Raw genomic sequence first — 243793 nt, forward strand, 5'->3', positions numbered from 1 at the left:
CTCCTCCAATCACTACAGGAGAAGAAGATAGTGGGGGAGAGAGTGTTGAGAGATTGAAGAGGGTGACTGAAGGGAGACTGTGAGAATTCTAATGAATAATGATTATGCATTCAGCATTTCTTTCAATTTCTTTAAGACTGAAGTTTAATTAGGTGTTTCAAATGCATTCTGCTGTATGTTTATTGTTCTGCTGTCTGAAATAGTTGTTGTGTGTACAATCAGCTTGCAGAGTTTAGCCTGAAGAAATTTAAGTCATATTCTGGCAAAGGGCAAAGAAGTGCCATAATCACTCTTAATCATGCAACATCTGGAGTTGAGAAAGCAGGAGGCCGAGGAGAAAGCATTTGAGAGTTAAAAAAAAGAGTAGGCCATCTGATGTACACTAAATTGCCTCTAAAAATGCTCAGTTCACCTCATTTGACCTGATAATCTAATGAAAAACATCCTCAGTTAATTGCAGATTATGTTGATAGTCTTTGGGCTGCTGTTTATTGTATGTTGTGAAAGCAAAATAATAATCTCTCAGAGATCTCTCTTTAAGGACTGTAAAGAAAGGTTGCTTTCTTTTTATTTCCTTCTCACCACCCTTTTTTTAAGTTCTCGATTTTAAAGATTTTCGTTTTCTTTTCAATTCTTTTACTTCGACAAGAAGATACATTTTAATAATCCTTGAAATGTCAGGATTTTTTTCAACTTGACAGCACAAGTCCTCAGAGAATTCATGAAAATTTGTATTATGCATGATAAAATGTAAAAAAGTCTTGATTAAAGCAGCCTTGGTTTTAATGCTTCAGTGAATTTGTAACTTCTAATTTCAATTTAGCATTCCTTGGCCTCCCACAGCGTGCCAAGCAAAAACTAAAACAAGAAAGAGAAAACATAAGCTTTGCTATAGAGAACAGCTGAGACAACAGGCTTTATAAGGTCAAGATCAGCCTTATGGAAGCACATGACTTTACCTCTTTGCCCATTTTGTCTGTTGAACTGTAAGAAACAACTAAAACACATATCTCTATATACTACAGCTTCTAGTGGTTTGTTTTTTGTATATTTGTCTGCCTTATGCCATGACCAAAGGTGTGCAGTGACGACTGACAAAGGTTTGTTGTAGTGTGCATGAGTAACGAATAATGTCTGAGTCATTTTTATGTTATATACATACTATACACTCCTGGGCAAAAAACATCCCAAGCCCATAACGGCTAAAATAATGAGCAAAATACTAAGCATCAGATGTAGGAGATAGTTTTAAGAAGAAAAAAATATAGTTTTGGAAAACTTTGTACACCGAGACTTGCATTAGTTGGAAAATTATATAAAACTTTGTAATTATTAGTATTAGGATTTGACTTTTGCAAACAAGAAGACTACATATAAGGAATTCTCCTTGTTTTTAACTTTCCCCAAACAGTTCACTTCAGCAAACATAAATGAGCAAATAGTGGCACAGGAGGTTTGCCATTTGGAGCGTGACCCATTTTTTTTGCCCAGGAGTGTACAATCTCCATATTTTTACCGTCAATGCTGATTTGGGAAGAGATTCTGTTTTTGAAATGTTGGCCTTTAAAATAAAATAAAATACTTTCATACGACCTCACTAGAAAAGTGATATCAGCAAACTGACAATAACTGTAACAGCAGCAAATTTCAGGATGTGCTTACAACTGCACTAAAACGTGTATATCTGAATTGTTTTTAAGCAGAAGATAAATCAATAAATAAGAACATGGGTATTGAGTGGGAGCATGGGTTTTGAGCTCAATATATCTGCACAGGCATGTTGCAAGAGAAGCAAGAGGATATTATTAGTCATAATGAAAGTTTAAGAGAGTGAAAGAAAGATAGCCATGAAAAAGAAACATGACAACATGAAACAATGCTTAGCTGATTTATTTATATTTAGGCAAAAAAAATATATACCACCTCATGCACATTTATTTAATACAAATATTCAAAAAATCTTATAATGATGATATACAGACGACCCTTGATTTATCGCAGTTCAAATCTCGCTGTCCCACTTTATCGGGATTTTCAATTTGGCACATAACTATTTACTATTTATTACTTATAGTAAAATGTTTTATATTATAATTATAATTATAAAATGAATAATGATATAATTATAAAATTAAGTAAAAGTATACCTAAAATATCGTACATTGTGTATCATACATTTACACGAGACAAAGAAATCACGGTGCTGGGATACTGGTAATCTACATTATAACAAGTCTGGCCAATCGGAATGGCCCATTCATTTAATCTAAAAATGCAAAAAGGACGGCAACTGCAATACTACTGTACAGTACTATAAATGTGATATTTCTACAAATGTACACAAAATTCATCTTGCCATATTCTTGCAAATGTTTTCTGTGTGTGTTTAAAGAGTGTGGGAGGAGGATTTATGGCTTAAACAATAATAAAAAAAGCATTTTGGGGTTGCCATCTATTTATCGTGAAAATGTGTTTTTTTTTGCAAAAGGCAATGAAGCAGTTGATTAGTTGGTCCCTTGCTGCTGTCTGGGATGAATCAAGAATCACTCAGATCACACTGAAAAATCAATGTTGTCATATGCATTCCAAATGATGTCCATTTGTGGTTTTAATGATTGGATCACAAAGTATCTTTGAGAAACATTTGACCGCATTTCTATTTGTACATCATACTGGACATCCACATTGGGTTTTCATTAGTTGCAGGTGTTTTTGACAAAGTACATAAACAAGGATATCTGCAAAAGAACACACAATAAAAACAATCTTGTGTGGTAAACATCAGCAGGTAAATAATTATGGTGCGAATGGAAACTTGTAGAAAGGCAAACAAACATACCTAAACTGAGGGTCTGGATTTTCTGAAACAGACACAGAATATACCAATAACACAGATTGATGCAATTCTTCCATTGCACAATGTTGACTTAGTAAATATTAAAGTCGTATTTGCTTTCTGATTTAAGTCTGAAAAGCAAATATGTTTAGTAAGCTTGCCTCTTACATCACTATCCCAACAAACTTTTACTAGCCATCAATGCAGAAGGAAAAAGCCATTAAGTTAAGAAAACGTCAGAATTACACTTTTACCTACATTGTTTATACATTTCTATAAATTAATCAATCAATCAATCAACCAATCAACCAATCAATCAATCAATCAATCAATGTGCTAGTCTCTGACCTGTATAATTGTGCTTAATGTTTTAATATTCTGCCTTCACCCAATGTGAAATAAATAAAGATGACATTCTAAAAAAAAAGTTTGAGATGTTAGAGTAAATTGTGTTAAAAGCGACATCCCATATGTGTTAAAAGCAAGATATGTAAATGTTCTCAGTTAAAAGTGTGCTTGTTTGGGGCTCATTTGGAGAGGACTTCCACAAAAGTAGATTCTGACTAAGATTGATTGTGACAGCTCCTTCCTCCTACACAGACAAAAAACATAAATAGCGGGATGTACTCAGAATCACTCTCTGTATGTAGCTTACACACAGTCATGAATACATGCACAACAGATGCACTGGACTCGAACAGAATGCACTGAAGATGATCTTAGCATGAGGTGTATATATATATATATATATATATATATATATATATATATATATATATATATATATATATATATATATATATATATATATTCTTAATTTGCTGTTCCCTGTGTTATAATTAAGCTGGAGAAAAAAGGTTTTAAATGTAAAACCCTAAACTTGCAAAACAAATCTTTGGTTAGCCATTTTGAAAGTTTCTTCTGTGGTATTTTATTGTATTAATATGTATTTTTGTATATATTACTATTTGTTCCCTAATTCTTTTAATTGCTTTTTTCCCTACCCCCTACCTGGTGAGTTTGCTATTTCTATTTTGATCTCTCTTTTTTATTGTTGTGTAATTTTTTTGTCTTTTGGTGCTTTAATATCTAGGCCTCTATTGCAAAAGAGATTTCATCTCAATGAGTTTTATCCTGGTTAAATAGGGTTTATATAGTTAAACTTAATATAATAATTAACTAATAGTTATTAACTATAATATAATATAAAATAACTATTAATATTATATAGATAACTAATCATAGTCATAATATATGTTTGACTTATTTTGGTCAGCTGCATTAGACTTCCATCTTTTCTAATCTCAAATGAACAGAATTGCCTGTAAATGGGACATGACACTTTTTTGGCAAATTCAACCCCCACAAATTCTGTGTACCTTTCTGACTTTCTGAATGCAACTTAAGCCTGTAGTTACATCTAAGGTCTAGATTGCATGCTCATTTTTTAGATCTCTTTCTATATCTTTTACCACCTTGTACTGAACTCAGATAGTAAATATTTTCTGTAACATATTGATTGGCCTACAGATTGTCCCATGAGATGCAGTTTGCATGAAACCCATGTGAAAAATCTGAGCTTCCATGGAAACTATTAATTCATATCCATATTCTGTGGTATGGCAGTTAGAGCTGACAGACTTGCACATAAAATTATTTCCCCTACACTTTTCTGTTTGCTACTCACTGCTGACACAAACATACACACCAAGAAGTACTCCCTAGACACCTACTCAGTCTTGTGTAAATGAAAAAAAAAACAAAAAAAACTGTCCCACTGCTCTTAGAGTCATCTCACAACTTATTGGAAGCCTCCCAAACAGCCACAGCAATTTACACTCTTTAGATAACATAGAGTAGTGTGTGAAATGCAGTCCAGAAAGGATGTTTGAAGACCCAGGAGATTGTTCTGTTTGGTTTACTCACAAAAAGAAAGCATGACAAAAAAGAAAACCTGAAGATGAGATGAGGAATAAATGCTTTGTGCTTGGATTTTTTTCTGGATTCAGTCCCAGTTCACAGTGGTGCAATGGGTAGTGATGCAGTCTTACAGCTCTGGGGTCTGTGGTGTGATCCTGAGCTTAAATTACTTTCTGGGCATGTATGTGTGGATGGCTTCCATTTTCCACCCACCTCCCAAAAACATGCCAGTAGGTGGATTGTTTATGCTAAATTGACCCAGGTGTGAATGAGATCAAGATCCTGCATGACCCAGCCAAAATGAGGATGAATGAATGAATGCATGAATAAATAAATGAATGAATAAATGAATAAATTAATGAATTACAGTAGAATATATAGGGGCATTAAGGGGCATTAAGTTTAAAAATAACATTAATTAAATATCTGAAGTTAATTAATAATTAATTTAGAACAAAACATTTAACAAAAAACATTATCTGTAAATCACTGGGCTATTTGTGTCAGAAAATAACTTAAGCAAAGGCTTCAATCTATTTTCAGATACTTGATGATAAATATAAAGGGCACTTACAGCTTGGGGACAGATGTGTGAGAATGGCTCTCAAGTGGCTTTATTCATGTTTGCTTTGTGGTTTTACAGTTAGATAGGTCTTCCAGTTTGGTACACTCTACTACCACTTCTGCAGAGTTTATTAATGCACACAGCTGGCCTTTCCGCAACAACATAGCAATGACTGCATGTGCTTGCATTTTTCTAAATGCCACAGTGATGACCAATGCAAAACACTTCTATTTGTAAAGCACTATTTGAGCGCTAATTTTTGGAGTAATTTCTACTTGAGTTCTTACAAGTTACATATCCAATCTTTTGTAAAAAAAAACTGACTATGCAGCTGCAGAAATATACCCTTCAGTAGTGTGTAACATACCACATATTGCATATATTTATTCTAATATATGCACAGTGCCTCTAACTTGTCAGATTATTGTGCTGATACAGCAGATTTTAAAGGAAGCCCTGTCTTCCTAAAAAATAAGCTGTTAAAATTTAAGTTGACTGTTTAACACAATAGAGCTTGAGCTTCACCAATGTTTAACGTTCTCCTCAAACTATTAGCAATGAAAATAAATCTTAATAATAAGCAAAACTACAAAAAAGGTTGAAATGGAGAGTTTTAGAAATGCATGGTAAATTGAATACACCACAATATGCACAGGTAATTACAATATTTTTAATAAATAAATGTATTTTTTTTTGTCTGTAATGGTATACTGTCATCATAACAAGCCACTGAAGCTGTACTTTTTCTGATCTGTTATTTTCTAAATCACCACCCACAAGCACATGTACAAAAGATGCAGCCATTAACAACTGCCATTTACAAGTTAGGCAATTATTATTATTATTATTATTATTATTATTATTATTATTATTATTACTATTATTATTATATAATAAGCTCTGTTGGTTAATCCTAGATTTGACTCTAGAATTTGACAGACAAAGGAAAAACATTCATGTTACTATGTTCCTCTTTTGTTAGCAACAAGGGTGCCAGCTAACTATGATTGGTGATGTATATTTTCAAGTCAAGTCAAGTCAAGTTTATTTTTATAGCGCTTTTCACAACAGACATTGTCTCAAAGCAGCTTTACACAAATCAACAGTGATGGTGAATGGTGTGCATTTATCCCTGATGAGCAAGCCGTGGCGACTGTGGCAAGAAAAAACTCCCTTAGATGTTATGAGGAAGAAACCTTGAGAGGAACCAGACTCAAAAAGGGAACCCATCCTCATCTGGGTGACATCAAGAGTTTGATCATAAATCTTTCAACAATAAAGAACACTGGACAGTGAGAACTAACATGATTACTGGAGTATAAGATTATAAGTAATGTTCTTTCTGCAGTCTTATACAGTCTATATGGTTAGTAGCTCCGAGTTTTATGAGCTCAGCATTTGTGATCACCACAGATCCAGCATCAGCTTCTCCATGCCAGAGCCTTTAAACACTCCAGGAGGTCCAATGTCAAAACTCCACACATGTAGCGGGATCCAAATGGCACTGGTACGTCTCTAGATGGTTCGGGATGTTTGTGAGTTCGGCATCTACTTCTTCAAAGGTCCGTAATCATCACGAGGTGGGAGGTGACTGAGCTGGCCAAACCTCAGGGTGTCTCGGGATGGGGAGAGAAAGAGAAGCAGTGGAGAGGAATTAGCGTAGCTGCTGTTCATGATATTAACAGCACAAGTTGATAATGTGCATGTGATCAGATGTTCTGGAGCACAAGGTTATGATGTGAGACGTATGTTATGTGTAGGCTTTGCTAAAAAGATATGTTTTTAATCTACACTTAAACTGGGAGAGTGTGTCTGAACCCCGAACACCGTCAGGAAGACTATTCCAGAGTTTAGGAGCTAAATGTGAAAATGCTCTACCACCTTTAGCGGACTTTGCTATTCTAGGAACTACTAGAAGCCCAGAGTTTTGAGATCTCAGGGAGCGTGGCGGATTGTAGCGTGTTAAAAGACTGGATAGATACATGGGAGCCAAACCATTTAGTGCTTTATAAGTGAGGAGTAATAGTTTGTAGTCTATTCGAAACTTCCTTCTCAAATGAGTGAACGTGAATACATCTGTATGTTGATTGATATCAAAGAAGGTTTATGTAAAACAAATTGCGTTTTATTTGTCACAAACACATTCATACCGTGTACATGTAGTGAAATGCTTGTTATGACTGTCCAACATAGAAGTAGAAAAAAAAATTAATATAGTATCATATATATGGTTAAAAATAATATAATATAATATAATATAATATATATACAGTATAACCCCTTTAAAGTTAAAAAGCAAAGGTAATACATAACAAGCAAATGTTCTTAGCTCAGCTATTTTTTAATCACTGTCTAGCTGATTAAAGTTAGCATGATTGATAGTTAGCAGTGATAAGTTGGCTTACTAGCATAACAAATTTTAAGATGGCTGATGGCATGAAGCCAGATGTAACTGTGTTAAGTTTACAACTATAATAAAAGTATGATGAGTAAGCAGGCACAAAGAAATCTCACAGCTTCGAATCTTTAACTCAAGTTACTATCCTTGTTTTGTTTTCTGTTTTGTTTTCCCCAAGCTTTTGTGAATAATCCACCTGGTCTATGTTTCAGTTCTTACCACTTCTCAAAATGCCCCACAAATAACAAATAATTGTAAGTCGATATGAATAAGGGCATCTGCCAAATGCCGTTAATATTTCATTACCCTGTTGAAAAAAAAACAAAATAAAAAAACTAGCGAATAAATTCAGAAGGTTTCCACTACAAATACTATTACAAAGTATCAGCTTTTAACCCTTAGAATTTGTTTACCAAATGGTTTCCATTATGTAGTAAGAGTACATTTGTGAACATCAGTTCTATCAAACCAACGTAACCGTTGTCGAAACAGTGTAATTTGTGTGCTTAATTATGTCATACTGGTCTGCTCTGCTGTCCAGTACATACCAACAAGCGAGTGTTGGTGTTATATTGTCCCTTAATGGTATCTACAAGACATAACATGCCAGAAGGCATTTTAACTGTAGAGGGCCACAGGGAACAAGACAGTTTCCATCTAAACTAATAAAAAATCCCACTGCAACTATTTTCAACCATTTCTCATTTATGAGTTAATTATTATTACACTTCATAGACAAACATTTACGACCGCGCTTGTATTTAGCAAGTGTAGAGTGGTGATAGAGCGCCGTCTAGCGGTAGAACTAAAGAACCATTAAATATTCAGCCGTAGAGCCGAGGCGTGTTTAATGATGTCATCAAATTGCGCCGGAAAAATGTGCGTTGGTTATGAGACGTAATTCACAATTTAAAAGATACCAACACACCATGGTTTTTGTAATAGTTTTTTGATTTCACGAATGACCGCAAAGAGATAAAAGATTATGCATGTCTAGGTGTGTTCTATAAAGTTTTTGTAAACCGGTAATATATGTCAACATGTCTTTTTTTGTGGACTCGGTCATTATGTTCACTTCCCAGGTCAGTGTTTGTTATTCTATAGAACTGTCTAATAAATAACATTTCTACAAAACGATAAATGTTAGCTCGCTCTTTTCTCGTTTTCCCAGGTGCTGTTTTTTGGATTTGGTTGGCTGTTTTTTATGCGGCAGTTATTTAAAGATTATGAGGTACTAATGCACAATTTCATATTAGAGACAGTAAACACTAGTATATTATAAAGTGCTGTATAAATGTATGGCATCAGCCTTATTAGATGGAGCTGGTTACCTCGTATTTAATGCTGAATTATACTTGAATGGTTATTATCTGCATGGAGACGTCTCTCAAAGAAATCATAGATCATGGCATGTTGGTGAAACCGACACTAGGATCTGCCACTTCATTATTAGTTATTGTTCAGTTTGGCAAGCTCAAAAGCAAGTTCTCGAACAATAACAGACAAACAAACAAACAAGAACAAACAACAGAAAAAGCAGGGTATGCTTTGTTTATCATTTGCATTCAAAACATGGTAAGAAGAAAAAGTTTTTTTTTAATTGAATAAAAAATAATGAATTGAATGCCAATGATAAACAAAGCATACCCTGCTTTTTCTGTTTTCTTTTTTTTTTTTTGTTTAGTTATTTTTGTTTGTTTGTTAGGCTAGAATAGCCTTCATGCATGTACATTTCATTTAGGATTGCTAGTAAAGTTGGCCTCTATTCATCTAATATTTATTGTATGTAAAAAAGGTATATTGTGTTTTTCCCTAGGTGCGACAGTATGTGGTGCAAGTTGTATTTTCGGTCACGTTTGCATTCTCTTGCACAATGTTTGAACTCATCATCTTTGAAATCCTCGGCGCATTAAGCAGCACGTAAGTCGCTCGACCGTCTCAGAACGCCTCATGTTGCATGAATTCTTTCATTTAATTGCACATCTGTTTTTTTTCCTCTACAGGTCCAGATATTTTCACTGGAAGCTGAATTTGTATGTTATTCTGCTGGTGTTAATCTTTGTAGTGCCTTTCTACATTGGCTACTTTGTGGTCAGTAACATACGTTTGTGTAAGTGGATGAAAAAATATGCCTGATTTTCATTTGCTCTCACTCATCGTGGCTGTGTGTAATTTATTTATCTTCTTACATTCATCCTATGTTATACAAAATTATAACCTGATTGACAATTCATTGATAAAAAAATAGTAAGAAGTATATTTTTTTCTTTAATTATTTGGCCTGTTAGCTAGGAAGCTGCAAATTACAGAACATCTATAAATACAAGTGTGCACAGATTTTGTCAGTAGGCTGTATTCAACATTTTTGTAATGCAAATTGTTAGACTTCTGCACTCATTTTGCATATTCTTTTACAAAATAATTTTTTAAGTATTTATAATTTGTAAATAAAGAAAAATAATGGAATTCAGGGAAATGAGTTGGGATTGTGGTTTGCCGGTTGCCGAGGTATGCAAGCTTTTTTCTTCTTGTATTTTACAGTGCAGAGACAGAGATTGTTGTTTGCATGTGTCGTTTGGTTCACCTTCATGTATTTCTTCTGGAAACTTGGTGACCCTTTTCCCATATTAAGTCCAAAACATGGTAAGAAGAAAGTTTTTTTTAAATTTTTTATTTAATAATAATAAAAAAAAAGCCTTACACAAGTACTCACTTAATTAGTGCAGTAAAGGATGATTTTCACACTATAGTGCTCTTTCTCTCTCAGGTATTCTGTCTATAGAGCAGCTCATCAGCCGTGTCGGGGTCATTGGGGTCACACTGATGGCTCTACTATCCGGATTTGGTGCTGTGAACTGCCCTTACACATACATGTCATATTTTCTGCGGTAACTGTGCAGATCTAATATTCTATAACATCGTTAACATCAAGAGCGAAGATAGTGTTCAAAATATATTTTACTAATAAGCCTAGATTGGAGACTTGACAGCTGCAGATTTTTGTGTGCATAGAAATGTAACAGACAGTGACATCCTGGCCCTGGAGAGAAGGTTGCTGCAGACAATGGACATGATTGTCAGTAAAAAGAAAAGGTGAGTTGTGAAAAGATTACAAGAGGCACACCAGTTATTTGATTTTAATATTGAATCAGAATTTTATATACAGGGCAAAAAAGGAATAGCACAAAATTTCAGCCGATGTTCTTGTTTGTGCAGAATCGCTATGACGAGGCGACAGATGTACCAGCGAGGAGAGGACCAAAACAAACAGACTGGATTTTGGGGGATGCTAAAAAGTGTGACTTCCTCTCCATCAGGCAGTGAGAGTATCCTTTGCCATAGTCTCAGCCTGCAGTCAACAAACCATCTTATTGTTTTCTACCTTTTTGGCCACAAACTTCAGAATATTAAATGTTGATCCCTTACTATTTACATGCACTGGGTTCTTTCTGGGATTAGGGGTTTTTTTTTTTTTTTTGTAGTAAACAAACTCACTGAAAAAAATACCCTTTAATTTGTTAGTTTTTATGTCCGCTAATAACCTTCTTCTGGTCAGAGGTTTTAACCATGTTCAGCTACAAAAGCTAATAGATTGTACCAATTTCACTTGAGAAACTGGTTTGAGAAACTACCAGGGTTTGTTATCATTTTTCTTAAGCATGTTGAGTTGGTTAAAGCTTCTTTGTTGAGTTATTGGGAAGTTTAAAATTCCAGTATTATGCTTTTGTTTGCTCGGACTCTCATTACTGATCATTTTAAATCACTGTCACATTACCCATATCGATTGAACAAGATTAATAGTGGGTTAGAGAGAATTCTGATTGGTCTCTTCTGGAATCGTGATTGAGGTTCTTTGATATTAGAACTCCAGATCTGTCTTTGATCCAGCATGAGGTAGATGCCCTCGAGGAGCTCAGTAGGCAGCTCTTCCTGGAGACAGTGGACCTGCAGGCTACCAAGGTGAGGATTACAAATACAATTTGTATTTGTTTATGCAATTATGCAAACGTAACACTACTACAATACAGCTTGTGCAGTCCACATTGATCTTTTAACGCAAAATTGTAATATAATATATATAAAAATAATAAGTTGTGAAAAATTCTTTTGAAATGTCTTTTACAGGAGCGGATAGAGTACTCAAAGACATTTCAAGGAAAATACTTCAACTTTTTGGGATACTTTTTCTCCATTTATTGTGTGTGGAAGATCTTCATGGTGAGCATATAGAGTGTTCAGTGGTGTACATGTGTATAATATAATACATTAAAGGATAATGTGTGTATTTAATACAGTAACCTAATGGGATTGTCTTAGGCCACAATCAACATAGTCTTTGACCGCGTGGGGAAGACTGACCCAGTGACAAGAGGGATCGAGATCACAGTCAACTACTTAGGAATTCAGTTTGATGTGAGACAGACACACACACACACACACACACACACACACTAATTGTGCTCTTGGATGCTGTCAAATGAAAGAACAAAGCTGAACTAGTTATCTGTCTCTGCTCTGGTTACACATTAGTCTGTCTATAACATGATTAAGCCTCCACTGTCTCTTTAACAGTAAAAAATAATAATAATTTTTCCAATGGCACAAACCTTACATTTCTAATTACAGCTTTATTTTTGTCCGGAGAAACATAAAAAAGAAAATTTTACTTTGTCCTTTTCATATTTGAAAAGGTTCCAGTCTGGCTGCTCAGTATGAACACATTTTGATTCTCCACAGGTAAAATTCTGGTCTCAGCACATTTCTTTTATCCTGGTTGGAATCATCATAGTCACCTCCATCCGAGGCCTTTTAATCACTCTTACAAAGGTAAATTTAGCAACATGCGTTCTAGCATTTTTATTTTGGCTTTGTCTTATCAGTAAACATATTCTAAGTATATAATCCAAATGATTAACTATAATACAAAAAAAAATATTGGTGTTCATTCAGTTAGTGTGACAGAAATGCTGTTTTAGATTGGGGTGCAGCCTATACTTGAACCGATTACTTAAGTTTAGAATTATTTATCAAAAACCATTTATCCTCCTCCTTTATCTTGTTGTCCTTCAGTTCTTCTATGCCATTTCTAGCAGCAAGTCATCCAATGTAATAGTGCTGGTCCTGGCCCAGATCATGGTAAAAGACTTGCGCGCGCACACACACACACAAAAAAAAATCCAGAATATATTGTGTTATTTATTTTAGACATTCACTGTGATATTCATTTGCTGCCTGTGTCTTAAAGGGGATGTACTTTGTGTCCTCTGTGTTGCTCATGCGCATGAGCATGCCTCTGGAATACCGCACCATTGTCACTGAGGTACTGGGAGAGTTGCAGTTCAACTTCTACCATCGATGGTTTGATGTGATCTTCCTGGTTAGCGCTCTGTCCAGCATCCTCTTCCTCTACCTGGCACACAAGCAAGCACCTGAGAAGCACATGACCCTGTGACCTACTGAATAGCCACATGGGAGGGAAATGGACTGAAGGGTTAAGCCAACTCTTCCTTCAGTTTCTCTTTTTAATTTAATTCTTCCACCACTGAATTTCCTGAATCAGGAAGGATATAGACTGTGCTGGGTTAGTTTACAGGTGAAGGGTTTATGTTTGACGAGTCCAGTAATACTAGAGTTATTGTTCCATGATGGTATTTTAATTAAGAGTTTTGTTTTGTGTTGTTTTTTTATGCTTTGTTTTTGTTAATTGAATCAGACATGCAGTCAGCATTGCTAACAACATACTTAATTTTTTGATTGTTGACTATCATTATATTATAATCAAGTTTCTGTGCTTCATACGAACAAACCCAATTTGCAAAATGCATTTGTCGGTGTAAAAATTGACATCCAATAAATGAAAATCGTGTTTTCAGAACATAACTGCTGAATCCACAGAGTGATTATGCAAAATTTTATTTACTAGTTAGTTTATCTTTTATTACTTCACACAATATAAGCAGTAAATAGCTTATTTCTGAATATCTAGGCTCTAAATATTAACTAGGGGAACATTTTAAATGCACTGAAGTAGAGATAAACAGGTGAATAAAAGGTTAAAGGGTACAGAATGCATGCCATTTCCAGATGCATTATGGTGCAAAGAGCGTGCATTTGAATGCGAAAAACATTCGAGATTCTTACACAATGAACACACGTGTCGATGGCATGATCTAAGACAGTTTGTATCCCTTGTCCACATGAGATCTGTCTGTGTTACATCACACATATATAACAAATCCATACACAGCTTTGGTTAGGAAATCAGACTCTCTATCTGATGCAATTTATTTTAGTATTACTGCCTCTGCTTCTTTTTTTTTGCATCGCCAGCATTCATTGTAGATTGGTTAACTCCTATAGTCTTGGAGGAGAGAGCACATGACTGCTTTCCATTTAGTTTTTTGGCAGTGCAATTACTGACTACTTATATTAAAAGCTTTTAATTTATTTGTGCAACTGGATGTGCTTCCATATAAATATATAACCCAGCATCTGGAAAACACTTTTCCTAAAACCTCATGTCTTCATCTTCTGATGAGGATGATGATGAAACAGAGGGTGTCTGAAATAGAGAATCAGAGGCCATAGTCAAACACAGAGGTCAATAGTCAAATCGGAGTGTAAGAGTTAGGTGGGTTCAGTATATAGTAATGGATTGGATTTACGTCTTTAGAAGTAAAATGGCACTCACCCTTTCACGAGGCTGAACCGGAGTCGTCTCTGTCTCCAGCAGCTTGGAAGTTATTGCAATTCCTTTAGCTTTCAGGTAATCATAGGAAGTTCTCCCTGCCACAAGGAGGACCAGCGTATCACCACTGTGGCGGATCAGATTTACAGCTTCCTCATGCGTGCTTTGCTCTATGTTCACCCCATTGACCTCCACCACAATGTCATCATCCTCTAGGCCGGCTCTGTCTGCAGCTCCGCCTTTCACCACCTGTTGATGTCATATTGTGCGTGAATGTCCAGAACTCTCCGCAGTGAATATTTATGTAAACTACTTGCAGTACTAAGAATAGAATAAAGTTGAGATGTATTTCTCAGGTTCTGCTAACCTCTTTTATATACTGTCCATACACTCCTTGGATACCATTGAGGTGAAAGCCATACCCAGCAGCACCCTTTTCCATGCGGCAAAGTTTGGGTTTATATATTTCCTCTGCAGGTTCGGGCATGGCTGCTACTGGGGTGACATAATGTTCAGGCTCAGGATTGCTTGGCTGGGGCATGGAAATTCTCATTTCCTCCAAGTAAAGCAAAGGGGACACACCACCCTGAGGTAAAGTATTAAAACACAAGACTCCTCTTTGAATCTCTTCTCACATTTCAGTGTAAAAAAAAAAAAAAAGCCATAAGATTGAATTTAATTAAATCTGGAAAATAATTACTATTTAGGGTCCATATGGTTGGATAATACTCACCATTTTATATATCTTGTCTGTTTCAGCATCAACCACCAGGAGGCAGCATCGATTCCCGAGCCGACGTATTTTCTCTACCACTTGCTCATGGGTGCAGCAATTAACCTCCTCTTCATCTACAGCCACCAGCAGGTCCATCTCCTTCAGTCCCCCCTTTTCTGCAGGACTCTCACGGTCGATTTCTCCAATGAAATGACCTGAAGGACAAATACATATTGTAATCTTACCATAAATAGATGTGTGCAGTCAGACCTCCTGGACTCAAAAAAAAAAAAAGAAGAAAAAAGAAAAAATTCACAGTGAAACTTAACCAGCATTAATTAGTTGTGAATGAAATGTTAACTGACCATGACTTGGGTGTGTAACATTTAAATTGTGAGTGGACAATTTAAAAAATTGTTTGCGATCATTGTGTATGAGTCTAAAATGTATTATTTTACGAGTCTGATCACACTGTAAAACGTTTAATAATAATACACAATAAGTGGCATCCTTATCCCGAAAATGCTGATCCAGCACATTGCTGGTAATCCTTGTCCCCAGAAATGTAGCTGCACATATAGATGATGTTAGCAGCTTATGATTACAATAATGCTTATCTGTCCACTATCTAATCTGTACACAAATGCTGTTCTTTTCCTTTAAATGAGACCATGCAACTGTGATTCATATTTAAAAAATTTACTATGATGCTGCCAGAATGTGCTTCACTCTAAGCTATTCATTTTTGCCCACTTATTCATACCTACCTGGAGTTTTAGGGTCCTCCTTTAGAAAGAAACCATAACCACTGGCTTCTCTGGTGAGTTCAATGATGCGAGGCTTTAGTGGTAGGTGCTTCGTTGTAGCCAGTCCAGGCCCCAGTTTGATGCGTTTATTCTTGTAGTATTTATCTGTCTCTTCATCCACAAGTAAAAACATCACACTGTTCCCAGAAGCTTTGATCTAACAAGCAAAGCCTGATATTATTCCCTCTCTCAAGAAACCTATAAACCTCAATACAGAAATATTGTAGGCATTTTTGTGTAAAAGCACTGCTTACTTTTTCCACTGCTTGATCATGTGTAGCTGTTTCTACATTTTCTCCATTGATCTCCACCAGACGATCACCTGCCTTAACCCCTGCTTTATCAGCAACGCCTCCCACAATCACATCCATCATAAACATTTCATTTTCGCCTGAGAATTCAGAAAGAACCGAGCAACACTTCAAGCTAGTGAATTATATATGACTGGACTGACTTCAAATGCAATGAGTCTACAAGACTTTTCACCTTTAGTGGACTTGATCGAGAATCCAAAGCCACTGCTAGACTTCTGCAATAAGCAGAGTTTGAGTTTGGGGCTGGGTGCACAGACTCCGTTCATGCTAGGCTGACTCGGAGAAGAACAAGCCTGTTGCTCTGCAAGGTTTATGCCACTGCTTTTGGCCTGCTGGTATATTTCTTCTCCAAGGACATGAAATGTTACAGTCAGTCCACTTTTCCTAACCAGATCAGCTACCTGATGGAGGTGAAAAAGCAAAGGTGCAGTGCTAAGGTCCTTAATACCTGCTTTATAACATTTTTAACCCATAACAAGTCATTATAAACCATAGATAATAGAAGATTAAATGTTTACTTCATACCTGATTGTGTTCCAGGTTGTCCACAAAGGTTCCATTGACTCTGATGATGCGATCTCCATCCTTGAGACCTGCTAATTCAGCAGGACCACCCATCTCCAAGGCCCGAACCAAATGGCCTTCTTCTCCTTCTTCAATCCTCAGGTAGAAGCCATAGCTCTGGCCTTCGTGCTTGGAAAGAACAATCACTCTGGGTTTGGGCCCAGCCATTATTCCCCTAAAAAATGTTATACCGTCACCAACCAGGCTTCAGTCTGAAGTCTGTTGTTATACCAGTACCTTCTCTATCTTATCAGATTAACACACCCATCATTCCCTATCTACTTAATTATGTTACAACATGCAGGGTTTATCATTGAGGTGTGGTGAAGTGCATTTTTATATCATTAGATATCATATTGTAAAAAGTTTACATTAAAATGTAAATAATAATGGTATTAATAATAACTGTTAATGTGAAATAAGACCAAAAGTTTGCTTTTAAAATAAAACCCTATTAATCATATTCTGGCTTTCACAGTACAAATCTGAATCGATATCCTGTTTCCTATAATGCAGCTTTGTGACAGCATTCAAATGAAAATTATTAATAAAATTGATTAGTGAATAAATTAATTGTATATGCCTATAAACGTAGGTATACTTTAGAGGGCAATTATATGTACTATAATAAAATGCTATTAATGCACATTCTAAGTACCCAGCCACAAGGATAAATTGATGAATAGTAATACCATTGCAATAATAAAGAAAATGCTGAAATAGTCAGAATATGACGAGGCCTTTCAGTTGTTAATTGTTAAACTGGAGGTGTTATGACAAAGTGCTCTTCTTGCTGGAGCATGTGCACTTTGCCTCCACAATAAAGAACAATCATTGTGACCTTGCCAACCATGAAGTAAAAAAAGTGTCACTATGCTTAGCTTTGTTGCTACAAAACAGATATTTGGGAACAATAAAGCACAAAAGATTTGTATATTTTAACGAAGTGCAGAAGCCCTCCTCTAAGGTTGAATTGAATTAATTTTCTACACTGTTTATTACAACAGGTGCCACGAAAATGTATTATATTGCTACACAACTTCCATTTTATTAAATTCAAGTGTTTTTGCCTTTAACAAAAGCTGGAATTCCTCTTGTAAAATATTGTATTTAATAAAATTTCTTCACACTTTCAAGGTTTTCAATCTGACTCACTGGGATATGTTTAACAATATATATGTGGTCCTATTTTTACAGTGTCATTTGTGCATGCCTAGAATATGTAATGTAGAACTGGAATGTAAAGAAAAAAACATAATATTTTACCATTAGAAGAAAGTCAGGTATTACATGACAGCTCATTTATGGGTATATTTAAACTGTGCTTTTGTGTGAAATATGTAAATCTCTGCTGCTCCTTGAGGAATAATGTATGTTATGATTTTATTTGAAATACATAAAATACAGAAATACACCATGTTTTTCCCTGTCAAGGTATCTATGCAATTCTATGAACTATATAGTATTTACCAGTGTAGCTCAAGAGGTTGGTTTTAATACTTTATCTATTCACTAAGCTACATCTGGGAACTAGTAATGCAGTAGGAAAAAATGGAAACAAAAATAACAAGTCAAAAATAGCAATAATAAGAAATTCAAGTCCCATTTAAATAAGGTAGGTTTCATTCTATGACAAATCTAAAATGATCTGGATAAATTACAGGTTGAGTAGATGCCACTCACTTGTTCCTGTTGATGTCCCAGCTGAAAGGAGGTGCATAAATCTCATTCCCTGAGTGTTATTTAGCCACGCACAAGTATAATGGACTTTGACAGAACAAAGGTTCACTTAAATGGTAAGGTATTTAACTACTCCTTATGCCTGTGCATAAGCACAATCAACACTGCAACCTGCAGCAAAAAATGTGAGTTTATGCTGAACTTAATAGCACATGTACACACATACATAGCAAGTGCATTTTTGTTTAGTAGAATAGTAGAAGTATTCCCCACCCCCACATGATTCATTATTGGTTACAATTAACACTGAAAAGACATCACAGGATGGGAATTCTTTTCACTTGGTCAGTTTAGAGCAATGCAAGTTTCTAAAAAAGATTGTACAACAAATATTTGAATCAATGAGTGAAATAGCAACATAGTAAAATAATTCACTCAGTTTAGGTACCAGTTCATTCATTTGTTTTATTATGAGCAAGGTTGTAGTGGATTTAGAGCTTCTCATGTAAACACTGGGCATGAGATACAATCTGAGAAATACACTCCAGATGGGATCTCTTTCCTTGTCTGTTTCACACATACACACCGTAACAGACAGTAAACCGGAGTTGACACTGAACTCCAGATGGTGAAGCTATGAGTGAGTAACAGCACGATACACTATTTTACTAAATTCTGTGCATTTTCAAAGAATCTTTGAGCCACTTTTTATCATAAACAATCCAGTATATATTTCAAAGTATTTGCAAGAGAACTATACCTAAAAGACTACACCTGTCTGCAAAGTAAATGACTAGATGCTAGTAAATGCTGAAAACTATTTTAGGGTGAACTCCAATCAGTGTAAACGGTACATATGCTGAATTTACATATCAGTCTACCACATTTAATCCACTTTATTTGGCTACTTTTTGGCTAGCAAATACTTGACACGTAAGTAAAAATATTAATAGCTAATTTGCATGTTGGACTGTTTTTTTTTCCCATGTGGATGACAAAAAAAATTTAAAAAGCCACATCAGTTAATACATTTTTGTTTTATTAAATTTATTTGAAAAGCGACCATGTACAGTTTTAACAAATGTTTCTATTTAATGTATTGTACCGAATTTAGCCAATGGTTAGTTTTCATCTGCGGTCCCTTGGCAGCTAATAATAAACATAGAAACAAACAAACACTTTTTTTTGTTTGTTGTTGTTTTTTTTTTTTTTTTTGGAGCTGTCAATCGATTTAACTATTTAATTTTGATTGTCATAAGTTAAATTTTTTTTCCTGTTCTAAATGTACCTATAATTAATACTCAGGTTAGGTTTTAATACTCAAGACAAATATGGATGCTTTATGCAAATGTATGTTTATTATTATTTAAACCATACTTAATATAGAGCATGAGGACAAAATAGTCTTGTAAATGTTTTAAAGTAATTATGGTGTTTTAAATTACATAAATCAGGACACCAAACTGAGCTTCCGCTATGTTTCCACAATAATAGTTTTAATTGCCAGATATGTGGATCATGGTGGATTTTGGTGCTTGATTTCAGACTTGGCACATCAGTAAAATATGTTTAATAATTAAAAAGTAATTTTCAGTAGAGTTTATTTATTTTTATATCTGAGTGGGGCAAAAAAGTATTTAGTCAGCCACCAATTGTGCAAGTTCTTCCACTTAAAAAGATGAGAGAGGCCTGTAATTTACATCATAGGTACACTTCAACAATGAGAGACAAAATGAGAAAAAAAATCCAGAAAATCACACTGTCTGATTTTTTAAGAATTTATTTGCTGATTATGGTGGAAAATAAGTATTTGTTCAATAACAAAAGTATATCTCAATACTTTGTTATATACCTTTTGTTGGCAATAACAGAGATCAAATGTTTTCTGTCTTCACAAGGTTTTTACACACTGTTGCTGGTAGTTTGGTCCATTCCTCCATGCAGATCTCCTCTAGAGCAGTGATGTTTTGGGGCTGTCGCTGGGCAACACGGATTTTCAACTCCCTCATAGATTTTCTATGGGGTTGAGATCTGGAGACTGGCTAGGCCACTCCAGGACCTTGAAATGCTTCTTACGAAGCCACTCCTTCATTGCCTGGGCGGTGTGTTTGGGATCATTGTCATGCTGAAAGACCCAGCCATGTTTCATCTTCAATGCCCTTACTGATGGAAGGAGGTTTTCAATCAAAATCTCATGATACATGGCCCCATTCATTCTTTCCTTTACACGGATCAGTCATCCTGGTTGCTTCCCCAAATCATGATGTTTCCACCCCCATGCTTCACAGTAGGGTATGGTGTTCTTTGGATGCAACTCAGCATTCTTTTTCCTCCAAACACGACAAGTTGAGTTTTTACCAAAAGGTTCTATTTTGGTCTCATCTGACCATATGACATTCTCCTAATCCTCTTCTGGATCATCCAAATGCTTTCTAGCAAACTTCAGACAGGCCCGGACATGTTCTGGTTTAAGCAGGGGGACACGTCTGGCACTGCAGGATTTGCGTCCCTGGCGGCGTAGTGTGTTACTGATGGTAGCCTTTGTTACTTTGGTCCCAGCTTTTTGCAGGTCATTCACTAGGTCCCCCATGTGGTTCTGGGATTTTTGCTCACCGTTCTTGTGATGATTTTGACTCCACGAGGAGAGATCTTACGTGGAGCCCCAGATCGGAGGAGATTATCAGTGATCTTGTATGTGTTCCATTTTCTAACAATTGCTCCCACAGTTGATTTCTTTACACCAAGCTGCTTACCTATTTCAGATCCAGTCTTCCCAGTCTGGTGCAAGTCTACAATTTTGTTTCTGGTGTCTTTTGACAGCTTTTTAGTCTTGGCCATAGTGGAGTTTAGAGTCTGACTGTTTGAGGTTGTGGACAGGTGTCTTTTATACTGATAACGAGTTCAAACAGGTGACATTAATACAGGTCACAAGTTACAGGTCTGTGAGAGCCAGAAATCTTGCTTTTTTTGTAGGTGACCAAATACTTATTTTCCACCATAATTTGCAAATAAATTCTTAAAAAATCAGACAATGTGATTTTCTGGAGTTTTTTTCTTATTTTGTCTCTCATAGTTGAAGTGTACCGATGATGAAAATTGCAGGCCTCTCTCTTCTTTTTAAGTGGGAGAACTTGCACAATTGGTGGCTGACTAAATACTTTTTTGCCCCACTTTATATATATATATATATATATATATATATATATATATATATATATATATATATATATATATATATTTAAATTTTATTATTATTCTGAGCTAGAAGAAAAGAAAGACAGGCAATAGTTTACAAAGCAGAGAGTTTTTACTCTGGCTCAGTCACCATTCAGTGCCCCTCCCTCTCTTCTCTGCTTGGTGGCGCTCTCTCTCTCCCAGAGGCTGGTGTCTCACTCCTCTTTATTGCTGGACTGAAACAGAGCGCACCGATTAATCTCATCAGTTGTTTCACATCAAGTGTTTCTTACCGCTCGTTCCGGCTCCACCATCCACTCGCTCACTGCTGGCACATACCCCAATGCCCAACTCAGGCCAGGAAACCGTCCGTCCTAAATTGCTAGAAATGAGAGAGGGAGAAAAGCTGCCTGTCCCTGGGTATACTGTCATCTGGATTTCCCTATAGAGATGTGGCAGATGTTGGAGTGCCCGTGATACCGGTCCCATCTAGCCGAACAAGACTCAGTTGGCGCCCGTGGCGGCTGCAGCACTCTTCTTTGCCTGGTTCTGCACGGGGTTTCGGCACCACTGTAACACACTTACAACTTTCGCGTTTAAAGAAAGAAAGTTCACCAAGCCGAGCTTTCTTTACTTTTGTTTTCACCCAGGCTTTTCCTTTCCAGTACTCATGCCAGGGCTCCCCCACACACTCGTGGTTCAGGACGCCTTTCCATCTTTATGTTCGTCTTTCACCACCAACCACCTGCGCTCAGTCATAGTTCATCTTGGTGGTTCTCTCCCCCTCCCCGAAACCGGTGTCTCTCTTCTCTTTATTGGTGTTGCCAGGCTGAAACAGAACGCATTCATTAGTCTCATCAGCTACAGGTGTTTCTTACCACTCATTCTATCTGGCTCCACCCTCCATTCGTTCAACGCTGACACAAATATATTGTGGAATATACTTTGCATGTTACAGTCAACAAAACACTTTTAATTAAGAACTTGGACTTTAAATTCATTTGGGGGACCAGATTGGATCTCTTTCTAGTCAACTCAACAACATATAATTTAGAAGGGACAATATTATTGCAAAGGTCCAAATTTAAGTAAATGAAAATATCCTAATTATTACACTTTTAAAAGTTGATCAAACACTTTGCCCCCTAATGTTCAAATTATGCTAGGGCATTGTCAATTAAAATCTGAATGTGTGTGTGTGTGTGTGTGTGTGTGTGTGTGTGTGTGTGTGTGTGTGTGTGTGTGTAGGCATTTTTATTTAGCTGGAATAATTGGAACTTCAGAATTCAGAGTGATTCATGATTTTCAAGCTTTACACACACACACACACACACACACACACACACACACACACACACACACACACACACACACACACACACAATGCACACTTGAGCAATAACATGCCTCAATGGCCTGGTTTTTCAATACCCTTTAATTATTAAGCAGGGGTCTGAATGTGCTGCAGTTCTCTTGAATGAGTTGTACCTGTTTACATCAAAAAAGAAAAGATATAGTGAAATTGGACTGGAATTTATAAGGTAGCAGTATACTTTGTGCATTCAAAATGTTATGTTCCTGTATGGCTTGCATTTTAATGTATTTCATGGCCTATAGGAAATTTAATTCTGATATTGTCTTAGTTATTTTAGCAGATAGGACAGATTGGTTAGATTCGTATAAATTTCCCCCTTTTAGAAAATTAAATAGAAAATGTTTATCATAACTGATTCTAAGATAAATCCTAAAATTAAAATGGCTCTAACATACTGCTGTAAAGTATACATTATAGTTTTATGTCAACTTTTATTCCTCTAAATAAAAAAAAAGAAAAGTTGAGATTTCCTTAGATTGTACCTAAAATTGTATATTTGAAAAACATTAGAAAAAAAGTCCTGTGGGCTCTGCTTAATAATCAACTGCTTATTTTACATTTATAAGACCATTTACTTATGGAAACTTGTAACTCATAATACATACAATTCAAATTCAAAACTACACTAAGATAAAGTTTATTATTCAAGGGCCCATCAATAGCTCTCCAGTCTCCTAGTCCTGGGATTTACACTGACAAGGCTCTAATAATTAACTCAGAATCTAAACCACTGAGCCTCCACTGGATCATACACACCCATCTGCTGCCCAGTAATCAGTGTTCTGCAGTGTTCCTACCATGTATAAACCATTATTATCTTTTTACTACACAGGAAACATTCTGCCCACTCTTTGTATTGGTAACATCCCCTCTGAATTCCTCTGTGGCATGTTTGCAAATATAAAGTCAGGCACAAACCCTTTCTCTGTTATTGTCAGAGAATCACCAACCACACCTCCCTCTTTCACTCAGCACTCTTGTTTAGCCTCTCCCTCCTACTAATCACCTACAGCTGTCCTACTCCCACTAATCACCTACACCCATTCCCCATTTACCTATCCCCTTTATAAGGTCCCCATTTCCCCTCATTCATCGTCTGATTTACAGGTTACTACCATAGATCATTCCAGACTACCTACTGCTCTGTGGCGCCGCTTCACCAGAAGCACTCAGTTAAGTGTACCTTTTGCTTCATTCACTTCTCAAACTCTCATGTGTGTATTTGTGGACAATAGAGAACATTCTGTATTACTCCCTGTTTCTGACGCTTGGTCTATCCGTGACAGAAGATCGGACCATCAAAAAAAAAAAAACTTACCTCGATGGATCCCCAACCATCTAACATCTCAGATCCCATCAAGGACCTCGCTACCACTCTCAGGGAGGCCTTTGCTCGGGCCTCTACCAGCGGGGTTCACCAACCACCTCCAGCAGCCCGATGGCTCTTCCAGCTTCGTATTCCGGCGAAGCAGCCGAGTGCAACGACTTCCATCTACAAGTCAACTTATACATGGAAATGCAGCCTACCAAGTTCCCCACTAACCATTTCAAGGTGGCATTTCTCATATCACTGTTAACCGGGAAGGCTCTGTCATAGGCGAGAGCTATTTAGAGCGCCAATAGTGCCATTACCACCTCATATATGCTCTTTACCAACCACTTCACGGAGGTGTTCTGCATAGCCACCGGGAACCTCACTATGGCAGACCAACTCTTCAGTCTGTGCCAAGGGTCCTCCTCATTCACAGAATATAGCCTCCACTTTCGCACCCTGGCCCCCACTAGCAGCTGGAATGAAAGAACGCTTCTTAGCGCCTATGGTCAGGGGCTGAATCAAGCTGGCCATGGCGATCTATGATGACGCGCTGTGTCTCAAGGTGTTTATCTAAAGATCCATCCCCATCTCCCAGCGGCTGGCCATGTGTCAATCCCTGGAGACGGAACCGGCGTCTCACCCCACTGTCCCTTCCATCCCAGAAATCGAACCTATGCAAATCGGGTCCCAATGGCTAACGAGGAGAGAGAGCATTGCCTCACGGCAGGGGCTTGCCTGTATTGTGGTGATCACACTCACTTCATTTACCAGTGTCCTGCCCGACCTCCGCACCCAGTGGTGAGTACAGTCGACTTCACTTCTGAGATCACCCTCTTAACCAAACTTCCAGTCAAGCTCATAACCCCTACACTATCACTTCTGGTTTCGGCCCTTATAGATTCTGGCTCAGCAGGCAATTTCATCTCCCAAGAGTGTTTAAAGCATCTCCAGTTAGCCCGTGAGAGAGGGACTAGGAAGCCCTTCCAGACGATCCAGGGGAAACCATTAGAACATGGTTGGGTAAAATATTGTGTTCCTGTGGTCATCCTCCAAGTGGAATTGTTCCATCGTGAAGAGATCAGGTTCTTGGTCTTTGGAAAACTCCACTGCCAGCATCATTCTTGGGCATCCTTGGCTCTCACAACATTCCCCTAGATTCTCCTGGAACCCGTGTGACATTCTAGAGTAGAGCCACTAATGCCAAAACCACTGCTTGCACCACTTGCCCCAACCACGCCTGGCCCAAAACTCCCTAGCATCAACAATAGTGGAAAGCCCTGACACCCACAAAGAAGTGAAGGTTCCTCCCAAGTACTGATCATTCATGGATGTATTCAGCAAGCAGGCTGCCACTTGTCTACCCCCTCATCACCCTTAGGATTGCGTCATTAACCTGCTGCCAGGTGCCAAAGGTCGAAGGTCTCCGGCCATGTATTGATTACCGCAATCTCAATTCCCAAATCGCACAACTCCCTTACCCGCTCCCTCTAGTCCCAGACAGCTCGAAGATCTCTGTGGAGTGCGAGATAATTTTTTTCAGTTTGGTCACCACCCTGCTCACCTCACTCCTGAGGGGAAAGGCCGAAACAATTGTGTGGAACCCAGAGGCCGAAAAAGCCTTCCTTGAGCTCAAAAGAAGGTTCAGTACCACCCCTCTCCTATGACACCCAGATCCCCAGCTCCCTTTCATAGTGGAAGTGGATGCCTTCTCCACAGGGGCCACCTTATCCCAACAGACAGGCGCCTTTTTTCGAAAAAGTTCTCTCCCACAAAACAAAACTATGGCATTGGAAATCGAGAACTGTTGGCTATCAAACTGGCCCTCAAAAAGTGGCGACATTGGTTGGAAGGCGCCGCTCATCCATTCATGGTGATCACCGATCACAAGAACCTCCAATACCTTCGGGAAGCTAAACACCTTAACCCAGGCCAGATGGGCTCTATTCCTTCCTTAGGCAATTTCATTACACGATCACATATCTTCCAGGCTCTAAGAATGGGAAAGCGGATGCCCTGTCCCAAATTTTTGGCCCCGACGACCCCACGGCCCCCAAACCTATCATTCCACCTTATCTAATCCTCAGACCCATTGTGGGGGATTCAGAGGAGGAGATCTGAATGGAGACCCGTGGAGAACCGGCCCCCCCGGAATGCCCTAAGGGGACAACTGTCTGAGGTCAATCCATGAGGCCCCAGGTTCCAGCCACCCGGGGAGGAGACAGACCCTCTTAATGGTCCAATCTCACTACTGGTGGCCAGGGATGATCGGTGACGTAGCTAGATACATCCGAGGCTGCTTTGTTTGTGCCATGTCTAAAACACCACGCCACTTACCAGCGGGAAAACTGGTTCCCCTACCAACCCCACAACGTCCTTGGTCCCATCTGGGTGTCGATTTCATCACGGATCTGCCTAACTCCGACGGTAATACCGGCGTCCTTGTAGCTGTGGATCGCTTCTCCAATGCCTGCAGATTGGTCCCCCTCCGAGGTCTGCCCACAGCTCTAGAGACCGTCGAGGTACTCTTTCACCACGTATTCCAGAATTTCAGTCTCCCGGAAGAAATAGTGTCAGACTGGGGTCCTCAATTCACGTCCCACGTATGGAAAATGTTCTTCAAGCTCCTCTGTGTTACCATCTACCTCTCATCTGGCTATCACCCACAGACTAACGGCCAAAAAGAGCGGAAGATACAAGAGCATATTTGTTTATAACCTGACTGAAAATACATTTCAAGAGGACACTGAGAAAATTTTTAACTGAGAAGGGTGAACTTGAAAGTAAAAACAGTTTAAAGAAAGTAAAAATTATCTTAAAAAAATTATAATAATCTGTCTTTTAAAATGGAACACTAGATGGCAGAGCAATTGCATCCTAATCTAAAATTAAAATAATTTTGTGTATCGTTGGGAAAAGTATTAAATATGTTGGTGGTGGTGTAGTGTGTTGTTTAACTGTAAAACTGCAAAAAGCAAGTCAGCAAACCACAGGCGTTTAATTTAATCACTTTGCTGTTCAAAAAATAACTACATATTTCATCTGTCACTTTTACATATATACACAATATTTGCCATACAGAAGGCACTTGGCATGTTCATACTGTTGTTCAGGATTATTAACCAACAGGTTTTTACATTTGGAATAGATAAACCTGGGTCAGTCTTAAGACAGGTAAACAGAATCTATACTTTCCCCAGGATTAACAATTCATAATTTGACATTTCACATATTACGTTCATAAACCTCATTTGCACATTTTCGGTGTGAACAATGATTGAATAAATACAGGGTGCATCATTCACACATTTGGCACTGCAATGTGCAATGCAAAAGTGGTGGTAACCATGTTTCAAAATAGGGTTTTAGAAACCTTGCATGAAAATTGTGCTAACTCGTCTTATAACTTACATGTCTGGTACTTAAAAGAGTACTGGGCAACTGTACTGGGCAACTGGGCTTAAGATGATGGACCATGGACCACGTACCCAGCACTTACTACACCATGTCCAAATCCCACATCACTAATCACTCACTCTTTGCCACCTTAACTGGCACATTTCAGTCTTAGCTTGCACCACACTCTTTGTCTCACATTTGTCTTTCATGGTGGTGGTTGTTTTCAGCAGCATCTCCAGGGTCTTGCCCAGGTTACCATGTTCATATTTTGTTGTGTTTTGGTTTCTTTGTATTTTTATGTTTGCATGTTAAATAGAAGGAATCCCTGTTTTTTTTTGCCAAATATCATACAGTACCGGGAATGGGGAAAAAAAAGTCTATTTGACATCCTGCTAATAGTTTTTATTTAGTTGGGATGCTTTAAAACAAAATGTTTTAATCTGCTTTTTTGTGCTTTTCTAGCTTCCATAAAACTAACATATTTCTGCATCATAAATCGTTTCTTAATGTTCCCATTCAAGATACTTCTGCAGTTGTTCTACTTTCCTGTACTCAACGCTATCCACTCCTCAGCCAATCACATTGTGCTATGCAAATGAACATGCTAATTTTGTACCCTTCTACTCAGCATAGTCGGTAAGTCTCGACCACGCGTGTCTGCGAACTGATGCCACACTGCGGTTCCACATCTGCCGTGCACTCCACAAGATATTTCAGTAACACAGGCAACTCAAGAATCAGCTGAACTGCAGTTAAACAAGCTGCCGAATAATATTAATAATAACAATAAAAAACTATTTGTTTTATTGTCAGCTGAAGATTACATTATTCATGCATAATTAATTGTTATATGATTGCATTGATAACGTATTTTCGGAGGATTTTTTTTAAACAGAAAACTTTTAAGAACACAACACACAATACACACAAAAATCAGGGTGCCATGGATGTAGAAAACCTAAAGGAGCTCTTGGAGTGTTTAAGCGCAGTGAACAGCACATTTTTGAACGGGAGTCTGGACCTAAACGACAGTAAGTACACCTGTGATGAAGAGCACTTTATTCCCAAAGAGAAACCTGCACGACCTAAAGGTAAGCTCAGTGATGCACCTTATAAAGACTTTAATATATTGATTGTATAATATAATATTTTGTGTGTGTGTGTGTGTGTGTGTGTGTGTGTGTGTGTGTGTGTGTGTGTGTGTGTGTGTGTGTGTATATATATATATATATATATATATATATATATATATATATATATATATATATATACTAATTCCCTATTTAATAATAAGTAAAGAAAAACGTTTATCATCGTCCTGAACACTTGCTGGATGTTCCCGAGTTTTTCTTATAAACACAGAGCACAGGTAGAGCAGTTTAAATTATTCACAGGCTTCTAAGCTTTGTGAAAGCACTGTCTCTGTGTAATGCAATGTATTGAACGTCTGAAATGGCAGATGATCAGGGGCTGGCTGGATACTGGACAAATAGACCAAAACTACGGAGTTCTTTTTCCCTTGAAGTATTCTAGTCCCGAAGCGAACTTGAAAGGACTTTATAGCAATGGATGCCTTTGTTATGACATCATAAGTGTTTTAATAAATATTATTTATCAGTGCTGATATGCTTTTGTAATACTGTTTCATTAGTCTAATCTTTGGATCAAATTATACAGTCGAAATAATTGATAAAAAAGGTCTGTATTTTACCTAGGGTTATTCAGCAAACAGAAAAATGATTCTGTGTGATTATCAGGATTTGTTCTTCTTGTCTGTTGCTGTCTTCAGAATATTTTGCACCAAGCTATATTTAGAGTGTAAGACATGAAGAGGCTAATCAGAAAAGGTTCAATTATCCACACAGGTTCATGCACAACTACCTAGATAAACACACACTGGATGTTCATTTAGCAATCAGCCGACGCGACAATTAATCAGAACCTGGTGTCATGAGACATGCTTATTATCGACTGCCATTTGTGCTGAAATCCACTGATTCCATACAAGACATATATAGAGATTTCCATTTCTGGGTTATTAGAATGGTGATAATAGGGAGGAAGACATTTTCAGCACTGTGATGGAAACCAGCAGGGTAGAGCAATCATTTTCTGGGGGAAAAACCCACAGGTGGAAATCTTGAAAACTGCTGCACTAATTTCCGGGCAACATGATTTTTCTGCCAAAAGAAAATGAACAGCTGAACATCCAGGGTTTATTCTCAACTCACATTCAGAGTTCCAGCAAACAGCTTTGGATGCACTCTGGTAAATATAAGATCAGATGTTCTGGAATAGCCATAGACTAGGTAGAAGGATTATGTTTTTTACCATATCCATAGGACTGATTTTTTAAATAATTGGTTAAATAGTAAAATCATAAACTATACAGAAATAAGTCAGAATCAGAATGTCAGTCAGAACAAAAAGGTGAGAAAATCATTACCAGGTGCAGTTATGGGGAAGGTTGGGGAAGGTTTGGATAAAGAAGCATATCGACAAGCATTTTGTACTCCATAAGATTGCTCTATGCAGGTCTATGATGCAGTCATATGGGCAGTCAGGGAGAAGTGAAAATGCTTAGATTTGTTGAAAATCTCTTTATACTCTTTAATAACAGGAAATAATTCTGGACATATGGTTTATCATAATTTTACATTTTGTTAATTTTCATATATTATGTTATTTACAGTATACTATATTTATACTATTAGTATATATATATATATATATATATTTCTTAGGGTTTATTGAGCATTACTCCAATGGAAAGAGCTACAGGGACATAGCAAAGACTTCACACATCCCTGTGAATATAAATGGTTTAATAAGTGGAAAGGTCATAGAATCATATATAATTGTGTGCCTTGCAACACTGATCATAAGGAATGTAAGAGAGAAGCTAGCAGTCAATCTGAAACAGTTGTAGGATGACCTGGGAACAGCAGAAACAATATTTACACAGAGAACAATAAGCTATGAATGATGTAAATGTCATGTGCTAAAAAAGAAATCAGCAGTTGGTAGCATCCAACTGCTGCATCCAACGGCTGCTTTACTGTAAAAGGCACTGGGACATTACACTATATTGAAAGAAACATGAATGGTGCATTCAAGACATATTAGAAAGAAATTTAATCTGATCAGCCAAGTAACTGAATCTGGGGAGAAAATGTTTTGACATGATGATAGCCCCACACCCAACAACGCACACCCAAAGATTTCAAGAAGTCGATTTTAAGTAGAAATCTAATTTTTTTTTAAATGTTCTTTTTGTGACTTCCACCAGTGGGATCCTAAAAACCTTAAAGAATTAAAGACAATTTGACAACAAGAACTGGCCTGAATTGAATGACAGTGCTGCAAAAAGATAATTAGTTTTTAATTATCAACAGCATTAAAACACAAATTTCTAATATTGGAAAGTTGTATTCTCAGAATGCTTTTTGTTTTTACATATTAATTAGAACTGGATATATCAAATGGAAAATAACACCTGAGTGCTTTTAGATTTTAATTTGAATCAAGAAAATTGTTGAATGCTTCACAATGGAAAATAAAACATCACTCAATAAAATAAGGCAGTCTACATTAATGCAGTGTCTTAAACCTGACAACAATCAGTGTGGAGCTTTGCCATGGTCAGACACACAGCTGCTGTGGAGAATAGGGGCTGAATGGAATCAGGGGGAAGAACATTCAGGAAAAAACAAATGGGTGCAGTTAAGCTTGCTGATCAAATGGCCTGGATATAATGCAGTAATGGAGAACTGTGTTTCAGAATGCTGGTAATTAAATACACAGAACATCCTCTGTGCATGTGCTTTCAAAAAGCAGGTAAGTCAAATAATAACATTGGTTACATGCTGAAAGTGAAAATGTTGGAAGTAAATCCAAAAGGCTAGGTACGAATTTCTGATTAGCTGCCAGGCTAATTACTTAGTTACAGGTCATACAATTTTCTTTATATATATATATATATATATATATATATATATATATATATATATATATATATATATATATATATATATAGTGTTTGAAAAAAGCTAAGAACCTATATGTACCTAACCATATAACCACAGCTCACAATGGGTCTGATTAAAGCTGTAACGGCTAAATGTACTGTTTAGTTTTTTTTTTCAGCATAGTGAAGTGTTTTTTCCAAATAATGCCATGACTGGTGTATTATGCCAGCGCTTTTAGATCATGGGACTGTAAGCACACTCATTTTTGTTTCCGAGTCACAAACAATATAAATCTATATATAAATATCTCAAGATAATTGTATTTGTTGGTACAGTCTACTATGAATGCTTAATTACTTGTTGAAACAGCACCTAGTCGTATTAAAAAGAGATACAATGATTTACTTGATTAAATGTTAATGTAAAAAATTTGCATGGAAGCTACATATGGCGTTGTAATAATCTCATTTTTTGTCAGTGTGTCAGATGGCTTTTTTGCATGAGCATTTGTCAACACATTGCCAAACCACACAAACAAAATCCATTATGGATTTCTATAGGCTCCTTGGTTATTACTGCTTTGTAAAAAACATTTTCAAGTAGATATTTTGTACAACCGTCTGGTTGATATGTTGCTCATATTGTATTTTTTTTTTTATTATATTTGTAACATGTTTAGAATTTAGGAAAATGTATATATTGAGAAAGTCCTCATTGGCTAATTATGAGACATCATCATGGCACAATATATTATTGAAGTACAACAACAGACCCATTTTAACATTATATGAGTTTAAAAATAAAATACACAAAACAATGAAACCTCAATATATACATTTTCTTAAATTCTAAGTACGTTACACAATGGTAAACAGGCTTTATTTTTTCCATCCGTCAATAGATTTGATTACATGAGATTATTGTGGATGGTACCACATGCTAAAATGGCTTTAGAGTGCAATTAATATGTTTTTTTAGAAAAGTCTTGTGCTACAATTGCTGTAAACAGTTTTTGCTCTCAAGTCTCCACCAGTGAACAATTAATAATTAGATCAAAATAGAATAAATGCTAAAATTATAACAAAAGAAATGACATGATCAAATCATTATAAATGAATATCTGGTGTCACCCAGATGATCATCCCTCTGAGTCGGGTTCCTTGTCAAGGATTTTTGGTCAAGGCCACCATAACTTAATTAATTAAAATGTTTAATTTTCAAGCTATTTATTTCTGCCTCGTGTCAATGTCCATTGTTAAAAGTGCTATACAAATAAAATGTAATTGAATAATACATTATGTAAATACCATTTAGTACAATGAGCACCATAATTCAAAGTCTGGGGCAGTTGAGTATTAACATTAATGTCTTCTGATGCTTCTAGATGCAGTATAATAACTGAGTGTGGATAAAACAAAAAAAAATCATTGCAAACATACTAAATCCAAATCAGTGTTAATAAATTATTGACCATCTCAATCTCTACCGAAAATTCTCAGAATATTCTATATGGGAGAATATATAAGATTAACAGGTTTAAATACTAATAAAAAAATACAGTTGCAAGTGTTTTTTTTTTTTTTCATTTTTTTTTTTTTATTTAATCTATTTATATTCACTTATATTAACCAGCAGTTGTCTGCATATTTAACAGTCATAGCAGGGGGTTGCATGCATACAAATATTTTAATGGGGTACATTTATTCACTCATGCTGCTATCATGTCTGTATTTTATTAAAATATGGCTAATTACTTTAATTACATAGTAAACATTTAACCACCCTGTGGACACCAACTAACAAGATTCTTCTGTAAGCATTGCAGTTCTTTGTTCTTCTTTCATTGGATTGATTTTAAAGTAATTATAAATGTTAACCAAAGAGTTTGTAGACGACAGGCGTTATGCAAATAAGCACAATGACCATGTAGGTTGATCTGAATCATTATGATAGTGTCATGAGCGAATATATCCCAGATAATGAGCTTATTTAGGTATCTCATAATTACATAATTATAATTACATATGTGATTGCTTCCATGTGTAAACAAAAATGCAAAGGTTAAATATTTATGTACTAACTCATACTTCTTTACACACTCGAGAAGGTTATCATGTTAACTTTTTCCCAAGGCATTGTAAAAAGACCTTGAGAGAATTGAAGAAAATAGACTGCAAATTGTGATTTCAACTCAGTTTTATAACCGCAGTACAGTTGTTCTTGAACTTAATTAAAAACTAAAATTTCCTTAACTAAACATTATTTACAAATACTCTGCCTGTTTTTGTACTTTGTAATTTATCATTTAAAATTATGTTATGTTCTTGTCTGTGTTGCTGACTTGGTATTATTTCAGAGGAGAGAAAGCAGATGGTACACGTGTGAGTGTTTAAAATCTGAAATTACTCTCCATATTACTGGTATTAACTTAGAGAGGCAATGCAGGTTTTTTGGATCAAAAAATAATCCTTATTGATCTCAAGAGCGTAAAGATAATATGTTCAGGGAGCCTCCTGAGCAAAAGAACTGAATTTGAAATGCTATAGTTCAATAAGAAGAAGCATAGGCTATCTATCTCTTTATTTCCTTAAAGCTGCAACTAAATTATATAGCTTGAAATTCCTATATGTACCTGTCAAAGCTGAAAACCTGCCCACATATTTTTTGGATGATAAAAGTAACAGAAGCAAAACTAATCTGAACAGAAAGAGTTATATTTCAATTGAACATTTTATTTTTGTAAGTCAAGAGTTTTGTAGCCCTTCACTTCCATTAATCATTCTGCAAGAAAATTAAATGTACAACCAAAACTATTATGTAGAATGTCGGTTAGTTAAACAAGTATTTAACTATAGTTATTTACTTTGATTCAAAATTAACAAAGGAACATTTTCCTAAACACTACTTTGCTTTTAATACAGCCTGTACATTTAATATATATATATATACTATACTGTATATAGCAGCAAAAGGACATAATTATAAATAAACAAGTGCTCAACATAGGGATCTGGAATAAGATCTCAAAGCAAAGTCACAGAGTAAATATTTTTTTTTAGAAGAACATTGTTCTTGTCATAATTGTTGTCAGTAAGGGTATTCTGACTTAAAGAGAAAAATGCTGAAACCTCATGATATTATGTTGTTCTTAATAAGACACAAGATAATTTATTACATCTGTTACAAATTAATTAATTAAATGCATTAGATTGAATTGTTTTTACCCAAACCCTTGCATATGATAGCAATGCACACCAGTTACTAAAAAATATTTCAGCTATACATACATAAGGGGAAATACAATACTAAGGCAATAACCCCAGACTGAGTCATTTTTAAGCAGATGCATCAAAGAATGTCTGTTGAATCTGTCATGAATTAATTGCAATAATTCAATTAGGAATATTCAAGACAGACTCAGTCATATCCCATAATCCTTCCCACTAACTGATTAATGCAGCCTTGGCAGATACATAGTTATAAGGAATATTGCTATAAACAATGTTGCCATTGATTAAAGCATGGAGAAACTAAAATTAAATAGACTAGGCACACATTTTACAATCAAAGTACAATTTACACAAAAGCTTATTTCCAATTAGAATATAGTAATAATAATTAAAATACTAATATTACTATATAATGAATTGTTTAACTCTAATAGTGGAAATTCATTTTCAGTGCAATTATTAATTATTAAATCTTAGCCATTCCATCGTATTTCTTGATTAGAGACCACTCTCTACAAGTATAACTCATTATCTTATATGAATCTTACTTCAGTCTTGCAAAATACAGTTTTTGCGTTTATTCCTTTTAAATATTTATCCTCAGCTTGACACTGCTAAAACCTTATGTTTAGCATCATGTCTTTTGGTATCTTGTCTTAGTAATTTAGAGTGGTAGCTCCTCCCACACCTACTAATTAGCAGTTGCAGTTTCTCATACATCAAAGCTAATTACACTGGGATTAACAAGTGGAGGGGAAATGAATCATTATGCCACTCGCTATGTTGCCTAAGATCTAATTAAGCAGTACTTTGTATACAGAGAAAAAAATCCCTGAAATGCAATATAAAATTGTCAATAACATTACATCTTTTGGTTACACCATATATTGTGGTGGTTAAAGGCTCAGGTGTGAAACAATCTGCTTGAATAATATTTGCACCATTTAACAGAACAAAAGCAATGTAAAAATGTTAATATAATATCTTGCAAATCTGTAACGTTACATGGGAGTATATGCATACATAAAAGACTAATGTTATAAAAATTATAATAATGAAAATACTAACACTTAAAGCTCAACAGATTTCTTATGAAATGTGTATTCTATTTCCATTTCATCATAGGGAAATTTCTATCTTGTATTAGGTGACATGTCAAAACCAAACAGAAAAGGTATTTATTTGTATTTTTAAGCAAAGGTATTCATTGACTTAAATATATCATGACTCACTTTTAAATTGTGTAAGTGCTGCTATGCTATAATGCACAAGGATATGATTTGATGATGTTTATATGATAGCATCAGGCTATTTCTCAACAGAACACCGTGTCCTGGGAGCTGAAAGCTTCTGGCTTTAACCTGCCTTTATTGATTTTAAAATGATGTTCAGGAAGTAGAAAGTCCTGCATGAAGGAGGAACATAATGTAAAAAAACAACATTAATCACCTTTAAGAAGAGAGCATTTGTTGGCATCCATGTAATTTTTTTTTGTTACTCAGTAGGGGTACCTGGTCAATTTGCAAACTTACAGTAATATTGCCATTTCATTTATTTCAGAAATGGATTCAGTGCGGATACTGCTGTACTCTCTGATATTCCTGCTCAGTGTTTTTGGCAACCTGCTCATCATTGTGGTTTTGGTGGTGAATAAGCGAATGCGGACAGTCACCAACTCCTTCCTCCTCTCTCTGGCTGTCAGTGACCTGATGATGGCTGTGTTTTGCATGCCCTTCACATTTATCCCGAATCTACTGGAGGACTTTATTTTTGGTGGTGCCATGTGCAAGATTGTGGCCTATCTAATGGGTAGATATTCTGATTTTCACAGTCACTCATATATTAAAAAAAGCAACCATAAAGAAATATGCAAAGATTAGTTTTGTAAGCATGTCCTTAGCAGTACAAATTATTATAGATTTATTCATTTTAAAAAATTCCATATCAATTAAAAACAAAGATATGCATTTAGAAACAGTCAGGAAAAACAATTACATTACATGCTGAATTCATTTTGAAGCATGCATGCCACTAAGTGAAGAAACCCATCCCATTGATACATTCCTGGGTGGTCTCATTCAAAATAAAATGAATAAGGGATTAAATTAGTTGGTATCTGTCCAACTTATATCTTTGTATGCTCAGAGATGTACACAGCATATTTCATTCTCTCTCTCTCTCTCTCTCTCTCTCTCACACACACACACACACACACACACACACACACACACACACACACACACACACACACACACACTTTATTTTTCAGTGAAAGGACAGGAAAAGGAATCTATAAAACAGATTAATGTGGTCAGGTGCAAAGGGTAGATCTGAGTAAAAGCCTCTAGGGTAACTGCTCTGTAAATCAGAGCATATTGAAAGAATTGTAAAATACTGATAGCATTGCATGTGAAATGTCTGCCTTAGTGTCTTGACTCTTTCAATTCCTCAGGCTAATCTGCTCATTAAATTCTATGTAAAAGCTAATGCTCATAAAATGCTAAACTAAATGACAGACGTGACCTAATTAGACTTATTTAACAATTATTTGATATTAAACTACATGCGATCTAATGTGTCAGTGTGATTGTGTGCTAGTGTGAATTAGTCCTCAGTGAATCCAACATCCAAGTATCCCCAAGGCCATGCAAATGATGTGCTTTCTTTTCGAAATGTTAATCTGCATTGCTGTCTCCACACAGGAATTTCCGTTAGCATATCCACCTTCAGTCTTGTGGCCATTGCGATCGAGAGATACAGTGCGATCTGTAATCCTCTGAAGTCCAGGGCCTGGCAAACACGTTCCCATGCATACAAGGTCATAGCAATGACTTGGGCTCTGTCCTTCCTCATCATGACCCCATACCCAATCTTCTCTTCACTTGTTAGCTACCCCAAAACCAACAACATCACCATACGCATGTGCCGCCATGATTGGCCCAAGGACCAGGTTAAGCAGGCTTGGTGAGTCATTTCAGGACTTCAATGCATTTCATTAAAACAAATGAAATACTTTGCATGATATTCAAGATTGATTAGAGTTGATCATGAATTTTGCAATGAAATCTGAATTTAGAAAGGAATCATTAACAGTAAATCACTTGGAAGGGAGAAAGTCATTAAAATCAGGCTTTCCAGAAATCTCATAGTTGAAATTTGAAATAGTTTTAGTAACATTAGTCAAAATTTGAAAATACGAAATATGAAAAAAAATGAATATTTAATTAGTGTCTAGCAGTGTTTAACAACATATGATTTATTTTATTTAATCCCTGAGCCTGTCCCTATTTTCCAGACACTGTAAACAAAGAACTTAGTACCCATCTTGTCTTGCACATTTCAACAAGTGTTAGCATGCTAATTATTGTTAGCAGTAGTCCCTCCGTCCGTCCGTGTTTAAAATACTTAACAATTTAGTTAACTAAAGAATAAATTAACCATAAAGGATCTGAGGCCATGCAGTGTATTTCCGTATTTTGTACTTCAGCTTGCTCCATATGTTTTCAATGAGTTTAGGGCTGGATCCAAATGTTTTAGTGTCCTGCAAGTTTTATATGTGTGCCTCTTTGACTGAAAATAGACCAGACAATTCTTGGCAGAAGATGATAGGGCTTTAGGCTTTCATCAGAAAGAGGTTTTTCTCCAAAATATTCCAAGACCTGACATATTGACACATATATGAATACAGTATCCAGGACCATGAGCAAAACACCATTTGCAGAATTGTATTATTGTGTGTGTGTGTGTGTGTGTGTGTGTGTGTGTGTGTGTGTGTGTGTGTGTGTGTGTGTTACTGTTACTCCCAGATTTAGATTTTTAGTTGTAAATATTTGTATCCCTTTGTTTGTTAATTTTCAAAAGATACAGAAAAATGCAAGTGAAACTAAACATACTTCATCCATTGTTTCCACCATATAGTCCACTGCCATTCTGAAATGTGCTGAGATAGTGGAGTATATAGTGTCTCTAAGGCATTATAGCATTCGCTGTATATTTCTCAGCAGAGAATTAAGAATGTAACCCAAACTTACACTGGGGTATAAAAAAATGCCTATAAATAGTCATTTATCATCAAGATTCTTCTGCATTTTTGGTTGAATAAAAGTTTAACAAGAGAATTCAAGTTCACATTTTAGATGTAATTGTTAATAGATCCACCAATGGTACACCATAGTTTATATTCTTTCCTCTTTCCTCCTCCAGGTATATCCTGTTGCTGTTGATTCTTTTCATTATACCTGGAGTAGTGATGATCATTGCTTATGGACTCATCTCTCGGGAGCTCTACTGTGGAATGCAGTTCGAGCTAGAGCAGAAGAAAAGCCACAGTGGTAAGGACATTTTTGAAAACAAAAACATTTTTGAAAATCAGCTTTGAAAAGCTTTTTAAACACTATTTAGACTTGTGGTACATTTTACCCAGTGTACTGCACAGATAGATTTGGTCACACATACTGTATGTAAATGGGCATGTTTAAAATTGAAGTATTACAGTAGTAATGCAATTAAACTTTTTTTCATAACTTTTGTCCTTAATATTATTTAACTGTGGCACCATTAGCAGCTGCTGTTATGATTAGATTGTGTTTGCTGTAAATTAGTTAAATCAGTTGAGTTCAGTTGAGGTTTTAAATAAAACTCTATTTCCTTCAGACTCATTTAGTCTATCTTCTAAAATTGCTCAACCATAGCCTGGCTTAATTATTAGTGCTCAATTGGCAATCACTCTAAGTGGATTCCCTGAATGAAGTTTTCTTGACATATTTATTGGTAGTACTTCTTGAGTATGGATGGGACTTTCGGATTTGGATTATCCACGGTTATTATGAACTTTGTGAATCTTCTATTTGAGTCACTAAAAGCACAAAATAACTTGCTGTGCTAGACTGAAACCTTATAACTTGCTTTCTGGTACAGAAAAATAGTGCCTGAATTACAAAGATGATCTTTACTATTGATTCCTTGTAGTCAGCTGTATGTTTTGCAAAACAAGATATAATGCCTTAGTGTTTCCTCCCAGAAACGAGGAATGGTGCAAGTGCTACCTTCTCATCTGGCATTGATCATGGTGATGGCTGCTACATTCAGGTACTGACCCAACCCAACTCCATGGAGATGTCTACCGTCAGTCTGGCTACCTCTGCGAAGGTGGACCGTCCTCGTAGCAACACCTCTGCGACCAAGCTCTTGGCCAAAAGACATGTGATCCGCATGCTGATTGTCATTGTGACCATGTTCTTCATCTGCTGGATGCCCCTGTATTCTGTTAATACCTGGAAGGCCTTTCATCCACCTTCTGCCCAAAGAGTTCTCTCAGGAGCCCCAATCTCATTTATTCACCTTCTCTCCTACACTTCAGCCTGTGTTAATCCCATCATCTACTGCTTCATGAACAAGCGCTTCCGCAAAGCTCTGATAACCACCTTCTCCTACTGCTGCAGATCATGCCACCCACGGAGCATCAATGAGGGAGATGATGATGCCACTGCCACTGGGGCATCTGTGTCTAAGTTTAACTACACCACCATCAGCACTATGGGGCCATGCTAATATCCAAAAGAAGAGAGGGATGCTTTGAGCTTACATTGATACTTAAGATGGATGGAGACAAGACTTCGGTGGATGATCTTGTGATTGGACTAAAGAGGGACTTGGATTATCGAGAAATGTTTTGCGTCAAGAAGAATATACCTAGTTTTGATTTTGCAGTGATTGACATTGGACTGCGTTGTGAAGTAAATTCTGTAGTATTACAGTTTTTCTTAGTTGCTTTGGAGCGTTTCTCAGATCAGAAATTAAATTCTCAAAACTACTTGTTCAACCTTCACATTATTTAGTCATTTGTGCTCATCATAAAAACATTACTTGTTGCTTTGATCAAATTGTGAATGCTTTTGTACATTCATTTATTTGATTGTGTAGAATTGTCTGATGTTTCCTACATTATCCGTTGTTTATGTTCATGTTGATCAAAATATATTATACTGGTTTCACTTGAATAGTTTTAACCCCAAAACATCTCAGTATCGGTTCCTTGTATAAGTCATTGGATGCAAAATGTTTAAACCAGTTGTCAACATCTTTCACGTAAAAGTTCTATTAAATTTTTAAAAATTTAAACTAATAAAAACAAACGAACACTTGAGTACAGTAAAAGTGTGAATCCTATCTGGTCTCTTGCAATCAATATAAATAAAATATGCAATCAAATAAATGAATTTGGGCTGCTGAAATTCATAGAAGTAAAATATTTTGCAAGAAATCCAATCTATCTGACAACATGACTAAACATTTTGATGATTTTGTTTGTGAACAATGACAAAGGGACTTTTCATTCTGATGAGAATGAGATGTTCATTGAAACAAATGCTTACTTTAGAGAGAAGAACTGAGGATTTTGAGAAAAGCACAGGCTTTTGCAAGAAATCCAGTGTTTTGTGCTGCTTGTACAAATTGTTTTGACAATGCACTTCCTGGTTTGCAAATATTAAGGATGATTCGAGAAATGCTCCAAAGCAGCTGAGAAAAATTGTAATGTAATATCAGCATGCTATTTGGTCTCTTCCTGTTGTTTTGTAATTTGTGATTGTCTATTCTATGGGATATGTATAGTATGATTATCGTTACATGCATTTGAATATGCTTACAATAATTGTGCTGTGTGCTGGTATCACTTTCAGCTGTGTTTTGTATTTTTATGCAGTCAGTGGGAAATATAACTGATTATGAATTCCACCAAATATACAGATATGTAACAAACTCTAGACAGGTGTGTTGCCTGGTAGAATTAAGCAATTACTGACCTGCCATGTTTTTTGGCAAGTATTTACACATGCTCAGCAGGCCCAGATGGCCTTGATATTTTCATTAAGATCTAAAAGTGGAGGTAAAAAATGTAAAGTGACTTTGAAAATAGGTTCATTATTGGGGCTCAGAGGGCTTAAAAGCAACAGTAAGTAAAAGAACTTAGATTGAAGGAAACATCATTGTATACAATATATATAGAATATTACAAATATATACTTGATAAATATGTGACTTTTGGTTATTGTCAGTTGTGCAATAAAAAAGTAAATATAACCATTACAGAACAGCTTCAGTTGTAAGTGACCCTTTTTCTCTGTACTACTGACATTTTGAAAAAGATAATACATAACATTATGCTATCTTGTAATTGCCAGTGACCTTGTGTTGTGGATTTCTGGGTCAGGCTGACTTCATGATGCATAAAAGCCCACAGGAAGATTTATGGTTGCTTTTGTGTGTATGTTCATTCAGATGTTGCATATCTGTACATTCAGTTCACTATTGCAAGTTGTTCATTACAGCACAGCACAGTGTTTACACCACACACATATACATTCCAAAAAAAAAGTAACAATCCAGATTCCTTATGCTGCAGTTCTCCTCATATCATAAGGTTAAAGAAAAAAAGAAGTGGCACTCTTTTCAAGACATGCCAGAACGAGATTGATTAAATACCATTAATTCTCTTTGCTGAGATGTTGACTATGGGTCAATCTAGCACATAATCTATCAAGTAAAGATTTCTTTCACTTACCAACATACATAACACTTCATAAACATATATATAGACTTTCCAAGGACTACATCAGACAATAGACTGATGAATTAAGTCAAAACCCAATTAAAAATCTATCTTTAATTTTTCTTTACAGATTAAAGATAGTGTTTAACAGATAGAAAAGTATAGAAGGGAGAAGAAAAGTAGAAAAGGAAGTACTCAGTGTACTATATGCTGTTGGATAAGTCTGCCATTGGAGTGCTGTTTATGTTCATCCGCTGTCCATCCCACCCTTTATTTTTTACTCATCCTCTCCCTTTGTTTATTTTCCTTCAGTTAAACACAATTAGTAAATCAAAAAGCATCTGTTGTTTGTTTCTGTTTTCTACTGAACAGTGGAAACAGCGTATCCACAAAGTTTCCTAGGCCTCAGACTCTGATTATAACCCATAAATATAGCACGGCAAAAATCCTGCAATCCTTTATACTGCTGTTTTCCCAACTTGTCCCAAACATCCCAGTCTGGCCTGTAAAAGCATGGCTGATTAAGAACAAGCTTCTTTCAGTCAGTCATTTTAGTCCACTAAACTCAATCCAGTACACAGAGGGTATTCATTTTATACATGTGTAAATAATCAGTCACAACTGGAATGACCTCATTCAACAATGCTTCACTTGCAACACCCATCAGATGCTGAGCATGATATCCTGCAATTTGGAACACAGGAGTGTGTGACTGGTGAGTAATGAAGGCTTGTATCTACATGTTCACTTGTAGATACAAAGTTCACATGTACACTTTTATTGTAGTTCAGTAAAGTATGAGGGGGTTTATGCAGGTGTAAGATGTAGAAACACGATACACTTTGTGATGGTGTAGAAAACTCTGTATATAATAAATCTGCACACTGAAACCAGAACCTTAATGCACATTCAATAATATTCAATAACTGTGAGGATATATGTGGCAAAGCTTGCAGTTATTGGTGAAGTAGTCAGAAACCTCAAAAAAAAAAAAAGGTTCCCAGATACTTCCATACTTCCCAGATTCTTATTTATTTATAGACCCTATTTGCCTTACAATCCCTTAGCTGGCTAAAGCAAATAATCCAGTTATCTAATAAGGCATTGCTTGATTTAAATGAGTTCAATTTCAAAAGCCAATTAATTGTCAATATTTGATTTAATGAGGTAATAGCATTTTGTTGTCTGTTTCTTTCATGACTGTGTAAATAAAGACAACGCAATGACTCAACACTAAAGTGTGGATTGGGCCATGGTACCTCATCGAACAGATCAGTTTCTTACTATTTTAGTAGTCATTATAAAAGAAGCACAGTGAGCTTGTAAAAACTAGGTCATAAATAGTGTAACTAGTTGAAAAAATGAACTACCGCAGTAATACATAGTAATTTAAATGTTTTTCCTCTGTAGTTATTAGAAAGAATGTGTTAGTGAAAGATTAAATTTAATTTAATAGAATATAAAGAATAATTTTGAGATGCAAAAATTGTTTACACTGTACAGCATTAATGACAAATAATTTCACTGCACAGCAGGAAGATTCAATTGCTTTAGATCATGATTGTACTTTTTACAAGGTTATACTGGTGGATCATGGCTAATGTAGTATTTTATTTATTTATTTTTTGGTTTATACAAAGATTTTCAGACAAGACATGTGTGACATCAAATGTGCTTTAGAATATTCAAATAAATAAATTGGAAAATAGCAAAAGTAAATAGAAACATTTTCCTCTAATCTTTTGTTTTTAGTCTTGTAAGAAAAGAAATGATTTCAATGCATGTTCTGTCATAAATATGGATATATAACAGAAACATCCATTCAAACCTTCTATTAGAATAATGCTGTTTGGCATTATATCAGAGAGAGTGAAATATGAACTACAAGATCAGACACTGTCTTGTGTGAGTACAGACAATGGTTGGGATTGATGGAAGCTAATGGCAGACCAAAAAGAAAGGAACAATTGTTACTGCAGGGTGAGTGGGTGTAATTTTGGTGAGAGATGATTACTTGACTGTTGTCAATTGTTGTGGCTTGACGTTCTGTTTGTGTTTCCTTGTGTATTATAAAGGCTGTATTTCCCCACACAGCTGGTAGCCATTATTGTTACATACCATACCATGAAGTAAATTTCAAATACCCCGTTTGATTATGTTTTTTTATGTACGAGATGATACAATCAATAACGTCTGATATCTTGTATATCTTATATATATATATATATATATATATATATATATATATATATATATATATATATATATGTATATATATATATATATATATATATATATATATATTTTTTTTATGTTGAAATTTTGTATACCACTATTTGGTTAACAAAATTAATCACTTTTCCATTTACATAAAAAATCTCACTGTGAATGTGTGATAATATGGTTTATTCAAGATTTTTTTTTTTATTGTGCTGGGCTCTCACTAAACAAAAGACAAATGGGAGTGATTTGTAAAGACATTGAATTTTAAGAGCTATCTAAGCAAAACAGGAAGATGACAACCATTAGTCTATAACAATGAACAAAAAAAATAATTAAAATGTTGTTTTAACTTTCCACACATTTAGTAGATTTTAGTCGATCACTTTCGCCATTGTTAAATGCTGATCACTGAACCCCTATCAATGGGTGGTGGTATTATTTTTTTTTTTCAGGTAATCTGGGAATTCATTGTTTCAGGATTTCATCCATTAGAATTTTTTTGTGTTAAAACAGAGTGTCCTCATGCACTGATCAAAATGTCTCTGATGAGGATTTATTGAGGATTTCAAAGCCAGTTCATGTTTGGTTTACCCATGTGGTTAAGTCTGTGCGCGGCTTCTCTGTAAATATTTGTGTCCAAAAACTCAACCTGCACTCATGACACACAGATATTTATTAAGTCTACATATAATTATTTTCACAGTAAATAACTGAACAGTGATTAGGAAGATGACCAGTAATAATAAATTATGATGGTTTGAGGATGATGAATAAACAACTGCATCATTAATCTTTATCGGGTATTATAATCATCCTTTGAATTGTCAGTTCTTTAAAAGACATTCTATTTATTATAAGATGCATGTAGATGAAGTAAAAACTATAGGAATGTATGAAAACAATACAGGATGTACTGTGTGTGTGTGCAAGTTTGCATGTGTGTGTGTGTGTGTGTGTGTGTGTGTGTGTGTGTGTGTGTGTGTGTGTGTGTGTGTGTGTGTTACATTTTTCATATATATATATATTTATTTTTCAGTACAGATTGGGAACAATAGTTCAAAACCCCAATTTCGCAGATGTATGGGAGAACTATGTTTCTCTCTCTCTTCTCAATTTGCTGGTGTAATCTATGCTTGTGAGCCTAGAGGTAGTAGCTTTTGCAATTTCTAAATCTGTATGTAATACAGTGATGTCCAGATGGGACCAGTGCCTCTGTCTTGTGTGATGTTGTATGGCAATGATCAGGATCAGAATCAATTTACTATGGGAAATGTGTTCAGCAGATCACCCTAATAACATATACAGTAAAGTGTAAACTTGCAGGTGCACAGACTTAAAACAACAGCGCAAAGCAAAAATAAACCAAGTCAGCAGTACAAAACATTCAATACAATAGTGTAGCCAAAGTATACTTCTGTCTCTGTGCTATCTTGGAAAGTAAACAGATAAGCAAATTTTACTTATTTCTTAAAGATGTAAAGAAGAGTGAATGCTGCTAAGAAAAACAAAACATGAAAAAGGTGTACACAAGAGGAATTCTCAAATCTGATTTCATGCAACTCTTGTATTTTGATCTGCTGCTGATCAGTTAGCCTCTGTTGCACAATTCAATGCAGTCAACCCTAACACAGGAAGAGGCAGAGTTAAACCAGACAGTTATTGATGAGATTAAGATGCTCTAGTAGAAATGAGACAAATCTGATTAAAGAATGGGGAGTGTTTCCATATTGTACTGAAAGAAAAAACATTTGTTGATAAGATGATTTAATTTGAGCTTTTCAGAGATTTACTCACTATATGGGTGTTGATTCCCAGACTAAGATGTAGCAGTGTGTTCTTATCACTCAATATCACTAAAGTCTCTTTTCAAATGAGTTTTAAATTGTTAGGTTGTTATCAGTACACATCCACATACACACCCACATGTTATACATGCATCTTTTCTCCTGTAAGTAAGCCCATTATTGGCCCTAATTGGGCTATTAGGGTTGTGACTTCTGCAAATGTCATCAGCTTGATGGAACACTCACTTAATTTGCACTCCATGTTGTACAAGTAGTTCGAGCAGTCAGAGTGCACAGCCTTGAGTGCTGATGGATAGTCCCTGCCACACAAACCAACTCCTGTCTGATAAGAAGTAAACAATCCACTGGTGGATGGAAACACTCCACTGTGTTAAAGAAAGAACTCAAAACTACAAACATGACTCTGGTATAGACTGGAAAATGGTATTCGATTAAAGATGTGGATAGATTTATTATGCAAAAAAAAATAGCCATTGAAAGCATTTGATGACTAATGAAAGTTATTTAGAAATAATGACTGTATATTGAGTTATTTACAGAGGACAGTAAATCTGTACTGCTATACAAGCTGCACATTGTTTAAAGTATATCCAATTTTAATTTCTATAGTATTGTCCCTTGAGAACATCTAATAAAATAGTTGCTGAAGGGTGAGGGGTGTACTCACTTTTGTGAGATACTATATATACTTTTCTATCATCATTAAGGCATGTTATATTGTCCTTCTTTGAAACAATAACAATAATACAATTCTTGAGGCAAATGGGGAACTATACAGTATAGACAAATGGAAGTTTGAAAAAAGGGATAGATGGCCTACAGTTTTTCATTCCCAACTGATTTCTGCTTTGAATTTATGCTTCTCCACAGGCATTTACTATTACTTTACAAAATGGTAATCAAGAACATGTACCTAAAACGACAGACCAGGACCAGTTTCATTATTCAGTGATATTAATAAATAACGGTAAAACTATAAAAAATAAATGTAAGTTAATACAGATTGTAACAAATGTAACAATAAATGTTTCAACCAATAATTGCACCGATAGTTAAAGAATAGGACATATAAATACCAATAACTGCATTGCTCTAACTCTCAATGTTTGGCTCATACACTGTCATTACTGCAATCATGAATCAAAATGTGTTAACAATACAAAAAAATTAAATAAACAACAAAAAATAAATAATAGCAAACTTGCTTGGTTTAACTTTAGATGCTATTTAATATAAAACATAAAAATAAGTGTAGAATGACTGTTTAGATATGATTATTAATCTTGAAGATGTTCTGGAATCAATAATTAATTATACTTAGTATATAGTATAGTATATTATACTTAATAATACTGGCAGTATTGTATATCATATAAGTAATGTAATACCTTGCATATAGTGGTACTTTATTTTGCTGAGATGTATTCATACATACAAACAGAGTTGGCAGATTTTCTGAAACTGTCTCTGGTCCTTCATTAAATTGTCCAGAAAAAATCAACACTGGTTGTTTAGTACCTATCAATGCTTCAGCCTCAGCTCAAGTGTGATTTCAAGTTCACTTTGTTGTCCAGAATACAGAATGCAGAAAAAATTCTGCATTGTCCTGCCCTTCAAGTTAAAACAAAAATATATACAACAAAGGAACAAAGATAACAGAATAAGGAGAGAGTTCACATAAGTGGGAGAAAACAAGTATTGCACAAGGTGGGATTTGTATATGGAATGAGCCAGAGTTCTCACAAGGTCGAGGAAATATGACCATATATCCCCAATCTTATCATCCCTACACTGGCTACCTGTTAAGTTTCGAATCTACTATAAACTATTGCTACTTACCTACAAAGCCCTAAATTAACTCCCATGTATCTATCCAGTCTTCTAACCCGCTACAATCTGTCACACCCCTTGAGATCCCAAAACGCCAGACTTCTAGTAAAAAGAAGTCAGATTAAAAATGTAGGGAAGGACTAAGGCCTACACATAACACGTATCACCTTGTGCTCCAGTACATCTGATCAAATGCACATTATCAACTTGTGCTTGTTAATATTATGAACAGCAGCTATGCTAATTCCTCTCCACTGCTTCTCTTTCTCTACCCATCCCAAGGCATCCTGAGGTTGCGCCAGCTCCAGTCGTGTCCGAACTCATGAAGATTATGGACCTTTAAAGAAGTAGATGCCGAGCCTGCAAACATCCCGAACCATCTAGAGACGTACCAGCACCATTTGGATCCCACTTCATGTAGAGTTTGGACATTGGACCTCTTTGAGTGTTTAAAGGCTCTGGCATGGAGAAGCTGGTGTTGAATCTATGATGGTCTCAAATGTTTAGATATTTCATAGAGTTGATTTAGATTTTTAGAGTTGCATAACATCAACATCAACATCAACATCAACTGACTGTAAAAGACTGTAGAAAGGACATTACTCATAATCTTATATTCCAATGCTCATGTTAGTTCTTACTCTCCAGTGTTCTGTATTGTTTAAAGACTATAATCACACTCTTGATGTCACCCAAATGAGGATGGGTTCCCCTTTTGAGTCTGGTTCCTCTCACGATTTCTTCCTCATAACATCTAAGGGAGTTTTTCCTTGCCACAGTTGCCCTAGTTGCCCCAGGCTTGCTCATCTGGATAAAATACACAATATATTCACCTTAATTTTTTATTGTGTCTATTGTGACACAATAAAATAAAACGCTATTAAAATAAACTTGACTTGTTGAAACTGTTAAGAGAAAAAAACACACCTGCTTTTTGAATTTCCCATTTAGTTTTCCATTTGCTATTATAATAACCTTCACTTTTCTGGGAAGATGGTCCACTAGATTTTGGAGTGTGGTTGTGGAGATTTGTGCTTTTTAATCACAAGTGTGTTATTAAAGTCAAATTTAGTTCAATTCTAATACATTTTATTTGCATAGCACTGTTAACAATTGACACTGACTCAATGCAGCTTTACAAAGATAAAGCAGTAATTAAAGAATTTATACGTTTATTTTAATTACTTATATTACTATTAGTACTTGACTTAAGTCAAGTACTAATTTAGGATGAAGAGGCCTGGGTGCAATCAGTATTCCAATTCATTCCAAAGGTGTTCACTAGGGTTGAGGTCCCTCAGAATCTTCTACTTAAACCCATTTAAAGCATATCTTCATGGAGCTCGTTTTGTGCACAGGGGCATTGTCATTTTGAAACAGCATGGTCTCATAGTTCAAGTAAAGGAAAAATCTAACACTACCATATTCAAGGACATCTTATTTAATAGTGGTGCCTTCAACTTTGTGTTAACAGTTTGTGAAGTACCACATTGCTGGTAAAAGTCAGGTGTGCCAATATGTTTGTGTCACTGGTGTAAATATGAATCTTGGATATATATGGGCTCAAAGGCAAAATGAAAGAAAACTGGTTCTACTTTTGCCTCAGTGCCAATCTGTACTTCATACAATTTTGTGTATTGTTATTACTTAAGGATGATTATCATGCTGTTTTTCCTGCTTCAACGCAAGTAAAAAAAAACTTTAAACTGTAATTCATTCGTTAACAATAGACAAGTCCAACAAAAAGCTAGGCTGTATTTTTATGGTATTGATGGTGTGGATATAAAAATGTTAACCTTATTTTTAGTTTATTTCCTTCAAAGAGAGGGATCTATTGAAAATTGTCCAAATAATAGCCTATTTATACCCACTTCCCCTGCTCTTCTGTGGTTTGATAGAATGCAGTCTTAAATATTAATGTTAAATCATCACTTTCATCACTTTTATTAAACTGTACATATTGTTCTGCACCTTCAGTTTTAAAACAAAATCCAATAACATAACCCCCTAATCCAGTCTGATAAAAGTAAAAAAAAATATAAGGCCATTTGACAGGAAAAGTTGTTTTCATTAATGATTGTGTTAAACCCATAAACTATGCTTTTGAGATTTCAAACACTTTTAGTGACCTCACCACACATATCTTTCTAGGAAGCATTTATAAGCTTGTTGTGCCAGTGTACACAATGCCAGTAAAAGGTAACTGCACATTCAATTTTTTTCCTTTTTTTTTTGAGTGTCTATTTGAATCAACTATTCAATATAAAACACATCCACAAAAAAATTGAAATCATGTTTTTTTTTTTTTTGTATTGCAACTAAAGAGTACTAGAAAGCTGAGCCTACCCTAAAAATAGTATAAAGTGGAAAGGAGATATGCAAGTGGGAAATGGAAAATTTTAATGAATGCTGTTTGGTAGAAAATAATCGGATTTTTGCATTCAAACATGTATAACACTTAAGAGTTCCTTAGTATCAGAAAAGGTTCCGCATGAAGGCTAATAATATTTAGGTGAACCCTAAATTAAAAAAACAACAAATAACTTTTTTTATGTACTGTCTGGAGCAGTATGTGTACTTAAAGAAGGATAACTCCTCTTCATGCCATTTAGCAAAACCTTTCAGATAGTATTGATTGTTTTTGTTCGACCTGATGGCAGAATAGTTCTTTCGTTGATTATCTGCTTTGCCGCTCAGCACATACGGATGTAAAGTACTTGAAAGCTTGCCGATGCTCTTCATAATTTCCCAGTAGACCATACAATAAAAATGCTCCCTCCTAACATTTTCCTGCTGACTAAGTGGTTTTGTTTGTATAGGTTCCAAACTCAAAATCCTGAATTAGTAATCAATGCTTTTAGTGAGAAATAAAAACAGGTGTGGGCTAGCATACAAGTGAAGGTAAAACTGAAATTGATCTAAAATTGACTTTTATTTTGTGAACAAAACAAAACAACAACAAAAACTGCTTGCCTTGGTACATCTTAGCACTGATTATACACTGAAAATGTGTCTATTACTGGACAGCTTCTTGGGCTTTATAGCCAAACTATCCTCATTAAGAATTGATTGTCAAAAGTATTTACTTTATAGTAACTTTAAGGAACTTTAAGTAAACTCCAGTAAAAATTCCATACCCCCTTTTTTCCCCCCATTGCATCTTACCCAACAGCATTGGCTTGTAAAAAAAATATGCACTAGGCTATACAGTATGAAAAAATATAACAAACTAATAAATTGACTTTAAAATCTAAGTTGAACAGTATATAGCAGCGGTCCCCAACCTTTTTTGCGCCACAGATCAGATTAATGTCAGTCAATTTATTACGGAAGGGCCTTGTGTTGTGTGGCGGATAAATACAACAAAATAAAATGATACGACCGGCATAAAAACTGGTATTTTCTAAATATAAATAAACGTGAATACACTGTGTTGTTGTTTTTTTTTCATTTCATTTGTTCATTTTGCTAGCTTAGGGGTTTCAATTTAGCGGTAATGTGTTATGTGTTACCGGCCGGAGCAGCCCCTTTAAGAAGGTAGCGGATGTAGGTAAAACATGTGACCGAGGCCAAGCATCTTCACATGCATCAGGAGTGAGTCATAGACAGATGTGGCGGAGAGAATCCGGTAATTGTCCAAAATAAAACAACGTTCAGAATCAGATAATAAATAAAACAGAAATAATGTAAGATATGTATTCTTTCTGTGCAGCCTGTTACCAATTGACCCACGGACCCGCGGCCGGGGGTTTGGGGGGTTGGGGACCACTGCTCTATAGCATACATTCTGTACATTATCTGGTATTTAGTTAAAGTTGTGAGGACACTTACCAGTCCTTAGCTCTGTGTTTTCTGTTATGTAGCTTTATGTTGTTTAATGTAGCACCAGGGTTCTGGAGGAACGTTGTTTAATTTTACTGTGTACTGCGTCAGCTACATATGGTTGAAATGACAATAAAAGCTTCTTGACTTGACTTGACTTGAAATATTGAAAAAAAAAAAGTCTAAATCAAGAATCTTTACTCTTCCTAAAAGGAATGCTGCAGCTACAGGCTTTCATTTCAGCCAACCAGGAGATATTTCTGATTTCATTAGTTTAATCAGTCCATCTTAGTCTCCAATCAAGTGTGCCTCCAAATTGACATTAATGAAAGCCTGCAGTCACAAAAGCCCTTTATTGGTAAGACTGAACACCTCTAGTAAAAATATCTGTTTAGATAATCCTACATCATAATTCTCACTATGCATGGTGTTGTCAACACTTTTCCAATGGACAGAATATCCATTTTGAAGGTTAACCTTCCCACCAAAGTACCAGAAGTAGCTAAAATTAGCAGCAACTTTTAAACAAACATGGAAAGATGCCTAATGCATTTTAGACCATTTAAAGGTACACAGAAACAGGCATAACAAGACAGTCTTGCTTCCACCCAAATTCAGTCTTACCTACAAATAACACAAATTAAGTACATCAGCTGTAAGAAAGCTATAGCAAGCTACATTGATTGTTCAAAAGCCCTAACAGTAACCTGTTATATCATGTTGGCATATCAGGGCTGCAGAGAGCTGTCTGTGTGTGTGTGTGTGTGTGTGTGTGTGTGTGTGTGTGTGTGTGTGTGTGCGTGCGTGCGTGCGTGCGTGCGTGTGTGTGTTTGTGGAGAGAAACTGCATTTAAGAATTCCATGTATTAAACACTTAGGTGGTCACAATGAATGTCTGTTGCAAAATGTTTAAGAAGGAAACATATTCTTTAAACCTATTCTCTGAACTGCTCACAGGCTTATTTTGCATGACATGTACCACCATTTAGCTTTTTGTCCAATTCCTTCAAGCAAAACAAAAAATTGCTCCTGCCATGTGACCAGCTTTTGTTGTTTTTTTAACTCTTATATACTTTATGAATGGATTGTTGTGAAATATCTTGGCCTGTGATGGAAATTATACACTATTCACAAAAAAAAAACTTGGCTTCTTCTGTGTTTTTTTATGATTCATTGAACTGAAGCGCTATAAAAATGGTTTCCTTGTTTGGCATGTCTGAGCAAGGGCATCACACCCTTGTATGTTTTACTGGCCATTGCAAATAATGCAAGTCATTCTTGTCTGTCTGTTTATTTCTGTGTTATGAATGACTTTCAGTTTACTCGCAATCAAGGAAGATAAGATATACAAATTTAAGCAGTAAGCAGGCATGCCATTCAAAAATGTTGTAAATATCTGCTACATACAGGGACTACATACAAGCATTTTTTAGACCAGTACGGTTTCTACAAGGTTTTCAATATCAATAAGGCAGATAAAGCAATCTAAATGTTGGACTTTTATTTTCTGGGATCATTGTTTCTCGCATTTCCAAATAGACACAAATAGGTGAAAACATCAACACATTGTGTCTTGTTATCATTGTTTTCACTCTTGTTTTTAAATTTTTACCACTACTTAAAAGTGTATTCACTACCAACACAGTCTCATTGCATTTCGCGATATTGTCATGAACTTAATCTATTGATTCGTGTTCATGGACACGAATTTTCCTCTTTTTTTTCTGTCACTCAGCATGACTGTCTCTGTCTGGCTCTGGCTCTATAACAACAGAGGCAGAAGCTCATGGGTAATGATGACAGAAATGCCAAAGGTTATCTTTTTTTCCTATTTTTGTCATAGAATAAGGCAGAAAATATATGATTAGGATTAGGGTTTACTGTATTTTGACTGGAAGAAACCACTGATGACAGTTTATAATAGCGAGTAGCTTAACGAATATAAAGCAATGAAAACAAGGATAAAATCTTTTGCTTAAATATTGAGTAATAGTGCTTGAAGATTATTAAATCAATAACAAATGAGGAAAAAACAATACAGCATCTGTGATATACAGTGGCAGAAAGAAAACTTTGGCAGAGGCACCAAAAATACTTCTTATTGAAAAACATCACATAGAAAGTCGTCCTCATTGACATGAAAAGAGGGAAATTCGTGTCTATGGACACAAATCAATAGATTATATTTCATGACTGTATAACGAAATGCCTTGAGACTAGGCTGTCACTACATAATTGTTGTTATGACTTTAATAAAAGTTTTGTTCTTTTAATGCTGCAATTTCCTGTATTACCGACCCTGTTTCCATGGTCCAAGGATTAGATTATCACAGACTCTGTATTTACACTTTTTGTTCTTTAATTATTAGTAAAGTTCAATTATCACCTTCTGCATGCCCTGCTAATGAAAATCTATTTACAGTGGTTTGTTATAGACCATGTAGAACTGGGTTAATAAATTACATGGAAAAAATGTAATCCAATGTAATCAATCACAAATGAATTTAAACATGTTAGGAAAAAACTATTGTGATAAATTCTCAGAAATCCTTAAGTGCCACAGTTTTCTGTTTAAGACTACAGGTATATGTCCTAGTCAGGTTAGAGCACAGTGTTTAGAGAGGACTATCAGATAACCATTGCTGTGTAAAAGCCACTCTCATCTCTGTTGTTTGGCTTTGGATGCTCTGTGTATTAAACGATGAGTTCAAGGTTAAATGGAAAAAGATCCACAGTAACAACATATATTGTATTGCTCTCAGGGTTGGAGATAAGAAAAGTACAAGAAATATGAATATGAATCATTAAATATAAAGTAAATTTTAAAAAAAATAAAAATAATAAAAATTAAAAGAACCAAAAGAATAAATAAATAGGACCAAATATAATTGATCAATTGAAAAAAATAGAAAAAAATAGAATGGAAAATATAAGAAAATAGCATATAATTGTAGTAAAAAAAAAAAAGTATTTACAACAAAAATAGAAATGAAATTATAAAAATAGAAATAGAATATGACAGTATGTCAAGATATTTACAGTATTTTGTAAGCAATGCAAGATATTATAATATGAATACTAATACTAATGCTTGTCCTCTGCATCAAACATAAGCCATGGCACATTCACAGAACACAATCTTTATTTACACTATTTATAGTAAGAGCTTTACTAACAGTAACAAGTTTGCAGCTACAATAATATAATAACAATATGGATTCTCCGCTCAGATAAAATTTTTTTTACTGTTTTTGAAATGTTATGCTTACAAATCTAGCAAGAATCTTAATACCTAAATGCCTTCCAGCCTGAGTGCACAGAAACACCTTAAACATGATAAAGACAAAGCTATTCTGAATAGTTACATAGATAGATTATTTAAACCAAATTTAAATAAATTTAAATAAACCTGTCTATAGGATAACTATATGCTTTTTGAATATCCCTTAAAAAAAATTTTTCATTTTTTATTTGCTATTTTAATATCTTTCACTCTATTGGGGAGGTGATATTTTTGAGTGTGCTTGTGGATATTTGTGTTCATTCGACCTCAAGGGTTTCAATAAAGTCAGGTATTTTGTCAGGAACCCAGCCATTAGGATTGTAGAAGTCATTGCACTCTTAGTGCCAGTCCCAAGCCTAAATAAAGGGAGAGTTGTGTTAGGAAGGGCATCCAGCCAGATTAAATATGTGGATCACAAACCTAAATTCTATACCGGATCAGTCGAGGCCCGGGTTACCAACGACCGCCACTGCTATAGTTAGCCAACAGAGTACTGGTGGAAACTGGGTTACTGTTGGTCAAAGGGGGAGAAGGAGAGGAGGAAGATATCTACAGAGACAGGAGAGAAGGAATAAGTGTAGGAGAGTGGAAGTTAGGGGAAATTGGAGGTGGGTTTATATTGTTCTACTATAATGTGGATGGAAAGAGAAATGATGTAAGGGTGATCCTAAAGTAAGAGTACAGAGTGTAGTGGAGGTGAAAAAAGTTTTTGATAAGGTGATGAACATGAAGCTGGAAGTTAAAGATGTGATGACAAATGTCATCAGTGCTTATGCTCTGCAAGTGGGTTGTGAGATGGAGGAGAAGGAAAAATTCTGGAGTGAGTTAAATGAACATTTAATCCAAGAGATGGAACCTAATAGAGATTGGAAACTGTAAGGTGTTGGCAGGGGACAGTGTAGATAGCATCAGATGGTGGTCTGTGGGATGGCTTTGGAGGTGACTAAGAGGAAGAGAGTGAGGACTGTAAAAAGTACAAGATGGTGGAAACTGAAGGAGGAAGACTGTAGTGGGAGATTCAGGGAAGAGGTCAGACAGGGGCTTGGTGGTGGTGAAGAGGTGCTGGATGATTGGGCAACCACTGCAGAAGTGATAAGGGAGACAGCTAGAAAGGTACTTAGGTGTGACATCTGGAAAGAGAAAGAAAGACACAGAGATGTGGCGGTGGAATGAGGAAGTGCAGAATAGCATAAGAAGAAAGAGGTTGGTGAAACAGAATTGGGTTTGAGAGAAAGATAAGAAAAGTGGGGAAGGAAGGTAAAATAAGTAGGAGTACAATAAGATGTTAAAACAGGTAAAGAGGGATGTGGCTAAAGCAAAGAAAAAGGCATATGAGGAGCTGTATAAAAAGTTGTACACTAAGGAAGGAGAAAATTGACCAGGCAGAGGGACCAAGGAGGGAAGGAAGTGCTTTACATTAAAGCAATGTAAAAACTCCTTCATTAAAGCAATAAAGTATGGAGACGGAAATGTGTTGACTATTGAGAAGAGTGTGTTGAGAAGGTAGAGGAAGTATTCTGAGCAGCTGATGAATGAGGAAAACGAGAGAGAGAGAGAAGGTTGGATGATTTGGAGATGGTGAAGATGGTAGCAGAGCTAAAGATGCTGAGATTTTCATTGAGAGACGGATGAGGATGGACAGGATTAGAAAGTTTATTAGAGGGACAGCATATGTAAGATGTTTTGGAGACGAGGTGAGGGGGGCACGGATTGCCCGCTGATACTGGCATTTATGTTACTGATTGCCGCAGAACTCTGGTCAGGGAGTTGGAATCAGATTTATTTATGGCCTTTTACTGTGCAAGAATAACACTACACACAGGTTCATGTGCATGAGGTAGTTACTAAGAATCAAAGTAAATGATAGAACTGCTTATTACACAAAGAACACCATAGCATGACAAGTCTAGCACAAACATTAGCCAACTGGTACAATATGACTCTACACAAGAAGCATTGGTCTCAAATATCCACAAGTATCCAAGACAACAAACTGCATAGTGCACTGACTTATGAAGAAGTGTATGCTTAATACAATCACTAGTATACCACAGATAAAAGGCACGCTAAATATCATTAACATTCAGTAGCCAAAATGAAGATCACATAATGGTATCCTTTAATGCTCTGTGCTATTATATAGGAAAAGTAGAGTACACTTAGAGCCTTACAAACCTTACCCCGTTGTCTAACATAGCATGTCTCACTTTGCAGGGCTCTCCAAATGAAACAGAGAAAGGGTCTGTCTGTAGGCAGTAGACAGACCTGATGAAACATGCCTTTGATGTCTGAACTTATTGCAACCGAGTGTTGTCTGAACATGTTGTCTGAGTACTTCTAACACTGATGGTCCAAGGGTGGGACCGGGTAGGAGCTGCTCATTCAGGGACCAGTCTTGATGCCTGAAGGAACAGTCGAACACCAACCAGGAACTTAATGTTATGGCACACCAGGTGATGAGGCAAGTACCATGCCGGCTGTGTTGCTTCTCTCTGATCTAATTTGAATACACACCCTGCCTCAATGAGGTTAGTGATGTCTTCTGAGTAGATTGAGGCCTTCTGGGGGTCCTTATAGAGACTCCTTTCTGTACTTCTCAGATTTGCAAAGACATAGTGCATAGACCCTTTAGGTTTCGGTGCACCCAGTTTCCATTGAAGAGGGGTGGCATAACATTGTACTCCATCTACAGCAACTCGCTGAGTTTGGGTCTCCAGCAGCTGCATCGCCTCCTTGTCTTGCCTAGACCAGACAACCAGTTTCTCATTGCGGAAAGGCAGCTCATCCAGCTGCCATAATTTTTTTCACATTCCTGTAGAGCTAATCCAGGTGTGCAGTAGAGGTGAAGAAACACTGCTGCACCGGTGCATTGTCTGTGATACCTATTTCTGCCCCCTGGAGTGCCCAGCCAAGAGCTACTCACAATAGCTACTGGTCCCCCTCTGTTGCCTTGGCAAACAAATGCTTTGGAAGTGATGAGATGAACTTGGTCTGAACCTATGAGCACCCGTGGACAGACCTTGCAAAAAAAACGGCTGTTGTGGGACCCCCTTTTAAGCATGCATACTTCCTCTGAAGTGTTTGCACTGGGTATGACTGTTCCTTTAGATCGAGGCTAGAGGCTGGGAATGCTCCCAAAACCTTATACCGTTTCTCTGATTACCTTTTGGAAAGATTTCAAAGGTCACTTTGCAGTCACTGAGGTAAGTGGTGTCTGGTCACATGTTGCGAAGGGCTAGTTCACCATGCAGCTGTGGCTACTGGACAGTTGTGTGTAGGAGCATTGTACCCTGTGCTCCATCATCCAATATAGCACAAGTTCTCACTGTCTTTGTGGTGCAGCAGCACTGGTACCACTTTCAGAAGCACTCTGCCTGACGAACTGACGAGGGTAAAAGGTAGACGCAGATCTCTGAGGTAACTAATGATGTATGAGTTGCGTGAATATGAGCCACACCATGAAGTATTTGGAGGTGAATCTCACCAAAGCCACTGCAGCATGCCAAGGGCGATCAGTCATCAAATATTCTGGGTGCTTCAGAGTCTGGTTGAATGGCTGTAAGCAAGGGGTGGCTAGGGCTAAAGCTGTGACATGCCCTTGTAAAGGTACAACTGGCAAATGGATATAAGGCATGTTTCGGTGCTGATAGCCTGGCATGTGAGCCTGTAGCGGTTGCTACACTTGGGGTTGCAAAACCCCTCCAGGATTATCAAGATGCTTGGTACACATAAGCCGTACAGACTCTTCTCCTGTAGCATGCTGCTGTTCAGGCCAAAGGGAATGCAGGGTACCTGACGAAACCGGTTTATATATAGGGATTGTGCTAGCTGGCTGCATCTGTATGAAACCAGGATTTGAGTCGTCCACCCAAGGCTTTCTGGCACTTACTGGGGTAGCACATGCATTTCCCTTGGCATGCAGCTCAATACCAAGTGACTGCAGGGTAAAAGTATACCTTGATGATAAAAGCAAGCATGGTGACTCTTCTTGAGGTGATCGGGTAGGCGAAATGGCAAGATTTACACCTTTATCCTCCTCACCTTCTTCCTCCTTTAGGAATGATGTAATATGCTCCATCAGCTCATTCTGCCATCTCTGTCTTTGTTCGTACTGCTTAAGCTTTCTCTGCAACGCGGCCATGTCAGCGAACTCATCCCTTTCCTCATCAGACATACACTTCAGTAATTCCCTCAGGGAACTCGTGGACAATAAGTCTGTAGGTATTTTAATAATCGCAACTATGTTATTGACTGCTACAACTCTGGTCAAGGAATTGTAGTCATCAGATAGAATTTGGCCATTTATTGCACAAGAATAATACTACACACAGGGTCATGTGCATGGGGTAGTTTTTTAAGAATCAAAGTAAAGGAAACACCTGCTTATTACACAAATAACACCATAACATGACAAGTCTAGCACAAACATTAGTCAGCTGGCACAATATGACTTCAATATGACTTCAAGTTTAGTATTTATATAGTATAATACCATTTACCATATATATATATATATATATATATATATATATATATATATATATATATATATATATATATACCAAATATCATTTTAGTACAAGCAACAATTCTAGTGGCTAACCCGACTATATACAATAGGATAGTCTTTATTTGTCATATATACATTACAGCACAGTGAAATTCGTTTTTCGAAACTCCCAGCTTGCTCAGAGCAGCACCCCTGATGCACAGAGGGTTAAGGGCCATGCTCAAGGGCCCAAGAGTGGCAGCTTGGCGATACCAGGGCTTGAACCCCTGACATTCCGATCAGTAACCCAGCACCTTAACCACTGAGCTACCACTTTCCTTACTATATATCAGGTACAACAAACACAGTTAAAAGGCATGCTAAATATCGCTTACATCCCATAACCAAAATGAAGATCACATAGTGGCCTTCTTTAACCCTCAGTGCTATTATCTAGCGTAAATGTGACTGAGCCCTGACTGTGCAGTTGGCATGGCGCTGCCTATGCACAATGCTCAGTTTGCCCATGTCTGGGAAGCTGCACCCTGTTCATTGCATATGGCGTCACCAGAGATGCTGCACACATTTGCCACTTGCGCCAAAAGTGAGAGAATTCCCTTATGTAGGTATAGGAATGCTGAGGATGGAGCCACCAGGAAGGAGGAAAAGTGGAAGGCCAAGGAGGAGGTTTATGGATGTGGTAGGGAAGACATGCAGGTAGTTGTTTTGAAAGTGTAGAGTAGTATGGAGATGGATGATCCGCTGTGGTGACCCCTAACGGGAACAGCCCAAAGAAGAAAAAGAATGTACTGATGTAAGGTGAGGGTACACTACATAGTGTATACAATATACAAAGTCTTTTAATGCAGTGGTCAATTGGTACTGGGCCACACAGAAAGAATACATAACTTATATTATTTCCATTTAATGTATTATTTGATTCTGAACAATGTTTTATTTAGTTTTAAAACAATTTGTTTTATTTTTAATTTTTGTCTATGACTCACTCTAAAAGCATGTCAAGATGTTTGCCTCGGTCACATATCTTACTTACATCTGCTACTTTGTTAAAGGGGCTGCTTTGGCCGGTAACACATAATACATTACCGCTAAATTTGAACCCCCAAGCTAGCAAAATAAACAAAAAACAACACAGTGGATTCACATTTATTATTATATTTAGAAAATATTATATGTGTATATGTTTTTATGCCGGTCGTATAAATTTTTTAATTGTATTATCCGCCACACTTTAAAGGCCGGTCCGGAAAATATTGTCTGTCATTAATCCGGTCTGTGGCGCAAAAAAGGTTGGGGACCGCTGTTTTAATGGATTAAAAATTAATGGGACAGAAGAAATCTTAAAATAAGATTTTATTAAGAAACTTCAAATAATGTTTTTTTATTATTGATAAAAAAAGTAAAAAAAAAAAAAAAGCTTTTAAAACTTGTTTTTAAATGCTGCCTTAAATACTTTAAGAAATAATAAATTACAGTAAATATTAACTTTCTGTTGTTTTTTTTTTAACCTACTATAGAAATTGTTATAAAAACCAAAGAATTTAAAAGTGAATGTCTATTTTAAACAAACCAAGTCAGTTAAATTGTGATAAGGAAGTGGTTTGATGAGTCATTTGTTTGTTCCTGAGTGAGACATTAATCAAAGAATGTCAATGTGTTTATTTTCCATTCGTGTTTTTCCACAGGTATTCCTTACTGGAAAGTATAATGCTCTGCACAACCAAAACTCTTGCCTCCTAACTGCAGTACAAATTACATACAATGATGTTTTAGATCAGTACTGTTTCAACAAGTTTTCAATGTCAGCAATTTAAAAGCTAGGAAATTTATTTTCTGGGATCATTGTTTCCCATATTTCAGTTCTTATATAAAATATATAAGTACTATATATTTTAGAACAACAAAGAAAGAGAGGAAAACATTCAGTTGGATTGGATAGATTAAATTGTTTTTTAAAGATTAAAAAACACAGCAAACTCATCCAACAACTGTTGCTTTAGTCATAGTTCTCCTTTTATTGTAGTAGCAATGGGTTTTGTTAAGGTTCAGACCATTTTACATATTTACTGCAATGCATTATGCATTCCATTTGCACTGAAATGCCAACACCTGCGGCTGAAATGAAATGTAATATTGTGAGATTTAAAGAAACACTATAGGCTTCTTTTCAATTTATAATGTTTGCAGTAAACATTGAGGGTGCAAAATCATCTTTTGTTGAGTCACAAAACACTAAATAACACACAAAAGCGGAAATCCTGATAATAGGCATAACTGTGAGTACATAAAATAAAGGATGTATCACAAACAGTTTTTATAGTTGATTTCTATAAATATCTATCTATCTATCTATCTATCTATCTATCTATCTATCTATCTATCTATCTATCTATCTATCTATCTATCTATCTATCTATCTATCTATCTATCTATCTAGAGAATTCAGGGTAAGGTGTTTATGACATAGCAGTTTCACCACAAATAAAGAGAATGACTGGATCATATTAACAACTTTGCATAACTTGTATTAAATAAGGACATCCATAGTTTGAATTTGCAATCATCACCTTTATCCACCTAACCTTGTTTTTAACAAAGAACTACCTAGCCAAAGGATGAGAACCTTCTTATTCTTTCTTTTACTCTCTCAAATAAGCAGAATGAATAAGACAGTGCATAAAGCAGTGACATCATGAAAGGTCACCTGTCAGTTCCGGATGGATCGATGAAAGGGGACCCCAGAATAATGAAAGTCCCCCTTTCCATGTATCCAGATCACCAGGTCCTAAATGAGAAAATATCACGTTTGTTCCGCTGTCTGACACATTGTCATGTAAAGAGCACCAGGATGAATTTCAATGAGTCTGTATCATTCATTAATAATTTAACTTTGCATCAGATTAGATGGTATTAATAACTTAATGCTTCATAATGTAAACTTGGAAAAGGAAGTGAAGATTTGCTTTGTTAATTTACTCACATTAGGGTATTGCAATCAATATAAATGAATTTGTAATGCTGAAATTTAAAGATGCCAAACATAAGTAAGTAAAATTTTCTGCATTGATCAATTTGGGAATGCTTTTGTACATTCATTTAATCAATTATTTACAATTGTCTGCTGTTTCCTACATTATCAGTTGTTTATGTCATGTTGATCAAAATATATTATACTGGTTTCACCTGAATGGTCTTAACTCAGCATCAATTCATTGCATAAACCATTGAATGTAAAATAGTTAAACCAGTTGTCATCATCTGTCAAGCTTAAATTTCTAATAAACTTTTTTTTTTTTGTAAATGTGACTTGAATTGATGAATTGTGCAGAAGAATCTTGTATGTCACTAATGAAGGTGAGTGAATGGCATCAGATCAACCAATAATCAACTAGTTCTCTAAAACAGGTCAAAAGGTGAATCTTGTGAACCTTTAATTAGAGAATGACATACCGGTAGAAGCATAGAGATGTTTAGGAAAGATGGCAGTGGAGTTTTTACCAAGATGTTTCACAAGATTCTGGATGTTGAGAGGATGCCTGCCAGGCTAAGAGAAGAGGTGATGATCTGTGAGCAACAGTATGGTTTCATGCCAAGGAAAAGCACCACAGATGCAGTATTTGCTTTGAGAATGTTGATAGAAAAGTATAAAGTAGGTCAGAAGGAATTGCATTGTGTGTTTGTGGATTTAGAGAAAGCTTACAACAGGAGTTGTGGTATTGTATGAGGAAGTCAGGTGTGGCAAAGACGTACATGAGTGTGGTGCAGGACATGTATTAGAAAAAGATGAAGATGAAGAAGAAAAAGAAAAATGACCAGGTGTACTGATGTTCTTCTTAAATAGGGGAGTGTGTCTACTTCTGTGTTTTTACGTTTAATATGCCAAAGCTAAGAAGACATATTTATTTAGAGGCATAACTATAGTATAGTTAGTGATTGTAAATATGTAACAATAGATAACCTATGTTGATATTTAGTGATTACTATTTTCAATAGTTTTAAAGGGAAAAAACACAGAGTTTATACTAAATAAATGGCTCTGTTCAGATTTAAAAATAAAACAAAAGGAGGCTATTATCCCAGACCTGATCTACTTCAAACAATTCAGAGATTTAAGCTGTACCGAGACGAAACGAGAAGATCATTGAAGTCTCTCTCCCCTCTATCACAGACATTTACACAACATGCTGCATCTGCACTCATACTCATTTTAATTCAAAAATACTCATGTCTTCAGCACCACCCATTTTATATTATTATTTTATTATAACCACATTAATTTTTACATGCTGTTTTGCACATCTAGTTGATTGTTGCTGTTGCTGTTTTGCACAACTTTTTGTGTTTACATTTTGTGTTTGTATTTACAAGTGCACTCTTGTTTATAGTTTTCTTTTGCACATTGCACTGTATAACACATTATAGAGTAGGTTTACTGGCAGTGCTATTTTTTGTTTTGTGTATCTGTCTGCAATGTCTTTCATCTTCTACTGTTTGTACTAGTTTGCACACGATGCACTTCATGTGGTGAGGGCAACTTACTTTAGTTATAGCTCTGTGTTCGGTTATGTAGCTCTCTGATTTTTATGTAGCACCAGGGTTGTGGAGAAACATTTCACTGTGTACTGCGTCAGCTATATATGGTTGAAATGACAATAAAAGCTTCTTGACTTGACTTGACTTGACCTGACTTGACTTGACTTGACCAGAGGGATAGTACAACACAATATAATAATAACTCAGTGCTTAGAAATATTGTTGAAATTGCAGAACTAGGCACAAATGTTTTGCAAAAAACTATTTTGGGTTATTGTAATGCAAAATATTTTTAAGATGCTTTTTTTTTTATAGCTGTATGGTTTCTTAGAAATGCACAGTTACTTTTCCCAGGTGAATTTTAACAGAATTTGGAATATTACATTGCAGTAAGGGCAGTACATTACCTATGTATTCACATAAAAATTCCCTTTATTCCCATTAAATGAAATGCATACAAAGGCAATGAGATATCGACAGACAAGTCAGATAATGTCTTGCTAATTTTTTTTAAATAACTATAACTACTGTATATATATTGCTCTTTCTTCACAATGTAGTACATGTCCCTGTGGTTATTGCAATCATAATGGATAATGAGATAATTAATCTCACAATGCTGGAGATTTAAAAAATTTTAATACAACTATATAACGAGCCTACCATTATCGAGGGCAAGGTTATCACCACAGGATACAAGTGCATAGAGAGGGTGTAAAAAAAAGCTTTTGCAAAGATTTATATTTATATAACAATATTCACTTCTCCTAGAATATAATAAGTGATGCCATTAATCCATTTCAACCAACAGTCTCAGTAGACTTGCTAAGTAGCTAAATAGGATTTTGCATGTCCTATATGTATATACTCAGCATCTTTAACTCTGCTACCTCCAGCTCCACCTCCTGTCTTTTACTCAATGCCACTGTCCCTACACCATACAACATCGCAGGTCTCACCAGAGTCCTATAAACTTTCCCTTTCACTCTTGCAGATACTCTTCTATGACAAATCACTCCTGACACTCTTCTCCACCCACTCCACCCTGCCTGCACTCTTTTCTTCACTTCTCTAACACACTCTTCATTACTTTAAACTGTGGACCCCCAGGTACTTACTAATGTAGTATAAACACATGTAGTATATACACTCTTAAAAAATATAATTTTAAAGTTTATTCTATTTAATATCCAAATTGCATAAAAAAAATAATAAACATAGCGAAACCCAAGTGTGCCTGCTAAATATATTTCACCATGGACCTCTGGGGTCTGTGCAATACATCAAACCTTTTAATAAACCATATTGTTCATTAGAGTTTTCAATACAAACTAATCAATCTAAACACATATGTATATAGATTCTTGGTGGTGTATTGTGTGATTATCGGTAAAGAATGTGAAGATGTGGGTTCTCTTTCAGCAGATTTAAGCCCGTATTATATTCGTATGAAAACAAATGTGTTTATTTATTTATTCATCAATTTATTTGTGAATTTAATTATCTATTTATTATTTAAAAGGATGCTACTTGAAAAGGTACAGGTTGGTCCCAAAGTCCTGCATTACCTCTATTTGATATTTCATATGAATAATTAAAAGTCTAATTCATAATGAAATTTTCAAGGTGTAGAAAGAGGTAAGGGACCATAACCAAATGTTTGCTGTAATACTATATCAAAGCTGAACAGTAATTTCTCAACATGCCTATACAAAAATCTACATGTTAATTATAGTGATTTTGTGGGGGCTTTAAAAAAATAGACAGTGCACAGACTATCAAAAAATAAGTGAGGCAAATAGTGTATAAATAGTGTTAATATTGCAGCATAACAATTTTCACTCAGACTCAGATCAATTTTAGTCTCAAACTGAAAGTCTTGCAACTAATTATATCAAAATAAAGCCTACCATTACCTACCATCATCAGTTACTGTAATCAGTGATTGCCATTAAGTAACCCAGATTGTCAAAACACAACTGAGAAAACTAATTACATTTACGTAAGAGTAAGAGTAGTGGTATCCTGCAGTGTAATACTAAATCATAAGATTCCATTGCATTGATAAACAATATTTGATTCTAGGAGTCCAGAAGAGGGATCACGTGGAACAGAAATTTAAAACACATGACACCTTGTCTGATAATGCGTCCACAAAATGTATCATTGACCTCTGGCATATGATTGGCTGATTAAATAATTGCACTGACTCCAGTTGGCTGACTACATCTTGACCTGTTGGCATTTAGACTTACGCTAAAACAAAGCAGACTATTACAGAAAAAAGTTTTTTATTTTTGACTAATTATAGCTTCTCCACCTGTATATTAATATACTGTATAAAAATGGCTTCTCAATCTCTTCAGACATTAATACTTCACTGATATGTTATCCATGAAGGGAATATATTACATGAAATATAAAAATGAACCATTACCCATATTTGTTGAAATAATAATAATAAAAAAGTGCATTTTATTGACTTGATTGTTTCCTATTTTCCTACAACTGCTACTGAGTGTACTCCTACAACAGCAAATCTTTACCATAATAAACAGTAACTTTACAGACGGTAACTTGAGTTTGCTCTTTCATTTTATCTCTAAAATCAATTTCCCTTTATTATTTCATAGAGTAAGGTCGTTCATTTTGCTGTTTCCCAAACAGTAACATTTTATAGTGTTCATGTTATGAGGGAATATAAATTCAGATATGTAGGACTATTTTCATTTGCATCTCTTAAAATGTTTTTGGAAAATGGATTTTCTCAAAAATGAACAGTGTCAATCATAAAGAGCTCTCTATTGTGCATGCCAGTCTCACTAGGACCATATTTCCTATAGTGTGATTATTTTGCAGGAATGGAAACATAATAGAACCTCAGATTTTTTTTTTCCTCCAATGCTTGGCGGAGCTGTGTGACACCAGGATCTTGCAGTGTCATTATTCAAAGCTTTGAGTGAAAGTGTTTCAAGCCATGCATAAAAGGCATCATGCAGAGCCAATTGTGGGATAGTTTTCAGAATACTATAATGCATCTAGTGCAGAAAATCTGTCATTGTTTTTATCACCAAATTAAATGACTTGGCACATCCACGGTAGTACAGAGGAGACAGTTTGTGAGAAAACTAGCAGAACATTAATTAAATGCCATTCGCTGTGTATCTGTTTTGTGTGTGTGTGTGTGTGTGTGTGTGTGTGTGTGTGTGTGTGTGTGTGTGTGTGTGTGTGTGTATGTCTTTTGAGACACATCCTAATGCAGATATCATGGCAGAACAAAAAAACTGCATTATACAGTAGGTGTCCTGCCAATACAGTTAATCATTTAAGCATGTGGCATATTTTCCATATTTTTATTCAAAAATAAAACAGACTTTCTTATCAGTCAGCTATTTGTTCTTAAACGGAGCTAGATAGTTTGAGCTCTCTATATTGAGAGTGCATTAAGCTTCTCTGTACAGGAAGTCACTGCATGTTGTGACATCTTACAAGGCCAGCTTTGTGCAAAGACTGAGCTTGAAGACACCACCAGAGGCCACACGCAATCTTCTTATTGATCACCAAGTCTTTACATTACAGGGAGAGATGTGAGGAAAATCTAATTATAAGGTGCTTTGACTTACACAAACCTATATTGATTTTTTTCTAATTACGTTTTTACATCTCTCTTTTTCTCTCACTCTCTCAGAAGATAGACATGCAGGACTTGCATCAGCCATAGGCTTGCTTGGCAATTGTTGGGGATTACCACATCATTGGTCCACAATGATGAAAAAAGTAAATCGTTATAAATATTGTCTGAGAAGCAATATTATTTGATCACAGTAGCAAAATTTACAGTCCAAAAAGTGTCCACGGTAGTTCTGCATATAGTGCCTGCAGTCAAGTCCCACTCACTTTCCAGTGAAACACCAGGTGTGTGGGCCCAAAGCAATTATAACACACATCTGTAAACCCACCAAAATTGTCCGAAAAACAAAACAAATGGTGGTGTTCCAGGATGAGTTTGGCAGTTTATCCGATCATTCTCAAGAGAGACAGAAGGAAGAGAATTTCTTCCATTATTCCATTCATCGTGAGGCAAAATTCCAGACAGACTTTCTTACACAGCTGTATGATTGTGAAGTGCCACGCAAAGCCAAGCTTACATGAATAGGGGCTAGCAGTGTTTCTCATGTGTTCATATAATTGTGACACTTTTAACTATATGCTATACTACTAAATTTGTCATGACCTTGTTGACCCTTTCACACTGAGTGACTCTAAAGACCATTAACCATGCTGCAACAAACAAAATTGTTATTTATGCCAAATTATGCACAAAAAGTAGAATGTACACTGCATATGACCCTGCGATTTGACTTGTCAGCAAATGTCCTTGCCGAGTTGCATATTATAGGTACGTCCTATATTGTAGCATGCTAGCAATTCATATACAGTATCACACAAAATTAATTACACTCCTCATATTTCAGTAACCATTTTAGAATAACTTCTCAAGGTATTTTGTAACACATACAGCAGCAGTAGAATGTGTAACATATGGAGTTTATAATGCAGTACTTATAGATATGAAGCAGAGCATATAATTAAGGTCAGTTGTTAATGAGGATGATTGCCTTAGGAAAGAAACTGTTCCTGTTCTTGGCAGTTTTGGTGAACAAAGTTCTGAAGTCTGCAATGAGGAGAGGACACACACTTGAAGAGAGACTGTCCGAATACTGGAGGTAACCTTCCCCAGCCTCACCTTTTGTTTCCTGCCTGTCATATATTGGGGTATAGTGAGCTTTAGGAGTTTGGATTTGAAAACCTTTGGGATTATTGCATAAAAAGATGACCTGAAATCAACAAACAGAATCCGGGCATATATATCTGAGCAGTCAAGGTGTTGCAGAATGTAATGTGGCCCCATCTTAACTGTGTCATTCACTGATGACTTACTTGGTAGGCAAACTGTAGGGAATCCAACTGCTGTTCTTTTACATTCTTCAGGTGGGCCAATACCAGCTGCTCAAAGGTCTTCATGACATCAGATGTCAAAGCGACAGGCCTGTAGTCCTTCAGTCCTGTGATGGAGGGTTTCTTGGGGACCGAGATAATGGTAGAGAGTTTAAAGCATGAGGGGACTTTACACAGCTCCAATGATCTGTTAAAGATATAGATAAAGATAGGTGTCAGTTGGTCAGCACATGCTTTAAGACAGAGGTGGAGATGCCACCTGGTGCTTTCCATGTTTAAACACGTTACCTCAGAATTGTATTAAGTGGTGGACCACACATTTGTTTAGTCTCAGCCTCACACTTTAAACGCTGTGTGACTGTTTTATTTTATATATATATAATTGTTAGAGAAGTGAAGAAAAGAGTGCAGGCAGGGTGGAGTGGGTGGAGAAGAGTGGCAGGAGTGATTTGTAATAGAAGGGTATCTGCAAGAGTAACAGGGGAACATTTATAGGACTGTGGTGAGACGGACAAGATTAGAAATTAGTTTATTAGAGGAAATGCACATGTAGGACGTTTTGGGGACAAAGAGAGGGAGGCCCGATTGAGATGGTTTGAACATGTGCAGAGGAGGGACATGGGGTACATCGGTAGGAGAATGCCGAGGATGGAGTCGCTGGGAAGAAGGAAAAGAGGAAGACCAAGGAGGAGGTTTATGGATGTGGTGAGGGAAGACATGCAGGTAGTTGGTTGTCAGAAGGCAGATGTAGAGGACAGAAGGGTATAGAGACAGATGATCTGCTGTGGTGACCCCTAATTGGAGAAGCCAAAAGAAAAAGTAGAAGATTATTATTATTGTTAATATTATTATTATTATTATTATTATTATTATTATTATACACTTTAAAGCATACACAACAGTTCTAGGGGTTTAAAAGGAAACTAGAGTTAGCGCAGTGTTACTGTGGCTACTTACTCCATACCAGAAAGATAATTTGTTTTGCGCATGTACAAAATGGCTGCCATGGTCATTGCCAAAGCTAGGGATATGGATCATTTAGCGTTTTATGTCCAGCTTCAAGAATTTATCTTATATACTGACAATTCCACATATTAAGGGAGTGAATGAATGAAGAATGAAAGGAATGAAGGCATTTGATAAAGTATGTTAAATGAAGTAGAACAGTTAAGTAGATCATATCTTTAGAAAATGTATTATTATATATAAACCACACACATGCACACACACATACACACATGCGCACGCACACACACACACACACACACACACACACACACACACACACTTGCTAATATACACACACTTGCTAATACACACTTGCTAATTTTATTTAATCTCATCAATTTAATTTGAGCCAATTTAATTGATTGCTCAATGTAATCAATATAATAAAAAACGTATTGCATTAATTTGATTTCTTTACTTTTACTTTACATACTTACTTCAGCACTTTTAATAGAGTAAATGGGTAAACCTAATAAAGTATAAATATATAAATATAAATGTATTATATTTAGCAGCAGTGATGGTAATTCCACATAATTATTTTTTGGGGGATAAACTATTGACAAATTAAGGGCAAAAAAAAACAGATTTAGTGTTAGAAGTTAGACTTTGCACTGTGACTGTTTTTCTGTTTTAATAGGCTGAGTGTAATTGTGTGCAGGTGTGCTTGATTAAGAATCACTGCCGGTGAATTGGATGCTCTACTTGAGACTGGCCATGTGATCATTATTCTTATTGCAGGCTACTGATTAAGGGAAATGTGGCTTAAATGTGACAGTTATTGACAGCTAGCTAGTTTAGTCCATTCAAATTCTAGTTAATAATTTCTTAGGTTGTATTACTCATATAATTCAATATCAGATATATGCAATATTTCAGAAATTGTTATAACAAGAAAAAGGGATTGGTACAATGCATTATACTCACTCACTCAATCACTCATATGTTATGTAATTCACACGTTTTCTTTTATTGTGGTCAGAGATGAGATGGCAGTCTATCACAGGACATAATACACACATATTCACACATTCGCACCAGGAACAATGTATCCTAGTCAATCAACCTATTGTCATCTTTTTGAAGGTAGACATTAGGGAACCCAGAGAAAACTCAAAAGTTAAGGAGAGAACCTTCACCTGACCTGAACTCAGAAAATAATTTCCGTTAGCCGACATTTCAATGTACATGTTGTTTATCAATTAGAGTAAAAATCTTAGAAAATGAGATGCACTATATAGCTGTCTGTGATGATATACAGTAAATACTGTACATATATACCCATTAACTGGCCCATACACATACCCCATACCCATACTCCCATAAACTGAGGTATACACCAAATCATGAATTTTGTGCATCAAAATGTATATATATATAAAATGTATAATATAACATTTTGATGCACAAAATTCATGGTTCGGCATGTACCTCAGTTATAACGCATGGTTCGATTAAATTCAGTACAGTACAAGAAAATGTAAAACATCAAGTTGCTTGTCATTTTTTCTTAAAAAGTTTAATATTATTAACATTTGTTATCAACATTTGAACGGGTTTGCTATATATATTAAATTGTAATATTTTGTTTACAATAGAGCAGCTCTAAATCCAGCCCAGTCCTAATATATTTAAGTCAGGAAGCAAGAGCAATGCTTTGATAATGAAGGCCCATTGCTGTCTGTTTTATTTTCTTCCATTAAAGAACATAAAAGCAAACTGAGTGCAGAAGCCATTTTTGCAGCTATTTTCTTAAGGTTGCAAAGGAAGGACAATCCCCTGTAAATAGAACATGATAGTGGTGCAATGTGTAGAAATACTGGACCCCAAGGACCTTCTGATACACACAAACCCACCGTTACACACACGCACACACACACACACACACACACACACACACACACACACACACACACACACACGTGGTAACAGGCTATTTGTTCCAGAATGTAAGTATGTTCATAGGAATAATTGTTTAAATTTCTTGTTTTTGTCTAAGGCTTTGCTATGATCTGCATTACGTAAGAAGATCTCATGTAAGGAGTTATTTTGTGGTTGTCTCCCTGCTGAAGAGTGCTTCGAGTAGTGCTTTGATGTGCTGCTGGTGGCACTGGAGCTGAAACATAGCCAATGCTGGACATATGGGAAATCTAACCACCAGCCAAGACAGGCAGATGCTGCATGACACAGATGAGACGAGTGAAGTAGTGGACGCAACTTAAAGAATGACACCATTTCGATAAGGCAATAGACACAGTCTGTCATTTTAAAAACCACAAGCTAAAAAGTAATCCCATGACAAACAGCTCCACTATCAGTACCTCATCGTTTCTTACTTTACCATTATCACAACTTCAGTGCACTGCAGAATGAACTTCTGTAGAATGATAGCCATTACCTTATAAACTGGTGACCTGGCCACCATTTCTTTGCCATCAATACAAGTAGGACGTGGCATGTGTCTCCACATAAAAGTGACTCTGATGTTTTATTGGACAATTTTAGCAATGCAGTAAACATGCAATGACTGGAGATTAAAAAACCTCTAACAGTGGCAACTCTACCTATAACTCAGACAGCGCTTCATCTCTCATTCCCCACTCTTTTTTTTTTTTTATGTGTTATTTGCTGTTTTCTTGACTTTTGAATAGTAAGTTTTTTCTCTACAAATCCATAGAAGGACTTTTTGTCACGGTTTGACTGTGTTAGTTTACCTGCAGTTTTTCTGCTAATTGTAATTTATATGTAAATTATTTTTGTCTTTTTTGTGGCAATTTTTAAGGCTAAAAGTCAGCCAGACATCAACAGAAACAAAAACGTACCACAATGTTGTATGTGGTTGGAGGGATGAAGAACCTCAGGAATTTTAACATTATAAAATTCAGTTTAGAGTGTGCAACTGGTATATACTTATCTCTACGATGGGCAACTGATTTTACATGCATGTATACTGAAGTTGTTACTGTTGGTTTTTATTTATTGCTTTCATTGGAAAGACTTTTTGTGAATCTATCTATTCACCCCATCAAGGCAATGTTGAAAATCTAGCAACGAAGGACCCAGTAACTCTCAGTGTTAGGTCTTAGAAAATTGATGCTGTAAGGCAGGTGGTAAGAGTATGACTGATTCTGTGTAAATATAATTTGCAGATTCATCAGACTCTTGATGTCCATGTACTGAATGTGCAAAATAATCGAATTGTCTCTGCTAGTGTTTAAAACTGGCTACATTTTGCACTAAATAAGAGATTATTTAGCATAGTGTTTAGGTTCAATAAGTACATTGTATATAGATGTTTAAAGCATTATCTATGCACATGACAATAAACTTGAAACTTGCATTAATATCATTGGCACAACACTGAAATCTGAAATTGTCACAGTGTATAATATGACCATTTTGGCAAAAACAACAATATAGCTAATATTACAGTCCAGATGACAAAAAGGTTACTGAATAAACTGAATAAATGTACAGCTGGGACATTTAAAAGTTATCCCAGTCATCCCAGACAAAATAATTAACCTTAACCTAATACTTTTCTTGTTATATCAGGCATACCAGCTCATACTAGTACAAGTAGTAGTTGTAGTACTAGTAGTAGTAATAATAATAACGATAATAAGGAAAAAGAAGTAGAAAAAGAATAAAAAAAGTTTTGTTCATTAAAAACACAATTTGCTAAAGCCAAAACTTGTCAAAATATGTGGAAAGGATTAGCTATTTAAAGCACTCCTCAAGAGTCCTCGTTCAGAGACCTATTAATTGAGTTCAGATGTTTCACACAACTTTTTATGTCCTAATTGTACACCGTGGTATTCATTTTATTATGCAAATAACATAACATAGGGCTTTTAGATGTTTAAAATAAAAAATTTTCTCCAACATAGCTGGCTGCATCTGAAATAATGAGATACTTCCCTTCTAAAGTTTACTCGAGAGCAAAATTCAAGAGTAGTTTAAAAGCCACAGATAAAATATTTTAGGGTAAAATTAAAGTTACTATCTGATTTCTCTTGTCATTTACATCAGTAATATTACCCAGATACATTTACAATATTCCTGGCCCATATGTAAGCTTCAAAATGATTAATGAGTATATTAGGATTGTAAATACATTTATCAGAACACAGTAGCATCAAGCCTAGCCACAGTTTTAGCATTGTTTTGGTCCAATAATAAAAAATGATACCATGGAAAGTAATGCCCTTAATCTGCATTTCATTTCATTTTATATTCTAATGTATAATGTTGCTGATTTTTGAAAAAGAATGTGCTATGGGTCTTCTGTAAACAAACTGTGTAACATCAGTTTGTTACACTATCTTTAATTTCTGAAGGATTGTTTTTGACTGTACGAGTGGTGGCATTCTTAAGCCTGATCTCTAAATTGAAGGAGGCATTGCAGAGAACAAAAAAGAGTGGAGGTAATGAGAGAGTGCTGACCTGTGTGTGATTAATAATGAAGCATATTTATAGGCTGTTTGTTTTGCAGAGTAGCTTCTGCTGACCTATAAAAGAGACCTTCACTATGAACAGACAAATGTTATTTTGCTAATCAGAATGCTGAAAAGCATTCAGGTAAAAACAATAGTAGTAGTATTCGTATGCAGTCAGGGAGTCCCACAGAGAATGGTCCAGCTTCATTCTCAAATCAGAGACATGATGGGCCATGTCTGCAGGGACTTTAGAAACATCAACACAGTGTCTAATTTTGAATCAGTTTCGTGCATTGACAAGCTTCTTATTTGGTTGTGATTTCTTTTTGCTTAACACTGGATTTTATTAGCAAATACTCTTATCACCAATGTCCCAGGTGACAGGTCCAAGGGGTTGTTTGTGTTTTAACTATTTATTTTCTGAATATTTTGTTCTCATGTTACATATGCACTGCATATTTAGGTGTTAAGCTTCATGCCACATCTGTATGCTTTCCTTATTTAGAAGGCAGTTCATTAAAAGAAGCAATGTTATCAATTTTTAATGCTTTTTTACTATGTTAAATAGTTATAATTTTGTATTGCTGAGGGTAATCAATGGAGCAGCTTGGGAATGGTTTACTTTCTACCTAGAAGGTCACTCATACCAAGTAACAGGAAGTCCACATCTGCCCCACGCAGACTCTCCATGGTGTCCCACAAGGCTCAGTACTTGGTCCCCTCCTTTTCTCCCTCTATATCCACTCTCTTAGTGGTCATATCCTCACATGGGTTTTCTTTCCACTGTTATCCACTGTCGGATCTTGGCGGACATATCTTCGTCAAAAATTGCTCATCAACTAAAACTCAACCACAGCAAAACCGAACTGCCAAAACCCTCCACTGGCTTCCGGTAGCTGCATGTATAAGATTCAAAACACTGATGCTTGCCTTCAAAGCCAAAAATGGGCCAGCACCCTCTTACCTCAGAGACCTCATCACTCCTCATTATTATTATTATTATTATTATTATTATTATCATCATAATTTTTATTATTATTATTATTTTAATATTATTTTTTTTATTATTGTTATTATTATGATATGCAGCTGGCATGACTGGCACCTGAGCACCTAAGTCTGTTCCTGAGAGTGGAAAGTCACAGAGTAAATCTGAAGACATTTGCATTTTGTCATTAAAAAGGGATCATCAGATCTGGTTGAATAAACAACTGGTTTCTTTGTGGAAACTAGCTTTTGCGTTCTCTTTAGCTCTTTTTGTATTACAGATGGCTTCCTCAGACAGGCAGCAGAGGAAATCTGGAGGCTGGAGGTCATGTATTCACAGGTGGTAGAGGGGGAGGAATATTTGGTGCTATACATCAGCCTCAAGCTTTTCAGAAACATATTATATCTTAATCTAGCAAAATGGATTTATCTACATTAATTTGCCATCCTAAAAAAAATATCTAAAGGATATATAAAGGAACTAGAAATAAACTATTTTCTTATTAGACAATTGCTCTGGATAGAATACTGCTTGCCATTTGAGTCATTGTAAAAAATATAACTAAGTTTGATGTTTAGACTGAGTTATATTTGAGGTGTGTATACTGTTGTATACAACGTCAGTAATAATTCTTCACTACACGCATTAGATGACACTTAGAAATGTCCCTTTTAAGTCCTTTAAAAACATTGCTTAACTAAACCTCTTTTGGATTTACACATGGACTTGGATTATCTCTGAACTCTGAATGTGAATATGTTGTGGAATGTTGGTAAACATCTTCAGCATTTGTTTATAATCAGAGCATTTACTATTTATTCTCTGGGATCTTCTGAAATCGGCTTGTGTCTGTTATTTCTACTCTATTATTACTTTTAATCCACAAGCCTTCATCTCTACTTAAAACAAACTGTGATGACTAATGATAAGAAAGCAGTGATACAAGTGCTATCCTTTTGTCTTTGTTCATTCTTCTCTCTTATCTTCCTCCCCTGGATTCTGTGGTACTTATTTGTGTGTTTAACATATATCACTATGATTCCACTAACTGTAAGTCCATTTAGATTATCTTTTGCTAACCATAAATAATCTGCTGCATGCTTTTTTGCCATCTTTTACTTGGTGGATGTCCTGCATCATTAATAAACAAGCTACAGTTAGTCCAGAATGCAGCAGCCAGAGTTCTCACAAGGTCGAGAAATTTTAACTATATAACTCCAATCTTATTATCCCTACACTGGTTACCTGTTAAGTTTCGAATCGACTACAAACTATTGCTACTTACTTACAAGGCCCTGAATGGTTTAGCTCCCATGTACTGTATCTATCCAGTCTTGCTAGAATCTGTCACGCTACAAATGACTTCTAGTAGTTTCTACAATAGCAAAGTCCACTAAAGGCAGTAGAGCAATCTCACATTTAGCTCCTAAACTTTGGAACAGTTTTCCTGACAGTGTTCAGGGCTCTGACACATTCTCCCAGTTTAAGTGCAGATTAAAGACGTATCTTTTTAGCAAGGCCTACACATAACACATATATATGATATCATATCATATCATATCATATCATATCATATCATATCATATCATAAACTTGTGCTCCAGTATATCTGATTATATGCACATTATCAACTTGTGCTTGTTAATATCATGAACAGCAGCTATGCTAATTCCTCTCCACTGCTTCTCTTTCTCTACCCATCCCAAAACATCCTGAGGTTGCGCCAGCTACAGTCGTGTTCGAACTCAAGAAGATTATGGACCTTTAAAGAAGTATATGCCGACCCTGCAAACATCCCAAACCATCTAGAGACGTACCAGCATCATTTGGATCCCACTTCATGTAGAGTTTGGACATTGGACCTCTTTGAGTGTTTTAAGGCATGGATAAACTGGGGTTGGATCTAAGATGGTCTCAAATGTTGAGCTATATTATGAGTTGCTCAGTAGTTCCTGGTTCCATAACATCAACTAATTGTATAAGACTGTAGAAAGGGCATTACTTACAATCTTACACTCCGGTGCTCATGTTAGTTCTCACTCTCCAGTGTTCTGTATTGTTTAAAGACTATAATCACAATCTTGATATCACCTAATGAGAATGGGTTCCCGTTTTGAGTCTGGTTCCTCTCAAGGTTTCTTCCTTATAACATCTAAGGGAGGTTTTCCTTGCTACAGTCACCCCAGGCTGCTCATCTGGGTTTGAATACACATAGAATACACATGAATACTCTGAGACAATGTCCATTGTGAAAAGCGCTATAGAAATAAACTTGACTTGACTTGACTTGACTTGACTTGACTTGACATGACTTTTACTTTGTGATATTCTCTGCCTTGGTCAGATAATTTAGGAACTTTGACTGTTGTGAAGATGACTTAATTTCTTGGTCCATCAGAACTACCACAGGAGTGCATAGGGTTATTTTTGCATATCAATTAATATTCATGCATTATTGCTTTATTTATGAGGTTATACAGAGACAGTGAAAAGTGCCTGCCCTGATTCTGCTCCATTAAGCTTCTATTCTCTGTACACTACTGTTGACATTACGTATATCCTTTTTTCTCCAGTATCCTTTGGACACTGCTTCCTGTGCATGAAAACCAGTTGCCATGGCACTGAGTTCGTCCTTTCTTTGTTGTTATTGCTTTATTTATTGGCATTTTCATTTGTTTTTACTGAAGAATTTTGTCACAATGCAATTCTGAGCTGTTGTTACTTAGATCAAGAAAAATGAAAATGTCTACTTACAATAAAGGTCAAAGTTGCAAAAGGAGGTCAAAGTTCAATTAGAAAATGACAGTGTAATACTAATAGAAAACTTCGTATTTTGAAAATTTACTTTTACTTACTTACTACTTTAAAAAATAGTTAACATTTTTGGAAACAGTTAAAATTGCAGTTTTCCACTTTAAGTACAAATTTCAAATCAAACATTTTCAATAAACCAGACAACACAGGAAATTGGATATTTAATGGAAAAGGTTTTGGACAGTGTTTTTTATATGTCTAGTACAGACGTGCAGGGAATTAGAGGGATCTCATATTACTAAGTATGCAAATGAATGAATGTTGGATGTCTAATAGTAGCTGAAACACCTCCTATGATGTGTCATGGCATGTTCATTGGGAAATTAAAAGGTTAAAGAAGTCACCCACAAGGTTAAAATAGCAGCATCTGCAGGAGAGAACTCATCTGTCTTATATTTATGGCTAATATCATGTTATCTTGTGCTTGTGTTCTTGCACTACTTTGAAGATGCTCTGGAGGCTTATTTAGTTAAGAGGAGGATGACTGCAAATAGAAGTAAGAAGAAGGGTTATGGCTTTTTAAATCAACCTATTATGGAGTATTTTCAGCGGTGCACAAAATTAGATACTCATATGAAAGAGATCACAGTCCCCCTAGCAGATATCGCTGTATCATTTTCATGATTCAGTTGGAGCAGATGCCTTACAATATCAATCTATGATACATAAATAATTGCTGAGACACTATGTCTCCTCAGTGCAATCTCCCCACCTGTTCAGCTATTTAATAATAAATATTTCCTGTAGCTTCTCTCTGCCTCTGGAAATTTCCATTGTATCAGTAGCTTTTATGAGTTGATTTTTAATATGAGACACAGGCTTTTTCTGCCCTGTTTGATGCCAGAAAGGAATTGTAAGTATACTTTATTGCCTGCTGGCATGTTTTTAGCAGGTGAGAGGAAACCAGAGAACTCGAAGGAAACCCACAAGGAGAACGTCTCTAGGTTCACGCTCTAAAATAATGTGTGTAATCAGTCCAAAATTAGACGCTGACCGTCACCGGCAGGGTGACATCATGACCAGGATAAAATGCATATGGAGTGAGGCAGCTCCAGCTTCTGTAAGGGAGAAGATAGCGCTGCAGGAATGCTGGAAGTGTGGCATAAAGACGCAGCATCTTGTTCCTTCAGGGAACTAGGGTTACATATGTAAACTAGAGACTTTCCCTTTCAGGAACTCAAGCTGCATCTAAATGCTTTGGGAACGAGTGTCCAATCATGCCAGACTGACCAGTCCCTGCCTAGTGTGTGTCTGTCAAACACAGCTAGAGGAGGACTGAGGGGTCAGGAGTGGCACTGTGGTCCAGGTTATAGAACCACACAAAGGTCAGCAGGGTGGACCACCCACAGCGTTACATATGTCTTGGAGTGGAACACCAGAGAACCAAGAATTTAAAGCAGCCACACTCCAAGTGGAGTAAACTCTGGCCCCGAAGGGAGCAGGGAGACCAGAGGACTCATAAGATGATGTGATGGCATCAACAATCCACCTGCTAGGAAGGCACTAGCCTAACCTGGGATAAACTCCAGGAAGGAGGGGGCCACAGAAAGGACCTGCAAGTGCCCTACTCTCTTGATAGAGCAGATGGCCAACAAGGACGCGGTCTTGATGGAAATGTGCCTCCAAGATGCCTTGGCTGGAGGTTTGAAGGGGGGCTCAGACATAGCCCTCTAAACGATGGCAAGGTCCCACCCAGGCACTCTATGTCGTACCGGTGGTCTCAGTCTCTGGGTGCCACGGAGAAAACGGGTTACCAAAGGGTCTCTGCCCAGAGATTGCCCGGCCAAGAAATGGCGGAAGCATAGATTTTTTGGGTGGGCTGAGCCAACCCCTTGGTGAACTGTCCCAGGAGAAAATCCAGCACTGAACCAACTGGGTAGTGGACTGGATCCAGCTGGTGGTGCACACACCATGAGCAGAACAAATGCCTCCTGGCAGCATATGACCTCCTCATGGAGGGAGCTCTGGAGAGGAGAATGGTCTCTACCACCTCAGTGGAGAGGACAGAACCTCGGAACTCTCTCCAATACTTCTGGAAGCAGCGCGACGGGGGGAAAAGGCGTACAGACGCAGCCTCGGCCACGCCTGAGCCATGGCCATGGAGTAAGGGAGAACCAGAGAGGACAGTGCAACGTCTCTTGAGATGTGAACAGATCCACCTGAGCAATTCCAACTTTCTCCCAAACCTGCTCCACCACAGTGGGGTGAAGCCGCCATTCCCCGGGTCTCAACCCATGCCTCGAACAGGGTGTCTGCTACCTCGTTCAACCAGCTCAGGATATAAATTGCTCTCAAAGAGAGGAGTTTCCCCTGGGCCCAAAAGAAGGATCTGGTGCACCAGCCTGCACAGGGGGCACAAACACAGACCTCCTTGATGGTTGATGTAGGAGACCACCGTGGTATTGTCCATATGGACCAACATGTGGTTACCTCTTAGGTGGGAGAGGAAATGCCTCAGTGTTAGAAGCATGGCCAGCATCTCTAGGCAGTTGATGTGGCTGCCCTTCTCTGACATTCCTGATTTCCAGAAGGATGGCCACAATGCGGGCAGAGGAAAGATGCGCGCGCAAAGTAGTCGAATCCCATATGACACCAAGATAGGTGCTTCTCTGTATTGGAGAAAGCACACTCTTCCCGGGGTTCAGCCAAAACCCCAATGCCTTCATGTGGGCGAGAATGACATCTCAATGCCAGACTGCCAACTGCTCCGATTGAGCTAGGATTAACCAATCGTGGGTGTAGTCAATTTGTGAAGATACGGGGTAAAAGGGCAAGGCCAAACGGAAGAACCCGAGACTGACTTCTGGAGTGCCTAGAGCCGGGGCTGTACCCTGAAATGGCTCTAGGGGTGGCAAAATCTCCTGGACCACAAAGATGGTGGAGACCAAGGAGATTGTGGTGTGCCCCTTCATGGCCGGATCCCCAGAAAGTCCTGTGTCAGGGAGGTGGGAGGTGAAGGGTAGCGGTTGGGACTGGAAGGTACGGTACCGCTGGAACGCTGCCGCCTGTTTGTTATTCTCTTGAAACCTTTCGACTACCGAGCTTATGGAGTTTTAGAAGAGGCCAAAATGGCTGTCTGGGGCACCTCCCACATCCAACTCATGCAGCAGGTCAGCCTAATATGCCTGCAACACTGCCATGGTGTGCAAAGACACAACGGCTTGACCTACTAAAGCATAGTCTTTACAAGTTATATCAAGCTTGGCAACGGCACGCATCACAACCTCCGTAAGCTCCTCGGCTTCTGTATCACAGAGAGCCGTATCCGTATCTGCCTCACTCCATATGCGTTTTTATACTTCCTGGTCATGACGTCACCCCGCCGGTGACGGCAAGCATCCAATTTTTGCCTCATTAAACACATTATTTCAGAGCATGAACACTCGGGTGCGTTCCCAAAGCGTTTTGACTCAGCTCGACTTCCTGAAAGGGAACACAAGTCATTAGAAGAAAGGAAGTCCACATCACTGTGGTGGTGTTAACCAGTCTAGAAAGACAGACATTACAGACTGGAAATGTTGTCACTGGCAATCTCTTAGAAACAACACAATTCCTTGCCAGTTTGTACCAAACCCACAAAAGGCATGTCAGGTTGGCTCACTTAGCTTCTTTAAGGGATGTTGGTCAGATTTTAACATGGTATAAAATCAGGCTGAAAGTTAAAACATTACCTGTTTTGTCATCATATTCCTGACATAGCACACATTCTGAAACTGCAGACACTAAAGCTTTCAGTATCTGCCCCTTTCTTATGTCTTAAAGCATACTAATTGTTTAAGCTCATATTTATCAGGTTCCATTTAAATGTTTTAGTATTTCTACTATATGTATTGTAATTATATTTTATGTTATGTTGTATTAAATATGTAATTTCTTCATATAAAGCTATTTGAGTGAACAGTTAATTTATAATTCTCTACTGACATCTTGTGGGAAACAGCAGCTCTGCAAAAATAAAATTGTGAAAAAACAAATCTATATTTGCATCTATACATAAAACCAAGCCTGAAGCCTTTTTCCTGTTCATGAAAAATGTATTCAAGAGTAATTCAGAGCACACAGTCTGTCCTTGTAGAAGAGTAAAAACAAGAGCATAATCAATAGACCTAAACTGGAGCTCATAACTCAACCTAAAATGGAAATTCTTTTTTATGGCTTATATTAAGAATCAAGACACTTACACAAATTATTTACTAATATTGACTGATTTTACTACTGTTTATAATACATTTATGTTCATAAACACAGTTTGTTTATTGAATCAATGTCTTGACCAATCATATCCAATATGTAATGGTTAATAAAACGTTATTCTTTTTTATTATTTTAAGGTAAGATTTTTTTTAACACCACATAAACAATAATAAATAATATAATATAACAAATAATGGAAAATTTATTCTTTTTATTTTAATTATGCCTTCCCCTGTTATTTTCTTTGTTCTTGTGTGTGTATACATTTGATGTCTGTTACCAGACCTACACATAAAGGTAGATTTCTTATTTCCTATTCTGTAATATGTAACTTTTTTCATTAACTGTGAAAATTTGTCATGTGCGGAATAGCAAATTATGTTTGTTCTACAAGGTCAAGGTACATCATACAAAATGTCAACTTTTTTAGACAATTATTTCTACCAAAAATTTACACAAGGCAAAAAAAGTTAGTGGTAGCTCACTGCACACTTGGACTCTGATCACTGTGTGTGTGTGTGTGTGTGTGTGTGTGTGTGTGTGTGTGTGTGTGTGTGTGTGTGTGTGTGTGTGTGTGTTTTTACCACAAGCAAATACTTTTAAGTTACCAGCACTAGGTGGTGCCCCAAAACCATTCAAACAACTGAGAAAAGAAAAGAAAACTGCAGTGTAATGCTGAATTTATTAGCAGAATGCAGTATATACAGTATATTAAAATATTAAAAAGATGTTATGATTAATACTTACCACTGTATCATTGTTAAGTCTGTATTTGCAATATTCATATACCTGTATAATTTGGCAGGAATACAAAGACTGCTGGGAATAACAACCCATATAAACCTATTAACATCTCAATCCGAGTTATTAAGATATTAAAATTATTAAAGATACAAATAGAAGCCACTGTTTCTGGTAGAGGTAGAAAAAAAGATATAAACAGAAGAGCATAGCCTGCAGGTGCAATCCTCTGCAGAATGCTTCTGAGAGCAGAATGGAGTTGAGTACAGGCTACTGCAGCAAAGCTCCTACAGTATATACTGTACTTGCATCTACTGTGAATGTACATTTACAACATCGTATATAATAAGAATAGTCTTAAAAAACCTGCATAAAAAGAAATAATACTATTTGATAAATTGATTCATTGATTTTGCATTGTTTTGGTGCTCTGAATTGTTCTCTCTGACCGAGCTTCACACTACATCCTGCAATAACAATGAAATAGGTCACTGTAGTTTAAATAGACATATTCACTCTATATTGCTGTGTGACCTTGAATTAGATTGCCCTGGTACTTCTAGAGCAGCACTGCTGTCATTCTGGTTATACCACAAAAATCATTATTTTTCACTCCTCTGCAAAACTGTCAGTCCCAGTTTTACTATAGGATACAGTGGGACTGACACGATAGTGATAATGACTGTGACTGTGACCACTGTGACTGGATATACATTAAATAAAAATGTTAAAAAATATATATATATATATATATATATATATATATATATATATATATATATATATATATATATATATATATATATATATGTGTGTGTGTGTGTGTGTGTGTGTGTGTGTGCTTAACTCAACCAACAGCACATTGAGTCTAGTTTATTCATACTACAGGAAAAACTTATATGTGTTATGTGTGTGTATATGTAGATATATATGATATACATTTATTTTTAATAAATTTTATATATATATATATATATATATATTTATGTATATATATATATGTATATATATATATATATATACATTTATTTTATTTATATTATGTATATATATATATATATATATATATATATATATATATATATATATATATATATATATATATATATATATATATATATATATGTATATATAATATACATTTATTTTATTTATATTATTTATATATATATATATATATATATATATATATATATATATATATATATATATATATATATATTTTTTTTTAAATATATATAATATGCATTCTTTTTTTTCCCCTGTAGTATGAGTAAACTACACTTAATGTGCTATTGGTTGAGTTAAGCACATATGTAACACAAATAAAAATGTACTGAATTATATTTATAAAAAATTATGTGTGCTTTTGACAGGAATATAAATATTTGTACATTGTGACTGTCGAAGCTGGGGGCGTGGTCGAGCGCCGGTTTGTGAATGGAGGGCGGAGCTTGAGAAGGAGCGAGCTAAGGATCACACACCTGTGCGTGAATCAACTAATGAATGTTCTCTATTGCACTGAGCTACAGATAAAGATTGAGAGAGAAGAAAACCTGAAGATAAAGAGAAACAATTTATGTGCGTTAAAACGCTGAAAAATAAACTGAAAGTAAACGGCAGACCTTTTTTGTTTCTTGCCTCCCCTTCGCTACACCGTAAACAAGTGAGCTCTCCACAGTGACTATTTACTATACATTTTCAGGTAATTTCCCTAATTTCATTCTAATTTTTGTATTTCCATAAAAGAGTATCAAGATTGAAATGTTACAGAGTGGCTGAAAATATACAGTTTTCTATTTTCCTTTTAGCATTCTGTAAAAAAACATTGCATTCTGGACTTCAGAGAAGTCACCCTTTAACTCTGACAATTCATGTTATACAACAAAAGTTGCTATATAACCCTCATACAATTACAATTTTTTGTTTAGGCTGAATGATCTGATAATGATCCACTATGTAAGATGATGTCCGGTGCTCAATTTCACTTTCATTTGAATATATATTTTTGTAAATCTGGTCCATTTTCTTGTCCAATTGTATCATCTGTTCCCATTTGTAAGACAGTTAAAAGTAAATACTAATACTGCACTTTAACTGTATAAAACAAGTATTCATTGTAAAAAAAAAAATATCTGTATGTATTCTTGTTGACTGGACAGTATAACACTGTCAAATTGTGATATTACAGTATGACTGTATTTGGTATATGGTGATTTTGGTATTAGTCTGGTAAAAAAATAAATAAATACAGGGGCTGGCAAGCTGGCTGCGAATATTTTACTGTAAATTTACACCAAAAGTTTTAGTGTATAAAGAAGGATTTTATCACATGAGAAATAGAGCCAGTATGCACAGTATGAGAGAACTCTATTTAAAACCCTAATACAATGTGTTTTCCTACCTGAAAGAGTTCCAAAAAAGCTAAACATATACTGAAAAGAATAACACGGCAGAAATATGCACTACTCCTCCAGGTTTCCTCCAGCAGCAGTATCTAAAGTCTGGCCAAAGGGGCATATGTGGCCTGTGAACAGATGTTATTGGCCCGTGGCTTCTTCTTAAAATGTCTGGCCTCAACAATGATGTAAGAGCTTTAACTAGCCTAATACAGAAGTGCTGAATGCTGTCATCTAGAACTAAGCACAGAAATGACCCTGGTACAATAAGGGATTGCAACCATTTTTAGAAGTTTCAGAAATATTTGATATTTCACCGAATATATAATTTTCAAATAATATAATTTACCGCACTTACTTAATTAAAAGGGACCAAAAATAACTGGACAAACAAACATAATCATAAATGACACCATGTGTACCTGCACATTAATTTGCTGAATGATATTTAGTTATAATAAAATAATATAATGCAATATAATGGGGTCCACATATTAAAAAGTCTACAATTTCTACATATGTATGTCACCTGGTCTGAATGTAAAATACTTTCAAAGCTTAACCTATTTTGCATATTATCCACTTAATGGCTGCACTCACTGATTGTACCAAGAAGGTTATTATTCCTATGCTCTTATGTTTATATGACAGCATTCCGCACTACTGCAATAGACTGAATTGCATGGAGCACAGATGTTTCTACAGTGTTCCTCTTTGGTTTTCCAGAACACCCTGTTTTATAAATTAAGCACCAAGGTTCCAAGTAGAGCCCTTTTAGGGAGCAAATAATTCTTAATTATGAATTAATAATGACTGAGCCATTCTTATCTTTTAAGGGAGTATGTATCCACATTCTGGATGGAGAGATTAATACAATATGCATGTTTATAGAGACATTGAAAGCTGGCATATATACTCTTCTGACTCAACTGCAGCCAATATGCCAGTTCCCACATGCCCCGGGCACTCTCATATTGCGATGAAATTCAGTTATAACTACATTTCACTATGATAATCTATGCAAAGGAGCACACTCCTTATACTCCTTTGTGCACTCTGTTTCCTAATGTATATTAAATCTATATTTTAAAATGTGAATAGGTACAGAGTGTGAATATGCACATGCATATTTTATAACGTGTTTTCAAATAAATGTGTATAGCATATATTTGTGTATGTGTGTAGGTGTATGTCCTGTGTTTTTTAAATTTATTTTATAATAATACTCGGCATATCAGATGAACAGGTGAAATTTGGAGCGACAAATCCCCTGGACCTTAGCCACTGCCATTTATCATTGAACTGTGGCATTTCACAGAACATGGTGGAAAAAATGGACTAAGCAATAATATTCAGATAAAGGCCCAGGCTGTTTTTAAAATGTATGTATATTATTGCATTCTTTCTCTGTTATATTATAAATAATAAACCAAATTTATAATTATAATTAATTTAACCTAACTAATAAACCTTGACTACACTTTTTTTAAATATTTTTTTTAAAAACATTTACTTAACAAGGTACTTAGCTTTATATATAGAAAAATGGAATTATGGGATTGCATAATGTTTTGACATTCAAAATGGGGGTGACTTTTCCCAAGTGGAAGAATCACCAATTCAGGTGGTGGGCTTGATCCTACTATAAACACTGAGCAGCATATTGTAGCTGGCTATATAAATACAATTACATTTATATAATGTGTTATTGTGATATTTGTGCAGTCATGTATGTGTCTCCATCATGTCTAGTTGAATACACTTAAATAGTTAACTCTATTAAAAAGCTCACTTATGATCTGATCTGGATCATTCAGGTGAGTGTTAGCACAATGCCAAGGTGGAAAGATCTTACGCAAGCTATTGTTACTGCTCATCAATCTGGGAAAGGTTGAAGGCCCTTTTTTATCTATCCAGGAGAAAGCATCCTAGCAATTTTACTCCAAGGTCAGACTATGCAATGCTCAGAGGAATTAGCAAAAACCCCAAAGTAATTGTACATCACAGACTCTGCAGGTCTTAGCGTGTTAAAAGTTAACGTTCAAGACTATATAAATAAAAGAAGACGGAAAAGCATGTTTTTTAGATGGTTTGCCATCAGAAAGTCTCTTATCTCTAAAAAGGACATGGCCGCATGGCTTAGGTTTGCAAAGTTGCATCTGAACAAACTACAAAGATGTCTGGAAAAAATGTATTGTTTATATATTGGTATAATTGTTTAGTATGTTAAAATATTATTTGTTTTCAATATTTTATTCAGTTACAACTATGAGTTATGTAATAAGTATAATTAAACTATTTTTTTTTTTTACTTTTTCTCTGTCAAATTATTTACCCATATAAAATAGTATATGGTATATGCCATGAAAGCCACTCAACAACATTAAATAATTGCAGCTGAGGCCTTATTTGCAGCACATAAATCAAAATGCTTTATTGCTTTATTTAGGTGTTTCTTTAGAGATTCTGTATTCAGGTCACCAGTGCAGCTGTTTATAAACATCACTCTCAAGTTTTCAGCTAATGACCTAGTCCTACAGAATAACTGCATTTTATTTATCAGAGTATGACTTTAAATTCACACTCATATAATTATAAATATTTACTCATTGTGACAGGGTGAATGCAATCGCTTTAAATGGACATACTTAATGAATTTCTTCATTTCTTTAATAATTGCCAGTCTTCCATTGACTAGTTCATAATATAACTAACCTCCATTATTTGTAGTACTAAGGTTCACCTAATTATATTTTTTTATCTGTAACATTGGTGACTGTTATGTTTCCATTTTCCTCAACCAATTTTGGAGGGAAGGCCTTAAGGAATTACTCACTGAATTAAGTTATTGTCAACCTCACCTTTTGGAGGAAAGTCCAACAGATTAGGTGATATGGCTCATTTATTAACAGTTTTACCCCAAGCATTATAAGCTTTTCGCTAGAATCGACATTGAGATGAATAAAAGGATCCAAATGGATGTTGGAGTGTGTACCTTCATTCAGGGTTTATGTTGCCAAACCATTTTCCCTAATTTTCCCTACTCTTCGCAGTCATGCCAGAGATATTACATTTTAAACTGGCTAAATAGGTTTATTGTTCATTTTCATTAAAATGTATATAGCTTATTAATTTGAATATAAAAAGCCCAAAATGACTAAAAGTAATTATTTTACATATCCCGTTATCAATAGTGTGTGTGTCTGTGTGTGTGTGTGTGTGTGTGAGAGCACTCCCAGCAGGCTGTGCCACAAATAAATAGGGTGAAAATCACTGTATGTCTTCAGTGGCAATTAGAGTCATAATGGCATCCTTTTGTAGAAAAATAATAGTAATTTATTCTTTTAACAACACCAACAACTATTATTTTTACAATTATTATTCCTATTGCTATTAATAGTAGTATTAGTAGTAGAAGTATTAAAAAAAAATCCTACGGTTATCAATTTAATGACATTTGAAGTTGTGGAGCATCTGAGAAACAAGTAAATTTCCTGTTTTATTAACGCTGTAATGGAAAACTCAGAAGAGTCCCATAAATTTATTCACTTGTGATGTGATGAGATTTCTAGTATATTTTTTTAAAAGAAAAAAAACAATATAAAAATAAGCTGTTACTATAGAAATAATTACCGTAATTTCTGGACTATAAAGCGCACCCTTATATAAGCCTGAAAACTGAAAACTGAATTTGACAAAGATTTTTATTTTTAACATAAATAAGCCGCACCTGTCTATAAGCCTACACTGAAACTAATGAACTTTACACAGGCTTTAACGAAAGACACTAAATGCAATATGTTGCGCTTCTATTAGGAGCATAGCGGTATTTTGGGAATAGCCTACCACTGCATTCTTCCGGTATTACTGCGTGTGTGTAAGACTGAGGATTATGTCCTTTTTATTTTCTGATGCTCATTTCTAAGTTTCTTTGACTAACCCATAACGCTGTTGCCAAGAAAAATAAAAAGCACGTGTTTTGGAAACCTGTCTGTGCTTATATGATTTCTGTTGCAACTGGAGCTAGCGAGCTCTCCCTTCACCCAGACTCAATGCGTTACAACGGCTTGTATCTAAACAGTAGCCGACCAAGTAAGTCATTGTTCACTGTCTTCCTCCTTCCTTTCACAACTACAGTGGTACCTTGACCTACGAGTGCATTAATGTAAGAGTTTTCCGAGGTACGAGCGGTCACTCGGTCGATTTTTTTGCTTTGTTACACGAGCAAAAAATTGAGGTACGAGCTCGAGACGCCGCTGCTAGATGGCGAAGCGAAGCCAAAAAGCGAAGATTGTGACGAAAATTAAGATAAGCAAAGAAGAAAAAGTAAAAATTTTAAAGTTTAGGGATACGTAGTGTGCAGAAGTTATAGTAAAAAACGAGTTTTCCCTCCGCCTCCGCTTATCACCTCTATCCCCCCTCCACACACACACACACCCCACCAGCATTTTCGTTAGCTCAAGTCGTCTCATCTCCAAGGAAAATACACTGAATAAAACCTTATTATATCTTTACATACTCTTTCTATTATGTTTTTATACAAGATTTGTTATTTAGAAATGTATTTTCCAATTTAATATCATGAAACATAAAAACGGGGTGTTATTTTTGAGGGTTGGAACGGATTAATGCTATTTTAAGTATTTTCAATATGGAAAACTGATTTGATGTGCGAGAAAAATTGAGATACGAGCTCGTCCACAGAACGAATTAAACTCATAGGTCAAGGTACCACTGTTTCTCTGGGGAGTTTATCTTTTGTCATCGTTGTGCACCACTGGTGGAAGTTTTTCTCCCGATGCCGTGCAGCTCAGAACACAGGTGAGGTGCGTTTTTTCATTTACGTTCAGAAATTTCATTGGTCTAATGTTATGTCGCTCAGTTTTTTGGCTTGAAGTTTGTGAAACCAGGAAAAACCCAAGAAAAATCCATAAATTAGCCGCTTCGTTGTTTAAGCCGCGGGGTTCAAAATGTGGGGAAAAAGTAGCAGCTTAAAATACGGTATATATTAGAATGGGTAAATTTATATAAACCTCTGATTTGCAATCAGTTAACTTAATCAAAATCTTAATCAATAATCAATTTAATCAAAATCTTTTGACAAAAACACACATTTTAAACTATAGTGCTATAATATTAAAATATATTGTTTAGTAAACAATACACAAAATATTAAAAGCAGAGTATGTGCATAATATAAAACAAGAATTAGTTATTATTTTATTGACCAGACTATCTATGCATAGCCTATCATGAATGCTGGGTAATGTTCCCATCTACTACTTCAATTCTTTCTTTGCTCCTGAAATAACACTCATTTACACTCATTACCTCCCACATCCTCGATTATAAATTACAGTGTGTGTCCTGGCTCCTCAGTACGTGGTCCCAGGGACATATGACTTGCTAATTTTACATATGTGCACAAGCATGGTTCTGAGGCACAAGGTGTATATGTGTGTGTGTGTGTGTGTGTGTGTGTGTGTGTGTGTGTGTGTGTGTGCATGTGCATGTGTCAAAACATTTGATAAAAAAAAAAAAATAGCCTTCGGCCTTATTGCAAGCACAAAAGGATTATTTATTTATTATATTAATAATAAATGGTGTTATTTAGCCAGGAGTGTAAGGAAAATGTACATTATGGGTTTTAACCACAAATTTATAAAAAAAACTAAATTTACAGATTGGATGCTCTCATAATTAATCAACTATTTAATTGCATAATGATCAAACAATATAGCAGCCAAATAAAAAGAATGTAGAATATAATATAAATAACAGTTATGGGTAAAGATTTACACATTGCATCTTTGTGCCTCCCCAGTGTTTGTAAAGTCTGAATTTAAAATATGTTTTAAAATCATGCATTTTGTACCTATATGTCTTAATATATCCAGAATGAATAATGATGGATCATCTTTTACATTTCACTGAAAGTATAAAGTAAACACTGTGCTGGGCATGAACAGAGCAGGGTCACAGAACAATCAGCTCAACACAGCCAGATTGGAGCTTGGATGATGGATATGTTGTGTAATGAGGAAGAAAAGTTCCTGCAGGAAAGAATAAAAGTGGGAAGAAAAAATGTGTATCAAAATCAGTAGATAAATCTTTTAAGAGCACTTCAGTATAGGGGGAATTACAATATATTACAAGTTTCTACATTTATGTAGCATCATTGAATTAAAATTGCATTAATACAGTATAGTATAGTTCAAATAACAATACAAAAATATTAAAGCAGTCTTCTATGATTACCAGTAAATGGTCTAAACAGAACATTTGTATCTATTTTAATAGATACCATCAAAACAATATATATAAACAGTCTTATATAAACAGTCTGTTAAATATGTGTGCTACATTGGCACCCCTAACAGCTCTTCCTCTATAGTTTCTGATGAGGTGGTACAATACATAGTAAGGGATCTATCATTATTTTTTTACATAAAGAATATCCCCAGATCGCTTCAATTTCAATGTCCCTGCTTGCAAAATCTCTTTGTCACTAAAGTCTATTGGTAAAAAGGGGTTAAAATGGCTAGGGCAAAACCTTTTTTGTGTTGGTTTTGGATCATTGTCTTGTTGGAAGATCTAACTATGGCATGTTTTAAGCATTCTGGCAGAAGCAGTCAGGTGTTCATTTCTCTTGATATTTGTCCATGATGCAATGCATCTAAAAATATCCAGGCCCTCTGGCAGAATAACAACTCCAAAATGAATGACTAAGAACATGTAACTATATGTTACCTCGTATTTATACCACTGTGAAACATGAAGTTAAACAATTTCCTGTTTCTAGTCACACAGATGTACTAAATATAAAACATTACTGGTAATATACTTCAAATATAGTTTACTCATATTAATTCATAGGGGTGGCAATAATTGTTGGACATACAGTATATATTTCAAGAATCATATTTTTAAAATAAAATTGTTCTGTATTTGCAATTGTTTTATATGCATGCGAGCAGAGTAGATTTGTGAAAGCTTCTGTGTTGTGAGATATTGATACCACTTGAATAATATCTGTCAAGCTCTTAGTGTAGCTATCAATATAAATCAAACTAATTACAGTATATACATAGACTGTTTAAAGACACACAAGTATTACCACACAGTTTCTTTCCTCTTACTGTACCTTATCTCTACTGTAGATTCTGTTTACCAGGTTTTTTTTACTTACACCAACACAGCATCTAACACGTGATACCTTGTCTCTCCTGTCATTCCATATTTTATCTGTATATAATCCTGCTACACTTGGGTGCTACTCTAAAGCGTTCCTGTCATCTCTCCTCTATCTTTATCCAACTCTTTTGTCCTCATTTTTTGCAGTGTTAGAGTGTGTGTACAAGATGATTTATGTGACGCAGGACCAGTACACATGTGATTGCAGCAAATCTTTACACATGCCCATGACCTTAAAACAGCTGCACAAATTAAAGCAGTAGGAGGAGAGTTCAGCTCACTCTCCTCCATAGGGCTTCAGCTATTTACTGGCAATGGATGTACATTCCACTCTCTATTCCCCTCATCATCATCATTATCTCTCTCTAGCTTACAAACACACCCATCCACCCACATACCCACACACCCATACACACACACACACACACACACACACACACACACACACACACACACACACACACACACACACACTTTTTTTTACTGTTTTGAAAGTAGCAACCATGAATAATACACAGCATTAAAGTAAAAGATATCTAGTGTCTATTGGAAGTAGCTTTGTTGTATCTGTGCACTTCTAAGATGTCGGCTTCGAGATTCAGTACATTGTATGAGCAAAAGTACATTTAGATCCATAAGTATACAGGGACTGACACAACTGATACAATGTTGCTACTGTACATGACCATTTGATATGTGTTTGAATTTTTTGCTTTAATTTAATGGGTTTAATGGATAAACAATTGCATTCTACACATTCGAGAATCACATTTCCTACATTTTTTACATTTTTAAAAAGTTCTTTTATTTTCAAAGAGTTAAAAGTAATTGAACAAAATAACATGATAATAAATACAGGGATTATTTTTTTTATTTTTTTATTTTTTTTTATTTATTCAAATCTTTTGCTGTCAATGACAATTTGAAGTCTGAAGCCCCAATTTAAAAGTGAATTTCCGAACATGCAATCCTTTGCCAGATTTTTACTGTGGCTGTCTTCAGTTGCTGATGTTTGTGGGTCTTTCTGCCTTCCGTTTTGCCTTTAGTAAGTAAAATGTTTGCTCAAATGGGTTGAAGTTAGTGAACTAAATAAATTAAGAACACTGTGTTATTTGCATTAAGAAATTCTTAGTTTGCTTTTACTGTATGTTTTGGTTTATTATCATCCGTACTTTGCAGCCATATGAGTATTGGATTTTTTGACTAAATCTGAGCTTTTTAGGATGGTTTTTCTTTATAAACTCTGAATAGCCTTAAAGGCCAATACAAAAAAGAAATAAATAATAATCAGTTATATTAAGTTAAACACTCTACAAACACATGCAAATTGAGTTTATATGCACACCTCCTCTATTTTGTATCTATTAATTTTAAGTAAGGAATGACAACTTATTAGAGAAGCGCAAACAGGATGAACAGAATGTGTGTAGGAATTCAGAAGCAAAAAATCTATAACTAACCTCAACTTTAGACTGGTTTCAGGCAACAAAGTGGGTGACTTAAAATAATCATTACCTTCCTTAACTTTTTGTTTGTTTGTTTGTTTGTTTTTTTTTTGGGGGGGGGAGTTTTGGAGACAAGGTAAGGGAGGTGAGATTGAGATGGTTTGGACATGTGCGGAGGACGGACATGGGGTATATCGGTAGGAGAATGCTGAGGATGGAACCACCAATAAGGAGGAAAAAAGGAATACCAAGGAGGAAGTTTATGGTTGTGGTAAAGGAAGACATGCAGGTAGTTGGTTTGAAAGAGGAAGATGTATAGGGAGGTATGGAGACGGATGATCCGCTGTGGCGACCCCTAATGGGAGAAGCCGAAAGAAAGTTTATAAGGAATAGCAAAGCATTATCATTTACCATTTACATTCCATTGAGTTGACTCTAAACGTGAAAGTGAACACTGTGCTGGATGAAAAAAAAAAAGCTATGGTGTTGTGCAATCAGCTCCACACATCCAGATTGGAGCTTGGATGATAGATGTGCTGTGTGACAAGGTTAAAATTCAAGTCCTGCAGAAAAAGATAAAGAGAATGAAAGAAAGCAATAAAAATGCAATACATATAGCAAACATGAATATTTCAGTGTGGGATAAATTAATACAAATTACAAATTATGGACATGTATGTCATTGCAGTAACTCAATATTACACATGCAAGGTCTCAGATGCATCCATAAGATTATAAATGTATAGTTTTTCTACTGTAGGTATCTCGAATATAGCCAATTCTACTGAGCACATGTTTTCAGCCCAGCTGGCTCTCCTAGACTGCATGTCTTGTCCTTGCTGCTTGTGGTTGTGTTTCCTTTCCACCCACTCACAAGCTGTCATCAGTCCAGCCACTCAGCCCTGCCAGACACACTCTCACTTCATCAGGTGATCATTTCTACAGTATACTAAATCTTTTTTTTTTTTGCAGCTGCTTTGCTTTTTTTATATTTTATTTTGCTTTTTGATCTTTTCCTATAATTGTAAACATCTAATTTTACCAGTGTTTAATTTTATGTCTTCTTTCTACAGGTTAAAAAAACAGCATAATTTATATTGTGTCCTAAATGTTTGCATAATGTTCTTTTATTATATTTTAGTAGACGTTTTATATTATAATAATGGTGATAATATAAAACAAGTAACTAATGTGTACAGTTAACACATTTTTCAATGTTTATATAAAGTTTTGTATTTCAGTAAAACATGTGTTTTAAAATTACTGGCATCCCATACTATTATACAAATATTTAGTAATGCTTATCCTTGGAAAATAGGTTTGCAAACTTTACATGTATGTTTACAAGTTTAGAGTATTTGTAAGGAAATCCTTGATGCATGTTTATCATTTTCAAAATTTGAACACTGCAGGCTTTCACAAGGGTTTGAGTAATCTCCTAAAATCAAAACATCTCCTAAAATAATGATGAGATGAGTCAGTAAGATAGTCAGAGAAAAACATCCATACACGACTATCTCACCCATATGGAGGGCTTCCCCAAACTGCTGCCACAATTCTCTAAGCACAGAATTGTCCAGACGGCCTTTGTATGCTGCTTTAAGACTTCCCCAACAGTATATGAGCACTCTGTCAGTAAGTAGGTTGAGCACTTGGCAAATTTTAGCATGTTTCCAGATAAATGTACAGTAGTACATTAATAAAGACAATAGCACACCTCATGTGGAAAACTTTTGCTTGCTTTAATATTTGCTTGTATTTGTCAGAAAATGCCAGTGTAAAGGATATTGAAATCATTTCCTGGTTAGAAAAGAATGCCTGTGTTTTCACATTCCCAGATGTGCCATGTGGGTGCTCATTGGGCTCCACATCGGTCTGCTTTGCAGTTTCAAAGGATCAACAAAAGGTGCTGTTGACCATTTGTTGAAGACAATGCTCATGGTTGCTGAGCAGATGTAACAATCTGAAGATGTTTATGCAGGCAAAATACAGATAGAGATGAAAGAAATTTATTGAAAATGTCTTTCATAACATCATAACATACTTCATAACATACACACAAAAAGTCATACCAATACAGAAACAAAATATACTTGAAAAGCAAGAAATCCAAATCAATAATAAAAAAACGTGTTTAAATGGAAAAGCAGGGTGAGATACCAAAGCTCAGAAGTTGAATCACACAAAAGAAGGTTTTTCAAAAGCGAGGCAAAGCAAAGTAATACATAAAATATATATTCACGTAAACAGTTTCAGAATTCACAAGATTGGCAAGCAAACTGTAGCACTTTGGAATTAGAAGAATTTATATGTTGGAGATGTCTGGACCGTGCTTATAAAACAATCGATAATTCCTCATGTAAAGAAACTAACAAATGTTCATTTATGCATACCATATACAAATAAAACAATTATTCATGCAAGCAATGTTCAATATGACTGTAAATCTTAGTCAATCGTATTATCTCATTTTAATGCAAAGTGCTAGTGAAGGAAGAGATAAAATCTAGCTCATTTTAAATACAATTCTTACTGAATCAAAAACAAAATCCTTTTTCCAGATCTAGATGAGGAGAAAGGGATGAGCATTATATTTAGGCTGCTTTCCATTTTTGTCAACGGAGATACAAAGGATAAGTCCCAGCCTCAGAACCCCTGGAGCTTGAGCCTTCTGCTGTTTATGCTAAGTCTCCCAGAAGCTCCAACATCCAGCTCACTATCCATCTGGCAATGAATCAGTGGCCTGACACACTGCTAGGCTCCCCATGACACAGACCAGAGGGAGAAAGAAATAGAACAGAATGTGTAAATAAATGGTGATTGGATGGCACCCCAATTAAAGCTAATATGAAAGTATCTGGAAAAAGGTTTTTATTTTAAAATGTATATACAAGGAAAGGTATATATACATCCTGTATTATGTACTGTATCATAAACTGAAATTATACAAGACAAACAAGTAATACTAGAAATGTTATTATTAAGATTTTATTTATATGATTTTATGTTTATGTATGCATTATGGGTATATACTTCATGGACAACACACAACCCAGCCATTAGGGTTGCAAGCCTGTGCACTCTTTGGAAAGGAAGTAAAGCGAGGAACATTGGAGGGGGGTTTTAACTGTTCTATCATGGTGTGGGTGGAAATGATGGTGTAGGGGTGATTCTGAAAGAAGAGTACAGTAAGTAGTAGTGTACAGTGTAGTGTAGGTAACGAGAGTTTTTGATAGGGTGATAAACGTGAAGCTGGAAGTTAAAGGGGTGATGATTAATGTCATCAGTGCCTATGCTCCACAAGTGGGCTGTGAGATGGAGGAGAAGGAAAGGTTCCGGTGTGAGTTAGATGAAGTGGTGGAGAGAGTATCTAGGAAAGAACAATTGGTGATTGGGGCAAACTTTAATGGCCATGTAGGTGAAGAGAACAGAGACTATGTTCTTTTTAAGAGATGCAACCTGAAGGAGATTGGCGACTGTAAGGTGTTGGCGGGGGACAGTGTAACTAGACAGTATTGGATGATGGTCTGTAGGATGGTTTTAGAAGTGAAGAAGAAAAGGAGGAGTGTGAGGACTGAAAGAAGAAGAATATGATGGAACTAAAGGCGGAAGACTGTAGTGTGAGTATCAGGGAAGAGGTCAGACAGGGGCTAGATGGCGGTGTAGAGGTGCTGAATGATTGGCCAACTACTGCAGAAGTAATAAGGGACAGCTAGAAAGGTACTTGGTGTGACATCTGGAAATAGAAAGGAAGACAAAGAGACATGGTGGTGGAATGAGGAAGTGCAGGAGAGCATAAGGAGAAAGAGGTTGGCGAAACAGAATTGAGATTGGCAGAAAGATGAGAAAAGTAGCATGTGAAAAGAGATGCAAAGGTTGCAGAAGCAAATGAAAAGACATATGAGGAGCTGTTTGTGAAGTTGGACATTAAAGAAGGGGAAAAGTATTTGTACTGTTTGGCCAGGCAGAGGGACTGAGCTGGGAAAGATGTGCTGCAAGTTATAGCAGTAAAGGATGAAGATGGAAACATGTTGACTACTGAGGAGGGTGTGTTGAGAAGATGGAGGGAGTATTTTGAGCAGCTAATGAATGAGGAAAATGAGAAAGAGAGAGAGAGAGAGAGAGAGAGAGAGAGAGAGAGAGAGAGAGAGAGAGAGAGAGAGAGTTAGATAAGGTAGATGGTAAAGCAGGAAGTGGATAGGATTAGTAAGGAGGAAGTAAGAGCAGCGATTAGGAGGATGAATGTTCGGAGAGTGAAAATTCGGTAGGACCATATGACATACCAGTAGAAGCATGGAGATGTTTAGGAGAGATAGCAGTCAAGATTTATTAACAAGATTGTTTTACAAAATTTTGGAAGGTTAGAGGATGCCTGAGGAATAGAGAAGGAGTGTGCTGGTACTATTTTTTTAAAAATAAGGGAGATGTGTTGACCTGCAGTAACTACACTGAAATAAAGTTGATTAGACATACCATGAAGTTATGGGAAAGAGAAGTGGAAGCCAGGCTAAGAGAAGAACAGTATGGTTTCATACCGAGGAAGAGCACCACAGACGCAATAAATATTTGACAATTTTGATGAAGAAATATAGAAAAGGTCAGAAGGAGTTGCATTGTGTGTTTGTGGATTTAAAGAACTCGTATGACAGGGTGCCGAGAGAGGAGTTGTGGTATTGTATTAGGAAGTAAGGTGTGGCAAGAAGTATGTGAGGGTGGTGCAGGACATGTATGAGGACAGTGTGACGGCAGTGAAGTATGCAGTAGGAACGACTGCCCGGTTCAAGGTGGAGGTTGATTTGCATCAAGGATTGGCTCTAAGCCCTTTCCTGTTTGCAGTGATGATGGACAGGTTGATGGATGAGGTCAGACAGGAGTCTCCATGAACTATGATGTTTGCAGATGATATTGTGATTTGTGGTGAGAGTAGGGAGCAAGTGGAAAAGAGCCTGTAGAGGCAGAGGTACGCACTGGAGAGAAGGGGAATAAAAGTCAGTAGACGTAAGACAGAGTGCATGTGTGTGAATGAGAGGGAGGGCAGTGGAGTGGTGCGGTTTCAGGGAGAAGAGGTTGTGATGGTGGATGAGTATAGGTTCCTGGGGTCAGTGAACAGTGCAAAGTAAATTCAAATTTTATAATGTAAAAGAGTATTAATGGAAAGTCTGTAGAGAAGTGTATAAAAGAGTGCAGGCAGGGTGGAGTGGGTGGATAAGAGTGGCAGGAGTGATTTATGATGAAAGGGTATCTGCAAGAGTGAAAGGGAAAGTTTATAGGTGTTGAGATTCTCATTGGGAGTAATGAGGATGGACAGGATTAGAAACGAGTTTATTAGCGGTACAGCACATGTAGGACGTTTTGGAGTCAAAGTTAGAGGGGCCCGATTGAGATGGTTTGGACATGTGCAGGGGAGGGACATATCAGTGGGAAAATGGTGAGGATAATTCACCAGGAATGAGGAAAAGAGGAAGGCCAAAAAGGAGGTTCATGGATGTGGTGAAGGTAGACATGCAGGTAGTTGGTTTGAAAGAGGCAGATGTAGAGGACAGAATAGTATGGAGACAGATGATCCACTGTGGCGACCCCTAATTGAAGCAGCGAAAAGAAAAAGAAGACTTCAGGAAAAGACACACAACCTTGCTAGTGAAACTGAACTTTAATAATTGTTGTCTTGAGCCTCATGCCCCACTGGTGTGCCACCTGGAGCATTGGAGTTTGTGTGTAGCTGTACATCTAGCCATAAAAAAATTATTATACTACTTGTTTCATAATTATACCGGGCATACCAGTCGTCTTATGGTCTATACAAAATGCTAATATTTTCCATTTGTATCTGCTTATTAATCTTTTTTTTTAGAAGAAGAGAAATATATTTATAACATAGATCTAACAATCTCTGAGCATTCTTCCTGTTTTGGTAATTGGACATTGAGATGCTCAATGCTCTGTGTGTTGCATAGTCATAATAAAACAATATATTTTGTTGACAAAACAAATATATTTCCAAAATAACTAATGCAAACTGGCAGTGCTTATAGAATAGCCAGGGTTTGCAGACTTCAAAAGTCTGGACAAATGTCTCTTATTGTCATTTTATTGACATGGAGTTCCAATTCTAAGTAAAATTATTTAATTTGTGCTTTTAAAAAGACTGTTATGCCTCAGAATATTACAAGCCAGATAGTCAATATGATTGATATACAAATTACAAATTAAAGTAGCTTCTGTAAGCATAGAATACGAATTTCTTTTCTTTTATGATGCAAACAAAGTCTTCATTCTATTCAAAGTTTGTCTTCTGTCTACACATAAAATGCTCACTACCTGGTAGACAGGTTTATAATATATTAATTACTTACAACAGCCACTTTGCTAAAAATAAATAAATAAATAAATAAATAAATAAATAAATAAATAAATAAATAAATAAATAAAAGGAAGAGAAGGCTCCTATATATTGGCACAGAGTTTAGTACAGCCAGTTAGGACAGTAGTGAAATAAATGTAATTATTTACTGTACTTAATTATCTTTTTTTGCATATCTGTTAATGAAATAATTCCATTTGTGGGGACTTTTACTTTAATTACACTACATTTTAAAGTCAAATATCTTTCTTTTTACTCAACTACATTTTGTTAACTCAGTTGTCCTTTTTATTTTTGAGTTGATAAAAATGTAACTGGTCAAGCCACCAATCAGGGTAGAGCTGTTTTGCTCTGTTTTGAACTTGTTTTGATTGCCACTTGGTGGTATCTACTTATCACCAACATACAGTTCAGCGTCAGTTCAACATTACACAAGAGTAATAAATGATGGGAGAAACTCCTGTCTCTAACTTGCCACCACACCTTTGGCCTTATTTGTACGATTTCTTTTTAAGTTGTTGAAAAAAAAATGTTGAAAAGAATAATATTTAATTGATATCAGTCAGTGTTTGACTCTTGAATATCATTAATAGATTGGTGTGTATGAAGTAACATTAGAGTCTTCACATAAACTGAGTTGATTAAACAATAGTGTTGTGACAAAAAATTATAATCAGAACATTTTAACCATAATAAATCATAGTACTTTGAATACTTAAGTACATTTGAAGGCAAATACCTTCGTACTTTTACTCAAGTTAAAGTTTAAAGGGAGCACTTTTACTGGAGTATTATTTTACTGAGTGTATCTTTGTTTTTACTTAACTTCATGGTCGTCCACCACTGAGCACAGCATACAGTTATTATTGTATTATATGCCTCCAGGGCAAGCAAGATATTTACATTTAGCTGTGCCTATGAAAACTGCATGTACCAGAACTAAAATCAGAAAAGCAATGTATAAAACAATCACGGTAAATGACCAGTTCCCTTTCAGGAACTCAAGGTGCAACAACAACGCTTTAGGAACGCTTCTGTGTTGTCCACGCTCTGAATCACGTGTGCAATCTGTCCAACAGAGAGGCACAACATCACTGGCAGGGTGACTTCATGACCAGGAAGCTATAAAATGCACATGCGTTGGAGCCGATGCCAGCTTCTGTTTGTTCAAGAAGTGCACTCTGTGTGTGTCTCTGTGAGAGGAAATGAAAAAAATAAGAAAGAAAATATATATAAGATGGAAAAGAGAAGCAAGCATGACTTCCGTCTGTGTGGCTCTCCTTGCCCCCGTTTTATTACAGGGGGATACACACAGGCTGTGCGTAGCTTGCTTGGGAGAGGAGCATGCTCAGTCGGCTCTCGAGGGAGTTGTGCGGACCCTCGCCTCCCGGAGAGAACTTTTTGAGGAGTGCGCTTTCTCTCCTAATGGCTCTGGCCCTGCTTTTGCTGAGGCAAAGATGTTCTGGGGTTCACAGGTGGATCTGGCAGAGGGCTTGAAGATGGGCTTGTCCCTTTCTCCTGCCTCACCTGCCAGATCTAGCGTGCTCTCCTTGGGTTCAGAAGCATGCCATTCAGCAGTTTCTTTCCCCTTTAGAGGGAGCACTGCGCTCCACCTATCTTCCTTCGAGGAATTGGGAGGGCATGGAGACTAGCAAGCCCACTGACTCCTCCCAGCCAGTTCTGTACGAGGAATTTTTGCAGGTGGTCACTCGTGCTGTGTCCAAGCTGGAATTGGCTTGGCCAGAAGAGAAGCAGAATCTGCGCCCACCTAGTACAAACACTTTCTGTGCCCCTTCGCACTACCTCCAGATCCTCATTAATAAACAAGCTACAGTTAGTCCAGAATGCAGCAGCCAGAGTTTTTACAAGGTCAAGAAAATATGACCATGGAACCCCAATCTTATCGTGGCTACCTGTTAAGTTTCGAATCGACTACAAACTACTGCTATTTACTTACAAAACGCTTAATGGTTTGGCTCCCATGTATCTATCTAGTCTTCTAACACATTACAATCCGTCATGCTAATTGAGGTCTCAAAACTCCAGACTTCTAGTAGTTTCTAGAATAGCAAAGTCCACTAAAGGTGAAAGATCATTCTCACATTTAGCTCCTAAACTTTGGAACAGTCTTCCTGAGAGTGTTTAGGGTTTAAACACACTCTCCCAGTTTAAGTGCAGATTAAAGACGTAGCAAGACCTACATATAACACATATATCATAATCTTGTGCTCCAGTACATCTGCTGGGTAATATCATGAACAGCAGATACGCTAATTCCTCTCCACTGCTTCTCTTTCTCTACCCATCTCGAGGCATCCTGAGATCTAAGATGATCGCAAATGTTGAGCTATTTTATGAGTTGCTTAGCATCTTCTGGTTCCATAATCTCAAATGACTGTATAAGACTGTGAGCAGTCAGATTTATCATCATATACATTTCATTTACATTAAAACATGCAGTAAAGTGAACCAGTAAAAGAAAAGCTTTTTATCAGCTGATGGTTTTAAAGAGACCAAGAAAGAAGTAGAAAAGATGCTTGTGTCCACATATTAAAAAAAATGGTAACACTCTTTAAGCAGAGGAAACATCCTATTAAGTATTTGTTTTTGTAATTGTTTATTTCAATTAAAACAATTTTAGGATTTCTATATAGACAGTTTGCAGTTATATAACATTGTTCTATGTCTAAATCAGACACAAAAAAGAAACCTTTTTCAACCCCACTCAACCTGAGGTACAGTATATATGTGAAATGTTAAAATGTTATATCATTTAAGAAATCCAAACTAACCCTTATTCAATACAAACAAAACAAAAAAAAATGAACACACTCCTGTTAGATGTGGTATTCTATAACTTTTTAATCTTTTAAAATTTTTTCATCCATATTTTACATGAAAGCTATCATTTGGACAAATTATATTAATATATTAATGAAAAATATAAACTACCTTTGAGAATCACATGGAGCTCTAAAAGTTAGCTAGTGGCTAAGTTTGTAATCTTGCGTAGTGTAGATTTATTCAGTGCTAGAGACTCAAAGCACTTTTGTAGGTTGCTCTGGATAAGGGCCTCTGCTAAATGCCGCAAATGTAAATGTAAATGTAATTTGAAACCAACCCCAGGAAAAGAAAAGACTATTAGACTGTGTGAATCTAGGCCAAATCACCAGGCTGCATCAGTGAGGCAGATATTGTGTATAAGCTGAAGTAATAGAATGACTAGGAAAGTAGAGAAAACGCTTTCACTCTGTCAGTCTGCAGCTTTCATCTCATTCTCTTTATTGATTGGCTCAATCACCCAACAGCCAGTTGCAAATAAGCCACAAGTGTATAGACTACAATTGTGCAGTGTGAATTGTATCCTATATTTCTGTACCACACTCCAACTTTGTGCAGAAATGTAGTTAACATTATTGCAACATAACTACATTAGTGTCAGTATAGGTGCATAGACAAATATTGTATAAGTGCTTGTTATAAATAGTTTAACTTATTTAGGGGTGAAAAGAATTAACAACAAAGCAGACTTAATTACAGTATACTGACCGAAACTTGCATAAAACTAATGCATACATTTCGTCACACATTGACTGTTTAGAGTGATTTTAGTGATTTAGTGTTTGCTTGACAATTGTGGTTTACAATTTTTTGGAAACTACATTACCTTTAATTAAATAATAAATACTATTTAATTTTAACTGAACACAAATAAAGCAGGTAACATTGCCTAAAACACACTAGCAAATGACTATATTGTCATCCATACAACACTGAAATGAACCAGCTGGAAGTTTGCTGCAGATGGAATACTTGCTTGCAGTTCGTGATTTTATTATTATTAAAAGCTATATATAGCTAGACAGCTAGATATACTTTCACAGCAATCACTGTCGAATGTTGTGAGAACTTAAAAAGCTAGGGTAATAATACTCAGAGTAGCATTGTTACATTACAACCGTGGCTAGGACTAGGGGGAGTGCAAGAACAATAACAGTTTCATTCATGCAGTTTCATTAATTTTTCAGTTTGCTTAGATCATTTTAAAAATAAATATAACTATGACCAAAGGTACGAGTATGGTTATTGCTTTTAATGATCAAATGCAAAACTGACTGACATGCAGAGACACTAAACGACACTTTAAGGGTGACAGGGAAACTACACTCACACAGGCAGAAAAATGTGGACAGTGCCAAAGAAATGAACATAGGAAAAAGGGACTACTCAAGGCTATATTTTAGGTAAGCTAGCCTAGTTAACAAACAGCAAAACAAGCTAGCTGACTACTCCAAGCTAAGCAAAAAATAAAAAATAAATAACACACCTAGGGAGTCTGGACAAACATAGGAACTGCATAGTGGAATATACTGTAGGTGCACTTACAGTCTTACCTGTTTTCAAACCAAGTAAGATCGTATATGAAGGTTAAAAAGATTAACAAGGTTAAAAAGGGCACAGTAGAAAGGAGAGAGAAGCACATACAAAACAGCACTGGTATGTACAAAAAAAAAAAAGACAATTTCATTTATTAGTTTGTATTACAATGTAATTAAATTCAATTTAAATGTATCTAAAAGCTGGAAAAGTAAAACACATTTGAGAAAATAGCTCAGTTCCTGCCACACTGGTAAAACTTTCACTCAAGGTAATTGTCACTACATATAGCCAGATACTTAACAAAACCAAATCTATTGTAAAACGTAACGTATATAACCATATTGTTTTTGTTTGTGTACACAGAACACTGATATACAATGCATTCTGCATGTAAGATTATGTGCTTGTGTATTACTGTGCAATTAAGCCCACTTGTGAACTCATATTTACCCAAGCAAGTACACGCTCCTTTTATGTTGCAGCTCTGAAGATCAGATCAGTGCTGAGCTCATCTGAGGGTCAGCAACATATCAAAGGATTTATGATCTGGTTACTGCACGTCATGTCCACAACCAAGAGGATGTCTACACCTGCCTCCACTAAAGTGGTGCAGGTGCTGCTACTTGTCGAGAGAGGGGGAGGGTTAGACATGTTTGCGCTGTGCATTTGTATTAGCAATAATACCATCAACCACTGAGAACTAAATAATGAAACATAAACAGTGTACACCTCTTTTTGCAAGTGTTGTCTTTTTACTGAAGTGTATCTTTTTGCAGCAGTGATTAGTGTAACACTTATCTCCAGTGAGTAGATGAGTAGTAAGCAGCGCCTCCTGATAGTGATCAGTGACTGTACAGGTGGGCATGAGTCATGCCTGACAGCTCCAACTCAGTGAAGGGGATTCCAGACAACATTGGGGAGCTGAGACTGGAGTACACAGCCACTTTCCCTCTCTCATAACACTGCCAGAAAAGCAGCGGGCTGCTAATTAAATAGGCGCCTCTTCGCCTTTGGTTTGCCACAAACACATATGTTGTTGATTGGCCACCTTTCAGGTGGTACAAGCTGTGTGCTTGTGTGTGTATGTTTGTGTGTGAGTTCATGTGGTAATATTTGTATGTAATGTGTGTGTAATGGAGTGGGAAGTAGAGAGGCTTTGTGAGCACACATAGTGGTTGATACCATATGTCCTGGACCACAGGGGGAGACAGAGATTACAAGGTGCAACCTTTGCACGCTGATAAGCACAGACCTTAACATGAAACCTTAATGCATTCTTCTTCGCAAGACAGAGACAGTGTCTATGTCCCTGTCAAAAAAATAAATAAATCATAGACTGCACACACTGGGCTCTTACAACAAGTGAAGGACAACAGCTGAGCTCAGACCTTTCAAAGGCTTTAATAAAATGTTTAAAAAAAACAAAATATTGCTTCTCACTGAACATCACAGTGTTGTTGCTGATCGTACATGCCTTGTAACTATTATGAAGACTTGTAATAAAATGAACAGTACTTTTTCTGTCATCTAGTTATTGCAAATTCCTTATGCGATTATAGCAAGAAGAATTTTTTCTTCTAAATACCACGGCTCCCTTCAGACAACATTTTTAGTGTTTGCATGGTCAAACTAATAGCTGTGCAAATTGATAGTATATCTAAAATAGCATTATGTGAACGCTCTTGATAAAAATCAATAAACTCACAGAGGTTCAATTAACTGCTATAAACTTAAGTTGAATTAGCAAAAGTGCAGCAGCTGTTTTGAGTTTTTGTAGCAGCTATGATTTCATTTTGTGTAATTACAAAGGATTATGGCCTTACAGAAGCGCAGACACGTGAGGTATTGTTTCCATGACTGCAGTAAATTAGTCAACAACAGCCTCCTGACCCTGGCTCTCCTCACATTTATCTACTCAGTGATGTGCTTTGGAATGAGCCCCAGCAGTAATACAAGAACCTCAAAGTCTCACAGCACATGTAATTAATAAATCCTGGCAACTCCCAAAATAGAGTTTATTAAATGCAAATTCTTTTAGCAGAAACAGTAACCACAATGTAAATGAGGCACACGCTTCATATTAGAGAATGCACTAAGTACAGAGGGTTTTATTTCTATCTTCATATAAGTTCTCAATGTCTAAGTCATAAATCATATAAACCAGTAGACTACAAATACACATCCCAATGCTGCTGTGTTGATTTTTATCTGAGCATCAAACTATTTTGTCTAAATTTGTTTTATAGGATAAGAAACACTCAAAATCAATTTTACAAATCATACCAGGGCATGCCTTTTTGCCACACGAATCTTTTAAACCACAGCAAACATTTGTTGCTATGACAATAAGTCAAACGGAGGTCACCTGCTTATTTCAGCAGAGTACAAAAAATGTGGATGGACAGCAGGTATTGGGATCTTCAAGCTGATTATTCATCTTAAAGTGTGACAGACATCATGCAAATGGTGACAGATGTCCTCCCTTAATCTTTCCAGCATAAGACCATATTTATGACCCCGCTGAATGTGGTGCATTGTTATTAGATTCATTGGGATGTCATTAGATTTTACTTGCCATTGGGCATAATTTGGTATTAGATTGAAGTGCATGAGGAAACTCAAGTCATGTTACATTCATGGACATCCTAAACTTGGGAAGGTGCTAGCTTAGTGGCTACAGCACTGCCCTCTGGCTCTGAAGGTTGTGAGTTCAAATCCCTAGGACTGTTAAGCAAGGCCCCTAACCCCAAAGCTGCTGCGGTTGTATTAAAGAGATAAATGTAAGTACTTTTTAGTAACAGCGTCTCCATAACTATGCCTTAAATGTGAATGTAAAACAGGAGCATACAACAGAGCAATGTCCACACCACCACTATGCTGACATAAACATTTTTTTATTTGTAAATACTATAGACATTAAAAGGGGATTGCAACATTTAGTTTTTATTTAATTTAATGTATATGCAAATTAATATAGATTTTTTTTTACTTTGCCATTTTAATAGCTTAGAAAAAAAAAACAAAGACAAACTTATAAAAACATTACTAGCTGTATGGATATTTATCTATTATTTATCATATACAGTACAGACCAAAATTTTGGACACACCTTCTCATTCAAAGATTTTTCTTTATTTTCATGACTATGAAAATTGTAGAGTCACACTGAAGGCATCAAGGGCTATTTGACCAAGAAGGAGAGTGATGGGGTGCTGCGCCAGATGACCTGGCCTCCACAGTCACCGAACCTGAACCCAATCGAATGGTTTAGGGGTGAGCTGGACCGCAGAGTGAAGGCAAAAGGGCCAACAAGTGCCAAGCATCTCTCGGGGAACTCCTTCAAGACTGTTGGAAGACCATTTCAGGTGACTACCTCTTGAAGCTCATCAAGAGAATGCCAAGAGTGTGCAAAGCAGTAATCAAAGCAAAAGGTGGCTACTTTGAAGAACCTAGAATATGACATTTTTCAGTTGTTTCACACTTTTTTGTTATGTATATAATTCCATATATAATTCCACATGCGTGAATTCATAGTATTGATGCCTTCAGTGTGAATCTACAATTTTCATAGTCATGAAAATAAAGAAAACTCTTTGAATGAGAAGGTGTGTCCAAACTTTTGGTCTGTACTGTATATATCTATACATATTTATCTATGGCTTGCTTGTATTTAAAATCCTAATCCAAACGGGTGCCATGAAAATGCATATTAAAAAAATATTTTTTTAATATGCATTTGTCTATCCCCATCCCTCATATTACATTTACTCAGCTGCACATCTGGGCATTAGTTTTTTTTTTTATTATTATTAAAATATAATGCACTGTCAAAGTCTTAGTATGGTGTGGTGCTCAATGGATGATTGCTGCATGTGATCTTCTCAGTGTGAATTTGGTGTCAGACCTGCCTAAATGATTCAGTTTTCAATTATTTGCATGTTTGGACACTGTATACATGTCTAACAATAACATGTTTTATGTCTTTGCTTTTTCAGTATATTATCTAACAGTGATTCCAAGCTAGCTTGCGTTTAGATCGCTTTTTACAATGAGTTTAAAATGTAGCTTGTATGCAAATTGTGTCTCAAAATAGGAAAGATTATACTCATAATGTCTCACAATAGAAAAATGGTATGTTCTGGTTGTTTTTTCTAGTATTTAGCAGATTTTCTTTTAAAGTTTGTAGTTCAGCAGTTTTGCATTTTGTGTTGCTTTAAATTTGTGATCCGAGTGTCCATTTTTATCTCTCTGATAAAACTTGCTGGAATATAATACCAGAAGTAAATACTCTGTTTTACACCTACAGTCCTATGTTTTCAAAACAGCCAGAAGTTATTTATTTCCATCTACTGCTGTAATTTAAAGGCCCTGTTCCAAACGGTATGTTAAATTTATGTGTTAGGGCCTATACGTTTAACCCTTAAAGTTTATCCCCAACATATATTAATAAATATACACAGGTTGTTCTATTAAACTGAATGGCACAAACATTAGTTAACAATGCACTTCAGCCCTTTCAGTATAATACTGATATGCAACATCATAGTGTAATCATCATAACAAATTATAACCAGCTGCTGGCTTATCATTACCAATGAATGACATTAATTGTAATGGTAGCTCTGTGACACGTGCTAGTTTCGGCTAAATGTGCATAATGATTGATGGACATGTTTTCAAGACAGTATGTTTCTTTAATTTATGAAAACTTTCATAACAAGATTTTAATAATGTGGCCACAGGAAATCATTCTTTCTGCTTGGATAGCTCTTGTTTCTTTTCATTTCTTTTTTATAATGAAGCTTAGCATGAGTTACAGGCAATATTAACATGACTCTAGTACACATCATTAAAATCCTTTCATCACAAAATCTTCCATGAAATGTTTATGCCACTTTTAAGTCAGTCTTCTGACACATTATATGGTACATTGTTTGTCAGGTATCAACTTATTTTGCAATTATTTGAATGGTATGTTAAATAATTAGATATTGTATGTGTTTATTTATTCATTTATTTTTCAGTAATTGCAGTTACTGAATAGAGTCTAATCACTACAACTCTGTACCTGATGCAAGAATAAAACCCTGATGTCAGTCAAATTAAACGTAGCTTATATATTTAGGAGGTAGAAGGAGAACTCACCTGGACATGGGAACATGAAAAAAGAAAAACATTAAGTACAGTAACCCATGCTCAGGACTAAATAGGGGCTGTGAGGGTCCTGAGACAGCAATGCTACACACTGCACCACTATGTTACCATACTGTATGTGTTTTAATAAATAAATCTTTTCATTGTAATGGCAGCACTGGAAACTTGATGGTGAATTCTAAAGAATTCTAAAGAATCCTGAAGCATTATACACTGATATACTGTCATCTATGCAGGGCTAGTAGAAGACACTGTAGCTCTGTCTCTTTCACCCACACACGCACACGCACGCACACACACGCACACACACACACACACGTTTGTCTTACTATCCTTGTCATGACCTTCACATCGTTGTAGGGATGGTCGTCCCCACCAAGAAATAAAAACATGACCATAGACAGACACGCGCACACACACACACACACACACACACACACTCACGCGCAAACGCGCGCGCGCGCGGCACGTTCCTACTGTATGCTTGCACCTAAGCTTGACTCTTTAGCTGAGCGCCTCCACTTACACACCGCATACTAATAGTTTACGGGGGGGAGGGAGGACTTGGAGGACTGGGAAGACTGGGGGGGTTCACAGCAGAACAGAATCAATCGCGTTTTAGAGAAAGCTTTATACGGAAATCCTTTTGGTGCCGGTTGATTCTTTTGTTGCTTTTTCTCGCTCTGTTCTGAAGGACACCATCTTCCATGTTGCATTTTGACATCATCATGTATGTAAAGTAGCGTTTCGACCTGAGCGAATCGTTGACAGTGCAGTCCTTGAGGGGGGAAAAAAGCCTTGTATGGAGCGCATCAACATGGATGAAGAGCGGAAAAAAATCGTCCTAGTTAATTGAGATTACTCGTTCAGTCGGAATACAGCTGCGTTTTTGTTGCTTTGAGTTGAGCCCACGGACTGCGGTGGTGTCAGCGAGAAGGCTGCTTTTACCCAAAGCGGAAAATGTAGCGGTTTAATTGAATCGCTGAATCGGCGTGTGTCCGTGTCGCCATCACTCACTGCGCCAGGATGGAGCGATCGCCACGCTGGAGATGACGCAAATGACCCAGCTCTCCCCCCAAAAAAAGTGCTTCAAGACGAACATGGCGGCAACTTAGCACAGGACCAAAGATGATTGTGACTATCACGGGCAAAAGCTCGAGGCCATCCGCCCAGATCCGGTGCAGGAAATTCGGCGGGCCACAGCGCGAACTTCTCGCCTTCCCCTGACGAGCGCCGGTAGAGGGAGAGGAGGAGACGAAGAGGCGGCATCCCAGCGACTTATCCTCGAGACAAGAGAAGAGGAGAGGAGGAGAGCAGAGGACAGAGACATGCTGGAGCGGAGGAGCGGGCTTTCCTCCTCCAGAGAGCCACGGACTACGGGAATATGTCAGCGTGCGCTTCATTATCTGTCTGTGCATTAACTGAACCGGCATAGCGGATCGACACAGAAACAGCAGGAGAGAGAGAGAGAGAGAGAGAGAGAGAGAGACAGAGCGAGAGAGAGAGACGCGTTTACAAGGGGGGGAAAAATCCATCTAGTCAATGAATATTGTGGCAGAGGAGCCGTCGCGGTGGAATCGGCCGGCGTCGCGCTTTCCTAAAATATGACCAGGGGTGCTCGGACGTGTCGGCAGCAAGATGACGGCTTAAACATACGCTCTGCACCCCGCCAGGACCAGAAGCCATCCGCCAATTCGGACCGGGCCCAGCGATGGCGACTGCGCTTGGCCTCCTTCTTGTTTGCGAGCGTCCTGCTCGCTGATCGCCTGTGGCTGTGCGCCGCGGCCAAACGGACCAGACGGGACGAGGTAGCGTTCAGGGACACGGGGGATCAGGATCAGGAATACCGATCTTCACACGGCACCGCCGACTATACTCATCTCCTCGCAGGGAAATCTAGCGCACCTCTGTGGAGACTGCAAGCGTGCCACCCCGACAGCATCTCCAAAAGCTGCTTCGCGGTGGCGGACGCCGAGGCCGCGTGTTCGGGCCTCTCCGACGCCGAGTGGAATCTGAGTGATTTGTACCTGCCCTTTTGTGATTCCTTCTCCCTTTTGGATTTGTTTTACGGGTTCTCGAGTCCGGGCAACATAAGCTGCGGCCTCGATATGTCCGCGTGTTCCCGGTGCGTCCGGGCTTACCAGCTCCTCGACCGGCGAGCTCAGGAGAGGTACCATGAGTTTGAGCTCCTGGTCCAGAAATACGAAACGGACGCGTATTCGGTGCGGACATGCATGGATGAATGCACGGTAGGAACCGCTCATTTGAAGGCCGCAACGCGGTTTGCCTGCGTTTTTAACCCGCGTATGAGCGTGGAAAAATTCGCTGCTGTCTTGTGTGGTGTTATCTTGTGTGTTCACAGCGAGCTTCGGGCGTTTTGACCCGTGTGCACAGTGCTTTAAAATGACTGTGATCTTGTGCAGTGTGTGTGTGTGTGCGTGCGTTTGTGTTGTGCGCCGTGCGCCGTGCGCGCGGCCGTGTGCCTCTGCTGTGCGCGCACTTGTGGAGCCTTGCAAAAAGGAAAGGGGGTTTCTTACATCTTTTGGGATCTTGCACTTACTTAACTGTAGAAAGGGTCATCCTCCAAAGCATTACATGCTAGATTACGGTGAGGCATTCCATGTTCCCCTCTTCTAATCAGAAATGGCAAAGCCTATCTGGTGTATTTCCAGATGAGGCAGTGATGCTCATCAGTTGGAGGAGAACTGGATGTCTTACACAATGTAACATGAGCTGTCTCGCAGCTGGGGCCTTTCTTCAAGTTTCGCCTTTTGTGCTGTTGCCCGACAAATAAAAACAATCAGAAAGAAGAGATCAATAGAGATTCTTTTGAATGCTTTAATGGTTTATGCTTTCTTGCTTGTTTGAGTGGATGTGTGTGTTATGGCGATGTATTTAGTGGAACTTCAATAACGTTTATAGCACCAATGTTTTTTTTCCATGCCTAATCTTCAGAAGGTTCCTACAATCATTGCTCAGCGCACGAGCAACGTTAGAGCACCCACTAAATGTACTTTACAGAATTGTTGAGCTTTAACAAGTATCTGAAGGAAACAGGGCATAATGGCACAAAATGCATTTTCTGATAGGGGTTTAGTCCATACTGAAATACTTATCTGAATAAACATATGAAAATGGCACGCTGGTCACATATACTTTACATCTGCACACTACCATGCAGTTGTGTTTTTTGGGCTTATTTTAAGCAGATACCTTGGATATGATCCTGAAACCAGGGCAAAGACTTGCACCGGTTCACCGTGGCCTCTATAAATAAGGTCCTTGAACTTTCTACAAGCCGGGATCTGTTTTAACTGTAAAATAAAGACAATTTTTTGAACATAATCTATTTAAATATTAGACTAATTATTACACTGTGTACAATAATACATTTCATGCCCAAACTTTGTGTGGACCTTATCTTCACACCCATATGTGCCTCTACTCTTCTCCATTACAATTTACCTTTACTTGTAGAGTCTCACCTACATGAAGACATGGCTTGACAAGCTTGAATTAGAAAACTTAAGTGGACTGCACAGATTAGTGATCATAACCCAGTTGAACACTGTCGGGATGCATACTTCAGAATCTAGTGGAAAGACTAGCCAGAAGAGTGGAGATTATTAGAAAAGCTTTGGGGCAGTAAATCAAATAGTATATTCAATAAGATATGGATGTGATGGTTAGGTGTCCATAAACATTTTCCAGTATAGTGTTCATGTACCAGCCTATTTGGCTTTTTTTTTTAACCAAAGAAACTGTAGCAAGCAATAGAAATCGGGGACCTCCTGGCTGTCCTTCATGAACCCTTGGGGACCCCACTTTTTAGAATGGGAACCCCACTGCTCTAAATAACAGTTCTAGTGCAGTTTGCACACACCCTTTCTTGGGATCCAGTTCAGCACTGACTATGAGTTGAATGTGTACTGCAGCTTTTGGAGTCTGGCACAGAGAATTAAAAAGTTTTCCAAGCATAATCTTTGCACTCATACAACACAACTCCATATGATCTGTGCCCCTGTTTCAAAATATATTTAATATATTAAATATATTTATATTCTGTTTAAAACTAAGAATAAATATTGGTTTAAATTATGTGGTGTTATCATAGCATATCTGACAACTTTGTTGAAGTTATTTCTTCATAGATCAGAAGTGCATCATTGATTACTAAGTTTTCGTGTACTAATTTTAGCTAAACCCTCAGTCAATCTTATTTGCTTGAAAAATAGTCTCAGTTATCTTTGTTGGAGGAGAACATTTTTCATAGCAGGTCATTTTCCATAAAACAATGGCTAATTTGATAAGAATTGGGTTACCATTAAAATTTTGAAAACCAATATATCATGAACCGATTTGATTACTACAGTAAATGGACACAGAGAAAAAAGAAAACATTCACAGTGACAGCCACAATATGATTGTCGTGTAGATGAGGTATAGAGGTGGTGTATATACTTGTAGTGTGAAGGAAAAATAATATGGTTTCAAACACATATTGTATATCATTACATGATTTAACTATTTTAACAATTTTTCTGCATACTATTTATAGTTTGTTGAATGAAGACTGACAGGAATTCATGTCTCTTTTCTCTTGTCAAAATGTCTACATTTGCTTGTGTGTGAGTGTCAGCGAGAATGACAGAGAGAGTCACACAAAAAAAAAAGCGAAAGCTCTGAATGACATATTTTTGTGTTCCGATCTATCATACATGGACCATTAGTTCAAAATGTTTGTTCTTCTTTAGCTTTCTTTGAAAATGGCATTGATTGACAGCAGAGTGGGATTTCGAGTACCAGGTTTATCTACAGTGAGGCAGGGTGTTTGGCTTAGCAATAAAGCTTGGGTTTTGAGTTTGGCTAAGAACTGTGAATGTGATCATGCTCACTTATCCAGCACGATGTGACGATGGCATGAGCTAACCTTCATCAAGAAGTTCTGATTTACTAGCATCAGGCATAATTAGCACAGTGTCACTCTTTATGGACAAAAGAATACATCATTGTTTCGCTGCCTCAGAGAAGTGTACAACATTTTTGCGATCATATCATAGTTGTGCTCTAGCCTTGGTATCTCCCCTCAAGTTTCAAATGTTTGCTTGGTCTGTTTCTAAATTTTTTTTCTCCACATAAGAAGCAATAGCTAGAAATTTGAATACAGTATTTCATTAAAAACAGTTTATAGAGCAAATTATGTTAAACCTGAATTGGCTTGTTTTAGTATTTCAGAAACTACTGAGCTTCTGACATTTTCATATACAGCAGTCTTTAGGGTTTATGCAGAATGGTGCAAAAAATAATAATTACAATGTGCTTGAGATACAGTTCTGTGGGTGGAAACATCTTGTTGATTAGAGAGGACAGAGAAAAATGCCCAGAATGGTTTGAGCTGCCGGGAAAGGTATAGAAATTCATATAATCACGCTTTGTAATGATGATGAGCAGAACACCATCTCAGCATGTATAAATCATTTGAGCCTGAGGTGAATTTTTTCACAATAGAAGACTACAACAATGATGTGAAACAACCTGGTCAAACTTGACCTGTGACGTCATGATTATTTTTGCATGAATTTGCAGGTGTTCTAATGAAAAAGACAGTGAGTGCTTATGCTTAGAGATGCAAGAATTTGTCTAGCACTTAACATTTGCAGTTACATCCCAGATAACACAAACTAAATAACACAGAACTAATCCGACTATCCAAAGTAGCTAGGACCACATTCTGTGTATTCCATGCACTGAATTTACAAGTGGCAAATCATTGCATTTTTCTGTTTGGATAGAAGAAATAATGAGCAGGAGATTTATTGAGAGTTTTTCCATTTTGTTGCCTAATTGAGTTGCATATAAGCTTCGAACCTCAGCACTGTTCCAAATAAAATAAATCTAAATCAGGGAGCCATTTAGCACTCTCTCTGTCCAAGTGGAAAGATAATGTTGAGAGTTTGCCCTTTTTAAATGCCTTAATGAGGGACTTTTGCAGGGACTCTATGTTGACTAGCTAAGCCATAGTGTGTAGTGAGGAAGCCGTGGGCAAAAACCCTCCATTCTTCCCTGCAGCATTAAATATGGATGGTATTAAAGTGCCACGGACCTGTAAGCTGTCTGTTTGCAGGGAGAATTAATGAGGTGGAAAGGCAGGGATTTCTGCCAGCTGTGCTTCTGTGCTTTTAGCTTTCATCAAATGCAGGGGAATTGTGTATTCACTTGTGGTTGCAATTCACACTGACGTAGTTTCATAGCTTGCCAGAATCCAGTAATGTAACTGGTATAATTTAGTTGGACTTTTTTTATTAGATTTAAGAAAAAAATATATATTTTATTTATCCTGAAGGAATACACAGAGGATGTGGATCATTAAATATGATGAGGATATGTACCCACAGAGAACTCAAATACTTTGTTCTTGTTTGGAGTCTTTTCATGTCTTGTGTTTGTGCTTTTTGTTTAAGACAGAAGGAAAGAACAGCAAATGTGCTTACGCGTGGGTGTCTTGTATGTTGTTGAGTCTGGGAAGAGAGTCCTAAAGACCTAGTATTAAAAAAGTAAGGATTTAATTTCCAGAACAGAGAACAGTGTAAATTAGACACCTCATAACATCTAATTTCTTGCCATTTACTTGACACATTAGTTTAATGAACTATTGATGTAAGAATACACAAGTTTGTTTAACCTGTTCACTTTTGTTTAATACACACATACACATACACACACATACACATCATGTTTAAATATCCAGCTGAGTGCTTCTAAATTGAGTGATTATTAACCCTTCCAGGAGGGACAGATGTTAACAGTGGGTAACTGGGACGTGTTGCCTTGCTCATTAGCTCAGCCATGGGAATGTTATGAGCACTCTGGATCCCTTTAGCTGGCTTAATGTCCTCAGCCCTAGGGCTTTTTGACACAGTACAGAAGCTCGATGGAAGCCAGTGGACAAATCCAAGGATCATCGTTCTATTCTACTGCCACTTTGCAGATGAGCAGCAGGCTCCCAGCCCTCAGGGCACTCATGTTATCTTTGTTTACCTCATTCTGACACACTTGTAAAATCAGCACAAATTACCTTTATGCTTTATGAACACATGGTGAAATGGGAATATCCTCAGACAGAATATATCCTGTACATGATACACTACTAACATAATGTCAGTGTTGGTGATTTCATGAAAAGAGCCAAACGTTTAAAATCAATGCAATTATGTAATACAATGTGGGAGTTTTTCTATTGCATGGCATAAAAATAAAACCAGTCATTGAAGATTCAGTTTTATCTCTGATTATAAACACATATCTTTACCACCAAACTTTTTCAATCAAATCTTTTCGAAGCGTGGACATTCTGTAAAAGATGTTGAATGTATTATTTGGCATTGCTATTATTAATATACCACTACTGCTACTATTACTACTACTATTACTACTTCTTCTTCTTCTTTCGGCATCTCCCATTAGGGGTCACCACAGCGGATCATCCGTCTTCATAACCCCCTGTCCTCTACATCTGCCTCTGTCACACCAACTACTAACATGTCTTCCTTCACCACATCCATGAAACTCCTCCTTGGCCTTCCTCTTTTCCTCCTTCCTGGTGGCTCCATCCTCAGCATTCTCCTACCGATATACCCCATGTCCCTCCTCTGCACATGTCCAAACCATCTCAATCTCGCCTCCCTCACCTTGTCTCCAAAATGTCCTACATGAGCTGTTCCTCTAATAAACTACCTACCTCCAGCTCTGCCTCCTGTCTTTTACTCAATGCCACTGTATCTAAACCATACAACATAGCAGGTCTTGTTTTTTTTTAACATATTGAGCATAGCATACACTTTTCTCTGCATTCATTATGGCCAAAATGTAATAATGTAATGGAATTTTACATTGGTTTTAATGACCACTCTTCTGGTAAAGCTTTCCACTTTATGTCAGAGCGTGGCAGTGGATATTTGTGTTCATTCAGCCACAGGAGCATTAGCGAGATCAGGCACTGATGTCGAGCGAGGAGGACTGGTGTGCAGTCAGCGTTCCAGTTTGTCCCAGAGGTGTTAAGTGAAGTTGAGGTCAGGCTCTGTGCAGATTACTTCAGTGCTTCCAAACAAACCTTGCTAAACCTTGTCTATTTGAGTGTCTCTGTGGGATTATGGGCATTTTTATGCTGGAACAATTTTGGGCCCCTTAGTTCCAGTGAAGCATAATGAAAAACTTGCCAAATGCCTTCTGAATGAAAAAGTATTTTGAGAGAATATTTTGCAGATACAATAAAAATCACTTAAAAAAGTAAATTGTTACGCTTAATGTTCTACACATATCACATAATCTCCTGATCCATTATGCAAAAAAACCCAAAACCTTAAGCATTATATTACTTGGTTTTGCGTAATCACAGCACTAGAAGGCTTCCTGTGAAAAGCTGTGGATTAGGAAACAGCACCTCAGACAGCACCACCAACTGATTAGTGGGAAAGGCCATTAGTGAGTTCCGTCTCATTTTTAGCAACCATTAGATATTGATGTGGTTGGAGAATGAGAACAGAAAAAAGACCATGTGTTCAAGATCTGGCAGTAAGTATTGGTTGGGTGCAGCTGTATAAAAGATGTATAAATAAGGAGAACTATAACCTGCCACTGTCATTTTTAACACATCATTATAGCATTCTTTAATCTGATTGGTCAGTAAGTGTGCATGATTTCTGTGTAATAGCAAGTCTTGGAGCCATTATTTTTTTAATAATGTGCTTGGTCTTATACGTGTTCTTTTTTGTTTTTTTTGTTTTTTATGGCTGCTAGGAGACGTTTATTTACCATTTATGGAAGGAGTATCAAGTGTCAGCATTTTGTAACAGTTGAAAACAGGAGATGTATTCCTGAGTTTCTAAGTAAAATGACAAGCTGCAACTTTTCCATTACCTTCAAATAGGTGTGTGTGAGAATGACTGCTCATCATTTTTACAATGTAAGTGATAACAGGAACTTACTTGTCCTGTGTGGATGACCACCACACTACCCCAGCACTTATTCTTTTCATACAACCACAGCATATTATTAATTACATTGCATAACCAATGCAATATACTGTTACACTACAAAGATGTGAAAGCACGATTGTAATCACACACCCCACACACACACACACACACACACACACACACACACACACACACACACACACACACACATTTTTAAAGGAAATAAACAGCGAGTCTGTCTCTCTAGGGTGCTTTATCCTTCAGGTCCAGACCTTGCCTTCTCTTCCGGTCTAATTTAATTTGCACCCTCATGATTGTGCCTGCTTCAACTGGCTTCTCCTCTGGGTCTTACTGTATGTGTATGTATGTAATGCACCTTTTTATGTTACTGATAAAGAGCTTTAGTTCTGATTGGTACTGAGTCCTGATACTGAAAACTCCCCCTATGAATGTTAGACACCCCCTTCACTATGGCAACCATTATATTCTTTACTTGTAGTATTATGCACTTTCAAACGTTATGTTATTACACACTTAAGGAAATCTCTGTGATCGTTCATGTCCCCGTGAATTGTTTCTCTATTATTGCCGTGGATAAATGTTCGGTAAGTGCCCAGCTCTGACAGTGGTTTCAACTCAAATTTGTAACAATTTGCTTATCGTGCTTCGGTATTGTTTTGAGAGACTTCATATCTATAACTCACCTCGTCTATGGGAGATGCTCCACCTAACCTAAGTCTAATCATGAACAGGCTTAAAATGCTATTCATTAATTGAAATGAAAAAAATATACCTATTGCCCATACAGGAAACATTTAGATATGGGTGTCAAAGTTTTGTAACTGTCAGTAATTTTACAATAAGCTTTTACTATAACATAAAAATCTGCATTCAAAAGAGGGAGAATTTATCTTTTTTCAGAGAAAGTAGCATTTTCAGTTGAAATCGATCTGTGCTACACATTTGTACTAGTGTATACTTGGGCAAAAAAAAGGTGAATAATAAATAAGATTTCAACCCTGTTAAACAAAACAACATTTCCAGTTTAACTGCTAGTTGTATCCTATTATGTCTTCATTTTATAGTATGTTAACTTAATGTTGTTAACTTATTTCCCTCTAAGCTCTTCAAACATTGTATGATCAATACAACTACATGACATGTTTGCTGTGTGTGACTCAATCTGGTGAACTTTGGTCCACATTTTAACTGTGTTGGAGCTTTATGGCACCCCAATGGTCTAATGAGTGCTCTGATTAGCACAGGAGGGACGTGTTTAGTCACACGGATAGAACAGGCTGAGCGTACAAGCTCTCGGCAGGGACTGTGAGTGGGGTCCTTGTTGAGGTGGAGGTGCCGTACTATGGGGGCTGGGTAATTAGGAGCGACAACTTCTGCATGTTGGGAGGCAGAGTGAAGCAGTGGCACTCATCAGAATTCACTGCTGGGAGAAGAAAGTGAGGCAGGATTATGTGAATATAATCACCACATTCCTCTGAATCAGATGGCTGCAGAATTGCAGCCTGGTCTCTTATGATTTTTGACTGTGTGTGACTGATCTTCTGTGGTTTGTTGTATTGTTGGCAAAGGTTGGATTGAATTCACCTTTCTGTGTGTGTGTGTGTGTGCATGTGTGTGTGTTTTTTTACTTGTTTTACTTCACACCTTGTGATTAGTGGAATAATTGTGGAAATGGAAGCCTGCTCTTATTTAACACAGCTTGCTGATCTCAGTGCCCTTAGTGGAGATGGATGTGGGAGCCGAGAGAACACACTTTCCATCTGGCACACTTCAATGGACATATGAACAGTTCAGGTTATTGTTAATGTGTACATAAAGAGATTCATTAAACAGCTTCTCCTATCTCTCTCTCTCTCTCTCTCTCTCTCTCTCTCTCTCTCTCTCTCTCTCTCTTTCTCCCTTCCTTGCTCATACAAGCATGATATGTGTCTCTAAAGGTAAAGTCTAATTAAATTAGGGCACTGTTGCTTTTTTTGCTTCTGCAAACAGCAGAAACTGCATGTCATATCAAATGACAGCGTTCGTCTCTCACAAGGGAGCAGATAAGAAGCTTCTCACTGCCCGTTTCTGTAATGTTGCAGGGGATTACTACTTCCTGCGCTAGCTTTGTGAGGCCACAGCTTAATGACAATGTCTCCCACTCCTGCCGTTATGGATGATGTAGTCTCTAAACATTGCCATCCTTTTATTCCCAGTCTCCCCCGTATCCACTCAATCCATCGAATCTATTCTGCAGGTACACACTGCAGATGGAGCTGCTCCCTCATGGTGAAATCAGCGCAATGCAGTTCAGGGCCAACCAATGCCATGTGGCCCAGTACAGGTTATGATTCAGGATTGTATGCACATTGTCATCAACTCGGGTCTGTAGAATGGAAGATACTGTACTGTGAAGACATCCACAACATGCAGTTTGTCTCTTAAAATGACTTTGTTTATAGAACAAAATGTAATTTATATTAATTCTTAAAATAAAACACTCTATTTAGTGAATGTATGGTATAGTCAATAATTTTTATTTACGCTTGTTGTTTCATATTCTGCATTTAATAGTCCCAGTTTTTCTTTTAAATGCTTGCTGGAATTCCATCCCTTGTTGTCAGTTGGTCAGCATGTATCACAGATTACAGGGTGAAATGGGACGGAAGCAATCAGCATCAGAGCGTGACTATCCATTATGCTTCAATACAAAATACCTCTTTGAAGTCAAATTTAGAAACTTCCTAAAGAGTTGCTCTTCAAGCATGAAGCATAGAGGTGTTAAAATACATGCAGGTTTGATTGTAACTGCTACTGTGAGTATTTTCTCTTTGATTTAACCTTACATTTAACCAATTTTATTCATCTTATAATCATCTATTTATAGTTGAGGACATGCGAATTGTATGGATCGAGATCAATTTCTATTCAGTTTTTACAGAGAGACTGTTGAACAGGTTGTCTTTAGCAAACTGTTTGCAGCATTTCTTGTGAGCTAGCTTCACAAGAGACTTCCTTGTGGGATGACGGCGATGCAAACCGACTTGTTGCAGTGTATGGCGTACGGTCTGAGCACTGACAAGCAGACTTTCCGTTTCTGCACCTCTAAAGCAATGCTGGCAGCATTCATGTGTCTGTTTTATGCACCTGCGCACAGAACGAGGACTCAACTTCTTTGATCAAATATCTGTATGACCCTGCCCCTGTACTGCAACTCAGTTTAAGGGTGTTACCGAGCTTCTTATAAGCCTAGGCCATCTTTGTGGAGAGCAACAATTCTATTTCTCAATTCCTCAGAATGTTCTTTGCCATGAGGTGCCATGTTGATCATCCAGTGGTCAATATGAGAGAATTGTACTCAAAGCATGAACATGATGAATAGGACATGTGGCTTTGCATGGTTAAGCAACATACAGCTGTTATTACTTACGGTGTACTCACTTTTGTTGGCAATTTTGACAATAATGGCTGTATTTTCAGAGGACAGTAAATCTGTATTGCTGCAAAATTACTACTCTAAAATATATCCAAGTTTCATTTCTATATTATTGTCCCTTGAGAAGATATTAGGGCTTTAGTAAAGTTTACTTTAGTAATCGAGTATTCTACCGATTATTCCATCAATTTGTCATATTACCTCAAAATGCAAATACAAATATACTAAATAAAAAATATTAAAATCTATTTCAAATTACTTTAAAACTGTATGGTGTTTTCTTTATGTTTTAGTTTGAAATGATCCCAAACTTTGGAAACTTTGTCGTTTTTTTTTGGCCTGAATCGCTGTTTTCTCCCCGTTCTCACATTTTTCATTCTGCAGCGTCTTCTGTGTTACCTGTACAGAGCACTCCAGAGTTTAGCAGGTGGTGGGTAAATAATGGTCCATGGGGAAACACAATGCTCCGTCTGTAGTTAAAAGGACTAAGCGAAGCAGTGAAGCAAATATTGTGCCTCGATGCTTTTTTGTATTCAAATTATTTGAGTTGAATTGTTTCAGCCCTAGAAGATATACTAAAATGGTTGTGAAATGTAGGGTGTATTGACTTTTGTGAGGTACTGTGTGTGTGTGTGTGTGTGTGTGTGTGTGTGTGTGTGTGTGTGTATATATATATATATATATATATATATATATATATATATATATACAGTATATAATTCCACGTGTTAATTCATAATTTTGATGCCTTCAGTGTGACTCTACAATTTTCATAGTCATGAAAATAAAGAAAACTCTTTGAATGAGTAGGTGTGTCCAAACTTTTGGTCTGTACTGTATATATATATATATATATATATATATATATATATATATATATATATATATATATATATATATATATACATACAGGTAGTCGTCGACTTACGACCACCATTTGTTTCCCGACAGACCGGTCGTAACACGATTTGGTCGTAAGTAGAGTAGGCTATATGTACAATACAGTGAAATTATGTTATAAAAATCTTTAAGTAGTATTTTATCACAATTTTTCTTTCATTATTGTTAAACTGTGTATATCATCATATTCTTTGTTCATTTTATGTCATTTGTATCATCTCTACACCATTTTGTTTCTTACTGTCGTATGCCGCGGCTAGCGATTGTGGTCGTAAGTCGACGACTGCCTGTATATATATATATATATATATATATATATATATATATATATATATAGCGATTTTAGTGACCTGGCTCCGATTTGCTAGGTTCTTTTGAAATTCACTCACACACAGGAGCTATTATAGGACCAATTATGCACAGTATGAAGTACGGCACACTCGGAAAGACATAGAGAAATTATTGCCTGCAGTTAAATGTCTTAATGCACTGACATTATTTATTACCACCTTTTCAATACATTTGTCAAGTTTACAGATAAGTGAAGAATATCAGTTCAGAGAACACAAGATTTTGACCCATGTAACTACTTTAAAAGTCTTTATTTGTATTTGTAAAAGTATTTATTTGTATGCTTGTCATTTATGTGAGTCTTTTGTGAGATTTGCATTCAGCATTCATCTTTCTCTTTTTTTCTCTCTCTCTGTATGTAAACAGTTTGCACTGACTCAACACCTGTGACATACCCATTGTGGCTTTTATGTGGCTCATTAAAAGCTTTATCAGTTGTGAGGAGCAGGCAGGACATAAGGGGCCGCTTTATAGAATATTCTCCCTAATGCAAACAATGTTTTTATTAGCCTGACCCTATGGAGATCACTATCAGCAAGTTTCCCTTCAGTGTCAGAGAGAGAGAGAGAGTGAGGCATAGTGAAAGTAATAAAAAGGTAATAAATAGGAAAGAAATTTATGAGGAGAAATGAAATAGGAAAATACTGCAAAGAACTCGAGAGAGGAAAAGCACGAGGGGAACAAACAGCATAAACAACCCAGTCCATGTTAACTAACACCGGAAGACCCTTAGGGTCAGGTGTATTAAGCTGTTCGTGCCACTTGGGCATAATACAGTCTAATATTAATAAAAAACCTTGCCTGTTCTGTATGAATCGGGCAAACAAGCTTAAATCTGCCCAAAAGGGCTGTTCTTCCTCTCGTAGCAGTTAGTGGTGATTTGTTTTGCATATAATTTTATTCAGCTTCCACAACTAGTTGTAAATAAGTATCATTCTTTTACAGTAGTTAGTTATACTTCAAGACAGTGTAATGAAAAACCAAACAAAACAAAACAAAAAAAACCATAAGAAATGTACAGCGTTTAGTACAATACAGTTTGATTAGTCATTGTAATATAAAATATTGCAATATAATTTGTTACTTTTTTTCACAGCTGTTTGAATTTTTTTGACAGCTGGATTACTTTTTCCCTATTCTCAAAAGCCTGAAAGAATATACATTGTGCATCTGTGACTGATGTCTGTTGTCATGCAATTAAAAGTATCAAAGAGGCTTTAACAGTGTCTGATAATGCTATAAATACTATAATTACTATAGACTACTGTAAACCTCTTATTGTAACCATGAGGTGTTCATTTTATATCAGTCTCAATATTTTACTTTGACATTTGAAAGTCCTCTTCAGTGGATCTTATTTCCATCCAAATGATAATACTGTATGTGCCCTGAAGCCAATGAAGTACAATGAACTATCGTGGCAAGAAACCATGGCAAACATGGACACAAAGACCACCTAATCTCCTTAAAGTTCAGATGCATGCAATAAAATGCACAGCAGCAAGACAGACATGTTCTTCCTGAATGCCATAGAGTCTATGGTTTTGTGATGTATTTTTAAAGAAATATTTCATTTTGTAGTAAATAAAGTAAACAAATATACAGATTTACTTTGGCCTACAAAATATTTCATTTTGTAGGCCAAAGTAAATCTGTATATTTGTTTACTATATGATTTGTCTCTTGATCTTGCTGCTGAAGTATCAAGCAGTGTAGTTCAAAGCAAGTGGTTGGGTCTGAGCATCTTAGATATTTTAGTCCTCAGTTTCCTTCTCTCTATCTCTATGTCCTCTAGATTTTGACGGTATGAGACGTTCAGTGATGATAATTGGCTCAGATTCCCAGCTGCCTAGGGTAGCATTAAATATGAATATGAGGCCTATGTAGGGTTGTCTAGACTTAGAGGATTTATAGATGAATTTTTCTTTTTAAGAAGAAGTAGCATTAGTATGCCTCAGGGCATTGTAATAAAGCAAAACTCAGTCAGATCTGGAATAGTTCTGCTAAACTGAACCACATGCCGACTGAACCATTTGACAGGTGAAATTTAGATGTAGATGAAATGAGACATTCTGTAACAGAACTGAGTATGATTTGTTAAAGATAATGCCAGGGTATATAGATCAGTCTCAGCTGACCTGATTGAATCTTAATGCAATAGACCTATCCACAACTAGGCAACAAGTCAACCAAAGCATAGATATGCTTCCTGTTGAAGTGACAGTCATGCTTTGATTTAGATTTTGCTTTATATACTTCTGTGGGTTCATACCAATGCTTATTTTCTACAAACAGCTTGGCACGGTAGATCCTGCTCAGACCCTGATTTTCAGGAGAATTTTGCATGACTATTTTCAGCATGACGAGACGGGATTTACTTCTGCCAATCAACGGCACTTCACGGCACTCACATGAACTCCATGAATCAGCTTCGCTCCACTCAACACCACAGTATCCAGCCAATCTTGGGGAAATGAAGACAGTTGGAATCAAGATTAGTTTGGCTGTTAGCATGTGTTTATGGTCTCCCATGCAGTGTTCTTTCAGTCAGCTATAAGCATCTATCATCTAGTAGAGCGGTAGATTACAGGTGGGGAAGCTGAACCCTGTTTTTTAATGAAACAATCAATTTCCTAGTTGTTTCACCAAGGGTTTAAAATTGTTTGTTAGATACAGTATACTTGCAGGAAGTGAAAGTTAATAATAATAGTAATGAGCAGGATATATACATAGATCTCAAATCAGGAAATTGAATGAAACAAATACTGTTTAAATTAATCAATCCAATGATCAGTGAGCTCCATCAGGCACTTAATCTTCATTTTATTAATTTAGAAAATGACAAAAGCAAATTAAAAGGAATAGCCTTCAATACAATCGTTTTTCTATATTTCAACAGGCTCACATCTTTGTATTTGACCCAATAAACATATGTCTGTGGTACTACATAACAATTCAATTCTAGCAATAGTTTGTTACATTGACACAATTTCTGCAGTTACTAATGCACTAATTTTGCAGTATTGTTTTTGAAATGTCAGCTTCTTGATATTTGTTTTAATTAATTATATCACACTCACAATCTTGCTGTTGTACTGAGCACTGCCTTCGACTGAATCACAGACTTGCTGATGTTCATTATAATGCAAAATTGCTCATGTTATATTGCTGAAACATGATTAATATTAAAAAGAATATTATTATTTATATTGATATGAATTCTATTCTTGAGTAAATATTAAGCAGTAGTCACATTTCACATGTATTTCTCTGTCAGCACCCTTATCATTTGATGTAATTATGTCCTTTGTTAGCTCTGTATCCCCTGCTGCTTGTGTTTTTCTAGTCATCCACTGGCGTCTATCAGTGAGCAAAGCCATAATTTTATACTGACAGTTGTAGCGGAAAATTTACTAAATGTGTTTTACAGTAAAACTACTACTAAATGACAAGCAAATTTAGGCAGCATCACAGAATATTTCACAGTGGTTGAGATGGAAATATTGCTAGTGGTATCTGTTCAGCTTTTTGTTTTTGAATGTGGACTTAGTTGTACTACTGCAATCCCATGTGCCTGCAACAGACAGGATTTAATGGGCATTGCAAGAAATAATTGGGTGTAGTATGTGGAACTAGTGGGGTAGAACTATAGGCATTTTGTAGATTCTGTATAAAGTGCTCTTAAACTCTAGAGTGGTTGACTTGATCTCAGAGTAAGTAGTTACCTTTATTGCATTTTAGCACCTACATTGTTAACAGCGTCTTAAGCTGCTGGACACATTCTGTACAACATACATAGAGAAGCATCCCAAAAACATAACCTTTTACATGTTACCTGTGTGTGTGTGTGTGTGTGTGAATGTATGATGAATAGAAGAGATGCACTTCAGTGGGGGTGGGGATAGGATGTTTAAAGGGCTGATTGCAGAGAAACCTGTATTTTACAAAAGAATCAAGGAAAAAATCATTGAACATTTTCCAGATTTTTTTTCTTTGTTTCGGACAGTCTCTCTGTCCAAAATCCCAAAATTAGACATGACCCTCTTTGCCCTTCTGTTGCCATTTTGCATACTTTTTCAGCTGGACTGGATATTCACTAGACCCCAGCACTCATAATGTCCACAGGGCAAACCAGGCCATTAAAAAAAGAACTATTTATTTGACCTAGAATGTAAACATACACATACATTAAACCCATCCTACTGTTAGTGTGCTACTTTACCCCATGTGTCACTCAAAAAGAACCATCCTAAGATTTTGACAGGGTTGATATTTGGGTTGTGCCTCAGACTCAGCAAAGCTGAACTTATGTGACAGTGGCTTTTGTACAAGTGAAACAGCATTTCAGTGATTGATTAAGAAGCCTGCCAACTAAAAATATGCCTTTTTTTTTTTTTTAGCGAATGACATTGATGAACTGCAAGATGTTTAATTGAAATTCATTAATCATTCATTTTCCTGATGGAGGTCATGGAGAACACAGACTGAGACAGTTTGCCCATACTTTCAAACCACCACCCAAAGATTTTAGCTCCTACTTTGGGACCCCCAGACATCTTAAAATGCCCGAACCACTGAAACTGGCTGTTCTTAATTCACTGAAGCAGCAGCCATTCTCTGGCTGTCTCAGTCTGCCAAACTCCACCCTATCACAGTGATTGAGCTCAGCAATTATCCCCAGTGGAGGAACCTCATTAATTCTTGTTCACAGGTTATAAACATAGGTGAGGACAGGGTCATATGCTAAACAGAAAACAGAGCGTTGATAATGAAAGATGGACCAACAAGGTAGGCATGTTTAAAAACTACAATGCTGTCTTAATTGACACACCCACATCTGTATCACAATCGTTACCATGTCGCTGTCAGTGCTGAGAATGGTTTACTGTGCAGACCTATGGTCATTCTTTTACATTGAGTAATGGGATAAAGGGAGGCTGAGAAGGTGTACACTGCTGTTAAAGTGCCATGGTCGGCAATTTTCAGCACTTAAAGTGCTCTGGTCAGTGTTGTTAACTGGCTACTAAGAGTAGATAAAAATATGCATGTATGTTTTTTGTCCTAAAAATTACTCTTTTAAATGTAAAACATTTCCTAAATATTATAGTTAATACTGTGAAAGTGATAAAACCTTGTAAAATGTATTTTATCATGCTGAATGAGAGGATACTTTGGGGATCCCTTGTAGACAATATATCTTTATATACACTACTTTATCTTCCACATAATGTATGTGCTAAAGCCACATATTTATTTCCTAATTTCTTTATTTATTTTTGGACATTCATAATTTCTTTTGCTCTGATTAATTGATTTTTTTTTTTATATCTTGATGTTCACATTCCTACCTGCAAGTGACCCATATTTGTGTATGAGAACACTCCTGTCCCCTAAAATGTGTGCACATATTGATTTCTTTAGCAAATATTTAACTAAACTGCTCAGTGTCTTCCAGGTGTGTTTAAATCAATTCTGCAAATATAAAGTAAACTAATTTCACTACTGTCCCTTTCCTTCTACTGATTAGGTAACCATCTGACTGTTCATATATATATATATATATATATATATATATATATATATAAAACCATATGTCATCATAAAGTACATGTACACATATACACACACATGTGTGTGTGTGTTTATGGATATGTGTGTAACCAGGAAGTAGCTAACGCTAGCGCTATGGATTCAAGATTCAAGGGTTTTTTTTCCACCTTTTCTTTACACTGCATGCTGTTTCCTGTATATAATTATGTTTGTGACAAATAAAAAACTTGAATCTTGAATCCATAGCGCTAGCTCGTTAGTGGCTATCGCAACGCTATGATTCTTTAGCATTTTCAAGCATATGCAAAACAAGTCTTACTTCCGGGACAGAGTGAGTAGCCACAGTGACACTGCACCAACTCTATTAAATGTTTTATACCCCTCACATTGTTGTGTATGTTTAAATTTTAAAATAAAAATAATAAAAATGCTTAAATTGCGAGGCGGAAACTAAACAAACTTGCAGTCCGCCACTTTGAGTGTTTTGTAAAAAGGATTGCATTCGGTACCTTACTGAAAGCCCTGTCCCGAAAAATGTTGGTACGTATACGTGTACCATTAGACTCCTAATATATGTACATACACACACACACACACAGAATCAATGTAATTTCTAATCTGTGCAACACATAGGCCTACAGAACCTAATTCTTCTTCTTCTTTTTCTTCTTCTTCTTCTTTTTCTTCTTCTTCTTTCGGCTGCTCCCATTAGGGGTTGCCACAGCGGATCATCTGTCTCCATACTACTCTGTCCTCTAAATATCCTCGTCAGTCCCAATGAAAATCTCAGCATCTTCACAGTCTCACCACAGTCCTATAAACTTTCCCTTTCACTCTTGCAGATACCCTTATATTACAAATCACTCCTGTCACTCTTCTCCATCCACTCCACCCTGCCTGCACACTTTTCTTCTTCTTTCTAACAAACACTCTATTACTTTGCACTGTTGAACACAGGTACCTGAATTCATCCACCTTCAACAACTCTTCTGCCTACAAACGCGACACTCCACTACCCTCCCTCTCATTTACACACATGTACTCTGTCTTATTCCTACTGACTTTCATTCCCCTCCAGTGCGTACCTCCACCTCTCCAGGCTCTTCTTCACCTGCTCCCTACTCTCACCACAAATCACAATATCATCCGTAAACAGCAGAGTCCATAGTCGTAGTGCTCTTTCTTGGCATGAAACAATACTGTTGCTCACGGATGGTCACCTCTTCCTACAGCCTGGCTTCCACTATTCTTTCCCATAACTTCATGGTGTGACTAATGAACCTTATTCCCCTGTAGTTGCTACAGGTCTGCACATCTCCCTTATTCTTAAAGAATAGTACCAGCAAACTCCTTCTCCATTCCTCAGGCATCCTTTCACCTTCTAGAATTTGGTTAAACAATTTTGTTAAAAACTCCACTGCCATCTCTCCTAAACATCTCCATGCTTCTACAGTTATGTCATCTGGTCCAGTTGACTTTCCACTCTTCATCCTCTTAATCGCTGCTCTCACCTTCTCCTTACTAATCCTATCCACTTCCTGCTTCACAATCTTTACATTATCCAACCTTCTCTCTCTCTCATTTTCCTCGCTCATCAGCTGCTCAAACACTCAACACTCTCAACACTCCTCACTAGTCAACACATTTCCATCTGCATCCTTTATTGCTCTGACTTGCAGCACCTCATTCCCAGCTCGGTCCCTCTGCCTGGCCAATCGGTACAAATCTTTTTCTCCTTCCTTAGTGTCCAACTCTCTCTCTCTCTCTCTCTCTCTCTCTCTCTCTCTCTCTCTCTCTCTCTCTCTCTCTCTCTCACTCTCTCACTTGTCTTTTTGTATTTAGTAGTGTAGTAGAGAGGAACCATTGAGTTTGTCCAGGTACACATATTCAGTTGTTCTGCACCATTCAGGCTTGGACCCTTCATACATTATTTATCTGTAATTGAATTTTGATGAGTGCAAACTCCCAGTCAACCTCACACTTGCGGAGATGTGTGTACTGTAGTAAAAAAAAAAGAGATAGGGGATTCTGAGTTTGCCACATTACTTAAAGAAGCATTTGAAATATTCTCTGTGTGTATGTAATTCCCAGTGGTACTGCTGACGATACGGAATTCCAGCTACAATCGTGCAGAAATTAAGGTCACCAAGTGACCACTTGTCTACCTTTTTCTCTTTTTCATTCTTCCAATGCTAATTCCACTTTCCACCTCATCTTGAATAAGCCCTGGTGTTCATCTGCACCGGAAAAAAGTGTCCTTTTACAATATGAGTCGTGCTGGACGTCATTGCCCTTGGCAGTACTGGGTACTGCTGTGCCTTTCATCTTCCCTAACCACACACACCTCTATTGAACTCTCCCATTCACAACCAGCCCACATCTTCATTCACAATAGTAGAGTATGGTTTAGGGCTCTGAAATATGGGTCATCATCTTATATTGCCCACTTGTTAAAAGCAGAAAATGTATTTGTTAGGATTCATATAGTAGATCCAGTTGCAAACTTCAACAGATTTACAGAAATTCTATATAAAACCAGTAAAAAAAATGTTGGAGACAGCTGAATGTTAAACTATTATGTTGTTTATTTATTTGATTTATGCAGTTTGTTTCACAACGTTTCTTGCTTTTTTGTTAGCTAGTGCTGGCTAGTGCAGTGTCTCCACAAGCTAGAGATAATGTCTTGTTTAATGATGCCTTATTTTCACCATACTCCATACTGTTGAACCAAATCTTCTCTATATGTAGGTAATAGACTTTTGCAGAGATGGCAAAAGTACATACAAACTTCACCGAAGTAGAAGTACAGATACTTAAGTTTTAAAAGACTTTGGTTGAAGTTGAAGTACTGACTACATTTTACTCAATTTAAAATAAAGATGTTTGGGCTCTGACATGTACTTAAGTAAAAAGTAGCCATTACTACTAGCTGCTTTAGTGTCATGCTGGTGACTGGACCTCACATCATATTAATATATTAATACAAAAGAAAGAAAAATGTTGTTATCTAATGAATGTGTCTAGGCTGAACAACTACAATATAGAACACAAGCTGAGCAAAGATGATGATAATCAGGTGATCAGGAATGTCTCTGTTCTCAGTCATGTTTACATCACTGTCTCGTTGTTTTCTGCATTGCTTATTGTTAGCTTTGTAGACTAGCCTACGTCTGTGGTGCATGATAGTCAGGAAATTATACACCAGTGGTAGTTTGAAAAAGCCACGCAATGACAAGTAATAGGATGGGCGCCAAATACATTAAAACTTAAGTAACGAGTCTGGTTTAAAACGGTAAGAAGTGGAAAGTAGAGATATTTGTGTAAAAATGTAATGGGTGAATGTAAAGAGTTATAGTAAAAGAAAAATAAATAGTGAAGTAAAGTACTGATACTAGGAAAATATCTACTAAATAATCTGTTAAATAATCTTGTACAAATATGTCAAAAATGTATTACAGATTACAAAATTGTATTTAAGAATGTATAAAATTACTTCACTTAGCAGATTATAAGGCATTGCGGATAAAGGAAGTGATTGGAATGTTCTGGGAATGTTCGGGGTTGCCTGTGGCAAACAAGACCAAGGAATTCATAGCAATAAGGCAAATATACCTAATTTCCACTGCATACACACTCCGTTAGTATTTTATTGAAGATCAATAATGATAACACATTAAAAAGACAGATGTGAGAGGTGATCAATGGCGCTATTGATTTTGATGCTTCATAAAGCCATGAAGACCAAATAGAGGTATTTTTTGTTTTCTTGTTGTTATTTTTTCTACAGTTTTTTGACTGCAGTCATAATGGCAAAATTTTACAGTGATTTCCTTCAGTCTTAAATTAACCTTTAATCTGGCTGTCTGACAGGTAGGTGGATTACAGATACAGGTACATATTATCCTAATAAATATGTTAGAAATCATCTGTAATATAAAAGCTGAACTCTCTGATATTTTCTATAATGAAAATGGGAATTATATTGTTTTACAGTTTCCCCCCCCTGCATTCTGTTTATTAAACCTGAATAAAGATGTGTATTACTAATACAGTATTCACATACAGATTTACATCCAAAGTATATAGACATTGGCGGACAGAATGTTTTGTTACATGCTGACGACAGTTGGGTTTGAGATTAAAAGATGAGAATGAGACGATATATCAGAGTTTCAGCTTTTACTTCCTGATATACTGATATTTACATTAATTATTACATTAACTTTGAACATGGGATCTTTGCAGACAGACCACAGAATGCTTAGGTAAGCTAAAGTATTGTATTAGATAGTCTTCAAGTAATAATACTTAACATGTAGTTTCTTTGCCCTCAAAAATTGCTTACTTTTTTTCACACTTTTAAAATTTTTTTTTTCTGCCTTGACTTTTTGTATTTTGTATTTCACTTCCCATCAATCTCATCTTCAGGAATTGAAATGCATGCTCAATTGGATTCAAGTATGGGGACTGATTTGGCTTGTAAAACCATGTAAAACTATCCATCTCTTCTCCCAGACGAAGCTCTTAGTTGTGTTGCCATTGTGTTTTGGTGCATAGGCTTTGTCTGCAAGGACTGTGTTTGTTGTTAAAAATGAACCAAAATGTAGACTAGAGAGCAGAATATGGAAGAAAAGCTAGCCATTTTAAAGCTGAGAAAAGAGTCATTGCACAAGATTTGGGTATGTGACATCACCAGCAGTCTACCCAGGGCAGTGCAGAAGGTGTCACAATTCACTATTTGAAGATGATTTCAGGAGCAGAAACACAGCCATAATACCACGAGGTAAACCAATCATCAGCAGTAACAATCAGAAAGCTAAATTTAAAATTAGAAATTCAGAAATGAGCTACAAAATTTCTGTAACCAAGATTAACCTTTTCTAAAGTGATGGAAAGGCTTACGTGTAGAGAAAGCAAGGATTTGTTCGGGATCCCAAACATGCAAGTTCATCTGTCAAGCATGGTGGATGTAGTATCATGGCTTGGGTTTGCATGGCTGCTTCTGGAATAGGCTCACTAATCTAGCTAATCTTTACTGATGATGTAATTCATGATCGTAGCAGCAGATTGAAGTCCACAGAAAACATGCTGTGGTCTAAATTACAGAGGAATTCATCCAATTTTTTTTGGGATAAATTTTATCATGCAGCAACACGGTGACCCAAAACATACTGCCAACACAGCAGAGGACTTCATCAATTACATAAATATTAAAAACACACAATTATGCCACAATCAAAATCCTGAGATTTTCTATATGGTTTATAAACTCTATATTACTGTTTGTATATACAGTATAAAAATACTGGTGGTGCTGCTAACTATTATGTTACATATTAAAATGGACATGAGTTATTGGGTATCTATCATCTGGGGAGAATTTGAACTCTGCTGTTAGAAGGATAATTTGAGATTGCAGGTCCCTGAAAACAACATGTGATCATTCGAAGGACTGCTTTTCAGATGGTGTAATGTTAGTGATTCAGAGGAAGCAAAATGCTGTTATTGAACCCTCTTGATTGTGGAGCACAGGAAAAAATGTGCAGAGCTCAAACAAAACACAACGACTGGTTACTCATTATCCCTGTATGCCAAAACAGCAGTCTGAATGGTCACCAGAAATAAAAATAAAAGTAATACTTTACATTAGAATAGTATGTATAGACAACAAATAATTTTCACACCAAAGGTCATCAAATAGTGAACCATTGTGTAGGTGCTGACCCAGCAAAAAAAAATAAAAATCAGCAAAGCGAACAGAGTACTTGGAAAAAATTGTGTTGTTAATGTAATAAATATATAAAACCTAAAATATTTGTAGTAGGTCCCCTTGTGGCGATTAATCTACTCACCTGCATTTATATATATCGCTGTTTAGATGAAAGGCTAACTACACGCTAAAGATAAGAAAGAGGTGAGTTTTCACAATTTGTTCTCCATGTGTTTTTCATTTAAATTATTCATTTTGGTCCGATTAGTAAATTGGTGACATGACAAAAAAAATCATGTTCTTTGGTACTGGTCAACTATTAACCATTAGGAAGAAACAATACAAAACCACTTCAAAATAATCTCTTGAGAACACAACTTTAATGCATGACATGGAGGCAAAGAACCACCTGACACTAAATAAAAAAATAACATCTAATTTTTGATAGTTGTTTTATGTGGGGTTAGAAAGGAAGACAAAGAAATGTAGTGGTGGAATGAGGAAGTGCAGGACAGCATAAGGAGAAAGAGGTTGGCAAAACAGAATTGGGATCGACAGAGTGATGAGCAAAGTAGGCAGGTGAAGAGGGATGTAGCGAAAGCCAAGAAAAAGGCATATGAGGAGCTGTATGTAAAGTTGGACACTAAGGAAGGAGAAAAGGATTTGTACCGATTGGCCAGGCAGAGGGACCAAGCTGGGAAGGATGTGCTGCAAGTTAGAGCAATAAAGGATGGAGATGGAAATGTGTTGACTAGTGAGGAGAGTGTGTTGAGAAGATGGAGAAAGTATTTTAAGCAGCTGATGAACAAGGAAAATGAGAGAGAGATGGTGGTTGGATGGTGTGGAGATGGTGAAGCAGGAAGTGGATATGATTAGCAAGGAGGAAGTGAGAGCAGCGATTAAGAGGATAAAGAGTGGAAAGTCGGTTGGACCAGATGACATACAAGTAGAAGCATGGAGATGTTTAGGAAAGATGGCAGTGGAGTTTTTAACAAAATTGTTTAACAGGATTTTGGAAGGTGAGAGGATGCCTGAGGAATGGAGAAGGAGTGTGCTGGTACCAATCATCAAGAATAAGGGAGATGTGCAGACCTGCAGCAACTACAGGGGAATAAAGTTGATCAGTCACACCATGAAGTTATGGGAAAGAGTAGTGGAGGCCAGGCTGAGAGAAGAGGTGACCATCTGTGAGCAGCAGTATGGTTTCATGCCGAGGAAGAGCGCCACAGATGCATTATTTGCTTTGAGAATGTTGATGGAGAAGTATAGAGAAGGTCAGAAGGATACACATGTTGTGTTTGTGGATTTAGAAAAAGCATACGACAGAGTGCCGAGAGAGGAGTTGTGGTACTGTATGAGGAAGTCAGGTGTGTCAGAGAAGTATGTAAGGGGTGGTGCAGAACATCTATGAGGACAGTGTGACAGCAGTGACGTGTGCAGTAGGAACGACAGACTGGTTCAAGATGGAGGTTAGACTGCATCAAGGATCGGCTCTGAGCTCTTCCCTGTTTGCAGTGGTGATGGACAGGTTGACGGACGAGGTCAGACAGAAGTCTCCATGGACTATGATGTTTGCGGATGATATTGTAATTTGTGGTGAGAGTAGTGAGCAGGTTGAGAAGAGCCTGGAGAGGTGGAGGTATGTGCTGGAGAGAAGGGGAATGAAAGTCAGTAGGAGTAAGACAAAGTACATGTGTGTGAATGAGAGGGAGGGCAGTGGAGTGGTGTGGTTGCAGGGAGAAAAGGGGGAGAAGGTGGAGGAGTTCAGGTACCTGGGGTCAACAGTGCAAAGTAATGGAGAATGTGTTAGAGAAGTGAAGAAAAGTGGGTGGAGAAGAGTGGTAGGAGTGATTTGTGATAGAAGGGTATCTGCAAGAGTGAAAGGGATGGTTTATAGGACTGTGAAGAGACCTGCGATGTTGTATGGTTTAAAAACAGTGGCATTAAATAAAAGACAGGAGGTGGAGCTGGAGGTAGCAGAGATAAAGACGTTGAGGTTTTTGTTGGGAAATGGTTTGGACATGGGCTATATGGTTAGGAGAATGCTGAGGATGGAGCCACCAGGAAGGAGGAAAAGAGGAAGGCCAAGGAGGCGGTTTATGGATGTGGTGAGGGAAGACATGGACATGCAGGAAGTTGGTATGAAAGAGGGTGATGTAGAGGAGAGAGGGGTATGGAGGCGGATGATCCGCTGTGGTGGCCCCAATGGGAGAAGCCGAAAAAAGAAGTTTTATGTGGGGTCAATATTGTGTTAAAACTAGAATTCTGCCTGTTCTAAATTATAACCAGAGTGAAAAGATAATTAAAATTGTAAGATATAGATAGTGAGATGTATGTAAATTAACTTGTGTCTGTGCTATGTCCACCTGTCTCATTCGGTATGCAAATGTAACTTTATGTTACATTTTATAGGCAGTATATTTATTTAAATTGATGATAAAACTGAGCATTTAATGGAAACACCCCTTTCAGCCAGAATCGAGTATTTAAGTATGCACTATATGTATGTTTAAGCTATAAAAGCTGCTGTCACTATTCAAGCATGTTAATTGATTGACTAAACCTTGTAGCATGAAAATTGATGAAATCGAATCTTTCAAAAGTGTTGTTAAATACCTGCATTATTGCATTCGGCAGGCACTCTTATTTAGTGCAACTTAAACTATATGGAGAAAAGCATTGGGACACCTGACTTTTCCAGCAATATGTGATTCTTCCCCAAACTGTTACCACAAAGTTGGAGGCACATGATTATTTAGAATTAATTTGGATGCATGTTGATTTTTAATTTAATTGGAGACTCCGCTAAATTGGAGATCCAAACCTGTTCCAGCATGACACTGCCTCTGTGCACAAAGCTAGCTCTATGAATATATGGTTTGAAGTAGATCTTGAGAAGCCTGCTATAGAGCTCTGACCTGAAAACATATTGGATAAATTAAGCACTGACTGCATTATAGGTCTTCTCACCCTACATCAGTACCTGACTTTACTAATGCCTATGTAAATGAATGAGCACAACATTTTTGACCCTTCGGGCATTAACAGTGTTAAGTTTTATAAAAATTTGAACTACAATAACTTCAATCAGACCACACAGGTTAGCCTTCGCTCCCCACGTGCATCAATGAGTCTTGGACACCCATGACACTGTCGCTGGTTCACCACTGTTCCCACCTTATAGCCCTTTTTATAAATAATGACCACTGCAGACCCGAAACATCCCACTAGAGCTGAAGTTTTGGAGATGCTCTGATCCAGTCATCTGGAAATCACAGTTTGGCCCTTGTCAAACTCGCTCAAATCCTTACACTTTCCCATTTTTCCTTCTTTTACTACATCCGCTTTGAGGAAATAAATGTCCACTTGCTCCCTAATATATCCCACTAACTAACAGGTACCATTAAGAAGAGATTATCAGTGTTATTCACTCATCAGTCATAATGTTATAAGATTATAATGTTGTGCTTGCTTGGTGTATATTCAGTTAAATTAAATGATAATGACTTGTTTAAATTATTAAGTTCAAAAGCATCCAAATCCAAAGTTGATTCAATTTTAAAAGATAATACGTTACAGCAAAGTGACTCTAATAATACGTTACCGCAAATTTGCGGGGGTATTGTACGTTTATTTAGAATGCGTCATAGAACGATATTTTTTTAATCTGTCAGTTGTGTAGCCTTTGTGCAACGGGCTTAAGTGCTACCTACTATAACTGTACATGCACACAGTCACACGCATGCACAGACACTTGCACACTCATAGCTTCAATTAGAGCATTAAACAGAGAAGTCAATGGCACTTGAGATTCACAACTTCATTTGAATTAGGTGAATCATCTCATTCATAATTTTCTCGCCTCATTTGTTTTGGTGCTACTTGTTTTTGAGAATCCAGCAGTTAACTTCTGATTGCAGCTTCCAAAATTCACATTATATAACATCTGATATAAGGACATACAGGAAATTTAGTGCGTAATTTTGCTCCTGAAATACACCTTAATTCCCGGCAATCATCACTGTTGTTGTTGTGTGTGTGTGTGTGTGGGTGTTTGTGTGGGTGTGTGTGGTGAAGTTTGTCATGAGTAATAATATTTAAATTATCCTCTTGCTCTGTGTTGCTTGACGTTGGAATTTAGATTGTTTCAGACTAGGAGTGTTCCGCACTTTAAATGTATGTGCCTATGTGATTGTAATCACATGTATGGATAGCGCATGTGCGTGTGTTTTGTCTTACATTCTGACCAGCAGGTGCCTATTTGTTCACATGCATGTGCATTTGTTTAGGCAATGCAGGGGAGAACTGTGCTGACAGAGTTCGAGACAGAGTGAAAGAGAGCCTGAGGCGAGTCAGTTTGTTCTCTCAGTGAGGACTGACAGTAAGACAAAATGAAGAAAGACAGGCTGTTCCCCAAAACATTAGCCTCCGCTGCCCAGGGCTGACTCTTAAGAAGAGTGTGTGTGCACATGTGTGTCTGTGTATTTGTTGCTAAGTGTCAGGTTTATTGTTTATTGTTTATTCATGTTCCCATTAGCTGTTGCCTAGAGACCATTATTCTTTGTGCATCTATTCTCACTATCTGTGGTGCACCTGCCTTTGTATAATTGTTGTGTGTGTGTGTGTGTGTGTGTGTGTGTGTGTGTGTGTGTGTGTGTGTTTGTGTGTGTGTGTGTGCATGTATGTGTTTGTGTGAAGATAGATAGATAGATAGATAGATAGATAGATAGATAGATAGATAGATAGATAGATAGATAGATAGATAGATTAGTATGGTGAAAAAGTATTTAATCTCTAAGACTTTAGCTGATAATTATTGTCTGTGGGCCGCTTTCAGTATTTCAAAAACTGCTGATCTTTTTAAAACGCACAACGATTTCTATAGAGTTTACAAAAATTGGTGCAATAAACAAAAAACAACAATTGTTCAGAGGCTTTATGCTACAGAGGACAATGTTCAGAGTGGTATGAGCTGACAGGAAGTCTATAGTAAAGTCTACTCCAATCAGTCAAGAAAATGGAGCTTGACAGCTGAAGACTGGAAAAAGACCAGGTGTTTCTTTTTTACATTTTCAGCTGCCCAACTTCTAGGGGTCTGTGCCCATTTTAGCCTGAAATCCCGAATCATCAGCCTTTTCTTCATTTTTTAAATCAAGCATGCCACAATAAAAGTCACAAGGATCACATTTATCCCCATCCTTATGTTTGATGTGAATAAATATTGAAGTACCTTAATTGTATCTGCATGTTTTCCTAAATTGTTCTACCAGTAGATTATATTATAAATACTGGCATAAATGCACATCACTACAGGTGTTTTATTATATTGGATGGTGAATGTATACTGTATGTAATGTATTAAATGTGTGTGTGTGTGTGTGTGTGTGTGTGTGTGTGTGTGTGTGTGTGTGTGTGTGTGTGTGTGTGTGTGTGTTTGTGTGAAGATAGATAGATAGATAGATAGATAGATAGATAGATAGATAGATAGATAGATAGATAGATAGATAGATAGATTAGTATGGTGAAAAAGTATTTAATCTCTAAGACTTTAGCTGATAATTATTGTCTGTGGGCCGCTTTCAGTATTTCAAAAACTGCTGATCTTTTTAAAACGCACAACGATTTCTATAGAGTTTACAAAAATTGGTGCAATAAACAAAAAACAACAATTGTTCAGAGGCTTTATGCTACAGAGGACAATGTTCAGAGTGGTATGAGCTGACAGGAAGTCTATAGTAAAGTCTACTCCAATCAGTCAAGAAAATGGAGCTTGACAGCTGAAGACTGGAAAAAGACCAGGTGTTTCTTTTTTTACATTTTCAGCTGCCCAACTTCTAGGGGTCTGTGCCCATTTTAGCCTGAAATCCCGAATCATCAGCCTTTTCTTCATTTTTTAAATCAAGCATGCCACAATAAAAGTCACAAGGATCACATTTATCCCCATCCTTATGTTTGATGTGAATAAATATTGAAGTACCTTAATTGTATCTGCATGTTTTCCTAAATTGTTCTACCAGTAGATTATATTATAAATACTGGCATAAATGCACATCACTACAGGTGTTTTTATTATATTGGATGGTGAATGTATACTGTATGTAATGTATTAAATGTGTGTGTGTGTGTGTGTGTGTGTGTGTGTGTGTGTGTGTGTGTGTGTGTGTGTGTGTGTGTGTGTGTGTTTGTGTGAAGATAGATAGATAGATAGATAGATAGATAGATAGATAGATAGATAGATAGATAGATAGATAGATAGATAGATTAGTATGGTGAAAAAGTATTTAATCTCTAAGACTTTAGCTGATAATTATTGTCTGTGGGCCGCTTTCAGTATTTCAAAACTGCTGATCTTTTAAACGCACAACGATTTCTATAGAGTTTACAAAATTGGTGCAATAAACAAAAACAACAATTGTTCAGAGGCTTTATGCTACAGAGGACAATGTTCAGAGTGGTATGAGCTGACAGGAAGTCTATAGTAAAGTCTACTCCAATCAGTCAAGAAAATGGAGCTTGACAGCTGAAGACTGGAAAAAGACCAGGTGTTTCTTTTTTTACATTTTCAGCTGCCCAACTTCTAGGGGTCTGTGCCCATTTTAGCCTGAAATCCCGAATCATCAGCCTTTTCTTCATTTTTTAAATCAAGCATGCCACAATAAAAGTCACAAGGATCACATTTATCCCCATCCTTATGTTTGATGTGAATAAATATTGAAGTACCTTAATTGTATCTGCATGTTTTCCTAAATTGTTCTACCAGTAGATTATATTATAAATACTGGCATAAATGCACATCACTACAGGTGTTTTTATTATATTGGATGGTGAATGTATACTGTATGTAATGTATTAAATGTGTGTGTGTGTGTGTGTGTGTGTGTGTGTGTGTGTGTGTGTGTGTGTGTGCACTATGTGAATGTGGTGCCAACTAGGTGTTGAAAGAAAGATAACATAAAACAGAAAAAAGGATGGGAACAGAACTAATTAGCCTTTTTTGTTGAGGTGGTCCTGCTCTTTGGTCTTTTTTTGGGGTTGTTATAGGAAGTGCTTTAGTTGCTAAACAAATGGCTTGGGAAACAGGGTTTACTGCTAGTTACTGTTATACTGAAGCATGTGTCATTGCCGCATAATACAATATTGATATAAACTAATATAAAATACTTTATATGAGGTTAAAATTATGTATTTGTACGAAATGTACATTTTGTAACCTAATGATTAAATAAATAAATAAATAAATAAATAAATAAATAAATAAATAAATGAAATGAAACCAAGGGTAAAAAACATTTTCCTCTCTCTGTCTTTGATGCATCTTGGTTGAGAAAGATGAGAGAGAGAGAGAGAGAGAGAGAGAGAGAGAGGGAAGTGTTGCGTTGCCATAGGAACAGGCCTCTAGCGTATGGCAGTATCTTTCTGTCCATTGTCCTTTTCTCAACGAGTTTTCCTTTACCATCCAAGGATGCTGTCATTGACAGGAGAGTGTGTGTGTGTGTGTGTGTGTGTGTGTGTGCAGACCAGATTGTATAACCCCCATGCCTTTGTTGCTGATGAAGCTGCCTGGTGAGCGCTGGTGTGCTTTTAGTGCACGTGCAGTGCAGCCCACCCTGCCGCTCCAGGCAAATAAAGGTGAGGTGAGCATGTGTATGCTCGGCATGTCTGCTTTTAGTATATATTTATTATATATTTCCAGTATATCTATATTAACCAAAATACCACGTTTCCTCAGTAAATATTCGTTTTATCGCACATTGCAGTATGGCCTGGTAATGATTAGGGCAAAAACAAAATATTTAAGAAACAGTTTTGCGAGGAGAAAACTATTTGCATATATAATATTGGTCATACATTATTAGTCACTTTTTAAATAATAAAAGTATAGCACATCTACTAACAATTGTATATTGATAAATCTGTTTCTACCGAAGCAAATATGTTCAAAACGATGCATCTCTATTCATTTAATGGCAACTTTTATCCAATACACATTTTTAAATCGAGGAATCACATCGTTAACTTTTATGCCGACGCACCGATGTAAATCGGTAAATCTTACCATCCCTGATAAACACTGACATTGTTTGCTAATATAGACTAATAAGGCCTATGTGTTTTTCAAAATTAAGCCTTGTGATGACTTGTGACTTTGTGATTCAATAATAAATGTGTCTGAATAATTAATGGTCTGCACTATTTCAAGCTCCACCCAGTTAATCCCTTTTAATGACTCTGTCAAGAGTGCACTGTCAAGAAGGACAACCCATATCAAACACAGCTACAGTTCATTTGGTAGTAGAAACAATAACATTATTCCGGATTATAGATTTATCGTTCTGTTCTTCATTACACAGAGCCGCTTTTTGTTTTATAATTAACTTACGAGCGGTTTCATTTTGTCATCATTTTCTCAAATTGCTTTTGCAACAGTAACAACAACCACGTTCATAACTACATTCTTTTACTATTTTTCTACATGTTGATGAGTGTATTATACATCTACATCTAAACTGGATAGAATGTGGGTAGATTTGCGATACCATCTCATCTCATACCATTTTATGGCTTGTTTCTTCTGTAAGGTTTTTTCTGTATTTAGCCACAGAATCTGCATGTGAAGTCATAGGTGTGAGTCTCTGAAGTAAGCAAAAAAGGATGGATGCCACTGTATAGCAAATAAATCATACATTCAGAAAAGGACATTTCTTGTTTTCTGAGATGTGAATAGAAGGTTCTTTGGGAATTTAAATTCTAGGAGGACATTTGGAACTGCAACATTCTCTGTTACACACAAAAATGACTGGTACCATGACATCCAGCCAGCAATACCCGGACAAAACATTATGGAATATATCTGATAGTAAACAGCAGCTACTTAAACAACACAAGCATCGTTCCTCTCCTCTCTGGTCCTGCATAACCAACCTTGAGCTCCTACCCAACAAATGTTACTCTTTTTATGCTTCTGTGGTGTAATCATCAGTCATTGTCAGTACCATTTACACTCACATTTTATTTAGGAACACCTGTGCATTTTTGCAGTCATCCATGCAGCCAACCATGTGGCAGCAGCATAGTGCATAAAATCATGATCTAGGTCATACTGGTAAAGAGCTTCTGTTAATGTTCACAGCAAACCCCAGAATCTGAATCTTTTGACTTTAACTGGTGTAGGCATTTCATGCAATGGTTTAAGTATTTCAGAAACTGCTGAACTCCTAAGTTTTTTTTTGTTTTTTACACAAAATAATCTCTAGAGTTTCTCTCTGAAGGTCAACACAAACAGCTTGAGCTTCTTCCTGCAGGCCCTTCAGGCCCTCAACCAGGAAACCACTATTATACTGATACATACATATGCATACATACCTTGAACACCCACACAATCAACATTCCTGTCAAAACACACTGTATAACCCACATTTATAAATATTTATGTTTTTTTTTTTTTACTGCAACTACTTCTTGATTTTCATAGCATTGTGTTACACATATAATATCACATATGTCTAATTCATTTTATGTCATTGGACAGTCATCCAAGTAATTTCCTTGCATGTCGTGCTGTGTGCTTGTGTGTATGACCAAAAAAATATGATTCGATTTGATTGATTTTGAGATGACACGAAACTGAGCAAGCACCTGTGTGGCCTCTGTGAACAGGAAAGGTTGGATCCTCCTGATGTTGTTAAGTAGAAAATATTAAGAGTCAGGTTAGTAAGAAATACCCCAAGGCTATGTGCACTGTCAGATGGTGTGATCAGAATATTGACCAGGAGGTTCACTCAGGGATTTCCACATGCTATTCACACAGATTAATATACAGGCATTGTTTTTTTGTGGCAATTTCCAAGTTTATTCCTTTAAGCTCATGCTTTTTTTCCAGATACATGTATGTCAATGTTCTTGTAGTACAAAGAAAACATTGTTAGAAATGACATCTGGCTTTGAATGTGCTACCTGCATAGAGAGTACTGTGGAAAAAGGTTGATGTGAATATTAGTTAACGTAAACACTTGTGCTGTTGCAGTTGTGTAATATCACCTAATTCACCCTCTTCAGCAGTGTCTCAGCAGAAATTTATCTTGCTACTTAATTAGCTTGGCAATTCACCCAAGAGTATGTGTGCTAAGCAGAGTGCTCTGAGAACCTACTTTTTAAAGATTAGTGTAACAGCCACAGGAGACAACTGAGCGAAGACAAGCAGAGTTCTGGAACCAAGAAGTCTTCACACCTGTAACAATTGCCATTTTGTCATTACCTAATTAGGGTTATAGTTATTGTACTGCAGAAGTATATCCTTGAAGCTGTTTTGACCTCCTAAGACCTGAGCTTTGGATTGGCTTGCATTTTAGATTTCTTCCAGTTATTTGGGGTTAGGAAGAACCAATAATTATAATAACCATATATTTTCTTTGAACATGAAGCTCTTCTTGGAAAGAAATGATGTCACTTATGTGGACACTCGGTCTGTATCTACAGAAAACAATAAAGACACCATTGTGCACAATGTCCACGTATGTGGACACCCAGGTCGTAGGAGGTTAAAGCTTTAAGCCTAATCACACAGTTACATTTACTATGCTGTGATGTTATTTCTGTGTGCACTGGCTTTCTTTTCCCCTTGAGAAAAGTTCAGCAGGCAGATCTTACATCTTACAAATGTGTAATTTGAATTTCAAAAGTTTTCAGCCATGTGTCTTTCAAATCTTTCAAAAATTTGCTGCTGGGAGCTTTCATTTCATTTCACATTCATTCCTCTTCAGTAACTATTTCATCCTTCTCAGTGGAGAACCTAGGAGACACTGGGAGAATTTGTGAAATTTCACTCAACTCAGGATCGAACTGGGTACTCTAGAGCGATAAAAGACCAACTAGTGCACCACCCTGCCTTAAGTTTCTTTCCTTAAGAAATTATCAGTGTCTTACACAATCTGCACAGTGCTAAAATAGCTAAAAACCGTAAAAAAAAAAAAAGCTAAAGATTAGTTTTATGTTTAAATGTGTCACCAAAGCAGGATTGTATTCCAGTGAAATGAAATATTTCAGAAATACAGCTTTTGTATGAAATGTTTCAAGAATATATTTAATAAAATATTTAATTTGTGGTCACTGAGAACCTTGTTTTGGTGATAACAGCATTTAAAAAAAACATATTTCAATGTGTGTCCTTATGCTTACCAAATAATGATCCTGATTCAAAGATAAAAAAAAAAATAGAGGTTCAAAAACAGATGTGCCCCTGCAAGCAGAGACCTTGTGATGGCTGTTCTGCATGAGTTAAAGAGACATCTGTTTGGAGACAATGTGTCTCTCTGTCTCTCTGGTGTATAGTGAGGATGCAGCTGGGCTCTTAGGCTCATGACTGTGTGGGCAACAGACAGGTGTAGTGAGACAGCTGTGAGAATAAGGATGGATAGACAGAAGGCCAGGTACTGAGAACAGGAGATGATAATAGGAGTGGACAAGTGTGGATAGTCAGTAAAATCTACAATAATATACCACTAGTACCCTGAGGCAAACTTTAAGTAAGCAAATGAAATTAGGGAGGGATTTGTAACAGTACCAACTAGTATATGTCTATTGTATATGAGCTTGCTAATGTAGTTTCAGATTCTGTGCTTTCAGAATTTCTTAAGCAATAAATTACATCCCAAATGCCCAGTCATTATGCAATATACACTATACACTACAGTATATGAAAAAAAGTATTTATACACCTGACTTTTCCAGCCATATAAGATGGAGGCACACAATTGTGTGGGACAGCATCGGATGCCGTAACATTAACTTTATACTTTTCATGTGAAATTAAAAAAACCTGTTCTAGCATGACAATGCCATAGTGCAGAAAGCCAACTTTAAAAGGATGCAAGGAATTTGCAGATCTTGATTGACCTGCTATAGAGCTCTTTGATAGACTGGAATGCTGATTGCATTCTAGACCTTTTAATCCTACATCAGTACCTGACTTTACTAGCATCCCTCGTGGCTGAAAGAGCACAAATCTTCACAATAACACGCCAAAATCTAGTGGAACAGCTACCCTGAGGACTGGTGGTTATACGTATCTTATGGTCATGTCTCCACAAACTTTTGTCTATATAGTGTTTGTATGTATGTGTGCCACTATTTATGGGTGAAGGACTTAGGTGTAGTGTTTATTTGAGGCATCATATTTTAAAGACATTCTTAGATCAGCTTATTTCTTATTTGATTGGGATTAGGTTTACATGAAGGCCTGGTGTAATTGTGTAATTTACATATTGTGTTTTTGGATGGATTTCTGTCTGTTTTTTTTTTTTATATTGACAGCTATACTTTTTTTTATATATCATTTAAAATCAAAATAATGCAAATGAATATAACACAGCACATGACCATAATTTAAGTTTGTTGGAAAAAAAAACCCTTTGCCCTTTGTTGATTAAATTGATGTTGAAACAGATTTTTAATTTTTTTGGTCTGATTTTGTTTTTACATTATTATTATTATTGTTATTATTGTTATTATTATTATTATTATTATTATTATTATTATTATTATTATTATTATTTTGTAAATAATAATCTAAATCATAAAAAATAACTGGTACCAATTTAATTACATTTATTTATTACATACATTACATAGAAATGTGCTATGGCTTTTGTTTGCATTCATATTTAAACACTTCTGGCCATAAAAAATATTTTGTGTGCATTGGAATTATTTTAGATACATAATACATTGTGTCTCAGAAATTTACTTTGAAGTGTAATATCACCTCTACACTCTCTAAACTACAATTACATATAATTACAAAACGTGTAAGTTGAATGCAGTTACACTAAAAGCTACAGACATAGTGACATTCTCAAACTGTGCATTCTTTACATACACATGTCACAATATTGTGTAACATAGCACTGTATAAATAAATGGCAATAAACAATTTAGATTTCACCCAAAGAAAACTTTCAATCAAAACAGAGCTTTAGATTAGCATATGATTTTAAATGGGTGCAGTGCTTTTTATAGTGATGTGACATTTGTTTGCTTGCCTGTGGCTCTGTAGAAATCTCCTCACCCATGGGGCTGTGTGTACTGAACTAGTCTACTACAGGCAATAGACGAGTTTGCCATTCTCAGGATGAATTGCAGGGGTATGACAGATCCAGTTCACAGAGGCTCTCTTGTGACTTTTCTAATGCAGTGCTACAGCCATGACAAAGCACCAGGGCAATGCTGAGACCTCAGCAGTCCTCAGACAACTTCCGATGTGCATAGAGAGAGCTGTGTATAAAACTGTGTGTGTGTTGTATAGTAGTTTTTGGCTTCTGTGGATGACTTTTTTCTTTCTTCTGTTGGTGCAGCAAGTTCTCAAGTGACTATCGATTATTTAAAAGCTCTCTTCTTCTTAAAGTGAAGTTGAACTCTTCCATAAAGAGTTAATATTTTTGGGTCATACTTTATGAACTATGACATTCTGTAATATGGTGTTTATGTTCTGATTATACAATGACTTTGTACGCCATATTCATGTTTAATGTTTTAATAATGTCTCTTAGATTCCAGCCATAACTCTCAGCATTACACAAACTTTGTTGCCTGGCTTGCATTATAAAATTATTATTATTTTTTTTTAACTTTTTTTTTATAGTTGAATGCAGAGAGCAATCAGTTGAATCACAGCTGAATCGCAGTAATGACGATCTTCATTTAGAGAATACCAAATAAATCCATGCATCATACATGTAGTCTAGGGCTATAGCAGATGTTTTTTGTTAGAACCAAGAACATGAGAATTAACTTCATCATAACCATGAGCAGTGTTTTCAGCAGTGCTGCATGCTCTGAGATTGAATACCTTGATTGATACATTGAGTGTTGAAAATTGTTAATAGATTGCTAAATATATGATCTCATAATGATTGGTAATGAGAATGAATGGTGTTAACAGTAAATATTTAATCACACCGTAAACCCCAAGTAAGAAAACCCGATATGACAGATAACACATGTTGAAATATGCCTTTTTAAATATTTACATGTACATTCTCAGCAGGAAGCACTGTCACCTCACAGCTTTAGTGGTCCCTAGTTCAATTCTGAGCTATGGTTTTTGCCTAAAAAGTGTTTTACCTGTCCTTCTGATTTATGTAACTGACATGGCAATACATAATGGTCCCTACACTATAAATGTTGTGTGTGTGTGTGTGTGTGTGTGTGTGTGTGTGTGTGTGTGTGTAGTGTACTCTGACAGACTGTTATTCTATCCAGGTTTGCCCTAGTATTTTTTTTAGTTATTAATTTTGTAACTAAAGAAGAATGAATGAAGTAACATCTTTCCTCTTAAGAATAAAAACATTTTATTGCTGAAATTTCATACAAGGACATCTGTGAAAACTAAACCCATTTAGTGCATTGAATTGCCATTTTATATCAAAATTTAAATACAAATTATATTAATAAACGATCATAAATAAAAACAAACATTTACTTTTTATAGAAAAGGTAAATGCATTGTCTGATGTTTTCTTTATGTTTTAGTTTGAAATGATCCCAAACTTTGGAAACTTTCTGTTGTTTTCTTTGTCCTTGGGCTTCTCCTCGCTCCTTGCTGTTTTCTCCCCGTTTCTCCATTTTTCATTCTGTAGCGTCTTCTGTGTTTACCTGTCGAGAGCGCTCCAGAGATTAGCGAGTGATGCTTTAGAAATAATGGTCTATGGGGAAACAAATGCTCTGGGTGTAGTTAAATGGACTAAACAAAGCATCAAGGCAAATCGATTGCCTTGATGATTTTTTTGTATTCGAAATACTCAAGGAACTGTTTCAGCTCTAGAATGACCTAATGAAGCTCAGAGTACATTTTAGTATGGTTTTCAAGCCCAGTCCAAAGAACTGATCCCTTGTCTTCTTGAAACTGCCTGTAACTTGTGTGAAAGATATCGCTTTTTAGTACCAAATGCCAAGTACCAAATGTCATGGGACCATCAAAAAAAAAAAAAAAAAAAAATATATATATATATATATATATATATATATATATATATATATATATATATATATATATATATATATATCTCGCTATATATCATATTGTGCTATATTGTCTTTTGCATGTGTCAGTGCTGCATTTAAGCACTTGTAGAAAAATAACAAAACAGCAAATGGATAAACCGTGTCTACAATTTTATAAACGTGCATGCACAACAGTAACATGGAGTTGTTAATTTAATCCTGCATTATGAAGCCCAGAATTTATATTCATAGATTTATGTCAGATCAGATGTCATGACATGGCTTATTTACAGTATGCAGCCCTATTTGTATACTATCTTTCAGAAAAATGTTGCACCTAGGGTAATTATGGTTAATTCACCAAGAACATAAAAGTTCCAGTCACAGAAGAAGCGACAGAGCAGATTAGATTGAATCTCTATAGTGTTTTTACATGAGTTTATAATGTAATATTATTTTAAGTATTCTTTTGTACCTCTTTCAGTCAGAGCAAAGCAAACATTCCTTATGTTGTGGGATGATGTAATTGAGTTATGAACGAGCAGCAGGAACTGGCTGTCTGAGCACTGAGATTTTTCAAACTTGCTAGGATTTCTCTTTAAAACCAGTCGGCCAGCACAGGCTCTTCCCCTTGCTCTGACAGCTCTTTAATTTCCCTTTATTAAGTTCTCAATACCACACATCTGACACCAGTCAAACCAAGATGAACATTTCCCACTGGAGCACCAGATGTCTCATGCACTTGTACAGTCACATGCACACACAGAAGCCAAATGTTTGCAAACACAAACGCATGCATGCATGCACACACACACACACACACACACACACACACACACACACACACACACAAATAAGACTTACCATTAAGAGGTCACATAGATAATGTATTAATGAGCAAATTCCACATTCTATGTGGTCCTGTGCTAGGCAACCTGAAGTCACGCAGAGTAAGAGGTCATCATCTTAATGAGTCTAACGCCGGTATAACAAGCCATCTACATTCTCCCTCCTCTCACATTATCTCACTCCAATAGTCATCCTCCCACCCTCCTACCCTTAATGAGTATGACTGCATTTCTGCTAGGAACACAAAAGGTTTGAGAGGGTGGGGACACGTGGGTAACTACGCATGGTAAGAACACATCCACAGCAGTTGTCTGATAAATCAGAAGCCATCACTCTTGACATGTTCTGGCCCAGTAACCTTGGTATTTGTCAGTCAGCCAAGCAGGAGGTAGTGGAACAGCCTATTGATTTACAAAAGCAGCTTTAGCAAGCTAGTGTGTCTCTATGTGTATGACTTTGAAAAAGGTGCAATAGACTATAGATAGATAGATAGATAGATAGATAGATAGATAGATAGATAGATAGATAGATAGATAGATAGATAGATAGATAGATAGATAGATAGATAGATAGATAGATAGATAGATAGATAGATAGAAATGGAAAGTGGACTCTAGTGTTGCACCATGATGTACTAATCTAGAATAGAAACACAAAATATTTTATTTTTTTTTTTTATCATAGTTTACATTTGCATTTTTATCAAAAATCTAATCATATCATATAACCTTTCCAACTCAGTGTAAGGTCTGTTTTCTGTAACAGTCTCCTGGATTTTCCACAGTCATTGATTTCAGACACAGCACAGGAGCATAGGCATGCTGGCGGTAAAAAGTTAACAGAACCTGTCGGAACTCATGCATCAAATTATAAACCATCCTTCTTTGCTTCGTATCAGATCATATAATTGGTTTGTGAGTTTTGTTTCCTATGTCATTCAAAGCTGTGACAGTGGGAAATAATGCATCATTTTACACATACTTTCTGACATTTGAAAAGCTCAAGGTGTCAAGAAATGCTAGCTTAGCCTTCCCACTAGAAAATAAATCAAGGAATATACTTAAGGTTTTGGCAAAAACAGTAACTATATATATATATATATATATATATATATATATATATATATATATATATATATATATATATACAGGGAGTGCAGAATTATTAGGCAAGTTGTATTTTTGAGGATTAATTTTATTTGAGGATTTAATTTGAACAACAACCATGTTCTCAATGAACACAAAAAACTCATTAATATCAAAGCTGAATATTTTTGGAAGTAGTTTTAGTTTTAGCTATTTTAGGGGATATCTGTGTGCAGGTGACTATTACTGTGCATAATTATTAGGCAACTTAACAAAAAACAAATTTATACCCATTTCAATTATTTATTTTTACCAGTGAAACCAATATAACATCTCAACATTCACAAATATACATGTCTGACATTCAAAAACCAAACAAAAACAAATCAGTGACCAATATAGCCACCTTTCTTTGCAAGGACACTCAAAAGCCTGCCATCCATGGATTCTGTCAGTGTTTTGATCTGTTCACCATCAACATTGCAGCAGCAACCACAGCCTCCCAGACACTGTTCAGAGAGGTGTACTGTTTTCCTCCTTGTAAATCGCACATTTGATGATGGACCACAGGTTCTCAATGGGGTTCAGATCAGGTGAACAAGGAGGCCATATCATTAGATTTTCTTCTTTTATACCCTTTCTTGCCAGCCACGCTGTGGAGTACTTGGACGTGTGTGATGGAGCATTGTCCTGCATGAAAATCATGTTTTCTTGAAGGATGCAGACTTCTTCCTGTACCACTGCTTGAAGAAGGTGTCTTCCAGAAACTGGCAGTAGGACTGGGAGTTCAGCTTGACTCCATCCTCAACCCGAAAAGGCCCCACAAGCTCATCTTTGATGATACCAGCCCAAACCAGTACTCCACCTCCACCTTGCTGGCGCCTGAGTCGGACTGGAGCTCTCTGCCCTTTACCAATCCAGCCACGGGCCCATCCATCTGGCCCATCAAGACTCACTCTCATTTCATCAGTCCATAAAACCTTAGAAAAATCAGTCTTGAGATATTTCTTGGCCCAGTCTTGACGTTTCAGCTTGTGTGTCTTGTTCAGTGGTGGTCGACTTTCTGCCTTTCTTACCTTGGCCATGTCTCTGAGTATTGCACACCTTGTGCTTTTGGGCACCCAGTGATGTTGCAGCTCTGAAATATGGCCAAACTGGTGGCAAGTGGCATCTTGGCAGCTGCACGCTTGACTTTTCTCAGTTCACGGGCAGTTATTTTGCGCCTTGGTTTTTCCACACGCTTCTTGCGACCCTGTTGACTATTTTGAATGAAACGCTTGATTGTTCGATGATCACGCTTCAGAAGCTTGGCTATTTTAAGACTGCTGCATCCCTCTGCAATATATCTCACTATTTTTGACTTTTCTGAGCCTGTCAAGTCCTTCTTTTGACCCATTTTGCCAAAGGAAAGGAAGTTGCCTAATAATTATGCACACCTGATATAGGGTGTTGATGTCATTAGACCACACCCCTTCTCATTACAGAGATGCACATCACCTAATATGCTTAATTGGTAGTAGGCTTTCCAGCCTATACAGCTTGGAGTAAGACAACATGCATAACGAGGATGATGTGGTCAAAATACTCATTTGCCTAATAATTCTGCACTCCCTGTATATATATCCACTACATTAATAATTATGGCAATTGAAGGTCCTCCCAAGGATAGTAAGACAAATGTGGGTAAGTGTGGAGCTGTCAGTGAGTCATCACAGGAAGAGGCCAGGGATGTAGACAGGTCGAAGAATGATTTTTTTTTTGTCTGTTCAAGCTAAATATTTGCATGCTTCAGCAGAGATGAAATTGCTGCATGTCAATTCTTATTAAGAAGTCAATACAGAACAACACATCTCAGCAGTGTTTTAGCTAAGCAACAAGTCTGACTGCTCAAATAGATTTAGTTTAGTGTGTTTTTCTGTACAGGTTAAAACTGCAAGGTATTCATTATGATTTGCTTCTACTGAATCAAGCTCTATGAGAGCAGTAAATGCTGAGGCAAGGTGCTAAGACTCAGGACTTGAATAATTCACTTGAACGTTGCCTGGTGTTAAGCACTGTTAATGAGTTGAACCGTACCCCTCTTCATTCTTTAATTGGCTCGGCATGTGTGTCCAACCCTGCTGACAGCGCCAACCAGCGCTAACTCACAATTACACTGATTGGGAATAAATCTATTCACCTCCACAAATGTATTAAAACTATGTATTGTCAATACATTGAGTGCCATTACAGCATGTTGAGAATAGATGGAATCATATAATTAGCTAAAAAAAATTGCTAGTCCTTTATATTCTATTAGCTCTACATTAAACCCTGAATATTAGCCTTAAGTTTATATAGCAGAGAGGGGATGAATAGAACATGTTCATAATCAACAAGAGGTATTACTGTATGTGGCATTGATTTTTGCCAGTAATTTCTTTTTTTTTGTTGTATTTGCTAGTTCACACTGTTTCCCTTTCCAGTAATGTATGATGTGTATACAGAGACAAATCAGATCTTAGCTTGACATAACTGAACTTTTAGTGCACATACAGGAGTACTTAAACCTAATACCTGCCTAATACAGTATAGTGATTACCACAGATATAAAAGCAAAAAATAAAAAATAAACCTGAAAAACGAATATACTCCAAACTAAAGGGAGTAAAGGGAGGGAATTGTGTATCTACACTTATTAAATTTTCATTTTGCAAATTGATTGCTAATAAAATTCTTAGTCTGATCAGATACTGACCAAGCTCTTTAACAAGAGTTTTTGCTGACAAAGCTGTTTTGCTGCTTGATATTTACTGACTATCTGAATTTAAGATTTGCTTATTGCTTTACTCTTGTGTTACAATTAAGGTGTCAATGATGAAGCAAAAGAAGCATTTGCTGTTTATACTAAGCTTGATCTTTCAACATGAATTCAGTGGGTACTGCTATACCGTAGACTGTAACTGCACATGGTTACTGCTATAGACAGTAAGTTAATTTGCTAAGAAACATATAGGTGGTGAAATCGTTAGCTCATATCTGCTCTTCAACACCCTGGCTGTTTAGGTTTCCTCAGCTTACTTTGTAAGGTCTCTTGGTCTTCTGTTCCTCTTTGATTAGTTGCAGCTTCTCATCATTAAATTCAGCTACATTTGGGTTACATTTGACATTTTGTCTGAAGAAAATAATTCTAAGGAAAGATACACCTGGTTTCTAGGTTACAGCTGGCCTAAAATTAACATGGAAGTACTTCACTTTTCAGCTTGTGGTGCATAGATATGAAGGGGGAAAAAAAGGATTTTTTAACACATTTTTACATTACCACTTTAGTGTTGAACCACATGAGAAATGAGTTTTGAAAATTCTTTTTTCTTTTCTTTGTCATCTTAAAACCTTTGTAGGCTTTGGACTCTGGGACAGTTGGGGGCATTGTTTAGCTAGAATATATTCAATGAAAGCATAGACGTGTTGGCAACTAACAGCTTATGCGACCTGGTGGTCCCAAACTTCCACTGAAACTGGAGTTGTGGATTGGAGTGTGGATTGACAGAATCCATGAGCTCAAGCGTTCCACCATCTTTCACTTCCCAGTAATTACAGGATTACATGCATGCACCACCACACCTGGCACCTTGGCGAAAAAGGCACTTCCACCATCCATGGTGGTCAAGAATTAAGCAGCTCCACCTACTGGATGGGCCTTTCTGGTCAGAAAGCCTGATCATGCAGCGAGAAGAACAGAGAAACAGCTTCTTAATATACCTCACACATAAGAAAGCAATAGGTGTGCCACCTTAATTACCCATTACCCCATGCTCCTGCTGCAGACTCCTGCTAAACCTGCAAAAATTAATCCCATGTATTTATGAACAACAATATTTTTTAAAAGTGAGTAACAAGCTTTTTTATTTTCTTAGTAAATTTCTATTAATGGCAATCACGCATACACTTCAGGTGTAGCCGATAAATATAGCACAGCATTTCTGTGTGCATAGTGATACCTAAAACGAACGATTAAGAGTAGGATGGCTTTTTTTAAACAAATTAATTAAATGCTCCATCATTTTTCATGCCAGATATCATTTTAGAGATCACTTTAGGCTTGGGTAAAGTCACACAGGCGAATGACGATTGACTGATGTTAACTCTGCGTCAGAAACTGAGTAGTGCGTCATTTCACCGAGTTATTTATAAATAGCTGATAAGACTGTTATAGCAGTTCCAGGCGTGGCTGCGAGAGTGTAACTGATACCTCACCCAGAGCAGGTGTGCTTTCTGTCTTTGGTCCTCTCAACAGAGGTAGAAAAAGGAAGGTGAGAATGAGCAAAGTCATGTGGATTTAGACATTATGGAGTTTACCAATAGCTGTCTCTCACTCATTAGCAGAATTAGCAGTAAAAACAAAGAGTTAACACTTAACAGTAATAGAAATAATAGTGTTAACTCATAAACTTGTGTTTTTGAGAAGTAGGTCTGCAGAACATAGAGTTATTAGTGTTAATGATGTCTGTACCATGGCTTATGTACATGAGAGACTGTGTTTTTACTGGCTGGTGCAAGGAGCTGTTGTGATGCTAGTGCTTTGTACCTGCTTTCTTCTTGCAGTAACACACAGCGCCCTCACTGGCCAGCGAGCTCAGTGCCAAATATAGCTGCAGCGATGTGGAGCACAGCATGAGTCTCTCCTCCCTCCATCAGCACCGCAGCTCTGCATTATTGACATCCACTGCAGGACGTGTCAGTCAGCTCACAACACAGGTGGGGGCTCACGGACTGGAAAAGTCTTTGGTTTAGCCTGCTGATACGGCATTGCATTTGCTCATTAACTGTGTGGGGGGATGGGGTGGTGTATTTTGTATTTTGGGATTATATTAGTTTTAGTTAATTTACTGTATGTACAGTACAGTATGGCAATGACAGAATGTTTCAATAAAAGCGTGTTGAATATTGATCTCTTTATATAAGAAAACCAGCGGAAAACTGATAACCCCTTTCAACCAACATAATTACATAATCTGTAAAACGTCCACTTTCCAATGTAACTGAAAGAGATTTTAGCGAGAAAGATGACTCCAGAATAAAAATGTTGCTGGTCTCGAAACAAGTAAATGTAAATTCTTAGGGCTGTTATTAAGATGTCATTCTTTCAGAGACATGCAGTGAATTGTTTTATTTTCAAATAAAGACTGGTACACACAAACAAATCCAAAACACAGGTGATGTACAAAAAAGAAAAAAAAGAACAAATTCCAGAAGAAGCAATCATGAATACAAAGGCTTGGTGAGAAACAGAGCTGAACAAATACTTCACAAAGTCTTAGTGCTTTGAGTGTATTTACATAGTGTGTGACGGTGTTGAATCCACGTGTCTGCAGTTAATAATAAGGTTTACTTAATCAACAGTGAGCGAGTGACCTTGGAGTAGGAGTCTGTGACGGCCATGTTTTGTGTGGCTGTTACCACAAAGTTGGAGGCACACAATTGTATAGGATGTCTCTGGGGAGTGGTAGTTTAGTGGTTAAGGCGCTGGGTTACTGATCAGAAGGTCGGGGGTTCAAGCTCCGGTATCGCCAAGCTGCCACTCTTGGGCGCTTGAGCAAGGCCCTTAACCCTCTGTGCTCCAGGGGCGCCGTATCATGGCCAATCCTGCGCTCTGATCCCAGCTTCTGAGCAAGCTGGGAAATGCGAAGAGCGAATTTTACTGTGCTGTAATGTATATGTGACATATAAAGGCTATTCTATTCTATAGGATGTGTCTGGATGGCACATAAAAAAAAGCATTAACATTTTTCCTTCACTTGGACTAGAAGACCCAGACTTGTTCCAGCATGACAATGCTCCTGTGCACAACGTCAGCTCAATGAAGATATGGTCTAAATCATTTGCCGTGGAAGTGTTTGAGTGGCCTGAGTTTCAGCTCTGGCCTCAATCCTAGTAAACAGTGTTGAGATGAAGTGGAAAACTGACTGCACCCAAGGCCCTCACGCTACTTCAGTACTGGACTTTACTAATGACCCTGTGGCTGAATGAGCTCAAATCTCTACAACCACAGTGCAGAATCTAGTGAAACATATTTCCAAAAAGTGGATGTTAAAAGAGCACATACAAATCTATTGGCTGGTGTCCACTACCATTTTTCCATAAAGTGTATGTGACTATTTGGATTTTTACACAAAGTAGCTGATAATTGGATCCTTGTTACTTTAGTGTAAGATCTGCCCTTGGATGGATTTTTTTTTTAGTTATAGCTGCTGCTATTTTTGGTTTTAGTATATAATCTGAAAAAAAAAGTTTTACAGGTTCTTTGATTAAGCCACCAACCACCATCTGGGAATCCCACTTTTCTTTTAATATCTAACCATATCTTTGTTGTTTTGTTTTTTTGCTGATTGAAGTTCTTGCTCTGCAGGGGTGGAGCCATTGTATTGATTGAACTCTGAATGAACTCTGCAAGGTGTCAGCCTTGTTTGCGTAACAGACAGAAGTGAAGGAAAATTCTCTGAATATGTGTTCTGTACTACGCTAGACTTTAGTCATGTTTATATGGAAAATTGTAATTGGTTGAAAAATCCAATACGAATGAAAATACTCCATGTAAACACCTCAGTCAGAATAAAAATGCCCAAACCGATTGAAATTGTAATCAGTTTGAGAGGGGTGGAATAAACCTTTATAAACCGAACAAAATAATCATGCCATGTAAATGTTTTAAACCGATTACTTGATTTACCACAAAATGGTATTCCGCACGAGTTTGTATAAAACAACTGCAAAACTCGCATAATTAGGGAAATTGTGTTTTTGACGATCTGTTCTTCTGAGGCCATAAATCCCTCTACCAGTTCACACAAACAAGTGAATGACCAGCGACTCATGCAAAAGTTTAGTTTTCATTCCAGTTCACTAAATTCCAGGAATACAACTTGTTCCCACCGGTCCTCACTACGGACCTTCATCTACACGCTTCTGCTTTTCGGAGAAGGGAGGAATAGTATTGAGATAGTACTTAGAGATGCCCAGCCTCCAAAAAGCTCATACCTTCCAGCAGTAGTGTGCCTACAAATTCACGCTGTTTCTTGATTAAAAGCACCACTTTAAATAAAAATAGTGTGCATATGAAATAATGGAACTCCATGTAGGCTAATATGCAAATGTCACAATTGTCCCACATTCCGAGTGAAAATGCAGGCACATGTAAACAAAATATATGGGATTAGATAATGACTCATGTAAACAGTCCACGGAATCTTTCAATCGGAATGGTTTTAATCAAAATGACAAAAAAAATATACATGTAAATGTGGCTTTAATCCAGATGTTCATACGTTTTCATAAACTGCATGTCCAAACTAAAAAGATTGAAAATGCTTACACACTAAAATGTGAGAAGCTTTGGCCTGTGTCATTTCTTTCGGGAGTTTATTTACTTTCCGTCACATTGAATTGATGCAGCAATTGACAAAATGCAATCTGAAGGTTGTACGAAGACACATTCATCTTTGACTAAGCCATCAACCTGGACAGCAGGCACAACAACTGCAATGCAACATCGCCTACCACCTTGTTATTTAGGAACTGAATGGGTCACATGGCCAAAAATACATTGCTGTTTTTGAATATGCTCATTTTCTCAGTTCATATTATACAAAAAAAGGCCTTTTTTTAAATATATCAACTTGGATTAATGTTTTTGAAAAGCTCTGAGTGTGGATGGAAAATCCAATATGTAGGGAAAAAAACGTTAGCCTTAGGAAGAGTATTATAGATATACTATACTTTTATTATTTTATTCTTTTTATTATTTTCTCAAGCTCATTCTCTCAGCACCACTGCAGTGAATATGACGTATCACAACACTATGGAGACCGAGGCGTGTCACATAGAATATAGATAAACATGGCAGAGGTAGAGCTGCATCTTCCTATAGACAGAACTATAAAGGCCTGTTTGTTAAAGGGTTATGTATTAGAAGTCAGAAGGCACAAAAGGCCTTTTTTTAAATATATCAACTTGGATTAATGTTTTTGAAAAGCTCTGAGTGTGGATGGAAAATCCAATATGTAGGGAAAAAAACGTTAGCCTTAGGAAGAGTATTATAGATATACTATACTTTTATTATTTTATTCTTTTTATTATTTTCTCAAGCTCATTCTCTCAGCACCACTGCAGTGAATATGACGTATCACAACACTATGGAGACCGAGGCGTGTCACATAGAATATAGATAAACATGGCAGAGGTAGAGCTGCATCTTCCTATAGACAGAACTATAAAGGCCTGTTTGTTAAAGGGTTATGTATTAGAAGTCAGAAGGCACTTATACAAATATATTTGGATTTAAGGTAAAGGTAAAAGGTAAAACCCAAATGTGTCATTGTGTCATTACACAGTCGTACTGCTGCGCACTGCAAAATAATTTTTAGACGCTCAAGGCATCAGTACCGGCCGGCGAAAAAAAAAAAAAAAAGAGCAGAGATAAAAATAAATAAATACTTTATATCGTATAGCATTGGCTCTCATTGTGTTGAATCAAATTGAAAGTTGAAACCTTCTCTTAATTTACCTGTACACTAAAAGACATGCACAACAATTTACATTTTATTTTTCCTGCTGTTCTTCACTTGACAAATCTATAAAGCAGTAAATATCCGTGTTATAAAAATGGTTTTAATTATCACAAAGAGGTTGGAAAGCTACAACTCATCCTGGATGAATTAGGGGGCATTTAATTAAGGACCTCAAAGTGTTATTCACATTAGTATGCAATAAACCATATTTATGTGTCTGAACATAATTTTCTGTGATATTGAATGAGGATGGTTGTTGAATATGGTGTATGTGATGGTGTATGTGATGGTGTATGTGCATTTGTATACATCAAAGTCCCTCTGTTAACTCTGTTAATCCATATGTTAACTATGGACATCACTTTTATATGTATATGTTGACAGTTTATTGAGTCCAGTCAACTAACCCGTTATTTAATCCATCAAAAGAATAATTTAATATTATTATATAAAATAGACTCAAACAGCTGTTAAATGTTAAAATGTTAAAAACATTATTAATGTTTAATTTCACTTTCCCATGTTCCTTAGTTAACTGGTTTTTCCTGAGTAAATTTAGTTAATCCCGCACGAATAAGCGTGCAAAACATTTATTTAAAAAGGTGTGCGAATTCAAATGTGGGCCCTTGCTATTTCATAATTTTTAAAGGTATGTTAATAACATTCTCGTGCTTTTACCCTTTCATACACCCTGCTGAGAGGGAGCAGATGTTTGCGAGAAAGCGATAAAGTAAAAAATGAAGGCTAGATTCTGTGGCTAGAAGGGTGTTCATAAATTTAAGGAAAGGTGCTTGATGCTGAGCTATTTCGAATCTCACTCACTCACACACACACACACATTTTCTCATGTCTACAGAGAACAAGCCAGAAGAGAATTTAATATTTGATAAGCTAATTAAGGTGTAGGCTGAAAGGCATTGTTTTTAAGGCAGTGTGTGGGTGTGTGTGTTTGTGTGTGTGTGTGTGTGCTTGCACGCTTAATAATGATTTATGTTTCTCTGTGATCTAAAGCAACGTGTAAATAATTTTGTAGCCATATCACCTGATCGTATGGAAGGGTGCGCGTTACATAATCTCATCTCTTCAAGGAATTTTTGCAGTAATTGAAAATAACAAAGCCTTATTCTAATACTACTTAAGGGAAATTATGTTTTAATGTTGTTGCGTTCAGAAGTGTGATTTACAGTTGTGAGTGAGAGAGAAAAAGCCATGATGATTTTGATGATGATGATGATGATGATGATGACAACACTTTTTCTTCTTTCGGCTTCTCCCATTAGGGGTCGCCACAGCGGATCATCCGTCTCCATACCCCCCTGTCCTCTACATCTGCCTCTTTCAAACCAACTACCTGCATGTCCTCCTTTACCACATCCCTAAACCTCCTCCTTGGCCTTCCTCTTTTCCTCCTTCCTGGTGGCTCCATCCTCAGCATTCTCCTACCGATATACCGATATATGTCCCTCCTCTGCACATGTCCAAACCATCTCAATCTCACCTCCCTCACCTTGTCTTTAAAACGTCCCACATGCACTGTCTCTCTAATAAACTCATTTCTAATCTTGTCTATCATCGTCACTCCCAATGAAAACCTCAAAATCTTCAGTTCTGCTACCTCCAGCTCCACCTCCTGTCTTTTACTCAATGCCACTGTCTCTAAACCATCGCAGGTCTCACCACAGTCCTATAAACTTTCCCTTTCACTCTCGCAGATACTCTTCTATCATAAATCACTCCTGCCACTCTTCTCCACCCACTCCACCCTGCCTGCACTCTTTTCTTCACTTCTCTAACACACTCTCCATTACTTTGCACTTTTGACCCCAGGTACCTGAACTCCCCCACCTTCTCCACCTCTTCTCCCTGCAACCGCACCACTCCACTGCCCTCCCTCTCATTCACACACATGTACTCTGTCTTACACCTACTGACTTTCATATGATGATGACAACACTGGGCTTGGATAATGCCTACGGTGCAACTAGTCTGATGTTATGATTGCCTTAGGCTGTGTATTAAGTCATGCCTCTCTGTAGTATTCATAATTAAGGCAGATTATTTTCTAAGTGAATGGTAGTTTATGCTTTGGAAGGTTTGGAAAAGCATGAAAAAAAGCAGGAGAGTTACAAAATTCATTACCCAAATAGAAATTGTCTGCAGTGAAACATACATAAATGCATGCATGAAAACATGTCTTCTCATGCTGTAAAAGAAAAAAAAAATTCTGCTTTCCAGGATACAATGCTATCCTTGTGAGTTTTCTCGAGGTTCTTAGGTTTTCTGTCTGTTGTTTCCTCCCCCAGTGATTCTGGCACAGGCTTCATGGCCACAGCTACCCCCAATAGTATAAAGCATTTGCAGTAGATCAATGAAGCTGCCAGGAAGGAGGAAAAGAGGAAGACCAAGGAGGAGGTTTATGGATGTGGTGAGGGAAGACATGCAGGTAGTTGGTTTGAAAGAGGCAGATGTAGAGGACAGAGTAGTATGGAGACAGATGATCTGCTGTGGCGAACCCTAATGGGAGCAGCCGAAAAAAGAAGCAGATTTGCAGTAGTTAAATGAATAATTGAACGAGTAATTTATGACATTTTAAGATAAATCACAACCTGGGTAAAATAAGAAACAGGGGACTTTTCTCTTGCCACTCCCTCCAAAGTGTAGTGGCCCAGTTATGCAAGAGATTACCGTAATTTCCGGACTGTAAAGCGCACCCATATATAAGCCGCACCCACTGAATTTTACAAACATTTTTATTTTCAACATAAATAAGCCGCAGCTGTCTACACTAATGTACTTTACACAGGCTTTAACGAAAGACACATTACACACGGTGTAACGGGTGAAATATGTTGTTCGCTTTCTTTAGGAGCATAGCGGTATTTTGGGAATAGCCTGGCACAGCATTTTTCCGGTATTACTGCGTGTGTTCATGATGAGGATTATGTCCTTAGTATTTTCTGATGCTGATTTCTAAGTTTCTTTGACTAACCCGTAACGCTGTTGCCAAGAATAATAAAAAAAACATGAGTTTTGGAAATCTGACTGTGCTTATATGATTTCTGTTGCAACTGGAGTTACAACTCGAGCTCTCCCTTCACCCAGACTCAACGCGCTACAACAGCTTTTATCTAAACAGTAGCCGACCAAGAAAGTCATTGTTCACTGTCTTCCTCCTTCCTTTCACAACTATTTCTCTCGGGAGTTTATCTTTTGGCATCGACGTGCGTTTAAAAAAAAAGTTTTTTCTCCCGATGCCGTGCAGCTCAGAACACAGGTGAGGTGCGTTTTTTTTGTTTCCGTTCGGAAATTTCATTGGTCTAATGTTATGTCGCTCAGTTTTTTGGCTTGAAGTTTGTAAAACCGGGCAGGCTGGGGCCATGTGTTGATAATGTACTCATTTGTTTTGCTAGCTTTGAATAAATGTGTAGAAGTGTAACTTCTGGGTTTTGCTTACAGAGTATGCATTGCCTTGGAGTGTGGGTTGCTGATCTTTTTTTTCATATCACTTTGTTTATGATATTATAAAGAAATGTTGCGTAAGGTTTGTATTAGTTTAATAACATTTTATATAATAGGCTAAAGGAAACCCCAGATACTCCTTAGTGCATTATCCCCCCAATAGGAGAAAGAGTACTGATATAAAGATGAGGGTCTCAGACAAAGAGAGGCTCCTAGAGAAAAAAACACAATTCCTGGCCGGAGGGCGTGTGTACCAATTAATTAGCATACTTACAGATAAACAAAGTCCCAGGGCAGTTTGGCCTCTTTTATTTATTAATTACTTTTCAGTCTATTTCACCTCTGTGTGTGAGTGTGTGTGTCTCTCAGTCTTTCTCTCTCTCTCTCTCTCTCTCTCTCTCTCTCTCTCTCTCTCTCTCACTTTTTCTTTCTCTCTCTGTGACATAGGCCTTAGGGAGAAGATGAGGTAGGCTTACCTAAAATTACCATGTGTGTGCCTGAGTGAGAGAGTTAGTTCCGAAAGAGAGCTCAGCTTATGCTTCGAGTGCACTGCTAAGTCTTCCACCTGCCGAATATGGAGCACAGAAAATATCTGCAGATCTGCAGGCAGCTTTTGTTATTTGCACAGATAAGACGGCTCCCTTAGTCTCAGCTGTATCCATTCTATCTCAGGAAGAGCCTGGCGATATGCCACTTCAACATAGAGTAGACAAAACACTGAACAACCCAGAGGGAAGACCTAATGTTTGCTGTCATATACAGTACAGTAAAGGTGTGAGTACACACACACACACACACACACACACACACACCTACAGACCCTCCTGTAAATGAAAGCCACAGGTTTGTCTGTCACTTTCTTTGCGGCCTCTCGCAAGCATGTGGGAGCTGTTATGGTTTGTGTGTTAGCTCGATGAGCCTCCTTCTGTGTGCATGCGGTACACTGAGCTAATGCAGTTTAACTTCAGGAACAACCCACTCAGATCATTTCACACTCCAAATTGTGTGTGTGTGTGTGTGTGTGTGCTTGTGTCTGTGTATGCATTGGATAATTGCAGTAATAGCAAGTTCCTCACTAACTATGAGTCAGATTTCTATTCATAGTTGGTGGACATGGTGCTAATTTATCTCCTTCCTTCTTACAGCAGCACATGAGCTCTCAGCTCCTTACAAAAAAACAAAAACAAAACACCTATAGCCCTGGAAAGGTTTACTAGACTGGTTGATGATCTTCTACTTGAGCTGTTTGTGTTTTCATGACAAAAGCTTTAGTTGTGAATCCAAATGCCTTTGACAACATACTGTAGGCAGATTTATTTTTAAATTACTTATTCATTCAATCATCTCCTGCAAGTGGTTCATCCAAGTAAAGGGCAATTGTGGATCTGGAGGCTATGCGGAGATCAATGGAGAAATCAAGGGAATAGAACCTGGACATGCACTAAAAGGCTTATCAGGGACAATATAGCATAACCGATTCATCATGCATGTCTTTTAGGAAATAAAAGGAAACCTGAGAATCTGGTGAAAAGCTATTTGGACACTTGAAAAGCATATGAAACTGCACATACAGTATCATACAGATCTCCAGATCAAACACCTTGGAGCTGTAAAACAGACACTACCTGCAGAGTCATTGTGCTACTGTACCTCTTTTTAAGAGCACGTATTAAGTATGAAGATATCAGTGTTCTAATGACTATTGTGTAAGTGCAAAAGGTATTTGAGGAATAGTTCTGTCCAGCGGGAGTGTTAGCTTGGAGGAAAGATTTGCTTAGATTAAAGAAAGATGGAAGGTTAATAGCTAAGTTATGCTACTTTACTCCCTCTGGAATATCCATTTAAAACTCAATTTAAGCTTTGTTATTCGTCATTTACAGTAGACTCACTACGAATTTGAATATGCTTGAATATGGGAATATGCTTTTGGGGTTATGTGAATGTCACCTGACTCTGATGCTCTGTTTACTGCAATATGAGTTTCTAACCTCTGTGAAGGGCATTTCCTCCACTGGATCCTGCTGAGGGCAATAATTCATAGGAACATTTTTTCTATTTTTTTTTGTGCTGGATACTGATGATTGACTTTTATTAGGGCAAACAGACATTTATTGGGTGATTTGTGGTCTGCACAGAAGCCTGGAGCTGTGAATGTGTGAGCTCAGCACTCCACTACAGGACAAAGCAGGGTAGTGATAGGCGGAGAAGTGCAACCAGGGCGAGAGCATTACAATTGCCTGCAGCCTGAATGTGTCAATTATCCATAGGGAAAAAAATATGAATGAGTTACAATGAAGCTTATATACGCATACATACTCAGAGCCTGTGGCACAAATAAACACTGTCTGTGTGTATCAATTTGGCATCACTAGTGGACATATGGAAAGATTAAAAGGGCAAAAAAGAAAGATTGGTCAGACAATATTGTTTATTATTATATTAGGGGGAAAGGCAAACCAATATGAAATGAAATCTTAAACCAGAAGAGCTGTTAAATGTAGTGAACATTATTAAGCATAATATATTGTTGGTACTATTTGTTTTACAGCTGTCTGACAGCTGTACATTGATAGATTTCATTTTCACATTAATTAAATTTCACACTAATTTACAAAAACTCTGAGTAATAAAAATTTACCATGACAGAAATGAGGGTGCTGTGTCAGCTCAATACTCAATTATTCCAAGGTCATATGGCAATGTTTTTTTATTAGGAGAAGAAAATTTGGTGTATTATTGCATTCTGTGAAGCAAAAATGTAAAGCACCTGTTGAAAATGTGTAAAGGTTAGCTGACCTGAAATGGTCAATTTATTATTTGTGCCTTAAGGGATAGTTTTAGAAAGCAAAATTTTAAAAAATAGAAGAAGATCTCCAGTGTCTGGTCCCTTCACCATTTCACCATTCACTATTGGAGCAGAGACCAGACACTGGAGTTGGGGATCATCCCTAGCATAGGTTATATGCTTCTTCTTCTTCTTTCGCTTGCTTCCGTTAGGGTTCGCCACAGTGGATCATTCATCTCAATAGTACTCTGCCCTCTATATTTGCCTATTTTAAACCAACTACCTGCATGTCTTCCCTCACCACATCCATAAACCTCCTCCTTGCCTTCCTCTCTTCTTCCTTCCTGGCGGCCCCATCCTCAGCATTCCCCTACCGATATAACCCATGTCCCTCCTCTGCACATGTCCAAACCATCTCAATCGGGCCTCTCTCATCTTGTCCCCAAAACAGACCTACATGCGTGGCCCCTTTAATAAACTTCTTTCAAATCCTGTCCATCCTCATCACTTACAATGAAAATCTCAATCTTCAGCTCTGCTACCTCCAGCTCCATCTCCTGTCTTTTACTCAATGCCACTGTCTCTGAACCATACAACATCGCAGGTCTCACCACAGTCCTATAAACTTTCCCTTTCACTCTTGCAAATACCCTTCTATCACAAATCACTCCTGCCACTCTTCTCCACCCACTCCACCCTGCCTGCACTCTTTTCTTCACTTCTCTAACACATTCTCCATTACTTGGCACTGTTGATCCCAGGTACTCAAACTCCTACACCTTCACCACTTCTTCTCCCTCCAACCACACAACTCCACTGCCCTCCCTCTCATTCACACACATGTACTCTGTCTTACTCCTACTGACTTTCATTCCCCTTCTCTCCAGCGCGTATCCCCACCTCTCCAGGCTCTTCTCAACCTGCTCCCTACTCTCACCACAAATCACAATATCATCCGCAAACATCATAGTCCAGGGAGACTCCTGTCTGACCTCGTCCATCAACCTGTCCATTACCACTGCAAACAGGAAAGGGTCAGAGACAATCCTTAATGCAATCCCACCTCCACTTTGAACAAGTCTGTCATTCCTACTGCATACTTCCCTCATACATGTCCTGCACCACCCTCACATACTTCCCTAACACACCTGACTTTCTCATACAATACCACAACTCTTTTCTCGGCACCCTGTTGTACACAAACACACAATGCAACTTCTTCTGACCTTCTCTATGCTTTTCCATCAACATTCTCAAAGCAAATATTGTTTCTGTCATACTCACAGATGGTCACCTCTTTTCTCAACCTGGCATCCATTATTCTTTCCCATGACTTCATGGTGTGACTGATCAACTTCATTCCCCTGTAGTTACTGCAGGTCTGCACATCTCGCTTATTTAAAAAAAAAAAAACGGTACCAGCACACTCCTCCATTTTTCAGATACCTTCTCACCGTCCAGAATCTTGTTAAACAATCTTGTTAAAAACTCATCTGCCATCTCCTCTAAACATCTCCACATCATCCAATCTTCTCTCTCTCTTATTTTCCTTATTCATCAGCTGCTCAAAATACTCCCTCCATCTTCTCAACACACTCTCCTCGCTTGTCAACACATTTCCATCTGCATCCTTTATTGCTCTAACTTGCAGCACATCTTTCCCTGCCTGGGTTCTCTGCCTGAAAAATCCTTTTCTCTCTACTTAGTGTCCAACTTCTCATACAGCTCCTGCCTTTTATGCCTTTTCCTTAGCTTTTGCCACATCCCTATTCACCTGCTGCCGCATCTTCTTGTTCTCCTGCCTACTTTTCTTATCTCTCTGTTGATTCCAATTCTGTTTGACCAACCTTTTTCTCCTTATGCTTTCATGTACTTCCTGATTCCACCATGTCTCTTTGTCTTTGTCTGTAGTAGTCTTCCTCCTCTCCTTCTCCCCCTTTGGCCAACAGCAGCCCAATTTAAACTGGTACACTATTGGCTAACGATACCTGTGGCGGTCGTTGGTAACCCGGGCTTTGACTGATCCGGTATGGAATTTAGGTTTGTGGTCCGCATATTTGATTTGGCACATGTTTTACGCTGGATGCTCTTCCTAACCCAACCCTCCCCTTTTATCCTGGCTTGGGACCGGCACTAAGAGTGCACTGGCTTGTGCAGCCCTATTGGCTGGGTTATCCCTAGCATAGGTTATACCAATGATAAATATATGCATGATTCCTTACATAATTTCTATTTTAAATAATAATAAGATCCATAAAAAATGTGATCTCGGCTTGTGAATAGTGCTAGAAAAAATAAGCAAAATATTCTCACACTCTTACACTCTTTCCTGTCAATCACAGCAGCAATATCCAATCATGGTCATCTATGAGCTTGTGTTTGTGCAGCATAGCAGTAGCGTTTTTCTTTTTAGCTTGTTACCCTGTGCTGTATCATGAGCAGCCATTTGAGATGCACTGGCTTGTTTCATGTACCAGCCCTTTCTAGCTGTTAAGTAATAAGGGACATTAGCTAGTTGATGGAAATTAACAAATTACCTAAGAAAAAGAGAAACAGGGGTCAAACATAAAGTAGGTTACGTTTGTATTCAATTAAGAATTGTGCAGCCCTTGTTGTCAAGTTTATTTCTATAGCGCTTTTCACAACAGACATTGTCTCAAAGCACCTTTACAGAATTTAACAGTTAAGGTGAATGGTGTGTATTTATCCCTGATGAGCAGCCATGGTGACTGTGGCAAGAAAACTCCCTTAGATGTTATGAGGAAGAAACCTTGAGAGGAACCAGACTCAAAAGGGAAACCCATCCTCATTTGGGTGATATCAAGAGTGTGATTATAATCTTTAAACAAAACAGAACACTGGAGAGTGAAAACTAACATGAGCACTGAGTGTAAGATTATGAGTAATGTTCTTTCTACAGTATTTTACAGTTATTTGTGGTACTAAAACTAGGAGGAACTGAGCAACTCATAAAATAGCTCAACATTTGCGATTATCATAGCTCAATCACCAGCTTCTCCAAGCCAGAGCCTTTAAACATTATTGTAGCATGCCTAATAACTACAAAGGTACATGACACACATGCTGTTGAAGCATAGGAAAAATAAAATGAAATATAGATTGAATGCCGTCAGTCCTTGTAATGCAAACCACTGAGCAGAAATGAGCTTGTACTCGCAGTGGGTAATCATTCACGATAAAATGCAAATTTTCTGGCAGCAGATCCCTGCATAAATTTATACTGCTTTATAGGAAGGGTGCTCTGTAATGTTATGTTTGTCAAAAGTGCCAATATACCAGAATATTGCCATATAGTTTCAGTAACTAAAACTGCAAAAGACAAACATTGAAAATTTCATTTTAATGTCTCTTAAGCTCAATCTCAGAATTGATCTATTCATTTTGCCCTTTTGAGGATCATATTGGTCTCATGTCACTGTTGCAGAATTGGCTAGGCTACATAAGGACAGCTGTGTGACAGTGAGCTCATAAAAGCTTAAGGGCCTTGCGCTTGAGTCCCGCCCCCAACCCCCCCACATAAACACACACACACACACACACACACACACACACACACACACACACAAACACAGCTGAAGAGCTCTACTGCAAAATTTGCACACCACTGGCTTTAAACACAAATATAAATGGGGTTCATATGTTGAACAGTTTCATATCTGTGTGTGGTTATGCATGCAAATGTTAGAGAATGTCTCCGCTAATATCTCCTCTTTCAATCAGACCAAACATAAGTGATAAAGACAGCAGAATGCCTGGCTGTCTATTTGCAGCAGCCTTATGTTTTATTGTGTGTTTTTGGCAGATGATTGGGCCAGCAGTAAACTCCTCACCCTGCCTTTATAGATAAAGTGGCTTTGCTGTGATGAATAATAGACCGTGTTTGCCTTTCACGGATGCAGAGTGAGCAGCTTTTGGGGTAACTGGTGACAGTTTTTAGTGCATAAAACATCTTTTGAAGTGTCCGGCAAATACAGCTGTCCAGAGGAGGATGAGAGCATGAGTGTCCATCTGACCATAGTCAATAAGCACAAAGTGCTAGTGACACTCAACATGAAGGATTACACAAGCAATTGAGCAACATACACACACACACACACACACACACACACACACACGATTACACAGTCAATTTAGCATAGCTGTGTGGGTCATTACATTTCCTAGAATTTCCGATAAGTGAGTGACAGTCACAAAAGTGTCAAGTGGTAATGTAGGTTAGAGTATTTAAGGGTGACTCCCAGAGGATGTGTGATAGGATTTCACCACAACTTTATGCTATAGCTATTTCATTCTTGATGATGGTAATGATGTAATTTACAGTCTACTGTATACTATTTATTATTAAGTTCCTTAACCTTAATCTTTTATATTACCATTTTATTCAGTTAATAATTAAATAGTTGATATTAGATGGCATCTTTAAACCTAAATGTGTACAAACAATGCTTTTTATTTTTTAGATAAATGCTGAATGTATCACGTTTACAAAATAATTGTATTTAAATATTCCTTTTACTTTTCTAAAAAAACAAAAACAAAAAAAAAAACATTTTTTTACCTATTCAGCAGAGCCCCTTCTCCAGAGCAACAGTTATACAACTTGAGTAATTAAGGATTATGAGCCTTGCCCAAGGGCCCAGCAGTGGCTGCTTGGTGGTGCTGGGATTTGAACTCACGACCTTACAGTTAGAAGGCACTTTATCCACTTCCCCGTTCGAGTATTTAAGGCTTATTAGTAGTTCTAAAGAGAACAATAAAAATATATTAGAAATAGAAACTTTAAAACAACTGTATTGAATCTTTATAAAATGATTATATCATCTGATTTGTTAGAGCTATTATAAAATCCTCCATTATAATGTTGTAAAATGTTATAAAACTTCTAGAGCTCAGTTTTGTTAGGTTCAAATTAGATTAGTTCTTTCAAATACAACCTTTATCCCCACCATGTTGGGTCAAAAAATGCATTAAAATTCGGAGTCATACATTCGAAACACCAGTTCAGTTATGTCAAAGGTGATCACATTGCAAATTCAGGCATAACAAAATCCAACTGACAGAGACCAAGCAAAACCCAGCAGCATGAGAAGGTAACCAGAGCAATCAGAACTCACAGTTTGAGTGTATATAATTTTAGGAGACAAAAATGGTTCCAGGCCTTATTTCGTTATTTAGGTATGATATTAAATGTATTCTCTAATTTGGTACACCGCTAGTAAATGATATCCAGCTGATTTATTCTCACTGTGTTGAGTAGCCTACTGTATGATATCCAGTAGGGATGTGTTTGTATGTTTCTCTGTGATTTTGTATTTTAAACTTGGTTATTTTGAGCACGAGTGAGTCATACGGTGTGACTGCTCACTTTGGTGTGTGTGTATATTTATTGCTTTATCTGGCTTGTTTTTGACAGGTTGAAGAACAAAATATACAATGAAGATAATGCAATATGTGGAGAACACAGAGCAGATAATAACATTACACAATAAAAAGTGCCCAGATTCATTGTTTTCTACACTTATGGATAAGCATGGTCAGGAGTGTGCGAAAATATATGCATAATTACATGCATAAGCAAAACGGTTTACACACACACACAAACAAAAGAAAACTATGCATAATCACAGCTGATAAACAAAATCATAGGCTTTTCAAACTTCAGCTATCCAGTTTGGGTGAACCTGCACCCAGTAAATCCTCAGCTGTTGTAGCCCATCTGTTAGGAGAGGTTATGTGAGTTACTGTAGCCCTCTTGTCAACTCTGTCCTGTCTGGCTATTTTCCTCTGACCTCTCTCATCAACAAGGTGTTTTCTCCTGCAGAACTGACACTTACTAGATGTTGTTTGTTCTTTTACCAGTTCTGTGTAAAAATCTAGATTTTTATCTTTGATATGAACTTGAGGTCCTCAACAGTAACTACACAATTGAACTCATATTGTTGCTCTAATGCAGGTGTGTATACTTATCATATTATTTATCATTAAAAGATAAAATATTTTGTTTTTGTAAGGTTGTAACTTCTAAACCCTGAACAAAGTATCATCCTACAGTAGAAATTCAGAGGGCGCCAAATTTGAGATATTTTAAATGCTCTTATGAATACATTATGTATATCCCCATGCAGAGGTTTTATTATAGCATTCAGCTCACTTTTTTCTGCAGTTAAACCAGAAGATCCTTGTATAGTAAAGGTTTGCTGTCCCCTCTCCCCCCATTTGCAATCATAGTTAAATGATCAGCTAATTATCTGTCCCTTTATGAGCTAAAGCAGGTGTGTTGGGAGGAGGGAAACTACAGGGTGGTGAATTCTCAGCACTACAGTAGCGACCCCTGATCTACACTGTCAGCTTGATCACCTCTGCATCTTGTTCCATTTCTGTTTTTTACCCATGAAGCTCAGGTCCACTCATTAATGTAAAAAAAAAGACTATACGATGAAACCCTAAGGTTATTCTTTCATTTTTCAAAAGCCTCAAAATGGATTCATTAAATAGTGAAAAGGCCATGATGAAGCCAACTGCTCGTCAAATATGCATCACACCTTGAGCTTTTCCACAAACAATCTATAAGTACAATGTTTTACTACATCAGCCTATAATAGTCTCTTAATTGTAAGTTCTTAGCATCCTTTTGCATAGACCATTTGCATAATATTGTACCAGTTTCAGTTTTGTAATATTTCATCAACTACTTTAAAAAAATGCTTATTTTCATAAACCTTACACTTAAATATCAGTGATTTTAATAGCTGTGGAATGTCATTTAACAATCTTGTGGGTATGTCTGGAGGCAGTTTGTGTCTTTGGGAACACTTTCAGGGCTTTGTGTATGATGTGGCTAAATGCAAAAGCATTTCCTCTATCATAACACAAAACCAGCTTCACAATATGATACAAAATTGAAACATGAATATTTAGCCTGTGATGGAGGGGGCAGTGAAAGATTGAATCGAAAAGGAAAAAAATAAACAAAGGCTGAAAGAAAGCATATTTATTTCACACCCACACTATCTTCTCACTATCAAATATGTATGGTGTGCTGGAGTTATAGTATGAGAACACGGAACAAAAGAACATAAAACACAGTAAAATATTTGTATTGACGCCTAGTTGTTTTGTTCGTACTTTCATCAGTGCTGATTTTGTATAAAATGTGTGTTTCCCCTAATCTCCTTGCTTTTTTTATATACAGTGACAACTATGTAATAGAATGTCAGACCACTTTAAATATTTATACACAAGCAAATCTAATCTCCCACTTTGACATTGACTGCCTGGGCCGAAGACTTGAATTCACAAATTACTTATTCTTGGATTCCATAAGGAGCACAATTTCCATGTGTTCTATTCCCTGGACTTGCCCCATCAAATATTCACCATCTACATCTCAATCAAAACTATTCCTTAGAGCCTGCACTATTTTACTGTAAATAAACTACTAGAATTGATACAGTAGTTGAGATATTGTCTCCTAATCTGTGATTGTTTCTACAGTAACAGCTCATTCACATGAAAATATATGACAACTACTCTACACTATATAATTATTTCGAAATCATGTTATTGTTTAGCAAAGGAAAACTGTAAATTCATTGTAATTGTAAAGCTTTCTTTTATTTCCATTCATTTTTGGAAGGAGTCAAAGATTGTGGCTTTCAGTTTCTTCATTATCTGACAAGCTACTGTGTGGAAGAGACAGAGAAAAAAGAAAGACTTGTGGGTACGCGGTAACTCATAGCTGCTCTAACGTAAAATATAACAGGAACTAAGTTGTGTTGTGGGTTGCTGTGTCATTAAATGTATCTCTAAATATCTCTTAAGTGCATCATTCTCTATAATTTTTCAGAGAAGTGAATTAATTAGAATATTGTTTCAAAGGTAACAAACCACAGAGATGAGTGAATCTTGTAAATATCATGTTATGGCATTGTTATTTATATTTATTTCATATATACAATTAAGCAATTGATGGTTAAGAGACTTCCTCAGCAGTTATAGCATAGAATTTAAACTTCTGAGCAGTAGATAAATTTTTTTTTATTGCTAAGCGATCACTGCCAAACAGGGCTAATATAACCTAGAAAAAACAGGCTGTTCTTTTAACTCTCTGGAACTGCTACACATTTTGTTGTAATCATGAGTAAAATGTAGCTTGTCATAAAAAAGAATGACTGAATATCTGAAAGAGAAACACAAACATTACACAGCTCCAAAGTCAAAGCCCTCTCTCTACAGGAGGATCCAAATTCATACATGTTTAGAACTGGCTGCTTATATTTGGCATTTGGGTTGCTTTTGACATATAAATCCTGGTTAGCTTTTAATAACAACAAAAAAGAAGACATCTGTTGTGAAACTGAAGCTTCTTGAAAATAAGCAAGCAGCAGGGTTATAGTGACCCAGCCGCACATGGTGGTAAGGGTGGATAACATCATTTCTGCATGATTTTCACTGTCACTGACCCTGACCTAGCCACTAATCTAGCACCTGGATTACACTAAACTGAAAATACAACAGAGTACAAGAATTAGATATAATAAAGTGATCAGTGTCAATGTTCAAAGACAAAAGTACAGAAAAAACCTCAAAAATAGATCGGCTGATGTACTGATTTATCACCACCCTGCCATTTTCTTATCACATTGATGTTCTTCTCTCCATGGGGGCCAGATATAGAAGTATTGGTGTTTTGCAGAGGAAGATAGGCGGTAGACAGGAGCTCTCTGTGACCATGATTCGACAGTAGAGATCTGTTAAAAAAAAGTAAGAACTAAGGTTTTTCTTAGTATATTTAATCAGGGAGAGTATGACAGAAAGTGGATGAGGACGCATGTCATGATACATGCATGGTCTGGAAGAAACAGTGGACAGAAGGAAATACAGCAGTACTGTAATCAAATAATGTTAAGATAAACGTTCACAGGTACAGAAGAAAGACAGCAAATCAAATTCTCTTCTGAACAGTGTGCATTTTAACATGTCAGGTACACAAAGTACATGAAAGATGTGCTTGGTACATTTTTTTATTATTATAAATGTCTCAGCAAGCAAGTGTTAGTTATATCAGATGGTTTAAAAAGGATGTGATTCATATTCAGACAGGATTTTGTGTCACATGGTAGGCGAGAAAATGTGGGCTATTTTGCATTAAATTTATTGAAAAAAAAAAAAAGAAAGAAATTAGCCTTCCAGAGTTGTACTTGCTAAAACATTGAACCAGCAAGGATTTCTTTAATGTCTAAGTGTTCTGCATTAATGAGCCCTACTTTGTCCAAGCTATATTTAAAGTCCATTTTTTAAAGACTCGCTTTGATGGCATGTAAAATACAATAGTCGGAATGTGTAGATAATAAAGTAGATTATATTCCCATTTGTACAAAAATGCTATCTTTACAAATCTAATTTAATTGATTGATGCCCCATGTTTATACATATAAAGTGATGTGCAAAAAAACTAAACCCAGAAACAAATACAAGTCCTTACCCTGACTATCCCATGTTTCATTTTTTTTTAAGGATTAAATTCAGGCTCGGTAACCAGTGTAACTCAGTTCTGTCTTGTTGTCTTGAGCATTTAAATGAAGTTTAATTCATTATCATGCAACAATCACAATAAGAAATATCCTTGCATCGAAAAACACCACGGTGAGTGGGTTAACTAACTTCATTAGCTTGTCAGGAGACACTCGAACGTGCAAGTCTATAAAAGAGGTAAAAAAAAAAGGCAGCACAAACGAGAACAAATGGAGACAAATGATGGGCACATTAATGGCAATGGCTGTCAGGAGATAACCTCTGTCTGCTCGCTAACCACCAGCTCTCTCAATGGCAGGGGAAATGGCCTATCTAGTGCTTGATAGGGTATTGATTATTTGTACAGGTGGATCTTTTAATTCCTTTGGCAGAGACAGATGACTCCTGCGGTCATGGTCCTTGCTCTTTTCACTTACCAAGTTTTTGCATATCACAGTCACATGCATATTTGACAACATTTGGCAATTTTAATAGAACTCAAATTGTGGATTATACCACACAGACACCCTACAGATGGCCCTGGATGTTCTTCTTTGGAAAGCCTGAAGACTGTGGTTGCCAAAAAGCAGATTACACTGACGTTAATACAAAAATGGCATATTTAAAACTCCTTTCACTACCAGTTATTGGTAAGAAATGATTTTTCTGGGATCAAATGAGGATGTGAATCATTTTTATCCCTTTTCATTGCAATTACATTTAATATGAACTGTTCTTCTAGTAATGACTATTAACTATTAAAGTAGCACACAAGGAGAGCAAAATTGTCAGTGTTATAATTATTACTTACATAAGTTTAATTTGGACTCTATGGAAATTGACATTCTTTCAGAATATGAATGACGAAGTCTGGGTTAGCCACCTGTTATGAAAAAATCCAGGAACAGTTTAACACTGAAAAACGAACTCATCCAATATATAATGTTAATCCAAGAACATTTGAATGAATGATTAATAGCTAACGGACCACACTGACTAAAAAATGATGTTAATGTTACTAATCATTATTAACAGTGATTTTTTAATTAGCATATCTGTTTCAGTCAACAGTCAACAGTGTTTTTATTCCCAGATAAATGCAACCTGTTCATAATTTTTTTCCATGCAGTCCTATAAGTAATACACAGAAAAGTGACAAAAGTTAAAACCTACTTAAAGTGTAGTGCAGCCATCGGATCTGTCTCTGAAACTGTACTACTGAAGAGAGATTAGGCCATTTTCCAAAATGTATTCCCTTAATTACTCTTCTAATAATTATAAAATAAAAAAATAAATCGTCATTTTTATCAAACCGTTCAGTGTATCCTCTTGCCTTGTGCGTAAGGACATTATAATGTATCAGGATATAAATATTTTGTGATTGGATAATAGTGATCAGAATCAGAACATTATATCGATTTGAGTGGCATCTTTCTCTAAGAAGATAATCAAGCGGAGTAAAACGCTCACAGCACAAGAGAGCCACTAGGTTTCCTTATTTTAAAAAAATGTATAAAAACAAATTAAATGATGGTTTGAGTGCTCCGTAATTGTATTTTCGGAAATGTGGTTTGACACAAACATGGATTTATTATTTTCTTTTCGCTGCCATTTGCAGAAAGTGGGATTTTCTTTCGGTGTTATATTGAGAAGTACTGTAAATATGGCAGTCAGCAATTTGTGCTTTTGTTTTCCTTGTTGGCGGGAACAAAGTTGGTTAAGTGTGTTGACTGGGTTGTAACTGTGAATAACTCAAGTCTAACTTAAGAAAAAGCAGTAATCATACGCTGACATTCACTATATGTTGATGATATATGACAGAAATGAGCCTGCATTGAAGAAAATGGCAGGCCACACTCGGGTGCTGATGCATATTTACAGTTATGTTTGATTTATGAGTGTACTTCAGCCTTTTTCCCTCAGGGCATGTTAGAGGCAATCGAGCAGCAAAAAAGAAAAGAAATTGCTATTCTTATTTAGCCCCATAAAGAGGAAAGGCAATGCAGTGAGAGTGTGATAATGATTGGGTGATGATGGGTGAGAAGCTTTGGCCTATTTTTCTTTTATGTTTTTCCTGAAAAGTGATAGTTTAAGTAGCATTGTGTTCATTGGACTGTAGGCATAAGACTTTGTGTAATTAAACAGTGACAATGTGTTGTTGGTGTTTCTAGTCCATTGTCTCCTGTTTTTACTTTCGAAACCATTTTCTGAATTATGTGAGCCAGATATATTCATGCACTGGTTATTTTCTGGTGAATCAGGTCAGGTTCAGGCCAGGTGGTTGACCATTCAAGCGGTTTGGCATCAAATACATTTCTTTTAGAAGTGCTCTATTTATATTTTTGTGACTCTTGGAGCTTATTCTTTCTCTGCAGGTCTGGTTCCTGTTTAATGTACTTGATCACTTTTTTTTTTTTTTTTTATGTAGTCATTTGAATGTAAATATTTTAATGTAAATGGTCATGATAAAAGGTAAAGCCTTAAATACAATGCTCTCTTAGTGTTTTCAAAACTACAAAAACATTCTCCAAAGTCCAATTCTCTATGGACATCATAATTTCCTTTTATATATATATATATATATATATATATATATATATATATATATATATATATATATTGAGGCATTTATTTTTATTACTTTTATAGTAGCATAGTCACATATGCAAAGAATAAGTGCCATGCTATATAGGTCAGTACAGTGCTGCAGCTTGGAGATATTTTGATATTTGACTGATTTGTTTTACTGTTTATACACTGTGAGGGTTGAAAGTCAAATCTCCTGAGAATAGATTGTTTATTTCGCACAATCGGGTTGATGCCAACAATGCTACATTCTATTTTATGACAATATCTTGCAAGTTAGTTTAGAATAATAAAGCTATTCCCCTACAGGTGCTCAAATGATTCTTAAAAGCAGCTAAGCCTATCAGTCTGAAGTCTATAACCAATTTAATATGCATGGACACATTCCACATTCCACATTCAGCACTACATTTAAAAGTCATAAATATTGGCTCACCTCCATTATGCCATTCTCAGCTGCAAAACCATGCACATTTTCCCTGTCACAAAAATAGCTGAGCATGTGCATGGATGCACAAACCCAATTCATTTAGCTCATATGCTGGCCTGCTTAATCATTCTGTGTGGCACATCAAGGACCCATTGACATTCCGGCCTCACAGCCCACTCCATTGTGTATTCAGAGTGAGACAGCATCTCACCTTGCCCCCTCTGAGCCTTGCTTTCTTCGGCCCTCTCATATGTCATGAACATATCTGCTGAATCTGTAGCAGGAACACTAAAGGAAAATCAGCTGTTAATAATTTTGGGAAAAAAATAAAAACACACGTCAGTCTGAATGAGCATGTAGTATTGTATATTTTTGACAGATCTTTAAGTATTTGCTGAAAATAAACATTGTAATAACAATAATAATCCACAATAGTCTTATAATACTTTACACATACACAATATACTTTAAATGCGTTTTGTTTTTATTTGTAAACATTTGAATTTGACTTGGTGTCCGTTCTCATAATTGCAATTGTCCACTAGGGGACAGAAAATGAAAAATTTCTCTACAACTTATTTCCATGTTCAGAGTCAAAGATATTTTTGCATTTAAGTATTAAAGTTGACCACATATTTAACAGTTTGGACTTCTACTGATATTCTCTAATGACTTTTCAAAAATGAGCACACTGTAGGTATCAAGTCACTGAAATGTACAGTTTACTTTAGCTAGCTAACATGAACCGGTCGCTATATACGTTACGGCAAAACAATAAAAGGCCCAGAATATCAAAATATTAGGCAGGAATTAAACAAATACTGTAGCTCTGTTCCTACATTATCAATCCTTCTTCTATTTATGAGCTTGTTATCAGGCTTTTGATAAGCTGCATCAGGGGTGCCATATATCCAAATCATATCACAAATGCAAAAAAATCGTAAAAAAATCTAATAATAATAATAATAATAATAATAATAATAATAATCATCATCATCATCAGAAAAGGAATAATAATTAAAATAAATGAAAAATCCCAGAATTTTAACTGTAATTTTTAAATCAAATTTTGTAAACCCAGACGTGTTCAAGTTTTGCATTGAACATTTTAGTAATTGTTCCATTCGTGTACAAATATACTATATTAATGAATGTCTCAATTGCTAGATTTTCACCAAACTGCAGCAAAAGTAAATGAGCAAACTCAAATCGAAGCTCTTCTGAGTAATTTTTAATTATTTGGCATTTTTTGCCATTAGTTTATATGGTGATATGACCCTATATATTAGCATATAATAATAACAGTAATATATAGTGTAATAATAAATATAAATATATAGTAATAAAAGGAGCTCCTGCTCAACAATCTCTCTCGCTCTTTCTCTCCCCTTATCTTTCCCTATCTTCACATTAGCACTGTCTGGATGCTGCATGGTCATTGCAGCAACATTTTAACAAATTATATTGCCAATATTATTCATACATGCCTGATAAACCCTATGTAATAGAGTGTTTGCTTCAAGGTTGGATGACGCATAACACTGAACATACATATGACATCCTGTTAGCATTTTGGACATCTGCATATGAGTCTGCTCTGTATTCCTCATGCTTACCCACACAAGTATGCTTTATCAAAAACAGCCCTAATCTGAGTTTATGAGTGTATATAAGAATCCTCTACAATACTGACTTTGTGGCTTTATATAAATATCTCACAAAAGTGAGTACACCCCTCACATTTCAGTAACCATTTTATTATATGTTCTCAAGGGACAATACTATAAAAATGAAAATTGGATATACTTTAGTCAATGTGCAGCTTGTATAGCAGTACAGATTTACTGTCCTCAACATACTAATAACATAACACATAATAACTAATAACATATTAATAACTCAACATACAGCCATTGTTGTCTAAATAGCTGGCAACAAAATCAAGTACACCCTCAGTGAACATGTAAAGGCTGTGTCCAAAGTATCAAATATTCAAATATTTTGTGTGAGCATTGTTATCTAGCACTGTCTTAATCCTGCTGGGCATGGAATTTACCAGAGCTGCACAGGTTGTTGCTGGGATCCTCTTTGTGACATCACAGAGCGGCTGGATGTTAGACACATGGCGTTTCTCCACCTTTTGCATGATGATGTTTATCTTGGTTTCAGTAACTCATGCTCTTGGACAGGTTGTCTTTAGCAAACTGTTTGCAGGATTTCTTGTGAGCCAGCTTCAAAAAAGGCTTCCTTCTAAGACGACGGCCATGCAAACTGACTTGTTGCAGTGGGTCTTGATTGTCCCTTGTGAGGCCTGTTCTGAGTGGAACCCATCTTGGAAAGCCTCTGTATGACCCTGTCCACTGTACGGAAACTCAGTTTTAGAGTGTTACCAATCTTCTTATAGCCTAGGCCATCTTTGTAGAGAGAAACAATTCTAATTCTTAAATCCTTTGCAAGTTCTTTGCAATGACGTGCCATGTTGAGCATCCAGTGGTCACTATGAGAGAATTGTACTCAAAGGACCACATTTTAACTGCTCTAATTCAAGATACACAAATTTGTATGGTCCTGTGAAGCAGACAAAAACATGAACATGATGAATAAGACACAATTATCATGGTTACACGATGTACAGCTGTTATCACTTAGGGTGTACTCACTTTTGTTGCCAGTTATATTGGCTGTAGTTTATAATAGCTGTATGTCAAGTTATTTTTTAGAGTACAGTAAATCTGTACTGCTATACAAGCTGCACATTAACTACTTAAAAATATATCCAAGTTTCATTTCTATAGTATTGTCCCTTAAGAAGATAAAATAAAATGGTTGCTGTAATTTGTGAGGGGTGTACTATATCTATATCTATATCTATATATAAATATGTGTGTGTGTGTGTGTGTGTGTGTGTGTGTGTGTGTGTGTGTGTGTGTGTGTGTGTGTGTGTGTGTAAAGAAAGTTGTCCTTAGATAAACAATTAGTATTCTTTCTTGTGTTATTCAGTCCTATGCTTGTATGTGTAACAAAAACAGATTGAATGTAAGAGGGAAGGAGAAAGCGGGAGACCAGGAGGTGATGTTTGTTTATGGCTTCCTGCATGGCAGGAGACAGAGAACAAGAAAGATCCCCACCATACCTTTTTCCTGAAAAACAATCAACAGCTGTAATGTCCATCAATATTCCTCTACACGCTGCTTCATTTCCTGTGTCTTTCAGTGCTATACAGTACCATTCAGAATGTCAGTAAGTAAAGGGATATTTTATGTTTTATACAATATTTAATTCTCTCTTTCCAACAGTGATCATACACCAGATAGGCCGTTGATATAGGACCAACTGGTATGTGTATTTTGAAATGGTTAAACTTAAGCTGAAGAAATCTGGAAATGTGGCCTTTATCAAAACAGAAAAGGAACAAAATCTGTCTCAGTATCACATTCACTCTAGGGCTCATGGTGTGTTTTTGACATGCTGATTAGATTTTTTTTACTGCTTTCTTTGTAGACTGGATGTTGAGATTGATTAGGCTGCTTTGACAATATAAGCATGACGCACATGGTGGACTAAACTCCCCGCACTGACCTGGGGCAATGGGGTAAAACCAGTGGGTGGCCTGTTGCTTATAGCTCTTCTGGGAAAGCAGAAGAAATTCAAGATGAATAGCTAGAGTCCTTATGTGTCTTCTTTCATAGTGTCTCCATCTTTTGTTAGTGCTAAAATAATTTTCCATATATTTTCTAAAAAAATTTCAAAATCTAAACAAATGAGTATGAGTAACAAAAACTACCATGGCCAGGAAATAGCAGTTACTGAACAGGAATTAAATTTCCTGAGAAATCTGTTCATTGTAGTATAAACATTTTTTGCCACTTAGCTTTTCGTAAAGGCACTTTGCTTTTTTCCAGTTAGTTAAGGTTTCATATTTGTAAACTTACTGTAAGTCATGCCCTAACAGTCAAATGATATTTGAGGAAAGTTCTCTGTATTTAGATACAGCTAGCACATTTTCTTTATTGACAATATAGTGTTGCATGAATAAGCATAGTGGTAAATATAACGTTATTTACTGCAGTTTTATTTTAATAATATGCTGTAGTTTGAAGGGGATACGTACTGTTAGCTGCTGTTATGTTCTAATCTTAAATAGAGTTGTTATTAATTTTATTCATGTAAACTTCAGTCTTCGAGATAAACAGTACCTTTGATGATAATGATTGTATCTTCTCTTTGTAGGAAAAAAATGAAAAACGTTTTCGTGAAGTTTTACATGAACAATGACTGCAACAGAAAATTACATTAGCAGTTTACTTATCAATATGCAAACTCTTGATAACATGACTAGTATCTACTATGCAAACAAAAACTTCCCATTTAGCAGAAATCTGACCTCAAAGCAACTGAGGAGAACAATTTATTTTGCCTATAAACTTTTTTATTTTATTTCCTATGGTCCAAAACATAAAATGCACTTATATACCACATATACATAAATGTAAACAAATGTAACAGAGATTTAAGGAAAGACTTTTTTAGTTAAAATATTAAGATAAGAAAAGTTTATGCACACTTATTAATATATTTTACATGGATTTATAATACATAATTAATATATAATACACATTTTGTGTCTAAAATATAATATACTAAATAACTACAAGCTGAAATCAATATTTTTAAATAATTTGATCAAATGTACTGTTGGCCTCAGTAAAATTGTGTATGTGGGCATCTAGCCACATGATGATAAAAACAAGTTGATCCTGCTTTTGTGAAGTTGATGAAGTTGGATCTCAGCCTGGATACACACTTCCAGCTAAATTTCATTAACCTTATGATTGCCCTCATGCTGCTAATCCAGTCTATGGTTTTTATTGTATACTAATGTTCTATCGTTCATAAAAGCACAGCCACCAATTCTCAGCTTCATAATAGGATAATGAAGAGAATTTGAACAAAGTTGAAATAGAAGCTTTTGAACCTACTGCCCCCTGCAATAGGTTCATTACACATTGATCTACAGACTTCAGGTAACTGCTTGTACATTAATAAGGAATTGATCGATGAGGAAGGCCAATGCTTAAGGGCCAATTGAAACATTGTGAATATAAGGATAGATTTACGGAAAGCCTTGTTAGGAGATCGGCTGTTACTTTCAGCATAAAGAATGTTGTATTTTTAATTAAAATTTACTACATTAATGAAGCCCTTTTGCTTGTATACTATAATGATCCTATTGAATAATGATTTGGCTTTGAGCATGATAATTGAACAGGATATGCAGGGAACCTGTACATATGTAAACATAGGAAATAATTTAACATGAGATGTATTGAGCCAGAAACTGATTTACATGAAAGTCATATAGTATCAATATTTCAACATAGTCAAGCATTCAATTATTTAAATATTTTTTACATTTTCTCATTATTATAAACCAATCATTTTAATAGTCAGCAAATATGTATTAATTGTGTGGAAATAAATGTAAAAAGTGCGAGGACAAATATGAAAGTGCTTTAATACCCTTTTCCCACACCTCTGCTCTTTGACCAGACAGTTCACCAACCACAAGAGCACATAGACCAGAGGTTCTCATCTCTAGGGGACCCAGTGCAATTTTTACCTGGTAAAAATAAATCTAATCTCATCAGATTAATAAAATCTTTTACTCTTTGAAGCCTTTGGGAACCAGCACAAACGTTCTAGCATGGCAGTGCCCCTATGCATAAAGTAAGGTCCATAAAGATAAAGCTGGTCTGGAAGAACCTAAGTGTCACTTACAGAGCTGTGACCTCAACCAGACTGAACAACCACATGAACTGAAATGCTGAATACTAAAATGTGCCACATCTTCTCAACCAAAATCAGCACCCGATCTCAACAATGCTTAAGTAGCAGAATGGACACAATGTATCCAAAGCTACACTCTAAAATCTAGTGGAAAGCCTTCCAAGAAGACTGGACGTTATTATAATTGCATAGAAGGGACTTTATGTGGAATGGAATATTCAATATACACTGGTAACAAGACCTGTTAGGGCTTGACAAGACTTGATTATACAGTACAAGTGCATAGGGAATACAGTATTTTTAGCAAATCAGCAGTTTAATTCAACATGCTTAACTAATGTATAAGGATAAGTTATTACTGTTTTCTTTATCCATTTTGATCTGAGGTAAAAATCTTTTCTGTGCAGCCACAGAATGGAGCCTTGTCAAATCTGTCAGTGGACCAGGTATCAAGATAAAAATAAAACTGAACCAGTGAGAAATGTGAATTTTCATTCCATAGGTTATCATTATGGTAATACCCCTCTAGTTGTTCTGCAAAGGATTAACCAGCATGGCTTAAGACATGTCACTATAAGCCTGTAGTAGCTTAAAGTATAGAGAGGCTAAAATGAGTTGAAATACATTCAATAAATTTTATGCAACAGCAAAACTACTTCTGCCCTAACATTAGAGCTGTATCTGTGTGTTAATACTTCAGAACTTCTGGGACTAGATGATCAAAACAAATTTTCCATACTTGAAGTAAATGAAAATTATAGAATTTTGCTTAAGTTGCAGCTTGAATTAAGAATGTAGGTTTTTGCTAAAACAGAAATTTACATGGGGACAGTAAATGTTTTTTTAGACGGCACTATACCACCCTGTGTCACCGCATAGAGTGCCTGCACAAAGCCATGCCTGTATAACTCAGCTGAATGAGGAGACAAGAAGTATGGCTGAGATCCAGGAGATTTAGACAGCTACTATGCAGTACAGTTTGTGGAAAATATAAGCCTTTTACAAGTAGCATCAAGACAAGGCCTACCAAGATATAAATTTTATCTGTAAGAACATCACTTTCTCTTTTTATCTCCTACAGTCTTAACCATCTATTATACAGGCCAGAATACCACTTTAAGATTGTTAAAGGAAGGCATTTTTAAATTCTCACTGATATTTTTATTTTTCAAGTTTAGTTTGTAGAAATGGATGTCTAGGTTGAGTTTAAACCACTGTTTAATATGGAAGAATAAACACCCTAGCATATGTACAAATCCAATATGGCAATTCCATGTGTCCATCTCTGACACAACCCAGACTCCCAGAGTGTAGTTATGTTAATACTTTACTTGGCTGATCCACTTGATAACTCTAAGGCTTTTAATATATATTGGGTTGGATGAATGCAATAAAATCATGCATTTTGGTAGAACTATAGCTTTGACACAAAATATATAAGGGGGGAGTGGTAGCTCAGTGGTTAAGGTGCTGGGTTACTGTTTGGAAGGTCGGGGGTTCAAGCCCTGGTTTCACCAAGCTGGCACTCTTGGGCCCCTGAGCAAGGCCCTTAAACCTCTGTGCTCCAGGGGCGCCGTATCATGACAAGGGGTGCCATCACCGACTCTGACCCCAGCCTCTTAGCAAGCTGAGATGTGCAAAGAACAAATTTCAGAGTGCTGTAATGTATATGTGACAAAGTCTATTCTATAACGTTATTCATATATTATATTTATGAATGTATAAATATATCTATCTATCCATCCATCCATCCATCTCTCTCTACAACCCCAATTCCAAAAAAGTTGCGACTCTATGTAAAATGTAAATAAATACAGGTAATAATTTGCAAATCTTACAAAACCCATATTTTATTCACTGTAGAACATAGAAAACATATCAAATGTTGAAATTAATGAAATGTAATTAATTTTAAATAGGGTAATTTTTAATTATTGGCTACACCACCTCTTGAAAAAGTTGTGACAGGGCAACAAAGGTTTTGAAACATTTTATTAAAAAGTGTTATTAAAACAGTAAAACATTTAGCAACTAATTTGTTTAATTGACAACAGGTCAGTAAGATCATTGTGTATGAATAGTGAATCTAAAAGCAATTGTGGAACAATTTCAAAGTAATGTTTCTCAACAAAATATTGCAAAACAGTTATATATCATATCTCCTCATTTACAGTGCATCATATCATCAAAAATGTAAAAAAATCTGGCGAAAATCAATATTGGCTGCTCATGATCTTCTAAGGTAGCACTGCAATTAAAACAGTCATGATTCTGTAAAAGAAATCACTGCCTGGGCTCATTAACGCCTCCAGAAATCATTGTCTGTGAACATAGTTCACAAAAGAAGAAGGCATGTGTGAACATGATCCACAAACACTGCCATCCTCTCTGGACCAAAGCTCATTTAAAATGTACTAAGGCAAAGTGGAAAACTGTTCTGTGGTCAGACAAATCAAAATGTACTGTGTGTGTGTGTGTGTGTGTGTGTGTGTGTGTGTGTGTGTGTGTGTGTGTATATATATATATATATATATATATATATATATATATATATATATATATATATATATATATAAAACAACATTTTTTAGAGATTTCTGAATTAAATCAATATTATAAAATGTATATTTTATTAAAAAATAAATATATTATATTTAGAGATTTTATATATATATATATATATATATATATATATATATATATATATATATATATATATATATTTTTTTTAATAATACATTGCTTGTCTTTATTAACACAGTTTATTATTATTAACATTTGTAAACAACATTTGAACAGTTTACATTTTTAAACAATTAAAAAAAAACTTTTTTTATTTTTTTATAAAAAATAAAATAGAACCAATCAAATTAAAACAATATACATTTTATAATATTGATTTAATTAAGACATAAATTAAATTAGCACAAATCAAAATGAATAAATAAAATAAAATAAATGTAAAATTGAATTAAATAGTTTACATTTGTTAGACCCCATTTGTGTAATACAAGTGTGTGTGTGTGTGTGTGTGTGTGTGTGTGTGTGTGTGCTTGTGTCTCTTTTAATTTTCTAAAGATATGATCTACTTAACTCTTCTACTTATTTCAGCAAACTTTAACAAATGTCCTAATTCCTTTCATTCTTTATTCATTCGCTCCCTCGATATGTGAAATTGTCAGGATTTTTTCCTTTAAAGAAAAATTCTTGAACCTGGATATAAAAAGCTAAAGAATCTATAATGCTAACCACTTCCTGGTTAGCTGTTAACGCTAGCACTATGGATTCTTTAACGTTTTCATGTATGCGCCAAAGAAATCGTATTTCCGGTACAGAGTGAGTAGCCACAGTGACACTGAGCTAACTATAGTTTCTTTTGCAATGTTTTCAAGTTTAATAGTAAAGAATGCAGGTAAAGTGTAATGCGGAGACTAAACAAACTTGTAGTCTGCCACTTAATACGTTCCTGAGGGAACTTATGTGCATTAACTATGTGCATTTTAACTGCACGTAAAAAAGATTGCATTCAGTGCAATTGTACAAACAGAAAGCACTGAAGTACTGAAAAAGTTTGGTACAAATAATTGTATCGTTATGTGTACCGTTCATTAGTGAGAATGAAGGCAGCAAGATAACATTAATGACCTCATATACCAGATGGTGTATTTGCTTCTTTTTCTGAAATTACAGAAGACAATTGATTTTTAAAAATAAATGTTTTAGATGCCCCTAAATTTTCTTTCATTAAAATTAAGATTTGGGACATTATTTATTTATTTATTTATTTATTTATTATTATTATTATTATTATTATTATTATTATTATTATTATTATTATTATTATTATTGACTGATAGGCCATCCTACTGACATGCATGCATATTTTTGTGCTTTTGCTGTAGCAAAGAAAATGAAAGTGGTTCCATAATGCTAAATATAAAATGTAACGGTGTGTAACACAGTTATTTAAGTGCTTCATAATAAATTAGATTAAAATAGTAATATCCCATGGGTTTTCCATAAAAAAAAAAGGCCTTTGTTTAATATGTTTAGATTTGACTCATCATGCTGGGATTTGCCACAGATTGAGTGTTAAAGAAAATGTTATTGTACATTTTCTATAACAGATTTGATTCACAGGAATAGACTTTGATGCAGTATTGATCCAGGCTTTATATATGTGTAGCTGCTAAAGTAGCAGCATTTAGTATTTTATAGCACACAGTGGACAACTATATTTGACCTTTTACACACAGCAAATTTTGATTAGTCCTCAAGAACCAACTAACTAGATGTCTGGAGACACTACTTGGGTTTGGAGACATGCTCATCTCCCTCACCTGCCCAGTCCAGCGCCCGATTGCAAGGTTCGGAAGCATGCCTCTTGGCGGTTTCTTCCCTTTGCGAAGAGATTGTTCAACTCCACCTCTCTTCTTCTTCTGAGGTGGGGGTTGATGGAGGTCTTCAAACCCCTGAGACTACCCCTCAGGCAGTCCTTTTTTAGGAGCTCTTAGAGGTAGTGACCTGTGCTGTTGCCAAGCTCAAAATCGGTTGGCCAACCGATCAGCAGAAGGCTCGTCTGCCTAGTAAGCTGGACGTGCGCTTCATGCAACCTATGTCACTGCCTCCACCGCAGGGGCTTGCCTTTCTTCCCAGACTTAGACACAGAGGTGTCCAGGTCGTGGGCTAGGCCTTATTCTTCCCGCCTCTTCAGTCCAAGGGTGTCACTATATTCTAATATAGTAGGACTGAGAGAGTGTTGACTGTGAGAGAGCTTCAGTGAGCACCCTCCTCGCTCTCCGCCCGGCACCTCTCAGGAGGCCCCTGGCAGGGCATTGCTCCGGCTCTATGTGTGAGAAAGACCGATTCCCTTAAGAGACTGCCTGGCAACCGAAACAACCTCGAACCAGGAAGCGGACGTCCTCTCGAGGCAAGGCCTGAAGCCCGAGGAATGGCGACCGATGTGGTGGAGCAAATCTGGGAACAATTTCACAGAGCTCACGTGGACCTGTTTGCAACTCAAGAGACATTACACTGCCCCCTCTAGGGCTGGATGTCATGGTACAGCCTCGGCAATGCCTGTAATCCTTTTCCCCTGTTGCGCTGATCCAGAAGATCTGGAAATAGTTCGCCGGGACGGAGTCGGGTGGTCGGGCAGGCCATGGTTCACGGACCTGAGGATGACATACGAAGCGAGGTGGCGCCTGTTCACTGCATAGTGTGTACATCACTGCCTAGATCTGGTTAACTGCCCACTCGGTTCAGTGCTTAAATTTCTTCAGGAACAGTTCTTCTTCCACTCTGAAGGTTTACATGTCTGCCATTGCAGCCTGTCATACCTCCTTCCTTTCAGGCCCCAGACCGGGAGAAGCTTAACCGACAGCACTGGACAAATACATCCACAGAACAGAACTGTGGAGAAAGTCGGAGCAGCTGTTCGTCTGCTATGGCCCTCCAAGGAGAGATCTCCCTGCGAATAAACAGATGGTCAGCAGATGGATTTTGGATGCAATTTCTTCCTCTTTGAAGTCCTCTGGTCTTCCTGCTTCTTTTGGGGTCAAAGCACACTCCACTCGAAGTGTGGCTGCCTCTAAGATCTTGTCCTTTGGAGATTCTATCCAGGACATTTGCAACACTGCGGGCTGGTCCACCCTGCTGTCCTTTGTCAGGTTTTATAGCCTCGACCTCAGTGCCACTTCTAGCCCCTCTGTCCTTCACCCTAGCTAGGAATTGGTCAGTCTGGCTTTATTAGACTCTTGTTTCCAAATCGTTTGTAACCATGTAACCATGGTTCCCCAAGGGAACAAGACGCTGTGCCTCTACCTTACCTTTTCAGAAGCAAGCGCTGGTTTCACTCCATGTGCTTTTAAGCTTCCTGGTCGTGACGCCATGCTTTTCATTGGACTGATTATACACGTGATTTGGACCGTGGACAACACAGAGGCGTTCCCAAAGTGCTTCTGATGCAGCATCATTTTCCCTCAGGGAACCATGGTTACATACATAACCTGGAGGCAATTCTTATCATGTTTATATGATGTGAATGACCTCGTCAACAATTTAGTCAAAATCTGCAGAATTCTGAAATGTAGTTGATTCAGCATCATGCACATGCATACACTCATACACACTGAATCTGTCCTCAGAAGTGTAAAACTTAACAGGGAATTAGGGATTTATTTGTTATTCTTTTCAATTTAAATGCAAATGCGTGGCAGTAGCGCTTCCAATAGTGGGGTGGAAAATAGGGAGGAAATCAGGAGTGGAAACATAAGAGCACCTAGCAGCACAACTGAGAGCCTTCCATCTTGCGTCATTGTGATTGCTGGATGTCATCAGTGGCGACTGATGCGGTGTGTATATATGTGTGTGTGTCGTAATACATTAATATTAGTCAGTACTTTTGGTAGACTATTGTAAATCCAGTTAGTTTGCTGGTGGTTGCACTGTTTGTGTGTTTATTTGTATGTGGATGTGTGTGTGTAGGGGTCCAACCAAAAATGTGAAACAACACACAAACAAGAACATGGCACATTTGCATAATGAAATTGAGTGAAATCTTTGGGGATTTGGGTCTCTGCAGATCTGGACAAAAATTTTCAATTTTATAAGCCATGTTGGTTTCTGTTGGGAAGTGGGAGCAGGGACACAGAACTGAATGTTTACATATATTAAACAGTCAATGAGTCACAATTTCATATTAAGGGCATAATGTAATTCATTACAGACTGTGATTCATTCCACCCATCTAGGGGCCTAAGCAGAGCCAAGCTCAAAAGGTTGATCAATAATCCATTGCAAATCACAAGAAGATAACTGGAATAAAAATAATGAGCTGCATGCCAACAAATAAAGCCAATATATTAAGTCATACATATGGCTAGCCACATTATTAATTAGAGCTGCAACATCTAATCAATCTATTTAGAAAAATCATTTTTGAAAAATCTATTTGAGCTGACTGTTAAGTAGCACTGTGGTACACATAACGTCACTTAATTTTTTACGTACTTTTCACCGTAAACATTACACTATAGGTCTAATGTGTGTAAATGGGGGATAATTTCTAATCATTCATTTGTGGTCATTGTAAGAAACATTAAAATTGCAGTGTACCTCCTTGAACCATGTTGTATTAAGTTGTTCTGTTATGTTCTATTTAACAATCAAAAACATGAACATAGTTGCAAATGAATGATTAGTTTTCTACATTTTCTCAAATGTATTTCTCTTTTCAACTCATTGCATGAAGTAAGTACATTATGCAGTGTTGGGCAGTGCATAGCAAGAGCTCTTCACATCTGTTAGCTTGTAAGCACTGAAACCTTTTTTAACCCAGTAGCAATCATAAATGCAATATTAAAATCAACCTTCTTCACTCTGCTTTTGATTTATAAGATGATTTGAGGAATTCAGCTTGTAACATCAACCCTACAACTTCAGTCAGTTCCACACACTGAAAATAATTCACCTGATGCAAGCAAAATTAATCGGAGTGTTTCCGTTTGTGAGGCATCCAGCGTACTTTGGTGGGCTACACTGCTCAAAGTAGGATTTTATTTGCACCCTAATTTACTAGAGCGAATTATTGGGAGTATTAAAAAAGGGTTCCCTTACAGTAGCAATATGTATATCTATGGCGTTTGGCAGATACCCGTATCCAGAGCGACAAACAACTGAGCAGAGGAGGGTTGGGGACCTTGCTCAAGGGCCCAGCAGTGTGTGTGGTATCCTAAAATAAGTTCTGCATATACATTATGCAGCTCATTCTTTTAAAGTTATAGAGTTTAATACTATAGAGTTAAATACTCTATAGTTAGATATGATCTTACATTTAAAGATTCAAAACTTTCATTTTGTTTTTAAATTCCCTATATTGTCAAATAGTGGCTAAAAGGCATCCAGAACTATTGATTGGTTGGCATACATTGGACATGCATTTACACTGAGAAAATTATACAAGATATTAATATCAGTATATGTACAAGAACAACAAAGAAAGAAAATGTCCTAAGAATCTAACGAGATAAAGAATATAATAATATAGTAGAGACATCGAGTAGAGGTAAGTGCAGAGGGAGTGGAATACCTTGCCAAGTGAATTGTTTAATTGTGTGAGGTGTACTTAATACACAATTCTTGTCGGTATATGTACTGTGTGTGTGTGTGTGTGTGTGTGTGTGTTTGTGTGGCAGATATAGTGTTTATAGTCTAAAGTTCGGGTGCACTCCAAGTGAAAGACATGATGAGTGGTTTTGCACAAATCCATTCTATGCAAGATTTAACACTGCTGAATATAAGCGTTACATTTCAGCCTATTATAAAATAAAATAAATGGATCTTTTGATTTGTAAAATCTGTGGACATCTGTGTTTTGATGTCATGAATCTCTGCCACCTCTACATAGTCTTATTGATAGCTTACAGATCTGCTTCAAGGTCTGTCTGCACACACACAACCTTAATAAGCATCCCTTAACTAAACACTTGAAATAATGTAATAAAGGTAGCTGTTAATATTTGGAGCCTTACCTGAGGATTGACAGATAAATAGTATTATTTACAACAGACCAATTGCAGGCCAAGACCAATTGTAGTGGAAATGTTGCTATGTTAGAGGTTCAATCTGGTTAGTATTTAAAGTTTCCTATATTCCCCCCATTCCATCCCATCTTTCAAAGGTAGGTGCATTGGCTACTCTAAATTGCCTCTATGAGTGAATGAGTGTTGAAAGTGTGTGCGTGGTGCTTTGCAGTTGCCTGGCATTTAATCTAGGGTGTATTCCTGTTTCATGTTTAGGCAAAGATGTACCCTGGATCCACTGTATCCTTGACCAGGATAAAGTAGTTACTGAAGATAAATGAATGATAATAATGAATGAAAAGGGTTAATTAAGCATATAAATAGCTGGTTTAAGGCAGGGGTGTTCAAAGTCAGGGGTGTCCAATCTTTTCCACAAAGGGGAAAATTATTTTCATTTTCCATGACTATCAGGTGAGGCCCTTGCTTGGTTGGAATGAAAACCTGCACTCGCCCCTGCCCTTTGTGAAAAAGTAAAGAATCCCTTCATTGAGGCATGAGTTGCCTGTTCCTCTACAACTGTAGCCAAATTAATCAGGGTAGGAAAACTGGTTTCAGTTAGATCCACTTAATGTTGCTCAAAGGCTAAGCACAGAACAGATGTCCAGGCACCACAGGTAAATAGATTAGGCTGCTTTTACATGAAAGGGGCACCGGAAATCGAAGACAACCATGATCTACAGAAGCTGCCTACCAGACTACTGCACGATACCAGTTGGATGTAGATATATTAAGTGGCCAAAAGGATGTTTTTGAACCTACACGCTTGCTGTTACATTAACCACCATGGATATGGGGTGTTGACCCTATTAAGGACAGGCAAGAAGACCTAGGGCACAGTAGGTATTACAGTTCGTGGGTTGAGGTCAGATCACTTGATTTCATCCTGTCTAACTATGGCAATTCATGTCTTAACGTGCTCTTAGCTATTGTAATGGTAGAACATGTTTGGGCTTTAGTTGCAGTTACAGAAATTGTAATGCTACAGCATATTGTGGAAACATTGTGGCAAGTTCGGGGAAGGCCCGCATATGGTGCATGTTGTAATAAGCAAATTGCAAATTCTCTGCATTTTGAGAGAACAAACATAGGAGATTGCAGAGCTGTATGTTATATTTAGCAGTGTGAAAGAGAAAGCCAGACTATGTTATATACACTAGCAGGCATAGTAAAGGGGGTGCATTCTGTCATTAAAAAATATAAAATTCTCATTCTGAAAACTTGTATGCTGATTGTTTGTTAGAGATAGAAGAGGAAAGAACAATTATGTACCAAGGCATAAAATGGCCCTAATATGCACACTGGGCATAATTCTCAAAGGGAAAAATATCAACTATCCTTTAGGGGCCAGTGGTAGCTTAGTATCAAAACCACAGAACAGTAGGGGGCTGCATTTGGCTTCTATGTTGATATGTCCAGGGAATCTGTGATGGAAACTAATCAAAGCACCATGGGATGCTGTGGGTAAATAACACACTAGGAATAGATGTAATTCCCTAGTCAAAAGGAACTTCTTTTTAAATAAGCAATGAAAATTTTAAATAGTAAAAAAAAAAAAACACAACACAATAGATTTTTTCTATTAAAACCCCAGGTTTTAATATAAATAAAATGCTAGAAATGTTTTTCCTTATACCATCTCATGGAGTTTTTCCTGGTCAGGGTACCACAGGCTTGCTTGATAGGGATCAACTTGAAAATACAAATTTGTACATTTAAAATGTTATTAGTAATATAAATATTTGTGCAAACCTGCTTGAAGACCATATTTATTCTTAAACAATGTAATTAAATTAATTATCTAGCGTAATCTTTGCCAACATTGAGATAGACATTCAGTGATCAAAACAATATTTCTTAAACCTGTTTGTACAAGAATCAACACAAACCCAGTATTGCAATACTTGGAAGTTTAACTATTAATACTTTATGCTACATTCATAATTTTATAGCTATTGTTATATTTACAGTTCCTGTTAATTTAATTATATCAGAATCATCTCATGCAAGGTGTTCGTAGTAAAACACAACAGACCTATCCAGAATTTTTAGCATTTACCATGGTCTACCGATTCTCATCCATATTTCCATGTCCTAGTTTATTTGATATTTATCAGAGATTTTGTTTGGTAAATAATAACAGAATAATTATCTCCATCAATTCACTCAAAACACAATTGATTATATCTAAAAAATTTGCCATTTTTACTTATGTTGTGAAAAAGTGTACATCATTCCTATTCCTTAATATGCTCCCTCTGTATTTATGGCATGCATGTTACATGCTTATTTCTCATAGATTTAATATACTGCAAATGCATCCAGTATTAATTTGGCTTGAAATAATGTTTGTCACATATCCTGCTGGATTTGGACTAGTATTTGTTGCAAAGCAGCAGTCACTCACCAGTGCTGCATCATGCCAGTGTGTTGATTATAACATTTTAAATAATATAAAATAAATCTGTGCATGATACATGTACATATTTGCATAATATGGCAGATGATTTCCTTTTCCACTTTCACACTTGCACTCCTTTTACTTTCTTACACAGTTTTATTTAAATTTATTTCGCTTCATTATGTTTACTACATAAATTATTTTTTATGCATCGTTCCTTAAGTAGAAACTTTCTTAATGTCCTTCTTTTCCTAATTTCACTATGAATTTAAGGGGTATAATAGTATGTTTGGGTACCTGAACCTGTAGTAACAGAAAAACAAATATATTCAGTTCAGCAGAAAATGGTTGTGAGACCTTTCACACATAATTTGCATTAGAGAATACAAATGGACTAGACCTTTCTGCATGTGTGTGCGTATTCTAGGCAGATGCATTGACGTCCTTTGTGTATGATAATCTTTTTATTACAACAATAAGCTAAGCATTGCCATTTACAGTATTTGACTGAGATGGACAGGCTTTAGGCTCATTTACCTCAAGAAGAAACTTTCAAAAACTCAATCTTAATAGATATTTAATGCATGCAATTTATACTTGCATTTAAGGGCTAATTGTTAAAAAATGTGTGACTTTTGGAGAAGTAAGGATTTACTATGTAATCTGTACATGAATAATTTAGTAACTCAAAAAAAAAATTTTTGCTTAAAAAAAAGAAAAAATTACTTTCTTGGCTGTCTTACTGGCCAAAGGGAAGCACAACTAAGCTTCCATTGTTTTTAGCTACATTAGCCAACTTTTTGCTCTGCTTATAAACCTTTTAGACAATAAGGCGCAAGTATTTCCACAGATTATTCTGTACACCTTGTCTGATTTGATAAATAATTATATTATTATATAGTTTTATCATTGTAGTAATTTAATAAGAAAGGGAGTGATTTCAATTATAGACTTGCATTAGAAATGTAATTAAACAGATATTAGAATGGTTTATTTTGATTACTAATGTATTTACTAGTTATTAACTGATGGCCATGCTGTTTAAATCCTAAAAAGTCTTGAAAATGTATGTTTTTATATTCAATTCAATTAATTTTCATTTGTATAGCGCTTTTACAAATGAACATTCTCTCAAAGCACCTTTACACAGATAATGTGGTGATAAAAAATGAATATGTTCTTTATAAGTAAGTTTGTCCCTGATGAGCAAGCCAGTGGCGACTGTGGCAAGGAAAGACTCCCCGAGATGGCATAAGGAAGAAACCTTGAGAGGAACCAGACTCAAGAGGGAACCCATCCTCATCTGGGTTGCACTGAATGTTCATTTATTGCAGATATACGATGTTGCTGGGTACAGTGATGGTGATCAGAATCGCACTGTAGTCCTGAGTCGGTGTAGCAGACTGTTGATATTAACTCCAGTCCAAATCCATCCTCAAAGCTCCCGTTCTTACTCCAGAATTCCATGGAACCACCAATATCCACCACCTTATATCATTGTTTATATTTAAGCTTTGCAAACTTTTTCCGTTTAATAAGTGAGCTTTATTGCTTTTTAATGCTAAGCCATCAACCTATAAAAAAAAGTCAAATGTTAAAAACTTTTACCACAAATTATTGTAGCCATTGCAACCTTGGAGCAATATATAGCAGTAAACTGAGGCTGTGATTTATGAATATGGTTTAAAAATTATGCATATAATGTTTTATATATCAAAATATATGTGAAATATATTATACCAAATAAAACATAAGGTAAAAGTGAACCTCCTGCTGGACCCTCTTAGTGTAGACCAGAAATAGATCAGAAACTTTAATTAGTCTGGCTTAGTCTAAATCTTTTTTATGAGGGCAAAATGTGTAAAGACTGTAGCAGAAGACAGTGAATATGTAATTCATTTAAATTTACTTACATCAAGATAAGTAATTAACTTTGGCATTGGCTGCATAATGCTTTAAATTGTGTTTAACACACACACACATTACAGTGTATGTGTATATATATATATATATATATATATATATATATATATATATATATATATATATCAGAGGTATACATAATTAGAGTTAACAGGAGATTTTCTAGAGAATCTCTTAATTTTCCTGCCTTGCCTCTTTACATCACTAAGTATGAGAAAGGAAGGGCCCTAGGGGGAGAAGATGCCTGTCACTATAAGCAATGGGACTTCCGCACACTATTAAAAAGATGCATTAGCTGCAGCGCACTAGCCATTAATGGCTCCAGAGTTCGGGCGACTTTCTCCATTATTAATATGCTTTCATGGATATGGAGTTATTCAGCTCGTAATTAAAGTGAGAGAACCCATCGATTTCCAGTGAATCCAAAAGCTCATGTGGTGCTGTGAAACCCTGTTGTGTGGTGTGAAGTGATCCATCTTTCTAAGTACACTGTTGACCTCGACTACTGCTCACGACTTCTGCTATGTGTCACCACACAACACTAACATCTTTTCTTTACTTTATCTTCATGTTTTAAGCTAAAGAGTTTTTTTTTTTGTCAGAAATGTACAAACTGCCACTTATAATGTTTTGGTTCAGGTAATATGACAGCCGTTTTTTCTGAATAACTGTTGGACAATATAAGATATTAGTGCATGTCTGAAGTTGGAAGATTTGTATCATTTTAGTGGTGAAATATTATATAATGTAAATGTGGCAGTTAAACAGAATGTTCAATAAACATATTGCAGACTGTAGTGGGTAGCATTGCTGCATCACAGCTCCAGGGTTATCAGTTCAATCCAGAGATTAGGTTACTGCCTGTTGGAGGTTTCATATGTTCTCCCTGTGTTCATGTGCATGCACTAGCTAATATAACTCTATTTAGACTACACTGTTATCCAAGCAGGGTAGATTCCCTTCCCACACCCTCTTTTTCCCTGATCAAGGCTTTTCACTGTGACCCTGACCAGGATAAAGCGGTTAGTGAATATGAATGAGTGAGTGAGGCCTGACTGAGGTTACTATGGCAGCAAAGACCTTGACCATTTAGACCTTGACCTTTAGTGTGGTATATGGTAACAAGAAAACAAATCACAGTGTAAACATCATACACTGCAGAGCCAGGATAGCCTCAGCTAGCAAACAAAATATAATTGAACATGATTATTATCAAGCAGTCCAATCCAGACCAAACCCAGATGGCTGATTCTCCCAATTTTATATCATATTGGAAAAAAACAATGCTAAACACATTTAAGTACTTTTAATGTTTAGATCATTTAGTTAATTCAAAGTATATTCCAAATATTATGGCTTATCCTCTGAATGCACACACATTTGTAGAATTTATATAAATATGTGAGGTGAATATAGAGCAATTTATAAATCAAGCTAATGGATATGCTGGGCTTGTAACAGGATATGGGTTCCACCCACAGGATATCAATTGAACTACTAGATGGACTTGTTTACCTCAGTATTCCCATTACTGTAATACTTGGATACTTTTTGGAGACTAGCCTCTGCCCCAGATGTCCCAGAACTCAGGGTGCATCTGATATTGTATTTTTCTTAAAACAGCTTGTCATAATCATCAGTGTTGCTGATTGCAGTCTATATACATGTTTTGTGTCTATCCCCTTGTTTGGACCTGCTTCCAAGAAGAATACAAAATTTGGAAAAAAAGATGAAAATAAGCACGCACATGGCTCCACACTTATATTAGAGTATGATGAATTTATTTTCTTTGCATAGTCAGTGCCCCTAGAGCTGCTCGGGATAGGGGCCATGCTCAGGAGCCCAGCTGTTGCAGTCTGGCAGAGCTGAGCTTTCTATCTATTAACCCAGAGCTTTAACCTCCACTGCATGCTTAACAAACAAACCTTTGAACACCACATCAGAAATTCTTCAAAGCGAGATATACTTATTAATTTCATGTACATGAAAGCCATCTTCATCTATTTAAAGTTATTTAAGAAACAAGATAATCTTACATTTCTGATGTCAATTCTGCCTTACGGAAATAGGTCTGTCATTGGCCACCTGCAGTACCAATCAAATGGCTTTTTTCTCTGAAAGTAGGTAGGTATCACTAGACATACAGTACTATATATACATACTATATATACAGTATGAAGTATGAAAAGGTATGCAGGAGTCTATTTGCTTGTTCTTACATGAAATATTCATTCCTTTTTTGCATCTTATTTGACTATTACCCTGTTACGTGAAAGCATGTTATTTAAATTTAACACATAACCCCTGCTCTTTTTATAGGATAATAGTGAGTTTATACTACATGCTGATGGGTGGACCATGTGAATATATGCTAGCTTTGTATTTAATTGATTGCCTGTCTGGCTTCTTTCATACTTGAATGTGCATTAGTGTATGGCATAGTGTAGGAGCATGCTGAACATCCTGTTTTAACCAATGTGTTGGTGAACAGACTGCGGTGTTTCTCTTCAATCAACAGCATGTCTCTGAGGCTCGGCTTTGAAGAGTCCATTTTTACTGGCATTAATTTATCCCAGCTAAACACACGTGCGCATACACACAAGCACACACACACAGTGTTTAGCCTGTAATGATGCAGCGTTTGTTGTCGTAGGGAAGACCTGCAGGTCTGATTATCGCCGTTTCTTTAATGAAATCCTCATTGTAATAACTGGGTCTTTGCAGTGCCTTTGCTGGAATGCTTTACATCATGACATTAAAATTTGTAATTTTCCATTATATAATAAATCATTTGCTTTTACCAGCAAGAAGTCTGTTCTTCATGGTCAAAAGGAGCTTGCATACAAGGATAACAGGGTTTCTTGTGCAGTTAGGACTTTTGGTCAGATGGCAGCTCAGCTGGCAGCATCAGATGGCTCTGTCTCTACTGTGACAACATTCAATTAAGAGCAGGTAATTAGCAAGACAAATGAAATAAATAAATATAACTCCCATAGTGTGTCTGTGTAAACCTCAAGTGCCGGTAATGATGCAGGTCTTGTTTGCGCTTTTCACAGCAACAAGATTGAAAAAAGACAGTTTGATTAGTAACGCATGTTAACACAACAGTGACATCTGTACAGTTTTATTGTGTCTATACTGTATTCTTCAGGTAGATCTGTTTTTTTAAGACAGATTGTTTACTGTAACCTTGAACCAGAGGCATTTGGTGAAGTTATTTGTCATCTGCATGTTGTACTCATGGTGCAGAGGGAGGGTGGTGGTGGGGGTGGGGGTGGGGGTGTTATTGATTGTACACAAAACACAGTGCCAAATCCCAGATGCTTTAAGATCATTCTATCCAAATCATAACCTGAAGCAAAATTTTTATTTATTTCAAATAATAACTGGTTAGTCAAATAACCTCTTCCTGTAAAAGTAGCAATGAAGGTATAAGACTCTGGCTTATGAACCTAAGTAAATCCTAGAATGTTATGTCAGGCATATGGAATCAGAGTAATCAGAAAAGTGTGAATATCTAATAAATGCAGTTATATGATGGATGAATGAATTTATTAGTAGTGATTCCATTAATCAAAATATAAGATACACATACTTTACACATTTTAGGCATACACACAATCTGATGCAAAAATATCAGAACACACATTAGACAAAGTACACAAATACATTATTTGTATGTAACATCCACTGAAATACACACAGAGTGTTGTATGGGATATGAGGCTTTGGCTTTTACTCTGAAAGAAAATAAATATCATTGAGTGCAACTCTTAATAAGGCTATAAAATGGAGTTGTATACTGTAGCAAGTTGATATTTTGCATAGTGACATTATATTCCATTGGTCATCCTGAGAAAAACCGGGCATTGTGCATGCTGGGAGGAGGCATTAGGGAACCTGACAGAAGTGGGCAGAAATAATTCTCACTGTAATTGAAACCACCACAGTTGGTGGTTTTCTCTATGTCTTTTTGTTTAAACTTAATGCTGTGAAGGATCGGGCCTCCATGATCAGCTTATTGAGCCTCTTTATGTACTCTGCAGTAATGCTGCCCCACAACAGGCCACAGAACAGAAAAGGATACTGAAAAATCGGCTAATAAATCAGATGCATGCAGCTAACATTTAAATAACTGAGCCTCCACAGAATGGAGAGCCTGCTCAGGCCTTTCCTCCATAGTGCTTAAATGTTATCAGTCCAGTCTGTTAATTAGGGAAACCCTTAGGCTTTGCATCTCCACATCCTCACATGGATAGTGTCTGATTTAATGGGCTCCCTAACATGCAGTAAATCCACCAGCAGTTCCTTTGTCTTGCTGATGTTAAGCTGCAGGTGTTTGTACTGCCCACCAACAGCCTTCTGATTCATCCACAGTGTGGATGCATGCTACAATGGAGGAGTCATCAAAAAACTCCTGCAGGTGCTGTACTGGAAGCCCAATGTGTAGAGAGTGAAGACAAAAGGAGACAGGACAGATGCCTGTGGCGCTCCAGTACTACTCACCACTGCCTCCAACACACAGTTATACTTTTCTTTCCCAGTCAAAGTCAGGATAAGATTAAAGGCACAAAAAGAACATGGTCCTGATGGTGCATCAGCTTTATGCAGGTGTGAAGCTAAAGATAAGATCATTCTACATGTCTTTGTGTAGCTTGTAAGTCTTGATAGTCTAAAGGTTAAACCTATTCGAGCCTTGCAGAAGTCATCATGATGTGAGAATGGAATGGTTTTGTAGATCTTAATAGTGCTGGTGTGTCCTGGCTCTGGAAATATGCAGGAAGTATGCCAGTTGGTATCTTGCCTAAAGTGTCATATTGTGTTCTTTCACACAACACTGCTTGGCAGTACCAACAAAACATGGAAATGGAACACAGGTACAAAAGTAGCAGACGTAATGTAGATGTAGTACTGTGGCCAGTTTCTTTTTTTACAGAACCAAGCAATACATTATTTATTATTTTCAACCAAAATATTATTGGATATTTTGTCTGATCCACTTCCAGACTCCAGTCTACCAGTTAACTATCCCTGCTCAAAGGAGTAACCATAATTTAACCAAGCTGTATTTATTACAAGAATAAGGACACGGGCTTTAAGCATGTTGCTATTTACACATTCGAGCCATATACATATAGTGGGGAATTCCCAGAGCAGTTTGAAGAACTCAAAATGAAAGCCTCTAATTAACATTCTGGTGTGCTCCACTCCTCATTGCATTTATCTAATACTGTATGTGTAGTTATAAAATAACCTTATCATGTCAGGCTATAACCAGAGCAGGATAACCACCCTTTATGCTCATTATCTCTGTGTATACTTTATATATCAATACTTTTACATTTAAATACATTTAAATCTTTACTTTGATCTGGTTTTGCCCCTTTTTATTATTATAATATGTGTTTTTTGGGTGATGGCTTACAGCTTGTATGAATGCCTGTCAAACTGGAATTAGTATTAAAAGGTTTATACGTATCCACAATTGCACCCACCTCCAATTCTGTGACAGCCGCACCATATACTATGTCCTGGCACATGGGTCTAATTTCAACCTGAGCAGTGGGTGGATGTTACTGCAAAGACATTTTAGAGTTTTATAGCCAGGAGCAGAGGTGCAGTTGGTATATTCCAGGCAATACCCCATTATTGCCTTATAAGTAAGCCAAACAAAGCAGGAGAGAGCGGGTAACACCCCCCCTCCCCAGGTCCCAATAAGCCATGATTGACTATTTAATTAAAGCATCCCAGCACATTGCATGCCTTGAAATAAATGTCTATTTTATTATTAAATTATTTCTGTAATCATTCTCTCAAGCAGTGTATTGTACTGCTACATGGCCCATACATGGTTGCATGCTTGCCTCAGTTAGCGCTAACTAGGTCTGATTTGCCCTAATCTGTATTTTAATATTTAATAAGCTACATCGTGAGTAACAAAGTCTACTTGGTAATAATATCTGCATTGCATAAGCAGGACATGTTGAAAAATGACATTTATGAAAAATAATAATAATAATAATAAATAAATAAAAAAACAGGATGAAAATCAGACATTGCCTCTCCACTGCATGAACTATTCCTACACTGAACCCCCCACTTTTTTACTGCTGTTTTATTTCTGGCCTCCTCCCATTTCTCCCTTATGCTCTCTTTATATTCTATCTGGTTTGTTCAAAGCAGTTATCTACCGCTGATGAAAAAAGGTTATCTAGCCGACACTTGTGTACACCTGCTCTGCTTAGTCTGTTGCTTAGCACCCAGGCATTGCCAGATTAGGCAATACATTATTTTTTATTAGTACATTGATATTTTATTAATATTGTTATCATTGTTGAACTCATGTCAGTGTTCCAGCATTTGAGAAATCTAAGGATCCATTTACAAGGCATTAATTTTGTATCTCTTAATATCATAATGCTTTTTATATATAGAAGGCATTGGTCTTTTCATTGATAGTTTATTGTAGCACATTTAGTACTGTACCTTCAACTAAATCTTTCTCAGTCAAAAGGTAACATTATTTCGCAATTTCCTAGGATAGGATTTTAATGAATTTATCATTTCTCACAGTACAAAAGAAAGTTCCATTCTGCTTGTTGAACTTGATGTATTTCCACCCTAATAAACAAATGATATATTATTTCTACCCTAATAAATAAATTACCATTCTATCGATTAGTTAGGACCCTGTTGGGTTTCTGTTTAGAGAGTATCGTGTATAGTGTTTAACTGCTGGTGAGCAGGGTGTTGGTAACGGGGAGGAGTGTGAGTGTTCTGCTCAGTAATTCATATCACTCTACAATAATGCTGATAAGGCATATATATAATAATAATAATAATAATAATAATAATAATAATAATAATAATAATAATAATAAACTGCATTTATTTAGTTTATAGCACAATTCAATCGTTTTATTGTGCTACAACAGCAGATCAGGCTCTACTCCTGTTAAGAACAAGAATCTCAGGCTATCAGGGTCACCAAATCTGGACATTTAAAGATTAGAAAAAGACCATGTGATTTTCAATGCTGGTTCGGGTGAGTCTGTGCCAATGATAGCCTTCAGTTCTTGTTCATGGGAAAGAGTGGTACCCAATGTGGTCTTCTGCTTCTGCTGTATGCCATTAACCTCAATGTTTGAAGTTTTTCTGTTTTGTGTAAATAAGTTATACCAGTCTACCTAGCAGCTTAAATCAACCATGTTTTTTACCACTCATATCAACAATATATTTTTATTCATAGAACAATTGCCCACTCTATGGTTTTTATTTTTGGTTTGTTGTTCATGCCATTCTGTCATTTAACTCTACAGACTTTGAGAAATTTTCCCCATTATTTTAATGTGAAGTTTTTCACATAAGCTGCTGCCACATGATTTGCTAATTGTATAACTGCATAAAGTATGGATGCTTTCATAAAAATCAATGGTCGTAAATGTAAAAAAAAAAAATAAATATATATATATATATATATATATATATATATATATATATATATATATATATATATATATATTTTTTTTTTTTTAATTTAAAGAGTAAATAAAGAAAATACATTGATTGGATTTCTGAAATGACTGTTGCTTGTCTACCATATTCAGCATGAATAAATATAAAGTCATAAATATAATATGACTTTTGGTGACAATCTTTAATGTGGGTCTGCGTATTCAGTGTATATTTATTTATTTTTTGCTAATGAAAAGTGCTTTGAACTGAAGCTGGACTCTAATTAGCCTATGTACTGTAGTGCAGTTATGCCTCAAGTCAAACTGGGCTTTGTTTATTTCTGCTATTCAGGGTGCTTAAGGCAATTTGTGGTGTCACGGTGGAACTCTGGTGCACAGAGCTTTCGTAAAATTGCTGTGTTACACAATCATTTTGCCTGGTCTGGTGGATAAATGTGTGGGCATGAGGCAATTCAGTGCTTTAATGAAATAGCACTGTTAGGTATTGCATACTAATTGTGTTTATTAATTCCTAAAAAAAAATGCTGCCCATATTTAATAGAGAGGCTTTGGTTACACCCTGAATCACTGACCAAATCTGATTGATAGTGACATTCATTAAAAGAATACAATTCATTTTGGGTGATATACTGTATTTTTCGGACTATGAGCCGCTACTTTTTTCCTACGTTTTGAACCCCACGGCTTAAACAATGAAGCGGCTAATTTATGAATTTTTCCTGGGTATTTCCCGGTTTTACAAAGTTCAAGCCAAAAAACTGAGCGACATAACATTAGACCAATGAAATTTCTGAACGGAAACGAAAAAACGCACCTCACCTGTGTTCTGAGCTGCACGGCATTGGGAGAAATTTTTTTTTTTTAAACGCACGATGATGCCAAAAGATAAACTCCCGAGAGAAATAGTTGTGAAAGGAAGGAGGAAGACAGTGAACAATGACTTACTTGGTCGGCTAATGTTTAGATACAAGCCGTTGTAACGCGTTGAGTCTGGGTGAAGGGGGAGCTCAGTAACTCCTGTTGCAACAGAAATCATATAAGCACAGACAGGTTTCCAAAACTCATGCTTTTTTATTTTTCTTGGCAACAGCGTTACGGGTTAGTCAAAGAAACTTGAACATCAGAAAATAATAAGGACATAATTCTCGTCTTGAACACACGCAGTAATACCGGAAAAATGCAGTGCCAGGCTATTTACAAAATACTGCTATGCTCCTAAAGGAAGTGCAACATATTTCACCCGTTACACCATGTGTAACGTGTCTTTTGTTAAAGCCTGTGTAAAGTACATTAGTAGTAGGCTTATAGACAGGTGCGGCTAATGTATGTTAAAAATAAAAATATTTTTTAAATTCAGCAGCTTAGATATGGGTGCGCTTTATAATCTGGAAATTCGGTACACATTGCTTTGTGGGTTAAGCTCTATATTACAATAGTATTCTAATCACATTATTATGTCCAGTTTTAAGTCAATAGAAACTTATATTGGAATACTTCTGGCATGTCTTCCCTTCTACTATATTAACTTTAACAATCTCCAAGGGTACCTTTTGCCCTTCTATAAACTCATTACATGGTATAGTTATAAACCATAAAACACAGAAAGTGTTTGTTTTCTCTTTTTTTGTTTTTTCTTTGAAGGCACATCTCATTTAAATGGAAGAGACATTGAAAAGACAAAGAGCAGATTTGTCAATACAAAAACAGTTGCTGTGTTGCTAATGACAGCTCAGTCTAATCTTATTTGTGTTTTGCATCTGACCCTAAGAAAACAAATCGTTTGGCTAAATATTGGCTTATTCACTATTTATTCAATTACTGAAGTAATGTCAGCTGTTATGTACAGATAAGAAATAGTGGCTACAAAAGGCAAAATGAACATAGAGCAACACATATCCTTTATGAAATATTCAGCGTTTCATTAAATTTATTATGTTTTTTTGTATAGATTTCATAAGAATTCATCTCATGCTTTTACATAGATACTTGGGTTAGTAACAGCTTCTGGGCAAGTTTTTAAGTTCAAGTTATGCTGATTCAGTCCCTGTTGATATCAAGGGAATATCTAACTGTACTTCCCTGGAGGTGATAAAAGTATAAAGATACCTATTAAAGGTACAAAAAATCTGTACCCTTGTGATATACTGAACTTGTGCTACTTTCTATGTGGAGTTTTGCATATTCTTTCCGTGTTCACCTACGGGTTTTGTGGTTTCCCCAGGTTCTAAAATCTTGCAAGTATATGGAGTGGTTACACTTAATCCATTGTTGTGTATGACTGTATAATTATAAATGTTGCCCTGTTGTGGACTGGTGTAAGTTTGCAGGTAAAATTCTTCTAACTTCTGCCCGGTATTACGAGCATAAGCTGTAAAGTCAGTGAGACACTAACCAGAATAAATCAGTTACTAATAATGAATGAAGGAATTATTTACTTTCTCAGAGCATATTAATGGAGATGTCTTTACTGGGAAATAGTATTACCAGTTTGATGAGTACATGTGAAAAAAGACTAATAAAATCGAGTACTAAAGACTTTTAGACATGGTCTGACATTTTACCATCAACATTTTATCTAGGCAAACGCACAAAATGGCAATCTTGAAAGAAAGCATAACGATGACATGGTTTAAGGCACTGAATGAAATAGAGGAATATCCACAGTGCAGCATCTTTATTGTGTTTTAATATCCACAGTGTAGCTTTGGTTCTAAAAATTAAACACAAATTCGGCATTTATTAGACCACTTTTGTGCTTACAGGAAAATGTTATAAAATGTATCACTTACTTAAAAATAGATTAAATAAACACAACATTCTTATGATAATACTGGCTGTAAAATGCTTAATGTTATGTTGCTCTGGCCTGGTGTTAAGGAAAAAAAAGAAGGAACGTTCATTGCAGTTTTCATAGTTCATTTCTCCACCTGTCCCCCATTGATTTAATCAACTGTGACTGTGTGTAACCATCTGCAAGGCTGAAATTTGCGTCATGACCTATAACCCTGGGTATGTATTGATGAACTCTCGCTGCTGTGTTTGCCCAAGGGACTCACTTGCCTGCTTGTGTAACCCCTTGACCCTTATATGCTCAGAAGGAGTGACTCATGTGGGTCAGCAACAGTGACTCAGTCTATGCCTGCTTCTCTTTCTTTTAGTCTGAACTGAAGTGAGTCTGAACTGATATTTCACAGATGGATGTGGTATTTGATATGAAGAAGAAAATCTATCACATCAGTCATTTTTTTGGGTTTGAGCTCTGTAATGCCATAGACTGAACAACTCCTCAATATCAAAGAACAGCGGTGAGAGAAATGAACAGATGCGAGATGAGAGCTATGCTTCCGAGGTTCAGCTGGGGGGTTGATCTGTGTCTCATGATGAGAGCTTCACAGAGCCAGACAACAAAAAAGATCAAAAGCCAGGCACTGACAGGACAATTGAGGCTTTTAAGAACCAATACTGTCGCTGCGGAAAGGCCTTCCCTCAATTACAATGTTATTAGCCCCACTATAATAGAATAATGCAATCCACCAGGAGACTTTAGCTAATCCCCAGCAGTGGAAAGTTAAATACAGACACTCAGATAAAAGCAGGAGATGGAATATAGAGAGACAGGTGGACAGAAGGCCTGAAGAAAATCAGGCAAGCAAAACAAGCAAGGAAGCAAAAAAAAGCAAGCAAGCAAGAAAGAAAGAAAGAAAGAAAGAAAGAAAGAAAGAAAGAAAGAAAGAAAGAAAGAAAGAAAAAGGAGGAGGAGAAAGCAGGGTAGGGAGCTTGCTTACAAAAGAAGACTGACTGTGTGTATCCGCCACCTCCCATTTCATTACTGCTGTGTATCTGAGGCTGTGTGGTCATTTATCATGTGCTGAGCTCGGCAGAAAAACCTTTAATGCTGGCATGTCTGGGCAGGCCCAAGCTGGGAACTAGGGCATCGTAAGTCTCGCTCGGCCTTCCTCGCCTTGTTCCAGACCCCACGCCTCCAGTCCCAATAGCTCCATATACTAATGAGATCGCACCATCAAACCAGTCCCAGCCTGCCTCAAACTGGGAGCCCAAAGTGACAATTCTTGCTTGAGAAACTGCATTGTGCTTGTTTCTATGTCCTGATTTCCTCGTTGAACCCAGATTTACTGCCAGCATTTTGTCTGGTGCTGGGAAGCATCTTTACTGCAATTGGAAAACACCAGTGATGTACATTATCTAACCCAAGGTGTACTTGGGGACTGCATCAGAGCTATATTTGATGTTCTTAAGTAGAGCAATCGAAGGATTAGTGGACCCTCCGTGCTGGTTGAGGGGCTGCAATTGTGAACGGAAAGACAGTTCTACTGAATCGTGTGTAGAAGATTATCAGCACCCCGCAGCAGGAAGGAGTATAGCAACAATGACATTGTCAGGATGAATGAGTTATTGCTGAGTAGGATAGATCTCGCCAATCCTGGCTTCACACTAGCTCCATCTACTGGATGGCCTGATCGAAAGACACGTTCAGTAAGCAAAATAAAATGTACATTTGATGCACACACAATGCACATTATTTACACTGAGTAGCAAGTTTACATTCCATATATCTGCTATTACAACTGCAAAAATATTATAAATTACAAAAATAATCTTTTCATTTTGAAAATATTATTACAGGAATACAAAAAAAAACTTCAGTCATCAGACACGAAGCAGTTTGAATGTACCATGTAACGTACCAAAACACAAACAGTAGTTTGCAGCTGAAGGAAATAGCACGAGTTTTAAGCCTGGCCTTCATCAAAGTGCATCTGACACCTTGTGATCACACGGCCATGCCCTCCTCATCCCTCACACTGTGTGTTTAGCAGCGATAATGCATTTATCCTCATCCCACACTTTAGAAAGGGTGCTCCCCATCACCTCGCTAATGGGGCAGTGGGCACAAACAGAAAACACACTGAGGAGAGCGGGATACTCTCAGGTTATAGTAAATACCACACACATACACACACATATAAAGATAAATGGGTTTGAGAGAGGACATAACGGCATGTGGAGTGCAGCGGTCGGCCGTAAATACATGCCGCATGTCCTTTGACATCTATAAGCGATCTATTTTATTATATGTGGGTTAAGTAGAGCTGTCTCACAGCCTAAAGGAGAATCCACATGAGTGTGAATGTGTGTATGTGTGTGTGTGTGTGTGTGTGTGTGTATATGTGTGTCAACCAATGTATTTTCCCCTGGTTTTCATTAGACACAGTGTGTAGCTACGCTCTAAATTTATCTGCAGACTAGGACTTGGAGCAGGAAGCAGGCTTGCTTCAGACTATGTTGATGGGTATCATCATCGATGACGGTGCAGATTAATGGTCCTGAAGAAGGATGTGACATTCATGCTCTGTTGGTTCCATGTGTCCACACTCACTGCCCAATCTCAGCTGATTTGTGGAAATTAGCCTCTTACTCTCTCTCCCACTCTCTTTCTCTCTGTGTGTCTCGATGCAGGTGGCCTTGCCCACACCACACCATGCCAAATGAGCTCAGAATTAATGACATCATGTCCCAGCTCCAAATACCAACAGCATACCTCATACTCTCCAGGGCTTGCCTCATGTTTCCTTTGTATTTGCATGCAGGTCTTTGCGCTTATTGTCCTTTGCATTGTGATCAGTTCCCAGTCCTGACAGACACGTACAAAATCTTTTCTTTATCTAGTTGTGTTGTGAATTCGCATCACACTGTATTATCTTTTCCCAAGAGCTCCATTTAGATTATACACTGAAATGGAAATAAGAGTCAATTTATCCTCTGAATTCTTTATCACATTATAAGAGGTTGATAACATTTTACAGAAATTCATGAAATGGATGAAAGTTTGGCATGCAGCTGTTCACAGTGAGATTTCAGATTCTGCTCATGTTGCAGCAGCTTGGTGGCTACAAAAAAATGGTCCTATGAGTATCATCTTATACAGCTTGTAAATAAAAGATTTATTAAATAATAGTATAATAGTGAATAATAGTGAGTCTAAATTTCTTTTGTTTTAGTGTCAACACTGAAGACGGTAATTACACATACAGTACAGAGATCAATGTTCAAGAAATCCTGAACAAGCGATTTTAAACTTTTCACCTAAACACTATTTAATTGCTTATTACATTTGTATACATGTTATGGAAAGCACGGTAGCACAGTGGGTATCGCTGCCACATCGCAGCTCCAGGGTCCAGTGTGATCCTTAGCTCAGGTAATTGCTACTGTGTAACTATGTGTGTGTGTGTGTGTGTGTGTGTGTGTGTGTGTGTGTGTGCATGGTGGGTATATTCCTGTCCCTCAGTGTTGCCAGGATGGATTATAATTTAGCCATGACACTGACCAGGATAAATTGATTAATATTTATGAGTAAATTAATAAAAAAGTTGAATTGGGGAGAACTAATAACTAATATTTCACATTACTACATTTCACTAATGTCACATTTCTACTGAAAAAGGTTCACAAGATTCACAAGGCAATGTTGACAGTAAATGCTGCTACCTGTGGGCAAATACATTTATGTCACTTGTTACCAGACTGTCAGATTTAGTTTACCTATAAAGAGATTTAAAATCAATTTCTTTTTTTCATATTGATTATACTGACTAAAGCTCAAGAAAATTGGATCATTGTGCATTTTCCCTAAGCCAGTAGGCCATTTTCTGTAACACATTCTGATGCCCACTGATAACTGCAACAGCCTATTATCTGATTTCACTTATGAAAGTATGTTTACTTTGAAAGTCAGTCACCCACGAAAGGACATTCACCGAGGTTCATTTCTACCTATTTCTGTGATCTGTTATCCTCCACTAATGTCTTCTTTACTTTTTTCTCATCATTATTTGATCCAACATTAGCAAACATTTACTAGGAGGTTTATCCTCTGAGAATCAAATCTACCTGCTTACGGTACATGAGAATACAGAAAGCAAGATTTTTTTTATCAAGTACACACTAGTGACAAAATAAATATTTCATTAGAGTGGAGCTGAGATTTGACAAGATGTAGGATTCTGCCATGTGCAGTCAGGCAAGATGCTGAGGCAATAAGAGTGATTAAATGCAATTAAAACAAGATACTAAATATCTAGCTAGCTAGCTAGCTAGCTAGCTAGCTTTCTTTAGTGTTACACAACTGCACATTTTCTGAGGGGTATCATGGTTGGTGCCCCCTCCCTTTACCAAAACAGACTGGAAAATATTAGAATAATTACACTACATGCAGCCCCCCAACCCCCTAATTTGCAGCACCCCTGTTATACTGCATACCCCGTTTTTGCTATTACAATTTGTTCACTGGACCTCACAAGCCTAGCTCAAACATGTTCCAGCATGACAGTGCCCTTGAGCACAAAGCAAGGTTTGTCAAAAAATCCTAGATGACTTGAACAATGTCCTGACCTCAATTCTACTGAACACCTTTGGGATAAACTGGAACGCTGACTGCATGCCAGGTCTTCTCGACTGACATCAGTGCCTGACCTCACTAATATTTTTGTGCTTGAAAGAGCCAAAGCAGTACTATAAAAAATGGGGAATGCTTTTCCAGAAGAGGAACAACAAAGGGTTTATTGCAATTTTAATGCCATGTCTAGAATAGAATGTTTAACAAGGCTATATTGGAAAGATGGGCTGGTGTCCACATAACTTCAGCCTCACATTCATATGTATTTGTTAAACAGTATGTTCAGTTAAAACCCCCCAACTATTATAGTAGCTTCTCCTGCAGATGTTTTTACTAGATTTTGAAGCATGGCTGTGAGCATTTGCCTATTCAGCCACAACAGCATTAATGAGATCAGGCACTGCTGTTAGGCAAAAAAACCTGGTATACAGTCTGGATTCTAGTTCATCCCAAACAGTTTTAGTGGCACTGAGGTCATGGATCTGTGCAGATTACTTGAGTTTTCCTATTCCAACCTTGTTTTTACAAACCTCACATTGCGCAGAGAGGAACTGTCATTCTAGACCCAGCTTAGTAAACATATTTCCAGGGAAGGGAAATTGTAATTCTACAACATGAAAGACATTCTAAACAATTGTGTGCTGGCAACAGTTTGGAGAAGTCCCATATGTGTCCAGAAAGCTTTGGCCATAAAATGTGCATCATTCCCAGCTTTACTTTTCCATACCACATTTCCATATGTTTAATACCTTTTCTTACAGCCGTTATTATTATAAAACTATCAGCATTAGGATGTTTATTAGCAGGAAATTTTCTTGTGAGCTAACCCAAAACAGGTGTCTCTTTATCTGCTGGTATATCTCTCTTGTATATCAATCTATAGCGGATTTAGCATCCTAACATCCCAGTCTTTTATTGGTGAACTGACACAGACACGTAAAGATGATGTCATGTGTTGTCTTAACTATAAATGATGACTGCTATAAAAGAAGACATTCTCAAGCTCAAAACTACAAAGTGTCTTTAGTGCAATATTGCTCATTCATTATGCCTTTTAATGCTTGCCAGGATATCAGAATGGGCTCCAAGGAAAATGTATCAGAGTATTTCTTTTGTTTCAGTGTCAACACTGAAGACGATAATTGCACATATAGTACAGAGATCAATGTTCAAGAAATCCCGAACAAGCGATTTTAATCTAAACACTCTTTAATTGCTTATTACATGTGTATACATATTGTACTATGTAACATGAAATGTGACTTTTGCTAAGCCATGGCTTTTCACAGCTGAGAGCTTTCAGCATAACCTTCAGCATTGCTTTTATAAAGAGAGACGACTTCACCAGTTTGGTCTCGGATGGTTTGGTGATTGACAGCCTGCTTGAAGTAGCATTGTGCAATTTGTTTTTTGATACCTCTACAGTGGTTCTGACAAATGGAAAATTATTTAGAGCTGTGGGACTACTGTATTAGCAATCAAAACTGAGGACATACTATATGGAGAAGGGATGGAGTGATGCAGTTATGATTAACTCTGGGAAAAGAAAAAGTAACACAAAATCTTCTTGATGCCTAAATTTATGTGCAGCAGAAATTTCTGGTGTATTGCAGTTAAGTGAATAAAAAAGTAGGTCTGTAGTTAAAGAACAGTAAATGGTGGAGAAGAGTAAAATAAATGTACTCTCTATGGACAAAGGTTTGTGGACATCCCATTTCAAATTTAGTCTCCTTGTGCTGTAATAACAACCTCCACTCTTCTTATAAGATGTTCAACTAGATTTTGGAGTGTAAATGTAGAGAGTTGTGTTCACTCAGCCAACATAATGCAACCACATCCAAAGACATCCTGTTCAACTGTGTGCCTCAAACATCGCGGTAACAGTTTAGAGAAGAACGACATATGGCTGGAAATGTCAGGTGTAACAATACTTTTGTCTTTATAGTGTATGTGTGGCAGGGGAGGAATGGGGTTGCCATGATACTAGGGCAAGAACTTCTATCTGTTATCACTGTATCAGTGATTTGTAATCGATTTCAGTGGGACCTTGCTAACCATGCTCTTTCTTTCTTTGGCTTTCTCTGCATTTTTCAGACTGTCTACAAACACTGGCTGTGTTTCCAGTACTTCCAGACCACACAGATACACTGCAGCAACAGGATCCCATGCAGACGGTACTGCCTGGAGGTCCAGCAGAGGTGTCCCTTCATATTGCCTGATAATGACGAGTTAATTTATGGTGGAAGCCCTAGTTTTATATGCACAGGTATGAATATACACAGATATCTGACAGTGCAGTAAGATCTGTGTGCGTTATTCTCTTATTGTAGCAAAGTTTGCCACCTACTGGTCACACAGAGAGTCGCATGAATTGTTTTTTCCTCACTTTACATTTCCCTGTGAAGAGACAAAACATCCTTTTTTAGCTCTTAAACCGAACGTGTTAAACATTGATGTTAGTCGTATATAAGCTGCATGGTGGAATTAACCTGGGAAGCAATTTGCATGCGCATCCCAATTGGTATTCAGTATCGTTAGTGATTTCAAATCTCCACTTTCCAACAAATTCCAATAACACGACGCTTGCATTAAGTTGGAAAGTATTTAGCTCCCCACCTAAAAATGACACATTCATTTATATTTTGATGCTGCAAGAGTATGCAGAACATTTTGGGTTTTATCTTCCAGCAAAAAAAAACAAAACAAAAAAAACAGGTTTCACCCAAGGACCTTCGAAGTGCAGGTTTGATGCAACAGCTAGAAGCCTGACATTTTTTTATACATTTATCTTGTAATTCATAATTTTGACCAATACTTTTACTTTAGCTTTTTTCTATAAAAAAAAAAAAAGCTAAATAAATTATGACAACTCATACAGAAGTACTAGCATGTTCAGATTTTTCTTTGTTTCAGAGGATTCTTGTTACAGTTACTCCTAACTGGATTTGTTTTTATTGAATTAGAAATAAAGTTATTTTTTAAATACATACTGTATTTAAAGAGACTACTGTATATTAGTTACAATACTCATTATATATAACATGGATTTGAAATGTGTGTAAGAATCCTATTCAAACTTTTACTTCATTTTTTTTGAATGCTCATATAAAATATTGAATAATAACAGGCATTCTTTTCACATGCTGTAGCTATGTTTTAATGAACAATACTTTATATTCCCACTTATTATGCTATTCACTAACTGGTTTGTCTAAAATTAGTGAACAACATATGCAATCTCACATGAGGATTCTTTAAAGTGTACAGTAGTAAACTCAGGAGTTATTGATCCTCCTGTACAGTGCATCGTCTATACTAATGTGTTGCTGTGTCTCTCAGGGCTAATGGAAGACAGCCCTTCAGACGTAGAAGCAGAATGCTGTGATGTACGATGGGACAGCAAGTCTGACAACAGCTCCAAAGAGACTTTCAAAAGAACTCACCCGTCATGCCAGCACGGGACGTCTCTGAGCTCGTCAGCAAACTCCAGACTCTGCAACAGCAGGCTCAAACTCTGCCTGCTTGTCCTGGTCCTGCTCCATACTGTGGCCACAATCACAGCCTCCCACAACCTCAGCACCATATCCTCCCTGGAGGAGAACTCCACCAATGAGGAGTGACGAAGCAGACGATCATTACATCCAACAATCGTCTGTATTCGGTCCAGCTCGGATTGACTGCAGTGCATTCTGGGACTCCTAATGCAGGAGGGGATTACTGTGGACATGCAATCAAACAAAACAAACAAACTGACATATCTAGACAGGACGTATGAACGTTAAAAAACACTGGACAAACTTTAATCCAATGTCATGAACAAGGGACAACACCACAGCCTTTTGTTGAAAGAGACCTCTCTAGGGTGGAGTTCTCTCGCACCATATTTTTTACACTGTGTCAAATGGTTTGGATTTTCAGTTGCACTAGACGACTACAGGATCTCTTCATGTTCTCGTTTTCTTTTCATTACTGGTCTTTGTGCAGGAAAGGATGGGACATGTGGATGGCTTAAGTGTATATTATCAAATTTAAAGTATGAGTGTGTGCATGTGTGTGTGTATGTGTGCATTATCTGTGCCCAACCATATGCTTCATATATGCTGCTCTGTCCATCACAAAGATTACTATGGAGCCTAGAGAAAAATGAAAGTCGGAAAGTAGAAATCTACTGAATTCAATGTCCAAATCAAAACCCAGCATTTTGATTTGCTAATTGATTCTTCCTTACTAAAGCTGACTGGTCAAACAATAGTTTTCTTCTTCTTCATACAGTAGTTCCTTCTGTCCCATGCCATTGCAATGTCATTGGGACAGAAGGAGGTTGTGAGGCTCCAGTTATGTGTGCAATATACAGAAAAGTTATTGACTGGAAGTAGAAGTGCTTTCTGAGAATATTATATTAATAATAATAATAATAATAATAATAATAATAATAATAATAATAACAGAACAATGGTAGTCTTTGAGATATGATTCAATACCATGATAAATGTTTCCTCTTTTCTATTTTCAATCAACATGCACAAAAGCAAACACTCCCTAAGCCTGCTTTCTTTCCTGCCCTTAGTAGGATATTTCTATAAATATTTTCTTTACTCTTTATTCGATAGCTGCATGTTATTACTAAATAGATAACATTTTTATTAATAAACCCAAATGATATGAAGACGTTCAGAGCGCAATGTATTTTAAGCAGATTCTCAGATGAAACGATGCCTGATTTTATTTGGATTATGGACATAGCCAGAAAGAACATAAGAGTAAAAAAAAATATACCCATTGCTTTGCTGAATCTCTCATATCTTCCACAGTAAAGGGCTTTTTCCATTGTTTACACATGCACACATTCACACACACTTTTGCAATTCTTGCTTGTAGAGAGTAATATGGCTTGGACTGCTCAGTTGCAAATTTTTTTAATTTTTATTTTAGAATAGATATGTATTAATAAAACACTATATATAGATATATTTGTTGCTGAATCGATGTGACAAGCAGCCATAAAGTCACACAGCTCCCTATGGCCAGGTCCTTTATGAGTGACCCAAAGATATGAGAGTGTTTTTTTTTTTTTTGTCTTTTTTTTTTTTTTGACTGAGCAGGAGCAGGGGAGGAGATGCTAAGGGCTGATTTCCTGTACCCCCCACCCCCTTTTTATACAGTTTTACGCTAGAAAAATATGAGCTACATTCATATTCATAGTGGCTCAGAGACACAATAATGATTAGCATTTTAAGAGCATGAGTGTTCAGATTTGTTCTTCATGATTGACCTGAGTCACAGTAGATAGCTTGTGCTCCAAACAGCATTCTTAGGCCAGCGGCAGAGACAGGGTCAGTAACTTCTATTCTGTTGTACAACCCATATCATTCAGAAAAATATAACTAACTAGCATTGACTTCTTTTATAGACTTTTTATAAATCTATTGATTTGAGATTTCTGGGGTTCCTCTGTTTTAGGAAAAAGCATGGCCATAAACTACTGATGTTCGGAAATCATTTACCAAATTTAAGAGCTTGTTTCTCTTCTCATATATACCACACCTTCATAAAATCTTTTTTTTTTTAATTTTATTTATTTATTTTTTTGTCTTATTCATTTTACAGGAAACTAAGTATGGTAGATCAGAAAGCTCAAATATTTGGCCTCTGTAGCCCCTCTGCAAAATTGTAAGAAATACTGAATATTTGATTTTGGGTTTGCAACTAAGATTTGCAAACTGGAGTTGTATTACCTGATTTATTTTTGGATATTGAATCAGTTGTGCATTTATCAGATAAATTAAATTAGTAAATTAGTAAAACTACAACCTTCACTTTCTTTCTAACAAATGTTACTTTATTCTCTTTATTTCACAAACATAGTAAGATGTCAAATAAAAGGAATTATATTAAATAAAATTGGATAGTATAATAATGGTATATTACCATTAGAATACAGAAATGCATTTTATTAGCAACAAAACCTCTGGGTGAGTTACTGTGGGAATGTAAATCGAAATAGAAAATGTCAAGTAATTCTTGAACACACTCTCAATTTTCAGTTCCCAAATACTTAAAGAAACTGAGATATTTAAAAGTAGAATGATTAAAACTAAAATAAATATGGGTAAGAAATGTACTGGATCTTTCAGGTGTCCCTGTGAGGCATGGCTTTGGTACAGCAAGGACTTGTGTAATGAATAATTAAAAAAAGACCACAGAGAGATGGCTCTCCTGAGATCTTATTAGTGTACTCATAACACCGGAGCCTCTTTTGAGACCACCTGCTCTGGAGTGGCACAGAGAGAGAGAGAGAGAGAGAGAGAAGGAATTATTCACCCCATTCACCTCCTCTAGACACACGCAGCAGATACACAATAATCCACAAATAAACAGTTCCATCCCTTCCATCTGGACCTGTAAGGAGAAAGGAGAAGGAGTATAATAGAACAAGAAGTGAAAAGACTGGTGAGACTAAAATACGAACGATGTAAGGAAAGAAAGCCATAGCCAAAAAAAAATTAAAAATGGAAAGAGACAATGTGTGGGAAATGCCCAATGCTCCAATTTAGTTTGAGTGTTTAAAAACTCAGCAGCATGAGCTTACATGAGTTTCACCAAACACATAAATTTACATTAATGAATGTGTGCTGTTACATGCCCTCTTCTGGAACCATTCACCTATTCTGTGTGTACATTGAAAATCAGGAAGAAATTTGCAAAACCACAGGGTCTGCAATGTTACTGTATAGGTGATATCATTCAGCCTAACTTTATTGAGCACTGATGTGAATGAGAAATTGCCAGCTAATGTCAGCACTTCCCATGTCACACAACATCAGCATACCAAATCTGTGAATGAAACCGTTGTATCTGCAGGTAGCTAAAATGATTCTGAATCTCCTTGTACCATTTCACATTGTGTGTGTGTATGTTTGTGTGGGTTCAGCTACTGTGCCTCGGTGGCCCACAAGAATGAATGAAACAGATGCCTGGTATTATTGCTCAATATCACCAAACCTACAAATAAGATGTATTTTATGCTTGCACACATACAGTATGTTTTCATTTTCAGCTATAGATGCAATCGTGTAAGTATTTTGCCCATGAAACATTTTCACTTAGCAAGCAGAAATACTTTTTTCTTTCTTTCTCCTTCTCTCTTTCTTGCTCTCTCTCTATCCTGTGGACCTATGCAGCCCTGAACCTCAGTCGTTTTTCTGTTGTAAATATGTTATAAGAATGCTTATTTATGTGTGGTTTTGTTTCCTTGCGTGGAGGTTTCCTTGCATTCTGAGTTTGTGTCCTTTTTTATTCCTCTTTTGGAAGTGTCTGATTTTCTATTTTTATTTTGTATTTTTTTTGTTTGTTTCGACTGAGAATTATTCTGAGTGGTGTGGTTTAACCATAAGGACTATCCTCTGAATCGCAACCTCGGCACCTGAAGGCTGTGATTAAAAAAAAAGTTTAAAAAAAAAGTAAACAAAAGTGAAACAACACAAAAAGTATAAAAAAGTTAAAAGGCATATAGAGGTTAAAAAGGCATATAGAGATAACATTAAGAATATGATTATTTAAAGAAAAGGATTATTATATTACCGGTATATTGTAATAATATAGATTATTTAGTTCAGCAACTTCTTTAATTTTTTACAAACAACTTTGAAGAATTATTTATAAAACAAACACACAGTTCATGATCTTTTCAAAAGTATGAAAACTACTACTAAAATGGTTAAAAATGTGTTCTGATGAAAATAAATACAGAGCTGTAATCTGTTAGTTTGTGTGTTGTCGTTATGATTTAAACTTAAAAGATTTCATAGCACCCCCATTCTTTACCAAATGAATGACATTGGTGAAATGTGATAGGTATTTTAATTTTAAACAAACCTGCATAGATTTATCAGAAATGTAACACAGTGATGAATTTTATATATATAGTATCTCACAAAAGTGAGTACACCCATCAAATTACAGAAACCATTTTATTATATGTTTTTAGGGGCCAATACGATAGAAATGAATCTTGGATATATTTTACAGTAGTCAATGTGCGGCTTGTATAGCAGTGCAGATTTACTGTCCTCAAAAAATAACTCAACATTCAGCCATTAATGTCAAAATAGCTGGCAACAAAAATGAGTACACCCTAAGGGAACATGTGAAAACTGTGTCAATATTTGTTTGAGCACCAGTGTTATCTAGCACTGCCTTAATCCAAACAAATTTATCTTAGTCTCATCAGACCACAGGACATGGTTTCAGTAATTCTTGAACTGTTTGCAGGATTTCTTGTGAGCCAGATTTAGAAAAGGCTTCCTTCTGGGATGACGGCCATGCAAAACGACTTGTTGCAGTGGGTCTGAGTATGTGTCTAAGCACTGACAAGTGAAAGTTCTGCTTCTGCAACCTCTAAAGCAATCCTGGCTGCACTAATGCGTCTGTGTTTGGAAACCTGTTTCTGCACCTGACGCACAGCAGGAGGACTCAACTTCTTTGATTATCCCCTTGCGACGCCTGTTCCGAGTGGAACCAATCTTGTAAAACCTCTGTATGACCCTGGCCATTGTACTGTTATTCAGTATCAGGGTGATACCGATCTTCTTATAGCCTAGGCCATCTTTGTAGAGATCAATAATTCGAATAATCAAATCCACAGAGATTCTTTGCCATGAGGTGCCATGTTGAACATCCAATGGTCATTATGAGAGAATTGTACTCAAAGCACCAAGTATTTTTAAATGCTCTAATTCACGATACACAAATGTGTATGGTCCTGTAAAGCAGACAAAAACATGAACATGATAAAAAGGACACAATTATCATGGATACACGATGTACAGCTGTTATCAGTTAGGGTGTACTCACTTTTGTTGCCAGCTATTTAGAAAATAATGGTTATTTTCAGAGGACAGAAAATCTGTACTGCTATACAAGCTGCACATTAAATACTCTAAATATCCAGTTTTCATTATGTTGAAACCATCTCAATCTCACCTCCCTCACCTTGTGTCCTAAACGTCCTACATGTGCTGTCCCTCTAATAAACTAATTTCTGATCCTGTCCATTGATGTCACTCCCAACGAAAACCTCACAGTAGCTCTGCTACCTTCAGCTCCATCTCCTGTCTTTTACTCAATGCCACTGTCTCTAAACCTTACAACATTGCAGGTCTCACCACAGTCCTATAAACTTTCCCTTTCACTCTTGCAGATACTCTTCTATCACAAATCACTCCTCCCACTCTTCTCCACCCACTTCACCCTGCCTGCACTCTTTTCTTAACTTCTCTAACACACTCTCCATTACTTTGCACTGTTGACCCCAGGTATCTGAACTCCTCCACCTTTTCCACCTCTTCTCCCTGCATCCGCACCACTCCACTGCCCTCCCTCTCATTCACACACATGTACTTTGTCTTTCTCCTACTGACTTTCATTCCCCTTCTCTCTAGTGCATACCTCCACCCCTCCAGGCTCTTCTCAACCTGCTCCCTACTCTCACCACAAATCACAATATTATCCGCAAACATCATAGTCAATGGAGACTCCTGTCTGACCTCGTCCGTCAACCTGTCCATCAGCACTGCAAACAGGAAAGGGCTCAGAGCCGATCCTTGATGCAGTCCAACCTCCACCTTGAACCACTCTGTCGTTCCTACTGCACACTTCACTGCTGTCACACTGTCCTCATACATGTCCTGCACCACCCTTACATACTTCTCTGACACACCTGACTTTCTCATACAATACCACAACTCCTCTCTCGGCACCCTGTCGTACGCTTTTTGTAAATCCACAAACAAACAATGCAACTCCTTCTGACCTTCTCTATACTTCTCCATCAAAATTCTCTAAGCAAATAATGCATCTGTGGTGCTCTTCCTCGGTATGAAACCATACTGCTGCTCACAGATAGTCACCTGTTCTCTCAGCCTGGCTTTCCCTACTCTTTCCCATAACTTCATGGTGTGACTGATCAACTTTATTCCCCTGTAGTTACTGCAGGTCTGCACATCTTCCTTATTCTTAAAAACCAGCACACTCCTTTTCTATTCCTTGGGCATCCTCTCACCATCCTGTTAAACAATCTTGTTCAAAACTCCACTGCCATCTTTCCTAAACATCTCCATGCTTCTACCGGTCCAACTGGTCCAACCGACTTTCCACTCTTCATCCTCCTAATTGCTGCTCTCTCTTTCTCCTTACTAATCCTATCCACTTCCTGCTTCACCATCTTCACACCATTCAACCACCATCTCTCTCTCATTTTCCTTGTTCATTAGCTGCTTAAAATACTCCCTCCATCTTCTCAACACACTCTCCTCACTAGTCAACACATTTCCATCTCCATCCTTTATTGCTCTAACTTGCAGCACATCCTTCCCAGCTCGGTCCCTCTGCCTGTCCAATCGGTACAAATCCTTTTCTCCTTCTTTAGTGTCCAACTTCTCAAACAGCTCCTCATATGTCTTTTCCTTGGCTGTCGCCACATCCCTCTTCACCACCACCTAGCCCCTGTCTGACCTCTTCCCTGAACCTCAAATTTCCTCCTTAAGTTTCCACCATCTTATTCTTCTTTCAGTCCTCACTCTCCTCCTCTTCTTCTTCACCTCCAAAATCATCCTACAGACCATCATTCGATGCTGTCCAGCTACACTGTCCCCTGCCAACACCTTACAGTCTCCAATCTCCTTCAATTTGCAGCTCCCTATCAGAAACTCTATTCACCTTCACTACACTCACAATCACCCCTACACAATTTCTCTTTCCATCCACACCATGATAGAACAGTTTAAACCCACCTTTAATTTTTCTGGCCTTACTCCTTTTCCACTTGGTCTCCTGAACACACAACATATCTATCTTTCTCCTCTCCATCATATCAGCTACCTCTCTCCCTTTACTAATCATAGTACCAACATTTAAAGTACCAACCCGAACCTCCACCCTCCTCCACTTCTTCTTTTCCTGCCGTCTTTGTAGTCGTCTTCCTCCTCTCCTGAACAAATTCATTTTAAAATCTAGTGAAAGCCTTCCCAGAGGAATCAATAATGTGATGTTCGAAACACATATGAGCGTGATGATCAGTTGCCTACATTTGTCCGTATAGTTTCTTTCTCTCTCTCTCTCTCTCTCTCTCTCTCTCTCTCTCTTTCTGCATACACTTTTTCTTGAAATACTAGGACACTGTAAGAAAGTAGAAAGGGCTAAAGAAAGGTCTTTAAGTGTTTTTTACTGCCCCCAGTGGTTAGGAATGTGCAACATAAAAAATGCAGCAAATGCATGGATATAATGGATGCAATAAATTCAAAACACATCCCATTAACAGCTTTCAAAGTGGATATGTGATCAATCAGTGTTCGGGGGTAAAATCGATTCAACATCCAATCAATACTAGTCAATCAGATTTATTTAGAAGGTTGCTTTTTATCAATATTGTCTATCTGTGGTCTTCAGTGGAGGTAAATCTCTTGGCACTGGATACTATAATATTATGTTTTATTTACATTTGACAAGTAACCCTTTACAGATTTTAAGTATAACTTGTATTGGAGAAAAAAAAGAGTGAGGATCCAAGAACACCTTCACTCTGGCAACATGTTTATTACTAAATAACATTTTATGTAACATCCAAACATTAGAATCAGATTATCAGAATCAGGTTTATTGGCTAAGTGTGTTGACACACAAAAGGAATTTGGTTCCAGCTGTTGGTGACTCTCAAAATTACAGATATAAATAACACTATACGTTTAGTTTATAGACAGACTATTCCTGAGATGGAAAGTAATGAAGAACAAATACTTCTTTTTTGTGTACTAAAGTAGATTTTTCTGGTATCAGTACTTCACTATTTATTTTTCAGACAACTTTTTACTTTCACTTATTACATTTTTACACAAATATCTGTACTACTTCTTACATTTTCAAAACAGGCTCATTAGTTTAAATCTATTTGGTGCTGCTGATATTTTTGCATTACATTTTCAGCCCATCAACCTGTTTCCTGTCACTGCGCCGCTTTTTCACTCTACCCCTGGTGAATCATGTCCTGGCTCTCACACACCACAGATGTAGACTAGCTAACAATGAGCAGGCAGAAGGCTACAAGAGGTTTGGGGGTTACATGGATGAGACAGAGGGAGTCAGTGATGTAAACATGACTGAGAACATTCCTGTTTACCTGATCATCATCATCATCATCATCATCATCATCATCATATTTGCTATGCTTGTGTTCTATATGGTGGCTGTTCAGCCTGAATACATTCATTAGGTAACAACATTTGAAATTATTTTATATTAATGTATTCATATAACGTGAGGCCCAGTTACCAGCGGGACACTAAAACAGGTAGTAGTAATGGCTACTTTTTACTTAATTACATGTCAGAGCCCAAACTTCTTTACTTTAATTTGAGTAAAAAAGTATAGACACTACTTCAAATTTTACCAGTCTTTTAAAACATTATTATCTGTACTTCTGCTTGAGTGAACTATGTGTGTACTTTAAACTATACAGACAATAAGACGCAATACAGATGAAATAAGAACAGAGTAATGTACAGAGTATATAACAGATCAGATCATGTACATAAAGTGTGTGTAGAGTAGTGCAAATATTCCAATATTGAAACATACAACTATTACATGCGCATGTGTTTATTTATTGATATAAAACCTTCGATCCGGAAAGTTTGTGCTGACGCTGAATATTTCCGCTCGGACCGATTACGATGTTACACACTGAAAAAGCGGTCTGACTGGTGTGCTAGCCAGTAAAGGCTCCTGGGTGGAATGGATAAACGTGTGCATTTGGCACACAAAACACACCATTTTCTTTACTGGTTGAAGATGTACCTTTGAGGAGTGTGACCTATGTAAGTATACGCATCTAACCGTACCGCTTGTCTTTAACCGCGTTAGTTTGGTTGATAAATAATGCGCTAACAACAGGTTAGTTGCTAGCTGACGGTTAGCATGACAGCAGCAATCAAGCTTGTCCGAGTGCACCTGGGGGTAATTACACGCCGTGTATTTGCTGAGTTCGGTGAGCTCTGTTGCTTACCGCATTAATGCGACTGATGAAATAGGGTTCGTTTTCTGTTTTTACTGCTGTTACTGCCATTAGCCGCAAACGTTAATTACAGTTACCGTGACGCGTCTATTAGAGGTTTGTTGATTAGGTAATGAGGGGAAATAGCAGGGCTTTGACGAGACATATCAAGTGTTTCCGTCTACACTACCGAGCAATTGTTTTCGCGTCTTAGTCTGCAGCTAGCAAACATTATGAGAGAGGTGTAGCCAGGTGTCCACTCCTTCCTTTTCAGCCTGCTGTCTTCCCCTCACGTGATTCTTTGAACCCTCTGATCCACTAGACATTAATAAAGTAAGTGGAATGGACTTGCAAATAAAGACATGTCACATTTTTTTCTATTTGCACACCTTCATTACCGTCAACTGAACTGTACTCACTGTAAACAGCTGCTACAATGGCTTAGGACTATATTTAGTATGGACAGTACAGGGCTGTTCCCAGTTCATTTTTATTCTGTCAAGTTTATTTCTATAGCGCTTTTCACAACAGACATTGTCTCAAAGCATCTTTACATAATTTTAAGAGTTAAGGTGAATAATGTGCATTAATTCCTGATGAGCAGCCATGGTGACTGGCAAGGAAAAACTGGTATGAGGAAAAAATGAGAGGAACCAGACTCAAAAGGGGAACCCATCCTCATTTGGTTGATATCAAGAGTGTGATTATAGTCTTTAAACAATACAGAACACTGGAGAGTGAGAACTAACATGAGCACTGGAATGTAAGATTATGATTTATGTTCTTTCTCCAGTCTTTTACAGTAATTTGTGGTTATAAAACTAGGAGCTACTGAGCAACTTGTAAAATAGCTTAACATTTGCGATCATCACAGATCCAACACCAGCTTCTCCATGCCAGAGCCTTTAAACACTTAGAGTTCCAGTGTAGTGGGATCGAATTGGCACTGGTACGTCTCTAGATGGTTCAGGATGTTTGCGGGGTCGGCATCTACTTCTTTAAAGGTCCACAATCTTCATTAGGTGGGACGTGACTGGGGCTGGAGCAACCTCAGGATGCCTCGGGATGGGGAGAGAAAGAATCAACTTATTTGTTAAATAAAATAAAAAAACTACTAATTTTATTTAACACTCAAACGTTAAACATTAAAAAAAATTATTTAATGCATTTTCCATTGCTTCATTACATCTACTGATCTGTAATTACTCTGAACTGGCTGCTGCATTGCACTACATTTGGTATGAAAAGTTCTGCATTTAGATTTCAAGATTCACAAAGCTAGATATATACAGATACAGCTTGTGGTGAAATGTTAATAACATTTTAATAAGTGCCCATCAGCGAACAGTTTCCTGAGCAACACACCTCACAATGACCAAACTATAAGAAATGGACAATGTCACATTGTTCCATTTATTTTTCATAAATACAGTGTTTTGGAACAGAATGGTCCCAGTATATCTTTACTTCATTAAAAGAGCCACTAACATTCCATGTAACATCCAAACTTTAAACATGGAGATAATTCATGCAATTTCCTATTTTCCTAATTCCTCTATTGAATATAATTGTAATTACTATAAACAGGCTGCTACAGTGGCTTAGGTCTACACTTCTGCATTTTAGTTCTGCCCATCAGGGAACAGTTTACTGAACAGCACACCTTAATAATGATAAAACTATTCTGAATGGACAATCAGTGCCACCCAGATGAGGATGGGTTTACTGCCTCTTAAGGTTTCTTCCTCATACAATTTTGGGGAGTTTTTCTTGCCACTGGCACCCTCATTAGAAATGAACTTATAGGGATTATATTTAAAATGTATATTTCTTACCTAGTTATCTATGTAAAGCTGCTTTATGACAGTGTTAATTGTTACAAATAAAATTGAATTGAATCCTGAAATCTCAGTGGAAAGCCGTGATGAGGTTTGCGAAAAACAAATAGGGTGCAACGGATTGCAGTTGATCCGTACGGATCACGACTCACGGTTCGGTACACGTGAACCACGGATTAATTGCTGAATTAAAAAATAATTTTTACTTGCGGAATAAACATGTTTTTTAACGATCACAGAATGAAAGGCGTTTATTTTTGATACTGCTTTTTTCTTTTTTTTTTTTTTTTAAGTCGTTTTGTAACTACACAGAACAGTCTTGTGTACACGTAAACTGGACATGTTGATCAGTCAACAACAGCAGCTAGAGGAGGACCAGAAGTTGTTGAAAAGCCTCCCGCATCATTCAAACCACATAATGGGAGCATTTTCCTGCTGTAACTTTTTTTGTAATAAATGGAAATCAAATGTCTCTTCCACTTTTTTTGCTGATCTGTAAAATTAACGGATGATGTTGTGAATAGTGGTGAAATGTTGCACCACTATTAACAAATGTTATGTAAAGTATATATTAACAAATATTTAAGTGAATTATTCATGGCTCTGAACAGCAGCACCAACAGTCTTAACTAGAGGTCGAGCGGTAAATGTTTTTCCTCTGGCTGATGCAGATATTTAGAAATCAGGACAGCCAACTTATGATGCAGATTGTATTTAATTTTTTTCCTCTTTCATCTTATAAAATCAAATGGTTTATAAACAACAAATGTACAGGAAATTGCTTAAAATAAGCATTTATTAAACAACACACACCTCTCCAATTAGTGCACTTGTTACCAGGTTTTGGTCAAAGTGCTGATCTGTAGCCAAAACTACAGCAGGTTAAAGGCTCTCTAACAATACAGTTCCAAAAGGTTACTCGTTCTCTCCCCAAATGTTTTTCCCTTTCTCTCTTCAAAAATAGCATCATATTTAAGCAAAGAAATATATAAGGCTAGATTGAAACTGAAGTACTTAAAAACCCAGAACACACCAAGATGACGTTTGGCCTTAAGGGAATGTGGGTTAGCTTTAGCTTTTTATTTTTCACACAGTTTGCTTTAGACAGATGGCGTCAGCTGTTTTTTTTAGCTGATTCTACATGTCGAATCGGAGGTGGGGCTCGTCTGCGGGGAAGAGAACTCCGGTTTGCTGTTTATCTTACACAAGAATAAAGGCACACGCTTGTCATTCTTGCACTTGTCTTTGAAACTTAACAGACATGATTGCAAAAAGCTACAGGAATCCATAAGTAATGATTGTGGCAGGTGTAAACGCTGCTTGCTTTATATACTCACAGTTCTAGATTTTCTAGTTTCCCTGTTTGGATGCGGAATACAGACTTCTGCCACCTGCTGGTATGGGAAAGTTATGTGTCTCACGCAAGCACAGGAACATGCGTGTGTGGTTTGGTGTATCCGATGCACCTGCCTAACAATCGGCCTAATTTGCAGCACAATCGGCAGATGCCGTTTCATTAAAAAATGGCAAATATCAATCGATTGACCTCAAGTCATGGGTGTAATGAATGTAAATGAATTATTTGCTCTGCTTGTTTTTCACAAATGGCATAAAAGGACATTACAGTAAGATAAGTGTTTTTGGGGTTGAACTACTGGGTTTACATTGACCCAGCAGGGCATTACAACATATTATAAAATTAGGTGTGTGTGTGTGTGTGTGTGTGTGTGTGTGTGTGTGTGTGTGTGTGTGTGTGTGTGTGTGTGTGTGTGTGAGCGAGCAGTCATTATCATGAGGCATCGTAATAATACGTTTCTCAACTTGAATACTTTCTAATTTTTTATCCTTTGCCCTTCTGGTTTGTCCCTAGATTACCTGTAGAGTGATATCAGAACATCTCCTATTGGACGTCTTGTCATGGAGAAGTCATGGAGGTTTTGGGGGATGCTGGAGCGATGCCTGCTAACTGCTGGCTCCTGGACTTGGGGAGTTTGTCGCATTTCATTGCTGGCTCTTATCCTTACCTTCCACCTATATGGAGGCATTTTGTTGCTGGGTCTCATCCTGGCCTCTGTGGCTGGGATCCTGTATAAGTTCCAGGATGTGCTCCTGTACTTTCCTGACCAGCCTTCCTCCTCACGCCTTTATGTTCCAATGCCTACTGGAATTCCAAATGAGAATGTGTATATACGCACTAAAGATGGTGTCCGGCTTAACCTGATTTTGCTGCGCTACACGGGTGAAAATCCTGCTCTAGTCCCCACCATCTTGTATTTTCACGGCAATGCAGGGAACATCGGACACCGGGTGCCCAACGCGCTCCTCATGCTTGTTAACCTAAAAGCTAACGTGGTTCTGGTAGACTACAGAGGTTACGGAAAAAGCGATGGCGAGCCAAGTGAAGATGGCCTCTACCAGGATGCTGAGGCCACACTGGACTATGTCATGTCAAGACCTGACATTGACAAGACTAAAATCATATTGTTCGGTCGCTCTCTGGGAGGTGCAGTGGCCATCAGGTTGGCCTCAGTCAACCCACATCGTGTGGCAGCTATAATGGTGGAAAACACATTCTTGAGCATCCCACACATGGCAACCACGCTCTTCTCCTTCTTTCCCATGCGTTACCTGCCACTCTGGTGCTATAAGAACAAATTTCTTTCCTACAGGTACGTGGCATTGTGTCGCATGCCCTCGCTTTTCATTTCGGGCCTGTCGGACCAGCTTATCCCGCCTGTAATGATGAAGCAGCTCTACGAGCTGTCGCCTGCGCGGACTAAGCGCCTCGGCATCTTCCCCGAGGGAACGCACAACGATACCTGGCAGTGCCAGGGTTACTTCGCTGCTCTTGAGCAGTTTATGAAAGAGCTGCACAAGGGCCACGCGCAAGAGGAAGCATCCCAGGGCTCGACAAGTGTCACCATCATCTAGAAACTGCATCCACTCTGACTAATGTGGATCTGCTGTACTCGAATGTTCATTTTTATGCTCTTTAGCCCATTTTTCCCCCATTTCCTCAACTCCATTTCTAGCACTTAATTTTCAGTGATTATTATATTGAGGTTGTGTGTGGATTATGAGGAGGATGCATTTTTAAATATCTTCAAAGCTTTCGGTTCAAATATGAATGCATGAATGATCTTCTATATTGTAATGTCTTCTTAGTCTCATTTTCACACACTCATTTGTACTGATTGTACAGGCCTTTTTATACAGAGACTTTACCATCCATGGTATACCAAATGATCATTCACGGGCACGTCCTACTGTAAAATAAAGATGCCTTATAATGTCAGGCAAAGTGTTAAGTATTTTTGTCCCTGTTTTGATGCCGTGTGACTTGAATGTTTGAAACCAATCTTAAGAGCTAATACTTAAAAATCATACACTAGGCAATGGCAGAAAATGTCAGTGCTTATAGCTGGAACCAGTGTTGTGTTTTTTATTTTTTTTTTCCATTTTCATTATTTTTTTTTTTAAAGGCAAATCTGGAAACCTGTAACTTCAAAATCCTTCATTCTGTTGTGTTTTTAAAAGCCACAATTTTGCTCACTCATGGTTTTAGTGATTGAAGCCGAAAACGGACTCAGGAATTGCTGATATCCGCAAGAATCATTTCGGTTCCTGAGCTGCAGATGCACCGAGCGTAGTGCATACTCACTTCATCCAAAGGTGACTGTGAATTATTGTGTCTGATTGGAGGCTTTAAACAGTGTACGCTTGTTTAAGTATGTAGGAGTATGACAGTGTTGCGAGTACACCCCTTTAGTAAAATTGTAAATAAGATTGTTTAAGAGCACAGGTCTGTATGTGCTGCTGTACATGGTTTTAATAAATGCCTATACTCTGGTGATGTTGCAGAAATTCTTCCAGTTGTCCCACAAAGAAAATTGCTGTACTGCTCTACAAAGTCTTTGCCCTCCATGGGCCTGGAAAAATAAATGCATTAAGTAGCCTACTAGGCAAGCAAAAGCTCAAGTGTGCTGCTTAGATGTGTGTTTTGTTGCCGAGAAACTAGGATACAAAGTGGTAACATCATGTATTAATGATTGGTATAGTGATAACTCTTAAACCTACAGGGCATCCAGGAAAGTATTCATAGCGCTTCACATTTTTCATAAATGTATTATTTTCCTCTAAATTCTACAAACAATACCCCATAATGACAATGTGAAAGAAGTGTGTTTGAAAAAGAATCACAAGTACATATGTACATAAATATTCACAGCCTTTGGCACCAATTACAGCCTCAAGTCTTTTTGAGTATGATGCTACAAGCTTGGTACACCTATTTTTGGGCAGTTTCTCCTATTCTTCTTTGCAGAACCTCTCAAGCTCCATCAGCTTGGATGGGGAGTGGCGGTGCACAGCCATTTTCAGATCTCTTCAGAGATTTTAAATCGGGTTCAAGCCTTTCAAGGTCATTCAAAGTTTAACTGTACCCACTACATCTTGGCTGTGTGCATTAGTCATTGTTCTGTTGGAAGATGAACTGTTGCCCCAGTCTGAGGTCCAGAGTTCCTGGAGCAGATTTTCATCTTTCCCTTAAACCTAAATAGTCTCCCAAATCCTGCTGCTGAAAAACAATCCTACAGCATGACACTGCCACCACCATGCTTCACTGTAGGGATGGTATTGGCCAGGTCATGAGCGGTGCCTGGTTTCCTCCAGGTGCAACGCTTGACATTCAGGCCAGAGTTAAATTTTTTTTCTCATGGTCTGAGAGTCCTTCAGGTTTTTTGGCCCTTTTTGCAAACTTCTTTCATGTTTTAATTACGAGGCATTGCTTGTAGAATTTTGAGGAAAATGAATTTAATATATTGTGATGAGGCTGTAACATAAAATGTGGAAAAAGTGAAGCGCTGTGAATACTTTCTGGATGCACTATATTAGTCAAGAGAGAAGTGCCCAAATATAATGATTATCCTCTTCTAACATGGTTACATGACTCCCTTTAAAGTCAACAAAAACCCCAATGATTTGGCTGGAAGATTTTGTGTTCTGGTCTCAGGCTGAACATAAAAGATCTTTTCAATACGAATATCAGAAGAATGTATGTGGTCTTTCATGTGCACAGCTCAACATTAAGATCTGTCATAATTATTATAAATGTTAGATTATTTGATTTATAGTTGATTATAGTTTATTAGCTGTACCAAGATGCTTCTCATGCTGTTTGCTGTAATGTTTTAATACTGTGCATTCAAAGGAAGAATACAGTGGTGTGCGGTCAGGGTCAGCAAAGCCTTCTCTGCTGGCCTAAACACTATCAGGAACACTGACCTACATTTACAACCTAATATTTGTTCCATGGAAAACTATTAATTTGTTCTCTTCTTTTTTTTCTAGTGTTTCTCTTGGCTGCACTGCTTCCAGTACGTGTATGTGGATGTTAGATTTTTTTTTGTTAAATCTGATTTCAGCCTCTATGTGCTGCCATGTCAATCTAATCTGCCCAGGGCCTTCAAAGTCAGTAGTGCTGTATATATTTTTTTTTACCTCAGTCAATAATCGATGGGTCTGTTTTTTTAACCAGTCAGATTTCACAGGGCAGCTAGCTGGCCCAGAATAACATCAGAATTTTTCCGTCCTCTGATTGTTTGGTCAGAGGGAAACTGTTACAGCCAAGTTCGACTGGCAAAACACGTGTATAGCGCGCTGCACACTAATACATCTGAGTTAGACTTTTTAATGCCCTCAGAGAAAGAGAAATTGATTTGGTCTTGGACATTCTTAGGAAAAAAAAACATTTTTTAAAAAGCTAGACATCGTGAGAGAAGGTCGGTCAACCCCGAAGCTAGCTAGCTTGTCTCAGCCCAGGAAAGGGTTTTTGTTCTCCACTTCCAGACCAGCTTATACGAGCAGTACCACTGGATTACAGCCTCTGAGGAGCGGTGCACATTATGAGTCTGCATCTCTGATGAGTAGGTTGTATTTTATTTACACTTTTAATGTTTTTGTCATTAAAAACATTTTGTCATATTAAACAAATATTGATTCTGAACTGCTCTAGATGCTGTAGGTGGCACTGGTGCAATTGTAGTGTAAAGGTTTGGAGCTTGCTTTAGTAAAATGGTATTCACCCTCCATATGTGAAATGCCTCTCTCTCTGTAATGCAACGTGTTTTTATATGACGTGTTTGTATAGTATTGATGGTTTCTATAATTGCAGCGATAGTGGTGGTATTAAGAGGTGGGTTAAGTTGGGTAAGACCCCACTGAAAGCCCAGGTACCAAATGCACGACCAACCACTGGAAGAGTTACATACAACTGAACGAGGCCCAGATACTTTATATACTTTGGATGTTCACAAACTGTCACAATTGTAAATAAATATTTAATATAAATAAGTGCAGCATTGGACAAATAAAATAAAAAATTATTTGACAATCTGAATTTGTTTTAATGAGCTTTATCTGCTATTTAAAAATATTGATAATAGGTGTATTCTTACTGACTTTAACTAAAATATCTGAGTAACAATACCCAACAATATAATATGCATCTGGAGTTTTTATTGAATGTATCTCTATAGTTAAGCGGTTATTGTATAGTTTTATTTTATCCCTGTAAATGCAACAGCATTGAAAAACAGTGTTGCACAAGTTTGTTTTTAGTCATCCAAATAATAACTTTTGAGCATTTAATATATGGACAAAAATTACTGGAACATCTGACATTTTTATCCATGAGTTGTTCCCCCCCCCCCAAACTGTTACCATAAAGTTGAAGGGCCACTGTTAGATATTCTGCCTGAGGAAGCAGCACCATTTAATTATCTCCTTACTTGAAATAGGAGACACAAACCTGTTCCAGCATGACAATCCCCCATGCACAATGCTCCATGAAGATATGATTTACATGAGGTGGAGTGGAAGAATTCAACCCTATTGAACACTGATGAATTAAAACACTGACTGCACCCCAGGCCTTGTCGCTCCACATCAACAACTGACTTTATTAAAGCGCTTGTGGGTGAACGAGCACAAATCTTTACGACTACGCTCCAGTATATAATGGAACATCTTCACAGAAGATTGCAGGTTATTATAACAGCTGTGTGTGTGTGTGTGTGTGTGTGTGTGTGTGTGTGTGTGTGTGTGTGTGTGTGTGTGTGTGTTAGTAACAGTTTGTACCAAATAAAAGATACAGTAGAACATGAAAAACCTTTCAGAAGCTGACATTGATTCATAAAATGCTGCTTAAAGGATTAAGCCATATGCACGTGCAGTTCATATAATTCAATTCAAATTCAAAAGTTCAAAAATCTTTCAAAAATTAGGAAATGAAGAGGAGGATTCTGCTAATGCCTGTGGAACTCAGTGTTGTCCCAGTGTTAGTTCCCCCATTATGATTTTCCATTAATAGAACGAGTTCCCTTTTTTTATTTCAAGCAGCGAGTGGCATTAATCTTGCTTTGTAAGTATAAACACTTCCTTATTGCAGGTGAATTCCATGGCAAGTATTTATGTGTGTGTGTGTGTTTGTGTGTGTGTGTTTGTGTGTTTGCATGTGTATGAACCTCTGAACATTTTAGGGAAAAATCTGTTTATATTTAGAGTTATGTTAGGAATATTTAAGAGCGAAAACTTTCATTTCTGTCACTGGTGGAGTGTTTGATGATCCAATGAACAATGCATAGAGCTTGGCAGGAAGCTGCAGGGGTTTGGTTAGCTGTCTGAAATGAAGGCGGCTCTCTTGCTCTCTCCCACACTCTCACTTTCTCTTTTATGCTGTGCAGAGTTCTCTTTGTAAAGAGTCGAACACAAGGACTGTCAGTATTAATGGGCTGAAAACTGAGTAGCTTATGGTAGGTTTATTTCATTTTCTGCTTTTTTTTTTTTTTTTGGAACAAAAGACATTGCACCTTTATTCTGAGACAGTTCAGAACAAGATACAGTCGAGCACAGCTATGGGTTTGGTCATCACCAAAGTATTTGAACAGGCGTGATTTTGATCTTGGTGCTTGCCAAAGCCAGAGAAAAAGGAATTTTGTGAAATGGAGATCTTTGTAAAAAACTTGTAGTATAAGTAAATCCCACTGAACCTGTGGATAATGCGTGCAGTGGGTGCTGCTCCGGTTCAGGTGGAGGGTCGGAGGCTTTCATGGGCTATTGTGGTTGTGACTGTGTTGGCGATCACCTCATCGTCACTGTCAGCTCTGTCCCTGTACCACATGCTGGCACTGAAGGCAGAGGTGGAGGTGCTGAGAACTGAGGTGAGCCGCAGGAGGGAAGGATGCAGAGACACACCGGGGGAAAGTGTAAGAGGACCTCAGCCTCAGCAACAGCAGCATGAAGATGACAAAAACAATGCACTGGTGAGGCATACCTAGTGGCACTATGCAGGAGTTTTCTTTTGTTAAAAAAATAACCTTGAGTGCTTTGTCAAGAAATTAAACTATAATAATTACTATGGGACATAGGGTGAGGGCCACAGCACCCTTTTTTTTAAATAAAGAGTGTCCTTGTAGTATCTCCCTGAGTAACACAAAAAGAGGATTGATTAATGCTTTGGCAACATCTGCGAATAGCAGATAAGCTTTATAATTCTCAACAGCCTTAGCACTTCCTTTCGAATGAGTTATAGTGTGGCAGACCGATAACATTTCTTCTTAAGGGTTGTGTATAATATATGAGTCACTTCTCCTCTGTCCTGTCCTCAGAGTAAGCAGGTGAGTAACAGCGTGACCCCTCCTGAAATGCAGACGGACACTTTTGGAAGGCAGCGAGAGCAGTTCCGATTGAAGAGGAGAAGTCTGGAGAGAGAGTCTGAACAATCAGGCAAGTCCTGTTCATTTAATTGTAAATCCCAACCTTCTGCAACCATGTCGCATGTGGAACTGTCAGTAAAACACCAGTATTCTCTCTGCTCTGTCTAATGCATAAATATTGTGCACTCGCAGGAAACGCTACGCTTTTTATTTTTTTACTGTGAACAAGATTATGTGGTTGTGTGGTTTTAACACATCTGGCATGTAAGAAGAAAGGACTTCTTACAGGAGATGGTGAAAGATTGAAAGAGCATAAGCAACTTGCACTGTAGGCAAAGATGCAGTACATCGAGAATCAGCATGTTTTTTACGAAGATATCTTTAAAGCGTCTTATATTAAACAGTAGCAAGTTAAGTCTAAATAAGTTTAGGAAAAAGGGGTGCGATATCATGGTATCCAGAACATTATAACCTACAGAAACACAGAAGTGAGTAAAAATAGCATAGGGAAAAAATGTGAAAGAAAAGTAAACATTCAAATTAATGGCAAGCAATTGTGTCTAATCCAGTAAGTGGTCGGTTTACTGCTCCTCTCTGTTGCTACACCACTGTCTTCCTTTTGATTATCATCATTATATAAGTATGCTCCTGTCCTCGTTTAGTGTTTCAACCGTTCTTGCAGATGATGGCTGACAGTAAGAGGGAGATCTTTCAAAAAGGTAAATTTCTTTTCTTTAAAACAGTTGGCATTTAAAAACATCATTTTGAAATCTTTTATATATATTTTTCTTTTTCCCCCAGAAGTTCTTTTTTACTAACTTTTAATAAAAAAAAAAAGATTTTGGTTAATAAATTAGTGATAAATAAAGAAAATGTTTTATTCATTAAAATGTTGATTGTCTTTTTTCTATATACAGTATATATAACATGATCCTGTTTGCTCTGCTTAGACTTTTCACTTCAGAAACATGCTAGCATTCCGTGGCAGCCGAGTCTAAAGCGAGGCTCAGCTCTAGAGGAGGATCAGGATGCCATTGTGGTCAAGGAGGAGGGTTACTACTTTATTTACAGTCAGGTAGAGCTCTGTGATCCACCCATCGCTGCCACAGTTTTAACAGCAAACACGACAAAAAGCTGAAAGAACCTTTAAAATAGGCAATGAGAGAATCGTTTGCTGTTAATATATGTCAATAAATATGTTGATATAGAGTGATGCTATAAAAAATATTAGTTTATTAGTTTTGTTTATAATTCCTGCGCCCTCAGGTGTTCACGCTCAACTGTTTATGACAAAACAATATTCACTCGATTGTCTAGGTTTATTACAAAGACCCTACTTTTGCAATGGGCCACATTGTGATCCGCATGAAAAAGCACGTGGTCGGGGACGAGAGTCAACATGTTGTTCTGTTCCGCTGCATCCAGAGCATGGACACGAAATACCCTTTTAACACCTGCTATACCGGAGGTTGGTCATGACTTTTAACAGCAAATCTTAGTTTTTATGCACTATTTACATAAAAAAGATATAATAATATTACTAACAATGCTACTGTTACTTTTTAAAATCTTTGGGTTTTTTTTGTTGTGTTTTTTCTTCAAATTTGTTTATTTGTGCTGTTTGATTTGTGCATTTCAGGGATAGTAAAGTTGGATGTTGGGGACAAAGTGGAGCTGCTCATACCTCGTCCCACACCAAACATCTCACTGGATGGAGACTGCACCTACATGGGAGCCATCAGGCTGGCCTGATCTAACTCCGGGAAATGGAACTCTAAATGATAGTGGAGAGAGTAGACACCTGGTTATACTGCTTTTTGAGGTTTCAGTACACAGGTTTTCAAGCAGTTTCATTCACTTATATGTAGAGATTGTACATTTTCACAACTGAGTATACTGAAGCTGAGGAACTTCAATACTGTACATGTGGAAGTCGATGAATGTGAGCTGAGTACATTTGAGTTTGATATGGAAATTAGTGTGAATGAGTGTATGAATGTGTCTGTAGCTGGTGCCCTAAGATGGAGAGATGAAGCCCTGCAGCCATGACCAGGATAAATCAGTGATTGATCACTAATTTACTGATTTACTCCTGTGTGAATGTGTGTCTAGATGGTGCTTTGTGATTGATCTGTGCTCCATACAAGGTCTGTTCCTATATCATGATCTGAATGAATAGAACACATTCAATTTGTTACACAGTCGAAATCAAAGTCTGCCTGTTGAGCCTGGAAACTACAGCTTGTGAAATATAATGACCTCTTACCCAGAGAGAAACTTTTCCTGCTTCTCCCAAGTCTACAAAGGCCTGGCCTTTAAACTGGATCATTCGAATAAGTTTATACACTTTTTTCCCCCCACATAAATCATTGTCCTCTGTCTTAAATAAAAAATGACGCACATCCCAAAACCAGATTGTTTCATAACGGATGGAACACAATACCAGTAATATAAGCTAACAGCTGTTGTGGTCAATTTCCATAATGCTTTTTTTCCAAGCATAGAACATGTGGGTTACGGCCATGCACAAAATGCAGTTGAACTTTGCCAATGAAATTAGCCAGCAGTTAAATTGCAGGTTTTGAATGTAGTTGTGTAGCCATGCAATTTGTTTGTGGTTACTTGCACTTATTTTGCCTTACAGCAGATGGCAGCACTGGCACATGACTGGATCACAATTTTGTGGCTTGCCCCTTTTTTCTTTTCTTTTCTTTGGAACCACTAGTTTTGTTTAAAAAAGAGAAAGAAACAAGAAAATCAATTCAACAGCACATGTTCAGTCTAACATAATTACTGACAGAAGGGGATAAGAGCATGACCCTGTATAGTACATAGTGTATGTGTGTTTAGGTTACTTATATGTGAGTAAATTGTTGATGCCACTTTTAATTATTTATATATATCTAATGTGAGCTGAGGTGTATATATATACACATGTTATTCTCCAAACAATTTATTTAAAACAGTTCTATTCAGGAGCAGTACTGGTTGAAGGCCAAAACTGATATATTTCACGTATAAACCTTCAGAGGGCATCAGTTTCCAAGGGAAAGCTCCTGTGGTAAAGGCATGAACCAGTTGTGATAAAATATACATCAAAAATATGAATCACAGATATTTTTGAGATTTGCCTTTGCCTATATAGCTAATAAAACATTACCAAATTATATCTAATATGAAGAGAAATAAATAAATAAATGTAGAAAGTGTATAAATCAATAGATTCCCTTTGTTGTTAATCAGTGAATTGTATTTGTATAAAAAAAAAGGTGTATATGTATGATACACACTAAGGTTTTAAGCATCATCTTTTACTAAGCTCTCCCTATGGATCCAAAAATCATGCAAAGAAATGCTTATAGATTTTAGCCTGGTACCTGATTCCATTCCATCTCTTTTTTTTTTTTTTTTTTTAAGAGATCTTTTTTCCTTGTAGCTGTATCTCATAAAATGTGATAAAAATCTCTCTCTCACTCTTCTTGTCATAAAGCAGTACAAAAAGCAAAGGAGATGTGAGGACCATTTTAAAATTATTCCAGCATAAAAAAAAACTAGTTGTCCTTTACAAATATTCATCCTCCTCTGATGTGTTGGTGTAATAAATGTACAGGGTTTTGGGTTGTGTGTTTATAGTCAAAATACAAATTGGCCTAAAGCTTGGGAATGAGTTTTAACTATTTTATAGGGTTTTTATATTTGTATTTATGAGGTGAAAACAAACATCATGAATGATCTTTGTGTTAATTAGGAGAAATTCTCATTTTAGGAAATATTTATAAGGTAGAGTGACACAAAATCTACATATGAATTGTGTGGAACTGAGGAAATTTAATTCTCTCTTTCCAGTTTTAGTCAGATTAAGGGTCTGCTCTAAGGCCCCTGGATGTACAGGCAGGACCAGAGAAAATAATCAAAGATGGAATGTGGCCAATCTTAAATTATTTATATTATTAATCCCATCACACAAAGTTTATGTTTCTGACCAATGTTAAATGTTACGTTAGTGTTTAAAATGAATGATAAGATTTCCATGTAACAAATGCGTGTGTTAATAATATATTTTTATTAACATTCATTTAGTGGCTTCAGTTTCTCACAGGTGAGAACATTCAAATTGTGGAATAAGAAAGAATAGGTCACCATTGGAAGGGGGAATTGTTTATATTTCTTTTTTATTAGTATTTTCAGGGCAAATAAGTTCACCATGGTGCCATATTTTTAGAATTTTAGTGTTTGCATTACATCATTTTTTTTTTTTACCTTGTATGAACATTACCAACTCTATATTCTTATTTTCTTCTTTCCAATTTAATTTTACACTAGAAAATTTTGTTTTGAAAATTCTTGGTTCTGTACTTTATCTACTTTTAAATAAATGTAAGCAAATGTCACATACATACAATTTATTACAACTCTAGCAGCCTTAGTTGTAAAAAATAAAAAAATAAAAAAAATGATGTTGTTTACCATGTTCTAGTTTTATTATTTGTGTCATGGAAACTTTGGATATTTTCCATTCAGACCCCCAGAGGTAATCCCTTGTCTCTGACTATTCCCCTCCAGTGCACACACTTTTTGAATTTTCTTAATTTGTAGTCACTTCCATTTCCTGTGTTAATTTTGCACAACTGTTTATTTCATCTCATTAGCCACATTATTAAAGTGTCATGTTTTTTATTGGTTTTTTGTTGAGGCATTAACTAACTACTATATAAGTAAGCTAAGTGATGTTCCTTGTGAGTTGCACCTTTTTTTTTCCACATAATTCTTTTTTTTTTTTTTTTGTAATCAGAATAAACCTTTTGAATGTTCAAAGATTCCTAATAATGGTAATGACTAATGGTAACTGGGGAGGGCCCAGTTTTGGGAAATAAGCCGGAAGGCTCAAAATGTATAAAAACAGAAGGAAATGCCAGGTGTGGTCAGACCATCCCTGTCATGACATGCAGATGCTCTCGGGTTGATCGTGGTTTGCAGCAATAAACTCTACATTGCTTTTCTCATCCAAGTTTCTTGATTTTTTTTGAAAAGCCTATTTTACAGCATTTATTTGGAAAGTCCCAACTAAAGTCGGAAGCCGCTCTGCGTCTGAGAGACAAGAATATTCCGACATTATCCACTTGTTCCAATTCCCTAGCCTTTTCCTAGCCTTAGCCTAGCCTTGTGTTGTTTTCTGACCAGTGTCTGGTTATTTTTTTGCTTTTGAAAAAGTTTTTTCATTTGCATCTGCCCCTCTCCTGATGAGCAAGCCCGGTGGCGACTGGCAAGGAAAAACTCCCTGAGATCGCATAAGGAAGAAAACTTAAAAGGAACTAGACTCAAAAGGAAACCCATCCTCATCCGGGTTGCATCGAATGTCCATTTATTGCAGATGTACGATGTTGCGGGGTACAGTGATGATGATCAGAAGCAAACTGTAGTCCTGAATCAGTGTAGGAGACTGTTGACATTAACTACAGTCCATATCCATCCTCAAAGCTCCAGTTCTTAATCCGGAATTTCATGGAACCACCCAAGGCGTTGATGAGAAATCATCCCCAGCTGCACAGAGTGGCCTCCAGTCGAAGAGAACACTATCCAGGGGCAGGCCTGGACAAAGTGGGAAGATCCACGGAAAATGAGGGGCAGGAACAGTGGTCACTGGAACCTCAGGAGCATGTTCAACTCGACCGAGAGAAAGAGAGAGAGAGAAGAGGGTGACAGGAAGAGAAGGATATAGATTATTATGTGTCCTTATTGTTGTATGAAAGTTAAGGACACTGTGTAGTTGGGGACTCGGGCAAGACTCGCTATGGCAACATAGCTAAAAGGAAGAACCAGAAGGTAACACAGACATAAGGGATCTCTGGGATAAGAGACGACCCACCACACCACCGTCAACGAACCTGAGTGAACCTGTGAGAGTGAGGGGACGACAGCATACAAATATCCTTGTTCAACAAACACCTATCTCTATACATCTATACATCTATATTCATGATCCCTCCAGATCTGCTCCTTTACCTAAGAAAAATCTACTGATAAAAGACTTGACTAAATAAATAGTTTTCAGCCTCGACTTGAACACTGTGTCTGAGTCCCGAACACTGATTGGAAGGCTGTTCCATAACTGTGGGGCTTTATAAGAGAAAGATCTGCCTCCTGCTGTAGTCTTCATTATTTGAGGTACCAACAAATAGCCTGCACCTTTTGATCTAAGTAGGCGTGGAGGATCATACTGGTACAGAAGTTCACTCAGATACTGCGCGCGAGACCATTAAGTGCTTTATACGTCAGTAGTAGTATTTTATAATCAACTATAATCAAGAGATTTAATTGGGAGTGTAGACTAACTGAAGCTTATTTATGCACTTACTCGAACACCCAGACAGTAAAGCGTTACAGTAGTCTTATTTAGATGTAACAAATGCATGAACTATTTTTTTTGCATCCTGTAACGACACCATATTTCTAATTTAAGGAATATTTCTAAGGTGAAAGAAGGCGATCCTGGTAATATTATTCACGTGAGCCTCAAAGGAAAGACTACGGTCAATAATCACACCAAGGTTTTTGACTGCTGTACATGCTGAGATAGAAACACCATCCAGAGATGCTACTTAATCAGAAAGTTTACTTCACAGCTGCATGTGTTCCTAGTAAAAGTACTTCCGTCTTATCCGAGTTGTGCAAAAGGAAGTTATCAAGCATCTACTGTCTAATTTCCTTTACACACTCAACATTGTTAAGCTGATCCACCATTTACATTAACAAACTGATAGCGATCAGTCAAATAGGACCTGAGCCAGGAGAGAGCTGTTCCCTTTATTCCAACAACGTTTTCAAGTCTAGCAAGCAGTATAGTGTG

At 36.9% G+C, this 243793-nt stretch overlaps 6 protein-coding genes and 1 long non-coding RNA gene across 9 annotated transcripts; 6 read left to right on the forward strand and 1 right to left on the reverse strand.

The window, feature by feature from the left end:
* Positions 1-8566: 8566 nt before the first annotated feature.
* si:ch73-390b10.2 (Golgi pH regulator) lies at positions 8567-13599 on the forward strand. Its single transcript, XM_046845701.1, has 14 exons — positions 8567-8801; positions 8891-8950; positions 9536-9639; positions 9723-9829; positions 10261-10362; positions 10487-10607; positions 10732-10812; positions 10936-11045; positions 11591-11679; positions 11845-11937; positions 12037-12132; positions 12457-12546; positions 12790-12855; positions 12965-13599. Exons 1-14 carry the CDS (start codon positions 8760-8762, stop codon positions 13169-13171), a joined length of 1368 nt encoding a protein of 455 aa, XP_046701657.1. The 5' UTR covers positions 8567-8759; the 3' UTR covers positions 13172-13599.
* Positions 13600-13616: 17 nt separating this feature from the next.
* Positions 13617-18562, reverse strand: pdzk1 (PDZ domain containing 1). The gene is made up of 9 exons (XM_046845700.1): positions 18490-18562; positions 16768-16981; positions 16415-16643; positions 16183-16319; positions 15890-16085; positions 15141-15337; positions 14775-14993; positions 14411-14656; positions 13617-14281 (listed from the first exon to the last, which is right to left on the reverse strand). Exons 2-9 carry the CDS (start codon positions 16972-16974, stop codon positions 14228-14230), a joined length of 1485 nt encoding a protein of 494 aa, XP_046701656.1. The 5' UTR covers positions 16975-16981; positions 18490-18562; the 3' UTR covers positions 13617-14227.
* Positions 18563-28434: 9872 nt separating this feature from the next.
* LOC124383055 (cholecystokinin receptor) lies at positions 28435-40801 on the forward strand. Of its 2 annotated transcripts, none has more exons than XM_046845423.1 (5): positions 28435-28837; positions 36505-36753; positions 37647-37908; positions 39148-39275; positions 39965-40801. In XM_046845423.1, the coding sequence occupies exons 1-5, from the start codon at positions 28597-28599 to the stop codon at positions 40492-40494; spliced, it is 1410 nt and encodes a 469-aa protein (XP_046701379.1). In that variant the 5' UTR covers positions 28435-28596; the 3' UTR covers positions 40495-40801. The 2 variants fall into 2 exon arrangements, with proteins under 2 accessions (XP_046701379.1, XP_046701380.1); XM_046845424.1 differs by lacking the exon at positions 28435-28837 and adding an exon at positions 31482-31583.
* Positions 40802-85266: 44465 nt separating this feature from the next.
* LOC124383359 lies at positions 85267-87024 on the forward strand. The gene is made up of 3 exons (XR_006925263.1): positions 85267-85346; positions 86119-86228; positions 86877-87024. It is a non-coding gene; the product is annotated as an uncharacterized LOC124383359 (long non-coding RNA).
* A 23067-nt stretch (positions 87025-110091) lies between these two features.
* Positions 110092-218315, forward strand: LOC124383317 (transmembrane protein FAM155A). The gene is made up of 3 exons (XM_046845857.1): positions 110092-112823; positions 215444-215615; positions 216689-218315. Exons 1-3 carry the CDS (start codon positions 112179-112181, stop codon positions 216967-216969), a joined length of 1098 nt encoding a protein of 365 aa, XP_046701813.1. The 5' UTR covers positions 110092-112178; the 3' UTR covers positions 216970-218315.
* A 7735-nt stretch (positions 218316-226050) lies between these two features.
* abhd13 (abhydrolase domain containing 13) lies at positions 226051-232083 on the forward strand. 2 transcript variants are annotated; one of them, XM_046839276.1, is made up of 2 exons: positions 226051-226218; positions 230103-232083. In XM_046839276.1, the coding sequence occupies exon 2, from the start codon at positions 230150-230152 to the stop codon at positions 231161-231163; it is 1014 nt and encodes a 337-aa protein (XP_046695232.1). In that variant the 5' UTR covers positions 226051-226218; positions 230103-230149; the 3' UTR covers positions 231164-232083. The 2 variants fall into 2 exon arrangements, with proteins under 2 accessions (XP_046695232.1, XP_046695241.1); XM_046839285.1 differs by lacking the exon at positions 226051-226218 and adding an exon at positions 226347-226727.
* Positions 232084-235723: 3640 nt separating this feature from the next.
* tnfsf13b (TNF superfamily member 13b) lies at positions 235724-241487 on the forward strand. Its single transcript, XM_046839192.1, has 6 exons — positions 235724-236553; positions 236899-237016; positions 237609-237665; positions 237897-238021; positions 238264-238414; positions 238586-241487. Exons 1-6 carry the CDS (start codon positions 236290-236292, stop codon positions 238696-238698), a joined length of 828 nt encoding a protein of 275 aa, XP_046695148.1. The 5' UTR covers positions 235724-236289; the 3' UTR covers positions 238699-241487.
* The last annotated feature ends 2306 nt before the right edge of the window (positions 241488-243793 follow it).

Source organism: Silurus meridionalis, chromosome 3 (assembly GCF_014805685.1).
Source record: "Silurus meridionalis isolate SWU-2019-XX chromosome 3, ASM1480568v1, whole genome shotgun sequence".
In the NCBI taxonomy this organism is placed as follows: domain Eukaryota; kingdom Metazoa; phylum Chordata; class Actinopteri; order Siluriformes; family Siluridae; genus Silurus; species Silurus meridionalis.

What these genes read in the sequence shown, in the direction of transcription:
- si:ch73-390b10.2 (XM_046845701.1), top strand. Translation starts at nt 8,760, where the DNA reads ATGTCTTTTTTTGTGGACTCGGTCATTATGTTCACTTCCCAG. An exon ending in CATATTAAGTCCAAAACATG is followed by an intron (nt 10,363 to 10,486) that starts GTAAGAAGAAAG and finishes TTTCTCTCTCAG; the next exon opens with GTATTCTGTCTATAGAGCAG. An exon ending in ACTTAGGAATTCAGTTTGAT is followed by an intron (nt 12,133 to 12,456) that starts GTGAGACAGACA and finishes GATTCTCCACAG; the next exon opens with GTAAAATTCTGGTCTCAGCA.
- pdzk1 (XM_046845700.1), bottom strand. Translation starts at nt 16,974, where the DNA reads ATGGCTGGGCCCAAACCCAGAGTGATTGTTCTTTCCAAGCACGAAGGC. An exon ending in CTCGATCAAGTCCACTAAAG is followed by an intron (nt 16,320 to 16,414) that starts GTGAAAAGTCTT and finishes CTGAATTCTCAG; the next exon opens with GCGAAAATGAAATGTTTATG. An exon ending in CGGTTCAGCCTCGTGAAAGG is followed by an intron (nt 14,282 to 14,410) that starts GTGAGTGCCATT and finishes TCTCTATTTCAG; the next exon opens with ACACCCTCTGTTTCATCATC.
- LOC124383055 (XM_046845423.1), top strand. Translation starts at nt 28,597, where the DNA reads ATGATTGCATTGATAACGTATTTTCGGAGGATTTTTTTTAAACAGAAA. An exon ending in GAAACCTGCACGACCTAAAG is followed by an intron (nt 28,838 to 36,504) that starts GTAAGCTCAGTG and finishes CATTTATTTCAG; the next exon opens with AAATGGATTCAGTGCGGATA. An exon ending in GATTGTGGCCTATCTAATGG is followed by an intron (nt 36,754 to 37,646) that starts GTAGATATTCTG and finishes GTCTCCACACAG; the next exon opens with GAATTTCCGTTAGCATATCC.
- LOC124383317 (XM_046845857.1), top strand. Translation starts at nt 112,179, where the DNA reads ATGACCAGGGGTGCTCGGACGTGTCGGCAGCAAGATGACGGCTTAAAC. An exon ending in CATGCATGGATGAATGCACG is followed by an intron (nt 112,824 to 215,443) that starts GTAGGAACCGCT and finishes TGCATTTTTCAG; the next exon opens with ACTGTCTACAAACACTGGCT. An exon ending in CCCTAGTTTTATATGCACAG is followed by an intron (nt 215,616 to 216,688) that starts GTATGAATATAC and finishes TGTGTCTCTCAG; the next exon opens with GGCTAATGGAAGACAGCCCT.
- abhd13 (XM_046839276.1), top strand. Translation starts at nt 230,150, where the DNA reads ATGGAGAAGTCATGGAGGTTTTGGGGGATGCTGGAGCGATGCCTGCTA.
- tnfsf13b (XM_046839192.1), top strand. Translation starts at nt 236,290, where the DNA reads ATGCGTGCAGTGGGTGCTGCTCCGGTTCAGGTGGAGGGTCGGAGGCTT. An exon ending in ATGACAAAAACAATGCACTG is followed by an intron (nt 236,554 to 236,898) that starts GTGAGGCATACC and finishes TCCTGTCCTCAG; the next exon opens with AGTAAGCAGGTGAGTAACAG. An exon ending in ACTACTTTATTTACAGTCAG is followed by an intron (nt 238,022 to 238,263) that starts GTAGAGCTCTGT and finishes TCGATTGTCTAG; the next exon opens with GTTTATTACAAAGACCCTAC.